At 38.9% G+C, this 288358-nt stretch overlaps 3 protein-coding genes across 4 annotated transcripts in view; 2 read left to right on the top strand and 1 right to left on the bottom strand.

The window, feature by feature from the left end:
* The window catches only part of scaper (S-phase cyclin A-associated protein in the ER), a 641491-nt gene extending 614952 nt beyond the window's left edge, over positions 1 to 26539 (bottom strand). For both annotated transcript variants that reach the window (XM_039773420.1, XM_039773421.1), the window contains exon 1: positions 26212 to 26539. In XM_039773420.1, the coding sequence (XP_039629354.1) occupies positions 26212 to 26412 (201 nt within the window). In that variant the 5' untranslated portion in view covers positions 26413 to 26539. The remainder of the gene's footprint in view (positions 1 to 26211) is intronic.
* A 19103-nt stretch (positions 26540 to 45642) lies between these two features.
* Positions 45643 to 67191, top strand: rcn2 (reticulocalbin 2). Its single transcript, XM_039773419.1, has 8 exons — positions 45643 to 45752; positions 45906 to 46062; positions 46829 to 46934; positions 48676 to 48872; positions 50102 to 50215; positions 56569 to 56665; positions 61245 to 61387; positions 65398 to 67191. The coding sequence occupies exons 2-8, from the start codon at positions 45937 to 45939 to the stop codon at positions 65548 to 65550; spliced, it is 936 nt and encodes a 311-aa protein (XP_039629353.1). The 5' UTR covers positions 45643 to 45752; positions 45906 to 45936; the 3' UTR covers positions 65551 to 67191.
* Positions 67192 to 67288: 97 nt separating this feature from the next.
* Positions 67289 to 283523, top strand: pstpip1a (proline-serine-threonine phosphatase interacting protein 1a). Its single transcript, XM_039773418.1, has 15 exons — positions 67289 to 67545; positions 159027 to 159127; positions 166981 to 167055; positions 217174 to 217208; positions 219516 to 219622; positions 222573 to 222635; positions 236989 to 237093; positions 249936 to 249981; positions 252794 to 252873; positions 256591 to 256689; positions 261172 to 261268; positions 263656 to 263740; positions 271994 to 272076; positions 275301 to 275413; positions 283049 to 283523. The coding sequence occupies exons 1-15, from the start codon at positions 67513 to 67515 to the stop codon at positions 283178 to 283180; spliced, it is 1254 nt and encodes a 417-aa protein (XP_039629352.1). The 5' UTR covers positions 67289 to 67512; the 3' UTR covers positions 283181 to 283523.
* The last annotated feature ends 4835 nt before the right edge of the window (positions 283524 to 288358 follow it).

The following is a 288358-nucleotide window of genomic DNA, read 5'->3' as shown; positions in this document are numbered from 1 at the left end:
AGGTGTAGAGTCACCTGGCACCAATTACACCCTTCAACTATAGGAAGAGATCTTATACTCTGTACATATGTTGCAGCTAAGAAACCATTTTTATGGAAGGGCAATAAGCATAAGAGATTGCAAAAGTAGTGTGCATTCTAATATGCAACAAGCTTAAAAAGGACATCATTAAATTCTGTCCAGTAGAATCAAATAATTTAATACTTTATCGTCATGCTGTTTAGCTTGTTTGCTTAATGGTCTATAAGTAATATGGCAGGATTGTAACTAGAACCAAAAAAAGTGCAGCCATGTAACTGTAGCACTTAAAAGGCTATAGTGACTTCCAAAACCCTACTTAAGGTACATAAATTCCTACTAAAAAAGTACAACTAAAACACTATCCGTTACTGAGCTGTGATGAACTTTATACTGTATGTGAACAGTGGGATGTTGACAGAAACTACAAAGTGTTTACTTCATGAATTTCTGTTGCCAGTTTGTGTGTGCAGAGAATGCAAAATTTCATTATCAGCCTGCAAAGGGAGACAGTCAAGCTACCCATGGCCTGTTTTTCAACAGTAAATGTCATCAAGATATAATGGCATTTTTCCTTTTCCTGTTTATTCTTATTAGTTAAAAGGTTTGGCTTTTGACTACTTCACTGCTAAAATTAATCAATTGAACTAATGAATGGGAAAGAAGAGATGCTTTGCAATCACTTTAGTTTTCTTTTATCTGGTACCTCCCGACTAGTTGGTATGAGAAAAAATGATGTGTACATTGGGTATGAGTACATGGACTTAAAATGGCTCCCCTGATTTTTGGCTCACTATACCCAAAAACCCCTCACTTCAGGTAATATTTTGTGCAGGAAATGACACTGTTATGACAGAGTAAATCAATAGGTGTCTCGAGCAAAAAAAAAAAAATAATCAGAAGGACTTGAAGCTGTGCATGCCACATCAACCTGCTCCTGGAGTTCACCCCCATAGCGGGATACGAAGGGGCAAAATTACTCCTTTTCACAAACCATTGAAAAAAATGGGGATTGTTCATATAGGCATGTAGAGTGTTTATGCCATTTCAAGGTTACTAATAATGAATGTAATATTTTTGATATTTAAATTTCCTTAGCCCTCTAAGAGTGACTCCCAGATGATTAAAAATGCCAAATTTCAAATATAAGCATGTGAACACCCTTTTAGACTGTTTCAAGGTCAATGCTTATGAATATAACCTTTTTTTGATTTCGGATTCTTTACTAGCCATCTGAGAACCTCTCTCAGAGGGTGAAAAAACAACAAATTCCTATTGCATTCAAGAATTTTTAGATTGTTTAACATTCAAAAAGAAACAAATTTTAATATTTCAAATACTGTATGTGAAGTAACATTCTTGTTTTAAGTACCTTTTTAAGGACCTCATGAAGTCCGTCGGTAATTTTCAAACCCACTTAGTCCTGAACAGGGTTGTGGAGGTCTGCTAGAGCCTATCCCAGCTATCATAGGGTACAAGGCAGGAGCAAACCCATTGCAGGGCGAACACACATACCCCAACCATACACTAGGGCCAATTCTCCTAACCTGCATATCTTTGGACTGAGGGAGGAAACCCACGCAGATAAGGAGAGAACATGGAAACTTCACACAGGGAGGACCCAGGACATGAACCCTGGTTTCCTTAATTGCAAGACAGTACTACCACTGCACCAACATGCCATCTCCTCATTAAGTAAATTTTATATTTCTTATGAACACCCCCTGAATTAGGGTGACTTACACAAGTAATTAATTGAAAAAGTCTGAATGATAGTCTAAATATAAATAAAACCCCAATCTCATAATAGCAAACATCAGGTATAGTACCTGATAAAAATTTGTTAAGAAACTTTAAAATCAGCTATGAAGAGCTGTTGTAAATGAAAGTGTCCAGAAAATCTTAGTGTCAACCAGTTCAAATGACATTGATATGTTTGGATATTAAATTTTGATTGCACGGACTAAGTATTACATTATTTTCAATTACTGGAAAGAAAATGTAAATAACAATATGCAAATATAAAACATGCACACTACATTTAAAAAAAAAATGGTGTATGATGAAATCATTCTTCTTAAAATCCAATTTTTACTATCCTAGACTACAAAATTCCTTATCAGTTGTTATTACATATGAGGAAATTGGCCCTCGCTTTATTAAAACCAAAACTAATGCTCTGTTACTGCTAATTAATTTTAAAATTTGATGCATTGCCTTAGTGGACAAGATGTCATTATGCAATTTTCTTGGAAATCTAGAATCATTATTTTTAATAACACTACTTGTATCAGTACTTCTTATTGAACTGCTGTGTAATGGTAATGAAGTCCTCAGTATAGGTACTGGCTATCAAAAAGAGGAACTGGTGCATCCCTAAATATTATGCAAGAATCACCCCTGGACAAGACACTAGTCCATCACAAGAAATATACAAAAAATATTTTTATTATTTTCAAGCAATAAATTATTAATGTACTAGAGTTATTTGGCAAAGCTTAATATTAGTGTATGTCTCGTTAAAATTCATGGAAAGTAAAGTATTTCAATGTAATTTAATCCTTTAAAAGTTCCCACAGGTTCTGTAATTGGTTATATGTATATAATGAATATCAGTACTACATCTGCCCTGGGCAAAACTTAAGTGTGTGTTTTTTTATTAGTATTGTAGAAAAGCATAAACAGTTCAATAAACATTTGGAAGCTTTGACTTTTTAATGATCTGAGTAAGTTAGTGGCTAGCTACAAATAAGAAGCCAGCTTCAGATTTGGTAGATCAAATAGGTCATAATTTACTCTAATATCTATGAAATAATATTAAAGATGCTTTGATGAAATGTTTCTACATTGAGAAAAAAATGAAAACCATATATGAACATATTATGCAGTGATGTTAAAAAGAAAGTATTCCCTCATAATTCATGGTTTTGCATATTATGACAAATTATCATAGAGTCTTCACCAAGTAAGTTTAGGTAATTTTATGTACACATAATTTCAATTTACCATGAAGTTAATCTGGGAAGCAATACCCTTATTGACCATCAGAGGACATTACCATCATAGCAGCCCTATTGCAGGGTTTGAGGTTCCCCAGACCACTAAAGGTGATATAATTGTAGCCTCACAAACATACAGGGAAGGAAAAAAAACACAATCTGTCCCTTTCCAGTTCAATGTCTATAAAGAGGTATACATTAGAAGTTCTACCCATACGACACCAGATATTAATAATGTCAGCAGAAACTCCAGAAGTGCTTATGGCAGGGTACCAAGAAGATGGTAAGGACACAGTACAAAAGGGCCTTGCTTCCACTGCCCAGGGAGCTTAAAGTTGAGAGGCCGCTATGAACAATAGCTCAGCTGGACAGAGAGACGGAGGAAAAACCAAAGTATTGGAAGGTGAGCAGGTGAAACATGTAACCGAGTAGCCATAGATTACTGGTGTTTAGTTAGGCCCTAGGGGTCAGAGGGGCTTATTACTTCCCGACATTTGTTTTAATTTGCTTTCCCCCATATTATTTATTTAGATTTTATTATAAAATCCTTTTTAGTTGTTTTGTATTTACACTTTAATGCTCCTGTATTTGAGGTTGTGAGACAACTACTACAGGTCACGATGCATGAAGTACCATTTTATCTATTGATGGAAGCAAAGTCATATGCCTGCAAGTCAGCAAGTTGAATGTTATTTTTATTGTAATCCTTTGTTCCTTATTCTTCTGAAATAGCTTTATTAATTTAAAACAAAAACTAAAGCTCTAGGCTGCAGCCACGGTTGAGAAAGCCTTACAGATGATATCAGGTTAGACCTTTATAAGAACATACAGTGGTGTGAAAAACTATTTGCCCCCTTCCTGATTTCTTATTCTTTTGCATGTTTGTCACACAAAATGTTTCTGATCATCAAACACATTTAACCATTAGTCAAATATAACACAAGTAAACACAAAATGCAGTTTTTAAATGATGGTTTTTATTATTTAGGAAGAAAAAAAATCCAAACCTACATGGCCCTGAGTGAAAAAGTAATTGCCCCTTGTTAAAAAATAACCTAACTGTGGTGTATCATACCCGAGTTCAATTTCCGTAGCCACCCCCAGGCCTGATTACTGCCACACCTGGTTCAATCAAGAAATCACTTAAATAGGAGCTGCCTGACACAGAGAAGTAGACCAAAAGCACCTCAAAAGCTAGACATCATGCCAAGATCCAAAGAAATTCAGGAACAAATGTGAACAGAAGTAATTGAGATCTATCAGTCTGGTAAAGGTTATAAAGCCATTTCTAAAGCTTTGGGACTCCAGCGAACCACAGTGAGAGCCATTATCCACAAATGGCAAAAACATGGAACAGTGGTGAACCTTCCCAGGAGTGGCCGGCCGACTAAAATTACCCCAAGAGCACAGAGATGACTCATCCGAGAGGTCACAAAAGACCCCAGGACAACATCTAAAGAACTGTAGGCCTCACTTGCCTCAATTAAGGTCAGTGTTCATGACTCCACCATAAGAAAGAGACTGGGCAAAAACAGCCTGCATGGCAGATTTCCAAGACACAAACCACTGTTAAGCAGAAAGAACATTAGGGCTCGTCTCAATTTTGCTAAGAAACATCTCAATGATTGCTAAGACTTTTGGGAAAATATTAGGGCTGAATCAAGCGAGGCTAATAGAGAGCCAGCTGTTGTCCAAAATACACCTTCGTATTTAGCAGCCCAATTAGTCTTTTGGCTTAAGGAATTTTTCTTAAGAACAATTTGATAAACTGCAGCTTACTGACTCGAAGACCCCAAGGTTTCCTGGGAGCCTGTCAGTTTGAGGATTTGAAACAGAGATAGGCGAGACCTTAAGTGATTTCTCACTGAAGACAAAATACATTATGAGGCGGGGCCATTATGTTTTATCTTGAATATGACATTTAACTTTAGACAGGAGTCAGGCGTGAGAGATATACCAATTGATCCAGTATACTAGATTAAATTCTCCTGGTATGTATATTAAAAAAAAAAAAAAGTTGATTGTGTGCTGAAACCTAGTGTAAAAACATTTAAAAGTAAAAACACAAAATTTGTAGATCTGCACATGCAAAAGGAAACTAAGAAATTCAGGTCATATTTTTTTTTTTTTTATAATGAAATAACATCCCATACAATCGAGGCTTACTTTTACAACAAAGAAAATATCACATACAATCAATCACGTAAAACGTAACCTGAATTCAACCCCCACTTCAGAGAGAGAGAGAGAGAGAGAGAGAGAGAGAAAAATCTTTAAAAACCAAAGAAATCTTTAAAAACAAAGAAAGGAGAATATCCTTTTCCCCTGATATAAAAGCATATTGTAAAGTTTTATCAATTACATCTTTCCATATTTAAAAAAAATTTTTTTAACAGATCCTCCAAGTAATAGTAGCTGAGCAAGCTAAGTCTGCATGCTAGTAGTGTGTTTAAGGTAATTACTATCAATCTGTCCTCCTCTGTAAGGCCATCCGGGGGTGTTTGCGACACCAAGGCTGTCTGATAGGCATTCAAAGATTTTTGTCAAGAATGATGTTAATTTGGTGCATGCCCAAAACATGTGACCCATTGAGGCTGGAGCTTGATTGCAACAGGGTGAATCCTGGCCTGGATACATTGTGGACAGTTTTAATGGAGATAAATGTGCTCGATGAAAGATTTTAAGTTGAATGATTGAATGCTTTCTGCATATGGAGCTAGAGTGTATTTTGTGCATGGCTACCTTTCACTCCTTTTCTAAGAACTCCATTTTAACAAAATCCTCATCCAGGGTAGGGAGCACTGGCGCATGCATGTTGCTACCGATCCTCCCTGTTAACAACATTTTTCCCTAAAATTTGCATTCAACTTGCACATTTTGCGATTCTTTCACTTTTTTATTGTACGTATAGTTCATGGATGCATCTGGCTCAAACTGTATTTATGATTTATTTTATAGACTTTATTGACTTTGTCTTGCCTGAGTTGGCAGCCTTGGGGACAACTGAATCTTTCTGTAGTACACAGGAGTCGTATGAGCACTTCTTTGCACTGTGGTGATCTAGGAGCTGGGGAGGGTCTGTCTTCTTGATTATAATGGATATACTGGATTGCTCTCGATTCTTTCTATACGTGCTTAATGACTGACAAATGATCTGATTTTACATTCACCTGGCTTGCAGCTCTGGGGCGATCACGCCTGTAATACCCAGCATTATATGTATGTAGCAGTATATTAAAACCTCCAAATTCTAGTATCGTCATGTGCATCTTGTAATATTTTCTACTATGCTACTTCTGCTGCTTGCTATCACTGCTCATCGGCGCCACCCCACTCGTCTCACCTTCTCCACTGTACTGTGCTGTTTCACTGCTCTAATAAGATAAATATTGCTCTGTACTATGATAAAATACTCTCATGACAAACTCCTTCATATTAAACAGTTTGGCCACAGCAAATGGTCAGAGTGGAATTCACTAAAAGACACTGGCATTGTGCAACACCAGAAATATATACATTATGGGTCAAGTCGTCGCCAACGCTGGGCTGTGAACAAAAAGTCCAATGACACCATTTGTCCAGCAATATGCCATCCTATTCATGGCTTTGAAAATAGGAGTGTCAGTGTGCCAAATTTGCAGTTTGTTAAAACTCTGAGCATGAATTTGTGCACAATGAGCCCTCTTCAGCTAATACTGCATTGTTTAACTGACGATCTCTTACTGGCAAAGCACTGGTACTGTCTGATTTCATTACAGACTCCAACTTTGACATGCTATGTCTAAAAGAGTATAAATCAAATGATTTTATGTCTCTCACGAAGTCAACATCATCTAGACCAGTGGTGGCGAACCTATGGCACGCGTGCCAAAGGGGGCACTCAGAGCCCTCTCAGTGGGCACGCGCGCTGTCGCCCGAGCACAGAGTTTGTTACTATAAAGCCAGAAGAATGCGGGTCTGGGCTGCTCCCCTCACCGATCCCCCTCTTCACGCGCGCCGGAGGTCTTTTCTCACATCACCCGCCCCTCTGCCCAGCAGCCCAATGGGAGCGCGTCCTTCCTCTCCTGTCTGGGGTAAGGCGGGCGGCACACATGCTGCTTGAGGGTGCGGCACGGACTGAAGCCTTTTGAGTCTGTGATTCCCGTGGTGGGGTTGGAGGGGATGTGGTATAGCAGGTCCACAGCTCAAAATTGAAAAGGCCAGTTTTAACAGATAATTGCCGCACTCGCGGCAAAGGGTTATGGTAGAGTGGCCGGAGCGGTTTCCGGGAGCTTTGTGATGCGGGCAGTCCTCACTTAAGCGCACAGGTGAGGAGTCATCCGCATCTGTAATTATTGCCGGGAGTTGCTAATCGCCACACCTGATCCACGACCCCGTAATATATAATGGAAGCTTTGGGGCGGAGCTTAATAGGGAAGACCTGCGTGAAACACTTGAGAGGATCGAAGGGATGACAAAGGACAGCACAGTTAGTTATGAAAATGAAATCCTTAAAGTGTGGAATTCTCTGCCAAATAATCTTAAGTCAATGAAGGCACTTGAGATTGCTTTCCTTACTTTGTTTGGAACATCTTATGCTGGTGCGCAGCTGTTTTCAGCTTTGAATTAAATCAAATCTGACACCAGAAACAGACTAACAGATGACCTGAGTGCTGCATGTGTTGCTCTCAAACTTACAAAGTATGAGCCAAGGTTAGACAAATTATCAGCATGCATACAACAGCAAAAAGCACATTAATTGTTCAAAAGCATACCGAATGCAAACTTTAACCTTTCAACAAAAAGTTGTTTGTATCATTGAAAGCTCTGTTATTATGTTTTTCTTTTAAGACAAAAGATGTTAATGTATGAGTTGCTTTTCTAAACTAAAAGCTCAGTAGATAGATAGACAGACAGAGCATCAGTATTGGCAGTTCAGTCCAATTTATCATCCATCTGCACGCCCAGGTATTTATAGGTCTGTACCCTCTGCACACACTCACCTCTGATGATCACGGGGTCCATGAGGGGCCTGGGCCTCCTAAAATCCACCACCAGCTCCTTGGTTATGCTGGTGTTCAGTTTTAGGTGGTATTCAGGTTAAATTGCCATGTTGGCACTTTGCGATAAATAAGTGGGTTTTGGATTGCAGTTTGGGCACTTGGTTTCTAAATGGTTCGCCATCACTGATCTAGACACATTTACTTTGCAGAATTTTCCAGCTCAAGACAAGGTGGAGGAGTCACAATAATTGTTAGAACAGAGCTAAACATCAAAAGAATCCCAATTTAACTGCCCATTGTCTTTAGAGTGGCTCTTAAACTAATAAAAAAAAAAAAATCAGGTCCTGTCTTACTCATTGTTCTCTATCGTCTTCCAATATAAAATGCATTTTTTTTTTTTTATCTAATCTGACTGAATTATTAGCCCACTTAAGTTCCCTTTTGCAGGGACTCATTCTTCTTGGCAAATTCAACATCCATATTGACATTACTATATACAGTTGTGCTTGAAAGTTTGTGAACCCTTTAGAATTTTCTATATTTCTGCATAAATATGACCTAAAACATCAGATTTTCACTCAAGTCCTAAAAGTAGATAAAGAGAAACCAGTTAAACAAATGAGACAAAAATATTATACTTGGTCATTTATTTATTAAAGAAAATGATCGAATATTACATATTTGTGAGTGGCAAAAGTATGTGAACCTTTGCTTTCAGTATCTGGCGTTACCCCCCTTTACAGCAATAACTGCAACTAAACATTTCCGGTAACTTTTGATCATTTCTGCACACCGGCTTGGAGGAATTTTAGCCCATTCCTCCTTACAGAACGGCTTCAACTCTGAGATGTTGGTGGGTTTCCTCACATTAACTGCTCGCTTCAGGTCCTTCCACAACATTTCGATTGGATTAAGGTCAGGACTTTGACTTGGCCATTCCAAAACATTAACTTTATTCTTCTTTAACCATTCTTTGGTAGAACGACTTGTGTGCTTAGGGTCATTGTCTTGCTGCATGATCTTCTCTTGAGATTCAGTTCATGGACAGATGTTCTGACATTTTCATTTAGAATTCTCTGATATAATTCAGAATTCATTGTTCCATCAACGAAGGCAAGCCGTCCTGGCCCAGATGCAGCAAAACAGGCCCAAACCATGATACTACCACCACCATGTTTCACAGATGGGATACGGTTCTTATGCTGGAATGCAGTGTTTTCCTTTCTCCAAACATAATGCTTTTCATTTAAACCAAAAAGTTCTATTTTGGTCTCATCCGTCCACAAAACATTCTTCCAATAGCCTTCTGGTCTGTCCACGTGATCTTTAGCAAACTGCAGACGAGCAGCAATGTTTTTTTGGAGAGCAGTGGCTTTTTCCTTGCAACCCTGCCATGCACAGCATTGTTGTTCAGTGTTCTCCTGATGGTGGACTCATGAACATTAGCCAATGTGAGAGAGACCTTCAGTTGCTTAGAAGTTACTCTGGGGTCCTTTGTGACCCGACTATTACACGCCTTGCTCTTGGAGTGATCTTTGTTGTTCGACCAACCTGGGGAGGGTAACAATGGTCTTGAATTTCCTCCATTTGTACACAATCTGTCTGACTGTGGATTGGTGGAGTCCAAACTCTTTAGAGATGGTTTTGTAACCTTTCCCAGCCTGATGAGCATCAACAACTCTTTTTCTGAGGTCCTCAGAAATCTACTTTGTTCGTGCCATGATACACTTCCACAGACATGTGTTGTGAAGAGCAGACTTTGAAAGATCCCTGTTCTTTAAATAACACAGGGTTCCCACTCACACCTGATTGTCATCCCATTGATTGAAAACACCTGACATCTGACCTTCAAACTAACTGCTAATCCTAGAGGTTCACATACTTTTGCCACTCACAAATATGTAACATTCGATCATTTTCCTCAATAAATAAATGACCAAGTAGAATATTTTTGTCTCATTTGTTTAACTGGTTTCTCTGTATCTACTTCTAGGACTTCAGTGAAGATGTAATGATGTTTTAGGTCATATTTATGCAGAAAATTCTAAAGGGTTCACAAACTTTCAAGCACAACTGTATAAGCTGAGAAACTAATTCCTATCCTTATTGGACTGTTTTGACTTGGTGCAACATGTTGATTTTCCAACTCACTCTGGTGGTCATCCAGTATATTGGACTTGATCTGTACATCTGGCTTATCTGTAGGTAACACTTACAGCAATGACTTGAGACTCCCCGATTATAAAGCAGTACTTTTCACTGTCTCATTACCTCTATGTCAAATTTCTTTCAGAAACCTTAAAAATATTGGTCCCTCCGTTTTTTCCAGTTCTATTGCTGACCCTTTTCTGTCTTCACCTATTCCATCAACAACAGATAACCTTGTTGACTACTATAATACAGCCCTTCGTTCAGCACTAGAGAAAACAGCTCCTTTAAAGCATACAAAGATTTCCTTTAAGCGCTCAGCTCCATGGTACAGTTCAGTGTAATGATCCAGGAAGCAGCTGAATGTCACATAAAACTAGCCTCACCGTGCACATCCAGGCTTTCTCCGGCCTTCAAAGGGCTTAGAGGGATGCACTTTCGGCAGCCAAGAACAAATATTATGGCAGAATAATGAAAAGTGGTCATGATAACCATTTATAGCTTTCCCTGTCTTCTCACTCAATTCAGCTCCTTTTCTAAATTTTTACCAGTCACATCAGCATTTGTTAATGACCTGCTTTGTAAGATGAGGCCAACCATTCGTGTACTGGAACCCATCCACACCACACTTCTTAAATCCTGCCTTCATGCCATAATCCCAACTTCTACAATGATAATAAATACATCCCTTGACACTGACTTTGTGCCAGCCACTCTTAAAATCGCTTCTGTATACCCAATGTTAAGAGTCTACGTTTTCAGCCCATCTCTCACTTACCTTTCCTGTCAAAAGTTCTTCAGCGTGTTGTAGCCTCCCAACTCACCAAATACTTAACTTCTAATAATTTGATGGAACCCTTTCAGTCTGATTTCTGGGTGCAGCCCAGCTGTGAAACTGCTCTGCTTTGGGTAACAATTAGCTTATGGTAGAAGACTCTGGACAAACCAACATATTATTTCAGTTAGATCTTGGTGCAACATTCGACACTGTCAGACAGGACATTCGGCGGTTCAGAATGGATAACATGCTGGGTATTTCTGGCACGGCCTTGTAGTGGTTTAAGTCCTATTTGACTGACAGGCAAGAGTTTGTTTGTCTTGGCAACAGTGGGCCCAGCTCAGTGCCAGTCACACAAGGGGCACCTCAGGGCTCTGTCCTTGACCCTCTGCTCTTTGGTATCTATATCCGTCCTCTTGGTCAGATAATTCATAGCTATGGACTGGGTTATCATTTTTATGCAGATGATGCTCAACTCTATTTCAATATTAAAAGTGAAACTTCATTAGGGCTTTCTCAGCTCACAACTTGCTTCAGTGAAATTAAAACCTGGATGAAGAACTCTTTAAAATTAAATTGCAACAAAACTGAACTCCTACAAATTGATACTAAAGCACAACTAAAGAAAATATGCTCTTTCTCAGCCACTCCTGATGGTGATTTAATCAGACCTTCTTCTGATGCAAGGACTCTTAATGTCATTTTTGCGTCCTCCCTTTCTTACTCTGCCTACATAAACCATATCAAAAAACCTTCTTACTTTCACCTCCACAACATATCCCATGTTCGCTCATTCTTCTTTTCTAAAGCTGAGAAATTTGTCCATGCTTTTATCACATCCCGCATCAACAATTGTAACTCCCTACTGGCAGGTGACATTTCTAGATAGATAGATACTTTATTAATCCCAAGGGGAAATTCACATAATCCAGCAGCAGCAGCATACCGATACAAAAAACAATATTAAAGAGTAATAAAAATGCATGTAAAAACAGACAATTACTTTGAATAATGTTAGCGTTTAACCCCCCCCCCAGGTGGAATTGAAGAGTCGCATAGTGTGGGGGTGAAACAATCTCCTCAGTCTGTCAGTGGAGCAGGACAGTGACAGCAGTCTATCACTGAAGCTACTCCTCTGCCTGAAGATGGCACTGTTCAGTGGATGCAGTGAATTCTCCATGATTGACAGGCGCTTGCTTAGCGCCTGTCGCTCTGCCACAGATGTTAAACTGTCCAGCTTCATTCCTACAATAGAGCCTGCCTTCCTAACAAGTTTGTTCAGGTGTGAGTCGTCCTTTATACTGCCTCCCCAGCATACCACCGCGTAGAAGAGGACACTCACGACAACCGTCTGGTAGAACATCTGCAGCATCTTATTGCAGATGTTGAATGATGCCAACCTTCTAAGTATAGTCGGCTCTGACCTTTCTTACACAGAGCATCAGTATTGGCAGTCCAGTCCAATTTATCATCCAGCTGCACTCCCAGGTATTTATAGGTCTGTACCCTCTGCACACAGTCTCCTCCGATGATCATGGGATCCATGAGGGGCCTGGGCCTCCTAAAATCCACCACCAGATCCTTGGTCTTGCTGGTGTTCAGGTGTAAGTGGTTTGAGTCGCACCATTTAACAGTCTTTGATTAGCTTCCTATACTCCTCCTGCCCACTCCTGATGCAGCCCACAATAGCAGTGTCGTCAGCGAACTTTTGCACGCGGCAGGACTCCAAATCGTATTGGAAGTCTGATGTATATAGGCTGAACAGGACCGGAGAAAGTACAGTCCCCTGCAGCACTCCTGTGCTGCTGACCACAATGTCAGACCTGCAGTTCCCAGACGCACATACTGAGGTCTGTCTGTAAGATAGTCCACGATCCATGCCACTAGGTGTGAATCTACTCCCATCTCTGTCAGCTTGTCCCCAAGGAGCAGAGGTTCATTGCTGCTTGAAGGTGATAGAGAAGTCCAAAAACATAATTCTTACAGCACAACTGCCTCTGTCCAAGTGGGAGAGGGATCGGTGTAGCATATAGATGATGGCATCCTCCACTCCCACCTTCTCCTGGTACTGCTTCGCCTCCATTGGCTCCCGTTGTCTTATGGGATTGAATATAAAACTATTATTAATTTATAAAGCTTTAAATGGCCTTGCACTGGACTACATCAGTGACATTCTCCATGATTCTGGTCCTGTTTGCGTGTACACCATAATCTTTTTTTTTTTTTGTAATCAATTTTTTTTTTTTTATTGACGTCAAACAAATAGTAAAGCAGCAAAAAAAGGGAAGATATTTTCAGATTCAAATTTTGAAGAAAAAACCCTCCACTGGCGACCACCCAGCACCCATCCCAAGCTGGAGCTACTTAAGAAAGTGGATACTAAATTAGGACTGATGGTACACAAGGTCACTGACAGGACCAACACAGCTGGTTAAAGAAAAAGTCTAATAGAAAAGTTTCAGATTGAAATTGAGGGCTTGCAGTCAGCCATAACTTGATCAGGAAAATATTAATTTTTCAATTTACTAATAGTATGTGCAGGTTCCCTGTTAATCCACGTAGCTGACAGTTCGATATACTGCGTTTGAGAAAAGAAAAAAAAAACAAATAACACAGACTTCTAGACTGAGAAAGTGACATATACATGATTCTTCCGTTGGGAGACTATTATAACTTTCGCTGCTATTGTGTCCAATGAAATAATGCACTGGGTGTCTTGGGAGAGAGAGAGAGAGAGAGAGAGAGAGAGAGAGAGAGTAGGGAAATCTAACAGAAGTAGAGTAGAAGGAGAGCAAGGAATACAGATCAAAAATATGGTGGAGAAGGCCTTAGCAATTGAAGCCCAAAAAAACAGCAACAGCTGGACATTTCCAGGTTGTGGAGAGAAAGGTGCCCTGTTCATTAAGGGCACAATGATGGCAGATTGAATCAGGGGCTAAGCCCACCAGGAAATGGTTCCTAGCGTAATAATAATATCTATAGACAATTTTATATTGGATGTGTTGGTGGTTAGAGCTTATAGAAGAATTTTTAATGTTTTTAAAAAATAGTATTCCAACACAATGGCATTAATAAGGAAAGATCTTTGGTCCATTTTTGAGTGACTGGGATAGATGTGGTTATGGCATCACGAAGTTCATCATACAGAACAGAAATGCGTTTAGTGGAACATGAGGGTGAGAAAAAGTAATCAAATAATGGGTGTTTGGGAATGTGGGCAGAAAAACTTAATCCACACGTTCCGAGAACAGATTTAACCTGTAAACATAAAAAAATGAGGAAGGAGAAATTTGTCTTTCAGAGACTGAAAAGAGGCGAGCTCAGCTCCATCAAACAAATCACAAAGTGTACTGATACCACTTGAACCCCAAAGTGGGAAAGAGATGGGTCGCCCACTAATGTTGAGAGAGCTGTTGTGAAACATTGGTGTAAAGGAGTGCCAGCGCAGTATGTGGCCAAGGTGCTTTTCCACTTTGTGACAAACATGCAAAACGATTTATGACAGGATTATATTAATCTTCTTCCTTTTTTGTTTTAAATCCAATAAATGATCAGTGTTATTGGGCGGGGTTGGGGATGCAAGATTTGTTTCTATAAGTAGCCAGGATGGGGGGTAAAGTGGGAGGTTCAGCAATAGGGGTAGCAGGTGAAGAGCATATGCCCAATGATACATTTCAAAACCCAGAAGGGAGATACCACCACCCGTACTAGATCTAATCAAAAAGAAGCACTTCATAGCAGGTCTTCTGTCTCTCCATAGAAAGGAGATGATGGCTGATCTGACTTGGATCCAAAAAGAGGATGGTGGGGGAAGAGGGATATTTGAGCTGACAAAGTTTAAAAGGGGAACAATATTCATTTTAATGATTGCCAAACGATTATGGAAGGAGAGAGAATGCATTGATTGTTTTACTTCATTAAACACAGTTTGGAAGTTTGCCTGTACAATATCAGTAAGGAAAGAGTAATGGTGGTTCCTTAGTATTTGAAAGAGTTAACAACTGGAATTAAGGAAGGAAAATTTAGCTTTTCACAGACTTGATTTATAGGGAGCAGTACAGATCTGCTTCAGCTGATTTTATAGCCCAATAAGGATTCATATGTATGAAATAATGTTAATATGGGAGGAATGTCAGAAAGGGTGTTTCCTTGGAACAGCAGAATGTTGTCAGCATATATACAGTAGATACCTTGTGGGCTGTGTTATTAGCCAATATAGGTGTGAAACCGTCTGATGCATGCAGGCAACAGCTAGAGCTCGAGCGAGACAATGAAAAGCACAGATAATAATGGATAGCCCTGCCTAGCACCACTAAACACAGGAAATGAGCATGACAGATTTGAGTTTGTTAAAACAGAAGCCACTGGACAAGTCTATAGATTTAAACATGTTGATAAATGCAGTATCAACCCCCATTTCGGATGACTCTCCACAAAAATTTCCAGTCCATCCTGTCAAAGGCCTTTTCACTATCAAAAGAGAAGAGTGTTGCTGAAGCTGACAGCGCAGGTGGCACACTTAACATGTGAAGAAGCAGGTGCATGCTACCAGCTGCAAAACGAGACGCCACAAAACTGGTCTGGTCAAAATGAACCTTCTTCAGAATTATGGATTTGAGCTGGAGAGCCAAAACTTTGACTATTAGCATAGTGTCCGATTTTGCACTGTTTGAGGAGGAGCGATATAATGGAGGAATTTATAATGGGGTGTAGATTAGATGAGGAGAGAGAGAGAGAGAGACGTTAATCATTTGAAACAGTGAGCTTGATACTTATGGAAAAAATAGACTTAGAATATATTTCTGTCTGTATACCATCAAGACTTGGAGCTTTGTTTTTTGCAAAAGAGTTTAAAGTGGTTTTGATTCCTTCAGTTGAGACTGATTCACCAGACGTTAATATTCCTGTGTACCGTAAAGGCTATATTAGATGCAAAAGCAATAGCCATGTTCAGATATGCCCTTAGCCAGCCAATCATAAGTAGGGTCCTGAACAGAGTCTTTGTTCAATGCTATAATCTCCTCAAGTTTAGTGGAGGTTTGTTCAATAAAATCTGCATTTTGAAGTAGAGAACTATTAAAGCTCCAGAGGGGTGGCTTGGAGGATAGATGGGGGAGATAAAACTGTACATTTATGCAACAATGCTCGGACAAAGAAGACATTGTGTGAGGAGCAAAAGATTTTGAAATTAAGATGTAATCTATTTCGTAGAAAGGCTTGAAACATTGGGAAAAGAAAGGGAATGTTTAGCTGAGGGATTTAATAACCTAAAGGTGTCTTCAAAAGTTTAGATCCATAATAAGTTTAGCAGGTGCACATGAAGATGGGGGAAATGCGTGGTTTAATCAGAGAAGGTGATTTATCAACCAGGGGGTCAATGAACAATAAGCTGATATACTGTATTCAAAGGAGTAAAGGATGCATTAGTAATATCAGGGAAAAAATTTATTATTATATGGAATTGGGGTATATACTGAAATACAGGCAATCTTCCTTCCACCGATCTCCATCAATGCATAACAAAACCTGCCTTATGGATCACCTCCAGAACCAAGAAACTTCAGCTTCAAAGCTTGGCGAACTAGAACCAAAAACTCCATGTTTTTTTCTTCGTAGGGGAGGAAAATGCAACCACACAGTAACGCTTGGAGGCCACCCTTTTAATGTCTTTGGCCACAGGATGGGATTTTTGCAAACAGGCTATATCCACCTTTTTGCAAAATAATAAATCAGACACACTCAAATGTTTGCAAGAGGAAGAGAGTGACCTCACATACCAGGAAAAGACAGTTAAATTAGCCATTAGAAAATAAAAAAAGGATAGCAGCAATGGGGACCAGTAAAGGTAACAAATTAACAAACAAACGGATATGCTTGGCCCGTGGGCCCACCAACAACCGCATATAATATATAGAATAGCTCTGGAATCCCATTCCCAGACCTCCTGCAATAAAACTGACACAAACTGTATAGATAACTAAACTGAAACAACCCCACTCTAACCCCATCCTCCATAGCACAATTGCCAAGATGGCAAAAATTCAACAAAACAAACCTAAACACAAAATTATAAGCAACACATGAAAAGGTGTGTGTGTGTGTGTGTGTATGTTTATATATCCAGTATATCATAATACCCTCTCTGTCTGTCTTTTGAATTTTTTGGAGTTATCTCTCCATTTTACACACCAAGGACCTCATTTCAATCACATGAAAATGGCTTAAAAGACTTTGCATATAGATTGCTAATGATACAAATCAAAATATAGGCAATATCACATGTGAAAAACTTGATTGGCAAGGAGGACAATCCAAAAACTGCACTATTCCAAAACAGCAAGTCCATCTTAATGAAATTTTACATGTATAAAGCACCTACTAAACAAACTTAAAATACAGGCTACACAGCATTTCAAAATGCATGACTACAAAACAGTGAAGACAATGTTCATGGAATTTTGCATACATATTACTGCTGATGCAACCTAAAATCTAGATTTTAAGAAGTCCCAGCAAGAAATAGGGCTGTAATGAAGAGAGGGGGTACAAAACACAAACTTGCATCTTCACGTTAAAAATATTCAGCCAATAGTAATGAATTTGGCATATTGTTTAAGAGTGTCCCTATTTGCCATGAAAGCCACATTCCACATCAGTGATTGAATGCAAATAATGAAGCATGGTGAAGGGTTTATGATGTGATGGAGAATCAACACAAGCAAAAAAATGGTATTGGCCAGAAGTTTGAATACCAATGCAACCCTAAAGATATATATCTATCTAACAAAAATGCTTCTTAAAAGCAAAGACTTAACCACTTGTTAGAATTTAAATAAAAGGAAGAAAATATACACACAAAGTTGGACAAATCGGCCGACTATAATAAACGTTTTCCGTTTGACAACAGCCTAAAGTACTCTGCCAAAACATAGTTGTTCTTACTTAGAGTTGCCCAATATAGGACTTTAATATATACTGTAGTAAGACTGATCAAAAAAGTTTGTGATTTGAAAAAGTTTGTGCATTTCCCTTTCAAGGAACTTGAAAAGATATTGCAAAAGCAGACATGCACAGTTAGCACTGCTAACAAATGCAATTAAATCCCAGTAATTTCTGACCTTTCTGTTTGTTGTATTGTCTGTTGTTGAAGGCAAAATAACACTCACATGCACTTATGCACGGACAAAATGTGAAAGGATCAAGCAGAGGTTAGTTTTGCATTGCATTTGTTTTTTTTTTTTCTTTAAAGATTTGTCCATTTTCAATAACGTCTTATTTAACTCCAATAAAAAAAAGTATTAATGTCATTTTTAGAAAGGATTTTTTTTTTTTTAACACATTTTATTGAATTTATTAAAATCGAACATGCCATGCAAGCAAGTCAAATTTTACAAAACTAGGTTCAAATCAAGTCAACATAGTGAAAATTTAATAACAGAAATGATAAGTAAGTAAATAAAAAGGGGAAAAGAATCCGCTTCCTCGATTTAAATGCTTATTCGAAAATGTAATTAATTAGATCCAGCCAGGTTTTTAAAAAGTTTTACACAGATCCTCTAAGTGAGTATTTAATTTTTTCACAATTTCAAATAGTATATAACATCGGCTACCCAATAACTGAAAAAAGGCAGTTCCAGTTGAGCAAGATAAGTCTATGATAAGTACCAATAGTGAAGTAAAGACAATTACAGTTTGTTTGTCCTTCTCCACTTTAAGCCTCTCTGGAGGTACAGCAGACACAGCTGTTAGTGGATTAGGAGAGATTGTGACACCCAGGCTGTCTGAAAGGCATTTAAAGATTTTGGTCCAAAATGATGTCAATTTAGTGCAGGCCCAAAAATATGACCCAATGAGGATGGAACTTGACTGCAACATTCTCAGATTGGATCTTGCCCAGGAAAAATTTTGGATAATTTTAAAACGAGGCAGATGTGCTCGATAAATTATTTTGAGTTGAATAATTGTATGCTTTGCACATATGGAGCTCGAGTGAATTCTGTACATTGCTGCCTTCCATTCCTTTTCTGAAATGTTGAGTGAGAGATCTTTTTCCAAATGTACTCTGAGATCTTTGAAAGGGAGGGACTTATAAAAACATTTTAATGTTAGAGAAATGCTGCCCGAGTCATCAAGACTGATCAATAGTTTTTCTGGAGTAGAAGTAAGTGGTAGGTGAGGAAAGTTGAGCAGGTTTTGTTTAACAAAGTTTCTAATTTGGAGGTAGTGAAAAATCTGTTGCTGGAAGGTTAAATATGGAGTGTAATTGTTCATAGGATGCAAAGACGTTGTCCGTGTACAGATCTCGAAGTGGTTTAATACTGAATGTTTTGCAGACAATAAAAACTGCGTACATTTGAGAGGGAGGAAAAAGGTTATTATCGTGCAAAGGTGCCACAGATAAAAGCTTCTCTATCTTAAAGTACTTCCTGCATTGGTTTCATATTCTGAGTGAATGAAGCACAATTGGGTTATTAGTATATTTGCGATAACTTGTATTTATCGGGGTACAAAGCAAGAAATATAAAGAATTGCTGCAGGATTTTATTTCTATTGTGGACCAGGCCTGTATATGTTCATCCATTTGTGTCATTGTCCAGGTTTTAATAGTTTGTGTATTTGCCGCCCAGTAATAAAACTGAAAGTTAGGTAGAGCCATGCCACCGTCTGCCTTAAGTCTTTGTAGGGTCGTGCTTTGGATGCGTGTTTTGGAATTCCAAATAGATTTAATCATAACCTCATTTATTTTCTTAAAAAATGATTTGGTGATGTATATTGGAAAGCTCTGAAACAGAAAAAGAAGCTTAGGAAGGATATTCATCATGGCAATGTTAATTCTTCCAGCTAAAGTAAAATGAAGGGTGGACCATCTATGCAAGTCTTGCTTAAGTTTTTCCAAGTAGACAGCAAAATTATGTTGTTAATGAGCTTTATGTTTACTTGTGATGTTTACCCCTAGATATTTAAAATGATCTGCAATGATAAAAGGGAAGGTGTCCAATCTAACTGTGTGCAGGTATCACATTCTGTGACCAGAAATCTTTTGAAATTCTGTTAGGACTGCAGGCACAGTTTTTCGTGGATCTGAGATAGATAGAGAGAGACAGATAGAGAGATAGATATAGTAAAGGATTATTTCTAAAGGGGCATGACATGGAAGGCAAGTGGGTTGCAGTGCCAACCTCTCTGGTTCAGCCTCTTGAATTTTAATCCCACATCCTGATGTTGTCCATATAGAGTCTGAGTGTTCTCCCCGCAACTGCATGAATCTTCTACATGCTCTGGTTTATGCTTACATCTCCAAATTCATGAAGGTTAGGTTAACTGACAATTCCAAACTGGTCTCTGTCCGAGTCCGAGTATGGGTGTTTGCACAAATAGGCCATGTTATTGACTTGTATAAAATTTGCTATTTGTAATAAATGTTGTTAGAATGGCTCACTTTAAATCCTATGAATAACACCACCTAGGCATATATTTCATAATGCAGAACACAACTATCCCCTAGCCTTAAAATTACAATGAGAAAAATATGTTTCAAACTATGAAAGAAATTTCATAGTCATAATGTTCACAATCTTTCAATAGCTTTGGTTAACAAAATGAAAATGCAGACCTAGGCTTCACAAAATAGTGCACAACATTTTTCAGAGTTATTTGAATAATAATGTATTTTTACTCAATAATGTGTGTTGTTTTCAATCACCATTTCTTTTAAAAGCATTCATAAGATACATTTATTGCAGTAAATGAAAGCCTTTCCACTAGACTTTGAACACATATGATCAGTCTTCATCCATCCACTTGTTTTCTGAACCCACTTTTCCAATACAAGGTTACAAACACTACCACCACTGGGCACAAAGCAAGATCCAACTCCTACATACATATCATCAACATCTTCCATAAAATACACAGTACTGCACACACTACAGTAATGATAAACTACCAACAGTTTTGAAAGTTAAGAATATCGGGGAAAAAAATAAAAATGGATTCAATTCACATTTTTATTAAAAGAGTAATTACACTTTTAAAATGTACTAGCCAACCTGTGGCGTACCATACGCCGCATAATCAGGCCGGTTTTTTAATAATTTTTAAGCACAGGGAGAAAATTTAACATTTGCAAAATTGGTAATGTAATAAATCAGCAAGAAAAGCAACATTGTAACAATGCACGGAATGAACCAACACACAATCGTCCGTGCGGCGTAGCGAGGTGGGAGGGGGGTGTGTACAAAGTGCAGGAGCATCTAAGAAGACGCATGTTTGATGCGGATGCGGATTGCTGTATGCAGCGTGTACTGTAACACTTTGCTATGCTGCACGCGGTCGTGCGTCGTAACCGAAAACTCGTTTTTTTAAAGACTGCTCACTTCATTGTGTTTTAACCTCAGTTGTAAAGGAATGTTTTAATGATCCCATGGGATACCCCTCGCAAACATTTTTACACGCTGTATATAGCGATTCACCTCCGTGAGAAACATGTCTCTATTAACAGTCAACATGTGGGAGGGGTGTGTGTACAAAGGGTAGGGACGAAAACAGTGGGAGCGTATGAGTCACACTTAGTGGCAATTCCACGGTTTGCAGCCCGAATGGGGTTCAACGGCTTACCCACGCCTAGACACACGCTCAATCTCATGCATAATTATTTATTGAATGGTAAACACTTTTGGAAAGACACGGTTGTCTAAAACAGGTTAGTGTGAGAATACAAACAGTAAGTGAATGAAAAGATGGAACTCTGGAGAGAGCAAAATACAACACAATAGTGAACCCGCAGCATAGCAAACGGCACATAATTATTTATTGATCGTTGAACACTTCTGGAAAGACACAGGGACACCCCTTGCAAACTGTTCTACACGCCGCATACAGCGATTCACATCTGCGACAAACAAACTGTTTTACACACTGCATACAGCGAATCACATCCATGACATGATTTTTCCTAGATGGTCCTGTCGCGTCCACCCTCGCACTCGAAGCATACACACTGCCTGCTCATGTGCCCGGTCGCAAGCCGGGTCCAGCCTCGTTCTCGAAGCATACACAGCGCCTGGTCATGTGTCCGCTCGCAAGAGAAACTCACGGAGAGCCGCCCACCACCTGTCTGTGTGTGTGCCTCTGTCTGTCTCTGGCGCTGCTTTCTCTTGCGCTGCCTCTGTGTGAACCAGTCAGGCACAGAGAAGGTCAGCTGCTGACAGAGCGTCTCGACTGTTGCAGGGCCCGTATTGGTGAAGCAGGTGAGACAGTAATGAAACAGAGGCACAGGGCTTATTGGTTTTTAAAGACTGATTCCTTTATTGTGCTTTAACCTCAGTTTTAAAGGATTGTTTTAAGGATCCCATGGGATACCCCTCGCAAACCGTTTCACACGCTGCATATGGCGATTCACCTCCGCGAGAAACATGCCTCTATGAACAGTCAACGTAGCTCAGAGGTTCATGACATTAACCTGACCTGCACTGCATGTGGCCTCTACGACAGACGAACATTAATGACGCCATTTTTTCTGTGTCGTCGCGTCCTAATTGGTGGGCGTGGCCCTGCGAGTTGTTGTCGTATCCAATGGTCTTGGAGTTGGTGGGCGTGGTTCCTTCCTGTGTGCACCATAGGTGTCTCACTTGTCGGCGGCTTAGTGAATCCACGCCCCTTCCGGCGTGCTTTTCATGGTTGTCTTGCCTTAGTGAATTATATATATAAATTAGTAAACAAAAAAATTTACTCAACTTGAAATGCAACTTTATTCTTAGGAAACGAAGTTGGTAAAAAGTATCTCAGTGTTGTAGCCAGCATAGAACAAAAACAACAAAACACATCCGACAGTACAATACACAATATGAGACATCAAGGCAACATTACACACAATAGCAGCAAACAATGTCATAGTGCTCACAAAATGCTGTACAATCGATACATAAAATTGCAGTGTTTTTCCTGCTATTTAAACTAGTGGTTTAAACAGGCATTGGGGCATCCAATTTTGAAGTGAACTGAATGTCTACTACTGTGGATTTAGGGCAGACTGAGACGGAGTTGCCTATGCTGTTTGTTTTCTTATGCGCAGCATTACTGTATGCATTTCAATGTTCTTTATATTGAATGACTACCTCCCTCACCTTGTGCTAAACATGAAACACAATATGGTTTGGGAATCATTGTGAAAAACTTAGCAATTGTCAGCCACCAATATTAACTTGTGGTTAAAAGCTCCAGAGACTGAGGAGTAGGGCTCAGATTGAACATGACCATTCAAATATGATTTGAATCTATATTGATGGAGGCAAACACTGACATTAAACTGTAAAGGAACAGTCTTTTTTTTTAATCTTGTGTTAATTTCAGCATTGTGTTACTCCAGACACCTTATGCTTCACTACTTCTGCATTCTGCATCAGTTTTCCACATCACTTCCATTATCAGCATGTTTATAACGTTTGTGTGTATTATCATGTACCAAACAGACATATTTATACCACAACACTCTGCTTTGTAGTTAACAAGTGTACTAACAGCAGATTTTAAACATTTCTCCAGTGCCCTAAAAGTATCCAATTGTTCCTAACGAGGTTCAAGACGGAAACAGAATAGGAAATCCCCAATCATTAAGCATTTATCATAGCAAACAAAAGCTGCTTTCCTTTCTCTAATTAAACATAATGGGAAGTCTTTAATTACTATAACAGCATTGAAATTATTTTAAAGAGCATTTTTAGTGTCAGGAAAGTTCTCTACCAACATGTGTCTGGAGGCTATTGGCTTGACACAATTCCTAAAACAATGGAGAAATAAAAAATAGCCATTAACGTTACATGTGTTATATTTTTGCTAAATCTGTAAATGGGAAAAAGATTCATGTTTTGTTTAAGCCTGTATGCTATTCTTTAATCACCCCCACCACGTCCTGCAAAATTATCAAATGCAGCAGTTCCACACACTTGAACTACCTTCCACAAACTGTTTCTTTTTAAAATTATAAATCTACAATTCTTGTCATTTGTTTCTAAATTTTGCTGTGTATTCTTTTTTTACTTAGTACCAACATTTTTAAGTTGCTACTAATGAAAGTGGTTGCCAAATAAAAATTATAATAAGAAGGAAATGCTTAAAGATGATTACAATGGAACATTCACAAACTCCTTTAGAGAAAAACGAACAGACTCACGATCTTATATAAAAGACAGATAGGCACTGACTTATGTCTTTTTGCAACTAAGGACCAGAAAGGCACATGACAGAGTGAAGAGCTGCAGGAGGAGGGGGCAGGTGCAAAAAACTAAGGTAATGAGTGCATTTAACATGTTTAAGTTATCAGAAGTGATTTTGTATGGGGTTTGTACATGCATTACAGACATGTGAAGTGTCCTAGTTCCACTTTTATCTTTGATCACATCACTGTCCATGCACAGAATATCACATTTTTGTAAAGTGTGAGTGTATGGGTCACAATGCTTTGCAGAACAACCCTGATGACTAAATGCAAGAATATTAATAATGAAGCATACAAAGGAACATTAAATACAAACATACCTGCGGTAGTACTTTGAATGTTTAAACTATGTTCTAATGTAGTCAGATATTTACTTTGTTATAAATAGAAGTATAAAAACCCTAATTTTAGTATTATTTCACAGCCCTACTGAGGAGTGCCAAGATATCAGCAAACTACATTCCTTAAAATGTGCTTTTCGTGTAAAACTCATTGTAAATTGTTTTGAGATACAAATCTGATAATGCCTTTAAGCAATAACATGACTTTCCACCCCCAAAGTATATTCATTCCTGTAACTCTCAGCCTCATTAAAATAACTTAGCTTATAATACAAAGTAAACAACACTGTTCTGACCTCCTGCTTATTATATGAAGTAAAAAAAATGTGATACAAATTTTTAAATGAATATCTACTTGTTTGCATGCTTTTGTGAATAGGACTTCATTTAAAATGCACAGTATGCATTTTTTGTTTTCTTATTGTAATTCAATTTTAAATTTGCATAACTTAATTTTATTGTAAAAATAATTAATTTACATTATATAATTATTTAATTATGTATCAGTGCCACCTTACTAAGAGGGAAATACCACCCCACAATTAATTTTAAGGTCACAGCAGCCAAAATGTATCCCAGCAACATCCTGTGCAAAACAGAAGACTGGGTGTCAGTCTATCACAAGGTGTACACACATTTAAAATATACAGTAAACATATTATTCAATTCTGCAATATATTGAGGTTGCACTTCCTAATCATAGTTACAACGCATGCAAGCAAGTATTTTAATGATCCTATAAACATAGACAATGATTATGTCCAGAGGTGATTGACATTTTCTGCCAAACACTGTTTTTGTGAGAAGGTGGAAAATGATTTTAAGCTTTGTAGTTTAAAAGCCATTGCCATAACCACTAAGTCACACTACCCAGCTTATCACAGTGTACTACAGTTTACCTTCTATTAGGTCCATGGAAATATTACATTTTTAAAATTGCGCGAATACTATAAACAGTTTTTATTTGAAAACCCAATCTTTAGATTTGATAATCTCTATAACTATAAATCCTTCTAGTTTCACTTTAATGTATACATGCCTTAAATCCAACTGTATACTTTACCAGCTTTCAACTTTTTGCAACCAGGGAAAACGCTAAATACTGCGGACCGTGACCCACAGTAAACTCATAGGTATTTAACATATTGAGAACGATCGTTAATTTTTAACGTCTGCTTTATTCACAACGTACGCCTTTTCGTGCGATACTAACATAATGATGTAGACTTGGTATCGCTCCATTTATTTACGCTACACTTAAAGTATTTATTAAATTCTCAATAGAGTCACTCATAATTCTATCGTTGGATATGTAATCACTTTTTAAATATGGAAAAACATTAGGTGTTAACACATGTAGCTACAATACTAAATAATAGCAAAACCAATGACTGTAGAGAACACCTACAAACTGGTACACGCCCTTTTTCATTCACCTGACGCCTTCACAGAAAACATACTGACTGAACAGTACTGTACTCTGGTAAGCGTATCCGGTTATCACATAATACATAATGGGAAAAATAAAAGTATAGGAAAAGTGGTGGGAATCCGTTTCTTTCTCAGTATGACTTTCTAGGCACTTCATTACCATTGTTTAAATCTTTGAGCTGCAAACACTGCTTTACAGTTAAATCACTCACTCTCCACTTTCTACATCAAAGCTGCCTCTGAGCAATAGTCACGTTCTAGAACGTCTCACATATACATGAAGAAAAAATGGAATTACCTTATAGCACAATCCAACCGGAGTGTTTCTTCCCTTTCCTCCTCCATGAGATGAGCCTGAGCTGTTGCTGCAAGATCTATCCCGGCCATCCCCAGCAGGCCCAACTCTTTTCCCTGTTTTTTCCCTTCCATCAAGTCCCAGCCCGAGACGGTGCTGTCCTGCTCCTCGCCGCCTGCCATCGCTGCGGCAGTCTTTTGACATTGACCTAATGAACGTTCTGTTCCTACCGTCTTTCCCAACTCTGACTACTATTCTCTTCCGAAGCACACCGCTGACAATAAAAGCGTCATGTACAGCTGACAGTTCGATACAACCTACCTTAAACGGGAAGCGTTCGGGCGATAACTTGCCTGACGCAAAGCGAAGCCAATTGTGTCTTGCCAATGAGAGAATTGGGCGTGACAATGCGCCTCGTGGCTAATCATCATTTAGGGGCGGGATTTTCTGAATTTTAGTAGGTTGACTCGGGCATCCAGGTAACCAAACGTTTGACAAACAGCGGTGACCACTGATTGGTGAATTCAGAGAGGGCTGTGGAGCGCGAAACAATTTAATCTGTAAAACGAGAAATGCAGCTGTCACCAACCTCCGGCTACATTTCGCAGTGACAGGATCTCAGTTTATGCATTGTTTTGTGCTGTACAGAAAGTACAGCACAGCATCGGCCAAACTAAAACTATATAGCGAACTACAATTAGAAGAAGCAAATGAACTATAACATTACTTAACTAAATACTGTACTGTACGTGAGCCATTGTTGTATTTTAATATATTGTAAAGAAAGCAGAAGGAAGTTGGATGAGCACGATTCTGGTATTGATTTGTCACGGCAGCATATCCGGAATTTAACTGTTCAATGTTGTTAAAGTACTGTAATCGAGTTATGCTTTGAGGTGATTATGCTGCTGAGCGTGTATAACTTTAGTCATATTGATATAGTGGCGATTTTAATCTGAGATCATTCTTTGTAATGAAATGTATAGAAATGCATGGTGACATGCACGAGCACCCGTTAAAGGGTAAGCTTTGAAAAGTCGAAAGTCTCTAAAACTTATATTTTCCATATTTTATCTTTAAAACGTAAAAACTCATAACACGAACTGATTTTATTTTGTTAGAAATTTTCGGTATAGGCGTCAATTTGATTTAGGTACCTTAAGTCAGCTATGAAGTCGATGCAGAAGCGGCAGGCACATATATTTTAAGAATTTTAGATGAAAGGCGCACCAATGTCCCAAGTCAAACTTGGAAAAGTGTTCTTGGCTCAACAGAGCAAAGCTGCATGAGATATACTTTATTAATTATTTTCGTTAAATGTCTCGATGCATGCTCAATAATCCAGGTAAGGAAATTCTAGAAAGTTGATTCAGTTCATCTGGACATAGTTCTTTTCCAGGTAGATACATTACATCACTCATCCAAGTGACTTCCTCTGTCTCAGTTGACTGCAGGTTTCTCCAAACTTATAAACAGTACCTTTGCATAATGACTATGTTGACTAACAATGGGCCGTGTGATCAATGATATGCAAATTGTTCATTGATCAATGGCCATGAGTACCATTCACAGAGAGTTGGGGAATGGCTGCTATCACAGCATTGTAAGATGGTGAAAGATGTACCCTTAGGTCCTCAGCTCAGAGATGGTTGTTCCTTTTTTACGTAAATGGCCTCCTTGACTCCTTGCTCAAACCAGTGTTCCTCCCTGTCCATGATGTGCACATCTTCATCACTGAAAGAGTGACCACTGTCCTGTAGGTGTAAATAGACTGTGGAGTCCTGGCCTGACGAGGTGGCTCATCTGTGTTGTGCTGTGCTTCGCCAGTGGTTGTTTGGTTTCCCCAATGTATAATTCATGGCAATCCTCTTGGCACTTAACTGCGTAAACTATATTACTCTGTCTGTGCCGGGACACCCGGTCCTTGGGGTGGACCAATTTTTGCCGTAGCGTGTTTTGGGTTTTGAAAGCCACTGAGACCTGGTATTTTGAAAAAATGCATCTCAGTTGTTCCAATACTCCTGACACATAAGGGATCACCAAAGGTTTTCGCTTAGGCAGCGACTGTCCTTCCTCTCTCCTGGATTGCTTAGAGCATTCTTTAGGTGTATTCCCTGCTTTGACAAAAGTCCAGCTGGGATAACCACATTTTCTCAGGGCCTTTTTGATATGATGTGCTTCTGCTTCCCTGGCTACTGTCTGTGGGTATGTTGTTTGCTCTGTGTTGCAGAGTTCTGATGACACCTATTTTGTGCTCTAGTGGATGGTGAGAGTCAAACCTTAAATACTGATCTGTATGGATTGGTTTACGGTACACATCAACTTTCAAATGTCCCCCATTGCTGATAGAAATTTCACAATCTAAAGAAGCTAGCCTGTCATGTTTCATGTCCTCCCTGGTGAACTGGATGTGTTTGTCCACTGAGTTGATGTGGTCAGTGAATTTTGGTATCTCCTGAGATTTGATTTTCATCCAGGTGTCATCCACATACCTGAACCAATGGCTCGGTGGTGTTCCAGGATAGGATAATAGTGCCCTCTTTTCAACTTCTTCCATATACAGATTGGCTACAATATCTGAAACTGAGGAACCTATGGCACACCCATGTTTCTGCCTGTAGTACTGTCCTTTGTATATGAAATATGTGGATTGAAGACACAATTCCAAGAGCTGACACGCTTGGTCGGTGCTGAGAGTGATCCTTTTACTGAGTGTGGGGTCATTTTCTCAGAAAATGGCATGTATTTTACTGGTGAGTAGATTATCCATCCATTATCCAACCCGTTGAAGCCGAACACAGGGTCACGGGGGTCTGCTGGAGCCAATCCCAGCCAACACAGGGCACAAGGCAGGGACCAATCCTGGGCAGGGTGCCAACCCACCGCAGTGAGTAGATTATTGCACAACTAAATTAACAAGCACACACAATACTAAAAACTCTCAATACAGAATCTATACAGCTTATCACATAATAAAACAAGTGAGACAGAAAGATGAAACAAAATTATTTTATTTCAATAAAATAACTTATTAATTCTGGTTTATTTCAAGAAGTTTGAAAGAAAGTTCATTTTCTTTTAAATCTAGCATATGATTTGGACAGCTTGTATTCAGTTGACTTTGGGGTGTGCTTGCCTTAAAACCACAATATACAGTACTTTACATCCTGTATGTATAATGTAGAGTTACATCCCTGGCAGTCAAAGAAAACAGGCACACGTCTGTCAAGTAGACTAGCCACACTTAATTCTTATGGCTAATATCTAGGTACAATACAATTCAATACCATTTATTTTTGTATAGTCCAAAATCACACAAGAAGTGCCGCAATGGGCTTTAACAGACCCTGCCTCTTGACAGCCCCCCAGCCTCGACTCTCTAAGAAGACAAGGAAAAACTCCCAAAAAAACCTTGTAGGGAAAAATGGAAGAAACCTTGGGAAAGGCAGTTCAAAGAGAGACCCCTTTCCAGGTAGGTTGGGCGTGCAGTGGGTGTAAAAAAAAAGGGGTCAATACAATACAATACACAGAACAGAACAAATCCTCAATACAGTATAAAATAAAAATTTTAGAAGTACGTAGCAGAATTTAACAGCAGATGATATCCCATAATATGATTTGGATATGTTTAGAGTCCTGGAGACCTCATCCATCAAGCTGCCTCCCCCATTTCTATGGCTGAAACAGCGCTGGGCCAGCCAATCCGATGAAAGGACCCCTCTTTCCCATGATTCCTGCGATCCTCCATCAGTGATGACTTTACCTTAGGGAGGCAAAACAACTTGGCAGGTGGGCCGTGGCACCAAGTGCCATATTTGTGTACCGAGAAGAGAAACAGAATAGGTGAGGGTTAGTATCCAATTATAACTATCATGTTACTTATGTTTTAGTGCTAATGACTGACAACAGAGATGCAGAATGTAAAGTTAATCAGCAGCTCTAGTCAGGATATGATAAACTGAAGTAGTGAGCCTTCAGCCGGGATTTAAAAGCTGAGACCGAAGTGGCATCTCTTGTAGTAGCAGGCAGGCCATTCCACAGTTTAGGGGCCCTGTAACTAAAAGCTTGACCTCCCACTGTTATTTTATTAATCCTTGGAATCATAAGCAGACCGGCATCTTGAGATCTTAATGTGGTAATGTAATCTGGTTTGTAAGTCATGATAAGTTCAGACAAGTAAGCCGGACCTTGACCATTTATTGCTTTATACAGTATATTAAAAGGAGGATTTTGAAATCTGCCCTAAACTTAACCAGGAGCCAGGATTTAAGAACTGGAGTTATGTGTTCGTATTTTCTTGTAATAATTCTTGCAGCCGCATTTTGGATTAACTGGAGGCTGTATAAAGAACAGTTTGAACATCCAGTGAACACCATATTGCAGTACTTAATCCTACTAGAAATAGATACATGAATTAATTTCTCAGAATCCTGTTTATTTAGAAAGCGCCTTAATTTCCTAACATTTTTAAGATGGAAGAAACATGATTTGGACAACTTTGTAATATGCGCTTTAAATGACATGCTAGAGTCAAAGAGAACTCTGAGATTGCAGGCTGATTCAGTGAAATTAACGGGGAAGTCAGTGCCAAGGGAGACAGTCCAAAAAGTGATATTTACCTTAACTGCTATATAACTTTCTATATCAGCTTATGGGGAGTTGACAGTTGTATGACAGATAGAGAGCATGTTCCAAAAATTACATCAGATTTGCAAGTAAGCCAGCAGACCTTGTTACAAAGAACTACATATTAGTGCCCTATCATTTTAATTAGATAAAATTACATAACAAGAGGTATTTACCATGCAAAGTAAAATACAGTGTGGGGTGAATATCTTGAGAATGAAAAACCCAAAAAGAACCTAGGATAAATTACAAACCCTAAACCTTTTCTGGGCCCATCTTCATGGGCCTTAAACCTATTCCTTATCGATGAGTTGACTGTCTCACTTCCTTATCTCTTTCACAATTCTGCCATCTGTTCTCTCACCTGTCAAATTTTTGTCACCATCTGTCCTTCCAAGTCCATATTCAAATAAATTCCATCTGGACACTGCTTAAAGCACCTCTTGTGAATCATGTCCTGCCTACCCTGAATCATGTCTGCATTCAGGACAATGCTACATACTGTATAATCTCAAAAGGCCTGGAGGCTGTTAGAAACATTCAGCATTGTTGTTGTCTCTCGTGTTTACCTGCCAGCCTAAGACTTGGTAGAAGTTTGATGACATGAGACATCACAGTGGTGAATTGTCTGGCCCCTACTAGAACACTGATTTCTCCTTTTTTGTCTGCCACTTCCTATTTTTAATTGTAGGTGTCCTATCCTCTTTAATAAAACCCCTGTGTGCTTCCAGTTGTCCGTGTGTGTGTGTCTTCTGGTGAAGTGCGCATGCGTCGGGCCACACGGCCCGTGTTCAGTCTCTTCCTGTGCATTCCCTGTGTGTGCAGAGAGAGAGACACACACAGGTGAGTGCGCAAGAGAGACACAAACACACACACACACACAGGCGCTCAAAAGACAGACACACACACAGGCGAGACAGACAGACACACACACACAGGAGCGCATAAAATAGATACACACACACAGGAGCGCGCGAGACAGACACACTCACACAGGCGCGTGCGAGAGAGACACACACACACAGACGCACGCGAGAGAAAGAGACAGACACACACACACACACAGACACAGAGGCGCGCGCTTTAGAGAGACACACACACGCGAGAGACAGACACACACACACATGCAGGCCCACGAGAGAGACACACACACAGGCGCACGCGTGCATTGTTGCAATGTTACTTTTCTTGGTTGTTTTTTAAATTACGGATTTTTCAAATGTTAATTTTTTCCCCTGTGCTTAAAACTCATTAAAAAATGTGTTTTTAGTGAGCGGGTTGTATAGCGCGAACTCTTGCAGTGTTCGTTTTCTCTGTTGTTCAAGGTTTTCTTAGTGTTATTCAATGTTTTTACATTTAGTTTACTATTACGCTGTGCATTCAATGGTATAATTAACTATATTTGTGCTTAAAAACTTAAAAAAATCTATATTTACATACAGTTCATACGGTCTGGAACAGATTAATTTTATTTACATACAATCCTATGGGAGAAATTACTTTGGTTCACGACCAAATTGGGTTACAACCAGAGTTTTGAAACGAATTATGGTCGTGAACCGAGGTTCCACTGTATTACTTTCAGACAAAATTACAGGCATTTTACGGAAATACAAACCAGTATTACTGAGAGAGAAAATTAAAGGCACACAATATAGTGACACATATTACAGCCACATACAAGGTCCCATGCCATTTAATATAGACTGCTCCTAGTAATGTTTATGCACTACTGTTCTAGCACCCGTTATTGTAATGGGCTTAATGTCTAGTGATAATATGATTCTGGGTTTCTCACTAAGCTTGGGTAATTCCTTCCCTCTTCACCAGTTATCTCACCACACCTTGTTAAGATTTTAACTCAGAATGTGTTTTGATTACCCAGCTTTCCTTTCAAAATCTTTTGTTGTTAGGAAGACAGTCCTCTGATTTTTTGGGTGATCACTCACTCTTTGTTCTCTAGATCAAGACTGCCTCTGAGCTATAGTCATGTTCTAGAATGTCTCACATACTGTATGCATGAAAAAATACCTTAAAGCTTGTCCAAGATTTTCCTTTTGATATTGTCTCACTAAAATTTGTTGCATTTTACTTTCTGGCCCTTCTTATACAGGGCCATCTCCAGCTTTACAGTACCACCAGTATTATTACAGATTGTTAATTCTCATTGAGATAATGTTTGGATGGAATATCTGGGGTACCAGCATGGGTATATCCCTTAGGACAATTTTTTAGTACACATATATAGTATGGAATTTAAACCTGCATTGCACTTTTCATTGTTTTTTTTTGCTTTAATATTTAAAAGAAATGGCATTTTTCCCCCACACCTCATGCAGTACGCGGAGAGGGGGTGTATTATGGTATTTTATGTTCAATGTTTCAGACTTGCTTAAATACATTTATCTCTTTTGGCTGGTTTGATATTACTTGGGCATTCTTCAGAGGTAGCTGGAGACAGCTTTTAGGGACAGAGTGTCTTGCTCTGTCCAGTGTAGATTGTTGCCACACAAGCCTTTATCCTGGTCCAGAAAGGTTGTTTCATTTCCAATATAATCCCATTAAGACAAATAAGTAGCTGTGATCTTAGTGTCCTATGATTCAAAATAATTTTTCAATAATCATTTATTAAAAATAAATGGTACCTGTTATCTTGATATGCTCTGTGACAATCTTAAGTCATTAATTCGGAATAAATGCTGAGGGAATCTATCCATAGTTATTTCTCAATGTTTAATTCATTTTACTGGCTCCCTCTCTGTGAAAATGTCTTAGCATGTTAGCAGTAAACATTTCTAAATAGTAGTATCATAAATAAAGCAAACCCATAACTTCTTACCTTTTATGATTAATATTTTTTGATTTGTGTCAATGGTGTATTAAAGAGTTTTAAATAATTGTGTCCCAAGAGCATGCAGGCTCAGAATAGGTGCAGATGTGTGCATGATGGTGCTGCTCTGGGCCTTATAAACAGAGCCTGCATGGAAGGGAAAAGGGAGAGAGATAAAAAGAAAAAGGGAAAGGAGAGAATGAAGGTTAAAGAAGAAAGAAGGAGCGATAGGAAGAAGAAGAACAGCCTGTGTTAAAGAAGGATGTAGCTAGGTGGTCATGAGTGAGCCTCGGGAGCCTAGGGCTGAATAAGGGCCACTCTTTTTGAACTATGCTGAGAAATAGGAGTGGCCAGTTATGCTGTGTATCCTCCCACAGACACCAAGGGGCTGGTGGTGGGAGATGGGTGTGCGGCTCGGTGCAGTGCCCCATGGATTAGGTCGGCCTGGCAATGGGAACCTGAGCCAGGAATTAAAGGTTGACTGCACCTGTTGGCCTGGTTATAGAGGAAAGCATTTTCTAAAAGGAGAGACTGTCTGGATTTTTAATCCCATTTTATGGATAATTTAGTTCGACTGTTTTAACCAACTACGGATTTCACTGATTTGATTCATTATTTATTTTTTGCTTTTTGTAAGAAGAATTTTGTTGCACTGCACTTTAATTTGGACACTGTTTGGATTTGATTGATATTAATAAAAGCACTTGACATTTTTGCACCTACCCTTTGCTGCATGTGTGTGTCCTCATTTGCCCTGCACATGTCAGTCCAAGACTATTAACATTTCGGGTTCAAGAAGCTCCCGGACACAGCACTTCTCACTGCAAAGCTCCATTTTTATCAGCCATTCCTTCAATGTCCTAATGATAACCTGGTTAATGGTAAAATGGTTAAAATGATTGTGGCAATCAAATGAAAATGCCATTAACAGACATTTGTACATAAACCCAGCATATGCAGGCTTGAAAAGAAGAGCATGCAAATAATAAATAAGACTTTATAACCAAAACCCTCCAAACCCCACCTCATCAATTCTCACCTCCCACATGTATCTACCTTCCTCTCCTTTTTTGCCATATATTGCCTCGGCCTGTAAGTCTAATAATGTTCCTCTGATGATAAATCAAAAGCTTAGAAATAAAAAAACTGTATTAAGATATGTGATTCACTTTCTCTATTTATGGATTTCCAGCTACAGACAGATAGATAGATAGATAGATAGATAGATAGATAGATAGATAGATAGATAGATAGATAGATAGATAGATAGATAGATAGATAGATAGATAGATATTTTTACTGTATTTTTTCCAAAAGAAAATTTAGTATTTACAGAAGCTCAAAAAATTTATAATATTACATTGTATTTTTTGAAGGTTGTGTTGGGATTTTTTGAATATTTTTTAATTGTAAGCATAAAATGAATTGTGAGTGTCCCAAGGCTGGGTTTGAATACTTTTCCTATGAATAGACACCAGTTATACATTTTTAAAATCCCCCATAAAACCAACACAGAATTCTGCTTCTTTTTTGGTATAATAGAGTAATGGTATGATTACTCTGGCTCTACAAAACAAGCAAAGGGTGAAATTTTCTAAAATAACCCAGAAAGCAGTTCTAATCCCAAGGCAAGCTCAATCCCAGAAAAATATGAGACTTGCAGCACTGTGATGTCTCAACATGGAGGTAAAGCTTCTAAGTTTCCCCTTAGGATTAATAACGTATCTATCTATCTATCTATCTATCTATCTATCTATCTATCTATCTATCTATCTATCTATCTATCTATCTATCTATCTATCTATCTATCTATCTATCTATCTATCTAAATAAAAAAATGTAAATATTATTAAATTCTTGAAAAATGTCTCATTAGGGAGAGAACCATGCAACTCTGTCTAGAGAAGAGAAGTCCTGCAAAGACTGAATTTAAATATTTATTAACAAAAAGCAAATACACAAAAAGAAGGCTTAAAAGGCAAAAAAAAAAGTTGTGAAAGGCAATCTGAAGCAAGTGTTATCAAAAACACAATCCTTAACATATTCCAAAGTCCAAAGCAAAAAGTCAAAAGCCAGAAAAAACAGGGAACGTAAAGAGTACTATACTTAAAAAAGAAATCAGCTTTATATTTGTCTGAATATAAAGGATAGAGGCAGTCCCCTAACACTGAGGTAAAAATTCCCCTGTCTCTCGGGGATCCACAAAATACAAGGTAAGTGTCAGAGCCAAAATATACACATAGAAAGTAAATAATAGCTAAATAGAATAAAATTAACAGAAAATACATAATTAGACAAATAATAACTGAATCTAGCAATAATATAAAAAAATATGGAACATAATTAGCCAATAATGAGAAGAGAACAAAGATAACAAAAAACACAATTTAAACATAAGCTGGGGGAGGAGCTCCCAATTGACCATAACAAGTAAATTCTGTAACAAACCATTCTACAGATGTTTTCATTTCAATATTTGCATGAAAGTTATGTATGTTATGAGAAGAACTGACAGATTGATGTTAATCAATCAATTCATTGATTATCTGTGTTGCCTTTGGCAAAATCAGTAATTAATAAAAAGAAAATCAGTAAGATGCCCACCCAGGGACACCAAATTAAAGCAGTGTGTGGAGAATCTTAACGTCTGCCCGCCCAGGAATCGCTGTTTCACCTTCCAGCCAAGCCACTATAAATAGGAATAGATTTGCACAATTTATATACAAAGATTATTAATTGAGTGAAAGTCTACTATAAATACCTTTCACTTTCAGTGTTGTGATCCTGACCCAGTGATAGAATATGTTTCAAAAAATAATCCAAGCACACTTGCTGGAATTAACCAAATAATGTATAATTTATTCATAACATAAGGATAATAAAAGATGGATATATACATCATTGAGGTATGTACAACCATCCCAGGTTATCAGGGGCGCTGGCACAAACTATGTCCTCGTATATTCCCTCCACAATACTGAGAAAAAGCCCACTGAAGGCATTAGACACTGTCCCTTCCAGTTCCCCAGCTATATACTGTATCATGTTGTCACCAGAAGAATGGGTTACTTTGTATAAAGAGAACACTGCAGAGCAGAGCTCCTATCTGGTGACTGAAACAAGGCATTCCAAGTCTAATGACAATTTTGCCTGTTTTATTCATTTTTTATCTTTTTGATTACACAGGGATGACTGGGTTGGTTCCCCAATATTTTTCCTTTGGACTTGCAGTAAGTACCTCATTCAACCATAATATACAAAGGACAATAACAAAAATCTCTTATGGTAACATTGCAAGATCACCAAAAATAGAAAAGAAGCATATCACTCAGCACTATCATTTCAGCCCTCTCTTTATTTTGGTTTATTGATGGCTTTATTTTAAATTAAAGTTTTCACTATCTTCCTTACTCGTATGTGAAATTTCCTAGTGTTGGAGTCACAGGGCACCCCCCAAAACAACAAACACCAGCAATCTGTCTGGATTTGTAATGGTACATAACTTCTTCCTCTCCTACTCTCTTGTACCTGTAGTCACTCATAGCAATCACACTCACGCAGTCTCTGTCTTCCAGTAAGTTGTACACTCTTTACTCTTTGCCTATCTCCATTCTCACAGTGGTTTGTACATTCTAGCTGCCACATCCAGCCTACCATAACCATATTGTTCACTGTTTAGTTACTTTTTCCTTCCAAGCATGTCCATGAATACCTGCTTTAAACACCTTTGCAACATCAGCTCAATCCTTAGAAAAGATCTTTCCAATAGATTAACGTACAGAAGTCTTTTTGGAATAGACTGTTTCAAAAGGTCAATAATAGTAGTGATACTGTGTAGGTTTCTTTATTGTGTTACACCAGTGAGAAAAGTATGCAAAAGGCTTTCCATAAACTTCATAGACAAGCTACCTTTACATGAAAACTGTTGTACCTTCTCATCACCTTAGAATATCATGAGACATATGAAGACAGTTGAGACTATAATTTTCACTGAAGCAGCCATAAAATACTTGCTACAGATACAAACAATGATATTATCTCTCTATTATAATAAAAAAATCTTGGGAAGAGAGGCGAGACATGACTTTTTTAGAGAGACACTTTCACGCCTCGCAAGACGAGACTTTGTTCCAAGAGATTTAACCACGCCAGGGGCCAGAAATAAAAGACAAAGAGTAGATGACAAAGTAGAATGGGTTAGCAGGTTAGAGATAATGGAAGTACGGAATTCGAAAAAAAATGATAATAAAGAATGCATTAGTGCAAACAAACGGAAAATATTACTCAGTGAAATAACAGAACAGCAAAAAGAGATCAAATATATTGTTTAGATTTAAACTTAAGTCATGTTGCCATCAGGAAAAAGTACTGTTTCTTCGCAATGAAGAGGCCTATCAGCGAGAATTAAAAGATTTGCTGTTTGGTGAAAGTGAAATCCACATACACTGTCACACTTGGGTCACAGAGTTGCACAGATACACAGGAGATTTTAGAGACGGAAACGCTATTGAAACACGTCTAACAAACATAAGTCTCTTTCAGGAGTGAATTGAGCTCTGTGTGTAGTCAAGGGGGACAATTCTGTCTCTCAATAAAAAGAATAGGAAATCTTCCTCTTCAGAGGGGCACGCCTTGAGAGCGGGACCCCCAACAGGAGCAGAGGATGTCTGGGGGAGAAGAGAGACAAGGCAATGAGACAAAAGAACAGTTGCTGTACAGGATTCTAAATGTTCAAAGCGCCATGCAAGATGTAGATCACACGGCACAGCAGCAGCAGCAAGCCAGCAGCTGATCGAGCAAAGAACAGATAACATAAACTGTATTTGCTTCCCATTGTATCACCGTTTAAGAGGGGTTTTGGAGGACCGACCATGTCTCCTTGGAGTGCGTTCAGTCCCCTACTTCACAACGTGAGTGGCAGAGATGCGAAGTGGCTGGTGTGTAGCACAGGCCGGGGGTTGGGGTCTGGGGGTTGGCAAGCGAAGCAAGCAGGGGGGAATCCCCCTTGTAAAAAAATAAAAATAAACCAAAATATGCTGAAGTAGAAAAATTAACAGTACTGTATATATTGATACTCTGCACTATCTGCCAAAAAGTAACACAAACTTTTTAAGTTTGTGTTTAAGTGTGGCTCATGAAGAGTTGGCTTCTCTCTTGAACTCATTACTTCCTTGGCTCTCTTGACCCTGTATTGAAGAAAACAGAATAAGATGTTATTTTGGACAATCTACGTAAATATGATGGACTAGCTTGCTGGGCTGAATGGCCTGTTCTTGTCGCAATCATTCTAATATTTTAAATAAAACATTATTATTGTAGCTAAATATTTATACTGTATGTCTGTTAACTGAACTAATCTATTACTTAATATCATGAGGGTCAGAAAAATATGCCTAAATAATGATAATCATATTACTAGACTATTTGGCACTATATGACATTCAATCATCAAACCTGTATAAACTTGTTGAACATCCCATTCCAAGACCACATGCATTAATATGGAGTTACCGTAGAAAAAACACCTAATAGTCTTCACTCCTCCGAGAATGCTTTTCACAGGATTTTAGAATGTGCCTCTGGGAATTTCTGCCCATCCTGCCAAAAAAGTATTTGTGAGGTCAGGTACTGATGTTGGACTTGAAGACCAGGCACACAATTTGTGTTCCAATTTGTCACAAAAGTGTTGAATGGTGTTGAGGTTAGGGCTCTGTGTAGGCTACTTGTATTCCTCCATGTCTGTATGGACCAGGTTTTGTGCACAGAGGCACAGTTATTCTGGAACAGAAGCCCCTTCCCAAACTGTTTCTACAAATTTGGAAAGCAAAATTGTCTTAAACATCTTCATATGCAGTAGCATTAACAGTACTCTTCACTGGAACACCCTGAAAAATTATCCCTTCTTCATCAAACTATACAGTAGGCACTATGCAGTCCAGACGGTAACAATCTCATGGCATCTGACAAACTCAGATTAGTCCACCAAACTATTAGATAATGAAGCATGATTTATCATGGACCATAAAGGGCAGAAGATACATTTCCACCACTCCATAGTTCAGTGGAGATGTGCTTTATACCATTCCAGCTGATGCTTGTCATAACACCTAGTGATCTTTGGCTTGTCTGCAGCTGCTCAGCCATGGACACCCATTTATGAAGCTCTAAATACACAGTTCTTGTGCCGATGTTTCTTCCAGAGGCAGTTTTGAACTGTTTTGTGAGTGATGCAACAGAAGATACAGTAAGTGATTTTTATCTGCTATACGCGTCAGCACTCAGTAGCCTCACTCTCTAAGTTTGCATGGTCTAACCCTTAGGGGCTGAGCTGTTGTTGCTCCTCAGCACTTCCACTTCACAATATTAGCACTTAACAGTTTATAATGTTTACAATGCTTAATATTGTGAGGTGTATATAAATTAGAAAAGTTCATATGTATATGCATGCTGGGAAATAAAAAGAGTTATCTAAAATGGATCCTCTTGTGTGCCACTGTCATCTTTGCCAACAGACACATTAATAAAATATCCGAAAAGGAAACACAACACGGTGTCAGAATAAAATGTGGAACTTACTGAATTACAATACAGATGGATTTTGCTGGCATGCCAGCTCCATAAATGGATTGGGATTCATCCAAATTACTTGAATCCTGGCAGCATTTTTGACAACATGTGGAGCTGATATTTAGCGGATTGCTCAGAAATAACACTAAGAAGGAAAAATGCATCTACCTACTTTTGTGGGTTGGAGAGAAAGCATGGGATGTCTTCAATACATGGACCTTGTCAAACGATGAGGTTAAGGTATTGCAAACATAATATGATAAGGTTTCTGAATACAGTGTACCGAAAGTCAACCGTGTATTCACTTGATACAAGTTCCATGATAAAATGCAAAACGCCATTTTGTAGCAGTGCTGAAACTATTGGTAAAGGTCAGCTATTAGCAGAGAACAATGAAATGGTCAGATCACATTATCTTGCGTCTAATTTTCCCAAAGTTCATGAAAAGCTGTTAAGTCACGGTACAGAGTTGGAATAAGCAATAGAAAATGCACTTTGACATGAGTTAGTGCAGGAGCAATTGAAAATGATGGTCACTAGCAAGTCCAGTGATAGCCAGTCTATTCATGCTGTAGTTTCAAAATTGGCACAGTACAATGCAGCGCACTCTGGAAAAAAAGACAGAGAGTCATCCAAGGGAAACAAGCCACGTGGAAGATGTGGAAAAGAGCACAAAGCCAGGGATGAATGCCCAGCAAAGGGAAAGCAATGTAGTAAATGCAAGAAATTAAATCACTTCACAAAGGCATGTTTAAACCAGTATTTGCCTCAGACTAGATTCAAGTGCAAACCAGTACATGCGGTGCTGGAAAGCAGAGAGCCCAAGTTATATGATGAACTTTACACTGACACTATCACATATTAATGCATAAACATACGCTACCAACAGGTCTTTGTTGACACTGAAGTAGGAACAAAGCAGAAAATAAAATTCAAGTTGGATACAATGGCAAAGGTGAACATACTAACAAGAAATGTATTCACTAAAATTTTCCAACATATCCCAAAGAAGAAAACAACATGCCATGGAGATGAAATACTGGATGTTAAGGGCACATGTAAGCTAAGGTGACAATACAAAGAAAAAATGGTTCATTTGGAATTTTACATTGTGAATATAAATGCCACATCAATCCTAGGCCTTAAGGAATGCCTTGCCATGGAGCTAATTAAACTAGTCCTGTCAATCAATAAAACCCCATCTGAACGCAGCAGCATTTTAGATGTATTTTAAGATGTTATCCAGGGCATTGGTCAATTCCCAGGGTAGTGCAATATTCACCTAAAACATGAAGCAGTTCCTGTTGTATACTCAGCTATAAGATTGCACTTAGAGATGTCTAAAGCAAGCATTAGATAACATGGAATAAGCTAGAATTATTGCCAAAGTAATTAAACCAACACAATGGGTAAACTCTTTAGTGGTGGTAGAAAAGCCCAAAACAAAAAAAGCTTTGAATATGCCTAGACCCATGTGATCTTAATAAAACTATCATTTTCCACTGCCTGCTGTGGAGCTATTTGTACCCAAGACGGTTGGAGCACATATTTTTAGTGTCCTAGATGCTAGATCAGGATATTGGGCCAAAAAACTAACTCATATGGCATCCCTACTAACTGTCTTTAGCACCATTTTGGTATGTATAAGTTCCTGAGGCTGCCTTTTAGGATTTATTTGGCAGAAGATGAATTTCTAAGTATAATTAATAAGGCATACAAGGGTATTGTATAATTTATATTTGGTACAAAGGAAGAACAAGACCAAAATATTCAGGGCAATGCTGCAGCGGTCAACAGAAAAAGGAATTAAGTTAAACCCAGAAAAGGCCAATACCTGTGTATCAGAAGTGAATGACTTTGCCATAAACTTATTAGAGACAGCCTCAAGCCAGACCCAGAAAAGATTGGGTGATCAAAAAAATGAACACACCGGGAAACAAAACAGAATTAAAAACAATACTTCGAATGGTTATATCTAGCCAAAGTTCATTTCAAATTTGCAGAAGTAAATGCCCCATTGACAACAGTGTATTTGTCTGGGATGCAAAACATTGACAAACCACTTGAACAGGTGAAAGGACTTATTACAGAGGAACCAGCTCCGATTTTCTCATATTATGACCCAACCAAAGAGCTCCTACTACAGGTGGATCCAACACAGAATGGTTTAGGTGCCATCCTCCTCCAAGAAGGCAAGCCAATGGGCTATGCTTCTAAATCCTTGAATGTCAGTGAACAGATTATATGCAGATTGAGAAAGAGATATATGCTGTTCTCTTCAGCTGCAAAAGATTCCAATAATAAATATACCTCTGCTGTGTGATGGTTGAATTGGACCATAAGCCTTTGGAATTCATACTTTGCAAACCCTTGCCAGCTGCACCACCAAGACTGCAGAGAATGATATTGCAACTACAAAGGTATGACATTAGCATTGTCCACAAACCTGGAAGGGAAATCCCTGTTGCAGACAATGCCAAAAAGTGACCAGAAGATTACAGAAACAAGATCCTTAGCTAAATGTACTGGTCAGAACAATCTCAGTAGGTTAGCCAGAGTTTAGGATAAATAATCCAAATATAATTTCAGAATATTGGAATTATTTAGATGAAATATCCCAGGCAGAAGGCATATTGTTAAAGGAAGAGAAAATGTTCACCATGCTCTATGAAAGGAGATGCTTTAGTGAATACACATTGGCCACATGGGCATAAAAAAATCCAAGCATAGTGTGAGAGACATACATTTCTGGCCCAGCATGAATCAGCAAATAGAGATAATGGTTAGCAAATGCTGTATATGCCAAATACACAGAAATTGAAATGTCCATGATCTCTGACCAAATGCTAGAGAGATCATGGCAAATACACATTTGTTTGTATGGGAGCATGACTAGTATGTCATATGAGAACATAAGGTTCTTTGAGTTAGATAAACTTAAAAATGCTTCCTCAACAGCAGTCATCCACAAACTTAAAGCAATGTTTGAGAGGTATGGTAATAAAGAGAAGGAATATTATTAATGATAATGGCTCCTGCAACAGTTTGAAAGAATTTGAGTGTTTAGCTAACACCTGGGGTTTCAATCTCATAACTACAAGACCACATTATCTCCAAAGCAATGGGTTGACTGAAAGGAGAGTCCAAACTGACAAAACACTCAAGACTAAAGCACAGGTGGAACAATGAGATCCATATTTAAGGTTGCTTGAGCATCAGAACACCCCAATCAACAAGTTTAAATCAGCTGTTAATGAGCCATAGGATATGATCCATCCTTCCAAGTACAGCTAGTCAGCTTCCACCACAAGTGCCAAACCAAAACCTGGTACAGGCTCAGATAAAATGTCAGGTGCATCAGAAAGAACTGTATGACGGAGGTGGCAGACCTTTGCAACCTTTGCCTAGTGGCTCTGCAGTCAGGAATCAGCATGATAATGGCCTTTGGAAACCAGACACTGTTCCTAAGGATGCAAGCACTGACAGATCTTACTGCATCAGCAGTACAGAAGGTCAAACCTACCAATGTAATTTCCATCATCTCTTGTGCAAAAGAAGACCATGTTATGGATAATATGCCAATCGAGCTGTGCACAACCGAGACAAATGAAGATCAGCCAATCTCAGCCCCTTCGGAAAGTCACACAATAAAGCCAGGTGAATAGCAAACTTGCATTACCACCAGGTCGAGTTAAGTTGTTCAACCAAAGAAAATCCTTGATTTGTGATAGTAAAGGATGTAGGTGGATCACTGCCCTGTGAAACAAACACGCATAAGTTGAATGTTCTTTAGTTTATATTGAAGTTCTGTTTTCTGTCTATAATTGTTTGAACCATTCAAGTGGAGCAAAAGAGAAGGAGAGAGAGAGAGAGAGGGAGGGAGCATGCACTGATACAGCATGTTGCCACACCAACCACACAACGAACCACCTCAGGAACCCAGATTAGGACCCAAGTGCAGCCATGCAACTAGTGACACTTCAGCACCACACTACTTTGAATGGAAAGGAACAGTGTGAGTTTTGTTAAAATGGCCGGAGTCCTTTTCCTGCTACCAAACCTCAGGTTTTCCCTCCAAGTTGGAGGACCTGCTTGCAGGGCTGGATGAAAGTTAACGCCATACCCAGGATGGAGCAATTGCAGGTTAAGGGCCATGCCGAAAAGCCCAACGGAATAGAATCACTTCTGCCATTTGTGGGATTTGAAGTAGCAACTTTCCAATTGCAGGCGCAGTTCCATGGCCTCAGAGATCCCTATCCACTCTGCCCATTCAAGTATGCTAAGGCAAGACATTTCATAGTGTTAAATACATTTCTTCATCAGATACCCATTTATTACTTATATAAAATGTTTATTATATAGGAAGCCTGCTGTTAGGCTTAGTGGTGTTATATGTTGATACCTCCAGTATCAGGTTTTTTTTGCAACATACAAGGAACATTCTGGTTATGTACTTTTGTGACAATACCATGCAGCTGGTTGTGATGTGTTATTGGTACTATTAATAGAAGTGACTCATTTTGGAAAAGGGGAGACATTGTTTACAATGCTTAATATCGTGAGTGTTATATGTATGTATATTCTTGCTGGGAAAAAAGGACTTAACTAAAAGGGAGACTTTTATGTGCCACTGCCATCTTTGCCAATAGACATATTAATGAAATATCCAACTAGGAAATGCAACGCATTAGGCCTGGGCAGATCTAGCTGAGTAGAAATTTCACATACTGACTTGGGGCAAAGGTGGCATCTTATGGCAGTGCCTCGTATTGGCATCTTATGGCAGTGCCTCGTATAAAGTTACTGAGCCCTTCAGTACAACCTATTCTAATGCCAATGTTTGTGAATGGCGATTGCATGACTATGTGCTTGAATTAATTAACAATGAAACACCTGAACTCAGTAATTTGACTGGGTGTCCATACTTTTGGCCATATAGCGTATGTTAAAATAATATCAGATCACGAGGAAAGAAAAAAGCTGGTCGGATGTGTTTAGAAAATGGACGAGCTGAATGAAATATCCGATTGCGTACCTGTTTCTGTGCCAGAAAGGCAGGTGGTTTATATCATGCGTTTATTATTGTTATCTTTTTAACGTTAATTCACTCGAAAGGACCGTCTGGCGCGTGGTTTCCTTATATCATTTTGTTATTTGTTTAGTGTTCGTATTGGTAGAAGTCGCTTACTAATCACGTATTTTCTCGTGCTTCAACGTTGTTATTGCGTCTGCCGCTACAATGCATGAATTCAGTTCAATTTTCAGTCCGATCATTGTAATTGTTGAAAGCCAGGAGCTACCCTGGCTATACTAGCCGCAAGCTGTAAACCATCCCTGAACGTGGTAACAGAAACTCATCTTCCAAAGTTACACTCCTCCTAGACAGGGGGTTATAGGCGGAAGTTACGTGCGATAAAGACTCGTTACTATTGACAACCGGTAGTGCAGAGCGGAAACTCAGTCTGCTGCAGCTGAAGTGCACTGCAAACTGCGTGTGGAAAGTCGTATCTTTAGGTGCCAGGTATGTACATGCCGGTAGATTTTACTGTTGCAGTAAGGTATCAGCCTCCTTGGATCTTTTTTCACCGTTGTGCATTTAACACTCTGAAACATTTCTATACGACAATAATGCACACGTTTGCATCTGATTAAATTTGTGTTTGATTATTTGTAGCGCTATTTATCTGAATCAAAGTTTACGAACGATGAAGTGGCAGCTGCTTTTGTCCAGCGTTTTCATCACTCTGTGCCCTGCCTGCCTGGGAACAGAGCACTATGTGGATGGAGAACATAATGTTGATTATGACAGAGAAGCTTTCTTTGGAGATGAGGTACGTTTAACATTTTTAGAAGTGGGGGAATCATAGTGATTTCTTAACCAATTACAGACGAATATAGAGTGTCACTGTTTCGACGAAATTAATAATATTGATATTAATTAAACCCTATTGTTAATATTTATTTCGCAAACGGCTTTGCAAAAGCGGCATATACAAATCAGTTTAGCTACAATATATATTTTTATTGTCTGGTGTACAAAGTAAATAAAACAATATTTTAAAGTTAAAAGACAAGAATTAAAAACTACAGTGCGCGTCAAGACTGGATCAGTATTTCTTAAGTTCAATCTTAACAATTTGTCGTTAAGTAGCCCACCCATGATCAAATTCCAAGCGTAATTGAACAATCTTTTGATATAATGTGCCAGAATCGAATTTCTCAGGTTCTGTTTGTTTTACTTTTATGAAGTTTACTTTTTAAAAGGATTTGCTCAACATCACAACTCACTTAAATCAATTTAGCCTCATAGTTGCCATAGCCTATTCTGACAGCATCACACACTCGTGCAAGACCAACTTAAAATCCACAACATGCACATCTTTACGGGTTTTGCAGGGAAATCAAGTGACTGGAACAAAGCTGATTTGTTTTTCTAAATTATTGTTAGTAGCTGCTTGATGCTGAGCACACAGATTCGATTTCATTAATTTGATTTGCATTAGTTACAGTGTTTAACTAATGAATTTGTGCAGTTGTATGTTTTGCATTTATATATTACTAAATCCACTATATACTGTGTTTTATGTGTGCATACAGGAGGATCTTGAAGAATTTGCACATCTTAGTCCAGAAGAGCAAAAAAAGAGACTCATTGCTATTGTAAAGAAAATTGACAGTAATTCAGATGGTTTTATTTCCGAGGGTTTGTACTGAATCAGTTATATTACAAATATTGACTTATGACTGCTTGAATTTTTAATGGATATTATACCTGCATCCTTCTAGCATTTTTAATTTTCTTGCATTTTCATTCTATGCATTGCTTCATGAGAGAGTAGTAGATACAAATCACATATACAATCCTTGGACTAGACCTAATGAATGTTTCTGCTTATGTGCAGTCTACAGCATACTGCAGCCTGGCTGTCTCTGGGTAATGTTTAGAGACGTATTCAAGTATTTTTTTAATAGATGTCTACATTAGCATTTATCAATATCTATTATTAATTACTTATTTCTATTTGACTATATCCTGCGGTGGGCTGGTGCCCTGCCTGGGGTTTGTTTCCTGCCTTGCGCCCTGTGTTGGCTGGGATTGGCTCCAGTAGACCCCCGTAGTTAGGATAGAGCGGGTTGGATAATGGATGGATGGATTTGACTATATTGCATGCATTTAGCTGCCAAACAGATATGAGAGCTGCATCACTGCTGATTACATTATGGATTATAAAATTGTATCAAGTATTTTGTAGTTTTATGCTTTACAATCATAAAAAAAGATCTCCTTTACATTTATTAGTCAGATCCTGCGGTACCTCAAATGTGGAGTGACTTGCAAAGTTGATGCTATTTTAAATTTTTTCTTTCTAATATTAGCAAAAATATCTAAAAACACTCAGGATTATCTGATTTTAAATTTATTTTTTATTGTTAGGAACAAAACTAGACAATTATATTTAGTAAACATGCTTTTCAGTGTACAATATTAGAAGTATATTAAATGGAAGGTAAAATATCTATGCAGAACATTACCAAAGAAGGTAATTACTGAACAGTCAATGTTAAATTACATTTAAGAGAAGAACAATGTATTTAAATAACTTTGTATTTTAGTATTGTGCTGGCTACTTTATTTAAAATATCATCCCCTAGGCTTTGGTAAAAGAAATAACACAAAGTAATCTGCAGCAAGATATTTGTCTGGAAGCTTACATCCTTTATTTTAGCATGGATTCAAAACTGTCAGAGTAGAATAAAAATAAACCACTCCCAGTAGCTTTTATTTTAAACTTTTAAAGTTACATCAAGAGCTGTGCGATTAAAAATACAGTCATTGTTCATCTAACAAGGTATATGTACACGTTTTCTCCATTTTACAAAATTAAAGTTACTTTGTTTTGGGTTGATGATTTAGAAATGGTAGAATTCTATAGATATACAATACATTTGAAAATATTTAACATTTACTGCACATGTATGCGTGGCTATTAATATGTATGTATTTTCTGTAAGTAGAAATAGTTTGTGTTGTAACACTGCATTGGATGAGTAGCTTTAATTTTTCACTAGTTACAACAATAATTCCAGTATACATGCATCTAAAATAAATGTGAAAACTATTGATAATAATTGCATTGCAGGGAGATGACTAAACTATAGCTCTGAAGGTTACTATTTTTTGCAGTTTAGTTTACAATCACCTCTCTGAGGGATTCATCTATTTGTATCTTTAATTTGTGTATTTGTCATTTTTCTTGTAATGTTTATATATCACTTTGAGTTATATACTTGTATGAAAATGTCCTATGTAAATGAATTTAATGTTTGATGTCGTAATTAAATTCTCTAAAATATGTCACTAAGAAGTCATTAGTTTATTGGGCAGTTCATGTTTTGATATTTCACCTCACTATGCATATTTCTCTTTTTCTAACATTTCATAGATGAGCTGAGCACATGGATTCAAATGTCATTTAGACATTATGCAACTGAAGAAACAGTAAGCCAATTTCCAAAATATGATCTCAACCAAGATGGCATTGTTTCATGGGAGGAATATAATATTCACATGTATAATCAAGTATTAAATTTTGATGAAAATACTGTGCTGAAGGATCCAGAAGAAGAATCCTTTAGATTGGTGAGTTGTGAGTTTCAATTTTAAAATGTATTATTTTTGGAATATATTAAGAAATTGAGTACATCAAAAGAACATAAGAAATTAGACAAATGAGTGGAGACGATTCAGAACATAAAGCTTGTTTAACTAACAGCTAAGCTGTCAGAATAGCTATTCCAGGTACTTCTATTCCAAGTTTTCAAAAGTTATTCCATTAACTACATGTCTCTGTAGTTTGCTCCAGTTTACCATATCTCTTTGAGTAAAGTAATGCCACCTGCACCAGTCTTAAACACACTTTCCCTTAATTCCCACTTCTGTCTTTGTTTATGTGATTTGTCATTAAATTGAAGAATTTTGGCTGGCTTATCTTAATCAGTGGTTTGAGAGATTTTTAAAAGCTGAGTTAGGTCACCACAAAGTGTATGTACTCTTCTTGAGGCTGCACAGGTTTAAATCTCTAAGCCTAACAAAGTAGGGCATATCCTTAAGTCCTGGCATGCACCTGGTTGATCTCCTCTGCACAGCTTAAAGTGCTGATATGTCTTTTTTTTATAGCATGGTGATCAGATCTGCACACAATCTTAGTTGTATGCTGTGGATTGCAGCTAAACATACCACATAAATGATATGAAAAGTGTTTTTTCTTCATATAATGATGGTTTTACCATTTTAAAGGCAAAGGCTTACATCCACACACCATATTTGAGGTCAGCTGGCTTTTTGTACTGTAAGTTATTTCTTAATTTTTAGTAATATTTAAAAGGACAGTTTCAGTGCAATTTGAAGAAAAATGGACTGGTGCAGTTTAAAATATGAATACTCCACATATTATAATGTATGTTACTTTGACAAAAGTTTTGATTTGGTATTTGTATACCTCATTAATAGTTCTTTTGTTATTGCACAGTATATCATCATGAGAGAATGGAGTAAGATTCATTCTAGAAATTGGTAAAACATAGCAAACTCTTTAACTAAGAACTATATATATATTTTTTGGCGTGTTTTAGGACATGACAAAATATGTGATTATCATTTTTAAGCCCTATGGTTTAATAAACATGAATATTCAAAGATAGTGTTTGATGCATGATACATATAGTCATTTGAAGAAATGGGAATATAAAATCAATGTTTTTGCTTCTTTATATGGACTTTTTATTGACTATTAAAGTAACCCAATTAAAAAACAAGAATAATCCATCAGCGTTAGTAGTAAGTAACCCCTTTAATGTTTCATTTTTCAGCTCCATTTGAAAGAAAAGAAACGTTTTGAAAAGGCAAATGTAGATGAAATTCCTGGCCTAAATTTAACAGAATTTGTTGCATTTGAAAACCCTACTGAGGTGGATTATATGATGGTAAGTTGCTGTTTGAAATTTTCTTTGTTCCCTGTGCCACTAGGCTATTTATGGGTTCCCTAGGCAGATTCTTTGACTCTACAGTGTTCTAGGCATATCTTTGCACAGCCCTCTGTTTTGAAGTAGTCGTCACTGTTATCAGGAGATTGATTACTTAATGTACAATTTAATTTAGCCTTTTGCTCACTGAGCAAAAATTGTAAGTTTTTGAATATTCATTTGCATTTCTTTTTTCAGTGTTGTGTATATGATGTTGAGATTGCCTTTAATTTGGTGGTTGATAGATCTTCATTTGTGTGCCTTTTTTTTGTTTTAATTACATTATTCAGCTGAAATTTTATCATCGCTGGTGCTGGTAGAATAATACATTGTAAAACGCGTTATTTCTCCCTTGCTCCCTCATACAATGTTAAATGGATGTTGTCTGCTTTCTGCCGTCAGTCCAAACTCCTCCTGCTTCTTCAATATAGGGTGATCCAGATCTAATTATGCAATTTTCATTAAGCTATAACTTATTAAGTTTATTATATAGAAAATCACCACAAAAAATCCCGGACCATCGAGAAGTGTGCAAACTGACGACATGAAGAATCGTCTTCACGCCGAACCGGAATCGTCGCCGCATAAATCAAAGTCATCCAGACGATCTGGATCTGCATAATTAGATCTGGACCACCCTGTACAACTCCCATGATCTTTCCTCTGACGCATCCTCTGTATACACATTCTCACTGCTGGCTCCTTCTTATACCGCTCACTTGAGGTCAGGTAAAACACCATCTGCACTCATGTTCTCCAACTTAATGAGCTGGTCCAAGCCAAGGTCATTCCCAAGCCTTGCTGGCAGCCATGTACTAAGGCATACTAGATTTAAGGTTTTTGAGTGGTTGATCACTGCTCCCACTCTCCCTCACTCAGGCACACACCACCTCTGTACAGCCTCCAAGGACGGCTCTGCTTCTTCAGATATTGTCTTTCAATTAGATCTGTATAACACCATCAGAATTTTATTCCAGAAACATCACTTACTTGCAAAACTACCTTGTTTACTGACAGCAGCTTTCAGTTTGTTGGTCTAATGTACTTTTATGTTAATACATTTATTTTACACACGCATGTTTGGGCCTGACAAGTACTGGGATGGGAGACCATCAAGGAAACGCTTGGGTTGCTGCTGGAAAAAATGTTGGTGAGGTCAGCAGGTTGGGACACTGTGCTTTAAAAATAGTGTTGTCCTGTAAAACCAAGGTCCTGACTCTCGGTGATCATTAAAGATCATTGGGCATCCTTCATAAAGGTCATGGTGTGTATTCTGATATCAAAGCTAAATTGTCCTCCATGGACTAGTCATTCTGGCCCCCTAATTATCCCGTCTCTAATTGGCTATCAATCTCACTACTTCAACACCTAATAACTCATGTGTGGTGAGCGTCCTGGTGCAAAAATAGCTGCCATCATATCATCCAGGTGGATACTATATATTAGGGAAAAAGTCCTTTGAGTAGTGGGAAAACCACTGTATAAATGTAAAGAATTATTATTATTACCAGGACCAGAAAATAATCCATCATAGGATACGCATACACTTAATTTTGGAGATGACATTTAAACTAATTGTATGTGAGAGACAGGGGCATTCTTCACATTTTTTCCCAACAAAAAAAATGAAATTATTGAGCATAGGGGTGTAGAGTTTTCTTGACTAAAAAAATTATACATTTCTGCAAGAGCTAATTATGACCCTGTTTTGGTTTCAAAAGCATAAAAGCAGAGTTGTTTAATCAAATATTGTTCCTCCTAAAATGGCTACTGACCTGAAATTAATTTCGGATTTTTTATATTTATTAGAGGGCTTCGCCCCCTACTCGCTTTGCTTGTCAACCCCCGTTTTGTTTTTCCGGATACACACTTTTAAGATTTTTTTTTTCCTTTGAATTGTTGCTGTTTCTTTAGTTTCACTTTTATTAACTTAACTATTATAACTTCTGTAAAAACAATATTTGGAATCTTTCGAGTCCCAACATTCTGAATCTTTTAAATGAGCTCTGTGAGACGTGTTTAATGACTTTGTACCATAATTCAGGATAGCTTTCTCTGTTTGGAATTTCAGCACAGACAAAACGATCTACATCATCAGCAGTTAATAATTTTTTTTTTCAAAGTAACCAATAAATGCATGTGAGGTAAACTCCGTTTTTTGAAATTCTCTTGACTTAATCTTTAAAGCCTTACAATATTTACATACTTCGGACATACTGACATATCACCTATGTCCATATATTCAATCTCTATTCGCCTTTTCATTATTTCTCCGAGTAATAGTTTCTCTTTCTTTGCGCTAATGCGATGTTTACTTCATTTGTTTTGACACTGTCATTTTTTTCTACTTTCATATTCTGTATCTTGCTCTGCATGTGTTTGTTGCTTACATTTTTTTCGAGTCTTTGGAATTCCAGTTTTCGCTATCTCTAACCTGCTGTGCATGTGTTTGGCCCCCTTGTTTTTTTAACCTTTTTATGACGGTTTACTTTGTTTTCTACTCTGTCTCTTTATCCTGCTTTTTTTTTTTTAATGACACCTGGTCCATGGTGATTATTTTCCTTTTTTTGAGTAATAATTTGTTTGCGCACCTGCGATCTTTACTTTCTTTTTTTTTAATACTTTCTAATTTTCTTACTTTCATATTCTTTAACTTTCTCCACATGTGTATCACAGCAACTTTTTTTTTTTTTGAGCCTTTCGAATTCCACTGCTTTCATAATCTCTAACATGCTCTGCATGTGTATAGCGCAAACGTCCGGATTGGACGTGCTTTTTTTTCAGTTCCACTTGTTCTGGGCTGATAATTACTTTCCTTATTTTCTGAATTTGCACCTAGATTATTCTTTTTCTTTTTTGTCTCTGAGATAACGCTTTTGAGTTTCTTTTTCTCTTTCTTCTTCGCGTAGTCTACATTTCATTTATAACATATTGTCATTATATGCTTTATATGCGCTGAGAGCCCTGGATCTGTGTGTGCTCAAAGCCAAAACATGACTGAGTGTGTTGCTGGCTGCCCTTGCTCTTATTTATTTGTAAGTAGGGCGTGTCTTGCAAGAATCTCCTGTTCTACGTCATCACGAGATGTTCCTAGGTCAATCTCTTGGCACAAAGTCTCCCGTTTAAGGTCCCCGCGAGACGCTCCGTGGCCATTCTCTCTAGTCTTGCGGGTCTTTTAAGTGTCTTCCGTGATCTTAACGTGAAGTTCATGTCTCATCGACCTGCTGTTTCTCTCCAGGATTTTTTTTTATAATAGAGAGATTTATTTATTTATTAATTTTTATTTAATTATTTTTACTTAGAAATGTTTTTCTCCATCCAATTTAAGCCAGTTTAGTTAGAATAGTTTTTCATAATAGTGCAGAGGACTGCATTGTCATTTTGCATGTGCAAAACTGTTCTTATTTTCTGATGCTTTAACAATTGTATCCAACACATGCATCTATAACACAGTTTGTTTTGGTAAGTAGATCATGAACTACATGCAATCTGCTACAGGAGAGAAAAACTAAGTCTTGTTATGAATTGTGATGCAAACAAAACATTTTGCCAGCTTATATTTTTTAACTGTGCTCGTATTTCTCTCAGGGTTTACCAAAGGGGTGAATAGGTGATCCTTTATTACTTGTCCTGGTATCTATTTAATTTATTGTTAATTGTCATTATTAGAATATAATTAATCAAGAAAACTCCAGAGAAAAAATGTAGTTAATAGGAAAATGGCAAAAATATCACTTTTACTGAATTTCCTAAGAATTTAAATATCACACTACTGATGTTTTATAAAGGCAGAATACGAGAATAAAACATAATGAATAAGATCAGTATGAGGTAAAATTACTAACTGTAAAACTGTTTGGAACAAGAACCTTCAGCCATGAGTGTGGTGCATAACTGAATTTGGAATCCATAAATCAGTTATACAGTATATACATGGAGGGAACAGTACTGAATAGTTTCTATATTTTTAAGCTGTAACTAAGAAGAAGCGATGTTAACTTTAAACTTATGGTGAATGCAATGTAGACTACTCATAAGCATTTAAATACACTACTCAAAAAAGGGAACACTTAATCATCACAGTCTAACACCAAGTCAGGTAAGCATCAGGGATATCAATCTGTCAAGTTAGAAAGTGTAAGTGAATGTGAATCAATTTCACATACTTTGGTGCAAATGAAAGTGAGAAGAGGTTCACTGGAGAGGCAATAGCAAGACAACCCCCAAAAAGGGAATGGTTTTGGAGGTGGTAGCCACAGACAGTTGCTCTCTCTTTATCCTTCCTGACTGATTTCTTCTGTAGGTTTGCATTTTGCTAGTGCCCTTGTCACTACTGGTAGCAGGAGGCGAAACCTGCAGCCATTGAAGTTGCACAGGTATTCCACTTCCTACAAGATGGCACATCCACATGTGCTGTCACAGGAAGTTTTGCTGTGTCTCCCACCACAGTCTCAAGAGCATGGAGGAGATACCAGGAGATAGGTCATTATGCGAGGAGAGCTAGACAGGGCCGTAGATGGACATCAACCTAGCAGCAGAACCCGTATCTGCTCCTTTGTGTGACAGGTTACTGTGCATGTTTCTGACAAAACTATCAGAAAAACTGCATGAGACTCAATGTCCTCTAGTGGGACCAAGGTTCACAGCCCATCACCATGCTGCTCAATGAGCAATCACCAGAGAATAGCACAATTGACAGCTCCGCTGTTGGTGCCCCATTCTCTTCACACTTGAAAGCAATTCACACTGAGCACATGTGACAGACGTGAAAGAGTCTGGAGACGCTGTTGTAAATGTTGCGCAGCCTGCAACATCGTCCAGCAAGACTGGTTTGGTGGTGGGTCAGTGATGGTCCAGGGAGACATATCTGTGAAGGTTTGCACAGACCTCTGTGTGCTAGGCAACAGTACCCTGACTTCTAGGTATCAGGATGAAATCCTCAGAGCTATGGTCAGACTTTGTGTTGATGCAGTGGGCCCTGGGTTTCTCCTGGTGTAGGAGAATGCTCAGCCTCATGTGCCCAGAGTGTGTAGGCAGTTCCTGGATGAGAAAGGCATTGATGCCATTAAATGGCTGCATATTTCCCAGACTTGAATCCAATTAAGAACCTGTAGGACGTTATGTATCAGTGCATCTGATGCCACCAAATAGAGACACAGACTGTACAGGAGTTCACCGATGTCCTGATCGAGGTCTGGGAGGAGATCCCCAGGACACCATCTGCCATTTTATCAGGAGCATGCCAGACGTTGTTGGGAGTGCATACAGGTACATTGGGGCCGTACACATTATGAGTTGCTGTGGTGAAAGTCATGCAAGTTGGATCAACCTGTGATTTCAATTTTTGACTTTAATTTTTGACACAATGTTAAATCCAGCCCTTAATGGGTTTGTAATTTTGGTTTAAATTGTTACATCATTTTGTACTCAAAATAATTACACAGTATTACTTAGTAAAGGTTTTCTACTTGAATATTGTATTCTGTGCAACATAAAATGAACCAGATCAATTTTCTTTTTTTTTTTTTTTTTTAAAGTTAAAGAAGGACAACCTTTCAAATTAGCACTCTTAAAATGGAAAAAAATAAAATATATATATATTGGGCAGCTTTGTTACTTGTCCTTTTCAAATTCATGTGCATAGCTTCTTAGCTTGCTCAACACGTTGCAACAGTGTGTTACAATTTTAGAGACAATACATTGAACAGTACCAGTTCCTATTACTTTCTTATTATTAACATGAATATTTTAAAATTCTCCATTTTACTTTTCTTTCATAAACTTTAATTACTACTTTCTAGGCTTATTAAGGTTAGCCAGTTACCCCGTCAAATCTTTTTCCTTCACTCTTCACATTTCATCTTTTGCAGTAGGGCCCCTTTTTCCATTTCATTTGAGACTACTTCCAACAACGTTCTATATATGTCATCGGTGTATATCAGGGTTCCTCAGTCACCCTTGGTTAACTGACTGTATCTTGGAAAGTATTGATCATACATTAAAAAAAAAAAAAATTACAGGATGTCTCCTGACTAACATGGGTACACCTGGTAATTTTTTCACAATTTTTTGAATCTGAAGTGCATGGGCCATTGGTTGGTTTGACATGGAATAACCCCTATACAAAAAGTGACTATGCTTGGATTTTTATTTGTGATTTAACAATACTACTTATAAACTACAAGTTGTATTAAAATATGAATTATTATGCAGTTTATTATTCTTAGGTGCTATGATAAAAATGCTTTAAGACAAAAATATTTGTGTAAATGAGATGTAGTTTTTGACAAAATGATATTTTGCCACAACTCCAGGACTATGTCATTCAGGATGCATTAGAAGAGCATGATAAAGATGGGGATGGTTTTATTAGTCTAAATGAATTTCTTGGTGACTATCGCAGAGATCCAGGTGAGTATTTCTATAAACATGCTGTAAAATTAAATAAGTCAATTAACGTACTTTGAAATATAAAAATTTACTGTATATATGAATCAGTGTAGAATATATGAGTTGTAAATATAGATATAATTGCTTACTTATAATAACATATATTTAGTTTTTAACCTAAAACTAAATTTGTGAGATGCAAATAATATTTCTATATAGGGGCTCTCTCTGCATGGTGTTTGCATGTTCTCCTCATGTCTGCGTAGGTTTCCTCCCACGTTCCAAAGACATGCAGGTTAGATGGAATGGCACTGCTCATTGGCCCTGGTGTGTGTGTGGACTGGTACCCTGCCCAAGTATTGTTCCTGCCTTGTACCCTCCAACTGTCCTGTGGCCCTGCCCCGGATAAGTGAGTTATGAAAATGGCTAGGTGGACAAAATTACATATTATAATATATATTTTTTTTTATTTTTGAATGGTGTCAGTTTACAGTTAACCAATCATGTGTTAGAATATTATTAAAGTGAGGAATGGCTAAAAGGAGAATTGTAATTAGTATTCATTGTGCAGCCTGTGAGAATCCCACCCATGTTAAATGGTGTTCTTAAATCACTTAATATTTAACTTTAGAGATAAAAGACTATGTAGTGGGAAAGAGGGAACCAGACTAAACATTGGCCATTTTGTAGTTCAGCACTGATCAGGATTAGAAATAAGAGATATAAGACAGGGAGGCACAGACACAAAAAGGTTGAATTTCAAAAACAATATTGGGTTTTTATTTACAGGTGCACATCAAATTCTTATATTTATGTCATGTTTTAGAAAATCCACTGATGTTTTTAACAGGAAGGAACATGCACAAAGTGGACTGAAAAATATATTCATGGTTAGTTTAATTCTTTGAGACCATTAAGGCCACAGGTGTTTAGTCTTATTTAAAAATGCTGTTTCTGCCTTTGTTGTGTTGATCATGAATCTGCCACAGTGTCTAACTGTTTATTTGAATTTCATAATACAAATGTCAGCCTTAAGGCTGTCACTATAGCTTAAAGGAAGAGTATTTCCTTGAGCTGCACAGGAATCACAGTTAAAGCAAAGCATGTTATCTCAGCATGAATTAAAATAAACTAGAAATAGAAAGATGATTTAGTAAGTACTGGGAAAAAATGTAGTGAGTTACCAAACTTTTATATCATAGCTTATGTAGTGATTGTTTCTTTATAAAATAGGTTACTCTAGTTTTATTCTCATCAGTTCCACCAAGGATACTTGTCAGCTCCGTGCAGTTATTTCTGAGAATGAATTGGGTGAACTACAAGTACAATGATCGCTAAATAATAAGCTGTTAAAGCACTTACTGTAGTACACAGGAAAGCACAAAGTGGAAGCTAAGTCTGGAATATGGGCATAACATTGTCCATACATTACTAGAGTGACAAAGTTAATTTGTGAATATTTAGCTTTTTGCTGCACTATTATTTTAGGTGCAGGAGAAAAACAAGATTAGGTTTTTCCAGAAAAAGGAAATTTTCTTCCCCTTATTCTACCAAAACAAAAACCTGAAAAAAAAATTATTTTCAGCCCCTACACTGAAAGAGACGCTGATAAGTTACTCAGTATCTATTGTAGGTGAATGTCCTGTCCTGGATGGCTGGGGCCCCTGCCTGGCCGGGACACCTGTACTTTGAAGGGACTGGGGGAGCAAGTGTGGACAGAGTATCGCCTCCCCCGGACCTCTAGATGGCAAACCCTTGGATGACATCGATACCTCGGACTCCTACAGGGCTTCCTGGGAATTGGAGTTCATTACAGCCCTGTTGGGATCCGGAGGTGTTGCCAGGATGTGCTGCAACTGTCCCTGAGCCAGTGTGGGCGGTTCTTCCGCCACACCTGGAAGTGCTGCCGGAAGTGGGTCAATGAGCACCTGGAGCACTTCCGGGTGACTTATACACTGTGTGCACAATTATTAGGCAAGTGAGTATTTTGACCATATCATCATTTTTAATGCGTATATTCCAACTCCAAGCTGTATTAACTTGAATGCTTATTGGATTTAAGCACGTCAGGTGATGTGTATTTGTGTAATGAGGGAGGGTGTGGCCTAAGGAGATCAACACCCTATATCAAGGTGTGCAGAATTATTAGGCAGCTAGTTTTCCTCAGGCAAAATGGGCCAAAAAAGAGATTTAACTGACTCTGAAAAGTCAAAAATTGTAAAAAGTCTTTCAGAGGGATGCAGCACTTTTGGAATTGCTAAGATATTGGTGTGTGATCACAGAACCATCAAACATTTTGTTGCAAATAGTCAACAGGGTCGCAAGAAACGTGTTGAGAACAAAAGACGCAAATTAGCTGCCAAAGATTTGAGAAGAATCAAACGTGAAGCTACCAGGAACCCATTATCCTCCAGTACTTTCATATTCCAGAGCTGCAACCTACCTGGAGTGCCCAGAAGTACAAGGTGTTCAGTGCTCAAAGACATGGCCAAGGTAAGGAGGGCTGAAACCCAACCACCACTGAACAAGAAACATAAGTTGAAACGTCAAAACTGGGCCAAGAAATATCTGAAGACAGATTTTTTCAAAGGTTTTATGGACCGATGAGATGAGAGTGACTCTTGATGGACCAGATGGATGGACCTGTGGATCAGTAATGGGCACAGAGCTTCACTCCAACGTGGAGGTTGGGTACTGGTATGAGCTGGTATTTTTAAAGATGAGCTAGTTGGACCTTTTTGCATTGAAGATGAACTCAAAATCAACTCCCAAACCTACTGCCAGTTTTTCGAAGACACTTTCTTCAAACAGTGATACAGGAAAAAGACCATGATTTTTATGCAGGCCAATGCTCCATCACTTGCATCGAAGTTCTCCACTGCGTGGCCAGCCAGTAAAGGCCTTAAAGATGAAGGAATAATGACATGGCCCCCCTTCCTCATCTGACCTAAACCCTATCGAGAACTTGTGGGCACTTCTTAAACGCTAGATTTACGGGGGAGAAAAACAATACACCTCTCTGAAGAGTGTCTGGGAGGCTGTAGTCACTGCTCCACAAAAAGCTGATCATCAACAGATCAAGAAACTGACAGACTCCATGAATGGAAAGGCTTATGACTGTTATTGGAAAGAAGGGTGGCTGTATTGGTCATTGATTGATTGATTTATTTTTTTGAAATGTCAGAGATGTTTATTTGTAAATTTTGAGGTGTTTGTTTATTATTGTCACTATAACAGATGAAAATAAACAAGTGAGATGGGAAAATTTTCATTTTTTCTTTAGTTGCATAATAAATCTGCACACTAATAGTTGCCTAATAATTGTGCGCACATATGTATTCCCCTGATGATGTTCAAACTCACATTTCCGTTGTGAAACATTCAGGTTTCAGGTTTATTAACATTTTGGATTGACTGATAGCACTGTGTTTGTTCCATATTAAAATTAATCCTCAAAAATACAACTTGCCTAATAATTGTGCACACAGTGTATAAGGGACCAGCAGACACTACTCTGAAAGCCAGAGTCGGGAGGAGAGGGACTAAGCTTGCCGGAGAGGAGTGGACGAGATAAAGAAGAGAGATTCGATTTGTGTTTATTTGAGTTTCTGATTGTGTTTAGTGTGGGACTGTGTTGTGTCTGTGGGTACAGGGAAGACGTAACCAAGTGACGAAGAAAATATTTCTTTTATAAGTGTGCCTCCCGTGTCTGTCAGTGTCGGGCTGGCGCCCATATAGTGCCTTTTGTTACAGTCCTGATTAAGCAAGATAAACACAAGATAAGCCCTTAAAAAGCATAGTTCACAGAATACATTCATAGTGCACATCATAAAGAAATGACAACATTTCAAAACAAACACATTTTCCAATTGCTGTCAGTGTTTTTGTAATAAATTTTTATCCTGTGTGAAAAGCAAACCACAGAATAAATTGTATATGGAAGTATAACATTTCATTTGTGTTTTTAACACTTTATAGTTCTAAATGTCAAATGATATTATTGTAATGTTTTACTTTTTTATTATTTTTTTAAATTACATACTTGCACTAACAGCTTTAATTGGGTCAACAAATGTAGGTAAGCATACATTGAGTCAAGCCTGGGTTACTCTTCCTCCAGTATGTATATGCTATATGTGCTTTTACACCATACAGAGTTACAACTGAAATTAAATAAAAGTGGATTAAACCTAGGTTGGAGTGCCATTGTGAAAGAGGCTTATTCTTATAACAATTTATTAAGGTTTTATATGAAAACTGTCATTCACTTTCTGTGAAATTATGCATGAACTTTCAGAGATTTGTAGATGGAACAGCACTCCTAGAGGATTTGTGAAGTTTGTATGGTTGTTGATTTAAGTTACTATGTGAGAGCATAACATGAGCATACCAGAAAATGTCTACATTTCAAATACAACTTTTTACTCCAGTTTTCCAGGCCAAAAACTTCAGACTCTTCAAGAACAGTGCCACACAATTTTAAATGGAGCCCACTACATTAAACTGTGCATATCAATGATGCAGTCTTTAAATTGGATATTTTGCAACTTTCCATACCATTATTTTGGTGCAGCATTTTCACATCTTTTTTTATCTTTAGGTGCAGACCATGATGCTGAATGGGCAATTGTAGAGAGAGAACGCTTTGAAAATGTTTATGATAAAAATAAAGATGGAAAGCTTAATAATGAAGAGCTGCTTAATTGGATGGTGCCTAACAATTTAGACTCGGCCACAGAGGAGGCAAGTGTTTGTCTATTTTTTTTTATTTTGCACTATATATGTGTATATGTTCTATATTACTTAAAATTCATCACTTCTACTTGTCTGTTTAAAAAAAAAAAAAAACAGGATAACAACAACAACATTTATTTATATAGCACATTTTCATACAAATGATGTAGCTCAAAGTGCTTTACAAGATGAAGAAAGAAAAAAGAAAAAATATAAAAATTCGGGAATAATAATTACCAAATAATAAAGTAAGGTCTGATGGCTAAGGAGGACAGATAAAAACAAAAAAACTCCACAGGACTGGGAAAAAAAACAAAATCTGCGGGGGTTCCAAGGCCATAAGACCGCCCAGCCCCCACAAGGCATTCTGCCTAACATAAATGATCTCAATCAGTCCTCATCGTTTTCGGGCTTCACATAAGACAATCATGGCCATGTGGACTTCTGGCCTTCAATCCATCAATGTAGGGACTGCATGGTGCTTTGATCAGGTGTTGGTGGCGCAGAACGCCACCACAGAAAACCAGAAAACATCACATAAAATAAGGATGTTTCCAAATAAACAAGTCGCATAAGGATACATGTAAGGAAACCATTCTGTACATATTAGCTTGTCAGCACTGCTCTGATCAAATCATGATTTGTTTGAAGTGGTGCAGTTACATAAGAACATAAGGAATTTGACAAATAAGAGGAGACCATTTAGTTCATCTAACTTATTTGTTTAGCTAATAGATGAGCTTTACCAATACCTAATTCAGATACCTCTTAAAGGTTGTCAGGGTTTCTATTTCAACCACATGTCTCGGTAATTTGTTTTAGATTCCCACAACTCTTTGAGTAAAGGAGTGCTTCCTGGTTTATGTCCTAAATACACTTTCTCTTAATTTGCAGTGGTATTCTCGAGTACGTGGTTCATTGTTAAGTTAAAAGAATTCTTTTGGATCTATTTTATTAATACCCAGTCTCTTCTGCTCAAGACTAAGCAGGTTTAATTCTTTGAATCTGTCAGAGTACGACATTTCCTTAAGTCCTGTGATGTACAATACTTTGGTTGGCCTCCTCTTCACAGCTTTAAATGCTGCTAAATCTTTTTTTGTAGCATTGTGAAAAAAACTGCTTGCAGTACTTACAAGTCTCACTTGTGCATTTTTAGTCTGGGGATAACAATTTATATTGAACAGTTTTTATGTCATAACCTAAAATTGTATATATCTTTTTAATTGCTTTTGTGTATTGCTTAGATGATGAAAATATTTTGTTAACATAAACCCTTGAAACAAATGAATGTTTAAGTAAGTTTCAAATTCAAATGTATGTCCTTTTCTTGTAATTTCCTCCTTCATTTATAAAAGCTTAAGAGCTGTTTATTTAACATAACAATTACATTCCAGTGCTAGAAAGAAAACGTTGAATTATTTGTTTTATAAAGCTGCATATATATTAACATTTAAAATTGTTTCATAAATTGGTTATTAAGTAGTTGGAAGTAATCTAACAACAGTGTCAATTTGTTTCTTGTGTCACAACTCAAGGAGCTTAGCTCTATTACTTTGAATGCCAGAGTCTATTACTTTGAATGCCAGAGTATGCTATTTGCATCCATCTACTTTCAGTCTTGGTATCATCCTTCACAGTGGGTGAAAGGATTGCCTTCAATTGATAATAAACAGTTTTAGCATGTGTACATCAAAAATTTTTTTTGACTATATGATAAAATGCACATTCAGAGGCAACAGAGGAAACTAAGGGGACGTGGATGAAACACCGCTTTACAAAGAGAATGGCAAAGTTGTCAACAAGCTATTTACCTGACAGGCAACATGGCATTTATTTTAAACAATTTAAACAATTCAGTTAGTTTAATCACAACTACTGAATATGTGTAACCTATAGCTAGCCGTTTAAGTTTCCATTTCTCCATCTGCAGAAGTGGTAAAATAATTGTTCTGTAATTTGCATTTTGCTTAAACAAAATTATCAGCTAAAAAACACAGACTTATACTACGATTAGTGATATGTACCAATCAATTGAAATGTGTTATAAACGAGTCATGCATTCAAGCCATATAATACTGTATGTCACAATAGAGTTCTCTATGAAAAGTGCTATATATGCAAACTCTTGATTGTTGTGAACTGGATCCATATAATTTATGAAAAAGTAACTGATGGACTTATCAGGATGTGTTATTAGGTAATTAAACTTAGACAGAATGTTTGTAAAATGTATTGACGGCTCTTACCAACTGAATTCAGAACTGTTTGTCATGTCTTAAGTTTTAAAAGGTTCAATCTTTACAACTGTATGTCTTAAATTAACTTTCACTATAAGTATAAACAGACTACATTCAGTTTAAAATACTACTCGTAGTGTCTTAACTTACATTTACATGTCTTTGATACTGACCACCAATTCTGTACCAGAATCATTTTAAAGTATGAAACAGCTACATTCACACTGGTAAATGTTCTGATATTTATTTGGAATAATAAGATAAGAGGGTATGAAGATGGATGTTAGCAATGCGTAGGACTACTTCTGTGATGTGTAAGTGACAGTGTTTTTTTTTTTATTTCGATGTGAGATGTGTTTTAATTTTTAAGTATAATATAAATGCTAAAAAAACAAGTGGGACTAACCATGGCAGTGATTGGTGCAAGGGGTGAAAAAATAATAATTGTTTAGTTTTCGTTGCACCTGGAGGCATATAGTGTTAATACACTCTGTGCTGTGTTCAAAAACATTACTACTAAGAATTTAAGGAAATGTAAGAACGGTTTTCATTACATTCGGTTATTTGGTTCAGTTCATCTCATAATTGATGAACTGTAAGATTAGTACTTAGGAGAGCAAATTAATTCACCAGGTCACTTTTAGAACTCCTGAGGATTCCTGAGTATTTGTTACAGAAATTTCAGTGCAGATTTTTTGAATTCTGAATGATTTGTTTTGTTCACACATCATGACTTACATAAAGTGTTGTGCATCTTTAACATGGGAGATGCCCCACTGTCCATAATATTTCATCTGCTACTTTTATTCTAATTTCTGTTTAAGCATTACTTCTACCATGATGTATCACAGTATAGCAACTAGCATGTAGCATTGGCAGTAACAACTGTAATCCTACCTCCAGAATGCTAGGAGTTAAGCTTTCTTCTTCATAGTGATAGGATTATTTTGGCAGTGGAAAACACCAGTGCTATTCTGGTGCAGTAATATAGTACCTGAGCGCTATAAAGTGGGATGTTTCTGCTTCAGATCCCTGACTGCATAACCTCTTAGTGTGGTTCAATTCTGCATCTGATTCACAGTCAAGAAGCTGCAAGTCCCCTAAACTAATAACTCTAATATACTGTATATACATCTATACCATTTGTTATCACATATGATAAAACATTTACTACGATGAGCTAAAATGGTACCTTGTGTTTTACCCTATTGTGTATTGTCTTCTGTTTTGTTCTGTTTATGATATTTGTTATTTAATGAGTGCATGCATGATGCACAGAATGCCTGGTTTATTGAACATTAATGATCTAGTTAAAAATATTTTAGTGGAGTGAGGGATCACAGGGAATTTGTCCTTTTCGGTTATGATAATGGCAATGGATTTGGATGAGGGTCCTACTTTTAAGACCTGCTTGAGAAGATGCTTTTATAGATCCTAGCAAAAATCATCATATGACAGGACCTAACCTCACATAGGATACATACAACCACATGAACTTATCAATTTTTGTTCCTCTGGGCAGTATGGCAATATCATTTTTGTTCCTCTGGGCAGCATGGCACCCCTTGAAGCAACCTATAGCTAACACAAGACAAATCTGCAGATTTCTTCAGAAGGTACTTACTGGAAGATAATTGATTGGAGGTCCAAGTGCTGTAAATTGTCAGTATGACTTCTGTAACATTGTATTGCGTAGAGAAACATAAATATAAAGTAAAGGTGTCAATGATTCTAGATGTTGCACCTGTTATTGACATGTTCACTTAACTTATATTTTTCCAGGCATTTCATCTCATCAAGGAGATGGATCTTAATGATGATGGAAAGCTAACAGAAGCTGAAATCTTGAACAACCAGGAACTCTTTATTAGCAGTGAAGCCACCGACTACGGCAGGCAGTTGCATGATAAACGGCTTTTTCATGATGAACTGTGATAGTCAATGGTAAATAGTCAAAAATGATTTGTTTTTGACTTGATTTCAAGTCTGCCTTAGATAATTCAAAAATTACACTAATGTGTATGCCAAGATTTTACAACCTCATCCTGATACAAACACTTTGAACAATGGGAAAGAAATGTTACAGATTTTAATAGTGTTTTTTTTTTTTTCTCTAAATTAATTTAGACATTTCTTTTGAAGTGGTCCCATATATTTCTTGTGCCAATGATGTTTTATTTGACCTGTGTTTATCATACTAACATCTGACAGTAAAAATGCCACTCATATTGTGTGTGTTTATAAAAGTTATATAGAGGTTTTCAAAGTTTAATTATGTTAAGTATATTAATAAGCATTTCTGTAGAATTTGTATAAATATGTATATAAGAACAATATCTGATGCCTGTTAATGATTTGTCTCTTAAAGGAAAATGCAACAGTCCATATTTTCTAACAACAGCAACACTCAGGATTGTGACAATTCATGCACATCTTTCTTGTTGGCCACGTTCTTGGCTTTAACCCTTTGAGCGCAGTGTAGATTTTCTCTCAGACATTCTTTGTGTTTCACTACAAATTCCCAAACAATCTCAGCCTGTTTCTACTTATGACATCTCTACACCTATCTACACATTTCTTCCTCTCCATTAAACTCCATGTATGCACCAGATTTTTTATTTTCATATTTTCCAGCCTTGTCTTGTGCACCTCTTTCATCAGGCACATCTCACTTTTGTACCCGATTTAGTCCCTGACACAGTTTTCGCACATTTTACCAGAGAGGTTCCATACACATTTCTCTTGTGCTAAAACACCATAGTCTGAATAGAGTAAAATAACATGAAGTAAAACAAAAAACAAATTGTTGCTTTTTGCTAATTTGATTTTGACATGTCATTTAAGTCTGAGAACGTTCTACTACCCCCCCTCCCCATAAAAATATTTTCTTCATCTAAAAAAAAAAATAAAACTGATTCCTTGAATTCATTATTTCATCTAATTTAAAACAACATTATCATACAAAGGTATTTTGTATGCACAATTTTATGTTAAGTAAAGAGTGTTACTCTAAATTTGGCCACAGTTACAATTAGTCATAGAATGTGTGGCCCTTGGCTATTTGCTTGTCATTTTCCTGTTGAAATAAATAGAAGAAAAAAAATGCTTATTTTCTGTTCATTAATTAAGATATGTCAAGTTTTGGAATTAGATCTGGGTACTGTGAAGATTTCTGTGCAGATAATTTACCTGCATGTATCTGCAATACCTTTTGACTTTTATGCTTATATATACTAGATGAATTTGATTCCTACTGTAAGTCATTGTCTGAGTAGTACTGTATATACAGTATTTAAGGAAAAAGAGTTCTGTTTTAAGTGCTTACAGTAGGTGTACGTTGACATTTCAGTAAGTTTCAGATTCTTTTTTTTTTTTTTTCCACTATTACGTTTTTTTTTTTTTAATGTACACAGTAGGTGGTTTCAGTATTACACCTTGTAGTTAACAGGCTTCACCACTAGAGGGTAGACCAACATAAGCTAAGCTTTGTGATAGAGTACAGTAAAATGGCAAAACATTTACTGCCTACATTAAAATGTATGTATTTTTTCAATAAAGTCAGTAATATGGAGAGTCTTTTAAAATTATTATTTTTGTTGCTTTATTTTGTGTTTGTTAAAACAAAAGTTGCACTTGTTGCATGCTTTTCTTCTTTTTTTTTTTTCAAAGCAGCCTTTCTTAAATCCGGTTGTTGCTGTGGTTAATGACGACATTTGACACATTGCACACTGAAAGGTTCTTCCTCATTTTGGTGCAACCTGCAATTAGCACAGAGCAATCACTTTTTAAAACTGAACTTTATTATGTAGTAACTGCCCCATTTAATTATGTGAATTAAGTGAACAAACGCGTGGCTTAGGGTTTTATTGAAAATACTGCACAACACATAAGAGAAGAATGATGGAATTGCAGTTTAAAGATGTCTTTTGGGTAAGTGATTTTATTCATCTGTATTAGCAAAGTCTGCTTATTTATGTTGAAGAAAAATACTGTGCATTGTTGGTCTGTGCTGCAGTTTAATTTGTATGGATTACAACAGAAACAAATGCTAGTTGTAAAATGCTAGTACAGTAAATTTTTAAATAAATATAAGTATTTTGTTTAGTATTTGTAGTACTGATATCAAAAGATTCTCTTATGCATATTTTCCAAGGACTGCCATATGAAAATAGCGGGTCATAAAATAACTGTATTACTAAACAAAAATATTTTTAATGTACCTTGCAGTTGAATGTACTGTATGCATCCTAAAGTTATTAATACTACACAGCCAAATTGTTTTCCTGCTATTAAGTTGTACGAAACATGCATTCAATATATTTAGCATCTCTACCACACTAAAGGGGCATGAGAAGTCCTTGTTGGCATCACTCATCTTTTGAACAGAGGTGTACTTTTTATTTATTTATGTAAAGTACAGATTTTAAAAAAATTTATAAAATATCTGGCATGAAGATCGAGTTTCAATATTGAAATTTACACTTGCAACATGTGCAAAGAGGCACTGACTTAATATAAAGGTATGTATTTGTATGGGACATTCACCAAATAAATCAGCTAGTATAAAATGCTGTTGAAGCATAAGCATTTTTGCATAAAAATTAAATATATATTTAATTTAAAATCAGAATGAGCAAGTTCAGTGCCTAAAGGTTACTCTTAAAATGTGTTGAATTGATGACTATGATTAAATTTAGCACTTAGTTCATTTCCATTTTTTTTTTTCTAATACAGTTTTTTTGCATTAAAAAATGCCCAGTAGCAAATGTAAAATTACTTTTCTAGAAAAAGTGTGCAGATTTGTATTTTCTTCAGCAGCATTGGTTGTATTCTGTCTCTGAAGCAGATTCTTCTTTGAACTAATAGGAGGTATAAGGTACTGTTCATATTGATTTTTCTTTACAGGAAAGCTAAATGCGCTATGAGATTATTTATAAATTTGAATTAAAAAAGTGTTGGCTGCTAATCAGAGGCGGCCTAAGGGGTGTGTGAGGCCTAGGGCTGACCAACCATACACAGGATCGGTTATGTCAAGCACTGTTACCGGCATTTGTGGACTGCACATGAGTTTAATAAAAAAAATGTTAACATACAACGGATTTTCTCATTACGGTTTTCAGGTAAATTTTTGCAAGATAACACGCGGACTTTATCAAAATATAACTGGAGAATATAACGACAAATCCGCTCAAACGGGACACGTGGACCTCAAACAGCTGCTCTTACTGTTAATTAATAATTTGACTGTTATGAAAGTTTACAGCTAGCTAGTATACTTTGTTTAAAAAAAGCTATAATTAAAATGTTGCTTTAGTACCAGTAATTGCAGGATACTCGAATTTCAAACATTTTGCAATTTAGCAAATAAAGGTTAAGTTCCAGAGACAAGACCATACTTACTCCCTTGCACATTTTATGACCACCTAGCACCCCTTAGTTTTTTTTTAACCAAGGTCCTCTTTCTTACCACATCTACCAGCCTCACCAGATCTACACCTTCACCAACCACTTGAATTCCTACCTTTAACGGTTACAAGGGCTCTGAGTTTGGTAACCAGTGAATGATGCTGTTGTCATAGCTTCTGGTACACATAAATGTGTTTGTTCTTCTTTTTGCATTCTTGTTGCATTCTTGGTTGTTTTAACTCACTTTCATTATTACTTTCTACTTTGTTCTACTTTTCAAAATGCACAGACATTTGTAAAAATAACATCATTGTTGAGCTACATCCTGTCCAGTTTAATTTGCACCATTATTGTTGTCATCAAGAGGTACTTTCTCAAGCACATTTATTTTGCAACAAAGCAAATGAAATTGGAGAAATTGCCTAATTCATGTGATAAAATGCACAGAAACTTACTAACTTTCACAGAAAAAAGTGAAGAAAAAATAGAAGGGTCCTGTAATTGGAACATCTTCTATAGTATGTGATTGTGCAGGTTCTTTTTTTGTAGGTGTCATCCTAAAAACACAGGGTGTTGTTGAATATGCAATTTAATATCTTCATAAACTGATTAACTTTAAGGAAAATTTGTCTGGACTTTTGTCTATGTACATTTGAGTTTGGAAACTTAACACAGCATGTTGATTCATCTTAGCATTCCCCAGATATCAAACGCATCAGCAGCACCAGATCAAGATCTTCTTTCTTAAAGCCTACAGAATTCTTTTCAATGGGATGCAATTTGTATTAAAATAAAACAGTATAAAATAAATATAATAAGTATATGTCACTGTACAACTTAGAATTTCAAAATCTTTTGTGCTGCAGAACCTGGGAATTTTAAGATTATACCTCAGCTCAAGTAATTGGCCTTGACACCCATTGTGTTTAAATATCTGATATTGTGATGGGCTGGCATAATGAGCTTATCACTTTAAAAACTGAAGCAGCAATCCAACATGAAACAAAAAATTGTTGCTCTTTCTGGTAATCGTTTTGTCAGTCTTGTAAAAAGTACAAAGCTGGTGTTTTGTTGTTGGAAAATTGAAATATTTTATTCAGTTATAATGAGTGTTTCTTGCTTTTATTTACATGAATTGATGGTGAATATTTGCCAAAACATTTCAGGGTTTTTTTTTTTTTTTATAAAGTTTGCCTGTAACATTTCCTGTATATAGACTGGTCTTTTAAAGCAATTCAGCTGAGTGCAAAAAATGACTGCAGACTCATGAATATTTACCCTTATCCTGAAAACACTGCAAAGAGTTCTTGTGAGATATCTGTATGAGTTAAAACAGGTGCTGTTTAAATGACATACACTAAAGACTGACACAAGTCATGGTTTTTGCCATATGTGATGATAAATTAACAGCCAGTTCAGAAAGTAGTGTTTTCAGTAAATTAATTTGAGCAAAATGTACGAAAATGGTTTAAAATAGATGCATATTATACGGAGGCTAGCTGATTGCTTGTTAAATGGCACATCATCACCCTCATTTGTTTTTCTATATGGATTTTTTCTCGGTTCCTTTTCAGATACCAGTTGTGTATATTAGGTTAATTGGCAATAAATGGGCTCTGTACAATGACTTGTGAAAATATTAATCTTCCTCTGTGTTTGTATTGTTTTGTCACTTTACAACCTGGAATTAAAATGGATTTTTGGGGGTTAAAACCATTAAATTAAATAATATTCCTAATTTGAAAATGCAAAATATTTTTTTTTTGTGACGCATTGTATGCATAGGTATTCCCCCTAAAAGAAGACAATACTTTGTAGAGCCACCTTTTGCTGCAGTTCCAGCTGCAAGTCTCTTGGGAATTGTCATTTTTAGTTTAGCACATTTGTCCACTGGGATTTTCACCCAAGGCAAAACTCCTCCAGTTCCTTCAGGCGCAATGGGTTGCATTGGTGTACAGCAGTCTTCAAGTCATGCCACAGATTCTCGATTGGATTGAGGTCTGGGCTTTGAGTTGGCCATTCCAAGACATTTTATTGTTTCAATTTAAACCACTCCAGTATATTTAAGGTCATTGTCCTGCTGGAAGTTGAACCAGTCTCAGATCTCTGGCAGATTGAAACAGGTATTCCTCAAGAATTGCCTTGTGTTTTGTGCTGTCCATATTTTCTTCAACCCTGACTAGTTTTCCTGTCCCTGTGAATGAAAAACATCCCCACAGTATTATTTGACACCACCATGCTTCATTGTGAGAATGGTGCCCTCGTGGTAATGGGAATTGTTGGGTTTGTGCCACAAGTGGAGTTTCCCATATTGGCCAAAATGTTCAATTTTAGTCTCATCTGATCGGAGGACCTTCTTCCATGTGTTTGGGGATTCCTCCACATGCTGTTGGACAAACACCAAATGTTTTTTATTTTTTTCTTTAAGCAATGGCTTTTGTTCTGGCCACTCTTCCATAAAACCCTGCTCTGTGAAGTGGTCCTCCCTCCATACCTGGTATGTGAGTCTTGGTGGGTGGCCTTCTCTTGTCAGGTTTGTAGAGGTGCCATATTCTTTCCATTTTTGGTATAATGGATTTAATGGTGCTCCATGGGATATTCAAAGTTTGGGATATTTTTTTTATAACCAAACCCTGATCTGTACTTTACAACTTTGTCTCTGACATGTTTGGAGTGCTCCTTGATCTTCATGTTTCTTGTTTAGTGGTGTTGCAGAGTTATGGACCGTTCAGAAAAGTTCTAGTTATACTAGTTCTACAGACATAATGTGACATGTTGATTGCACACAGGTGGACCATCATCAACTAATTATGTGACTTCTGAAGTTAATTGGTTGGGCCAGATCTTATTTAGGGGTTTCATGGCAAAAGGAGCTAAACACATGCACACTCGCAGCTTTTCAGTTTTTACTTCAGTTTATATTGTATATATGTGTGTATGTATGTACAGTCATATGAAAATGTTTGGGAACACCTCTTAATTCTTTGGATTTTTGTTTATCATTGGCTGAGCTTTCAAAGTAGCAACTTTCTTTTAATATATGACGTGCCATATGGAAACAGTAGTATTTCAGCAGTGACATTTAAGTTTATTGGATTAACAAAAAATATGCAATATGCATCATAACAAAATTAGACAGGTGCATAAATTTGGGTACCCCAACAGAGATATTACATCAATACTTAGTTGAGCCTCCTTTTGGAAATATAACAGCCTGTAGACGCCTACTATAGCCTTTGATCAGTGTCTGGATTCTGGATGGAGGTATTTTTGACCATGCTTCCATACAAAATCTCTCCATTTCAGTTAAATTTGATGGTTTCCGAGCATGGACAGCCTGCTTCAAATCATCCCATAGACTTTTGATGATCAGGGAACTGTAATGGCCATTCAGAACATTGTACTTCTCCCTCTGCATGAATGCCTTTGTAGATTTCAAACTGTGTTTTGGGTCATTGTCTTGTTGGAATATCCCACCCCTGCGTAACTTCAACTTTGTGACTGATGCTTGAACATTATCCTGAAGAACTGATATTGGGTTGAATTCATTCAGCCCTCGACTTTAACAAGGGCCCTAGTCCCTGAACTAGCAACACAGCTAGTGGATGGAACCTCCACCAAATCTGACAGTAGGTAGCAGGTGTTTTTCTTGGAATGCGTTGTTCTTCTTCCACCATGCAAAGTGCTTTTTGTTATGACCAAATAACTCCATTTTTCTCTCATCAGTCCAAAGCTCTTTGTCCCAAAATGAATCTGGCTTGTCTACAGGGCCGGATTTAGACTTGATAAGGCCCTAAGCTATTTGAGACATGGGGCCCTTTATAAGTCCAGATATTCTATGTAAGTGCCAAATATGATTTTCCGATACCTAGAGGTTTAAACTGAAATACAATTAAGAAGTATATAGATAGTGAAATAATAAATGCTTAAGGCCTTGTTCACACAGGCGTTAAGTTTTTGGATTAACGAACTTGCTCTGAACGTCCTAGACGTTTATGTTGCATTTTGTGGTGGCGATCGATTGACTTCTACACCGGCGTTCGTTTGTCTCTGTCTAACGCCAGCCTGCAGCCCAAATTGTAGTTTGTGTGTTAATCTGTGGAGGCAGTGTCGGGAACTGGATATGAAAGCCCTTGTTTTATTTGATGTGCCTCCTTTCAATATGGACCATTTTGCTATGTTAGATATTAATCTTCTTGTTTTAAAAATACTCGTAATACGGCGTAGGGAGAGAAAAAATCCCCGCCGCTACTGGGTTCATCCTCTGTGACTGCACAACGTCGGGTTAAAGGAAGTTTTTTGTGCTTTATGAAGAAATGCGAAAATTTCCGCGCAAGTTTTTTAATTACTGTCGGATGTCGGTTTCCACTTTTGATTGTCTGCTGCAGCTGGTGCAATGCCACATTGCACGCCGATCAACCAATATGCGACTTGGTGTTAGCCCCAAAGAGAGACTACTTGTCACTTTGAGGTAAGGAAACAGTAGTCGAGTGTGCGCTTACACCGGTGTTATGCACTGAAATGCCCCCACTCCTCCGAAGCATAAAATAAACGCGCAGAAAACGAACTAGAAGCAGTTTCCTTGCGTTCGTTGGGTTTTGAACGCCAAGAAAAAGCTGCATGCAACGTTTTTGATGCCGTATAAACGCGCAGCCGGACAAACGCACGTCACCAAAGCCCGTGTGAACACTTTCATTGACTCCTACGTGTAGAAAACACTCGGCGCTTGATCCGCGCTCACCGGACGCTACGGACGCAAAAACGCTCGATTTTAACGCCCGTGTGAACAAGGCCTTACTTAAAATAATTTTTATTCATAATAAACTTAAAAATGGAAACTCTGGTAAAACGAATCAAAAGTTCTTTTAAAAGGCACAATGTACAAAGGTTTATTATCTAATATCTTGAAACATGGTATAAGGATTAAGGAATTATGTTAAACTAAAATATTTTCTTTCTTGCCTTTGCCAGAGCAAAGTCACTGATGACATCATCAAATGATAAACGGCATAGTTTGTCACTTTCTATGCACATGAGACTGAGGGAACATAATTTATCTTGTGTCATTGTTGTTCTAAATTCATTTTTTATTCTCTTCAGCTGAGAAAAAGATCTTTCTCCAGAGCAATTTGCAACCATCATACATAGAAACAATCTCAAAATTGCTTCTACATTAGGGAATGCTGTTTGGACACGATCGTTAAATATTACCCTATACAGATCCTGATGTGTCAGACTATCATGTTCCACTGAACCATGGGCTTGACTATGTCTAACATATTGGTGAAAATGCTTGACTTCTCCTACAAGATTCATGTCCACATCTTCAGGATATGTTTGGCATAAAGCACTAACTCCTTCACGAATCTCTTCTTCTGTAGCTTCTAATTTTGTTAGGAATGAAAATTTTTTTGCAGCATCATTGTATATTGAGGCCTTCTGTGCCAGACTTGACTCTAATGCATCCATCACAGGTATAAATGTTTTAATTCTGAACTTGTCTCTTGGCCCAAGGTTCTCTAAAGCATCATCTTCATCATTATTGATATGCCTTCTTCTATAACTGCTTTTCTTGTAATCAACATCAGGCAATTGCTCACTCGGACAATTTGTTTTGGGGGCCCCGAAGAAGGCGGGGGCCCTAAGCTATAGCTTGTGTAGCTTATACGTAAATCCTGCACTGCTTGTCTAAATAAACATTTGCATACAACAAGCGACTCTGTTTGTGGTGTGAGTGCAGAAAGGGCTTCTTTCTCATCACCCTACCATACAGATAGATAGATAGATAGATAGATAGATAGATACTTTATTAATCCCAAGGGGAAATTCACATAATCCAGGAGCAGCATACTGATACAAAAACAATATTAAATGAAAGAGTAATAAAAATGCAGATAAAAACAGACAATAACTTTGAATAATGTTAATGTTTACCCCCGGGTGGAATTGAAGAGTCGCATAGTGTGGGGGAGGAATGATCTCCTCAGTCTGTCAGTGGAACAGGACAGTGACAGCAGTCTGTTGTTGAAGCTGCTCCTCTGCTTGGAGATGACACTGTTCAGTAGATGCAGTGGATTCTTCATGAGTGACAGGAGCCTGCTCAGTGCTCGTTGCTCTGCCATGGATGTTAAACTGTCCAGCTTCATTCCTATAATAGAGCCTGCCTTCCTCACAATGTATGTATTTTGTGCAAATTGCAATGAATTATAGAACGATGTGCAGATACACCATCTGCAACAAGATGTTCTTGCAGGTCTTTGGAGGTGATCTGTGGGTTGTCTGTAACCATTCTCACAATCCTGCACATATGTCGCTCCTGTATTTTTCTTGGCCTGCCAGACCTGCTGGGTTTAACAGCAACTGTGCCTGTGGCCTTCCATTTCCTGATTGCATTCCTTGCAGTTGAAACTGACAGTTTAAACCTCTGAGATAGCTTTTTGTAGCCTTCCCCTAAACCATGATACTGAACAATCTTTGTTTTCAGATCTTTTGAGAGTTGCTTTGAGGATCCCATACTGTCACTCTTCAGAGGAGAATCAAAGGGAAGCACAACTTGCAATTGACCACCTTAAATATCTTTTCTCATTATTGGACACACCTGTCTATGAAGTTCAAGGCTTAACGAGCTAATCCAACCAATTTGGTGTGCAAGTAATCAGTATTATGCATTCAAATCAGCAAAATTACAAGGGTGCCCACATTTTTGCACAGCCAGTTTTTCACATTTGATTTAATTTCATACAACTAAATACTGCTTCACTAAAAATCTTTGTTCGGAAAACACCCCAGTACTCAGATGTACCTAGGAAACAAAAGACATACAACTGTTATCTTTTTTGTTGAAAGTAGAGTAAATTATTATGCAGGCTGAGAGGGGTTCCCTAACTTTTTCATATGACTGTATGCATGTATGTATATATAGAACCCCAATTCCAAAAAAATTGGGACATTGTAAAATGTAAACAAAAACAGAATTCAATAATTTGAAAATCTCATAAACCCATATTTTATTTACAGTAGAACAAAGAAAACATGTTTAAACTGGGAATATATACCATTTTAAGAAAAGATTAAGGTCATTTTGAATTTGATGGTAGCAGTACGTCTGAAAAAAGTTGGGGCAGGGCCAACTTACCACTGTGTAGCACTCCCTCTTCTTTTAGCAACAGTCCACAAATGTATGGGAACTGAAGAGACCAGTTGCTGGACCTTTGGGTGAGGAATGTTGTCTTTTTCTTGTCTGATATAAGATTCTAGCTGCTCAACAGTTCTAGGTCTTTGTCAAATTTTACGTTTCAAGATGCGCCAAATGTTTTCAACTGGTGAAAAGTCTAGACTGCAGGCAGGCCAGTTCAGCACCTAGACTCTTCTACTACAAAGCCAGGCTGTTGTAATAGATGCAGTATGCTGTTTAGCATTGTCTTGCTGAAATATGCAAGGCTTTCCCTGAAAAAGACGTCATCTGGATAGGAGCATATGTTGTTCTAAAACCTGTATATACCTTTCAACATTGATAGTGTCTTTCCAGATGTGCAAGCAGCCAATTCCATAGGCTGTAATGCATCCCCATCCCATCAGAGATGCAGGCTTTTGAACTCTGGCATCCATGTTTTCCAAAAAGAATTTCAAACTTCAATTTGTCTGACCACAGAGCAGTTTTCCACTTGGCTGCAGTCCATTTTAAATGAGTTATGGCCCAGAGGAGACGGCTGTGTTTCTGGGTCATTTTCAAATATGGTTTCTTCGTTGCGTAATTGAGTTTTAACCTGCATTTGTGGATGGCATAGTGAGTTGTGTTCACAAGTGTTTTCTGGAAGTGTTCTAGAGCACATGCCTGCTTTTAATGCAGTGCCGCCTGAAGATCAGGGGCAACCAATATTAATTCTCAGCCTTGTCTCTTGTGCATAGAGCTTTTAATAATATTATGTACTGTAGATGATGAGATATTCAAAGTCTTCACAATTTTACGTTGAAGAACAATATTCTGAAGTTGTTTCTCCATTTGTAGATGCCGTTTTGTACAGATTGGTGAATCTCTGCCCATCTTTACCTCTGAGAGACTCTCTAAGATGCTCTTTTTATACCCTATCATGTAACTGACCTGTTGCCTGTGAACATAATTAATTGCAAAATGTTCCTCCAGCTGTTTAGTTTTAGTACCACTTACATTTGCAGCCTTTTCTTGCCCCTGTATCAACTTTTTTGAAACGTTTTGCCTTCAAATTCAAAATTAGCTAATATATTTGATGGATCTCTGCTGGTATCCAGGCCCTGCGCTCTCAACCCAAGGGGAATGTGAAAACTAACAAATTCCTAATACAAGAAATTGTATAAGGCAAAATAAAGAACAAAAAAAATGTATTCTATGTTCTATTGTGAATAAAATATTGGTTTATGAGCGCATTGGTTGCATACAGCATCTAATATCTTATATATAAAGAACAGATGACTGTTAGATGTAGGCATTTTGGTTTTGCCTATTGCTTGTTGCAATTTGAAATTGTTTGCTTGCCTGCAAGAAATGGTTTTCTTGTATTGTGTTTAGCTAAGACTTGAATGTTTTAAAAAGAGGACAGATTTTGACAAGAACTTGACATTTAATTCAACATCACCCATAAATATCTAATCAATTAACTTATTCAAAATAGCTCAAAATCAAGATTTAATGTTCCCCAAAATGCAACTGTCAAATATTAATGCTTGGTAAATTGGTTCATGAATCTCATTCTCATACGGAAGCAGAAGCAGTAGGCTCTTCTCAGCTTGTTCTTAGAATTCTCACTAACTGCTAAAGCTGCCAAGTTATATGTGCTTTCAGCTTCTTTTCTTTTGATCAGCATTTCATGCCGAGTTGTTGTGAAATTTTCATGTACTATTATCTCCTCCATTGTCCTCCTGATTATTATTATACGGACAAAAAGTTTCAAAACATGCCCAGGTAATATGTTGTGCTTATTTGAAAAGAAACATGGAGTTGTAGTAGTCATAATAATAATTCTTTACATGTATACAGTGCTTTTCTCTCTACTTAAAGCGACCTCTACACAGGGAGGACCCAGGACATGAACCCATGATCTCTTTATTGTGAAGCAGATGCGCTTCACAGATGTGTGAATTATTATTACACCTTTAATATAAGGTTTTGTTTACATTCATGTCTTTTGAGTATCTACAGGATTTATGAAATAGTCCACAATTATTTTTGTAATTGATACTTATGCGCATATGTGTGAGTGTACTGTAAAATGAACTGACATTTTTTTCATTGCTGTCATGCTAGGCTCTGGTTCTTCACATCCCAAAAACTAGAAAAATAGCATTCAAGAACAGAATAGACTGACACAAACTATGTAGAGACAAGCAAGTAAGAATTTCATTGTATTGTAGACACGGGAGAATAAAATTGAAACTGGCACTGGAAAATGTTGTGGGTATTGAAGCTACACTTCCAACTAAAGTCAGCAGCCAGTCAGTATTTAAGGCAACACCAAATCTGCACTCACCTTGTATACACATGTTGGGACCAAAGAAAAACCAAAAACATGCTGTTACTGTTATTTAGGAGAACGTTTTGCAATTTAGCTCTAAAGGAACACTGGTACTAATACTAATGTAATCTGCGCAGCTTACATTATGTAGCCATTTGATTAAAATTTTCAAATGGTTTGCCTAAAAGTGAATTTGAATTTTAAATTAAAACTTGCACACCAGATATTTCCTAGAGCTCTGTGCTTGTTCTGAATACAGACCTGATTTACAGGCTGTGGAGGGAGGAGGAAGAACAATATCCCACCTGTCAATGACTTCTTTATTGCAGTTAGAGGTGCAGCCTATACAGATACAGTATACTGTATTTAACAATCACAGCTAGTGTTTCTCATTGAAAACCAAGTGAGCTTCTGTTTAATGAAATACCTTTTTTTTTATATTGAACTGTATATGAAAAAGCACAAATATATGGATATACAAATTGCTGATATGACTGAAATGAGTTTTGCAGTGACAGGAATGTTTCTTCTAATTAAGAAAAAATACAGTATTTCCAAGAGCTAGAAGACAAGAAGAAGTAATGCATGCAGTAGTTACATAGTGTTTTTTTTTCTTTGCCTCTCGTTGCCATGAAGATTTTGCTCTAAAAGTATGACACAATGATCTATTAATAGTACAGTTACTGAAATAGTATTTGCATACAGCAATGCCAGTGTCATGTTCCAGGACCTGCAATTAAAAACACAGTTGCAATCAGAAGAGAGAGGTTTTCTAGTGTGCATGGGCAGCTCTGACTCCAGACCAAAATGGTAAGAGGGGCATTAGGGGGGCATGGTGTGATAAAGTCCATCATGTAACGATATACCTGACAGCAAGGCTGGTGTGTAAATAATCAAAGTATGAAGCCAGCAATAGAAAAGGGGTGCTGCCAGTGGTAATAGCCATGATCACAGTGCATTTCATAAAGCTGCCTGAGGCAAGGCACATTCTTAATGCCCATTCACCCAACTCCTCTTCTAATATCCTTATATTATCCATGAGATGATACATTTAATTAACATACAATTCTACACAGGCTTTGCAAAACAGTGCATTCTCTGCACATCAGACAAAGTTTTTGGAAAACATAAAACAATAAAAAATGATTAGATTTAAAACAATAAACAGAAAATATTGGTATTAAAAACAATAAAATGTATAGTTTGTAGTTGAATGCAGAACAAAAGTGCATTTTCAGCCTTCATGCTTCTCTAAATATCTTGGCTGGTTCAAACTGCGTCCTGCAGTCCAAAAGGTGTCTGTCCTTTTAGCTAAAAACACACACAGTGCAAACTTAGCAGACTTTTAACAGACACTGTGACTGATACCTTAAACTGTGGTAAAGTGAGGTCTGTGGCTAATTGCCTTTTTGAATCAATAATCGGCACACTTGCAGCTTTAAGCAGGGGTCATGGTAGTATGGCAGGAGTGGTTCCTTGGCGCAATGTGGCGTGGGAACTTCCACACTTAAGTGAACAGGTGCAGAGTTTCCCGTGGCCGGAATTCATGCTGGGAGGTGCTAATTGCCCCACCTGTGCCAAGTACCAATATTAAAAAGGAGAAGTGTGAGTATGGAAGGGAGGGGAAAAAAAGGAAAGGCACAGATGGAGGTTAAAGGGAGAGAGAAATGTAGGAGGTGCTTAAAGCCAGTGTGGGAGCAAGCGCGTGAGGAATAGAGAGCTGGAGAATGTAGGCAGCTGGAAGGAGATCCCCAGAAAACAGTGTTTGTCCGACACTCAGAGGCAGTAAGAAGTGGTTTCTCCAGCTGAGCGGTTCAGAGGAGCTGGTGTGTCAGAAAGTGTGGATGACTCGCCATGTAAGGCCAAGAAGACAGAGGGAGTTGAGGAGGGTTGAGAGGGAGAACCCCAGTGTGAGCACCCTGGTTGCTGGAGACCCTAGTCTCTGTCCGGCGAGGGAGCCTGTATGTAGCCAGGGGACAGAGGGCAACTGAACCAGAGGAAGGTCGGCTGCACCTGCGGATAGGGTGACTCCCCTGTTGCTAGGCCAGTACGGGAAAGGCAGGGGAGCCGCCAGTTAAAAGGAGAAGGCACCAGGTTTTAAAAAGGGACTGCTTCCAGCCAGTTGATTTTAACCTTGTTTTAATTGGATGTATTCATTGGATTTTTAGCCTCCATATTTCACTTTGCATTAAGGATTATTTATTTATGGACTGTTTTTGTACACTTCATTTTATTGGGGAACATTTGTTTTGCTTTTGTTAATAAAAGCACTGAAAACTTTTACACCATCCCATTGCTCCAAGTGTGATTATCTGGCAGCTCATCCTATTACATCATCAACGGTGTTGGGTTTGGGAGGCTCCCAAACTGGAAGAGGGAGTATGAAGCAGGACCCCCACTGTCACATAAACATGTTTGATAAATTAACATTTTATAAAATGACATAATCAGTATACATATTGTAGTGCCCCAGGTCCGTACATGAGGATTGCGTCCCTTCCAGTCTTGCGATTCCATGTGATGTAACTGGGCACTGAGCTGCCAGATGGAAGGAGTGGGTAAAAAGTATAGGTTACAATATAAATAATAATCCATCAACAACAACAACAACAAGAAAAAGAAAAAAACTGAAACTGGCATGGCATAGGAGACACAGACATTGCAAATTAAATTAAATGATAAACACAGCACCATGACTGCAACAGTGGACTTTGAATATATTGCTGTACACTATCAGTGAAAAGATTTAGAACATCTTAGTTTTTCCTGTTTTCCTTTAAATTTGATCTGTTGTACTGCTATTAATGGCCTAAAATGGTGAAAAAGTAAGTAGTATACTGCCAGAGGTTTAAATTTAAAGTTTAGGTTTGCAAAAACTGAAAAAAAGAAATTTCTGAATATAACAAATGGGCCTTCTTCAGGAAACAACTAATAGGTTACAACCTACAGAAGGTCTGCAGCAATTAAACTAAATTAAGCCTTGCAAGTTGAAGCAAAAAATTTGCATGGGTGTCCCAACTTCTGTTGAGTACTTAAAAACCCCTCTGTCTGTCTTAAAGCAGAGTTGGAACAGACTGTTACTACACCCTCTGAAGTACTACTTGGACAATATTCCAGTGGTAATGGCAAGAGAACGTCAAGTAACAAATGGAATGAGACGGGGCATTATTACCCTTAGAAGTGTAGGCCTTTCATTTAGAGAAATTGCAAAAAAGTGTCAGTGAGTATATTGGAGTCCTACACAATCCAAAGGCAATTGGTAACTGGAAGAGATCTGGCAGGCCCAAAGTCACAACCCAATCAGAAGACAAATTTCTGAGGGTCACCAGCTTGCTTGATGGATTCCTCACAGCACAACAGCTTCAAACATAGCTTAATAGTTGTGAATAAAGCAAGTTTCTACTGTGAAGAGGAGACATTGTGCAGCTGGTATGACAGGACGAACATTAAAGGACAAAATAGGGTCTTGAAATACCGGCTGTGGACTACTGCAGACTGGAAGAAAGTCTTATGTACTGATGAATCAAAATTTGAAATCTTTGGTTCATCATCCAGGGTGTTTGCACGCCGTTGGGATGGTTCTTCACTGGTTCGTCAGTGTGTGACACCAACTGTCAAACATGGAGGAGGAAGTGTGATGATGGTCTTGGGTTCTTTTGCTGGAGGCAGACTTGGTGACTTGCAGAGTGACTGACATTCTGAATCAAAAGAGTTACTACAGTTTGGCTGTTATATCAGCAAAAGATAATTTAATGAATCAAAAAATTGAATACAACTTTGTATGCTTAATGATTCCTTGGCTTAATGTTTTTATTTGCCATTATTTATTTGTTCTATGCCTTGATGTCATGAAACATTAAGACATTAAACTGTGTGCATTTCCATGAAACTGAAAAAACTGAGGTGTTCTTAAACCTTTGACCAGAAGTGTATAATAATAATAATACATTTTATTTATATAATGCTTTTCCCATGCTAAAGATTTAGTCAGATTTAGATTAAGCTTTATGTTGGGTTGGAAAGAATTATATTCATTATGAAAATGGAGAAGGTCCTTCTCACTGGCAGTTCAGACTATGAAGATGTCAAATGTACCTTAAACAACATGAGTTACTCACAGAATCAGTTGTACAAAAGATAAAATTCAGTCCGACACACAATTTTTTCTCACAAATGGGGGCTGCAATGGGCTGTCGGTTTGCACCTCACTATGCAAACCTGTTTATGGCAAAATTAGAGGAAGATTTTATGTCAATATGCATCTTAAAACCAATGTTGTATCTCTGTTACATAGATGACATCTTCATAATTTGGACTTCCAATGAGAAGGACCAACTCCATTTTTATAACAAATATAGTTCTTTCCACCCCAACATAAAGCTGAAGTTTAATTACTCAAAAACAGAAGTCCGCATCCTTGACACCAACGTGCAACTAAAAGATAACACCCTTGTACCCAGTGGCGTAGCTAGAGTTTGTGCTGCTCAGGTCGGGACAGTGCTTCAATTTGCTGCCTTCCAACATATCTGAATATGTTAACCTTTTTAAATAAAAAATTAAAATGACGTATAGAGAAAAATTAAGATAAAATTTGCATAGATTTATTCCTATATAGAGAAACAGCAATAATTTTTCACATATAATTATTTATAAGAATCAACTAGACAAAAATATAGTATAGACGCACAGATAAGCCATGTTCTAACTATTAGTTTAATATAATTATGCTACGAAAACATACAAAGGAGCATTCTTAGAGATTAAGAAAGATTTATGCACCAAATTTGACTGCAACATCCTTCTTTAGCAAGCAAGTGTGGTCAACAAAAGCGCATCAGTTCCGTCATCATATGCACGTTCCACTTTAATCTTCTTTCCTGCATTTTCTTTGCAATTTCCCTAACTTGAACTGTACCTCTGATTCTCTCACTGCTAAACTTATCAAGCTTTGTTACTCCACACATCCATCTCAACATCCTCATTTCTATTGCATTTAGTTTCCTTTTATGCACCTTTTAAATTTTTCAGGTTTCTGATCCATACAACAGTGCTGGTCAGACCACTGTTTTACACACTTTACCCTTCACTCTTGCACTGATTCTTTGGTCAAATAACACTCCTGATACCTTTTTCCAATTTTTCCAACCCAATTGCATTCTATGGTTTATTGCTTCATCTAACTCTGCATCCTTTATTATGGTTGATCTGAGAAATTTGAACTTTTCTACCCTTTTAAGCATTTCTATTTTGATGGTTAACTTAATCTTGTCACTTTAAATCTTAGATATTCCGTTATTTTCCTACTAATATTAAGACCACTGTTCTCCATAGTTCTTCTCCATCTGCCCTTCCACAATATTCTCATTGGTGTCACTTTGCTTAATATTATTTGCAAACAGCATGCACCCTGGGGCCTGATCTACTACAATGTAGACAATGTTTCTAGTAAATGTATTCATTTTTTTAATTCACTGTGTCTCCCCTTCTGGTGTGATTTGCAGTGGTGCAGCTACTTGGTGAATATATACTGTAGTTTACCTCTAGAGCCTATCTATGCCCTGACTACCGTGTTTATTTTTATGAACAAAATCATCTGGAGAGATACTAAATAACACAGCATATAAACTAATATTAAACATTGAATAGAAGTTATCTAAACACTAAACTATGGGTTAATATAAGAGAATAATTAACAGGAATAAAGTACATAGTGCTAAAAGAAAATGAACAAATAATATAGTTTGAGATTTAGAGATCTGCTTGAAGGTCAGAGTGTAGGGTTTAGGATAAGTTGTCTTTTTGAACAGATGGGTGTTAACAGAATGCAATGTATGATGGCCCTGAAATGTAAGCATCAGAAAATGAAAGAAATTGGTGTGCACATTTAGAGGAATGAATGCAAAATTAGTCCGCTTATCTCATTATTTTATGGGGATCATCCCAAATCTTGGTAGAAAGGAGCTGGAGGCTCTGTCACTTGTAAATCATAAGTTTGATTTGGTCACACGTCTGCCAACTGGAGTTGGAATTGGAAAGCAGAAGTGCATGAGATTGCTGATGCGGTCCAGTGCAAGGCCACTTAAAACTATATTATCTATCTATCTATCTATCTATCTATCTATCTATCTATCTATCTATCTATCTATCTTGTTATCTCTTTACTGTTGTGAGCCTAAGTGAGGACTCGTCCCGCAGAGTTTTGAACCCCCTGGATCTGAAGTAACAGTTTAAGGAGGGGTACTTGCCAGTGTTGAGCCATGGAAGACAACATAGGATTTGATTATAACAGGATGCAAATTATCCCTCGGCTTATATGGTAGGGGCAGGGATTGATGGTGGTCTAAAAACTTACGAATAATACAGAACTGTAAAGATTTACAGCAGATCTGAAAGAAGACACTTAAAAAAATAAATCATTGCTATATTCAAGTTCCTTTCTTGGGGGAAACTACTTTTACTTCACCTCTGTGATTTCAGTTGTCTTTTTATTTTGATACACTGTCAGAAACCATTTAGTTTTTTTATCTTTTGTATTTTCTGAGCATCATTACTTATTTCTGCATTAATCTACCATATAATTATATGCATGTCCTGTTCAGAGAACAGAAGAATCTTTGCATCCATGCAACAGTGTGTTATGTTACTCCTTCTTTCTCTATTGCTGGTTCATAAATTTTCAGTGTGCAGGTATAGTAGGTCAGTGCAGACTGGCATCACAGTAGTATTTGCCTCTTCCTTTGTACTTGGTAGAGGTATTCTGTTAAGGTCCTGTCATATTACACAACTTTTACAGTGATATTCAGTCATTGACTTCATTGACATAATTTTACCAAGTCACGGGCCGTCGTGGCTTGTTTCTGTGACTTCATTTGTGTAGTCTGACGTACCCAATGACTCAGTACTGAATTTGTCCTAAGTTGTAGGAGTGGGCTGTGTGTACATGAGAGCTGACAACCAATGAACTCAGCTAAAATGCACATAATCTAGTGATGCATCTTTTGGGCCTCACAAACAGAAAAAAGGCTTGTCTGTCTGATCTCTCATGTTTTACATACCATGACAGAATGGAGAAAAGATGCTCGCCTTTCACATAGCTACCAGTTCTATCAGCTCCAAAGTGGCGTTTTCAATTCTTTGCAAATGTGAAACTGTCTTGGAAAATCATCACTCAGTTACATGATCCGACATCCCAAGTGAATTCCAGTTGTCTAAATTGACACAATCATGTCAGCTACTGAAGTCGTTGCATTTGACATCGCTAATTGAAATCGTGCAATGTGACATCGGCTTGCAGTCCCAATGGACAGGTCATCTTTTGCTAGCAGTATTCACTTGTGTAATGAGACGGATTGCTCAGTTTAGGTGTTTTTGAAAACTAAAATAGTATGCAAGGCACATTTTTGGACATTGTCATTGCTTGAGAGACATAAAGAAAACAGATAATAATCAATGTCATCTGTGATTTTGAGCTTTTTGTTCAGAATGAAAGACTGAGTTTTAACTTTTGTCTGCTTTTCACTTGAACATTTTCAAAAAGAAAAAAGTGCATACCAGTTTGTTCCACTGTATTGGTCTGATAGGAAATGAAATGGAATTGTTGCCAGCAATGAAGATTTGTAACAAATTTAAAGTTTTTATAAAATTAAGATATTGAAAAATTACCCTTTTAAATAGGTGTCATGTTGTTGTGGCTAAGGTGCCAGGCTTAAACTCAAAGCTGTCAGTTCGCCACCCATCTTTAATGCATTGTGTGACCCTGAGCAAGTCACTTAATATTGCTGTTCCTTAATTGTTAAAAATCTATAAGCATTTATAATGTATCTTGTATGTTGTATGGAATAAAAGCATTAGCCAAATCTATAATATTAATCAGAATAGAGAGTCCTCAAACCTTCACTAATAGCCCATCCTCAACCCCATGTACAGTATATCACTCTATTGATGAAAAGATAGACAAGTATCAGAAAAAGAGAGGAACAAGTGCGCACATATCAAGTTGCAGATGTGGAAGTGAAAACAGTACATTACATCATTCACACAATTTAAGTGCATATCTTATTTTGCTGACTTTTAGCATTCCAATTATTCCTCTTCTGCCACTACAAGATGCCAAATTACAAAATAGGCAAAAGGATCTCACTTGTCAATTCTGGGCAACCTTTATTAACAGTTATTCACCATCATATTATTGCCATGTCCATCTTATTCTGTACTATAATCCTGTTTGTAAGAGAGAAAAACCAGAAAGCAAACAAATTAAAGTCTGGGACGAGGAATCTGTTTATTGCCTGCATGGCTGTTTTGAGTGCACTGACTGGTCAGTGTTTGAAAAATTCTGTGCTGACATTGACGAACTGACAGACGCTGTAAGCTGTTACATACAGTTCTGTAAGGACATCATAATACCCACGAAATCAAAAAAAAAAACAAATACCCTTACAAAAAGCCATGGATTACCAGAGATCTAAAACAATTAATAACTAGAAAAATATGGCATTTCAACATGAAACACTAACAGAACAGAAGGTATTATAGAAGGAGGTGAAACGTATAATAAAGCATTCAGGTAAAGCTGCAGTATAAGGACAGGATGGAGAATGAACTGCGGACTGATAACCTGGGCTCATTATGGAATGGCATGAAGATGATGGCTGGCATTAATACAAAATTAAACTGAATCGAGTTAAAATTACACAGGTCAAAACTGACTATCATTTGGTGCAAAATTTGAATGAGTTCAATTCAAGATTTGAAATACAGGATGTTGCTTCTGAAGAAAGTCAACAAAACAATGAGGACTGGAGCCAGGAGTCAACCCATCTTTGACTTTAGACCAGTGGCACTAACTTCTCATATCATGAAATCCTTTGAGAAGTTAATTAAGAAACAACTATTTAATAAAACTGAGGCTCTTCTGGACCCTCACCAATCTGCATACAAAGCAAAGAGGGGTGTAGAGGATGCCACAGCAACACTTTTGAATATATTGCATATGCACTTGAAATGATTAAAAAACCATGCAAGATTGATATTTATAGACATTTCATCAGCTTTTAACACATCCCAGCCCCTCATTTTAGTTGAGAGACTGATCAATCAATTCTGTTTGATTCCTGACTTGGTGGAGTGGATTTTGGACTTTTTAGTAAACAGAGCACAAAGAGTGAATGTCAACGGCTGTTTCTCTGATAGCCTAACTACATCTGTGGGCACTCCACAATGTTGTTGTTTATCTCCTCTTTTGTTTATCCTGAATACAAATGACTGCAGGAGACTACACAAGGTTAGACATATCCTGACATTTGCCAACGACTCTGTCATTGTAAATTTTCTACAAGTTAAGGAAGACAGCCATTGACCTATTGTCAATGAGTTTGTATAATGGTGTGATCTCTCTAATTTACAACAATATTTCTAAGATAAAAGATATGGTGGTAGGTCCTCCCCACCATGCAGTGTCTCAACTTTAATTAAAAGGGAGACCCTAGAGGTGGTAGAGCAATACAAATATCTGGGAACAATCATTGATAACAAACTTAACTTTGATCTTAACACACAGACACGACTTTTCTTTCTTAGGAAACTCAATTGTTTTAAAGTGGACAAACCCATAATGACACTTTTTAATTAGTCCTTTATTGAATCCATTGTTACTTTTGCTTTTATCTGCTGGTTTGGCAAACTCAGCGCAAAGAATATTGTAGCAACCCGCGGTTGAGTATTGAAGTTTTCGGAGCCGAACTTTGCCGTGCACTTCCCCCAAGCTATCGGAATGCCAGCGTCATGCACGCAGCTGTACCCAGCTCATTAAGTAGGCGAGCACTCGTGTCCCATACACCGCACGACTCCGAGTGTCTCCGTAATAATTGCATAGATGAAATCTAGCAACACACAGCTCTGTCCTTTTGTATCTCTTTATTAGAGCAGATAGTCAGAAACAAAGCTCAACACATTTCAAGGCCATTATCAAGGTCATTCACAAAGACATCCCTCTCCATGATGGTATATGCTACAGTTTTATAAACCCGGGCTGCAAATGACCCAAGCCCACCCAACCAATTGAAACACAAACACATACAACATTTATAGTGCAAAAGAAATCGATTGCCTTGCTTAATAAACACAAACAGCACACTTTACATAAACACCCACAATGCACCATGCCGCCAGCGCTGACTGCCGGGTCATTACATAGCCCCCCCCCCAAGAGGGTTAGTGTCCCCACAACCCTAATCTTCGCAATAAAAATCTGACAAATGTCCTGGCCGGCGACGGACACGCTTCGGCCTGCCTGACGTTCCATCACCTGTGCCAGGCTCAGTCCTGAGTCTGTCAATGTCCGTCTCGGCACCGAGGGTGGATGTTGGAGATCTGCTTTGGTTCTCAGGTCTTTCTTGTACTGAGGTCAATGGGTGATATGGTGCTCACCGGTCCTTATGAAGCACCACTCGTCTGCCCCGTCCAGGCATTCGGACCCGGAAGACCACCTCCGAAATTTGGTCCAAAATCTCCCCAGGTCCCTGCCAATGATGGGTCAACTTGGGAGACAATCCCCGCTTCCTTTGGGGGCAAAACACCCACACTTTGTCCCCTTGTTTCAGAGTCGGACCATGAGCCCGGATGTCATATGCCCGGGCTCCAGCTTCCTCTAGGGCCTCCCTGGCCAGTTGATGAACGGTGTCCAGACGCTCCTTCAACCGCCTAAAATAGTCCAGTTCAGGCCCACCAACAATCACAGGCTCAGGGGGCAAGCCAAACACCAAATCCACTGGCGTGCGAAGTTCTCTCCCAAACATCAGCCCCGCCGGTGTGCACTGACTTGACTCCTGTACTGCTGTCCTATACGCCCACAGGACCAGAGGCAAATTTTGGTCCCAGTCTCTCTGATGCTGACTGGTCAGGATTGCAAGTTGGGTGGCCAGGGTGCGGTTAAAACGCTCGACCAGTCCATCGCTTTGAGGGTGAAGGGGAGTGGTTCTGGTCTTCTTCACCCCCAGCCGCTGACACACCTCCTTAAACAACCGACTCAAAGTTCCGCCCTTGGTCACTGTGAAGTTCGTCCGGTACTCCGAATCGGGTGAACATTTCATCCACTAACCGCTGAGCTGCCGTGGAGGCACTCTGGTCAGGAACTGCATATGCCTCTGGCCATTTTGTGAAATAATCCATCGCGACCAAGACAAAACGGTTTCCGGCTTCGGTGACAGGAAAAGGACCCAGTACATCCACCCCAATCCTCTCCATGGGTGCCCCGACTAGGTACTGCTGCAATGGCGCGTGAGAGCGTTGGCCGGGTCCTTTCTGCGCGGTACAGATATCACAGCAGTGGACATGCAGCTCTGCATCTTGCCGACACCCTGGCCAATAGAACCGCTGCCGCAGTCGTCGCACTGTCTTAGCATTCCCAAAGTGGCCGGATCCAGCTGCTCCATGAACCCAACGGAGGACCTCTGTCCACAGAGCCTGGGGAACCAGAAGTTGTAAACGGTCAATTCCCCCCCTAGGTGCTTGCCACCGTCTGTAGACCACGCCATTGTGCAACTCCAGGTTGCCCCACTGGGAGTGAAGTGACTTGATCTCAGGCCCCTGGGAGGACACGGTTTGCCAGTCGGGACATGCTTGGGTCTCCAGCCAGCCCTTTACCTTTACTAGCACTTGGTCGTTCGCCTGCATTTGCCTCAGCTGGTCAGTGGTGAACGGCTCCCCTGCTCCATCAGTGTCATCTAGCCCTGCTGATGCTGATGATGGCCCCAGACCTCTTTCTTCTTGTCGACGGCAATATCGACACTCGTCGGTGAGGCATGGACGCCTGGAGAGGGCATCAGCATTGGCATGCTGCCGCCCTGGTCGGTGCTGTACCTCGAAATCGTATTCTTGGAGGATCTCCATCCACCTTGCCACCTGGCCCTCTGGTTGCCGGAAATTTAACATCCAAGTAAGGCTAGCATGGTCAGTCCGAAGCGTGAACCTAGTACCCAAGAGGTGGGGCCTAAAGTGCCGTACTGCCAGGATCACTGCCAACAACTCCCGCCGGGTGACGCAGTAATTTTTGTCTGGTCGACTGAGGCTGCAGCTATAGTAGGCCACCACTCTCTCTCCGGTCTCCCCCCTCTGGGAGGAGTACGGCCCCAACCCCCACATTGCTAGCGTCAGTGTCCACAACGAAAGGTTGGTTGGGGTCAGGGTAAGCCAGGACAGGTGCACTGATGAGGGCGGCTTTTAGTTGCTGGAAAGCTGCTGCGCAGTCCTCCGACCACCCAAACTGCTGGCCCTTCCTTGTCAGCTGGTGCAAGGGGCTGGCAATGGTTGCAAAGTTTCGGACAAACCTTCTGTAGTACGAAGCTAAGCCCAAAAAGCTCCGCAGCTCAGTGATGTTGGCTGGTGGGGGCCAGTTGCTCACGGCAGCCACCTTCGCTGGGTCGGTAGCCACCCCACTCTCGCTAACCACGTGTCCCAGAAACTGGGTCTGTCGGGTGAGTAAGTTACACTTAGCGGGGTTCAGCCGCAACCCGGCGCTACGGATAGCTGTCAGGACCTCCCCTAAATTGTGAACAGCCTGGTCAAAGTCTCTGGCATGGATCAACAGATCATCCAAATAGACTACACAGTGGGTTTGGGGAATGTCTTTAAGGACCCGCTCCATTAGTCTTTCGAAGGTGGCTGGTGCGTTACAAAGTCCAAACGGCATCACCTTAAACTGCCACAGCCCTTGTCCGATGGTAAATGCAGTTTTGGGCTCGTCCTCTGATGCCAGTTCTACTTGCCAATACCCACTGCGCGAGTCCAAGGTGCTGAACCAACAGGATCCAGAAACATAATCCAATGCATCATCGATGCGTGGCAGTGGGTATGAGTCTTTGCGAGTGACTGCATTTAGTCTACGGAAATCCACACAGGGGCGCCAACCCCCCCATTTTCTTCCGCACCATGACCATAGGTGCAGCCCAGGGACTGTCCGAAGGCTCAATAATGTCATTAGCTGCCATATCACAAATCATTTCTTCAGCAGCTTGACGCTTCGCAAGAGGCAATCGGTGGGGGTGCAACCGAATGGGAGCAGCGTGGCCAGTGTCAATGTGATGTTTCACTAGAGCTGTCCTGGTACAGTCCTCCTCTCGGGCCGCAAAAATGTCCACAAAGTCTTTCAATAGATGCTGAAGTTGCTCCTGCTGTGGCGCGCTCAGATGCTCACCACTGCGACGGCCCAATTCCTCTACAGCGGCAACTGTCTCAGATGATGGGGGGTTGTGTGATGAAAGTAGTTGGGAAGCACTGGTCTGAGCTGCAATACTCTCCTGGGGGTCCTCTTGAGTCCTTGTAACTTCCGAACAACGGTCGGGAGCCGGTGAGCAGGGGTGTCCAGGTGAATTTAGGTTAGCAGTCCTTCCAGGACGGTTCCGGCCCGACCGGAGCGGCACAGTCTCATTACCGAGGCAGAGGACGGCCCTTGACACATCAATATGTGCTCCCCAGTGGGCCAACAAGTCCAACCCAATAATGCACTTATCTCTGATGTCAGCAAGCCAGAATTCGTGGCTGGTCTGGCTCATCCCCACCACCACAGACAACAGTTTCTTTCCGGGCATTACTGTCCGTTCACCTGTAACAGTTCGCAGTTCGATATTGGTGGGGGTCCAGTCCTTCGGAAGAGGACCAGCTGTTTCGGGCAACACTCCTTTTTGTAGCAAATAGTGGACCCCGTGTCCACTAAGGCACTGCATGGCCGCCCGTCAATAATGCAGTCTAAGTACAGTCCACTGCAAAACCCACAGCGCCCCACTTTAGGGCAGTCATTGTGGAGGGGTGCTGAAAAACGGATCGAGGGTCCCCTCATGGCCTCACTCCAAGGTCGTTTCCCGGAGATGATGTTGTACGAGGCAGGGGACTTGGAGCAGGGCAGTCCCTGGCAAAGTGCCCTGGTTCTCCGCATCGGAAACAGCGGTCTAGTCTTTGTCTCCGTCGGGGAGTTGATGTTGGTTGGGTGCGACTGACCTCCACTCCCCTTCCACCCCTCGTTCAACTGCTCTTGTTAGCCGGCGCGGGCGTGGCGATCGACCCGTCGGTGACCCAGCCTGTAGCACCTCCTCAGCCCGCTCAGCCTCCCTCAGTGCCTCACTCAAATCTTGGGGTGACAACAGACGGACATGCTGGCGGAGACGCTCTGGTGTAAGGCCCCGCAGGAAAGCATGGAGGCTGAGTTCCTCCCTCGCTGCTGTCGAGAAAGTAGGGTAACCTTTTCGTGCATAGACCCTGATGTCAGCTGCGAACGCTCCCACACTCTCACCTTCACGCCGACGTCGGTTAGTCAGCTCCTCTCTGCTGTGTTCCGCTGAGGTTCTCTGTCCAAAGCGATGGGTGAGAGCAGCGGTGAGGGCCTGAAGATCACGACACTCCTCAGGTGGCAGATCAATGAGTACCTGAAGTGCGGGACCCTCCAAGGCAAGGGCCAAGTGTGTCGCACCTTCCTCGCAGCTCCATCCATCGTGGAGGGCAGCCAGATCTACCTGTGCAAGGTATGGCTCCAGGGGCGTCAACCCGCTGTATCGCAGTAGCTTAGCAGGTGACCGTGTGAGGAGGACCGGCCGACTGGTGACTTGGGGTGTTGTTGCGGCAGCTGAAGGTTCATTCTGGCCATGCCTAGAAGAGCGTAACACTGTCCGGGGAATACTGGCACCATCAGGCCAGTGTGACCCTTTTCTCCGCATAGTTCCACTGATCAGGCGCTCTAGCATAACGCTGTTCTCTAGGATGGCACGCTCTAATTCTTCAATACTCTGTTCCATAACGGCGTCTTCTAAACAGCCTGGAATCCCACTTCTGACACCAATGTAGCAACCCGCGGTTGAGTATTGAAGTTTTCGGAGCCGAACTCTGCCGTGCACTTCCCCCAAGCTATCGGAATGCCAGCGTCATGCACGTAGCTGTACTCAGCTCATTAAGTAGGCAAGCACTCGTGTCCCATACACCGCACGACTCCGAGTGTCTCCGTAATAATTGCATAGATGAAATCTAGCAACACACAGCTCTGTCCTTTTGTATCTCTTTATTAGAGCAGATAGTCAGAAACAAAGCTCAACACATTTCAAGGCCATTATCAAGGTCATTCTCAAAGACATCCCTCTCCATGATGGTATATGCTACAGTTTTATAAACCCGGGCTGCAAATGACCCAAGCCCACCCAACCAATTGAAACACAAACACATACAACATTTATAGTGCAAAAGAAATCGATTGCCTTGCTTAATAAACACAAACAGCACACTTTACATAAACACCCACAATGCACCATGCCGCCAGCGCTGACTGCCGGGTCATTACAATATAAATCATCTTAACAACATTATAAAAATTGGCAGTAAAATTATTAATTCACAGCAAACCTCTATCACTGAAATGTATTCAAACAGATTATAAAGAAAGCCATCTCAGTTCTGTCAGACAATAGTCATCCTCTTTACTCTAAATTCCAGCTGTTGACATCTGGCTGCAGATTTAGGTTTCTAAAGGTAAAGAGCAACATATTTAAGAACTCTTTTATTCCTAGAGCTATATGTATGTTAAATTCTGTTACATGTAGGGATGCTGTTAAATGTTGCATTCTGCATTATTATTTTTGTGTACTGTTGAAAGAAATAATTGTATTGAGCTTGAGTGTGTGTTTATGCAGTAACATTGGTTGTGAAATGTTGTGTCTCTGTTTATCTATTGGATCTCTGTAACAATGTCTTCTTTTTTTGTATTTTCCTTCTGCAAATAATTTTTTCTCTCGGATAATAATGTCTACCTAACCTAACTTAACCTGTGCAGACTTCTTCCCAGTTGTCCGTGTCCTAAGTATTTACAATCACGCTGCCCACAGCAGTGAGTTGACTTGATGCCTCCTTGAAGCCACTGTCTAATCACCATGGCTCTTGAAACGGATATCTAGTCACTGGTGTGAATCCTTCTTTCATTATCCTGACATGGTTCTTCACTATACAGTAGTTTCCATTTACAAGTTTACAGGGTCATTATTGTAACATGTACAGAGTACAGTAAACTTACATGCACATGCACAAACATGAAGTACATTTAAATGATTTTGAGCTTTGGAATCAAAAGCGGGTGTTGCATTACTACCAAGGTTATTTCCCTGCTTGTGTTCATTTTACTTTTTGTTGTTTTCATTGTTTTTATGTATTTCCTATTAATATTGTTTAGTGATTAATGAACTCTACTAAATTCACTTCTAACTCAAGTTCCACATTTTGGAAATACAGCAAAATGCAAAGAGGAAAAGAGGAACTGAACTAGTTAGAGTCGATTATAATGATGCAATGTTTTTTTTAAAGTGTCACTGAAGGCTAGGGGAGTGTCTGCCAATTATGTTGGACAAATTATTGTGCCCAAAAATGTCACCTGACTGAGCTTTAAGAAAGATACACAGAGCTTTTGGAAAAGGACAATTTCCTGCCATGTTTTAACCTTGTTTTAATATCTTTATTTATTCAGATTTTAACCTCCACTAACACTTGGATGTTTTGTTGGATTATTTATTGAACATTTTGCACTGCATTTTGGACACTTTTTGGATTTGTTTGTTTTTTAATAAAAGTACTGAGGACTATTTCACCTTCCTCTTGCTTTATGTGGTTTACTCAGCTCATCCCTTGGCAGTGACAGGTTCAAGAGGCTCCTGGTGGGACCTTCTAGCATCTGGCTGACCCGCACTGTCACAATGCACCCCAGGTAGTCACTCACCAAGTGGTCCAGTTGCTGGCAGCCATCTTGTGTCTGACTGGGTCATTGAGGCTAGAAAAAGGTTCTCCACACATCCATCAGATTGTCACCACCATGGTTGCTGCTGATGCTGCCACTACTAGCAGTTCTATGTGTTACGACACTTGAGAGTTATTAAACACACTGTCCAGAAAAACTTCCAAAAATGGCCACTAGAAGGGGATATTACCATCAAACCCTGGCTAGTAATAACAACAAAAATAGGATAATTATGATATCACATATTTATTTTTAACAAAAATGTTCTGTAATAACATGAAGCTCCATGGGGATAATAAGGCAATAAGGAGTTCACCCTATTGGAGCTATTTTTAAGAAATTTAACATTTCTTTTCATAAATATGCTGATGATACACAGGTTTATATTCCTGTCTGCAACTCTGCAATGAATCAACTGAACAACTTTCTGAACTAAGATCCTGGATGGCTAATAATTTTCTTGATCTGAATCAAAATAAAATGGAGGTGCTTATAGTGGGTCCATCAGCTAAAGCCCAAATTGGTCTTAGACTTCTCGGCTCTTTCTCCGTCTTTTGCAAACATCAAATCCGCAATCTTGGTGTTATTTTTTGACAGTAACCTTTCTTTTGAGAAACAGATTAATTCTGTAGTCAAGAGTTGCTTTTCCAGCTTCGTCTATTAGGTAAGATCAAGCCTTTTTTATCTTCTAGGGATCTTGAGAAAGCTACTCATGCTTTTATCTTTTCTCGCCTTGATTACTGCAACTCTTTTTATTCTGGGATTAGCAAATCCCTGATATGCAGGTTACAGTCGGTCCAGAATGCTGCCGCTCGCTTTCTGGTTGGGGCAAGAAAGTATGACTCTGTTTCTCCTATTTTAGCTTCTTTACACTGGCTGCCTGTCAGTTTTTGAATTGATTTTAAAATATTGTTGCTAGTTTTTAAATCTTTACATGGGCTTGCTCCTGCCTATTTATCTGAATTGTGTGCTTTACACCAGCCATCTAGAGTGCTTAGATCTTCTGGTCAGTTGTCTCTTGTTGTCCCTCGTACTAAGTGTAAAACTAAGGGGGACAGGGCTTTTGCAGCTGCTGGAGTTGTCTACAATTGAACTGTTCAAAACAAGATTAAAGACTCATTTCTATTCACTTGCATTCCGTGACCTTCAGTAATATTGATGGTTTCCTCATTGTGATTATATAACATTACTTCTATTTATTATTTATTTTTTATGTTCATTTATTTTATTTCTATTTATGCTATTTATGTTAGTTGTATGTTTTTTCTTCTTTTATTGTAAAGCACTTTGGCCACAGCATTCCTATGTTGATTTAAATGTGATATATAAATAAATTGACATTGACATTGGCATTACCAGCAAAGGAAATCTAAGGCAAACAAAATACTGATTCAGTAATCCAAAGATGAAGTCAAAAAAACAGTGAAATAGGGTAAAAATTCCAAAAGCACAAAAAGAATGAAAAAAATACACTTACCAACTTCAAAGGACATTAGAATAAATCTCAAGGAGCAGTGGGTTGCCCCCGCTGAGGGGCAGTCCCTTTTGGTGATGGGCAGATACCTCTGCCACTTGGGAAAAGACCCTCAAAAAACAAGGCGCATGACAAAGGATAATGAAGATCATATACGAAAGCAATATTAACATGCACAAATTAATCGAAAATGTACAATAAAGACATAAAACAAGCATTTGAACCCCAGCCAAAAAAGAAACCCTGTCTAAAAAACAGCACTTTGATGGACATGTGACAGAGGAAGAATGAAAGGGAGGATAGACATTCAACCAGTTTGCTTGTAAAGATGGAACGGAGATGGTACATCCAACATGGCTGCTAGAGCGCTGTGATTTCACATTGGCCCCGCAGAGCATCAAGGGGCACTGGAAAAAAAAAATTTGCCTAAGTCAGCTGAATGGCAAATTTTTTGGGAAAAATTTGGTGAAGTAGGTCACTGATGATCCAAGTACATTTGCTGCAAAAATCTCTTTGGCAAGTTTTGCTGATCAACACTAATATTGTTATGTTTATTATTTAATATTAATGTACTGTGTCTTTAAATGTTGTAATAATTCTTGTGTTTTGAAGGGGGGGGAACCTCGTGACAAAGAGCCATTACGAGAATCACCTTCCTCAGCCTTTACATATGAGGTCCTTTAGTGGATCATTGAGTGTTCCTTTGGATTTTTCCGGTTTTGTGAATTTTCACTCCTGTTCTTGGATTTGTTCATTTGAATATCATATTGGAACATTTTATGCCTTAGATTATCCTGCTTTATGTTTTTTGTGTTTCTTTGTTTTTTGTAAATAATGTCTTAATTTGTAAAAAAAAAAACAGAGGTTTGACATTTTCTCTTCTTTGAAAGGCACCTTTGTTCATTTTGGAACATTTTAAACTTCAAAAGCCAAGGCCCCATTTTAGGCCTGAGCAGGCTGAAGCCTTCCTGTAGCGGTTGGGGGCTGACTGTGTGAGGTTATGCCATTGTACTGCCTGAAGTAGACAGAATGAATTTTGAAAAGGATGCAAAGAGAAAATATAGTCAAAGCTCATTGAGTAGAAGGCAATGAAATCTCACATCAAAGCAAAATTTAAACTGTAGTGAAAAGATAGAAAGAAACAAGTCTTTTTAATCCAGAAAATTTAAGGAAATAGCCAAAAAAGAGTTCACAGGTTTTTATTACATCTCAGATAATTTAGAATAATAAAGAGTAATGCTTAAATACGTTGTGCCAATGATCTCATCATTGTGCCATCCTGAAAAATTGTGGTAAACATTACCTAGGTAATGAACGACAGAAAATCCACAAAGTAGTGGCGCCCATTTCCTATTCAAGATAAAGTTAAAAGATAATGTAAAAAATAATATACTACAGAAATGGATTCCTTGGGCCTGAAATCCACTAAAAAGACACCTAGAAGACAATGATCCCTTTAGAAAGTGTATAAAAGAATTAAAGAAGAATCCAATCATAATAACCATACCTGGGCAGGGTAGTAATAGTCCTGGCTTGCCCTTATGAGACTTTTAGCAAGTCTCACACCCTTTTTGCCATATTTGTGACTCCAATTCACAACAACAGAGCACTTCACTAATAAATAAGAGCGAGAGGCAGTTTTTCAGTTCAAACGTTTGACCCCATTTGAATGTACTGTAAATCAGAGCACTACTCTGATTTTCTGAAAGGATTTAACAATAGTTTAGCAAAGAAAGTTATACATTTCTAATGTTGTAAAAATACAAATGGATAACTGAAATGTGAATTATCTGACCTGAGTACCTTGAGATTTTTATCTTGAATATTTTAATATTGTTAGCTGTAGTTCGGTATTAGCCCCTTGCTGACCTCTATTGAAGCCCATTATAACATAGACTTTGTGATCTCTGTACTCCATGAAACATGACATTGACAGTTTTTTGGTCGTTACTACAAGTAACACAGGGTAAATAACAGGTAAAAAATGATAATTTTTTTAGTGGAGTATTCCATCATGATAAGCATGACTTAGGAAGCACTATGTTAATGTTTCAGCCAGGATCCTGCCCCTGCCTCGGGTTCAAATTCCTTTTATTCCTGTTTTATTAATTTTTTATTCTTTTGTTTATGTTAATATTGTTGATCATTTTCTTCTTATATGTCTATACATTTTGTTTGCATGTTCTGTGTGTCTTGTGGGTGGTTTCCCAAGAGGCGGAGCCACCTGCCCATTGCTGTCAAGAGACTTCCCTCAGCCCTTGGAAGGCTGAGGAGAACCTACAGTCCCTTACGGTTCATTGATTGCATTGATGTTGTTGTGTTCTCTGGTGATTTATTGCTCCTTTACAATTATTGATTTGATGGATTTTGACTTCTTTTGACTGTTTTTTGATCATTCTTGCCAACAACTCTTTCAATGCCTTTTTTACTGCTTGCAGCTGTTTTGTGAAATAATTTATAAAGATCCTGCATTTTCCCTTTCACCAATAGCTCTGTTTTAATGGTTTTCCCTCCTTTAGTAAGCATTTTGAGGTATCAAAATCTGACAAAAGACAAAAACATGTTCATACAACCGAGTCCAAACCAGAACTGAGTATCTTCTTTAAGATGGAGGCTTTTAAACCCTCACTGGGGGAAGTGATGTCATCAGGACCGGAAACAGAAGTGACATCATTGGCTACCCCAAAACACAGTGGGATTTCCCGAGAATGGTCTGCAAGGAATTAAGGGAGAGAATTAGCGCACTTCGCCACCCCCTGGTCCGGCGTGGAACTGCATTTATTCAGGCCCTTTGGTTGTCCCCTAAACACGCGTGTGTGACAATATATATTACACCGTTTTCAAACCTTCTTAATCCAAATAAAAGTGTGCACTGGACCTATCCCTACAGCATTGGGAACAAGGCAGAAAACAGCCCTAGACATGGCATCAGTCCATTACAGAGCTCACTCTCACACACAATAATTAATACTGGGAAGTTATTAAATTTGTGAATTACCCTAACCAGCACATCTTTCGGGGTGTATATTATGTATGTTATACAGAAAACCACATATGTATGTGATAAATATAAAGAATACAAAGTAAAAACATAACTAAAACATTCTACCTTTACACAGATTTTCACACCTTTTCCAAGTGATAGACCTGAAATACTTTCTAGTTGTCTAACTGTTTCATTCACACACATATATCGCTTTCTTCTCTGTGTGAACCTTCACCCCAAGTCTCCCCAACAGCTGCCCATCTTTATGTCACAATGCAGTCCCACTACTCCAGTCTGTGGTTGTGTACTGTAGGGCTACTCTTCTCTATGACAGGTGAAACTGCATATGCATTTTTCTGCCTATTACAAGCTCAAATGAAAGGTGGAGTCAGTGCTGGTAGCACTGTAGTCTAAAAAGAAATACTTGGATATAACAAAACCTAAAGGCTACAGTCATTCCAGCGTTTGAAGGGCTAAGGCATAATATGCTGCAAAGCTCTGCAGAGAGCGGCTGGATAAATGACCAGCAGCAGAGTTCTTCACCAACAGTGTGCTGAGCCAAAAAAAAAAACATCCACTACAGCATGAAAGGAGGGTGAGTAGGTCTGCTCACAAATAATATTGCTGACCAAATAATAAAACAAGTGACCATAACAAAAAAAAAAAAAATTGTTATATGTCTGCATGTGCACTGTAAATTTGTCATACTGGCTTTTCAGTAAGAAAATGCAAATGTGCCATTGCTCTTTTCATAGCCCGCATTTGCATTGTATTGTATGACAGAACAGATTTGCCTTTTCTTATCCAAAAAGAAATAAAATACATAATAAAAAATGTTCTTTTTGTTGCCATAGGAATAAGTACTTGAATAAATATATCAGCATTCTTTTAGAGATTGGTGGACTTATCTGCGCTGAAATTACAAATGGGCTCAAAGAAGAAATATTGGGTGGACTGTTACTTATGTAAAAATAGGTAATACAATAGAATGAGTTTTCTTTTTCTGATAAACTTCAAATATCACGTTTTCTTAATAAGATGATTGTAGCCATGTCTAAAGTCAGTTACAGGTAGCAGAATTCAATTATTTACTGAATCATGAGTGCAACAGAATGCTGTGGCCAAGCATGAAAGGAAATATCTTTGCTTTACTTTCCTCCTCCAGTCACATGGCAGTAATTGTCAAGAATATCTAGCTGGCAGCCCATGAAAAGCAGGGTAAACTCCAATGCAAATCCTGACAGTTGAGCATATTCTTACATTTATATATTCTTAAGTTTTATGTACAGGAATTTTCAAAGCTATGGAGTAAACTATAAGTAAGAAACATTTTCAGATTGCAGAGGACTGTTGACACAAGGCAGGTTGGGTGCATGGATTCATGCTATTAGTGCCACATTCTAAACCTACTACTTGAGTGCTTCAGCAGAAATCAACATTCATCAGACCAGGTTTCATTTTTCTAGAATTCAGATGTTCAGTTTCGGTGACCCTGTGCCAGTCTCAGCTTTCTGTTCTTGGCTGACAGGAGTGGAGCACAGCATGGTCTGACTGTGTTCAATGTTTGTGTATTCTGAGATGCTTTTTTGCTCACCACAATTGTACAGAATGGTTATCTGAGCTACTGTAGTCTTTCTGTCCGCTTGATCCAGTATGGCCATTTTCATCTGATCTATCTCATCAATGAGGCATTTCTATCTGCAGAACTGCAGTTCATTGGATGTTTTCTGCATTTACTGCAATTCTGAGTATACACTAGAGACTGCTGTGTGTGACAATTATGAAAATTATCAGGAGATCAGCAGCTACAGAATTACTCTAAGCAGCCCATCTAGAACTCAACAATATTGCCATACAATATAACGAAGATGACATTTTTCCCTATTTTGGTGTTTGATGTGAACATTACCTGAAGATCCTGAACTGTATGTGCATGATTTTATGCATTGCGCTGCTGTCACATGATTAGAAACTAGATAACTACATGGATAAGCAGGTTAACAGGTTTATCTAATAATTCATTCTGTGAGTGTATTTAGTCAATGTGCAGCCTAGCAGCTATTTTAAATTCAAATTTAGAAACTAAGTGTCTTATGTGAAATATTACTATGGTACTGTGAGGTAACCCAAGAACTTTACTCAGGTAAAAGAACGTGCATCCCTGGAAGTGACAGGGAAACAAAGAAAATGCTGAGGAGAGACCAAAGTAGTGGCAGAGGGGGAAGAGATGAAAGGTGGAAGAGAGAGCTTGTGAAAGCCACCATGCTGCCCTCACTTGTAGGTATTGACTACCACAGCAGTAAAATGAAACTCAGGCAGAGGATCACTGATTTGTGTATTCCAATCCACTGTTTATTCTTCTATTTTAGTTTAATAAATATATACTATGTTTTGGGCTGGAGAAAAAATAAGGTACTTATGTATTTAACAGAAGATTACAAATGAATTGGTCTGCAACATTTTAACAATGAGTGCTGTCTGTGTAAATTTTCCACCAGACTCTGTGGTTTTCCTCTTGCATGTCAGTTAACCTAATTTGGCTTTATCTTAGTCTGGTGTTTGTGAATAACAGTGAAAGTGTTATGTGAAGGACTGATGACCCTTTATGGGTTGATTCCTGCTTTTCATTCAGCAACTGACATGATATATTCAGGACCCTGTGATTCTTACTTTAGATCTGCATTTCCCAACCTGTTAGCCACGACACATCTGCACCCTGGACAAAACTCTGCTCTGACGATCATGGCTGATCCTGGAAGGCCTCCCTGACCCACACTCTGATGATTGCACTAAAATCACAGAGGTGATTCTCCCCTGTTGGGTTGTGAATACACTAGCATGTGAAAAACTGGATTGTGTCACCAGATTAGATGGCTAGATGGATGGGTATGAATAATGATTAAGAAATACAGGTCTAACATAATACAGATAGGAGTTATTACATTTATCAACTGGACCAAAAGTGGCCAATCATAATATGATGGCAAGAGTTTCGTAATCTTTTTTTTCTCCATTTAAGTCATACTGGTTTCTCCCATAATGTAATAGTCAATTAGTGGGGTACGAATGGCATTTAGATATCTGACTGGCAATTAACAGAAACTAAGGTCTCTTTGGGGTGCAAATTCCTATAAATTAGACAACCAATGGATAAAGATGAAAAAAGTACTGTAACTGTTTCATGTATGTTTTTAAAGAGGTTTAATTTTTATCGGTGTTTCCTCAAATGTCTACTGTTGATTTCCTCAAACATACCATTATCTAGATAGATAGATAGATAGATAGATAGATAGATAGATAGATAGATAGATAGATAGATAGATAGATAGATAGCCTTTCTCGCTACTCAAAGCTCATTACATACAGAGTGGGGAGCCACTTCAACCACCTCCTATTGTATGTGGAGTACCCACCTAGATAATGCGATGGCAGCAATTACGGCGCCAGTATGCTCACCACACATTAGCTATTAGGTGGTGAAGGTGTGAGAGAGAGATAGATTAGGGGGGCAGAATGGATGAGGCTGTGATGAGTGATTTAAAGAGGACATCGGGATAATCCCTCCTCTTTTCTAAAGATGCCTAGGGATCTTTAATGACCACAGAGAGTCAGGACTTTGGTTTTATGTCTCATCTGAAGGATGGCGCCATATTTATAGCATAGTGTCCCCCTCACTGTGCTGGGACATTGCGTTCCATGCACAGACCACAAGGTAACCATCAGCAACCAAAGTTATTCCTGCAAGATCTCTCATCCAAGTACTGGCCCAAGCATGCTTAACGCCAGGTGTGATAATCTGTCCCAAATTGTAGGTGGTATGGCTGCTGACAGAAACTGTAGACAGAAACTTTATTAATCCTGAAAGAAACTGTAGGGTTAAAGCAACAGGCAAAAACTGGCACAAATATACATGTAACAAGAATGAAGATAATCTTAAGTATGCTAAAAAGGTATAAATACACCTATAACAAGAATGATCTCTAAGTGTAGGTATTTAGTATGTGTAAAGTGATTAGAACTGCAGTTACTTAAAGGCTGCAGCTTCACACTACAGGATGTCAGTCATTTGTACAGCATATTGCATGCAGCGTCATGTCTGTAAAAATGTCTTCTCAGTACCATTCAACAGACAGGGAACAATACCACGTCGGTTGAGGGGTGACTCAGCTGGTGGCTGAGGGTAGAAACAACATCAAATAGTGCACCTTGGTACAATAAAGTTGTCCCAATGTCCTACTGAAGGTTTAGCCAAAACTTCATGCAGGGTATGATAATCATTGTCCAGAAGAGTAAGCAACTTCCTCGGTGACCTCTGTTCTACCACTTCCTCCAATGAGTTTGGTTTAAACCATCCATCCATCCTATCCATTATCCAACCCGCTATATCCTAACTACAGGGTCACGGGGGTCTGCTGGAGCCAATCCCAGCCAACACAGGGCACAAGGCAGGAAACAAACCCCAGGCAGGGTGCCAGCCCACCGCAGTGGTTTAAACCATCTAGACACTTTGTGTGGGTAAGGACTCTGGCTGCATTTGAGTTGATCCTCTGTCAACTGTTCTGTTGATTTCTTGAGTAATGATTGAGACCTTTCTTTTCCTTTTACCATAAGGACATCGAAGAAGGAAGTTCTTTATGTCACCAGATCCTTTAACTTCAGGTGTTCAGATTCATTTGTCAGCTTAAGATGTCAAGGAATGTCTGTCAACGCTGTTCATGGCAGGCTTTGCCCATCTTTTGCTTTGTTTCTGCTGAGACCCTGTCATCAAAAAGTGCTAAAATGGAAACCTCTACTTACTACTAGAGTGTTCTGTAAAATTCCACTTACTACAAGAACATTCTGGGAATTCCACCTTAGTACTAGAATGTTCTCTGTTTGATTTTTTTTGTTTACTAATTTCTTAGTTACGAACCTTGCAAAAAAGTGCATATGTTGTAACAATACAAATAAAATGTTCAGAACTGGGGCAGCACAGTGGTGCAGTGGGTAGCGCTGCTGCCTTGCAGTTAGGAGACCCGGGTTCGCATCCCGGGTCCTTCCTGCATGGAGTTTGCATGTTCTCCCTGTGTCTTCATGAGGTTCTTCCCATAGTCCTAGGACATGCAGGTTAGGTGGATTAGCAATTCTAAATTGGCCCTAGAGTGTGCTTGGTTTGTGGGTGTGTTTGTGTGTGTCCTACGGTGGGTTGGCACCCTGCCCAGGATTGGTTCCTGCCTTGTGCCCTATGTTGGCTGGGATTGGCTCCAGCAGACCCCCGTGACCCTGTGTTCAGATTCAGCGGGTTGGAGAATGGATGGATGGATATTCAGAATTGAACAACCTCTAAATGATTCACAATCAGATTGAAATTGCACAGGTTTTCTCTAATGGACAAAAATAACACACACACATATATATATATAAAATTCTGTTACAATGAATATCTTTACAATGAAATTTTCATTACAACTAAGCATTTTAATGGTCCCAACAGTTTCCCTATATGATATGAGTCTATAGAAATCTTGTTACTACGAAGTACATTCAGCAGATACTTTCATTACAACAAAGTGCCCAAAAGACATTGAAATACCTGAATGAATCATTAGCAAAGCAGTTAGTTCTGTGGTCGCAGCTCAGTTGTGCACAACGATCCCAAACAGAAACATTGTATAAATAAAATGTTCTTCCTTTGAACTTTCCTTGTACTGTTATTTTTTTTTTTTTGCTGTTTTTGATTTTGGTGGTTTTCAGTGATACCTTTTGCTTATTGCTCTTCAACATTTGAAAAACATCCAATGGAATTTAACTCATTGTCACCCTCCTATAGAAATGGCAGACATGAAAAAATGATAACAGATCATATTAGAAAAAAAAACTTTACATTTTTGCAACTCTTGATTGCGGCAAAAAGAAAAAAGAAGTTGCCAGTGAATTTGGAATTTCACCATTGACACTGTCAACATTCTTGAAAGACCAAGCAAAAAAAGAAGAAAATCTCAGGTTGCATGCAAACTGCTGGATTTGAAGACATCGAAAAAGCCGTTTTATATGGCTAAGTGATGCTCATTCAAGAAACATTCCTATTAATGTGGCACTCATTCAAGAAAATGTGAGGCTTCTAAACTCTCATGGGACCTCCCCCAACTGGACAACATGTGGAAGACTGTTTATCCATTGCCAGAGCAACAGCAGGCTCACAGAGACCCCAATCTTTTAGGATTCGCTTCTGTTGCGCCTCACTGCACCACTGTGAACCTGCTGTTGCCCTGCCACCGTAAACGGACAAACAATCTTTCACAAATGCAGCAACTGTGCTTCAGGACGCACTTCAGCGTGACGTTCCCATTGAAGGGGAGCTAAGTTCAGAAACCTCACTATATGAAGATGTAAAGGATGATTCGGCTTCTGATTGATAACTGTGCTGCCCACAGCATGCTTCCACATTTAGATAATGTTCGCGTTGAATTCCTCCCACTCAGTTGCACAGCAGTGCTTCAGCCATTGGATTTAGGCATCATTCGCACTCTTATATATATATAGTGTCAGTGTCACTAGACACTACTAGTAGCATGAGGCGATACCTGGACCCTACAGAGGTTGCACCGGTAGTCCAACATCTCCTGAATGGCACATCAATACGTGCCATTGCCAGAGGGTTTGCTGTGTCTCCCAACGCAGTCTCAAGAGCATGGAGGAGATTCCAGGAGACAGGCAGTTACTCTAGGAGAGCTGGCCAGGGCTGTAGAAGGTCCTTAACCCATCAGCAGGACCGGTATCTGCTCCTTTGGGCAAGGAGGAACAGGATGAGCACTGTCAGAGATCTAGAAAATGAACTCCAGCAGGCCACTGGTGTGAATGTCTCTGACCAAACAATCAGAAACAGACATCATTAGCATGGCCTGAGCGCCCGACATCCTCTAGTCAGCCCTGTGCTCACTGCCTGGCACCGTGGAGCTCAATTGGCATTTGCCATAGAATACCAGAATTGGCAGGTCCACCACTGGGCCCTGTGCTTTTCATAGATGAGAGCAGGTTGACCCTGAGCACATGTGACAGATGTGAAAGGGTCTGGAGAAGCTGTGGAGAACGTTATGCTGCCTGTAACATCATTCAGCATGACCGGTTTGGTGGTGGGTCAGTGATGGTCTGGGGAGGCATATCCATGGAGGGATGCACAGAACTCTACAGGCAAGACAACGACACCTTGGCTGCTATTAGGTATCGGTATGAAATCCTTGGACGCATTGTCAGACTTTATGCTGGTGCAGTGGGTACTGGGTTCCAACTGGTGCATGACAATGCCAGGCCTCATGTGGTGAAAGTATGAAGGCAGTATCTAGAAGATGAAGGAATTGATACCATTTACTGGCCCCCACATTCGCCTGAACTAAATCTAATAGAACACCTCTGTGACATTATGTTTTAGTCCATCCGACGCCACCAAGTTGCACCTCAGACTGTCCAGGAGCTCAGTGATGCCCTGGTCCAGATCTGGGAGGAGATCCCCCAGGACACCATCCGTAGTCTCATTAGGAGCATGCCCCGAAATTGTCAGGCATGCATACAAGCAGGTGGGGGCCATACAAACTACTCAGTATGATTTGGAGTTGCTGCAATGAAATTTCGGTAAAATGGACTAGCCTGCCACATCATTTATTCACTTTGATTTTTGGGGTGTCTTTGAATTCAACCCTCTGTAGGTTGATAATTTTCATTTCCATCAAACGATGTGGCATCCTTTCATTCCTAACACATTACCAGGTCCATATCAGTAGAGATATCCAGATGGATTTTCTTCCCATTGAGATCTGATGTGTTTTCAAAATGTTCCTTTAATTTATTTGAGCACTTTATATATATATACTGTGATGTGTTGGTTACAGACTTCAAAAAGAGAAAAGGAAATGTTGTTGTGAAGACAGGAATATTCTCAAAACATTTATTCAAAAGGGAGCTGTCACACAAACACACACAGCAGGCAAGAAATAAGCACCAAGCACCTCAAAGGGCAAGAAATAAATGGAGGAAAAGAGAGAAACAAGCGTGGGTCAAAAGCTGGAAGATCAAAGACAGGCAAAAAATCCAAACATTTTCATTTAAAACTGCTCCTACCCAGTGCAGGCATATCATTTGGGCTAATCCAACAATCTAAAACAGTACAGGAAGTTCAGGCCCTGCTTACATATCGTAACGCTAATGACACAACCTTGCGTGCCCTCCAGAGCCACAACTCTGCAAAACAAGATAGTGTTACGCAGAATGTAAAGAGTTTTCTGACATTATTGAGCACCAACAACATTTATTTGTATAGCACATTTTCATGCAAAGACTACAACTCAAAGTTCTTCATAAGATGTCAAGAAAAAGTTACAAGAAAGCACAGAAAAATGTAGAAATACAGTAGATAAGAATATGAATAAAAAAGAATGAATAAATGACATGCTGAAAATAGCAGATACAAATTAATCTATTCACAAAAATATGCAAGCAGTAGAAAAAGTAGTATAAAGGTTTAACTTTATAATATGTCTGACACAGATTATCAAGAAGGACAGAAAAAAATTTGAAAACTCCAGACGTGTATAGTAAGAGAAAAAACAAAATCTGCAGAGGTTGCAAAGCCAAATGACCACCCAGCCCTTGACCGGTCATCCTAAAGAAATTTACTTATTTACCTACTTATTGATTTTTAAACTTCATCCTAAAAATTCAATGCTGTAGGTCTTGATGATTGCAATACCCACATTTATTCCAAAAAATTGTTGGCTGAACAGTACTTTGGACAGAAAAACTAGAAAAGAAAGCAAAGAAGGAAATAGACTTATTTGAAAAACACCTGTTGGTAATCGGTCAAGGACGTAACTGGAGTTCAGATAAACCCCTAGCAGTGATGGAATTTAATTCACTGAAATAAGCATTCTGAGGTTCAAAAGAATTAACTTTGCAGGGATATATTAATTGCATCTAATATTGTTCATTTTTTCTTTATTAAGTGCTGCAAAAGCTTTACATATTTTGCTTGAAGTTTTCAGAAGGCATTCCATTGTTTGAGCTGGGTTTAGAAGACAATCAATAGTTGACAATAAAACTATTGGATTTCCTGTATTATCATTTCTAAATTTGTACTTGTGATGTTCTCCAAAGTTGAACTTAACGCTGGCATTCTCCCTGGAATGAAGCACATAATGACTTCCAGAAGCAGTCATAAAAAATTATTTAAGGAGAAATAAGTTTTCAAAGTATGCTAATTCATAAAAAAATTACCAAATTTAAGTTAAATAAGCCTTAAACTTTAAGCACAGTTATTTATAAGGTTAAAAGTATGGCAGCGTAAAGGAAGTGCGCTTACCTTTTGTGTGTTGAAGGCGCTGCCGTGGCAATGACGTGCTGTCTAGCAGGCAAGTGCTGTGAGGCTTGATGATCTCCTAGTGATAATTTTTGGTGGAGGTATATATACTTATTTGGTGTTGGGATAGTTTTTATTCTGGGATTGGTGCAATCGTTTTTTTCTTCTTGTATATACACACACTTAATTTTTTTTTTCTTGTGCATTTTTTTGTTTTTTTCTTTTCCTGTTGGGGGAACCTCTTGAGACATAAATAAAGGAAGACTACTTTCATCGTTGGAGTGTGTGTGTAGTTTTTGTAGGAGTGCACTGTTTTTGTAAATACACCACATTTTTCCTTTTTTTGTTTGTATTTATTTCTGAAGAAGTGTCAGTGCTGAATGACTGTGTCTCAAAGCCCACCTGACACTACTGCATTTTTTGTTGTACAGCACTCTTGTAAATAAAGTTTTACCATTCAGCATTAAATTTTTGCCTGTGTCTCATCTCTCCACTGATCCTGTTAGGTTCATAAATTATCAGATGTCCAGAATGTAGGCCGGGGCCACTTTCCCACTACAAGGGATATCACATCTATGTATACTCTTTATTTATTACCTTTCAACTCAAGATATCATCCATACCCCTCCTGGTTGTAAACGTGAATCGCACGAATAATGTGGGAACACAAATCTCAGATGGGGGCAGAGCATTGTGGGTAAGACTAGCTTTAGACTACCTGACTTTGAGTTGGAGAGCTTGTCACATTTGAATGACTGAAGTAGCAAGTTATGTTGCTTTTAGGATGCTAGAATATACAACTTAGAATCACAGACAATGATGGATTACTTGACTACATCAAAACATTTCAACATAGTTTCAGATTTCCAAAATATTGTGAGCTTTCCACATTTTCACAGACAATTAGTGTGCTTCCTTACAGTGTCAGGGACTGTACAAATATTTTCCAGGTATGGGGAGTTCAGCTGTAGCCTCAGTTCCTCTGTTTCCTTTGACCATTCTGTTGTGGTACAATAATCATGAGACATTGGACAGACAAATGTCTTCTCTTTTTGGGTGGTCCAAAATACCCACTTCTTCTTTCTTGCAGTTCTATTGTATATACCACGCTTCCAGCTGAACATGCATTGGTTGCCAGCTCTCAACACTGAAATACATTTCAAGATATAATTAAATACGACTGAAATATCTTTAAATGAATTTCAGGTATCTACAAGTGACCTGGATATTATCTGAAGAAATCCTAAAATACTTTTGAAATGCCTAATCATGCATTTAAAATATTTCGAAATAAATGCATTATCAGACATCTATAATTCATTTTAAAAGACATTTTTATACGGTGCATCTGGAAAGAATTCAGAGCACATCACTTTTTCCACATTTTGTTATGTTACAGCCTTATTCCAGAATGGATTAAATTCATTTTTTCCTCAGAATTCTACACACAACACCCCATAATGACAATGTGAAAAAAGTTTACTCGAGATTTTTGCAAATTTATTAAAAATAAAAAAATTGAGAAAGCACATGTACAGTATATATTGAAATACATTTTGCAATATCTGTAATGTTAAGTTTGGTCTTGGAGGGCCACAAGGGTGGCTGGTTGTGTTGTTCTGACCCAATTTCTTAATTGGAAAATATGGCTGTCTGGGTTGGAGCAAAAACGTTTAACCACTGTGGCTTCTAAAGCAGTTGGTTTTTCAATTAAGTTAACCAGCATTGTTAAGATTTGTAACTATTAATTGCTTCTTTTAGTTTAAAACAGTCACATAAGAACACAAGAACGTAAGAAATTTGACAAATGAGAGCAGACCACTCAGTCTATCAAGCCTGTTTGTTAACTAATATCTAAGCTGTGCTGATATCTCATCCAGATTCTTCATAAAGGTTATCAAGGTTTCTGCTTCAACTACATGTCTCAGTAGTTTGTTCAGACTCCCACAACACTTTGGTTTCAATCTTAAATACACTTTATCTTAAATTCCACTGGTATCCTCAGGTTTGTGATTCACCATTACGTTAAAAGAATTCTGTTGGATCAACTTTATCAATGGCTTTGAAAATTTTAAATACCTGGATTAGGTCATGAAGTCACCTCTCTTCAAGACTAAATGGGTTTAATTCTCAGAGTCTGCTGGAGTACGACATGTTCTTGATCTATATTCAATGTCCCTTGATTTATATTCAAAAGTTTTTACAATATAACCTTTTTTAATTGCTTCTGCACATTGTTTACATGAAAATGTGGCTTCTAAATAATTATTTACTGATAATTCAGCTGGTTTAGGAAAACATTTTGTTTTAATACCAGTGCCCCATAATGCTTTGCGAGACCAGTGTGTCATCCTCCTGAGCTTTAACAGCCAACATTGATGGGACCCCCCCAGATATGTAATGCTGATCATTTGTATTACAGACTCTGTGGGATGAGTAATCTATGCTTGTAGCCAAATATGCAGGTTGGTCTTTGAGTTCCACGTCAATGCAATTTGCCAAGTTTTCGGGTGGATGATGTTGTTTCTCCAGTATCGCAATCAACATGTATTACCAGCCTAACATGGACCTTTCCTTAAAAGCCCTGGACACTTCCTTTCTCAAATGATACTCTCTTAATTAAACCATGTTCTCAAAAATAAACTAAATACCACTACCACATGAGCACCTTCAGTTGAACAGTCTAACCAAGTCCAGTCCAGAGTACTCAGTGTCGCACGGTGGTCAGCCATGCAAGTCAGCATTTGACTGAACACTGTACACCTGACAGTAAATTTGCATTTGAGTTGAACTTGAACTTTACATTTTTAAATATATCACCGAGATATATTTAGATATTCTGAATAATCTATAAATAATGTTTAGCTATCTTACAAAAATCTTTAATGTCTGCACCTTTAAATACCTTTGATGTACAGATATATTTAAGTAATTTCATCTTTAAAGGTTGCATTAAATAATTTATTCACAACTTTAATGACAAAAATATTTAATTCACTTTATTTTAATTTAAAAATAAGTTCAGCATGTACCCAGACGTCTTTTCAGTTATTTATATAACCTGCTCTTTGAACCGTAAAGCTCTTGGGCACTCAGCATTTGTTTCAATGTGTTTAGAGCGGGCTAAGGAAACGGTGCAGTGCACACCCTTGTGTGTGTGCGCGTGTGCTAAAAGGAGCAATACATGTGAAAGCTGCAGCATGTGTTCAGATACACATTTTATTTTCTGTATCAGGTATTTGAGTGGGTAGGAAGCAACCACCAGGTGGGTTTGGTGCTGTGACAGACTGAATCATGTGCCTGATAAGATTTTTTTTTTGCATGTGAGTGTGGATCAAAAGATTTTCCTAAACACAACAAACGGCGTTGCTCGTCTTGATTCAACACTATCGCTGTTGCAGGCACGCTTCGTTTTTTCAGCCTGACTATTCTTTGAGGGGTAGCTTAATACAATGCTTTATATAAATGTGTCACTTCAGGTGACGAAAGCTCGTTTCTGGACAAAGTATGCAGAGGTTAACACGGCAAATTAAAACAGAAAGTGACAGGGCTCAGGGGACATGGGTGGACACGTGCATGGTCATTATTTCAAATAGAAGTGTCTTTTAATGTAAAACATTTCTTTGGAATTTCCATATACAGTGCTTTTCATTTCAGCTAACCGACAGGATATAAAGCAAGGCTTTTTGAGGTGGTGCTTTGCACAAATTCACTGTGCATGTTTTACAATTTATTCGCAACAAATTAGTATTTGGACAATCCAAGTACTGTGCTTTGTATAAATATTTAAATAAATGCCTGACATGTCTCTAATTTATCGGTCTCACTATTAACTGCTGGTAACACTTTAGGTCATGCAAAAATGCTTTTATTACTTATTTAATCTTACTATATGTAACAAGACATTAACAAGGGCTTCTTTGGGCCTTCACAGTCATGTCAGCCACCAGTGAGAACTTTGAGGACTTGGGAAGAAGCTTCATGGATTGAAGGCCAGAGGTCCACATGACCATCATCATCAACTTCTTCCATGTGAAGCCTGAAAACCATGAGGACTGATTGAGATCATTTATGTTAGGTAGAATGCCTAGAGGGGGCTGGGTGGTCTCGTGGCCTTGGAAACCCTGCAGATTTTGTTTTTTCTCCAGCCTTCTGGAGTTTTTTCTTTTGTTTTTTCTGTTCCCCCTGGCCATCGGACCTTACTTTTATTCTATGTTAATTAGTATTGCCCAAGTTCATTTTTATATTTTGTCTTTTTTCTCTTTCTTCATCCTGTAAAGCACTATGAGCTACATCATTTGTATGAAAATGTGCTATATAAATAAATATTGTTGTTGTTGTTGTTTATCAGGGATTGTTGTGTACAGTCCAGGTAGGCCACAATGGCTGTGGGTTTTTGTTCCAACCCAAGTTCTTAATGTAAAATCAATTATTGCTGCTAAAGCAGTTATGGCTTTTGCATCAGTTTTGTATTCATTTCCTTGTTAAGATTCCCATACTCTTGATTGCTTCATTTCTCTTAAGGCATTTTCACACTTATAATCCATTTGCCATGTGCCAAATCAGGAGATGATTAGTTTCCAGTAAGTTTAGTTGCAGTTCACATAGCAAACTTTCAAGCATATCAGAACATAACAATAAACACCCAGTGACCATGTCATTGACTTGTTTCATTGGACAGAAATAATTTTTTCCTGGGAAAAATCAAGTGTTTGTGCACTGCTGCATTTCCATTCACATCTTTAAGTTTTCACATCTAGTTTGGTTGTTTCAAACTCTGGAGTGATTTCCCATGTACTCCACTTCATTTAGATAATTATGAACATGCTATTCGCACTCTGATGTGGACCAAAACAAGTGGAGCAAGACCCTTTATGTCATGAAGTCCTTTGGCACAAATTCACAAAAACTGTTCCAAAAAGCTTCACAAGTGGAAGGGTCCATCAGTCAACCATTGCCTTGTAAACCAAAAAGGGCCAACAATGAATCTTTATAAATTAAAAATTTTATTTATCAGAAATGCTTTGTAGCACTAAAAAGCTCAGAGAAGCACAAAAGGCCCAAAATTAGTTGTTAACACAACAGGCAATCTACTGGTGAGCAAGTCACAAAAAAACACAAATATAAAGAGAGGTTGAGAATCCAAGCAGGTGGTCATACCAGTAATGCATTTATACTCCACTGGAGCTGTGAGACAGCGTGTTATTAGCTATTAGAAAAAAGGGCTTGCAATACTTTGGAAATGTGAAACTATGCTGGAACGTCATCACAGAGTCTTGTAGTTTATCATCCTCGGAGATTACAATCCATTTAATTTGACATCCGGCAGTAACATGGCAATCACCAAGTCTGACTAGAAGTTATGCAATGTGATGTCAGCTGTACTCTGTGGCCCTCTCAGTCAGGTTGGGACCCTCCCCCTGTGGCTTCAGGTTATGTGAAACACTTTTGCTTTAAATTAAACTGCTACCTTAATTGAGTTGCTAATTCCCATTTCTGTATTTTGGTGTTAATTCATAAATTACCAAAGTAGATTTACTTATTATTGGCTCCAGCAGACCCCTGTGACCCTGTAGTAGGATATAGCAGGTTGGAAGATGGATGGATGGATAGATGGGTTTACTTATTTTTTAATTGGAATGCATCAGGCATTTATATATCTCACTTGGGGACTATTTTCCTCATCATCACCACAATTTTCATTCAACTTTTCCAGATGTTCTGGTTATTTAGGTTGGTAATTACTAATCATTATGCTGGCTATACGTAGCTGCAGCCTGTCATTGTCACTTTTCCTGCTGTCTCCTCTGCTCTTCATCATCATTGTTAAATTGCAATCAATGGAGCCAGGTCATCATTTGCAACAATCTAGAGCAGGGTTGTGGGGGGCACTGGAGCCTACCTCAGCTAGCATAGGGCACAATTCCGGAACAAACCCCGGATAGGGTGGCAGTCCATCGCAGGGCGAACACACACACACACACACTAAGGGCCAATTTAACATCTCCAGTTCAACTAACCTGCATGTCTTTGGATAGCGGGAGGAAACCCACGTAGACATGGGGAGAACATGCAAACTCCTCGCAGATAGGACCCGAGACCCGAATTCTGGTCTCCCTGCTGTGAGACCACAGCGCTACCACTGCATCACCTTGTAAGCACCACAGGAAAAAAGTTAATTAATTGGAACATGGCAAAAGAGAATTATGTATATAAAAATCTAGAAATACTGAAAGGTTTCTAAATTCCCTGGTAAAGTAAATGCCGCACTACTGTACTTTTCCAAATGCAGAAGAGAAGCAAATAAAGAACCAGTGAATCAATCAATGAGATCAGTTAGAGGTAACATAAGCCACTGATTGTGAAACTGGTTGGAGCACAAATCTTCAGCCATAGTTGGCTCAAAGTAGGCCTGAAATTAAAAAATGACCTGACTTGGTCCTGTTAGCAATTGGGTGTGATCACCTTGAAGTACTTGGTTTAATTAAATGTTTAGAAAGAAATAGAAGAGGAAAAAGTAAAAGATGAAGAATTACTAATCTGCTCTGACTCTCAAATCGTTTGAATGATATCTTTGAAACAAAAGAAATCAACAACCCACAATAATAAAAAGATTGATCCAGGGAACTAAAAAAAATATTTTGAACAAATTAAAAAGAAGTAAATCTTAATTCCATGAGAAATTTGAAAAGGACTAAAGTCAAAAGTTTTCCATCTCTGTGGATTTCGTCTTCACTGTTTTTTAAATAGAATGATTGCTTTACCTTTAGTTTAGGGATTCAGTTTGCTGTTAAAAGAACATACAGTCTGCTAATACTAATTATCTCTGATCATGTAGCGTTGATTTGTTTTTTACTTTTCACCATGAATTTTGTCAAAGTTTATTGTATGCTGTAAACAGAGAAGAGTCTGAAAAATCGACAAAAAAGACCAAATATTATTGCTTCTTTCTTTTGTACAAGACAATCAAGACATGCAGTCTTCAGTTATTGTTCTGTCTGTGAACTGAACCATTTCATACTGCAGATAATTAAGGCTAGCTCTTTGAACACTTAGGCAAATGATCAGGCCTAATTTAGACCAGCCTTCTACAATGTAAATTTTAAACCCAAAAAGTATATATTTTTTATATGTCACTTACGTTATGTGGTTTATAATGATGGCTGAGGAAAGATTTTTATGCAGAACTAAGATAACAAAATTTGTGATAGAAACAACAGCAGACAATATCAAAAACACCCATAAAAAATCTCACATTACTCATTTTGCATAATCTACATGTGTAGTCATTAAATTGTATGCTCACAACGTCCCAAGCATATGCATTTTTAGGAAAAAAACAAAAACGCTCAGGTGAATGAAATGTTAACGGTGGTGACATCAGTGTTGCATTCCTCTGGCATAGCAACACTGTAGAAACTGATGTACAAAATGGTGGTGCACCTGAGATGCAAGATGATATAAGAAATTGGATTTTGTGACTCAATAAACTACATTTGCACATAAGTTAACCCAGAATAAGTCCAGGAAAACATTGAAAAAATTAACAATGAACAGAGGTCATAACACAGTATCCAAATTTCCACATAAAATACTAATATTGCATCTTGTAAATTTATACCTTACTAGATAGCTAGGACAGTGCAAGTTTTTTTAACATATTGGATTTGGTTTTATTTTTTGTTTTGCTATGGGACAAGATATTTCACTTTTAGGATGGGAAGGGTGCTATATAAATAAAAAGAATTATTATTATTATTAATGGTTGTCTTTGTGGCCTGCCATTTTCCAGTTCTGGCAGTTTACTGGTATGGCTAAGATAATTCTGGTTTCCACACAAAATAGTAGTTGTACTGTATTAGAAGTACTGTTGTCACATGGACTGAGCACAAGGTCATTCTTCCTTGCATGTCCAATCACCATGCAACATATCACCATTAGAAACAAATATGCATTCCTTAGTTGAGGCAGCACCAAATGGTTTTACCTTTCTTTATAAGTCAAGAAGTGTGGATTGAAAACAAGGCTTTGTAATTATTTTGTGTGATTAACTGAATAGCGCTTTGAAAAATAGATAAGATTTCATATATGCTTATCACAGAAACTGAAACCTAATCCAAAACAATTGTAGTACTCATTTATAGACCACATATGCCATATTCATTGCTCAAGACTAAATTTAGCAGATTTTTATGTGAGCTATAAATTATAATCATTTAATGTTGATGGGTGATTTTAATATTCTCATAGATGTGCAGACAGACAACTTTACCAAATATTTTACACTCTGTGATGTTTTGCAAAGGTTCTGTTCTCTGCCTTAGCTTTGTTTAGTTTTGTCTATTTATTTTCTTGTCCTTTGTAAATTATTTTATTATCATTTTGCATAAGAAATACTTATGAACACTTTGAAGTCACCTCAGTTTTTCTGGTCCAGTACTCACCAGCATGAGAAAAACTCTAAATATGATATACCATTTGACTTATGTTGATGTCTAGGTAAGCAAGATTTCATACTTAAACCAATAGATGTCTTCAGCAAAAATGATCAGAAGGACTTAAAGCTGTACATGTCAAATCAACTGACCTCACCCCCAAATGGGATACAAGGGTTAGGGTTACTCCTTTTTACAAAACTTTGAAAGAATGGGGATTGGTAATACACACATGTGGAGTTTTGTTTGATGTTGTTTCAAATTTACTGGGCACAAATATGATAATATTTTTTATTTTGGATTCTTTACCTCTAAGAGTCAATCCCAGAAGGATGAAAATGACAAATTTCAAACCTAAGCATGTGAGATATTGTTTTAGACTATTTCAAGATCAGTGATTATGAACAAATTGCTATTTTTGATTTTTGGTCCATTACTAAGGATCTAGCCCTCTATGGAGAGTGGAAAATGACACATTTCTATGACAGTCAAGAATATTTAGTCTTTAAAAATTTTAATTGAGGCACAATATTTGAGATATTTCAAATATCTGACACATCTAATCTTGTTTGTTATGTACTCTTACCTCATGAATTAAATCAATAAATTTCTTATGAGCAACCTCAATTAGGGATGATTACATAATTCAGACTTTTTTATTATGTCGCTTTATAGAAATATTTTTGTTAAGCTCTTTTATTTGTTTTTTGTGATAGCATCACAACAATAAGTGCTTTTGATTCATAATGTAATTGTTAAGAATTCTAGATTAGTTTATTTCAGTGTACTAGTGTATTTTTATTTGTCTGTTTGTTGAGCCCAAGGGGCTGTACAGCTCGCCCAATCCCATTTATAGGTCCAGCATGTCTTAGTCAACTACTGACGCTTTCTTTGGCCTGTGATATTTGGCTCCTTTTTGTGATCTCACACTTGCTTTTCACTTCTTTTGATTACCTGATTTTTAACTTTCCATAAGGGATTTCACATTTTGGAATGATAGCCTTGATTTATTGTATTTGGTTTTGCTTTTAAGGTTCTGAGTTCAGTTTGTTTACCTATGACTTTTTTTATTATTTTGAAGTTTTTGTAATATATTTTTCAATAGTGGACCTTTTTGATCTAATTTAATAAATGAAAATTTCAACTTTGATTTCAATTTCATTGCCGTATGAACTGAGTACAATGTAAAATCTTTTTCTGTGAGTGCTCTAGCAATATACAAGAATACATAGCAATAGACTAGTATCTATCTATCTATCTATCTATCTATCTATCTATCTATCTATCTATCTATCTATCTATCTATCTATCTATCTATCTATCTATCTATCTAAAATACACAATAAGCAAAAACACTCAGGTGCAAAAGAAATGCAAAAACAAACAGAATATAGAGTGCATGTGAAAATAAATAAATGCTTCAATGTGAGCTCTGTAAGTATATGGTCTCAAGATGGCCTTCCATCCTCCAGACACAAGCTAACCTGCAGTGCTGAGTGGAGGGGCAGTGGATGGGATTTATTTACAAGCCTCCTGGCATAAGGTAGAAGACTGTCTTTTAACCTTGATATCTAGCTGCTCTGCTCTTATAGCATCTCCCTGATTGTATCAGTATGAAGAGTTCATGTTATGGGTGGGTCGTGTCCTTAATAATATTATGGGCCCTCCTGAGAACTCTGGTGTTACAGATGTCCTCTAGTGCAGGAAGTGCTGTTCCAATGATATTTTCTGCTGACTTTACCACCCACTGTACAGTCTTGCGATCCCATACTGTATTGTTTCCAAACCAGACTGAGATGGAATAGGTGAAGATACTCTCAACTGGGCATCTGTAGAAGTTGCTGAGGATACAGTAGTACTTGGCATGCCAAACGTCCTCAGCCTTCTCAGAAAATACAAATACTGCTGAACTTTCCCAGCCAGGTCTGTGACATGGTAGGTTCAAATTAGATTCTCAGAGGTGTTAATACCAAGAAATTTAATGTGGCCACTCTTGCCACCTCAGTCTCTTCAATGTGCAGTGGTGGGTGCTGATCTCTCTTCCTCTGTGTGGCAATAATTATCTCTTCGGTTTTTGCTGGTGTTAAGAAAGAGATTACTGTGCTGACACCACTTCACAAGGCCAGCCACCTCCATCCTGTACGATGTCTCATCACCCCCAGAAATCTGTCCAATGATGGTGGTATTGTCCGCAAATTTAATAATGCTGGTGTTATGCTGGGAAGCGGCATGGTCATGAGTGAGAAGTGTGTAGAGCATGGCACTCAAAATACATCCCTGTAGGGTTCCTGTATTTATGGTTACTGTTTTGAAAATGTCTGGGGTTTGCTTGTTAAAAAGTTCAGGACCCAATTACAGAGAGTAGGTGGTGTACCTAGAGTGGAGAGCTTGTTGATGAGCTTAACTGGTATCACAGTATTAAAACCCGAGCTCTAATCAATAAAAAGCAATTGGACATGGCAGTCCTTGTTCTCTAGGCGTGTAATAACTGTATGCAATATTGTGCTAATCGTGTCCTCTGTCGACCTGTTTGGCCTATGTGCAAACTGTAGAGAGTTCATTGTGTCGGGTAAGAATGTTTGAGTATTGCTCGTAATGATTCTCCCGTAGAATTTCACAAATATCCTTATTTGTTTGGACCTGGGATTTTATATTCCCCTCTTGCTTTTAGTGATTTTGTAGGTCTTAGGCCTTTTTGACAGCAGAGACCTTGAGCTTTTTTTTGTACCATTCTTGCTTTTTTTAAGTTTGTAGTCTTGAAATTATAGCTCTCATAATACAGCAGGTGTTCAGCTAAAGCCAATGTCACATGCAGTTGCTGGGCAAGTCGACGGACCATGCCAATTTAAACAATAGAAAATCACTGGACATCTAAAATTTAATTACTTTCTGCCGACTTTCCTCAACAGTCTTGCTCACTTCTTTTTCTGACAGCGAATAGTAAGCTGCCTGACAGAGCTGGCACTATATAAAAGGTTTACTGCTATGGTAAATTCTGCCCTTTTTATTTTTTCCTATTTTGTCAAGGTACAACACCAGACATAAGACAGGTGAGCTACTCTTCTGTTTGTGAGGTCGAAAACACCCACATTTGTTATTCCTTGTTGCTGCATTACATGAATAGTACATCCAAATGAGCATTCATTGGTTGTCAGCTCTCATGCACACTGGTCCTGCCACTATGTTTGATTTTATCAGAGTAAGCTGCAGACTAGATTGAGTGAGCCACTGAGCGTATCATATTATGTGACAGGTTTTACGGCAGCATGTCGCTGACCACCCCCAACTCGGGCTAAAACTAAAATTCAAGTCATGTAATAAGACCAGGTCTCAAATGATCTTCCACACAAGCTCTTGTTTAAAGGTTGTGCAAGTCATTGCTGGAGTATTTCATTACTAAGATAGATTTGCTTTTTGTATAGTTTGGTTGTTTTTAGTGTGATCTTTGGATTATTGTGGCAGTTTGTATTTTTGCTGTTTGCATTTTCTACCTTCAAAGTAATTTTGGTATACTGTGTCAGAATGAGAAAGTGTCATTTTTAAATTTTTATGAGGGGGTATTGAGATTGGAACATTGATGGGAGTTCAAGCTGGCGTCATAACTAAAGAATGAAAACTGATCGATAACCAAGTTCAATACGCAAGGCAAAATCAAAGGTCAAAAGAAACAATGCAATTTGAATGCTGGAACGTCTTTTAATGAGGATTAGATTTGCATATCAATACTGTTTTTATCTAATCCTTGGTAATGAAAAGGATGCAAGTGTTGTTCTTTATACAGTCTTTCTGCTGATGACATACACTGGGTAGTTATAGGATAGATCTCTATGGCAACAGATGACACGACTACTCACAAAATGATGCCAGTCCTAAAAAACAAATATGCCATTGCAGCAAGATGGTGACTATTAAGTTTAGAATCTCTGAAAACCCTAGTTGTACAAGTACGAATTGAAAAATCTGTGCAGGAAGAGCTTTAAAAAATTAATAAATACTACTAATCATAACATTTAGGGATTTTGTGTTTTAGGTCAAAAGTATGTTCTTCCTTGTATGTTTGGTTTAGGCCTTATCTTCTTCATTGTATTTTGCATAACTTGGCATTTTTTATTGTATTTTTTGTTGTTTTGTTTCTTGGCTTTATAGTTGTAAACTGTTTAATGAAGTGAACCAGGAGAAGCTGAGGGAAACAAAATATAAATCTTAATCAGATCAGAGTCAAAGCCCAACACTCTAAATAAAAACATGTTTGCACAATATGCTAAAACACATGAGAATTCTTTATTACCAAAAACACTATTGCTACTAACTCCCAACTGCAATTTGAGTTATATCATACATTTAGACAAATCAACTACGGGGCTACCATCTTTGTGATCCCATGCATCAAACACTAACTAGTCACACTGGAAAACACAAGATTATTACAGACAAAACAAAATACAAATGTGGTGGAATCTGCAACCACAAAACTCAAAAAAGAGCTTTAATTCAAATAGTAGGCCTTACAATGCTAATAAGTTCTACAAACATAAAGAAGGCCTTTCTCTACGACTCCTAATCAGGCTTGAAGCCAGCATATTCAAAGAAGGCCAAGGTAACAAATTTAGAAACTTAATGGGGAACCAGGAGAACCTCTTGTTCAAAGAACAAAAACAGAGTTTTTTTTTATTAAAATTGATACACTGAGGTGTCAAAAAAGTTACCTCATTTTGACAAAAACCAAACCAAAAAGACACAGCAAAATATAATACAAATGCACAAAGCAAAATCTTTAACAAAACCAGACAGTCAAAAATCATAGAATCAAAATATAAAACAAAAATATTTAATTACATAAAATACAAAAGGATTAGTAAATAATGACATAATAAATACATTAGATAAATAGTAAATAAATTGGATCCGGAAACAAATCCCAGATTGAACCAACCAACAACAATATGCTATTAAGATGACTCAGAAAAAATCTATACAAAATGCACAGAAACAAAATTGTAAAATATCAGATTCAGTACATTCAGAAGCTCCTACATCACTGTAGCTATCTGATTTTGAAAATCGGTTAATTAGATTAGGATGAAGTCATTGGTTAATAAATAATGTAAATTTAAATCCAGCCTGTTTTGGGACTCATTGTTTCCTTTTTCTTTCTATCCTCATAGTCAGTCATTTGCTAACTCACTTAGTTCTGAACGGTCGTGAGGATCTGCTTGAGCCAATCACACCCAGCACAGGGTGCAAGGCAGGAACAAATCGTGGACAGGGTGCCGTTCCTCATAGTCTTAGGCAAAAGTCATCCATCCATCCATTATCCAACCCGTCATAATACCCATATTTTAGGATTCTGCAAAATGATTCATATACTATGACAGTCATACATTAGATCTAATTATTACTGTTAATAATAAAATTCAACATTTAAACATTACTTCACTTAATGAAGTTAACTTTAATCACTGCTTTGTTTGACTTGTTCCTGCCATTATTGAAAAACATTAAAACATAAATTAAAGCAAGAGCAACACTATGCCCAAATTTGTGAATAATGTGAGAACATTAAGCTAAAATGTTTTGGACTTCATTTGCTCAGTTGGCATTTCATCTTAAATATTCATACAAACTCCAATTCTTTGACATCCTAATCTCCCTTTCAATTCAAAGTAAGCCTAATGTACTCTTTTTTTAGCTGATTTAATTTTGTGATCTTTTATAAATAAGAAGACAAGAATATTAACCTACATTGTTCAGCCTTCATTATCCAAGTATGTGGATGCTTACAGAAATTCAACCTAAACGCCAGAAAGTTAGGCAAAATGCAAAAAGGTAAACCAAAAAATCTTAAAAAAATACTCTCCTCCAATAATAATAACACAACTACTAACATTACAAAAGGAGCTGAAAACCCAGCAGTTTCTCTTGCTAATAACAAAACAAATTTTTGTGGTAGACAGGAGACCTGAATGGACTTTTCAAATAACTGCAGCCCTAATGACTGAGGCATCTGAAAGCCTTAAAGATAAGGAGGCCCTGCCGCTACACACTTCTGGTTCACAAGGAAAGCAGGAAGGTCTTCTCTCAACGGCACCCTATACCAGTACCCAGGGACCATGACAGGGTTGCCCTTCTGAACTCAAGCACCCCAAACTGGGACTCCGTAAGAGGACCACTGCTACCTGCTGTATGGGCGATGGAACTAATCCCGGCTTCCGCTGGCTGGTCCATCATTTATCTTACTCCAGTCGGGCACAAAGTCATTTCCTTGTTTTTCCTCGTAGACACTTACAATATAAATTATTCAAAGTTGACTGACTGACTGACTCATTCACTTTTTCACTCCCTCTTCAAAAAAAAAAAAAACAATATTTCCTATTTAGTTAAAATGCTCAAATTTGGCAGGATGGTACATCTAGGGCATTAGGTATCCACTAAGAAAGGACATTTTGACAGATCAACATTCAGGGGTATTACCTCCTCCCCAAAATAGAAAAACATAATGCCCAAATGTAAAAATGCTTTGATTGATTTGATTGATAGCGTGAATGGATGAGTGAATAAGTGGAGGTGTTTAGACAAGAGAAAAGAAACAGGATGATATGTAGCCTAATGTCTGAAATGGAAGAAGGAAGGATCACTGAAATAAGATGTGGTTACAAACATGAGGTGTGCTATACACCTCAAGTGTAACTGTCAGGGAGAGAAAGTGCAATACAAGAGGAGTTGGATTCAGCATGAGAATAAGACACAGCTCAGAAGAGAGAGGTGATGGACACTGTATATGGAGCACATACGTAATGCCAGAGGAGGCTCAACAAACCCCCAGGACTATCCCATCCCCACATGTAGATCATCACTGTCAAAACTCCCATGTAAGTTGAGTTTTGTCTAGGGTATGAAAAATACTAGTGCCGATTCTGACTGTACATGTAATTCATTATATTCTTTTCGGAATGGTGCCGCTTGTGACTTAGTTTATTCTTCACAGTACATACACCAAATATAGAAATGCTTACACGGTGTACTGATGAATACACTACCTGTTGAGTGTTTGAATAGTCAACGAACTTTATTCACTTTGCCAGTGTTTTCTGTCTCATATTTTTTTTGGCCATGTTGGTAACTTACTTCTAAGCTGGCTTCCAGGAGCCATTCTCTTGGATTAATTGAATTGAACTGAAGACATGGCTATACTCAACAGGCCAAAATAGGCTGGTAGTCTTATTGAATGTGGCTTCATATTAGTGATGCTTTCAGATAGACAATGAGGAGACATTAAGAAAATGGGGAAAAAGGTGAATAAAATAAACAGAAGTCCACCAAAAAAATAGTCAAATATGAATGTTGGCATCCCAACATTTGAAGTACTAGGTCGGGGTTGAGGTGGAGGAGGTTAGGAGCACCCATCAAACAAAGAATCACCTCAGGATCACAAATTAGGACCTGAGTACATTCGCCCAACGGGTGACACCTCAGCACCACACTAGTTCAGAATGGGGTGGAACAGTGTATCAGGTATCTAGCTGAAGACTTACAAAATTTCTGCAGGTTACTCTCCAGCATGTAGGCAAAAGGCAGCATCTAAGTATACAGGTAGGTATCCATTATAAGTAGTCATTAGCAGACAGTAAATACTTTCTTAATTATGGTTTTTACCAATATCAACAATAATAATCTATTAAAAATAACAAAATGTTTGAAATGTTTCTTCCGTGAGTATTGTTTTAGATCATGTTAAAAAAGCTTATAATAGTTTTATAATATCCATTACCTCTCAAACTACTAAATATCACCAATTTATAACAGTTTGATCCAGAAACTGTACAAGAAATATGGAATGGATAACAACATTTATTTTTATAGCACATTATCATGCAACAATGTAGCTCAAAGTGCTTTACAAGAAAACAAAGAGAAAGTTACAAAAAAAGAAAAATAAGATTAGGCAATAATATTAAAGAGTAAGTAAAAACAAAACAAGGTAAGGCCGATAGGACAAGAAAAACAAAAACCAAAACAAACAAAAAAAAAAAAACAGAAAAACAAAAAACCCTCCAGTTAGAGTGGAGAAAAAAACAAAAACTTCAAAAGACCACCCAGACCCCCCTGGGAATTCTATCTAACATAAACATTCCTAAATCAGTCCTCTTTGTTTTCACACTTCGCATGATGAAATTGGTTTTGTGAACAGCTGAGACACCTGCATTCAGTCCATCATTACAGGGGGCTTCAGTGGGGACAAGACAGCAATCAGCCCAGGACCAGTCAGCTGTCAATTGCAGGGCCCACTCATACACTCCTCAACCCTCTCACAAGGCCAATTAATCTAACACTCCACATCTCTGGTGGAAGAAAACTGGAGTACCCAGTGGAAAACCCATGCCGACAAGGGGAAAATGTGAACTCTATATGGGCAGTGGCTGGCTGTCACTAGTACCACGTTAAATGTATATTTTACTAACAGTTATTTATCAGTTACTTTACATACTAGCACAAAGTTTAATTACCATTTGTTTTACATCTGTATGAGATGCGTCAAAAGAATGCTGGGAACGCAGGGCAGTCATAATGCATTCTCATAAGCGTTCTAAGCTTCAAGTATAAATACGGCTTAAACATATTTACACACTTAGGGTTAATGCCAAAGAAATTAATAAAGCATTTATAGACTGTTAAAGTAGATGATAATAAAACCCAGCTGAACTAAAGAGACATTGCAAGAGAGACAAACTCCACATGGAAAATCTGGCCAAAGGCGATGCATTAGAAACAATCTGCACATGGAAGGCATCTTTAGAGAAAATCTACCCATGTACAGAGGCCAGTCTAAATGTGAGATGGGTGGTCCAAGACAACTTTGAAATGGAAGGCATAGTAAAGGGTATTTCAAATGACCTGGCATTAGAGTTGGATCCTATTTTATACAGATTTATATTTACATGTATTTGCTTAGCAAACACAATGATTTACAAAAGAGGTCAACATAGTCGAGTAAGCATCACTCTGGGGGACTGTTCGGAAACACGTGTTACAGGACAGGATACAAAACTGATCATCACAAGTGAAGAGCTCAGAACAAAATAACAGCTGGCTATGATTCCTATGATACAAAACGTGACAGCTAATATAATTTAGACAGAAATTCACCAAACAACAGGGTCTTCAAATGATTCATAAACACATTGAGGTACTCAGAAGTTCAAATGGAGGTGGACAGCACGTTCTGCTGGCTAGGAGCTCCACATGAAAAGTGTCTGGACTGAGAATTGATAACACACACAACTGGATTCGTCAACAGAGAGGTTAAATGATGTAAGATCTCAAAGAGTCAATTTTCAATAACTTTGTAAGCCTCTCCAAAGATCTGTTCCACATTTTTACTGTTTTTTTTTTGTTTTGAACATATTTATGTCATACAAAGTTGTTTTAATATCAAACTCAAAGACAAATAAAATGTGAGGTCAGAATACAATCAGAAGTCAAGAATCAACAAAATATATTTCTTGATAAGTTCAAGCATTCCTCATTGGGATTGTAGTGCCTACTGTTCCTATATATGCTTCTCAAATGTCAAGAACACAGCTGTGATCAGTGTTTTTCATAGCTCTTTAGTAAATGCTTATATTTAAGATCATTCAGAAGACATCCTATTAATCTCAGATACATCGTATTGCACTGCTGTTATCTTATCAGTACTGGCTTGCAGAAAGCCCTGCTAACATTGAGACTAAGTAAGAAAACAGTGACATATCAACACAAGATTTATGGAATTTGACTTGCTAAAGGTCTTTGAAATAAAAACACAATTCAGACATACAATGGTGGGGAAACCAGCAATTATTATTACCCCCCACTCCATTAAACAAGTTTATGGAACTGACATCTTGAGTATAAGTACTATTGTGAAAATTGGTGGTCCTAGTCTTGATTGACTTAAGCCAGATTGAAGGAGAGGGAACAGAACTTGGGTGGGATGTGACATGTTAGAAAAACTCTTGAGGGGTCTACACTTCAGTCTGCTAAAGTAAAGTGGAACCACATTAGGGTAGTGGCAACACATGAGTTTAGAAGCACAGATCTTTTTTGAGCTCCTTCCTGTCCTTGGCAGAGTGTCTGCGTAGGCGGCAGTCGAGATTAATGATATTCAGAGCATCACTGTGGTCTGTGTATTAAATAAGCTTTGCACTCATAACAAAATTCGTCTGCTTTTGAAATATTATTCTTTCATGTACAGTATACATATATATATATATATATACAGTGTATACTGCTCAAAAAAATTAAAGGAATGCTTTTTAATGAGTGTTTAGCATCAAGTCAGTGAAACTTCTGGGCTATTGATCTGGTGAGTTAAGTAACAGAGGGGGGTTGTTAATTAGTTTTAGCTGCTTTAGTCTTAATGAAATTAACAACAGATGCACTAGAGGGGCAATAATGATGAGACAACCCCAAAACAGGAATGGTTTAACAGGTTGAGGCCACTGAAATATTTCCCTCCTCATCTTTTCTGACTGTTTCTTCACTAGTTTTGCATTTGGCTGTGGTCAGTGTCACTACTGGTAGCATGAAGTCATATCTGGACCCTACAGAGGTTGCACAGGTAGTCTAACTTCTCCAGGATGGCACATCAATATCTGCCATTGCCAGAAGGTCTGCTGTGTCTCCCAACACAGGCTCAAGGGCATAGAGGAGATTCCAGGAGACAGGCAGTTACTCTAGGAGAGCTGCACATGGCTGTAGAAGGTCCTTAACCCATCAGCAGGACCGGTGTCTGCTCCTTTGGGCATGGAGGAACAGGATGAGGACTGCCAGAGCACTTGAAAATGACCTCCAGCAGGCCACTGGTATGAATGTCTCTGAGCAAACATTCAGAAACAGACTTCATGAGGGTAGCCTGAGGGCCTGACGTCCTTTAGTGGGCCCTGTGCTCACTGCCTAACACTGTGGGGCTCGATTGGCATTTGCCATAGAATACCAGAATTGGCAGGTCCACTACTGGTGCCCTGTGCTTTTCACAGATGAGAGCAGGTTCACCGTGAGCATATGTGACAGACGTGAAAGGGTCTGGAGAAGCCATGGAGAATGTGTAACATCGTTCAGCATCACCAGTTTGGTGGTGGGCCAGTGATGGTCTGGGGAGGCATATCCATGGAAGGACGTCTACACGTTTGACAATGGCACCTTGACTGCCATTAGGAATCAGGATGAAATCCTCGGACCCATTGTCAAACCCTATTCTGGTGCATTGGCTTCTGGGTTCCTCCTGGTGCATGGCAATGCCCGGCTTCATGTGGCAAGAGTATGCAGGCAGTTCCTGAAGGATGAAGGAATTGATACCACTGAATGGCCCCCACGCTCGCCTGACCTAAATCTAACAGAACACCTCTGGGACATTATGTTTCGGTCCATCCAATGTCACCAGGTTTCACCTCAGACTGTCCAGGGGCTCAGTGTTGACCTGGTCCAGATGGGGATAGCTAGTGCTATATAAATCCATGAGATAGTACTTGAGCATGGGAAAGGCAATATATAAATAAAATGTATTATTATTTTATTATGATTACTTCTTGGCATTTTCTGGAATAAAGGCCAAGAATGTTATTTGTTTACATAGATTTTTTAGAAAAGGAATGAGAAAACTAGTAGTTATAATTATCCTTAAATTACAAAAAACTTAACTATACCCTGGCATTTTGAGACCCCACCACTGCTGAATCCCAGACATGCTGGAGCTCCCCAGTTGCTGACCTGCTCAACCCTGGGATTTTTGAGTGCTGCTAATTTTTTTAATGAAAGCAAAGTAAAAAAAATATGAATTGTGCTCTAATTAGTTTTTGTTGTTGTTGTGGTCTTGAGGGAATACTGGAAGTAGTTTTGCCCAGATCTCTGCCCATGGCTTTTCCACCTCAGCCTTTGTTTGTTTTGTTGCCTCCTACTATTGCCATGTCTCAGCCAGTTCAAAGTCATGTTTTATGTCTCTTTGTTCATTCTTGATTCTTTTTTTTATGTTGCTTATGTGCATCATTCTTTATTTTTGATTTTGTTTATAAGCTGTCTTTATTATGTTCCAAGTGTACCGTATTGTGGGTGGTCCTCCAAAAGGCAGGGCCACCTGCTAATCACCGCCAGGAACTGCCCTCCACCCTATAAATCTGGAGGGTCTCCCACAATTCGTGGATGTTCATGAACTAAGAGACCCAAAATAATTCCAATAATGCCCACTGTTGCACTGTTAAGTTCCGAACTGAGCAAAAGGTATAAAATTGTCACTAGCAAAGGCAACCCAAAGTGAACAAACTCCCAATGCAAGAATCCTAAGAGTGATTAAAAGACAAAGCAACAGGTCAAAAATCCAGTATATCACATTCAAATATAACAGCAATCCAATAAGTCACCACAAACTCCCAAGTGCATCTAAAATGAACCTCCAGGAACTGGCAGTGATTGGCAGGTGGCTCTGCTTCTTGTGTGACCACCCACAAAACACACGGAACATAACAAAGGTAGTTTATTTACCTAGACAAAATCTAAAATAAAGAATAAAACACATAAGCAACATAAATAGAAGAATCAAGACAGGACATAAAACATGAATTTGAATTTCAAAATTTCAACTAGAGGAGAAACCCTGGCTAAGACATGACAAGCATTGCCTAAAAGCCACACTGTACTTTGCTCATTATGACTTTTATTTTAATTGTTGTAGGGTTTATTCCTTTAATGAAGCACAGGACTTTCCTTCCTGAGCTTTTTTTCAGTTGGGTCTAATATCAGTTAATTACATTGAAATTTAATTAAAGGTGAATGTTTTTTATTATCCTCCTTATGCATGACTTATGACTCTTCTCAGAAATAGCTCCATGATTTTGTATCTGAATTTCGAGTTTAAAATGAGAAAAGAGTAAAGATGGAGCCAGAATAGAAGAACAATTCACATATAAGGTTAAGATTGTCCAAGAGTCCAATGTTCACGTTGACTGTTGAAAGGAAGAGTTTTACAAATGGCTGTAACTAATGTATAGGCAAAGTTTTAATTACTTCATTCTATCTCTTGGCTTGGGTGGAACAACAATGAGAAACTACATGTAGCTCTCCTCACAACAACACAGACACAGGTCGGTTCTTTGAAATGGGTATTTATTGCTGGGGCTTGTCTTACTCCCACTATTATGCCTCCACGCCGTAAGAACTACATGGAGAGTAATCAGTACAAAACACATTAGTGAATACACAGTATCTTGTGTGCACACAGGATGAAATACAAAACATTTAGTGCGAACATGAAACAAAAGACGTTTTACAAATAAAATACCTCGTTGGCTTCTTGTCATGAAAAGAGGTCCTTAAATCCTTGAGTCACTTTGATTGTCTGCTTTAGCTTCAGACATCTATAGTTTTAACCTTAAATGCAACATGGCAGAGCCTCATGAGAGACATCCGCTCACCTGCGGGCCATGAGGGAGGTCTTTCTCATGTTCTCTCAATAACTCCTAAGTACGTTCTCATGAGACACTTTACTTTACATACATATTATCTTAAAGTCACTTAATAACAAACAAATTGTAACATGTAAATTTACTATACACATCACATTTTAAATTTAGATATTTTTAAACTTAAACTATATATTTATGAAGTTATGTAACCCATCATAAATCGATTACTTGCATCATGACCTTCACATTAAATATTGTTCAACAACATTCATGCTACAAGAGTACTGCAGCATACCAGGACTTACGGGTCATTTTTAAATAAAAATGAGGACCACATCTCTCTCTTAACTTTTTCTTTTTCACACTAGGGCTTACATTCATTTACGAACAGGAGCATTGTGTGTAGTAATGGTCCTCTGTTTCATTTTCATGATGGGAAATGAACAAACATATTGATCCTTTGATGGCTTTTACAAATTAAACATGTTCAACCAAAGATGGTGAGTCTTCCAGTGTTTTCCATGTGGGTGAAGATCAGAGGCTGCTGTACAGTTACGTTCTGGCTTTTATTTAATAAGGTTGTCCTGACTTACATGGTGGACTTATCCTTATTAAGTTTATTATAATTAAATAATTTTAACGGTACCAACTACTGATCAGCAAAGTTTTATTTTTAGCAGAAATCGAAAGTAATCATGAATATATTCTTAACATTAATTCTGAGTATTTTTTGAGTAAACATTATTGTTAGTGAAAGGAACTCTGTTTTGTTATATGGTCCAGCGGTTTATATTGTTTCAATATCTTTTTTGACATTAATAGGCTTCATCTTTTTTTGAGTTTCCAGGCCATAAGCCTGATTTTTGAATTTCAGGGCCAGGCCTTCTTTTGAGGTTTGATGCTTATTTGTAGTTTTCAGGTCAGTTTTAGTGTTCAGGCATGTTTTTAGTTTTGTGGGCCTAAATATCACAGTGATAGTGCTGATGTTATTTGAACTTGATTTGGGAGTCTTCAGAGTATTTACAGACTTTATGATCCAGAGTTTATTCAATTATGGTACTAAATTACTTAAACCATAGTGTCATTATTTGGTAAGATTCTGGGTCCTCAAAAGCCACCAGTGTTTTTTTCCATCTTAGGCCTACTTCTAGTGTTGTTGGTGGGGTGGCCTCTGTGGTTGGGTCTCACATGTAATCGACATGTTTGGATAAAAGGACAGCTGAGAGTGCAAATGATCTGAGGATACTAAATCTAATAAATACTCAAAGTTTATCTTTGTGTTTTTTTTATCTTTTCTCATGTGTATTTTCAGTTTTGACCCTCTTCTTCTCTCTGTCTCTCCTATTGGGCATCAGTTTCATTTTACTTTTTTTTTATGATTTTTGTTTTTTCTACCAGTTTTTCCTCAAATGTTTTATCTGCCAGTTCGCTGACAGAACGCATAGGTAGATTATTATAAGTTATCTTATTCATCTTGTGGGGCCCACTGTGGCTGCAGGTTTTCATTTCACTAGTTTCACAATCAGTAAGTCATCTTAATTCTAGCTGATCTCATGTGATTAGCTTTTTCTCTTCTGCTTTTCAGCATTCAGAAAAGCACAGCAGTGTGATTTTTATATTTATAAGACATTAAAAAACATTGAATTTTTCTGTGTAGCTTTAATGGTTAACTTTTGTTGGGCTCCTATTAATTTACTTTTTTTCCTGTGTAGTTTGCTGCTTTAATTGTATCCTAATGATGACAATTAACAACAAGCTGGGCAAACACCCAGGCAAATGACAATAAATACTGAAAGGCTGCCTCAACTTCAACAGAAAAATAAAATCATGATGATGATGAAAACCAAACCAAGTTGAAAAGTGCAGAAACGCTTGTTATGTTCCTATAAAAATCGACAAAACTTGGTTTTAGAATTTCTACATTCACCACGAAACACAGAAATTAAGAAATAACAGTAAAAGTATACATGGGGAGTGTGAGTGTGTGTACAGTGTTCATTTTTGTATGTCTCCATGTTGGATGAGTGTGTGAGCGTTTGTATACGTGCACATGAAGGTGGGAACGTATGCTTGTGTATACGTGTGCCTGTATGTCTATGTCTTTGTGTCAGGTCAGATCTTACTCCACTTCACTCAAAATATCGCAAGCTCCCTCAGGGGAGGGGGCCTTACCCCCCCCCCCACTGCCTGCCGGTGGATGATCCCCCCAACCGCTGTAGTGTTGGCGGTTCTCGATGTCCTGGGCTGGATACTCGGGTGGGTGCTGGCTCACTCCCGGCGATTGCTTGGCGGGACCTGGACCTCACAGCTGTGTCAGGCCCCTGCTGGTGGGTGGGGGGCTCTTGGATCCCGGGGCACAGGGCCCGGTCCTCCCTGGTGCGGCCGACTGCCGACGGGCCCGCGGACTCGCCACCATGGCCCCCAGGGCTTTGGCACAGTGGCTGCTGGATGACCTTCCTCCGGGGCTCTCCTCTGCTCTTTTCTGAGTGGGGGCTGCAGTCATCCCTGCGTGGATCCACCTAGGACTCCTGTGTCCGGGGGTTTCTCTGGATGTCTGGGGCACGGGTCTCCTACATATCTGCTTCGGGTCCTGGGGAGCGGGGCTGCTGTTCCCCACACACGCTATTACACTATTAGACATTTACATGGAAGAACCTTATGAATACAAGTGCGCTCACATATACGGGTGTGCACACAGGTGAACACACGTGTGTATAATCAGGTAATCACAGACACACACTGTCTTGCCTAGCGGCTCCCTCTAATCCTATCTTGTAATATTAGTACTATGTGCTGTTCAATAGCATTTAATATTTATTAATCACTGTGATTGATACAGATGTTGGTTGCTGTGTTTTTGTCTGCTGTTGTTTTTTTTTTCTTCCCTTTTTCTCAACAGATTGTCGGTGTTTTATTTTGTCCCCCCCCCTCTCTCTATCCTCCTTTTTATCTTTTCTTCCATTGTCCACCATCTGACTCTTTCCCCACTTTCTTCCTTTTTCTTTTGTTTTTGTTTTCCCCCGGTCCTGTCTGTGACTATAACAAACCTATTTAAAAGAAAAATAAATATATATATATTTAAAAAAAAATAAAAGCCATGAATGATGACAGCACAGCTACACATACATTACATACGCATGTGTCATCTGTGTTACTGACAGGCTGAGAAAAAAAAAAAAAAAGAAATAACAGTTTGCTTAATTAGGCCAGTAAAAATGGAGATGCTGTTTGGAGCAAAGCCTGGCAGCCACATACGGCCTCAGGACTGTGTTTGAAAAGATGGTAGCTGTTACTTTGGGTTCTGTTGTGATTTCAACACTTTGTTCATTTTTTTCATCGCTTCATAAACATTTGTTCTTTACATATTTACTTTTTTTTGGTATGATTTATTGTTATGGCATTAATGCAATAACGCTTTCAATATTCTGAATTTACGCAACGTCGTGTTATTTTTGTGATTGCTGCCACCATTTTGAGCACTGGAATTTCAGGACACTTTTGTGGATTTCTGGGTGATGTCACCCAGAAATTACGTCAGCTTGACAATTTTTAGACCAGCAGGGCAGAGGGCTCATTGTCCAAGTTTATGGTTTCTTTTCTTAGAGTGGAGTGTGTTTAAGGATATTGATTTAGGCAAACAAACGTCTGACTGTGTTTCTTCCACACACTTCAATCTGAATTTAGAGAAAAAATAAGATTGATTCACTGGTTTCAACATCAGCACAATTGTTATTCTCATTTTGTCATTCCTACTTGTCCTCGCGGCCTGCTGGTTCATTGCATTTGAGAAGAGGCTTCGTATGTAACTGCAGTCTGAGCTCTGTGGCAGAGTTTGCTGCAACTGAGCTGAAGGTGAAGGACAAATTTAGACAGCAGCTCAGTGCTGACCACATTATTATTCTACTTACAGTTTTTTTGCTGCACACCTTACAAGTTCTGCATTTTATTGTTTAATTTCTTACAATGCAATTTTTTTGTATTCTTTGTTGATTTTAATCTCATTATTCTCATTCAGTTAATGATTAATGATTAGATGGTTGGGGTACTTTGTGATCCCAGGGTTCGTTAAGTCTTTATTAGCATAACCAGTTTTGGATTATACTGGGATCTCAGATCTCGTTACTTTAACTGACTCAGAAGAGGTACTGGTGAGCTTTCTTAATGGCAGCAGATGAGCTGACCTATGTTAGAATGCCAAAAGTGGCGGTGCCAAAGAACTTGAAATTCTCCACTACGTCTACTACCTCAACAGCCTGCTTTGTCATGTTAGGGTTCTAGGGTGACCCTGTTCTCCCCTTTATACCCTTTATTATGTAGACAAGTGGTCCTCAATCACTGTCCTGGAGGGCCGCAGTGGCTGCAGGTTTTTGCTCTAACCCAGTTGCTTAATGAGAAGCACTTATTGCTCAAGTAACACTTCTGCTTCACTTTAGCTGTCTCACTTGTTAAGATTTTGAACCCTTAGTGCTTATTTTTGTCTTGAACAGCTGTATTCTTGGTTTTTAATTGCTCCTAATTAGCATTAACATGCAAATGATAAAAGAGACCAGCATTTCTCCATTTAGTGTGTTACCATTTACACCTGTGTGTATTGTATTAATTAAATACTTGGAAGGAAAGTGAAAAGAAAAAAGTGAAGGACTGAGAATTACTCATCCATTTTGGATGACATCCTTACAAAGGGGAAGAACATCCAGGATATGAGAATTACCTGACATAGCAGAGTTAAAGCACTAACAAGCCATGAAATTAAATTATTGGCAAGAATTGCTTTCTAATTAAGAAACCAGGTTAGAACAAAAACCTGCAGCCACTGCGGCCCTCCAGGACTGTGATTGAGGACCCCGGTGTATACCTTAACAAAATGTCCCTAAATCCCTACTATAGCTCTCATATATTTCATCACCTTGTATATTTATTATCTTAGGCAACAAGACAGAGTACCAGAATAGGTAAAAGAGAGAAGTTATACATTTGTTTATGTATTATAGATAATAAACTCAAAATAATAACCAGAGCTGAAGTAAGTGTTGTCAAAGTAATAATAATACAACCTGCATAATTTTAGTACAACGAGGTGTGAGTGTTTTTATAAAAATAGTGAGACCATGATGCGTGCAAAGGAGAAACTGGCCGATTGCTTTTTTACAAGAAAGAAATTAAAGAAAATGACTAGAAAAGGGAAAGAAAATGAAATGACATTTGTTTTTATGCATTATTTTTGGAAGAATTTATTCATGAAGCTGCACCACACTCTAGACACTTTGGATTGGTGTGAATAAACTACATAAGACAGGATTGCACCAGCTTGTTTTTTCTGTGCCCTCCCCACACTATTTCTTCTCAGCACATGATTTTTTATTTCCCAAAGACAGAAATTGCCAGGGCTGCAGGCACCCTGGAAAGCACAGTAATAATCAATTCAACTTTCTTAGACTCTTAGACTCCCAGTTGGTTCTGTCTTATGTCAGTTTCTTGCCTGGTCTGGTTTGGCATGGCCTTTGTTCTAGCATTGCTTTTATAACAGAGTAAGCTATGACTTGGCCTTCTCCATGGATGGAAAAATGACAGAGAGAGAGAGAGAGAGAGAGAGAGAGAGAATCTGCAGCCTGCAGCCTCCGTTTGTTGTGCTTTGTAGCTCCTGACACACTGCATGAATTACAGACCCAGCCTTTCTTTCTTGATGGGGAAGGAATAGTTAAAACAATATCTATGACATGTTTGCAGGGTTATAGCAAGGTATCCTTCTAAAACAAGTTACAAGAAGATCAATGCCAAGCCTTCTCCCCATCCTCAATCTATTTGTTTTGTTCAGTTTTGGCTTGTTAAAGTTCTTATCACTTGTATTTGCTCAGACTTGGTCACCTGACCAGTATTGCTGCATTGAATTTTAAGGGGGTTACTAGCATGTGAAGGTGTTATCCGATAACTGGACTAGCTTAAACATTTATACTGTTAAACATTAATAATAAAATTTTTATCAATCTACATGCCAGATGTTCTTCTCTGTTATACTAGCCATTGATGTATTCAGATGAAAATGATATTATTCCGTTGTTTAAAGTGTAAGGTAGGAATCAGTCCTGGATGAGAGGTCAGTCCACTACAGGATATATTCTTGTATACATCTCGTACATTCATACTGATAGCCATTTTTCCTGTTGCACTAAAGCCTATAGCAATGAAGTGTTTCAAGAGGATAGTCAAGACTCAAATATAATCTTCTCTGGCAAAGGGATCAGGTCCATTATAGTCTGCATATCCTTCAAGTAGATCTACAGAGGATGTCATCACCTTGATCCTTCATACAGTACTGGCCACCAGGGTAGCAAACGAGGGAATTATATGTGCTATGTATAGACTATAGTTCCACTGTTAACACAATAATCCCCTCTAAATTCTTCACCAAGTTCAGAGACCTGCATCTGAGCGCTGGATTTTGCATTTTCTGAAACGCAGATCAAAGGCTGTTCGAATGGGTGGATGGATTTCATCATCTCCCACTTTCAACACTGGAGCCCCTTAAGGCTGTGTTTTGAACCCTCTGCTCTACTCCCACTACACATATAACTGCAAGGCTACACACAATTTAACACCATTGTTACGTTACTAATGACACAGCTGTGGTAGGCCTGATATCTAACAACAATGAGCAGGCTTACCTGAATGAAATGCAGAGTTTGTCACACTGGTGTCAGGACAACAGCCTACTCCTAAATGTCAGCAAGACAAAGGAGCTGACTGTGCACTCTGACAGAAAACAGCAGGGGCACTACCACAGGGTCCAGGTGGAAAGGGTGGACAGTTTCAGATACCTAGCTGTCCACATCACAGAGAGCCCAACTTGGTCCAGACACACCAACAGCTTAGTAAAGAAGACACCGCAAGCATTTTAGGCTGCCCTCCCAATGTACTTAAGAACTTCTAAAAATCCACCATCAAAAGTGTCCTGACAGGAAGTGTTACTGTTTGGGTTGGGAAAAGCCCACAGCAGGACCACAAAGCTGTGCAGTGAGTGGAGTGGTCAGCTAAACGCATCACTGGCTATGCACTCTCTAACTTCGAGGACATCTATACCAACAAGTGTCAGACCAGGACAGCCACTCCAACAACTGCCTCCTTTCTGTGATAAATGCTACTGCTACCTAAACTCCAGTTCAGAGAGATCTCAATTCTTCCAAGTTCCTCTTTTCTGGTGCGTCACTGCACAATGTCATCAGCAAAAAGCCTGCACTGAGAAATTGGTCCTTTATCTCATGACTCAACACATCAGTTACCAGGTCAAAGAGTTAAGGAGATCCCAGTTACAGACCTCAACACCACTTTTAACCTGAGCCTTCACTCTCTCATACATACTCTGGACAATCCTCTCATACTGTACTGCTCTGGTCCCCCTTTCACTCTCATGCACTTCCAGACCTCTTGACATGGTACTCTATCATAAGCCTTCTCCAAATCAATAAACGCCATATGCAAATCTTTCTGTTTTTCTCAATTGTTCTCTATGAGCACTCAATGCAAAGAGCTAAACCAGGTTGAAATCACGAGTCACCCTAACCTGTAAGGAGGTATGAAGAAAATTCTTTTAGAGTAAAATTGATGATGCTGTATTATCCTTATACAATATTTATTTATGATACTTTCGATTTTAGTCAAAGTCAAATTGAACTTTATTGTCATCTCAACCATATACAAGTATACAGACAGACGAAATTGTGAAGCTCAGGGTCCAAAGTGTAACAACATGAAGTGCAAATAATAAATTATTTAAATTAAAATAAATAATAATAAAATAAATAAATTAATTAAAATAGAATTAAAATTAAAATTTAAAATTAAAACACAAACCAGAGAAGACATTGTGCAAAGACAAGACAAAGAAGCAGCAGCAATATTGACGTGTAGTTAGCAATATGAACATTGATGAAATTTGGATCTTGTTCATATATTGCTAAGCAGCATATAGGATAAAGTTAAAAGTACAATGTAATTTATTATTATATATATTAAAAAATACATTTCAAACATTAGCAATGCTCTTCACATTTATGGCGCATCCTCAATTAGAATGTACTTTGTCAGTGTACATTTAGTGATAAAATGTAATGCCTTTTTCATTCCAATAGAGGGGACATTGCAAACATTAGCACTGCTACTGAAAATCATATAGCAAATGGCGCATAATTGTAGCAGCATTCAAACTGATAATATAACTTAATAAATGAAAAAATGAACAGAAATATCTGTATATCTATATAATTTAAGCTGATTTATGTCTGTATGATAGAGACACCCAACTGGGGTTATTTGACAATAACATTTATGGTACTGGAATGTATTTTGTAATGCATATAATAATAAAATGCAATGCACTTTTGGCTTATCCTATACTATAATAAAGCTATGAAACATCAGGAAATTAATTCAGTGAATATGTAGAGAGTAATAAACACACATCAGAAACTCCAATGTGGGCAAACCAAATATAGAATGCAGATTTTAAGGCTGAAGAATGTGTTTGTTTTAATAACCGTATTACTGCATTCATTTTTGTACTACATTTTAGTGTGTAAGCACATGTGCCATTTCCTCCAGTTCTTTTGCTTGTTGAACTTTAGATATGTTTTGAATTTATGTAGCATCGCCACAATTTTTACACATTAGCAAGCCTATGTTGTTTGGACCAGGGCATCCCTGAGAGCTAAAGTTCTTCATACAGAAAAGCAAGGAAAATAAATTCCAAATGAAGACACATTCTTTCTCAAAATATTATGTGTAGAGAAGCAATTTCTGCTTAAATATGCTATTTAATTCAATAAGGAGTTATGTAAGAATACAAGTATGTACAGTATACAACAAGCATTAAAGCCTACAAGTTACATATACTGTACTGTATATATACTGTAAGTATATACGTTAATTAGCCATTATCTCACCCTTCTTTTACTCTTACAGCTGTAAGCACTGTTCCCCTTTCAAGGATTACATCTTCCTTTGCACAGACAGTAGGATGTGCTGTTACGGTGATTTGTGTTACTGTCTAGCAGGACCCTGGTGCAATGGTTAGCACTGATGTCTCATTGTTCTTGTGCCTGGACACAGTTTGTATGACGTCTGACAGAGTTCATGTGGATTTAATCCAGTTACTGTGGTTCCCGTCCACATCTCAAACGTGGGCATATTGAGTTAACTAATTACTCTGAAGTGGTAGGGTATGAATGAGGTAGATCTCTTGATGTGCTACTGCTCACTTCCAGAGTTTGTTCCTGTCATGCTCTAATGTTGCCAACAAAGGCTCCAGGTCTTCGTGACACTATAATGGTTAAAAATGAATGCTGTGACATTTTCACAATTGTCAGGTTGTTAAAAGAGGTAAAGGGCTGACACACAACAGAAGGTGCACACAGAAAGGATTGTACATTTCAAAAGGGGAGATCTTCCAAGTAGCAGAATGGATAAATAAATATGAGAGATCTGTCACAAAGGACCAGAGAAATGGCAGGGGAACTCCTCCAAAGCTCTCTACTCCACTATTAGAGGATCTTAGGTTATGACTTGGAATGTAAGGGGAATGTAGGACTGATCAAGATTACTTAAAGCTTTCTGTACCATCAGTAGTATTTTAAAATCAGTTCTAAAGGACATGAATAGTAAAATTCTTGCTTGTACATTCTGAACTAACTACAACAGATTGACTGACAACAAAAGCATGTACTAATTTCTCTTGCTGTGTTGCAAGATGTCTAACTTTGCAATGTTCCTTAAATGAAAAAATGCAGTCCTAGTAATCTGGTTCATGTGCAGTTTAAAGTTTGAGTCCGAGTCCATGATGACACCTAAATTCTTTACTTGTTACTTGACTATTAATGCTAAGGGATCATATTTATTTCTGAGACCCTCACTCTTTCCATTTTGCCAACAAGTAAGAGTTTTGTTTTTTCCTTATAAGCTTAAGCAAATTACTATTCATGCATTCATAAATGCCAGCAAGACATTGGATCAGAGAGCTCAAAGCTTCAGGGTTATCAGGCGTTAATATATACTGCTCAAAAGAATTAAAGGAACACTTTTTAATCAGAGTATAGCATAAAGTCAATGAAACTTATGGGATATTAATCTGGTCAGTTAAGTAGCAGAGGGGGTTGTTAATCAGTTTCAGCTGCTGTGGTGTTCATGAAATTAACAACAGATGCAGTAGAGGGGCAACAATGAGATGACCCCCGAAACAGGAATGGTTTAACAGGTGGAGGCCACTGACATTTTTCCCTCCTCATCTTTTCTGACTGTTTCTTCACTAGTTTTGCAATTGGCTACAGTCAGTGTCACTATTGGTAGCATGAGGCGATACCTGGACCCTACAGAGGTTGCACAGGTAGTCCAACTTCTCCAGGATGGCACATTAATACGTGTCATTGCCAGAAGGTTTGCTGTGTCTCCCTGCACAGTCTCAAGGACATGGAGGAGATTCTAGGAGACAAGCAGTTACTCTAGGAGAGCTAGAGAGGGCCATAGAAGGTCCATAACCCATCAGCAGGACCAGTATCTGCTCCTTTGGGCAAGGAGGAACAGGATGAGCACTGTCAGAGCCCTACAAAATGACCTCCAGCAGGCCACTGGTGTGAATGTCTCTGACCAAACAACCAGAAAGACTTCATGAGGGTGACCCAAGGGCCCATTGTCCTCTAATGGGCCCTGAGCTCACTGCCCAGCAGCATGCAGCTCGATTGGCATTCGCCATAGAATACCAGAATTGGCAGATGCACCACTGGTGCCCTGAGCTTTTTACAGATGAGAGCAGGTTCACCCTGAGCATGTGACAGAAGTTATAAGGTCTGGAGAAGCCATGGAGAACATTATGCTGCCTGTAACATCATTCAGCATGAGCAGTTTGGTGGTGGGTTAATGATTGTCTGGGGAGGCATATCCATGGAGGGTCACACAGACCGCTACAGGCTTGACAAAGGCACCTTGGCTGCCATTAGGTATCAGGATGAAATCCTTGGACCCATTGTCAGACCCTATGCTGGTACAGTGGCTCCTGGTGCACGACAATTCCTGGCCTCATGTGGTGAGAGTATGCAGGCAGTTCCTGGAGGATGAAGGAACTGATACCATTGACTGGCCACCACACTTTCCGGACCTAAATCCAATAGAACACCTCTGGTACATTATGTTTTGGTCCATCCAATGCCACCAGGTTGCACCTCAGACTGTCCAGGAGCTCAGTGATGCCCTGGTCCAGATCTGGGAGGAGATCCCCCACAACACCATCTGTCATCTCATTAGAAGCATGCACCGATGTTGTCAGGCATGTATACAAGAACACAGGGGCCATACAAAGTGCTGTGTACAATTTTGAGTTGCTGCAATTAAATTTTGGCAAAACGGACTAGCCTGCCACATAATTTTTTCACTCTGATTTTTGGGGCGTCTTTGAATTCAGGGCTCTGTAGGTTGATCATTTTCATTTCCATCAAACGATGTGGTATCCTTTCGTTCCTAACACATTACCCAGTCTATATCAGTATAGATATCCAGGAGGATTTCTTTTTCCCATTGAGATCTGATGTGTTTTCAAAGTGTTCCTTTAATTTTTTTGAGCAGTTTAGATATGTTATAATATAGATACGTTAAGCTGCATACCATCTTCATAGCTGTGGTAGTTCACTTTTGTTTCATGATAATCTGGCCTAATGAAAGCATGTACATTGAAACAAACAGCAGGCCCAGAATAGATTCTTGCGGTGCCCCATATACAATATCTTAGATTCCTGAAATGCAATCACCACAACTAACAAATAATTTTCTATCTATTAAATAAGACTGAAACCACCTTAATATACTTTTTGAGAGACCCACCCATTGTCTAAGAAGATTTTGAGAAAACTGCGGCTAATGATTTCAAGAGAACAAGAGCAAATGTTTTACTTCTGTCAGCAATAACCCACAAGTCATTGACTCATTTAATCAGTGCAGTTTCTGTACTATTTTATGTTCTAAAACCTGACTGAAACTTCAATCAAGAATAGAATGTTTATTAAAGTAATCATTTAACTGCTGAAATAAAGTTGTCAATGACAGAGGAGACTAGATAATTTTTTTGAATAGGGGTTTACCTGCTGCAGTCTTTACAGAATTTGGGAAGACCTAAGTCTTTATTGTTGAGTTAACTATGTCAAGAACACTCTACTGTCTGGACTGGGTCAAGGACACAAGTGGAGGGTTTTAGTTGTGAAATTACTCTGTGGATTTTCAGATAAGCCTATCTTAGTGAAAATAATTTAATTTGCTAAATAGAGCATGTTGAGGTTCACCAGGATTAACTTTGGTGGGAAGTATTACAGTATATCCCATCTAATACTGTTTATTTTATGTTTAAGAAATTCTGCAAAAGTCTCACTTCCTACATTTACGTACAGTCATTCATCATTTCCACTTACAGTAAGTTCAGACAGTACATTAGTGTCCCAAGATATTTTGGTGCACAAAGACTTCTAATTTCTTAAGCATGTTTTTCTGGCACTACTACGTCAGCTGCAGCTCTCAATTTAGCAGTAGAATATTCCAGTTTACTGGTAACATTACTGGCTGTATTAGGACAAGGACTAAAATCAGGTTTGCTATTCAGAATATTAAAAAACCTAGAAGATGCTTCTGCATCAAAGTAACATTTTTTAGCGATATGCTTCTCTTTAGTTCTAGTTCCCAGTATTTCTATGTCAAATTAAATACAGAAATGGTCAGATATACCAATATCCATAAGCTGCCTCATGACAGCTTTTAATCCTTTTGAAATGACTGAATCCAGTGTGTGTACTCACTTAATTGTAGGCTGGCTGACATGCTGGCTAAGATCAAAAGAGTGTAGTACATTAATAAATTCTCTTTCTTTAGGGTCACACTGCTTATCTGCATGACGATTGAAATCGCCTACTATTAGGAACATGTCATAATTAGTTACTATTGTAGATAATAAGTCGAATTGTGACAAATTAGTCACATAAAACTGAACCTTATAAAAATATTATTCCAACTTCTAACAATTATTTTGCTTTAAAATTTTATTTTAGCATACACATTTTATGGTTCACTGAACGCACCGACCATATCTTTCATCATTTTTGTTGAGTTTGAGTTGAATCATTAGCAGGGAAAGAGTCACCCAGTTCTTGTTCATTTGATTGGTGAGGTAAATTACTGTTTTAGTACCCGAGAACAAGTCACACAATTCTTGTTCTCTTATGACTCTCAAACTTAGTGTCTTATTTTAATGATGCAGTTTCATTGTGTTGTCATGCTTCATGCTTTCAGTTGATATAATACAATATGAATTACCAGCATGTTTAATATACTGTATACTTGAATAAAAATGCATGATATATTATTATTAAATAATTAATAATTAATTTGTGATTCATTTTTATTATTAATTAATCAAATGAATTGATTTACTTAATCACGTAGTTCGAGAAAATGTCAAAAGGGACTCTGCTCTGTTGGGCCCTTGAGCAAGGCCCTTAACCTGTAATTGCTGAACACTTTGAGTAGTGAGAAAAGCACTATATACAGTAAATGCAGAGTGTTATCCATCCATCCATCCATCCTCTTCCGCTTATCTGAGATCAGGTCACGGGGGCAGCAGCTTCAGCAGAGATGCCCAGACTTCCCTCTCCCCAGCCACTTGTTCAAGCCCTTCTGGGGGAATCCCGAAGCATTCCCAAGCCAGCCGGGAGACATAGTCCCTCCAGCGTGCCCTGGGTCTTACCTGGGGCCTCCTCCCAGATAGACGTGCCCGGAACACCTCACCAGGTAGGCGTCCAGAAGGCATCCTGATCAGATGCCCGAGCCACCTCATCTGATTCCTCTCGACTGAGCTTCTCACCCTTTCTTTAAGGGAAAACCCAGACATCCTACGGAGGAAACTCATTTCATCCACTTGCATTCGCAATCTCGTTCTTTCGGTCACTACCCATAGGTTATGACCATAGGTGAGGGTAGGATCGATTGGTAAATGTTTCACCACAACAGACCGATGCAGAGCCCGCATCACTGCGGACGCCACACTGATTTGCCTGTCGATCACACGCTCCATTCTTCCCTCATTCACGCAAAGAATTATTAAATTATTATTATTAAATCAGTAAAGTGAATTGAAATGCCCATCACTATTGTGAATTATTAAATTACATTATACATATACCCAGTGTGCAGCTTACATAAGGTGACCAGTTGTCCAGTAGTTACCAGAGCAATCTTCTGCTTCACTTCAAATGTACACATCCTGACTATTCTTAAAAAATCTTTATTCATCCTCCATTTTAAATGAGTAGTGTTTGTCATTGTATTAACTTATACTTTATAATAAATACATTACATACTAGTCTTTCTAGCTGTACTTTGATGTGCTATACTGAATGTCCAATCACATCAGTTTTATTCAAATCAGACACAAGATGTGACCAATCCAATGTCTTTGTCAGTGCATGTGTATTGGCATTGTTGTTTAGTTTAGTTATAGGTGTATTCAAACTGTGGAATATTATTTGAAGTTAAAAACGACAGCGCTCAGCCCAGTTACCCTGTTGGCAACATTGCTGACTAATTTTGATATGAAATGTTACAGTTTCTGGGTGGTCTGCTTATTTATTTTTTTGATGTCCTTAATAAGTTCTCTACAGGGCACTAATAAAGTAACCTGTATGATCTCCCTTCTAGATCTCTGGATATGTAGAAACGGGTGACAGATATGGACTTGTATTCTAATGCAGACATTATAATGAAGAATTGGAAAATACATACAGTTAAAATGTAAAAATATGCATGAATTGTTATATACCTCTGAATTAAGCACCACTTTAGTAGCCCCAAGTCACCTGCAGGCCTATCCTCAGCCTAAATTTACAATATGATTCAAATAAACAGAAACGGGAAATTTGATTTTTGTTCTTGGCTATCAAGTGAATTCTAAGAGTAAATAATGAAAAATACAGAACAAAGTGCTTATTTTGCAAAATGAATTGGAGGGATAATGCATTAGTGTCTAAGTATGCCACAGGATTACAGGAATGGCACATCATGACAAACAGATGGAGCATCACAACATGATAATCCTTATCCAGGTGGACCTGCACCTACACTAAATAAAAACTCAAACTTGAGAGGGAATAATACAATATTAGTGGTTTGTGCGCTAATCTTTATTACAATCTGAATATACTTAAACTTCCATTTCCGTCCTATAGGGCATTTGGGCTGAATGTACACTCATGTTTTTCACATTGAATAGCACTGCTGTGTCCTGAGTTTGAATTCAGCATCTGTCTGCATCAAGGTTACGTGTGCTTCCTCTGACTGTGTGTGTTTTTCTCCAGGTACTTCAAATTTCCTGCCATCACTCAGAAGCGTGTATATTAGGTTAATTAGGTATGTGCTTATGGGCCTTACAATGGACTGGTTCCCCAAATTATGGTTGGCCCCTGCCTTGTACCTAATTCTACATAGAGTGACTCCAGCTCCTGTGACTCAGAACTAGTTTGGCAGTTTCATGTTGCATTATGATAAGTGCCATATGCTTGCTTATTGAATCTCATAAAGTGTCTTTGCTGTTGTATACTAGCTGAAATACCCAGCGTTTCCTGGGAGGAAAATAAAGTGTTTTTTTTTAATTGTTTGAGAAAAATACAATAAAAAAACCCCACAACTTTAAAAATAAAAATAAATTAACAAACAATGAAGACTCACTAATGTGCTTATCTTGCGGTCTTGTATGCATGTTATCATCCCTTTGACACTCAGAACCGGCCAACTCTGTTTAATTTGAAAAGCAACAGGGGCGAGGTGGTGCTCAAACATAAAGAATGCTCCACTTCGCCCTCTGGTGGTCGTTCTGAGTGTCAACTGGATGATAACATGCACACAAAACCGGAAAATCACACCCCATCCTACACAGAAGGGGATGGGTTAGGGTTGATTTCACCCTACAGTATTTTTAGTTGACCAATGAGAAACATGTGTACCAAGTGTCGTGAAAATCGCTCCAGCCGATTGACTTTTATATATACAGTATAGAATGTAAACAATTTTAAAGTATTATTCAGCAAAGAGGTCTATAGTTGTGTTTAGTTTTGCTCCATCTTTTATATAATCCATTTACATACATTTGCATTTATCATTTACATATATCAATCATTCAGTTTTCTCAGATTTCTCCAGTGTTCTCATACAGTGACCACATTCCCAAATAGCTCTGCAGTTCTCATAATGCTATTAATACATACCTACATTTGAGTATTTAGAGACATGAGAACAGTCAGAAACATTAAAATATTACAATTTATAAATTCACCATTAGACACTGAAAACCACAGCATGACTAAACTTTAAAATCTGGAACAAGACAATAAGAGGTTAAAGCCTGATTTCATATTCTTACTGTGTTTCTTTCCTAATTCAGGCTACATCCATACTGTGGTAATGCACTTTAGAGGTTTGTAGTAGTATGCAAGTTTTAAATACAGACAGTGCTCTCAGGCTTAGGGGTGGGCACAGGTGTTTGTGGTAGTGTGGTGGAGCGGCCCCAGGGTGTTGCTGAGGGAATTGGTGGAGCATGCATTCATGTGCAGACGTGTGCAGTTGAGCCAATTTTCTCATTACGCTTTGGGGCCTGTGATCAAGGTACCTACACTCACATTTGTATAAAAAGAGCCTGAGTAGGTTAGACAAGGAGAAAAAGAACAAAAAAGAATTGAGAAAGATGGGCCAGGAGTTTAAAAGGAAAAGATAAGGAGAAAAACGGAAAAACAGGATCGTTGCAGAGCTGGTGATGTGGAATGGAGGCAAGCAGTTGGGAAATGGCCTGGCAGGGAGCGAATGGACAGCACTCACTAGGGATAGTGGCACCTGTTAAGCACCAAGGGAACAGGAGAGACCAACTGCTCCGAGGGTGCTCCCTCTGAAGGCAGTGGGATGGCAGTGGAAGAGATAATCAGGGCTCGAGGGGTTCGCAGCTGAAGGTTGAGGTATGGTGGAGGGAACTTGAGCCAAAAGAATGATGACTACACTTGTTGAGGAGTCATTTTAAATGGTGAGCAGAGGAGACGTCAGTTTGGAATGGATGCTCTTGATGGGTTTCCTGGACAGGTCTTTAGTAATTTTAACCTTATTTTTAATTATTTGGATTATTTATTTATTCAATGACTTTTAATCTTTACAAAGACAAGTTGTTTTTATTTTGGATTATTTATTTATTAAATATGCACTGCACTTTGTTTTAGATACTAATTATTTTAAAATAAAAGCATGAAGGACATTTTGCACCGTCCCTTTTTGTGGTATGTGTCCTTATTGCTGAGTTCATCCTCAGTCATGACTATTGATGTCCCGGGTTCAAGGATGATAATGCCAGCTGTGGCCAAACCAGGAATCATACACAATACTATGTTTTTATGTTTCATGTTTAAAAATAAAACCAGTCTCCGGCCACATTAGCATTTTTACATCATTTACAAAAATATCTCTGTCCATATTTAAAATGTTAAAAGCACATCTTCACAGACAGGAGTCCAAAACAGAACTGACTAACATGTTTAAAACTTCTTTATACATATGGCTGAATGAAGGAAGAGGTGAAGTCAGGGGGACTGGAACAGAAAATGATGTGGTAGAAAGATGGGTTCTGGGACGTCATCAGATGGTGCCAGAAGTGACATCAACAGCAGCTGGACCGTCCAGTGGTGATGTCATTGAGAGGCAGGGTCTTTGGCTGGTTTGCAGAAAAACAAAAGGAGAAAGGATCAGGTGACAGTGCCAACCCCTGGTCCAAATGAGAAAGAACACCATTTGAGCCTGTAAACCATGCTCATGTGTGTGCAACCTGGAGCTGAATTAAATGGACTTTGAAAATGCAGGGCAGGGTGGATGGTGTCTGTACTGCTTACGTCTGATGTTAGATAGACAGATAGATAGATAGATAGATAGATAGATAGATAGATAGATAGATAGATAGATAGATAGATAGTACTTCATTTCTCTCCTTATTGCAGAAATGCCAAAAAATAAATACATTCACTTGTATAATATTTTGACTTTTAATGTGAATGTGTTTAATTTCTAATTAGTGTATAGTACTCCAGGCTCCTAAGTGGAAGTGCTGAATGAAAAATTCTGTTAGCATTTCTTAAGGTACATACACTAATGTATAAGATCCACAATGTATGTCCTACTTTTTTATTTTCTTCATGAGTTGTATGGTAGCACAGTAGTCAATGCTGATGCCTTACAGCACCAGAATTGTGCGTTTGAATCACATATTGATTAGTATATGCAACTTGTGTATTCTTCTTGTGTCTGCATGGGCTTTTCTGAGGAGATTTCAGATTTTCTTTCACATATCCGAAACTGTGTGTTCAAGGTTGAGTGACTGTAGATGTGCAGACTGTAGTCCTACAATGGACTGGTACTCCATCCAGGATTACTTCTTGCTTTGTGTTTGCTGTTACTAGTTACACCCTTTGGTCACTGCCACCTGGAGTTGAATTAAATGGACTTTGAAAACGGAGGGCAGGGTGGATGGTGTCTGCACTGCTTAAGTCTGATGTTGTATTTTTGACTGCATGTCATACATAATAATATTAGTGATACAGTGAATATTCTACAGTATGTCTGTCAGAACACACTTGCTAGTTTAGCAGCTGGTTTATAAAGGTTAATGCCAGCATGCCATCTAATATGCAACATATCTGATGTAGCAAAAGACACAAATTGCATTTTTGCTTTGCTATGAGGTTAAAATGAATTGTGGTTTATTTCTTTCTTGTTGTCATTGTTATTCTGGATGCTGGTTCCCCATAAAACTTGGCAAACCTCTGATTCCCCATATAAGGAGAATGTGAAATTGGTTCTGACTGTCTGGGTTTTTGCAATGTAGGAAATAATACAGCATTTTGTAATTTGGATGGTAATTTAAATAAATCTGCAATGAGCTGGCACCCAGTCCAAGGCGATGGCCTGTCTTGTACCCAATGCTCATTCAACAGGCTTTGGCCCCCTTGCGGCACTGAATTGGGGTTATCAACTTGAGAATGTTTTAACACATTATTCACCATTTTTCATACTTTTATGGGCTTTGGTAAAAGATGTCTGGAATTTATTCATCCATCCATTTACTGAATCCATATTTGCATCCATCCATCCATTTTTTTATTTATATCAAGCTACTATTTCTCAGGAAGATGCAGCATATCTCTTTCCTGGAAACAAGGCAGTAGATGACCTTGGCCTCACACACACATTTTAGAGACACTAATTAGTTTAATTTAATCAAGACAAGTAGATTTCATGTATGTACTGATTCATAACAAGGGAATAGTCTTGGCCGGAAGATTGGAGACCACCTTGAGATGGAAAGAAAGGTGATGTGAGAAAGAATAACCTTTGCTATTGACCCGTGAGAGTCAGTCCACCAGAGCAGCGAGGGCTAGATTTGCATTATGTCCCTTTGTATTGCATTCTTCTTTTGTTTTTCAATTCCTTCTGTGTTTTCTAATTTAAATCCACCACTTTTTGAATATATTGGTCTTTTTGTCTTTATGGTAGTTGTTGAGAGACATGTGGCGGATGCTTTAATGTTACATCTTTATATACTTATATTTTGATAGCTTGAGGCTTATTTTTTTCTGTTAGAAGTTTTAGGTTCGAAGTTTCTGAAGTCAGAAGTTTTCAGTTCTCCCTGAAATGGCCCAGTAGCCAATTCATAGTTAGCTCCTTCCTTCCTTGTGAGTAATACCCAGCCCTTTACAGACCTGTATGTTGACAGTATGGCTGCATCCTTTGAACAACTGCTCATCATCACATGTATATGCAATCTTCCAGTAGCGCACAACTTCTACTATGTGGAACTTGGAAACTTTGTTCAAAGAAGCTGCCTAACTTTTCTAACTTTCCATAGACATCACCATAACTGTAATACTTGTTTAGGTGCAAGAAACTGTTTCCAAAAGGGACACCTTATGCCAAATAGTATAACTTTGTAATGCTATGGGATATGACATCTTAACATAGTTGAATAGCAGTTGAAAGACTGGGGTGCAGAAGACTATTAATTCCAGGGTTTTGATTCATAAAATGTACTGTAAAACCAAGTTGTTTAAAATGAAATCCCAAAAACAAATTTTTGTGTCTAATTTATTTGATATTAGTGTAAATAAAGGTTTTTTAAATTGTTTGAATAGTTGCTTTTAAAAATTTGGAGTGTTATACTCACTACCCTTCAGCCATTTACAGCTCCTTTATTACATAAACAGTTTTTGGTTATGTAATTTAGATGCAATAATGCCATCCATCCATTAGCCAACCCGCTATATCCTAACTACAGGGTCACGGGGGTCTGTTGGAGCCAAAACCAGCCAACACACGGCGCAAGGCAGGTAAATAAACCCCGGGCAGGGCGCCAGCCCACCGCAGGGCACACACGCACACACCAAGCACACACTAGGGACAATTTAGGATCACCAATGCACCTAACCTGCATGTTTTTGGACTGTGGGAGGAAACCTGAGTACCCGTTTTTTTGGCAATAATGCCAAAAAACCCTTAGTGCGTAAGGGTTTAATCACAATACTGTGAGAGGGGCCCACTTAACAAGACGCCATCCATCACACATATGACTCAGACGTCTGCTTCCTACTATTGGATAAAAGAAAAGTCATTGGTTCAGCAGGGCCACCTCGCAACAACATTAGTCGCCAATGCACCTAACTTGCATGTCTTTGGAGTGTGAGAGGAAACCGGAGGACCCGGAGGAAACCTACGCAGACATGGGGACAACATGCAAACTCCACACAGAGTGGACCCGGGAAGCGAACCCAGGTCTCCTAACTGAGAGGCAGCAGCGCTACCCACTGTGGCACCGTGCCGCCCAGTCTGTATTATATAGGGACCAATTCAGAAACTCCAAGGGTGATGGCCCCCAGAAGTCTAAATTGGCTTATAATCCGATCATCATCTTCAGCCAAAAGTCATCCATGAAAATGCACTCCTTGCTTAGGCTGCCATTGGCAATATACTCCAAAAGAGATAACCCTGCCATTGCCAGTTATGTTGTAAAACACACAATTTATAGACAACATTGATTGGCTAAACAGTAAAGCAATGAACTTTAAGCATACAGTATGTACTGTGTCGGGTGTAATTACCAACACTGAAGAATGCTGTATTGAGAGAACATGTCAATATAATTCAACAATATCAGAATGTGGCTGAAACAGCATAGAAATGTGCAATGAAACAAGATGTTGTGTTTGCCTCATTATCTTCATTATATATATATATATACATATACCCGCTATACATATGAATTCGTGGCTGCATCATTGTCAAGTGTGTTGGTAACTCAGCTGTGGTAGGCCTGATCTCTAACAACAATGAACAGGCTTATCTGGATGAAGTGGAGAGTCTGTCACAATGACGTCAGGACAACGGGCTTCTCCTGAATGTCAGCAAGACAAGGAACTGATTGTGAACTTGGGAAGAAAACCACAGACACACTATGACCCCCTCAGAACAGTTTCACGAAGCTGAGTGTCTACACCACATAGGACCTGACCTGCTCCAAACATTTTGACATCTTGATAAAGAAGGCACGACAACGTGTTTATCACATCGGATGCCTCGGGGAGTTTAGGCTGCCTTCTCAGATTTCTGCATATCCACCATTGAAAGTATTCTGACAGGCAGTATTACTGTCTGATTTGGGAACAACATGCAGAAGGACTGCAAGGCTCAAAAGATAATGTGCGGTGAAGAAAGTGAAAAAAAAATCAAAATTTGTTAATTAATTATCAGTTTTACCCTTTGCAGTGCTGGTAATTAATTCAGTAATTTGAAAGGCTCCCACTTTATTTATCTTTCCTTTCTATGTCGTAGGATTTTTCTGGCTTTTAGACTTGTATCAATGTAACTGAAGAACTGTCATTTTAAGAACCAGAATAATAAACTTTTTTGATAAATTAAAGGATTATCGAAATCTGATAACTGCTTATACATGTTTACATATAATACTGGATGTTGACAGACTAGACTGCAAACATATAACAGAGAGGCTGGCTGTTTAATTTCTATTTAGAGTTCTGATTTATCGTGACACAGAAAATTTTGGGATACCAAGTCTTTTAAAATGATGTCTAATGTTGTGTGGAGTTGTTGCTTTGTTGCTGCCTCGAGTTCAAGTGAAGGATTCTTCTTGCACTACAGTGCACTCTTTCTCTTTGCTGCATGAGCCTTTGTTTGTGATGTTACCTGTGATGCTGTAACTAGTGTGAAAAAAACAGCTGGACACACAACGAAAGTTTGGGGCAGCCACCCGTATATTATCCCTGGCTGCAAAAGGCTTTACAGTAGGGTACAAATTGCACAGGTTTGAGTCCAAAACAGAGCTGTTTAAGTATGGAGGATGAGGGATTTTTATAGGTGGTTCACAGGAAGTGATGTCCTCAGGGCCGGGACAGGAAGGATTTCTCATGTTTGGTCTGCGGAGAGAAAAGAGAGAGGTTTAGTGCACCCCACTGCCCCATGGCCTGGCATAGAATTGGCATTTCCTGGTCTTTTTGGTTGACACCCAAGCGCACATGTGTGACACTAGTTTATGAAGAAAGATTCTTCACACTTTCAGGTATCTTACTAGACACCATCCAAATATCCGACTACGCCACCCAGTTTTATTAAGAGACTGGGAACTCCTGAAATTTACCAATGATAGCACACAGGTTTCTTTAAATTGGGCGGGGCGTAAACACACAATGAAAGACACAACAGCAATTTCAGGAAGTAACAGTAACTTCTATTACACTAGACAATACTAAGTACATGAAAAAGATAAATGAACATAAACCAAATCTAACAGTATCATGAAGAAAATTTCTTATCTTAGAAAGGAAAGCCCACAGTCCACACTCTAAAAGTCCATTAAAAACATGAATTGGAAGATACAACCTGTAGTGGTGCAAAGTCCTGTTTGTTCTCAGTGTTACCCCAACACTTAATTGTTCAACTGTCCACGGATGCACTATGTTCACCGGACACTCGTTTCCAAGAGAATCGTGGAATCCCTGTCGGCGTCTCTTCGTTGTTCCTTTTTTTCCTCTCTGGGCTTCTTGTATTGCTGTGACCTAGGCACGCCTTATTTCTTGTCTGCCAGCTTGGCTCGGTCCTTCCATGCAGCTTCCCTCTCTCGCAGGGCCCACAACCGGCGTCTCCTTGTGGAGCTGTCTCTTCCTCCCTGGAAGTATTGCCATCCTTGTGCCTCACGTCGTTCCAGCCACGTACCCTTGTCAGCCTGCGAGCCCCTTTGCTCTGTCCGGGTGTCTTGGCAGCGTTCTCAGTGGACCGTCCCTTCCTCTTGCCTTCTCCTGGCCAGAGCTTAAATCTCCTTCAGTCCCTGCTATTATCAGTTCTGGACAACCAGATTAAACAAGTGGCACAGCTAAATTTCCTGGGTTTAACAAATAATGAAAACACGAGTTAACAAAATGTATTGTTACCAACCATTAATGAGTACAGATCTGCTGTTTAGAAATCAATATTGTCAAAAATGTTAATTGCCAAGTCAGGTAAATACAGAAATCCTCCAAGGCAAGACTTCAAAGCGACGACTCCTTTGCAAGACAGCTAATACTTACACAAACAATCCTGACACAATCAGTAACTGATTATCCAGGCCCCTCCAAGGAAGCAGCAGTTCTGTTATCACACGTGGTATTGTTTGTAAATCTCAACCAGCCATAAACTTCAAAATGGCAAGTCCTTTGCAGGACAGCAAATACTTACATCCTGCAGACAGCCATGACACAATCAGTAACTGGATTATCCAGGAAATTGAAAAACAAGGTCCCCTTCTGACATCTGACTGCCAGAATATTTCCAAAATGTGATATCAGACTAGGGCAAAGAAAATTATTAATGATACTGTCTATCTCACACCTTATTGGAGGAGCGGTCTAAGGGCAAAAAGGGCAAAGATCCAGAGTGAGGATAAAAGTAAGGTGGAAGGATTCAAAACTGGCCAACCACCACCTAGTGAGGAATGTTTAATCACTTTTTTTTAAGTCAAAAGAACTCATGGCGAATTACAGCAAGTTCAGGTATTGTGGCATTTTTGTTACTGCGGTGAACCAGCATAAACCTACTTTTTAAGATGCTACTGAAGGCTTGACAAGTTTCATCCGATATGATCAGACGGAGTGGAAAAAAGCATGAGAGGGTCTTGAGGCTTATGTTAGTGAGAATCACAAGATGCAAGAACATTACAATTAAAGCCAATATGTGTGATTCAAACTTTAAAATGCATGATTGAATTTGTCCAGGCTACTACTTAGCATGGGGTTGCATTTACATTTAAAGTGACTTGCAACATTTGAAATACAATTGGTTACATTTTTTTTCTTTTTCCAGTTTGAACACAAGCAGGTGAAGTGACTTGCTCAGGGTCACACTGTGTCAGTGCCAGGATTTGAAGCAACAATCTCAGGATTGTGAAACAATTGTGCCACACAGCTGCATCATCCTGCTGATGCTTATTTTTAAACTTTTTAAAATGACTAATGGTGGGTCATTCTGAAGAGACTTCTAATGGCGTGTTCAATTTGTGGACACAACAAGCTGGACCTTCTGTATTCAAATGTTAATGCCTTTAAATTTACAACCGGAAAGGTCTGGCCATCATACTCCCACCTACAAGCCTGTTATTAACAGCAGCAGCTCTCCATTAGCCAAGATAAATTTCTTATGTGTCCTTGGTGTTTGCTGGTTGTGATTTTATTTATATGTTATATACTGTATATATTGTTTCTCATTTCAGCTTCTGTTAAGTTTTAATTCACCTTTGGGAATATAATGTATAAGGAAATCTCAGTGGAATAACAATGTTACCACTTTTTGGCCACAGTCACTGTACATCACTTGTTAGATGAATCAAACAACCGTCATCCCAAATGACAGCCATAAACGCACACTTGTAGCTCCAGAGAACTGTATTGTAGTGGAATGCATGGAGTCCCACTAGAAACACAGTCTCCTGGATTTACACATCTGAACTCTCCTTTCAAGTACACCATTCTCTTCTTTTTCATCTCTTGTCGTTTTAATGTTCTTCAGTAACATCAACAGAGTGCCTGTCTTCTCCCATGCTAGCTTTCATTTGCTCAAGTATAGTGGCACTGAGTTACAGATTGTTCCTCTGGCCTTTAAATACAGTTTATGGCACTTTTATTCTAAAGCAGAAGGATGTGACACTGGGTTGAGCATTGCCAACTGCAATGCACACAGGAAATTAATTGTGGTTATTGGTCGGAGAGATTGTCTGCTGAAGGTGTAAGTGCAGTGTAAGCTTGTAGGAACAATGTGTGTGACTCCACATTCTCGTGATTTTGAAATAAAGATGGTAATATTTCTGTAAAACTTTCAAAAGGGGACTTGTACAATACCATGCCAGTGGAAAGAAACAAAAATAAACCTAACAATAATTTGAGTAATCTAGTTTGGGTAAATGTCCTGGCAACAGTTTAGTTTATGTTCTGCAAATATGCATCTATTACTCATTTATTACAACGTAACAAGATCTTCACAAGAGTTTCTTTGTGTCTTCATCTCCGCAGTGTGAGCTACTAATAAACTGTCACTTGGGAGTAATCTGAGGTGGCTTATCAAAGACATTTCTCATGATATTACATATTTGGTATGAGAATTGTGAATCCTTTATATTAACAAGTAGTTCTACCAGCATGTCAATATGCCACACTGGAACTGATCTACTGGTGTTTGATGAGTATTATGAAGACCAAATTAAGTTTTTATTAAGGTCTTATTACATAAAAGTAAATAAGTAATAGATGCATTTTTGCAGAACCTAAACTAAATTGTTACCAATGTATTCATTTCATGACCTTGATGGATTGAATATTGTTTGAATAAACAGTTAGCTATTGTAGATTCATTGTTCTAAATTGATAAGCTTAGTTATTATTGCTATTTGCCAGTTTTTTCTTAGCTTTCTCTTCAAGGACTTTTGGCTTCTTAATCACTGGTTCTTTTCCCTCTCCGTTTACTGAGGTTTTGATCCTTTGACTACTTGTCTTCATTTCTTAGTAGTCCATTCTATAATATAGTAAATAGTAAAAACATTACTATTATTCCATATAATCATCAAATCCTCTGCCTCCATGTCCAGTATGAAGATAACCAAGAGCATAAAAGAGAAGATGAAGATCTGATTTGAGTTTCAACTTTCCTGACATGCACATTTGGCTATCATTTTCAAACTCTGGACCAACTAATAACTTAAAAAATATTCTTTAGTCAGAGGAAAAAAAATAGTGTGGACTAATAAAGGCTTTACAATGCTAAGATCTCAAAGATAGATAGCTAATACTTTGTTACCTAGGAAAAAGTTTAGGAAGCTCACAGAAAATATAAATATTTTAGCAAAGCTCAACCCCACCAACACAAATGGGAACAACTGGCTTGCATAATAAGAGAGCTGCTGCTGTCTCTGCTGTGGCAGAGCGACGGGCGCTGAGCAGGCTCCTGTCAGTCATGGAGAATCCACTGCATCCACTGAACAGTGTCGTCTCCAGACAGAGGAGCAGCTTCAGCGGCAGACTGCTGTCACCGTCCAGCTCCACTGACAGACTGAGGAGATCATTCGTCCCCCACACTATGCGACTCTTCATGTTCCACCCGTGGGGGTAAACGTTAACATTATACAAAGTTATTGTCTGTTTTACCTGCATTTTTATCACTCTTTAATTTATTATAGTTTTTAATCAGAATGCTGCTGCTGGAGTATGTGAATTTCCCCTTGGGATTAATAAAGTATCTATCTATCTATCTATCTATCTATCTATCTATCTATCTATCTATCTATCTATCTATCTATCTATCTATCTATCTATCTATCTGTCTATCTGTCAATAACAGGCTTGCAGGCAGCAGCAAGATGGTCAGATCTGCCCAGTTGTGCCACAGGTTTACATTTTATTGACATTACAATTTACAGTAAATACAGTTGGGTTTAGCTTGTTGTATCCACAAATGGAGTATGCTAACAGGAGATTGTTCATTTGATATTCCCCTGATTGAGTCACCAACATTGTAGGGTAAGAATGATTCATCAACAGAGTGTTAATAAACATTAACCATTGATGATGTCACTTACCTTCCTAAGTGGTAACGTGGATGAATTCAGTCAACATTTCAATGTCTGGATCACACATTTTAGTTTTAATTATAACATCCTTTGTTTTTACAATTGCTCATTCACATAAATCTCCAGCTCCCCCACCTGCCTTTCAAACACCATCAGATCATATCAGATGTAACCTGACAAGATTAAATAGCATATAAAATAAGAAATTTAAGCCAGTCCCATGCAATACTCAAGAAAATGCAGTGTCCGAACTCGCTGGGACTCTCAATGAGTACTTCTTTCAGCCTATTTAAAATTGATCAAACATTCATTATAATATGGAGGCACTCCAGTGCTGAAACCTTTCTGTCTTACTTTTATCCACACTCCTGATCTTTGTTCTGTTCATCCTCAGACAAGCTGCTCTTCCAAAAAGGAGTAAGAAGGCTCATTAGACAGCAGTGATCACAGTGCTACCAGTGTAATATAGCCCACTTTACGTTCTCAGAGTCTATTATATTCTCAGATGTTGTAGGTGTAAAATAGGCTTCAGATTCTCTGCGCTCACCCTGTGACATCTCTCAACTTGTCCAAAAGGCAGCTGAGACAATCCAATGCTTGGGTCTGCAATAAGAGCAACATATCTTCAGTTTAAAAATCCATTTAAAAATTTAGAATTACAAGCCAGAGGCTGAATCTAAATATGAATAATTAATAACTTTAAAAACGTTAATAATTATAAAAAAGAAAGGAGAGCGATCATCTACAAAAGGCTGCCACATGCACAGCACCAGCAAGCCACAGTTCTCAAATAAAATCTCATGTTGCTTGGTGCAAAATAGAGTGTAATTTCAAATAGTCTCCTTCTGTATAGTCTGCAAATTTGTTGAAAATATACTTAACTATCCTCATCCCATTTTTTTTTAGGCCCGTGACTTCACCAGTCAAGAAGGATATGATGCTCTGCTTCAGAAAATGCGTGATGGTCGGAGGATGTGCAAGGATGTGGAAGAGCTGCTAAGGATGAGGTACTGACCAATAACATTCATTTTCATTTCTGCTCAGTTCAATTTAGGGTCACATGAACACAGAGACTACACAAACAGCATTGGGTGCATGTTATGTTGCCAATCCACCGCAAGGCCCACTCACCCACACTGAGCCAATTCAGAGTCTCCAACCGTCAGAAAGTAGCAGGAATCTTGGAGTCTAAGGACCATCAAGACATGGGTGCAGTGTTAGCTGCACACAAAATGATAACTTGAACAATGCCTTGTGAACCTTTCAGAAAGCAGGAATAACTGCAGTGTCATTTTTCTGTATTTTATAACATAACTAAATTCCGTAAATGCCAGAATTACAAAAATGTTATTAAAAACAAGAGGTGCTAATGTAAAGAATGCAAATAATATTCATCACCGGACAGACACTTCACTAGCTTTAGCTTTGCTAAATTAAGTATTTTTGCAGTAAAGGGAAGCTATGGCCTTTATTTAATTCATGCAATATAGAAAGAAACCGAGACTTGAGGGAAATTAATAATTTCTGTTGAATGTTAAAGTTAAAAAAATTAATCAAAAACATTGCAAACTCCAGTTCAGATGGTAGTTAGCTTCCCCAGACATTTCATACTTGCAACTATATACTATACTGCAGTAGATATATAGAACTTTATTTGTTCCCTGGGGGAAATTTGGCTTTTTACAGAAACTCTTTATATAAATACATACATCCAGTAGATAAATAAATGTATATACAAACATTATGGTCTGAATGCCCACTAGAATGACAGAAAAGGAAGGAAATTAAACAGAAAGTAAAGTTCTGACTTGGCAGTCACAGTCCCAGTAAGATATTATACAGACACATTGCAAGTGGTATACAGAAGCCCCCATAGTGTTTCTTGACACACTTCTGTGTGAATAATTTGTTGTCTGAAAGTCCTCAGTGTTGGTGTGTCAGAGAAAGGATGTGCCGCATTGTTCATAATGGCACTCAATTTTAATTCTCTCCTTTGCTATGTCCTCCATAGATCCAGAGTGTATCCCTTAACCAAGGCTGCCCTTTTAATTAGCTTGTTGATTCAGTGGGCCTCTCTTGAAGTGATGCTACCATCCCAGCAGACCACAGCAGAAAAAAATGATCTGGCCATCACAGAGTTATAGAAGATGTGAAAGATGTCACTTCAACATTACAGGAAAAAGACCCTGCTCTGCCCTTTCTTATATAGTTCCTATGTATTCCGAGATTACTCCAACATGTAATTAAAGTGGACCTCGAAGTACTTGTAAGAGTGGACCACCTCTTCATCCACTCTTTGCATAGTGACTGGACATAGGGGCTCTTTGGTGTGGTAAAGTCAATAATGAGTTTTTTGGTTTAACAATTCTTTCTACACCAAGAAACAAAGTTCTCCACCTGATTCCTATGTTCTGTCTCATCCCTCTTATCAATGCACCCCATAAGTGCAGAATAATTTGAGGTTTTCTGCAAGTGACATGACCTCCTGTTATATTTATATTTTGAGGTGTACTTAGTTAAAAGAATAGGAGGCAGGACTGTTCCTTGTGGTGCTCCACTATTGCTGAAATCCATATCAGAAACACAGACCTTGAGTCTCACAAACTGCATCTTCCCAACAGATAGCCCATTATCCAGGACACCCTAGACTCATCCACCTTCATATCTCTAAGTTTACCCCTTAACAGGGTTGGACAGATAGTACTGAAGACAGTGGAGAAATCAAAAAACATAATCCTCACTGTGTTGTCCTAGCTATCAAAATTTGTATCTGAAGTAAAATTTTCATCTGATCACAATACAGTCTTTCTAATATGCAGTTATTTTTAGTAGTATGGTATGGAGAATTTCAGATTGATACCTACTTATGAAACTGAAGGACTAATGTGAAAAATGAAGAGAACGGGAGGTACTGATGTGATGATGCTGATTAAGAACCTGGGAGCTTACGGATGACACTGCAGTTGTGACCTGCTGGGCTGGCTACTTTGAGCAGTTATTCAAAGCTGATCCTCCGGTTAGGACGTTGGATATCTCTGGGTCAATGGTCCTTGAGGCTACTCCTCCAATTAGCTGTGAACCACCCAATCTCACTGAGATTGCACAGATGGTGAACCAGCTGAGGGGGGAAAGGCTGCAGGGATCTGTGGTATCCAGGGTGAACCTCTCCAGGTTGATGGTAAGGCTGTCCTCCTGCCATTGCAAGCAATCTTTACTTCCATTTGGGAGACTGGCATCATCATAACACTGCTCTCGATGCCGGGTAAGGTCCTTGCTAGGGTTGTCCTCAATAGGATCCATGATCACTTGCTCACCTACCAGCGACTGGCACAGTCTGGTTTTACGCCTAAGAAGTCTACCATTGAATGCATCCTGGCACTGAGGGTTCTAATGGAGTGCAAACGCGAATATCAGAAGAGTTTCTTTGCAGCCTTTGTCGATTTTCACAAAGCGTTCAAATCAGTTGATCGAGCTTCCCTGTGTTACATCCTGAGGATTCGCAGGATCCCCTCGAGGTTGCTGGATATTATGGCCAGCCTGTACACTGTTCCTGTATGTGCTGTGCAGAGTGGAGGCAGGACCTCTGCATTTTTCCCCAGTTAATTCTGGGGTTCGTCAGGGGTGTGTTCTTGCTCCTACTCTGTTCAATGCCTGTATGGACTGGGTGTTGGGCAAGGTAGTGGGGTCCAGCGGCTGTGGGGCATGAAGAAAGGTTCACGGATCTTGACTTTGCTGACGATGCTGTGATCTTCACGGAGTCACTGGAGGCTCAGATCATGGCGCTCAAGAGACTGAGTGAGAAGTCTGAGTGTCTGGGCTTGTGAGTTTCCTGGATAAAAACCAAGATCCAGGCCTTTAATGACCTCTTGGGCACAGCCATCAGCAGTGTGTCTGTTTGCGGAGAGAGTGTTGACCTTGTTGAGATGTTTACTTACCTTGGAAGTGATATTCATGTCTCTGGTGACTCTTCCTATGAAGTCAGTAGATGGATTGGGAGAGCATGGGGGGTCATGAGGTCGCTGGAAAGGGGTGTGTGGTGCTTTTGATATCTATGCAAAAGGACAAAGGTCCAAGTCTTTAGAGTCCTGGTGCTTCCTGTCTTGCTATATGGTTGCGAGACATGGACTCTATCCAGTGACCTGAGACGAAGACTGGACTCCTTTGGTCTCTCCGGAAAATCCTTGGGTACCGTTGATTTGACTTTGTGTTAAATGAGCGGTTGCTCATGGAGTCCCGAATGAGGCACATTACCTACGTTGTGAGGGAATGTCAGTTACGGCACTATGGCCATGTGGCGTGTTTCCCCAAGAGTGATTCGGCTTGTAAGATCATTCAATGTTGGGGACCCGAGTGGCTGGACCAGGCCAAAGGGTTGCCCACGTAACACCTGGCTGCGGCTGATAGATTGTCATTTCTGTAGGGTGGGACTGGACCACGTGTCAACCTGGGGGGTTGCAAACTGGGATCTCAAGTTGTTTCGTTGTGTAGTGGGTGCGGCAACGCACTGTACCAGTTCATGCTCCCCAGCTTGATTTGACTTGAGCTCAATTAAAGCAATTCAGTTTGCAGATTTGGACTACAAACTTGTGCTAAACTGATACCCACGCCTGGAATAATTCCATAATCTTTAAGCACTTCCCTGAAGCGTTTGTGACCATTAGTGTGTAATTTCTAGAGATTCTTGCCCATGGAATTCAATTATGCTGTTTATTTTTGTGATATAGGACTCCATAAAAAGTTAGAATTTTAGATGCAGCCATTTTCTGGCTTTAGCTTTGATGGTTGCCACAGCAACTTTTCCGAGAATTTGCCGCAATGCAACAATGTAAAGGTCAGCACAAATACTTCCTTAGTATCCGAGACTGAATTAAAACCTGTGTTTATTAGCAACTGTTTCTTTTGTGTGTTTATGCTTATAAGACTTCAATATTCTGGCTCTTTGGCTTTATTTTTTTATTAGTACTTTGGCTTAATGGAAGAGAGGTTTTGATCCCCAGTTAACAAACTTAGCACCGCGTTATTTGTATCTCTTTTCATAGTCCTTTCAATAAAAAAGATCTTTCTGCCTCGTCAAGACTGTACACCTCCTCTGGATCAAAAGTGACATTTGAAACTGAGTATTTATTGATTCACTGTTGTAGAACACCTTGCAGTAAGGAGATCATGGGTCTGCTTCCCAGATCTTCCCTGCGTGGAATCACTTTGAACAGTGTGCTATATAAATGTAAAGAATTATCATTATTATTATTTATGAGTTTTGAAATGAGAGGAGAGCTGGGGCCTAAACTGATCAGTGTGGAGAAAAGTGGTTTAGAATTGATTTAGAGGAAAAAAAAGGTACAGACAGCTACCAGAAAAAATCTAAAAAGAAAGAAAGAAAGTTTTATTTTAGCATTACACTGCATTCCTTTGTTGTGGAGCAGAAGTCATTTCTGCTATACTCTTAGAAATAAAAGATCCAGAGTTGCTCTTCAGAGCGATGGCATAGAGGAGCCATTTTTGGTTCCCAAAAGATCCATCCACATGAATGGTCTGTAACAGGCTCCATACAGTAACTAACAATGAACAGATGGTAACAGATTTGTGAAATACCAATGGTCATGATTTTAAAAGGACTCTTGAGCTACATACGTTAACACAGGCTAAGTCCAGGTTTTCTTACTCTGTAAGTTTTCTACCATACAGCAAAGATTTCAGCTTTTATTTCTACATATTAGGAAGTTTTCAAAGCACAAGGAACCAACATCATATGCAAGGAACCCTCCCCAGAATGAAATGGTGCTTCGTCAAGAAATGGAGCTACAAAAAACAACACAACTTAGTAAAGAACCATAAAACGCCATTAAGCCATTTTTAAGAGTGTATAATCTGCAAAAATTAGATGCAATCAAGCACAGAATCCTGAAGATAGTGTAGAGTATTGCAATTTCACCTATTGTAGCACATATAGAACTTTAAATTGGTGAGGACAGAAAAGAAATCTTTTGCCAAACCCATTTGTAACTACATCCATATTATACTTTTAGGCAACTGTGGTTTCCATTGCTGTTTTGCAGCATCAGAACCCTGGGCACACTTATTAAAGTGGGATGTGCAACAATCCCTGAACTTAATATGCATTACCAGTAAACAGCGGTGGGGACGACAATCCATACAGACATACAGCAGCACTGCAATGCTCATTATCACTTTATCATGGCACCACATACATTTTTTAACTTAACCTACATTTTATTTTTAAAGTGCTCTGTGTTGAACACAAATAGCTATATACTGGACAGAGATAAGAAAAGTTGTAAATTTAAACAACAAATATAACATCTAACTGTCTTTTTGAGTTTCTAGCAGAGCAATAAACACATACTATAAGTAACCTGTGTTCCCCCTTGCCATGTTTAAAATATAAATAATATAAAAGAGTCTATCTGTACATAACAATGTGTTCTTTACTTGCGTACCAGGTTTGATTCTAACCTCAAGCATCCTTGACAAAATGAGTCCAAATGTACACAGTGCTTAAAGATACTTTGTCCAAAGGTGGGCTTATTTTGGGGATTTGGGTTGTGATACAAGGTCTGTTGTGAAGTATGAGTTTTAAATAAATAATCACATGCTGGAGTGTGCAGGCTCAGATCGGATATGAGTGTGTGTGAGCATTCATCACTCTAGGGTAGGTTGGGGTGATTGGCTGATTGCACATTATGTGTGAATGCAAGTAGGACAGACAGGTGCCACATTTGCACCTCGGAGGAGACAGAATACCACTTCCGCTCCCAATCACTTTGTATAAATGGAGCCTGCACAATAGAGAAGGGAGGAGAACAGAGAAACAGAAAGAGCAAGATGGAGGTTAATGAAAAGGAGAGAAGGACAGGAATGATTTGGTGCAATATGTGAAAGGAAGTGAGCCCCGGGTGAAGAGTGTGCGGCCAGGCATTCAAGGGATGGGGCAGAGGGGTAGCTCCTGCTGAGCATTAATGGAGCAGGAGCAACAAAGTGCTCCAGAGGCTCCTGTGGAAACCCAATGGATTGTGGCAAGAAAGAGAACAAGAAGCAATGCTCAGCACAATGTCTTGTGAATGCCGATGGACTGGCAACAGGGGCCCAAGCTGGATTAAAGGGTTGCCTCTGCCAGCTGATGGACATCTCCTCATGCTGAGGAATCAGAATAGGGTAAGCTGAGTTGATGACAGTTTTAGCGAGTTAAATTTAAACAAAACTCTGTAATCAGCCACACGTCTTTGTAAATAATAGAAAAAAAGTAAAATAATAACCTTAACATATGGAGATGTAAGAGGTTTACAAACATTAAGTTATTGTAACGTGTACAAACTATAAATCTACAAACCTATAGGGTCATTGCGATACAAAGATCACTCACAGATGACATGAAAATGTCTCACTTTGTTATTTTTACTCCTCTCAGACAGCAAAGAAACACTTTGAAAGCTACAAAGCCAGGACCAGGGCTGGCTGCTATGGGCTTCCTTCAGCTGTTGATACTTCGAAGTTCAAGCACTAACCTGCTTTGACGTCATGTTCCTTATTACAGCCTACTGGGGATGTGCACTGAAGAGGGGTATCTAGAAATATTAATCTCATCTCAAGAAAGACAGAATAAGTCCTTCATAAATCAGAAACATAAAAGTCTTTTTTTCCTCCTAGCAGCTTTTTATTTCCCACACAGCCTAATATAGTGTCTTCTTGGGATTTTTTTTGTTTGTGGTTTCGCACCTATGACATCTTTGCGTGTGAAGCATCTACAAATTGCACTCCATGATCTTTGGGGTTAAGCTGCAATCTTTTTAAGCAATCTTATGAATTTATGGACATCAGATATGCAGCAACCTCTCAGCTGTGAAGTGAAGTGGCCCCTCCCTCTGAGGTTCAACCCACAATGTACAAGATACAAAAACAAAATAAACATAACTCAAAAATATTACAAACTCCGTCAACAAACAATTAATGCAGAGGCAAAAACAGATGACTTGGCTTTGGTATCATTGGGGGCTTTGCGCACTGAGAAAGGAATCATGGCTGGTTTTGCTGTAGTGGCAGTGACAGGCTTACATTTCTGGTGAACCTCAACAGCTTGGCTAGCACATTGCTCTAACAGGTACTGAATGTGTGCCTTATAAATGGTCTTCTAAATGCGTATAGGTACTTAGGTGCACCACTGTACACAGGCCAGATCCTAACAATGGCCCTAATTCTTTAGGCTCTACATATAGGAGACAGGGTAGATAACAATGAAAACTACTACAACATCTCTTAACATAATGCATAATAGAAACATAATTAATGAACAGCACAATATTAAACATTACGATGCAGACAGAAAAAAAACAACACAATAGGCAAATTTATATTTCAATTATAACATTAAATAAAAAAAAAAAAGTATAAGTCGGGGATGTAACACTTGTTGAAACATAAATTATTGGAGCCTCTCACTTATTTGATTTAATTATACATTTTGAAATGGATTGTTTTTTTGATACACTTCCACAAAGAAAACTATGATGTACACAATCAAAATTGATAAATAAATTAACCAATCAACATTCATTTTGTATAACATCATTAGGAACATGCAGCATCATAAGGCACTTTACATGACAATTAAAACTAAGGGATTGCCCCCTGATCAAATATATTCTTATATATATATTCTTATAATCTTATATTGTCTAAATAAATGTATATTGTTGAACGCAGTTCTTGATACTGTATTATAACAACAACAAAGTTTTACAGGCTGTGAAAATGTGTTACTTTTCATCATCTAAACACAGAATTAATGAGTAAAGCAGACCAGACATGGCTGTGGCTAACACTTTTTGTTGAACTTTGTCCACAGAGCTCAAGTTGAAGAGAAATATGGCAAAGAACTTGTGAGTATTGCCCGGAAAGCAGGGGGCAATACAGAGATAAAGTAAGTGTCTTGGTTTTTATCATTTCTTACATTTAGAAAAAAGTTGCTTGAATATTATTCATTTATGAATTATGTTTTTTGTACTTTGTTGTCAAAGTTGCTATTATTATTATCTTAGCTGTATTCTTATGAATGAGACTTTCATCAAATACTACCTAGACCTCAGGGAATTAACATGTATGCAGCAAAACACAATTGTAGAATTTGTGGCCTCTGTGCTGAGATTTGCTGTTCTGTTTTGCTTGTATTAAGTCAATTGCTGCACAAGTAAGGAATGTATTACAGTGGATTTTAAAAATTCCCTCAATTAAATTTCAGAATTTGTTGATTTAAAGGCTGAAATCAAATCATGTCAGAACTTATTTCTCTCTTAATAAAATTTGGCAACCATTGATTTGTATGTAGAAAATTTGAGAATTCTAGAAAAAGAAATAAAAAATGTAACCATTACATAAACAGCCAAATTACACCAATTTATAAAGTCCCATGTATGTATGTAGCTTCATATCAGACTACAAGTGGGACATGAACAAAATAAGGTGTGAAGTAAAGAAATCCATGCTGTCTAGTGTAGCTTGTGTGTTCTTAATTACATTACATAATGGAGAAAATTCCCTGCTTACCCCCCTCTAAAACACACGAGGTTGCCTATTATCTTTATTCATACCATCTTTCTTTTAGAAAGCAGGAATGCTGAATATGATCATGCTCGATGGTTAACACAGATGTTCACTTTAGCAGTACCCAGAAATGCTCTCCCAATTTTCCCATCTCACCTCTCTTCCCACAGCCTGGTTAAGCAATCATAAGGTTAGGGGCAGTGGTTAACAGTTTCTCGACTGTAATTTTATTAGGTCTCCTGAAATGTATATATGGACATAATAAATTATGCTTTTTCCCCAATGAGAAATACAAAGCAGCATCTTTAACCTCACTCTTCCACGGCCTCCCCTACTGTAGATGTTTTCCGTGGTCCATGGGATCAAATATATACTGTATTTAATGTGGGATTAAATATATATTCATGAAACTACACTACACCAGAAAATATAAAGACACCATAGTTTCAAACCCAACAGTGATGGATTAAAAGCCAGAAGTCTGTATGACCATCAACATCAAGTGACTCCGTGAGAACCCTAACTACAAAGAGGACGGTTTCATTTATGTTAGGTAGAATGCCCAGAGGGGACTGGTCGATCCATTGCCCTGGAACCCCTGCAGATTTTATTTTTTTTCTCCAGCTGTCTGGAGTTTTTTTGTTTTTTCTGTCCACCCTGGCCATCGGACCTTACTCCTTTTCCATGTTAACTAATGTTGTCTCATTTTAATTTCTTATTTTGTCTTTTATTTTTCTTTTCTTCATTATGTAAAGCACTTTGAGCTACTGTTTGTATGAAAATGTGCTATATAAATAAATGTTGTTGTTGTAGACATGAGAGCAGACATAGAGGTAGTGTAGATGATGGACAGGAGGGCCGGTATTTGAAAAACACAGAAATATTTGCTTGGTAGCCTTAACACATTATACAAAGATACCTGGGCAATGCTGGGCACTTCTGGTAGTGTTAAAAAAATATATATATATATTATATATTATCTCAGATTGGAAAAATCACATTTTTTCCGTGAGGATCAGTTTTGATGTTTTTTCAGAACTTCGCAAAAATCTTTAATATAATTCTAAATTTAAAATGTTGGGCTGACCCTTTTTATCCTATTATTTTTGTACTGCATGTAAAGAATCATTTTAAATGAAGCTCTGTAATCATAAAGTCCTTTTTTTGGGTGAGAGATGGTTGCTGAATTTGATGGAGTATCTTGGGGACATCCACTTCTATGTGGTATGTTGAATTCACTTGATTGAGTTGTGTTTTGTTATTATTCCTTGTAGTAAAAGTAAAATAAGAAAATCAGAATACATTTTTAATAACAATGAAAAAGCCAACAATTCATTCAAGCTCCAAAGCTTTCAACAAACAGACTTCTCATTGTATTTTGGGTACCCCAGACTGGATGGACTTGGGGAGAGAGCATGAATAGGGCATCATCTTCCACAAACTGCTAGATGACATACCACCGGGTTGCTGCACCAACTTGGATTCTCACAGGACATCATTGGAGATGGAGTGCTCAGCCATGTTGAGTCCCATGGGCACTGCCAGGGGGTAATGCAGGGTCTAGTGAGCCTTTTGTCATCGGGCCTCGGCCATAGGAAGTACTCCCAGGTGCAGCAAAAACTAAGCCTGCTGCCTTTATTCCAGGAGCCTGAGTTGGGAGAAAGAAGACAATGCTTGTTAGAGGAGGAGGAGGCTGAGTAAGAGAGACAGAAGGAAGAGAAGCAAAAAATAAGGGAAAGTGCTTTATTGCTGTGTGCTTCATTATAGTACTTTGGATTTGTGTACTGAGCTTTGGTTGTGGGAAACGATTAGGGAAACATTTTCTACGTAATAAAAGCCTGTCTTTGTGGTGGACGTGTAACTTATGTCTGTCTGTGTCGGGTTTGGGGACCTGGGGTGCCCCCTTCAGGCCACAGGGGTCATACAGATATATCGATCTTCCAGCTCTCTTAAATATTTGAACCTAGTTTTAGCAAGGAACCAAATTTTGAAAATGTGTCCAAACATTGATATTCAAGTAAGTCACCTTTCGCCGACACATTTCAGAATATCTTTAATTTTTGAGTGCTACAGACTAACCAAAGATCTTTTAAAAACAATAAATAACTTGATTAGCTTATTGACCCTTTTTTCTATAAATATCACACATATCATACTGAATGCTCATCCAGGGTACTCATAACATTAATATAATAATTCAACAGATATCCTTAATGCATTTTCAGTCATGAACTGCCTGAAGAAACTGAATCTTGGGTACTTTTTATTCCTTAGTTCAATAAGCTTTAAGAAAGCCTGATCATGTCACCCATTTCAAATAAATTCTTTAAAACATTTTAGGCTACTTTGCATATGTACCAGTCATAACAATTTATTGCTCATTTGTATAGAGACATTCTGTATATATGTTAAATGAGCATATTGTAACCCAATGACATTTCTTTAGGCAGTTCAGGACTGAAGATGCATTAAAGGCATCTATTCTGAAGTACTGTGTTAGGTCAGCAGACGTGATGATGAGGCAGAGAAAGCAATTCAAGAAAAGAGACGATGCTATAAGGAGTGGCATAAACAATGGCAGAATGTAACAGGGTGGCCTATAAGACCGAAAAGTGAAATGCTAGAAAAGCAGTTATGAGATCAATAAAAGCCAAGAGACTGAAGTGAGCAGCAGAATGAGCAAGGAAAGAAAAATAAGTTCAGAATCACAAAACAGATGGCAAAAAAGACAGGATATAGTAGGAATAAATTTCTTGAAAAATGCTGAAAAGGGGCATTATAATTGATGGAGGGGGACTGGAAGAAGTACATGAAGAGCAACAAAAACAACAACATTTATTTATATAGCACATTTTCATACAAAAAGTAGCTCAAAGTGCTTTACATAATGAAGAAAAGAAAAATAAAAGACAAAGTAAGAAATTAAAATAAGACAACATTAGTTAACATAGAAAAGGAGTAAGGTCCAATGGCCAGGGTGTACAGAAAAAACAAAAAAAAAATCTCCAGACGGCTCGAGAAAAAAAAAAAAATCTGTAGGGATTCCAGGCCACAGGACCGCTCAGTCCCCTTTGGACATTCTACCTAACATAAATGAAATAGTCCTCTTTGTAGTTAGGGTTCTCATGGAGTCACTTGATGTTGATGGTCTTACAGACTTCTGGCTTTTAATCTATCCATCACTGTTGGAACATCACGGTGCTTTGAGTAGCGCCACCACCAAAAGGATACCGGAAAAGGAAACAGAAGAGAGAGTAGGGGTTAGTACAGATTTTAGAGCCACCATGAATAGTTATTATAATGAGTTGGAGATATAGAGTATCAGGATTTTGATTACAGTGAAATTATGAGAAAGCCATGTTAAAATAATGTGTTTCCAACAGTTTTTTAAAGCGCTCCACCATATCAGCCCGGCGAATTCCTATTGGCAAGCTATTCCAGATTTTAGGTGCATAACAGCAGAAGGCCACCTCACCACTTTTAAGTTTTGTTCTTGGAATTCTAAGGAGACACTCATTTGAGGATATGAGGTTACAATTGGAATATTAGGTGTCAGTCATTCCGATATATAAGATGGAGCGAGATTATTTAAGGCTTTATAAACCATAAGCAGTATTTTAAAGTCAATCCTGAATGACACAGGTAACCAGTGTAGTGACATCAAAACTGGAGAAATGTGCTCGGATTTTCTTTTCCTGGTTAGGATTCTAGCAGCTGCATTCTGCACTCGTTGCAAACGATTTATGTCTTTTTTGGGTAGTCCTGAGAGGAGTGCGTTGCAGTAATCTAGTCGACTGAAAACAAATGCGTGAATTAATTTCTCAGCATCTTTCAGTGATATAAGAGTTCTAACTTTAGCTATGTTTCTTAAGTGAAAAATTGCTGTCCTAGTGATCTGTTTAATATGCGATTTAAAATTCAGATTACAGTCCACAGTTACCCCTAAGCTTTTTACCTCCGTCTTGACTTTTAATCCTAATGTATCCAGTTTATTTCTAACTAGTAGAATACCCGCGCTTCGCAGCGGAGAAGTAGTGTTTTAAAGAAGGTACGAAAAAGAAAAGGAAAAATTTTTAAAATAACGTAACATGATTGTTAATGTAATTGTTTTGTCATTAATATGAGTGTTGTTCTCATATCTATCTATCTATCTATATATATATATATATCTATCTATCTATCTATATATATATATATCTCTATCTATCTATCTATCTATATATATCTATCTATCTATATATATCTTTCTATCTATCTATATATATATATATATATATATATATATATATATATATATATATATATATATATATATATATATATATATATATATAGCAAAATACCCGCGTTTGGCAGCGGAGAAGTAGTGTGTTAAAGAAGGAAAGAGAAAGAAAAGGAAACATTTTGAAAATAACATAACATGATTGTCAATGTAATTGATTTGTCACTGTTATGAGTGTCGCTGTGATATATATATATATAGCAAAATACACGCGCTTCGCAGCGATGTCATGTGTTAAAGAAGTTATGAAAAAGAAAAGGAAACATTTTAAAAATAATGTAACATTATTGTCAAAGTAATTGTTTTGTGTATTTGGTTGCAGCGTCACAAAGTTGTTTTCGGTAGCTGCATCAGAAAATGTACCACCACGCCTGACACGCCTCCTTTTTACTGTTTTCTCACAGCTTGGATTGCTGCTGTCATATATACACACACACACACACACACATACATACATATATATATAATATACATATATATATATACACATACATATCTTCATATCTACATATCTATATACATATCTACACACACAAATTATATATATGTGTGTATGTATGTATGTATGTATGTATGTGTGTGTGTGTGTGTGTGTGTGTGTGTGTGTATATATATATATATATAATCTAGATGGGGGTGTGTGTATATATATATATATATATATACATATACATATATATACACATATATATACTTGTGTGTATGTTTGTATGTGTCTATATGTGTGTGTATAGCTTTGGTCACTGAGTGCAAGGGAAAAATAATGAAATATAGTCTATAAGTTATTAAACAGTAAAACATTAACGTTTTAAGAAGTACAGGTACATTGAGCACTACTGGAGTGGTTATGGTAAACTACATTTTAAAGACTGTGTAACAAAACAGGTAAGTAACTAACAGCAGCTAAAATATATATGGATCATCTCTCGGTAGTAGATCCCTTTTGAAAGGCGCTACACGACGGCTGTGGTATAGAAATTACATTTTCTATGTGAACGTTCAAATTTGTGCCTCTGGTAATGTGCCTTACCAGCAATTAAAGAAAATTATTTTTTGTCCTCTGCGTGTTAAGAGAGAAAGGCTTTGGTTTGGGATAAAAGGAAAAAGGTGTAAAGAAAGGAAAGTTGCCTTTTCTTTTATATAGTATAGAGAGATGTGTTCGCTGACGCTATGATCGCCTTTTGGGACAGTCGCGGTGGGTCTTGTGTAGACTGGTGAGACGTCCCCGCCATTAATCGGCTGTGATGGCACTGTCAGTCCTCCACTCGTATGCGTGTGTTCATAATCCGAGCTGAGGACCTGATAATCGTATACGTGCAAAAGAAAGTGTGAATCGCCTTAATATTATTTTGCCGTGGTGTAGAAAAGGGGTCCCGTGTTTGCACTTGTCTGGGCTATAGCTCAGGGGGCGGATGAAAAAAATTAAAAGTGCTCACTTTGACTTAAGGCAGAAGCGCAGTCAGCGCCTCAAAGGCCGGCACAGCTATGCACGCGCTGGCTGCTCGACTTTTGCTGGGCAGGAGACCCCTTTTGTACACACGCTCATGATATCAAAAGTCTCAGCGCTTTTGGAGGTAATTCATATATTATATATATAGCAAAATACCCGCGCCTCGCAGCGGAGAAGTAGTGTGTTAAAGAAGTAATGAAAAAGAAAAGGAAACATTTTAATAATAACGTAACATGATTGACATTGTCATGAGTGTTGCTATCATATATATTCCTGCCTAAATAAGTCACCCTCGCTTGCTCTTACTTTTTACCGCTCATTTAATCATGGCTAGTGGCGGAAAAATTATAAAATGGAAGGAGGATGGCTTTACCAAAACAATTATTGATGGCTAATCGATTATTCATAAAGCTTGAATTGGTGATCTGTTTTTCTGTGTTAACCTCATATTTTTCATACTTCTTCTCAAACTAAGGTGGTGCGAGGGTAAAATGAATCGGATGCGCTGATCAATGTAATCGTGTACCAGGAAATCATGCATTGACAAAAGCTCCCTTTGCTTGTAATGCAAAGTGTGATTAAATGCATTATTTTTCAACGCGTTATGGAGCACATGCATCGAAGCTTCTCAGCTGTGCTTGTGCTAAGAAAAGGAAAGATTTTAAAAATAGCGTAACACGATTGTCAATGTGACCTTTTGTAAGTAGTGCCTGGAGGATTCAGTGTGTTGAAACTCTAGAGACAGCGTGTGTATTAACTTGTGGATTTTTCTGTGAGTATTTGGTGGCAGTCTGACGGTTGCTTCGATGACGGCGTTAGCGCTGAGCTCAGCTCAGAGCGAAATGAGGTGGGAGGGGAGATGATGACGTGACTCCCCACCCGCCTTTAACTGTCAATCCCCACAAACACAGTCTCGAATTTGCATAAGCACACCCCTTCACCTACAATTTTAACTTAGTTACAAAGTGATCAAAACTCTCGCTTATATCCTCGCCCTATCATTAAACTTGTATCCCGCATTACCTGTGGGCATGTGAAACGCCAGCGTAGCCTGTCTATGAACTTAATTTAAAGTTTAGGTTTACACCTTGCTTTCTTTCCGAGGTAGCAGCACTCATGAATATGGTAGTATATGCCACTCGCTCGCTTCTTATTGTTTCGCTGCCTTCTCAATTATATAATGCATGTTTTCTTAAGCGCTTTTCGGAGGTCTTCCTGGTTTTCTACGCACTGCGTTGACAGTCAGTTCACGTGATTACGTGGGAGGCGTGATGATGTCACACAAAACTCCGCCCCCCCACGTCATTCCAGCTCAACTCCATTACAGTTAATGGAGAAAAATACCTTCCAGTTATGACCATTAGGCGTAGAATTTCGAAATGAAACCTGTCCAACTTTTGTAAGTAAGCTGTAAGGAATGAGCCTGCCAAATTTCAGCCTTCCACCCACACGGGAAGTTGGAGAATTAGTGATGAGTCAGTGAGTGAGTCAGTGAGTGAGTGAGTGAGTGAGTGAGTGAGTGAGGGCTTTGCCTTTTATTAGTATAGATAACCTCATTGTATCCATTATTGCATATCACTAAGATTTCAGTTTTCTGTTTATTTTACTTGAGAAAGTTACCATTCATCCATTCTGAGATACAAGTCAGACATTGTGTTAGTGAATCAAGAGAATCAGGGTCATCAGGTGCTATTGATAAATACAGCTGAGTAAGAAGTTACTTAAAGAGAAGAATGATTAGAATGGTGATGTTTGTATTAGAAAATAGAAGGACCTACTTGAAGAGGAGGCCACAAAAACTCAGTAACGCAGTGTGCCCAAACACAGTGGTCTTAAAAATGATGAAGGTATTGGAAGGTCATAGAGATGAGTGGTCCACAGACCTGTGTAATATGATTGGGTGTGAACAGAAGATTTTTTAAAAATAGTATGCTCATTCAAGTGTGCAAGAGAAAAATTGACCAATTAGAGTGTGGGTCATAATGAACAATCAAGTAGTGGAACTGGTTGAGACGTTGGTAGAAAACAAAATCAAAGATCAAGTGAAATTTTGATATATGCAGTTTGGCTTTATGTCTCTCAAGGGATCAACAGATGTGATTTTTGTTGTCAGAATAATCCAGGAAAGGCATCCACAGAACAGAAAAAAGCAGAATTACACTTTTATTAATTTAGAGAAGGCATTTGATAGGATGCTGCAAGTGGTGGTGAGGCAGGCATAGAGGAAGTTACAGTAGATATAAAAAATGTTTAGTGTCTGCAACAACGTCAATTGTGACAGATTAGGGCTCTCTTGCTCCCTTGAACCCTTAAACACCAAGTCAGACACCAGATAAAAGTCCAAATAATTGATTTATTATAATAATAATGTGCACAAAGCACCCTCCTCTCCACAATACTCCAATATCAATAACAATAACCAATAATCCAATCCTCCACTCCCAGACGCTTAGCCACCCTGCCTCCCAACTCAGCTTGTCCGTCTGGGATTTCCCAGAGTCCTTTATGGCGCTTTTCCACTGCATAGTACGGCACGACACGGTTCAGTTCAGCTCACTTTTGGGGGGTTTTCCACTGGGAACAGTACCTGGCACCTGGTCCTTTTTTTAGTACCACCTCAGCCGAGGTTCCAAGCACGCTGAACCGTTACCAAAACGTGACGTGTAAACTACTGGTCACTGATTGGCCGGATAAAATCGTCATTACTGCGTCACTGGCTATTCTTTTCTTTAAAGGTACACACACGCGGAAGTTTGTGTCCCGTCTCTCCATCGCTGGACGCAGTTTGTTGCATAAGTGGATGAATGTTTCTTCAGACATTTGAAAGTTCTCCAGCCACTGAGTGTTTGTAAAACCAGGAACAATCACATCCCACCACTCTGAAGCAGGGTTAAATGTCCAAACAGATGGTCTGTTGCGGCGACTTTTTTGCAAAATGTGGAAGATCTGTAATATACAGAATCAGCATTTTAATGTTACACTGGCAGTTAAGTTCATTTTATGCTTTGCAACAGTGATAAAAGTTAGCTAGTGATGTGCTTTTTTTAGATGCTTACCCTTGCGCATCGTCGAGCTAAAGTGTTGTCGTTGTCTGCGTGTTGTTGTAAAAGTTCCACGGTGTCACGGCAGTAGAGGCGGCGCAACTATAACGACACGTAAATAATCCCGCCCACTCTAAAGCGGTACTAAACTGCAGTTGAAACGCAAACCGAACTGAGCCGAACCAAGGTGAGCTGTACTGAACCGTGCTGTGCCGTACTATGCAGTGGAAAAGCGCCTTTATAGTCCTTGGCCTGGAAGTTTTTGTCCCTCAGTCCACATGACTTTCTTTCACTTCTGGGTCAGGTAAAAACTCCTTTTCTTTATCCCGGAAGCACGTCATTTCTTCTGTCCATGTCACTGGGACGTACTTCCAGGGTGTAGCAGGGCTGTGCAATAAAAGTCCACTGTCCATAATTCCCTGCTGGCATTCGGGGCATCTCCATGCTGCAAGGAGGACTCCATCTGGCGGTTTGGGGATGTTGGCTGGGATACACGGCCGGCAATCCCTCACACAATGTATAAGAAAGTGTGAACAGTGGTCTGGAAGGTGAACGAGATAGTGAAAGTTCTGAGGTAAATGTGCAGCAGAGTTAATTAATATTTTTGATATTGATGGTGAGTAAAGAAAACTGATTTACAGGGAAACTGTCTAACTTAGGTACACACAGGAAATTGTTGTTAAAGTAACAATAGTGATAATAAAGTTGAACAGGGAGAAGAAGAAGAAATCCACCATTCTTGCTTTCCAAGGCTCACCATATCTCTAGTGGCTTAGAAAATACCTGTGGTAGGAACCACACCAGGTTACCAAGACAAGAAACTAAGTATCTGATGGTCAATAACAGTTCACAATAATTGTCACACTTGAATTTTTAAACTAAAACTAAAAAGTAGACCAGCAATATGAACAGCTTAATCAGCAGGTCTCAATCAGGTATGGCACACTAAACTAACAAGTCTTCAGCCTGTATTTAAATGCTGAGATACATAGGGCATCTCTTGCACAAGCTGATGGATCATTCTTGAGCTCTGGGTACTGTAGCTACTGGCTGAATCTCCCACTGTTGTTCTATTAATCCTTGGGACCTTTTGAAGACCAACAGTATGAGATTATAAGTTCTGGAAAGTAATTGTCACCTAGGCCATTTAAAGTTTAAAATATAAAAACAAGGATTTTGAAATCTTCCATAGACTTACCTAGAGAGCACGGCAGGGAGCAGTTCATACCCCCCTTTTATTGGTGGCAGCATTCTTCATATAGAGTCCCAGTTTGGGCACCCGCAGGGCTGCATGGTAGTTGGAGTCCGTTGGAGCAGCCCTGTAGGGATCCCTGGTGAACGATACAGGGTTCTGCCAGGGGAGGATCTCCCTGGCTTTTTCATAACTTGGAAGTGCCTCCAACTGCCTATGTCACATCACCAGAATTACTCCTGGGTCCTCAATGTCCAGATAAGTTGGAGCTGGGAGGAAGGAAGGCAACACTCAACTGGAGGAGAGCGGTGTGGGAGAGAGAGGGGAGGGGAAAGAGGGAAAAGACAACTTGTTCTTATGCTTGTATATACGAGGTAATTGTAATAAACACCCTCTATTTCAACCCCTGACTGTATTAGTGTACAGTAATCCCTCGCTATATCACGCTTCAACTTTCGCGGCTTCACTCTATCGCGATTTTTTCTCATACACGCTTACGTCAGTACGCATGCGCTTTCTGAGAACTTTTATCTAAGCCCCACGATGGCTCCTAAAGGTGCTGCTTTTTCTAAGCCTTCTGACAATAAAACTAAGTGCTGGAGGAAGATGCTTACTATCCAGGAGAAGGTGAAACTCTTGGATATGATCAAAGATGGTAATACCCTACAAAAGCCTCCTCACGCATATGAAAAGACTGCCTATCAAGATGTTCTTCAGCCGTGCACCCAGATACCCACTGCCTTAGTACTCCTTCAGTGGAAGAAGACAACGATGCACCTGCTGAAGATACTGCACTACCTTAAAACTCTCCTACTGAGGTTGTGCCTTCATAGGTTTGTGGTTGTGTGTAAGAACTGTGTTTGTGTGTGTAATTAAATGTACAGTACAATAATCTACTATATAAAAGTGGTCGGGATTGTCCTTCCATCCCGTGAGTGGAAAGCGTAGCGGTATTCCGCTTATCACAGACTTACTACTTGCAGCTTGCGGTACGAAGCAACATGATGTGAGCAGAGTTCTGGTGCTCCCATCGTTCCCTTGCTTTTGTGCGCGATGCGCTGGAAAAATAGACAAAATTATGTATCTGGAAATAATTAATGTTGATGGAGTACAAATGCCTCAGTGCGTAGTAAATATCAGGGGAGATGGTGCTTGCTTATTCTCATCTATAGCTTATTTAGTGCATGAAACTCCATCTTTAGCGGTACAGATTCGGGCTAAAATTGTACGACTTTGGACAGGCACTCAAGGGGATAAAAAACTTAGGTTTTCGGGAGATGTTATGAATGGGCACTTTAATGTTCTCATTCCCTACACTTACATGCCTGATGTACACATGGAGTGCATACAAATTGAATATAAAAGTCAGTCGCCTTAAAAGGCGGGTGAGCCTAGTAATAATATATTTGTAACGTCTAATATGCCTTATTTTCTCTTACTTTGTCTAATATATTGGGTAATACGAGTGTAATGTTATTTCATGTCTAGAAGGCTCTAATAATGTTAAAAAACTTATTTAGAAGTTTGTAAACAGGTTTTCTATACTCTAACTGCAGAAATATTCGATTTATAAATAAAGAATCCTACTTCGCGAAAATTCATTTATCACGGTAGAGTCTGGAATGGATTAACCGTGATAATTTTGGGGTTTGGGGCTGACTGGTGTATTGTGGTACAAAAGAATTGACTCAACAAAATTGAGAAGAGTTGGGGAATTGCCCTGCATAATGTTCAGAGGACTCGCGAAATGAAAAATTGGATCAAAAACAACAAGCATTTGACAAAATACAGCAGTAAGGTTGTGGTTTATATAGAAAATGGCGACGGAAGGAAGTATGGCTGGAAATGATGTCATAATGGAAAGACAGAAGTGTCATCATCAGGATGGGACCGGAAGTGACGTCATCAAGAAGTGGCAGAAGTGATGTCATCATGATGGGTTGAAAAAGTGACATCATCAAGATGGGACAGGAAGTGACATCATCAAGTTGGGGATGGAAATGTGACGTTATCTTTGGGAATTGAAAGTGGAAGTGATGTCTTGGTTAGAATGCCATTTTGGGTATCCGGAAATGATGCACGTAAGTGAGCTAGTTCATTATTTTTCTTCTGTATGTCTGGTGAAGAATGAGAGAGGCTATATATGTATATAGAAGCGTTTTTTTGGTCTTTCCATGTAGTCGTTACATTTGCCTGGTTTTTTAATGAAGGTTGGCAGGTCTTTAACACTAGAATTACCAGAGCCAATGAAAAAAAAATGTAAATCCAGCACACCTTAAATCCCTTTTGCACCTCCCAGTCAGCGCTTTTTGTCTTCTTAATGTGTCAATAAGCCGAATCAGCAAGCAGCCTGCTATACCATTCCCCCACCGCCTCACAACGGGGAAGAAGTTCTCCCAGTTCCTGCCTTGATTGATTATCTGGGAGTGAGCTACCCAGAATTGTAAGGGGAAGTAATTTGATGTGTTTTGTGTCTACAACAATCTGTTTAAACACATCATTAAAACAGAAACGTTTTTCACGTTTTAGTAATAAATGACAAAATGTAGACATGAACTGTATAATGTGTGAAAGTGGATAGCCAAAGATCAAATAGACACTTTCACAAAAGGTGCAAGTACAATACGACAGCTTCCATGGTGCAACGGTTAGATCTGCCGATTAAAAATCCAGAGGTCGTGAGTTCGAAACCAGCTTTCCAGCTAATTTACCGTTTTGAGTAGTTAGCTGCTCTTATTGTTAATATTATACAATAGAAACATATATTTGATTTATGTCTGTATAAGCCGGTTGTGCCGCACGGCTGGGGGCAGTACCAAGCCGGGACGCCTGGAAGGACCGGGAGAAGGACTACGCTTCCTCTAGATCACGAGAGGGCAGCCGCCCTGGTTGGTATGGGGACCACGAGAATGAAGCATGGAAGCTCAACCCTATAGGGGCCCGTAGTCACCACCAGGGGACGCCCGAACGCCTGAGAAGCCCTGGTTGTCAGCACTTCCACCACACCCGGAGGTGCTGGCGGAAGGATTACCAGGGACATCAGGAGTGCTTCCAGGTGCTCATGCCACACTTCCACCACACCAGGAAGTATCGCAGGGAACTCGTCAGGAGGCACCTGGGTCAGGTTCAGTGGATTCATTGGCTTGTTTTTTCCTTTTTGTGCCTCTGTGTGTCCACTTTGTAGTGTTGGAACACAGTTGGTGTAATGTTCTTTACACCACTCTCAAAGCTGTCATCTCGCAGTACGGCTACATAATTCCTCAATGAGCTAATGAGATCAACAGCGTTACATAAATCCAAATCAACTGCCTGCAGAGCAGTGCGAGTCTTGCAAAAGCGTTGCAGTATGTGGTGCCACATGTTACACAAAAAGGAAATCTCTAGTTTTTCCATCTTCACGTAGAATGTCGTGACTTCATCCCGAGCAGTAAATGTTTGTTTCAGGTCATCAGCTAACTTTTGCAGTGACTGGTGTAGTTCTGATGCAGTGCTTTTATTGCTAGTGTGTGTGCCGACCATCTAGCGTCTGAAAAGCCTTTCAAAGCCTCTATCCTGTGGATCAGCATTTAAATATCCAGTCAATTTAGGGATTTTCTTTAGCAGTTCTTGGTTACACTGTCTTTTCAGTCATTGTGCTTTTCGTTTTTGTGCTCCGCCATCATATTTTCTTTTGGGCATTTTGCCGATATGCTGTCCAGTTACCCCGAATAATACAGTGGTGTGGTATGAACTCAAAACAAAATTAACTTTAACCAGGTCACATCTACCCAATCACTTATTTAAAATGTTTCTTATTGGCCAATGGGCGTCAGGGAGGCGGTTTTCTTTTAGTAAATTAAAAAAGTAATTAAAAATAGTTCAGCCAATCCCAGGCCCCTGCACACGTGGGGCCCCTAGGCTGCAGCCTAGGCCAGCCTGTGCATTAATCCACACCTGGACACGGTTACTTTTTATCTGAAACTGGGAATAACTGTAGATATGAGTGGTGCTTTGAGACAAAGGAACTGGAAATTCTCTGATCTGGAGGGATAAAAGCTGACACACAAATGCTGGTGAATCTGCCTGTTTCATATCTCACCGTCCCTTGAAATTTTTTTAATTCAATTTTATTTAGTGTTCCTGCTCACGCTGAATTAGTATGCACCTTATGGTCCATGATGTCAAAGCCGCACTGACAAAAAACAGAGACATAGGTATATATGATATTTGGAATTATTCATCTTATGACTTGCATAGTACATTTCGGGTAACATTGCGGCATGGATGCAACATTATTCATATTATTTATATTCATTTACATGCCTTCTTGGTTTGTAATTGGGGGCCAAGTTTTTTTCGTACTCCAGGACATGCAGAGAAAAGAATAGTACAGAGAGGTCAGTTCCACGCTATATGCAATCATCAGATTCAAATATTAACAGTTCACACACACACACCCAAGAACCGTCCTTTCTATGTTTACGACATGTGTACCTGTTGCAATGTACACATTTCTCTCTGTACCATGTTGCTATTACACTGAAGGGGATGGGGAAGCGGCGGTCTTAGTCAGAACAGAAGGGGAGTTGGGTTTGGGGGGGCGAAGGAGAGCGTGAATGTGATTGAGAGACTAAAACTGAAAAAAAAACTTTTACAAATACCATACATTTACAGCTGATCTGACGCTGTTTGTTTTCAAATAATATTGCATTAGTGCGATGATGTGTCCTGACTGGTACTATTCAGGTCATAAAATGACTTCTTCAAAATGTCACATATATTGTCTCTCTCTTTCAGGTGTGTAATAGAAACCACAGCATAGAGAGAAGTGTGTACATTGCAATAGGTACACATGTCATAAACATAGGAAGGACGGTCCTTGGGTGTGTGGGAACTGTTAACATTTGAATCTGATGATTTCATATAGCGCTGAACTGACCTCTCTGTACTATTCTTTCCTCTGCATGTCCTGGAGTATAAAAAAAACTTCACCATACAGCAACATGGAGACTGGCAAGAAAAAAAAATCACGCAGTCGATTACAAGCGCAAGAAGGCATGCGAATGAATATGAATACAATGTTTTCCGAAATGTACTATTCGGGTCATAAAATGAATTCCAAATATCATCTATACCTATGTCTCTGTTTTTTTGTCAGTGCGATTTTGACATCATGGACCATAAGGTGCATACTAATTCAGCTTGAGCAGGAACACTCAATAAAACTGAAAAAAAATTCAAGTGACAGTGAGATACGAAGAAGGCAGATTCACCAGCATTTGTGTGTCAGCTTTTATCCATCCAGATAAGAGAATTTCCAGTTCCATTGCCTTAAAACACCACTCACATCTACAGTTATTCCCAGTTTCAAATAATAACTAACAGCGTCAGATCCCCTTGGTGGCGGTAGTATGCATCGTGATCATGAGAGAATAAAAGTGAAAAAAAAAATGCTAACTTTTACAAGTCCTATAAATGTACACCGGCTGTTATAGACACAAATCAAATGTATGTGTTTACTGTATAATATTAACAATATGAGCAGCTCACTACTGAAAGCGGCAAATATAAGAGGCAGTCAGGATCGAACTGGGGGACTCTTGATTACAAGTCAGCAATTCTTACCGCTACGCCATGGAAGCTGTTTTATCATCCCTGAGTCTTTTGTGAAAGTGTTTATTTGATCTTTGGACTTCAGACGTCATACATTATATAGTTTATGTCTACATTTTGTCATTTATTACTAAAATATGAAAAACGTTTCTGTTTTAACAATGTGTTTACATAGATTATTGTAGAAATGGAACACAAATGAAATGCATGTGTTCCAAATAACAATCTATAATTTTCACTCTAAAACTCCAGCACTTCACTCCCAGATAATCAAGGCATGAGCTGGGAGAACTCTGTCCCCGTTCTGCTGCGGTGGGGGGATGGAATAGCAGGCTGCTTGCTGCTTGTCTTGATTGGCAAATTAACAAGACAAAAGATGCTGACGGAGAGGTGCGAAGGGATTTAAGGTGGGCCGGATTTACGAGTTTTTACGTAGGCTAAATACCATAAGATGTGTGCAAATTGATTAGCTCTTCAATGGAGCAGAACCTCTGGAGGTCTGCAATTACATTCTGTTGCAGGATTCAAACTAAGTACTATGAGGATCTGGTGATTTAGAAATGTTTTCTAAATATGCCATTATAACTGGATATAACTGTAGTACTGGATCAGGCCTTGAAAGAGACTTTGACCTCCAGACAGGTTGAGTTCAGAGTCAGGAGAAGATTACGGACAAGTATTCACCTTCCAAGCAGAATAAGAACTGTGCTGTCTGGTACATGCGAAGGATCACCTAGATGTCTTTGAGAACACTGCTGAACAGTCAGGCCAACAAGCGGCAAAGCTATTGGTGTTTTCTCTTGGGTATTATCCTGATGTGCCCTTCATTATATCCTTCTTTTCTACATGAAATTGTCTTATAAATTCTGGACTCTGTTCTCATCTAATTATTGTTCTGGGTAAGGGATTGCTCAAGAACATCCCCTGTAAATCATAGTGTACAATATATTATCGAATATACAGTTGTATGTGCTTTTATCAAAAATATTTTATTTTCCATTTACATCCAGACAGGGCACAGAAGCCATAAAGAAGGCCAATAGAATATTAGGATTTTTATCATGATGTGTAGAGTACAGGTCAATGGGGGTTATGCTTAAGGCCTAGTCCACATGTACCTGGGCATTTTTTAAAACAGAAGTTTTCCTTTTTTGTTCTTAAAAAAAAATCCTGTCCACATACGTGCTGTTTTTTAAAAAAGTCTCCATCCACATAAAAATGCAAAAATCTGCTGTCAAGAGCATGCCAAGACAATAGCAATGTTCTTGACAAATGGAAGTTCTCTCGCCATTCTTCAGCAACAGCCACTTCATTCTCAAAGTTGTCCCACCAACTAGCAGTCTGTTTGGGTCTTTTCCAAAACCAGCGATGTTGGTGGCTGGGTCTGTGTCACTCGATGTTTCAGTGTTCTCTGAACACCTCTATTGCTCAATATAATGATAAAGTAAATGTATGTTGTGGAAAGCATACCCCTGAACACAGACAGACCGACACCAGAATGTCCAAAACACACTTCTTTTATTTTTACAGCACCACAATGTCTTGAATCACCAACTCTCTTCCTTTCTCTTTTCTTGTTCTTTTCTTATTTCTCAACCTCCTCTCCCCTCGTCACAAGCTTTGTCTCCTTCCTCCCAACTCTGGCTCGTCTACTGGAGGGAGGCGGCCCCTTTTATCATGACCCGGATGAGCCCCAGGTGCTCCCTTTGATGTCACTTCCTACTGTGGCTGAAGTGCTGCTATCCAGAATTCCCTAATTGTCCGGGCGCCCCCTGGTGGTGGCCACGTCCTCTAGTAATGATGAGCGTCCAAGCTCCATCCCTGTGGCTCCCAAATAGACCCGGGCGGCTGCCCTCTCGGGCCAAAGAGAAGTATCGTCCAACTCTGGGACTATCCAGGCGTCCTGGCCAGGCAGTGTCCCCGCTCATCTGTGACAATGTTTAAATGTAAACATGTAAAAAGTCCCACTAACAAGGTTAACACCAGCACTACTTTAGCTACACCCGCCATTGCATGAAATTGCCTCATATAAACAAAACAGATAGTAGCACACACACTGACATCAAGCAAAGAAGATACTGGTGATGAACACTCTGACATAAGAAGCCAAAAATTAAGTTTTCCCTGTCTGCATACTGTATAAACAGGGAAGACAGGCTTTCTGAACATCTTCACCCTGGGAGGAGTTTTTCAAAAGGTCCATTTTTAGGACCTAAAACTCATTTTGTGTGTGGATGAAGGACCGAAACGCATACAAAAAGCTACATTTTAAAAATACCTGGGTACATGTGGAGAAGGTCTAAGTTATATAATAAACTACTGAGGCCTCATCTGGAGTACTTTGTAAAGTTTTGGTTTCAATATAACAAAAAAGAAGTCATAGCAGCATTAAGTCCAGAGAAGAACGACTAGGTTGATTACGGGACTAAAAGGTTTAAGCTGTGAGGAAAGATTTAGGGAACTGAACCGTTACATTTAAGCACACAGAGATTAAGAGGTGGCATGATCGAAGTGTTCACAATTATGAAAAGAATTAGTACAAGAATAAGTTACTTTGCAATAAATTCTTCAGCAAGAACAAAGGGATACAGTTGGAAACTTACTAAGTGCAAATTTTACACCAATGTTGGAAAGGTTTTCTTCATACAAACAATCATAAACATATGCAATTAAAATTCCAGGAAAAGTGCTGGAGAGTAGAACTTTTTAGAGACGTTCAAATCTTGACGATGATATTTTTGGAGAATCTACATAAATATGATTAACAAATGTGTGGAGCTATATGGCCTGTTCTTGTCAAAATCAATGTTCTAATTTAGAAGTAATAGATGGATAGTTAGAACTTTATTTGCCCCAAATGGGAAAAATGAAAATGTTACCAAAGTGCAAGAGACATATAAATACTATAACAAACCACAACCCCTGAAACACACACAAGAACTTGGATAATAAGAGAGCTGCTGCTGTACAGTAAACTGTAGGTAGATTTTCTTTGCTGTGCCAAGGCTTTACATTTAAAGGCATTAACATTTGGGTAGAGCAGGCCCAGCTTGTACACACATGTGAAATATGCTGATAAAAACGTGTTCCTTCCAAAGTTACCTTGGTTAAAGTCCTCAGATTTCTAGGGTCAGAATGATTCATCATTGGAATTTTGGTAACAAAATGAATCATTTATACTGTTTAGATAAGAAACATTAATCAGGATGATGAGAATAGTAGTGTGGACAAATTCAGTCAGCATTTCAATGTCTGGATTACACATTTTAATTCCAATTATCACGTTCTCACTTTGCACCATTTCTCATTGTGGTGGATGTCCAGCTTTCCCTTCCTGCATTTCCCACTTCATCTGATCATATCATATGAAAACCCATCCAGCATTAAAATAACATCTGAAATAAGAAGTTTAAGACTGCTCTCCACAGTACCTAAAAAACCATAATACCTGAACGCACTGACTCACTCTGAGATGTAACAGTTCATCTATCTTATTTAAAGCGATTGAACAATCATAAGTATAAAAGCAAATTGCATTGTGGGCCAATATGATATACAGAATGTAATGAGGATAAAATAAATTTGAATGAAATATGATTCTAGTTATGATATCCAGCAAAGGAAATCTCCATACAGTATAATATATCATATTAGCTAGATTGGCTGGCAAAGAAATGATACAGGATACCAACTAATTTTATAGAAAATTTCCATCAGTAAAGGTCAGCATTGTTTTAATAGAGGAAAGGCTTAGGTTCAATGCATTAATGTCAAGTCATATTCAAATAAATTGTAACAAAATTAGAAAATCTCCAAATTCAGTGCCTGTCAACATTAAGCATCTTTCACATACACCTAACTAACCAAAAAGTAAAACAGAAGTATTGCAACTTCAAGAAATGATAAATACATTCAACTGGTAACAGATGTTAAAACATTAATAATAATAATAATAATAATAATAATAATAATAATAATAATAATAATAATAATAATGGGTAGGTGTGGAAGTTAGCAATACTGACTCTCAGCTCTGTTGATTCTTTTTCGTCTTTTTGATTTTTGACATTCATTCTGTTTGTGATTTCAAGCTCATTCAGGTTGCAGATTTCTAGACATTAGTGTGCTGATTCTGGTGTTGTTTCGCCTCAAGAGAATCTTCTTTGCTTCACCCTTGCAGAAATTGAATCATGTTTGGTTTGTACGATTAACAGATAGATTTGGTACAACCAGCGGCAGAATTGGAAGAAAATAACTGGTGGTGCTCCCTGTTGTGGTGCATACTAAATAGCAATGGGGAGGTGGTGGTGTGGAGGTATGGGGTTACCATTGGAGGCCTGAAAACACTGTTAGAGTAGAGCGACCAGACAGATCTCAGTTATAGAGGGAAAGAATTATGAAGAAAGATTAAAAGAGCTGAGCCTTATCAATTTAAACAAAAGAAGATTAAGAGAAGACAAGATTGAAGGGAATTAATACAATGGATTGAGACTGTCCTTTTAAAATGAGTTCATCAAGAACAAGGGGATACAGTTGAAAACTTGTTAAGGATAAATTTCACACAAAAATTTGGAAGTTTTTCTTCACACAGAGAACCATAGACACTTGGAATTAGCTACCAAGAATTGTGATAGACAGTAAGACTTTAGGGACTTTCGAAACTTAAATTCATTTTATTTAGAGGAATTAAGTGGATGGGACTGTTGAGCTTTGTTGGACTAAATGGCCTGTTCTTGTCTAGATTATTCTAATGCTCTAATGTTCTAAATAGACTGAGTGGCTACGTAGTGGAATTCTTGGGGTTTTTATCACCCTTGAAGGTCCAAGTACACGCTGATAAACAGTAACTGTAAGGGAAATAGTTGGGAGTGGATACACTTGGAAGTGAGAAACCTTTGTGAAAGGACAGATTATTTTTTTACATGTGGGTTAAAAATGTGGGCCAAAGTGCCAATGAACACCAGTATCCCTGCATTCACTACTGGTACTCAATAATATAAGAACAGGGTAGTGCTGGTACTGGTCAACTTCAAGCACTGGACACAACACTCTGTTTTTATTTTTTACCAGTGTGATTTTATTTCTCTGTTGAGCACTTTGTTGTTGCTTTACACAGGCAGTGATGCATATTAGAGACTCTGAAAAGTAAACGTAAGAAGTTACTGTCGTGACAATGAAGAGTCCAAGACATCATAAAGGTTTGGGGCAGCCACCCGTATATTGTTTTTACTGGCTGCAAAAGTCGAAATAAGTAGCACAATGAGCATATAACAGAGTCCAAAACAGAACTGACTATAGTAGCCCAAGATGGAGGCTTTAAAGGCCTGTAGAGGAACTGATGTCATCAAAATGGCCGGAACCAGAAGTGACGTCAGCAAAGGGACCGGCTTCGGAAGTGACATCAGCAAAGCGGCCGGCTCTGGATTGCAGGATTTCCCGGGAAAGGTCTGTAAGGAACTGAGAAAGACAGTCAGCGCACTACGCCACCTCCGGTCGGATGTTTTATTACACCTACTCGCACGTGTGTGACACTGTATTTTCTGACTCATTGAGGGCCAGGGGACATCTTTAAATATAGTATTTCCATCTGTGATGTCAAAAACATTCTGTAATCATTTCTCCAATTCAGACTATCTAACAGTTTTAATAGATTTGCACATGTCAGTTAAAAATCACATTATATTCCTAATGACCCTCAGATGTTTTGGACACACACCTCATAAGCTTCATTAACTTGCTAACTTTAAATTTTGCCCACTGTTGTCCTGATTTTATTGTGATAGGTTTCTGCTCCTCACAACCTTACAGTTGGATTAAGTGAGTCCTGTAGTTGTATGAACGAATAATAATAATCAGTTACCATTGAAGTAATTGTTTAATATCAGAATATATTGTATGCTCATCCGCAGTAAGTATATATATTTTTTAATCCATTACTTTTATATATGACTAGGGGACTCTGCCCCCTGCTTGCTTCTCTCGCCAACCCCCGGGTTTGGTTCACTGGATATACAATTTAAAGAGATTGTTATTTTCATTTCTTTCATTTTCATTCATTTTTTATTTCTTGATATTTGCCAGTAATAAAGCTGTAGTGAATGAGTTATCTCCTTTAAGCCAGCTGCTGCTTGTGCCGTGCTGCGTGATCTGCATGTCGCACTGCGCATCGATCATTTAAAAGCCTGTACAGCAGCTGTCCTTTTGTCTCACTTCCTTGTCTCGCGGGACTTCAAAGTGTCTTCCGAGAAGATCATGTCTCGATCCAGTTTTTTTTATTATATAGAGGGATGTAATTTCTTTTATTTGAGGAGTTGTTACCTTACAGCCCCAGAGTCCAGTTCAGATCTTAACATGAGCACCGTCTGTGTGGATGTTGCATGTTCTCCTGTGTCTATGTGGCTTTTTCTATGGACATTCTAATTTTCCTCCCACATCCAAGAGGTGTATGCGTTAATTAGCAGCTCAAGGTTGTCCCCATGCGGTTAAGTATGGGAGGATACAAATGTGCCCAAGAATGAGCTGGCATCCTGTCTTGCACGAAATGCTATTGGGCTCTCCAGACCCCAAGCTGAATAAGCAGGTTACAAAATGAAGGAAAGGATAATGTTGATGGATTTATGTAGTTTTTTTTTTTTTTATTGAATACAAAATGCACATCCAAGTTATTAACAAGTAACTATCAATAGTCAAACAGCAGTGCCATGTTTCAGCCAGGGTTTCTACTTTGGCCCGTGTTCACATTCTTTTTTATGTATTTTTGTTTGTGTGTGATTTCTTTGTTTGTGCTAGTATTACTCTATTTCTTATTACATTTTTGTCTTATTTAATTCCTCTGGTTCAATCATGTTCCTTGTATTTTGTGGGTGGTTCCCCAAGAGGCGGGGCCACCTGTCCATCACCATCAAGGGACCGACCTCAGCTCTCTAAATTCTGACGGAACACAAAGTTCCTCGTGGTGCTGGGTGTTGGTGAGGTCTCCTTTGATTTGTTTTTGCTGTTTACGGGAATTTTGACCTCTTGCTATATTTATTGACCTTTGTCTCTGGATTTGTATTTTTGGGACTTATTTCCTAGTGGATTACCTGTTTTGTGATGGAACTTCTTCTGGGCCTTTTGTGCTCCTCAGAGCTTATTTTGCTACTGAGCATTTTTGTGTAATCTTTTACTTTATAAAGTTTATTTGTTTGCCCCTTTTATTACATAGTAAAAGTTATCTTCACCATTTTTAACTGAACACTGATTAGTTTAAATGCCTATTTTGCAGTTCACCTTTTTGCAGATGTAGCTGCCATTCCTTTCAATCTAACACTGTGGTGTTATCCTAACTGAGAACAACAGAGACCACATATAACAAGTGGCAGTTCATTTTTACTTCTAGCCCAATAATGTCTTTGAATGCCAAAACATAATCTGGTTTTAGAGAAATATTTCTCTTTGCAACATGTTATATTTATTTTTGACACATATAAAGTGTTCTTCATACTTATGACACAAATGTATATGTTTAATAGGGTTCTTTTTAGGAAACCTTTCAGCCATAGAAGGTTTATCCATTGTAACCACAGTTTTGCTGTCATTTTGACCAGGTTAACAAATGTACTGTTACTGTTTTCTGCTTGAATCCACCTCACCTCTTCTGCTCTGAGCTCTGCCTTCATGAAGTGCGGAATTGGTTTAGAAACTTCAAACTGCGTAAACCTCCTGAATGTTCCAAACCACTTGTAGAACAGGTTTACTCATGGCTGTCACCAGTCTGTTTTGTACTTCTTGCTCTGTGAGACTAAGCAGAGGGAGGCCTACTGTGGGAGGTACGCAGGTTTCATTTTGTTCAGGAATAACGCACTTTATTCACGCACAAACATGGATATATGAATAGTGTTCCTGTCTCAATGCTCCAATGACTCAGGTTTGATTCTTTATTTGGCAACTGTCCCTTGGAGTCTGTACATTTTCTAAATGTTCACATGAGTTTTCTCCAGGTACTCTGTTCATCTAAAATATATCTTTGTGAGATATGAGAGAAAAACAAAAGTTCTGAACTCTCTGTGTGTGTGTGTGTGTGTTTTCTGTGTCTGTGTGTGAAGTTTGCAGTACTCTATACTGAGCTACATTTCTCAGCCTAGGGTTCTTAGGACTTGTGCGGCCACAGGTTTTTTTTTAATAAGACGATCACTTCCTGCCATTCACTGCGCTCCTTGTCTAATTTAAAACCTTATTTTGAGTCTTAGCTTGTAGAGTAAGAAATACCCGGTGTGTAATTATAAACATAGCCTTTGTTGTTGAGGTCAAGACATTTAAATCCAATTTGGTTTTATTGTCATTTTAGTTTTCTTATATGTTAAGACCCCAGATTTTGTTCTTAGGCAGATTGTTAGCAGATGAATTTTAATGTACATATGAGTGAAGTATTACTGTACATGTATTAGAATACTCAGTGGGAGGACTGAAACTCCAAAGTGCACCTTATGAGGAAGCCCCGGAAATAGCAATAGACTCCTCACTTTCTACATACGAACAGTGTACAGTCTAATAGGATGTTACATTTTATATCACATTATACGGAGTACAAATTAAAGGAAGTTGTGTTTAAGACATATAATGCACATGCATTGGCCTTTCACTGTACTTTGTCAAGTTTGGTCTCCATGTAACAAAAAAGGAATCACAAACTGCCAGAGCTCACAATGACTACCCGGGGGCAGAGTGTGGGTGCACCAGCAGCAGCAATCTGGGCACTAGAGCACATCTCTCTTAACTTTGAATTATATCATTATGTCAAAGGCAGGAAACAAACCCCGGGCAGGGTGCCAGCCCACCGCAGGACACACAGACACCCACACACCAATCACACACTAGAGGCAAGTTAGAATCAGCAATGCACCTAACCTGCATGTCTTTGGACTGTGGGAGGAAACCCACGCAGACACGGGGAGAACATACAAACTCCACGTAGGGAGCACCTGGGAAGCAAACCCGGGTCTCCTAACTGCGAGGCAGCAGCACTACCCACTGCACCACCATGCCACCCACATAGAGGTATAATTATTGTTAAATAATAAATTATAGTTAAAAAATGTATATAATATTTTTACAGTTTTGAGGAATGTCTGACAATCTTAACCTTTTAACCTGGCTGTAAAAAGTGTGAGAGAAGTCCTTCATGTTCCTGGCTACCTTGGTATACCTTTTTGTATAAAGTTCTTGTAAGGACGCTGTCAGAGGTGTCAGGGCTGACGACCCGGCCGGGACGACATGAAGGACCGGAAGAGGGTGTGCGCCCACCCTGGATCACATGGGGGCCGCCACCCTGGTTGCTTTGGGGGCAACGGGTACAGAGCTTTGAAGCTCCACCCTGTAGAGGCCCGTGGTCACCACCAGCGGGCACCCCCATGCCTTTGGAGCCCGAGACCTCAGCACTTCCGCCACACCAGGAAGTGCTGGGGGGAAGAAGAGCAGGGAACCCGGAGTGCTTCCAGGGATGCAGCCGGCACTTCTGCCACACAGGGGCGTGTCAGCGGGTGATTGCCGGAACCCACCTGGAGCACATCCGGGTGATAATAAAAGGGGCCGCCTCCCTTCATTCGAGGCAAGAGTCGGGAGTGGACTGAGCTGGAGAAGATAGAAGGAGGCAGTCTGAAGAGAAAGACATTGTGTGGCCAGGACTTTGGGGGGTTTTTATGGTGCACTTTAAGACTGTAAATAGTGTAAATAAACGTGTTTGTGGGTGACATGAACGTGTCTGCCTGTCTGTGTCTGGGCCAGTCTCCACAACGCTAATTATATCCACATGATGCTCTAAATCAAGCGCTCAGCTCTCTACAGCGCTGTGTAGTCCTTTTCAAAGCCATTTTCATACAAGGCAGTGATGCATCCTGCCAGTATTTCTTCAATGGCCATGTGATAGAAGGACTTCAGGACTCTTTTTGACACTCTGAATTTCTTCATTTGTCTGATATGATAAGGGTACTGTCTTGTCTTCCTCACCAGAATGTCTCTACATATGTGTAGACCATGTTCTTCAGTATTCACTTTGTATGCAGACTTTATAAATGAGGCCTTTGGACTCCATAGTTTAATCCTTAGAACCTTAGCAATTTTAGATTGTTGTGTACAATCCCACATTGATAAGTGTCGTTAAGTAAGTACAGCCCAAGTCACTTAAAGCTTTATATGTTAGAAAAATATCATCTGGTGACAGAATGGCTCCCTCTGCAGAGATGGTTCCTGCCTTGCGACCAAAGTTTGCTAGGATAAGCTCTACCTACTCTATGACCCTGTTCAGAATAAGCAGGTTTGGAAAATGAGTGTATGGATGGATTAAAATATTGATTCTGAAAATCATTCCTAAACTTAGCTGTACAACATTGTAAAGACTTTAGTACTGGAGTAATGTGGTTATATTCCCTAATCCTAGTAATAACCGATGAAGAAGCTTTCACACAGGTGGTCTGATGATGCTCAAAAAATTACTCATTATTTCAAATCTCTCTACTACTGGGCAAAATAAGTAATGGCCACCATGCTTTGCTGCCTAAGATTCTGTAGTTACAGTGCTTGAGATTTTGAAATAATAGCTTTTGTATTTGTATGGATTGTATTTTTCAGTAGACAGTATAATCTCATGGCTAAAGCATTGGCCTTTTAACCACAAGTTTACCAATTCAGTCTCTGCCTTTGTGACCCTCTGCAAGTCACTATACTGTATATGTCTATAAAGCATTACTTACAAAACATTCATTCATTTTCTAACCTCTATTTCCAGCGTAGGTTCACAGGAAGTCAATGTCTATCTCAAGAGCAAGATGATTATCAGCACTGGACCAGTTTAGAAGTGTCAATTAATATAACACACATTGTAAACAAATTTAATATACGAAGGGGTACCCAAAAATAACCGGAATCTGTACCTGGTGCACAATCTAAACTTATTTGTGAATCGCCGCTAGGTGTAGCATACTTGCAGTATTCTGTGGCAGTCTGTCAAGTGCCGTTGCTCTGTATTGTTCATATGAGATTCCTTGTCATTTTTTCTTGGTGCTTATTAAACGTGTTCTGTTATTTTTGTGATGGGTGATCATAAAGAACAGAGGGTCTGCATTAAATTTTGTATTCTCTTAGGGAAACAACTGCTGAAACTGTAGTGATGCTTGAAACTGTTTTTAAAGTGGAAGCTTTAAGTAAAACACAGGTCTAGGAGTGCTTTTTGCATTTCAAATGAGGGGAAATGTCACTCAATCAGGATCTGGCTGACCTTCCAAAATTAGGAACAACGAAAATCTTGAAAAAGTTTGCAATGCAATTTATGGAGATTGTCTTCGGACTATTAAAGAGATTTCAGAATTGACTTGTATGTCTTGGAGTTCTTGCCACCTTCCCTACTCACCAGGGGCCTCATGTATAAACAGTGCTTATGCACAAAAATGTTGCGTATGCCCGTTTCCACGCTCACATTGCGATATATAAAAACTCAACTTGGTGTACGCACATTTTCACGCCAGCTTAATCCCTGGCATACGCATGTTCTCCACTCGGTTTTGCAAACTGGTGGCACCCAGCATCAAAGCAGTGCTTTTGCTCCAGTATGGTTTCCCTTTCTTTTTTAGATCCACATCCCTGATGCAGTTGTATCAAATACACTGAAATTAACTGCATATTGTTTATTAGTTTAAGGCATCTGATTGTAATTAATCTGTAAGAATATAATGGTCCACGGAATAGCCAAACTATTCCAAATAGCTGCTTTAGCATTGTTACTCTTAGTGCACCACTCAGAGTTTTTATCCCACTGTATCTGATTGTGGAATCACAGCAGCTGATCAGAGAGAGAATTATCAGTATATAGCATCAAGCACACACTGCCTCAGCCATGCGCACAGTCTATTGAGCTGCTTTCATACAATAAACACTTCAGAACCTTTCCTGTAGTGTTCAAAAACAGTTTCATCCCAAGAACTATAAACGCACTCAATACTCGGTAACAAAATGGTGGTTTTATGGTTGGGTAGAGGAAGTGAGGTCAGCAGAGTCGGAACTGGAAATGAGGTAATTGGAGCCAAAACCAGAAGTCACATCATCGGGGTTAGGCAGAATTTCCCATAACTTGTCTGCAGAGGAAAGAGAGATTGGGTTAGTGCACTCTGCCACCCCCTGGTCTGGTGTGGAATTACCCTCATTCAAGCCCTTTAGCTGCCTCCCATCCGCACGTGTGTGACAGTATATTTTTTATAAATGATCCTTTCAACAGGTTGATTTCCGGCGCCGCATCTGAGTGGCAGCCTTTCCAGCAGCTCCGTATATGACTTTATCTTTTTACATTTTTATCTCTATTTTTCCCTATTTCACTGATCACTTCTACCACTTTCTTTTATGTGGAATTGCTCCCTGGACACTTTTTACACATTTTTACTATTTTACTATTTGACATGGATTTTTACACTCCGAGAATCGCCTATTCAAGTAGTCAGCTTAAAGCACTGAGAAGAAATGCTTATGCTGGTGTGGTTCCTTATTTACCTGACGAGGTAAGAAGACGATATTGGGGCAGCCGAGCCGGCGCAAAGATAAAAGATAAGATTAAATCGAGACAACTTGAGAGAAAATGGCGTTATAAACCGTCGGTGCCTTCTGTGATCCTGGGAAATGTAAACTCACTACCAAATAAGATCGACGAACTGGCTGTGCTGGTGAAAAATGTCAGAACCTACAGAGAATGCAGCTTGCTGTGTTTTAGTGAAACGTGGCTAACGTCTACCAATCCCAGATGCTAACGTGGAGCTACCTGGGTTTAGCACAGTTAGAGCGGACAGAGATGCAAGTACCTGCGGAAAGAAGAAAGGAGGAGGACTCGCTCTCTATGTCAATACAAAGTGGTGCAACTCAGGACATGTAAACGTTAAAATCTCCACTTGCTGCAGGGACATCGAACTGTTGGCCGTAAGTCTCCGCCCCTATTACTTGCCCAGAGAGTTTGGACATGTGATTGCTGTTATTGTTTACATCCCCTCAAAGCGCGAGATGGCGAGTGACATCATCCATTCCGCAGTTGCTAAGTTACAAACGCAGCACCCTGAGGCACTTGTGCTAATCGCTGGAGACTTTAACCATGTAACACTGGACACAACATTACCTGCCTTCTCCCAGTATGTGGATTGTAACACTCAGGGAAACGGGACTATCGACCTACTGTATGCAAATGTTAAAGACGCATACAGCGCCACCCCGCTGCCTGTGCTTGGGAAAGCAGATCATAACCTGGTTCTGCTTCAGCCTCAATACAAACCAAGAGTGAGGGCGCTACCTACAACTACACGCTCATTCAGGAAGTGGTCCCCTGAGGCAGAGCAGGCTCTAAGAGACTGCTTTGGAACTACAGACTGGAATATATTGCTTGGGTCACATATTGAGAACATTGAAGAGGGTGTTGAATGCACAACTGATTACATCAACTTCTGTATGGATATTGTAGTTCCAGTAAGAACAGTACGCTGCTATGCTAACAGCAAGCCATGGGTTACAAGAGACATCGAGGGCCTTTTGAACCAGAAGAAAAAGGCTTTTAAAGGTGGTGATCAGCATGAGCTCAAGTGTGTGCAGAAGGAACTCCGAGTCCAGCTCAGGCCGGTGAAAGAGCAGTACAGGAGAAAGCTGGAGCAGAAGTTGCAGAACAACAGCATGAAGGAAGTGTGGGATGGGATGAAGATTATCACTGGCTGCAGCTCGCGGGTGCCGCCATCGAGACAGACGTGGAGAGAGCAAACCAAATGAACAACTTCTTTAACAGGTTTGATCACAGTAACCCACTCTCACCTCGGAGTACTGCATCCTCCAACCATCCCTCTGCTGATACCAGCATAGGTGAGACATCCCCACCCACAATTACAGCAGCCCATGTGAGCAGAGAGCTGAAAAGACTTCGTGCCAGCAAAGCAGCAGGTCCAGATGGTGTATCGCCACGACTGCTGAAGGCATGTGCGTTGGAACTGGGGAGTCCTCTACAGCACATCTTCAACCTGAGCCTGGAACAGGGGAGAGTCTTGTATCACCCCAGTCCCAAAGGTATCGCGTCCTAGTGAGCTGAATGACTTCCGGCCTGTTGCTCTGACGTCACATCTGATGAAGACCATGGGGCGGCTGCCGCTTCACCACCTGAGGCCACAGGTCCGTCACACCCTCGACCCTCTGCAGTTCGCATACCAGGAGAAGGTGGGAGCGGAGGATGCCATCATCTATATGCTATACTGATCCTTCTCCCACCTGGACAGAGGCAGTGGTGCTGTAAGAATTATGTTTTTGGACTTCTCTAGCGCCTTCAACACCATCCAACCTCTGCTCCTTAGAGACAAGCTGACTGAGATGGGAGTAGACTCACACCTGGTGGCATGGATTGTGGACTATCTTACAGACAGACCTCAATATGTGCGTCTTGGGAACTGCAGGTCTGACATTGTGGTCAGCAACACAAGGGCGCTGCAGGGGACTGTACTTTCTCTGGTCCTGTTCAATCTATATACATCAGACTTCCAATACGACTCGGAGTCCTGCCACGTGCAAAAGTTCGCTGATGACACTGCTATTGTGTGGGCTGCATCAGGTGTGGGCAGGAGGAGGAGTACAGAAAGTTAATCAAATACTTTGTTAAATGGTGCGACTCAAACCACTTACACCTTAACACCAGCAAGACCAAGGAGCTGGTGGTGGATTTTAGGAGGCCTAGGCCCCTCATGGACCCTGTGATCATCAGAGGTGACTGTGTGCAGAGGGTGCAGACCTTTAAATATCTGGGAGTGCAGCTGGATGACAAATTGGACTGGACTGCCAATACTGATACTCTATGTAAGAAAGCTCAGAGCAGACTATACTTTCTGAGAAGGTTGGCATCCTTCAACATCTGCAGTAAGATGCTGCAGATGTTCTACCAGACGGTTGTGGCGAGTGCCCTCTTCTACGCGGTGGTGTGCTGGGGTGGCAGCATAAAGATGAAAGACGCCTCACACCTGGACAAACTTGTTAAGAAGGCAGGCTCCATTGTAGGATTAAAGTTGGACAGTTTAACATCTGTGGCAGAGCGACGGGCACTAAGCAAACTCCTGTCAATCATGAATAATCCACTGCATCCACTTAACAGTGTCATCTCCAGACAGAGAAGTAGCTTCAGTGACACTTTTGTCACCGTCCTGCTCCACTGACAGACTGAGGAGATCGTTCCTCCCCCACACTGTGCGACTCTTCAATTCCCCCCGGGGAGTAAATGCTAACATTAATTTTATTTTAATTTTTTTCATTTTTATTTCTATTTAATTTAATATTGTTTCTTTGTATCAGTATACTGCTGCTGGATTATGTGAATTTCCCCTTGGGATTAATAAAGTATCTATCTATCTATCTATCTATCTATCTATCTATCTATCTATAACAGTTTAGCTGGGCATGAATGTAATGCATATAAATTAGATTTCATTTAGAGATCAATTACAAAGTACCCTGTTCTCTCATTAGTTTAAGTTTACTAATGTGGAATGAGTAAGATGTGACATTTTTTCTACGACAACTGGAAGCTGATTATTCACTCTTCAATGTAGATCTTTATTATTGAAGAAACTGATAAAACCATTGCAATTAGTGTTAGATGTAAATGTGCCTTATAGTTCAGATAAATGTGTTGCTCATGAACACAAATTCCCAGTCTCTTCTAATTTGCTGAACATCCATAATGCTCACCACTATGTGACTTTGTGGATATCAATTGCTAATTGATTGTGATGTCCTGAATCAAAACACGGCAGTTAAAGTGTTGTCATTCGATGCTGGCTGTTCATCAGTGAGTTGGTCTGTACTTATGATAACTTGTTATGCCACTTACCTTTGCTTATGTCACTTGCACAGGTATATTTTTTAAATCTACCTGTTTGTCACAGCTGCAGATTCTTTGCCAAGGTCACTGAAGGTATGCCATACCAAAGCCCTGAAGAAAATGTACATCATTACATTCTTAAAGCCGAACTTTTAGGTGACTTGATGAGGATTTAAACCTGCAGACTTTTTCACCCTTATGTTTTTAAGTCAGTTGTTCTAGCACTAAGCCATATTGTTGATTACAAATAATTCCTAAAACAAAATGATGAGATGGCTTTGTGTTAATAGATCATGCTAGAAATCACAAGCACCATATTTACTGTGTCATACAAAAAGGAAATAAAGCATAGCCACATGAGCAGCGAGCAGTGAAACTTGCTCAAGTGTGTTGCACATCTGCTCTGCAGACTTGCTTTCCTGTGCTCTCTTGTTTTAAGAGTCCCAGAACAATAATCTAGTAATTACAGTAGCTGCTCTGTACATTGCTATAGTCCTATGTCAAGTAATTTAAAGTTTAATCATAAATAGGATGTCCTGTAAATAGTTATCTATTAATTACTGATAATGTGACTGATTGTTGCAAGTTTAAAAATGTTAGCATGGAAGATGCATGCAACCTATAATTATAAAGTCACATTTTTTTCAAAACTCACACTATTTTATTTAAAGCCACCATGGAGTGCCTCACAGTTTTGGTCATTCTGAATGTGCCCTTTATGAGTCAGAATGGAAATTATGGTTAGGCGTTAAGGAAGAAGAAGATGCTGTCTGCACAAGTCAGATTTGTAGTCCTGCAAAGGTAAATGGAAAACACACTCTGGGCTCCACAAACAGAAAGCTAGCAGTGAGTTTAATATAATAAATCCCAAAACAGCTTACTGTAGGCATAATGCATAGGCAGTCTGTTTCACTTCCAGCAAGAATGTCAGTAATTTTGAAAAGGTATATTTATTTATATTATTATTTATTTATTATTATTATTATATTTATAAAGGTACATTTATTAGCAAATTTAGCACCTTTTGCCAGTTTATAAACCGTTCATAAATGGGCAAAGGTGCACACAAATCAACCTTTACTTTATTTATTTGCAGTTTGAATTTAACTGTTCTGCCAAGATAAAAAGCGTCAGAAAGAAAAAGGACAAGGAAACACAGAGAGATAATCAAAGTACAAAAAATCCAGGGAAGTCAAAATCCAAAAAAATTCAACAGAACTGTTATGCCAAAGTATAATATGTAACCCAAAATTTGTAATCAGTAAACATGGAAATTCCTCACTCCTCAAATAATTTGTATCTAACACTTCAGAATGATTCACAAAATATCTATGACTTCAAGACATTGTTCCTAGCAAAGGAAAACCCTAACATACTCAGATATGAGGTAAGACACAAAAATAACCGGACTGGGCTTGGGGCTTACCTGGAAAACCGTCTGTAGGTCGGCTGGATGTGAATTATAGATTCCCTCCTACATGCCCTCTCAAACCGATGACCGGCTAGGTATACCCTGTGAATAGCCCAGTCAGAATTTGCACAACAATCACTACACGAGTTGCTGCGATAATGTCAGGTGAAAAAAGCAAACAGCGAGAAGAGACAAGACAATCATTCCGCACACAATGTTTTTTCCGTAAAGCAGTTTTTGACTGACAAAAACATTCCCGTCCTCGACCATCTTCCCTATTCGCCCAATTTAGCATCCTGTGATTTTTTACTTGTTGCCAAAAATCAAAAGTGATCTGACGGGAACAGGTTTTTCTTCAATGGATAAAGTGAAGACAGAAACGGCAAGCCTGCTGAAGCTCCTCAAGCAAGAAGACTTCCAGCACTGTTGCAATCAATGGAAGATACGTATGGAGCGGTGTAGAGATCAGGAGGGGGAGTATATACCAACAATGATGGACGGATTAAAAGGCAGAAGTCTACGTGACCATCATCATCAAGTCCTTCCGTGAGAATCCTGAATCCAAAGAGGACTGTTTCATTTATGTTAGGTAGAATGCCCAGAGGGGACTGGGCGGTCTCATGGTCTGGAATACCTACAGATTTTATTTTTCTCCAGCCGTCTGGAGTTTTTGTTTTTTCTGTCCCCCCTGGCCATTGAACCTTACTCTTATTCGATGTTAATTAATGTTGTTTTATAATTGTGTCTTTCATTTTTCTATTCTTTAATATGTAAAGCACTTTGAGCTACTGTTTGTATGAAAATCCATCCATCCATCCATTTTCTAACCCACTGAATCCGAATACAGGGTCATGGGGGTCTGCTGGAGCCAATCCCAGCCAACACAGAGCACAAGGCAGGAACCAATCCTGAGCAGGGTGCCAACCCACCGCAGGACACACATAAACACACCCACACACCAAGCACGCACTAGGGCCAATTTAGAATCACCAATCCACCTAACCTGCATGTCTTTGGATTGTGGGAGGAAACCGGGCGCCGGAGGAAACCCCGCGACACGGGGAGAACATGCAAACTCCACGAGGGAGGACCCGGGAAGCGAACCCAGGTCTCCTAACTGCGAGGCAGCAGCGCTACCACTGCGCCACCGTGCCGCCCTTTGTATGAAAATGTGCTATATAAATAAATGTTGTCCGATGCGAGAGATGGACGTCTGAAGTGGAGCTCCGCTAGCAGTGGTGCTATTTTTCATATTATTTGCTTATTATTCTGAGATATCCTGTATTTATTCAACCCGAGAGGGACCGCTACAGTATATGTAAACACATATAAACATGGCCAACAAGAAGGGGGGTCCGAAAGAATCGAAGACGAAAGCTACATCCAAGCTGCGATCAGCAAGCCCTAGTTCGAGATACGGCCTCTCAGAGACAGACCTGGATCAGATGGGCGAAAGTACAGACTCCACGGGACCACGGTCCGCTACATCGTCGCCGGCTGAGAGCGAAAAGGGGAGCGAAGGTGCGATCGTGAGTGCAGATGTGGATAGCTCGCCGATTGGAGAGGATTACCTGAAACTGGAAAAGGCCGGGAGGTCCGCGGCTTCAGTTACGCATCACGGGACTGGAGCAGCGGGACACCGGCTTCAGCAGAGTCTGCTGCTTCATCTACGGCACAAGAAGGCACATTTCCAGCTATCTGACCTGAAGTGTTGCTCGCTGAGCTCAGGCAAGATATAAAGAAAAGCGAGATGGCTAATGAGAAAGCAACGGCAAAGGCACTGAGAGACTGAAACAGGAATTAAAACAGGAAATCCAACAGGCAAATGAAAGGCTGCGCAAGAGGTACAACTTGAACTTCGACAGGTGCTGGGTAAAATCGAAGAGCGCATTGAGAAAAACTCAGTTAAACTGAGCACGCTTGCTGATCGATTGGAGCATCTTAGTGAGACATTCACGAATCGGATCGAAATAGCCGAACATCTAGCTGCCAGTGCCGAGGAAAGAGCAGTAAATGTCAGTTGAATGTAAAAACTCGGAGAAAAACTTGGAGACAGACTGGCTGCTTTAGAAGATGGGAATAGAAGGTATAATGTCAGAATTGAAGGCTGCGGAGAATCGAAAGTTTAAACCGGTGAAATTCGCAACTGAACTTTTTCTAAAATAATCGGGCGACTTTAAAGCAGAATCTGAGATAGCAGCGCTTACGCGTCGCTGATCAAACACCGTCAGACCCGACCAAGATCTTTTATAGTTCGTTTTGAGCGATTATCATTTAAGTTAGAGGTGATGGAACTCCTCAGGAAAAAAAAAGGGGAAGATATTATATATGAAGATTGCCACATTCGCGTCTTCCCTGACTTCTCTCCAGCAACAGCTATCAAACGCCGCCTTCTATAATATTAAACAGCTACGGCAAGCCAATGTCAAATACGGCCTCCTGTATCCGGCAAAACTGAAAGTGGAATGGCAGGGTCATTTCTATGTTTTCGCTAGCAAGGAGGAGGCAGAAAATGAGTTAAGAAAGCTGATCCGGGACTATTCTGATACATAATTGTGAGTCATGGCGGTAAATGATAAAGCTAGGATTAATAATCTACTGTCTGATCTATTTGTTTTAAAATACGGGTTTTTATCAGCATATATTCTCATATTCTTATATTATTATTACTTACTTATTACTTATCATTACTTAGTATTACTAGGGCTAAATGTTTATGTTTTATTGTGCTTAATTACGTTTTCCTCCTCTTTTTTTTCTTTTCTAATTATTTCATGTGTACCCTAAATGAGACTGTTCAATATCATACCCTTGGTTTGCTGTTATTGCTATTACTGCATTAAGACTTGTTATGCTTGTTTTGGACACATCTTTAACACCATCACCTGGGTTTATTATCTGGGGATATCATCTTAATGCACTAAAATTGATGAAGATTATATGTATATGTATGTGTATGTATATATATATATGTATATATGTATGTATATGTGTGTATATATATATATGTATATATATTAAGTGCAAAATTCTTTTTTTTTTTTTTTTTTTTCTCTTTTAAAGACTATATTGGTAACAGATATCTCTATCTTTTAACCTTAAAGCGCCACTGCATGGGGGCTTGATGTGCTTTGGGCGTGCTCTGTCTCTGGGTATGTCAGAGGACTGGGACTGCATGAAGTGGGTTTTAGCCTCACCTGGGGAGGCAAAAAGGGAGGGTGGGGGTTAAGGGGAAGAGAAAGAGAGCAGGCTTGATCTATATCTAATCTATCATCTCAATCTTTATAATTATAACTATCAACGTAATAATAAGCTGCATGGCAACAACTCTTGGGGGAATAGGAAATTAAGACCTAAACTATTTCACTTCCAGTTAAGACTATAATATGACACCAAAAACTCAGAATCAGTGTCTCCATGATGGGACAGTTAACTTCGTAAGCTGGAATGTTAAAGGCCTGAATCACGAATTAAAGAGAAAGAAAGTACTTTCTCACCTAACAGGTCTAAATGCTAAAATAGTATTTTTACAGGAAACCCACTTACTAAGTAAGGATCAGTTCCGGCTGCAAAAGACTGGACTGGCCAAATGTTCCATTCTAGTTTTACAAAGAAAACTAGAGGGGTGGGAATTCTCATACATAGAACAGTACCATTTGTAGCATCAGATGTAGTATTGGATCCTGAAGGGAGATATGTGATGGTCATGGGAGACTTATCTAACTGTAAAATGATTTTGATAAATGTTTATGCACCTAATGTTGATGATAAGGAATTTATACAAAATTTATTTGCATCCATTCCCAATCTGAACACTCATAAACTTATAATGGCTGGGGACTTTAATTGTGTTCTAAATCCACTTTTAGATAAGACTTCCTCCACAGGGGAACGCAACTAACACCGCAAAGATAATTACAAAGTTTATAACTGATCACAACTTATCAGATCCCTGGAGGTTTTTAAACCCAAATTCAAGAACATATTCTTTCTACTCACCAGTACATCATTGCTACTCAAGGATTGATTACTTCTTTATAGATAATAACTTCTTGCCTAAGATTAAATCTTGTAAATACGATGCTATTGTTATTTCAGACCATGCTCCGATGATCTTGGAGCTGAAATTACTAAGCCCCATACACTCACCCGCAGATGGCGTCTCAATCCGCTTCTATTAGCTGACGAGAATTGTACTGAATTTATATCCAAACAAATTGAATTCTTTCTAGAGACAAATACATCCCCTGAGATCTCTGCAGGAATACTCTGGGAAACTCTTAAGGCCTTCTTAAGAGGACAGATTATCTCATATCTTTCCCACAGAAATAAATCCGAAGAAGAAAGTAGCAGAGATAAAAGCGAAATTACTAAAATAGATGAAGAACATGCCAGACTACCAAGCGAGACTCTACATAAGAGGAGGCAGGCTCTACATTCAGAATTAAACCTCTTGACAACTAAAGAAACCGAACAACTAATTTACAAATCCAGACATCATTATTATGAACATGGAGAGAAAGCTAATAAGCTTTTAGCGCAACAAATTCACAAGCAAGATATGCATACGCAATCTCGTAATTACTAACACGAATGGAGATAAAATCATCGAACACAAAAATATAATGTACACTTTTAGAGACTACTATAAATCCCTATATACTACTGAGTTTAAAGAAGACAATATACAATCTAATGCATTTCTGGATAAATTACAGATACCACAAATTGACGCTATTAGTGTGGAGGAGCTCGATAAACCTCTGTCATTATCAGAATTACTGGATGCTATAAAGTCACTCCAAGGTGGAAAAGCAGCAGGCCCTGATGGCTACCCTGCAGAGTTTTACAAGAAATTCTCCGCTCAGCTAGCTCCCTCCTATTAGCAACATTTACAGAAGCCAGAGATAACCAATCTCTTCCACAAACCTTTCGCCAAGCACTAATCACTGTCTTCCAAAACAAAATAAGGACTTATTACAATGTGCATCATACAGACCAATTTCACTTCTGAATAACGACGTTAAAATACTCTCTAAAATCATAGCTAGAAGGATGGAGAAAGTGCTCCCCTCAGTAATATCACAAGACCAAACTGGATTTATTAGGGGCCGACACTTATCTTCAAATCTTCGACGCCTGTTTAATGTAATATACTCACCAACTAAATCAAACACCCCAGAAATATTATTATCATTGGATGCAGAAAAAGCATTCGACATGATTGAATGGAAATACCTTTTACTATTTTGGAGAAGTTTGGGTTTGGCCCAACATTTGTGCATGGATTAAATTACTGTATACTAACCCAGAAGCTTCAGTTTGCATCAATAACATTTGCTCAGACTACTTTAAACTAGAACGTGGCACAAGACAAGGATGCCCTTTGTCACCACTGCTGTTTGCAATTGCCATTGAACCACTGGCAATACATTGTCGAAATACTGATCAGATAAAGGGGATTAGCAGAGAAGGACTGGAACAGAAAATCTCATTATATGCAGATGACATGGTACTGTATATATCGGACCCAGAAAATTCTGTGCCTGCAGTCTTAGCAGCACTCACAGAATTTCAAAAGCTCTCTGGTCTCAGAATTAATCTGAATAAAAGTGTACTCTTTCCGGTGAATTCGCAAGCATATAATATTAGATTAGACACCCTTCCTTTTATCATTGCAGAACAGTTTAAATACCTCGGGTAAACATCACAAGTAAACATAAAGCTCTTTATCAACAAAATTTCGTCGTCTGCATGGAAAAAATTAAACAAGACTTGCATAGATGGTCAACCCTTCATCTCACACTAGCTGGAAGAATTAACACTGTTAAGATGAATATTCTTCCTAAGCTCCTTTTTATTTCAAAACATACCAATATACATTAATAAATCGTTCTTTAAGCAATTAGATTCAACAATAACCTCATTTATTTGGAATTCTAAACATCCACGCATCAAAAGAGCGACCCTACAAAGACAAAAGGCAGAAGGCGGCATGGCTCTACCTAACTTCCAGTTTTATTACTGGGCAAATATACAGTCGATAAGAACCTGGACACAAATAGAAGAACATACACAGGCATGGACCGCAATAGAAGTAAAATCCTGCAGTACTTCTTTGTATTCCTTGCTTTGTGCTCCAATAAACACACGTTATCGGCAATACACTAATAACCCAATTGTGCTCCACTCACTTAGAATCTGGAACCAATGTAGAAAGCATTTTAAGACGGAGAAGCTTCTTTCTGTGGCACCCTGCAAAAGAACCACCTCTTTCAACCCTCACAAACATATGCAGTTTTTAATATCTGGAAAAATTTGGAATTAACTTGCTTAGAGATCTTTATATAGACAACGTCTTTGCATCCTATGAACAATTACATTCCAAATTTAACATTCCAGCTACAAATTTCTTTCACTATCTTCAAATCAGGAACTTTGTTAAACAGAACCTTCCAGATTTTCCTCATCTTGCACCCTCATCCACGCTGGAAAATTTATTGCTCAATTTCAAGGAGTTAGACTCCATCTCTACAATATATAAAATCCTTTTACAATCCCTTCCTTTCAAAGATCCAAGAGGACACTGGGAAAATGACCTCTCAATTAATATATCAGAAAAGGAGTGGAAAGTAGCAATGCAGAGAATTCACTCAAGCTCCATATGCAAAGCATACAATTATACAACTCAAAATTATATATCGAGCACATCTGTCTCGACTAAAACTCTCAAAATGTTTCCAGGGCATGATCCAACCTGTGAACGCTGCAAAAGCCCCAGCCTCACTAGGTCACATGTTCTGGGCCTGCTCCAAATTAACATTATTCTGGACAAAAATTTTTAATTACCTCTCAGACAGTCTTGGACTCACAATCCCTCCTAACCCATTAACAGCTGTGTTTGGGGTTCTTCCAGAGGGTCTTAAAGTGGAGAAAGACAAACAAATTGTGATTGCATTCACTACACTGTTGGCACGCAGACTTATTCTGATAAACTGGAAGAACCCAAACTCTCCTCTTTTAAGTCAGTGGGAAACTGATGTGTTATATTATTTAAAATTGGAAAAAATCAAATACTCAGTTAGAGGATCTGTGCAGACTTTTTTCAAAACATGGCAGGATCTAATCAGTAATATTTTGAAATGATTTATAAAGCACAGAGAATTTGTTGATTTAGGTATTTTTAAAAGCCTTAAATTTTACACCGTTTGGCTTGCTCTCTCTCTCAAGGGTGGGGATCGATCTGTTCTTAGCATAATTCTTTTTTTTTTTTTTTTTTTTTGTAAAATTGATTGCTATGTATTGATTGTAATAAAATTAATAAATAAAAAAAAAAAAAAAATAAATGTTGTTGTTGTTGTTGTTGTATTGTTATATAGAAGGTGACAATGTTTATAATGCTGTAAACATAAAAAAAATAATAATGACCAATCCAAATTAAAGGAGTAACAAAGTAAAAGTGAAACTAACTCCACCTAGAAGATCATAATATTAACAGTTATAATAGCAGGAATAAACATTTCAACAAACAACCTGAAAAACACTTGCTTCAATAAACAAAATGCTAAATAAAGGTTTTTTCATAACATAAAGGAAAGAAAAGATATTCTAGTGTATACAGACACAAGGCAATAAACAAACAACACAAAAATACATCTAAGCTAGTTTGGTTTGATCTCACTGACTTATGAATTACATCTCCTAGTCTTAATTCTTGTCTAAAGAATTACCTGTGGAGACACCACTGAGTGGCTTTTAAATGCATTGTTAAGAGTTCTGATCTTTTAGACGAATCAGCCTTTCACTACTTTGTTGTAAGTTTCTCAGCATCTGCTTCCCTTGATAGATGCATTGACTTTCTTTATAGCTCCTATGTGCTCATCTTCCTTTGAACAGCACAATTGTGAGGATGTGTGTGTGTGTGTCGGTGTGTACTACACACTAATGAAACAGCTGTTGTGAATAAGTGAAATGTCAGTTTAGTTTTCCCATGTAATTTAGGAAGAAAAGTTTATAAAAGTTAAAAGTTTTATCCTTCATATGTTATTGCTAGTGATAGCTGAAGGAGGCAAGTTTCACTTTGCACATAGCATTGCCGAATTTAGACTAAAAGTCATAATTACTAAATGGAACACCTCATTCACATTTCTTCACTTACCGCTTATCTACAGAACATAAGTAAACTATTCTTGACGGCTGGGGTCCTGTCCAGCCAGGACACCTGGAAGGTGGAAGGACCGGGAGAGGGGCAATCCCCCCCCGGGCCACGAGAGGGCAGCCACCCTGGTCTGCATCAGGGGCCACAGGATCAGAGGTTAGAAGCTCAGCCCTGTTGGGGCCCATGGAGACTACCAGGGGGCGCCTGGAAGATTACAGACCCTTGGACTGCAGCACTTCCGCCACACCATCATCACAGAGCAACTGGAGCACATCCAGGGCATTATAAAAGGGCTGCCTCACTCCATTAGATGAGCTGGAATTGGGAGGAAGTGGACGGCACTTGTGAGGAGAGGAGTAGAGGCAGAAGTAGTACTGAAAGAGAGTAAAGGAAAGAAGGGTCTGTGAGCAATTTAGCTGATTTGTACATTGTGTGGTGCTGTAAAACAAAGGGAAGAATAAATGTGTGCGTTTTATGGACAACTGTTCTCATGTCTGACTGTGTTAAAGGGGAGAAACTCCACACTATATATATATATATATATATATATATATATATATATATATATATATATATATATATATTCTATGGCTCTCTCATTTACATTACCATGGGAGAATGCTGTGATTCTTTTAAAAATGCTTATTTACTACATGAAAATACACCAAAATAAACAATCATGCTGATGATTTTGTTTTCATTACAGGAAACTTTCTACTTGGAAACTTTCCCCTTTCCATTACCTAGCAATTGCCATTTGCTGTTTCTCGGTTAGTGCAGTTGAGGATATGCACACTCCAAGTACTGTGAAGTAACGTACTGAGCACTGCCTCTGTCTCCATCACATCTTTAGCATTGCAATTGCCAAGACTGCCATCATAATTTACCAGTCAGGCATCATACTACCAAAACAACCACAAGAAATGTCTCATGGCGCAACAAAATGTCTGTACTTGACAGGAAATGAGTTTTTTTTTTTTTACTTTACTTAAGCAATACATGATCTGCAGAAACATGCAGAATTAGCAAAGGAAAATGATTCCAAGCCAGGGATAAATACCTTTCTTTCTTTTCCATTGTATGAATTTCACTGGTTGAAAAACACCATTTGTTTTTCAAATTTTTTTGAGAAGCCAAACTGTATGATTTACTATGAATTCAATTTAACAAAAGTTGTTTTGCTCTTAAGTAGTTTTTACTGTCAGTTACAGAAATACCATGTTACCAACAATGCCACTCTCAGAACAAATAGCCTAAAGCAGTGTACTTATTCTTTATCCAGCTGCTATCATGTCAAGGAATCGAGGCAGTACTATGTTCTGATTTCTTCAAGGCCTACAAAGAGCTTTTCTTTCATGCACAATGAACGATGCGGAGTGCACTTTGTCATTCTTTGTCCAGATGCTTTTCTCTCTCTGGGCTTTGGTCGCAACTTATGATTTCTGGCTGAACGACAGTTATAGTTTTGCAGTTTTTATATGTTATACTGCTCTTTTGCTAACATAAAAAACATCTACTGGGGGTTCACAATCAGTCAGGCCCTTTCTTCAGTGAGGCAGACATGTTGCTTCTCCAAATGGTCTCTCTCTTGTTTGTGTGCCTCACTGTCGAACATCTGTTACGTCTGTCCCTACATTATCCTTTGCAGTAGCAGGTTCACTCTTGCTTTTCTTTAGGGGCCACATCCTAGGCAAAAGAATTCCTGCTATAGAGCATAGAACTAGTGTTGACACTGGGTTACAACTGAAGAAGTGGACATTTTGTCATTGGTTTCTTAATTGCATGTGCGCCCAACATGGTAGCTGCTAATTGGTGGAAAGTTTTGTCCACCTTGGTTGGGAAAGGCTGAGTTATGAGAGGTTTTATCACTGACTAAGGTGGTAACAGTACAACTGCAGCAGTTAGATACCTCAACTACTAATGCCAGGATTTTAGTTGTAGATTTCAGTTCTGCATTTAACACAAATACACCAGAGCTTCTCCATAGCACACTTCTCAGTAAGAATGTGGACTATGCCACGTGTCTCTGGACCTCTGACTTTCTAAGGAACAGACAATAGACAGTGAAGATTTGCAAGTATTAGTCAGGGCCCCTGACCCTGAGCACAGAGTCCTCCCAGGACTGCATTCTGCCCCCTCTCCTTTAGTCTCTTTATACCAATGACTGCACCTGCATTGACCCATCTGTTAAATTGTTGAAGTGTGTCCATGATACCACCCTGACTGGCCTGATCACACACAGGTGCCATATTGGAGCGAGGTATATTGGCTGACCATTTGGTGCACCTTCAACAATCTTAACTTGAATACTTTGAAAACAGTGGAAATGACTGTAGATTTTAGAAGGGACTCCTGTCTTCCTACATCTCTAGTTATAAACGGTGTGACTATGAACAGGGTGGTATCATTTCAATTTCTTGACACAATTATCACTCAGTTTGAACTGCAATGACAACATGACTGCTGTTATCAAAAAAACTCGGCAGCGTATGTTTTTATTCCATCAACTTTTTCAAGTTTAACCTGCCTCAATCAGTGCTGGTCCACTTTTTATAAAGCTGTTTTGAAAGCATCCTTCCTTTCTCCGTAACAGTCTGGTATGGCAACGCATCTGCTCACTTAAACTGTTATTCAGACAGCAAAACAGATAAGGTAAGTCTGAAACTGGAATCCAGCGAGGTCCTGTATACATCAAGGGTCAGGAAACGCCCCAAAAATATAAGCAAAGACTACACTCACCTGGACACCCATCTCTTTCAGTTGTTACCGTCAAGGAAACATCACTGGTCACTAAAAGCAAGAACTACCAGACACAGAAACAGTTTCTTTCCTACTGCAGTCACTCTGGTTAAACACAGTCTCTGATTTGTAGCTTCCTCCATTCAATCTAAAATATTTTTATTTTGTATTTATTTTATAAGGGCATAGCGTATATACTCACGTATAAGTCGGGTCTTGAAACCCGAAAAATCGATAATAAAATCAGACCCCGACTTGTATGCCCTTTCAAAAATGCGACATTAATTTTTTTTTTAAAACATCTTCTTACCAACTCCAATCTTTAATCAGTTTATCAGACACATCAAATTTTGTTGAAGCAGTGCAGTTACCAATTTCTGTCACTACTTCAACAATGTTTAATTTAAAACCAGCTTCATATTTTCTTCTGATTGAACGCTCCATCGTAGATAAGGGATGCTCTTACGATAAAGGTGTATGAGGGTGTGAGATACGAAAAACACAAATCAGTGCAAACATTGCTTCGGAATAGTTTGGGTGTCACCGTGTGGTCACGTAGGTACAATGCAGAGAGAGAGAGAGAGGTTAGGAGCACATGCTAATACAGCGCATTGCCGCACTATCATAGGAAAAAAAGGCAGTGAGCTCCGTGGTTACTCTCTCAGGCGGGCGTTAGCATATCATAATCCCTTGTACCAGTAGCAAGAGGTTTCAGCATTTGACTTATATGACTGACATTATAAAATACCAGACATTATACATTAAAATCAAGTCCCGACTTATCTGCGTGAGAACTCATCCACGAGTATATACGGTACTTGATATATCAGTGGTCATGGAGCAATTCTGCATTACTAAATTGTTTTATATATTTGTGTTTTGTACAAGATATTTTTCACTACTACTGTATACAATGCTGTGATGGTGTCATATATTGAATACTGTACTGTGCTGTTAATTGTGTTCACCATGCAATGTATTTTAACAAAACAGCAAGAGAAATTCCTAGAACCTGTGCTGTGAGGCAATAAAATTCAAGTTCAAGTTCAAAGATGGGGACATCTCCAATGGCCTCATGTGCTATGCTGTGCGTACAATTCACACTAAAACATGGATAAAACTATCCATGGTAGCTCACCTTGTGTTTTGAGATAATCTTGCCTAATGGAAGCATGTAGATTGAAAAAGGCAGCAGACTCAGAATAGATCCTTGTGGTACACCATATGAATTATCATGGGTCTCCGTAGTACAATCACCACAACTAACATCATTTTCAGTCTGTTAAGTAAGACTGAAACCAATTTAAGATGGTGCTGGATGGACCCGCCTACTGTCTAAGTCGATTTATAAGAATACTGTGGTATTTGGTGTCAAATGCTGCACTGAAAGTCTAAGAGAATAAGAACAGATATATGGCTTCTGTCTGCTTTAACCTGCAAGTCATTTACTACTTTAACCAGCACTGTTTCTGTACTATGGTTTGTTCTAAAACCTGACTGAAAGTTTGTTACGAATAATCATTAAGCTGCTTAATAACTGCATTTTCTAGAATTTTACTTAAGAAAAGCAAGTTAGTAATTTGTCTAAAGTTGTCAAAGACAGAGGAGTCGAGATTATTTTTCTTGAACAGGAGTTTAACAACTGAAGTCTTTAGACAGTAAGGGAAGACCCCAGTATCTAATGATGAATTCACTCTGCCAAACACACTATCAATAAGGACATCAGGGATGTCTTTAAAATAAGGCTGTTGGTACTGGGTCAAGGACGCAGGTGGAGGATTTCAGTTTAGAAAGTATTCTACATAATTCAGGTTGATGTATTCCAGTGAAAGAATTGAACTCGCTAGAAGGGCATGCTGGGATTCAAATGCAATAACTTTGGGGTGGATGTACTATGTTGTTTCTATAATCATTTATTTTGTGCTTAAAAATATAGCAAAAAACCACAAGTTTCATTAGTAGTTTTTAGGAAGCATTTCATTAAGTGAGTTGGATTTAGAAGATGATCGATAGTTGAAAATTAAAATCTTGGATTACCAGCATTATCATTTATAATTTTACAGAAATAGGACTGCCTCTCAATGTGGACTCTATTGTTATATTCAGTTATTTTTTCCTTCAATATTTCATAGTGGACGATCGGTTTAGTTTTTCCCCATTTATACTCAGCTCTCCGGCATGTTCTTTTTAAATCGGACACTCTTTGGGCCTTCCAAGTTATAATAATGCTGGAGGAATTCTCCACTGGCCTTTCAGGGCCACTATGTACACTGCAGCTCTCACCTTAACAGTTTCTACCTTACTATTTACACTTTTAGCACTTTTAAGGTAAGCACTGCAATCTGACTGATTGTTTAGAGAGCAAATATTTTTTAATTACACTATTACCTGTCTAGTATATGCTGCACATAAATAATGAGATGGCATGCAAGTTTTTTACAGAATGTTGTCATTATCATTATCTATGTACAGGATATAACAAATTTGACTGACTGACTCACTCACTCAGTCACTAATCATCAAAAACACAACGCCCCATTTAGCTAAACAGTTGAAATTTGGCAGAATGGTACATCTAGGGCAGTAGGCATCCACTAAGAAAGGACATTTCGATATATCAAAATGTAGGAATAAAAAGAACAAAACACAATAGAAAAACTAAAAACCCAAAATCTCAAAAATTTCTTGACAGATTTTATTGAAAGTAGGAAACATGACACTTTTTTTTTTTGTCTGTTGATAGTCGTCATTAATAATGCATTAGTGAGTGGGACATTCTAACACACAGCATCTCCCATTTTAGCACAACACTGACAGCATTTTAAAAGAAGAATAGAGTGTGCCAGTTTATACAAGTGAAGGGTGTCTGCTGAAGTGAAGTGAAATCAGCAAAGCTCAGTGAGGCTCAAAGAAGACACGCTTAGCAAGTGCTTACCAAGCATAGTTGCTGTGAGTGTAATCAATTTCATGCACCTGATCTAGAAGAAATGGTGTTTAATAAACTGGTCCAGGTATCGCCTCATGCTACCAGTAGTGACACTGACTGTAGCCAAATGCAAAACTAGTGAAGAAACAGTCAGAAAAGATGAGGAGGTAAAAATGTCAGTGGCCTCCACCTGTTAAACCATTCCTGTTTTGGGGGTCATCTCATTGTTGCCCCTCTAGTGCATCTGTTGTTAATTTCATTAACACCACAGCAGCTGAAACTGATTAACAACCCCCACTGCTACTTAACTGACCAGATTACTATCCCATAAGTTTCATTGACTTTATGCTATACTCTGATTAAAAAGTGTTCCTTTAATTCTTTTGAGCAGTATATATATTACCTTTCACCTCCATCCCCTTCATCTGATCTGCAACCTTGTGTAAATGGTGAAGTGGGAACTACATTTCCCATCACTCAGTGTACTGCTCCAGGACCATTTCATCTGCGTTCACGACCTTTAAATAACAGCATTGACAAACTTGGCATATCATCAATGTCAGAAACTGCTATCTATGTTTTTATTTTTCCCTCAGCTAATTTCATTGTTTTGTTGGATTACAATGTTTATGTTAGAGCAGTGCTTCTCAACTCTTGTGGCCTTAAGGGCCCAGTTTTTCCTTTTTAAGTTCCTTGGCGCCACACAGACAGCATTTTAGTAGGGGAGTTCCCCCTTCCTGAATGGACCCCAATTAGAAAAGCTGTGGTGTTGGGGAGGGGAAAGGGGTTCCCTTTGGTGATAAGCACAGTTTTAAATGGGTTAAAACACTGCACAGCATTGTCGATGCTTCAGTGAACCAGAAAGTGACAATAAATCTAAAATAAACTGATTACACAACATATTTTTATCAGTGTGCAGTCTTGCATTTTTGGAAAACCCCACATTTTTTTCCACCCGCATATCGTCATTAAGTTTGCAATATCAATCAGTAATCAGCATTAAATGCTTTTAAAAAGCAAAAAAATTCTATAGCTGATGGAGGTGCTGTTTTTCAGAAAGTGATAAGAGAACAGGACAGAGATTGTGAGTGAGTAAAAGTAATTAGTAATTTGTTTTTTTGTTAGTACTCATTTATTCAAATCCACGGTATACTGAAGCAATACTGATTGTAGGCTTTGATGCCAATGAAGAGTGAAGATTTTTAGCAGTTTTTAGCTTTGAATGAATCAATTTGGAATCACCTTTGTACCATTACTGAATAGCACTTTAACATGGAGCTCTACAATGTCTTTTACACCAACAACATCATGGGGTGATGATGCGGGTTAGTTCCATATTACCAGGTCCTTCCGGGGAGCCTTTCGAACCCACTACCGCTGATAACGTAACCATGGGACGAGCCAAGCAAATGAGGACACTCACGCACAGCAAGGGCTAGGTGCAAAGTGATAACTGCTTTTATTAACGCCACCAAAAAGCAGTGTTCCAAGGTGACAAAAAAAAAAAGAATCAGGATTAAAACAAGATTAAAACCATCAGCCTTTGTGTTTTTCGTATTCTGTCGGATGAGCCCAGCACCTTTCCAATTCCATCACCCAGGCTCACCCATAGCTCACTCAGCTGGTGGAGACACAAGCAGCTGTGGTCCTCAACCCCCAACCCCTGTCTTAGCTGCCTCCAAGCAGCACCAGCCAGACCACTCGGGGTCAGCTGTCATCCTGTCTTCCTTCACACGCCCCTGGCGTACCTCAGATTTCTTGGGACGTCACCACTCCCCAACAATTAATTAGTGGGGATGATCCAACCCTAGAGCGCCAATCCTTAGTGGGCCTGCGACCGAGCTGTGCACTCCTGGCTGGCTGGCTGCACATCCTCTTGTTCTCGCTCTCACTCTCTGCCTGTGCAGGCTCCTTATAAACTGACACTTCTAATGGGGCCAGGTGTGCATATGCTGCTCCCTTCAAGGAATTAATGGGGCACCTGCCTGAAGCGCACACCCCCACGTGTCTTTGCAATCAGGCTGGCATCCCCCCATCTTAGCAAAGCACCTTGGCACACCCACCCGTGCCTGATTAGAGCCTGTGATTTGTGGGGTGTGATTACATATTTAAAATTAGCCCAGCGCCATGGACTACTTACCACATATGGACTGTATAAAACATGTTCAACAGGAAGCAGGTCAGGTGAATCAATAATATTAGCCCTTGATAAAAAAATAAAAATATATAGAAAAGGACTCAGTTACAGTACAGTGTACTTCTGATGCAACCATTTATAACTGAGGCGAGGCCAGGTAACACAGCTAGTTAAAGATAAAATAAGAAGTCCCTGCAGTGCGAACAAGCCGGAGTGTGTAGGGGGTGTGTGTTTGAAGCTCAGCTTCGGCTCCTGTTTAATTCTGCATAATTCTAATGGAGATAATTAAGTCTCAAGAACCAAACAATGCATTTAACATTCTTTAATCAGGGTAATTTAAACCTTGCACACCCCATTTTGAAACTTTTTTGTGTGCTCTATGGTTTGTGTTCTTCCTCTTCTAGATGTCTGCTTTTTTAAATTAAAGTTGCATAAAATAAACATTGTGATTTAGAATTCAGTGCTGAATTAATATTAGCCTTTTATGTCTTTGTAGTGTGTATGTGTATACATAGTGTTATTTATTTAATCTATTTTACACTAAATTATATAATGTATTGGGACAAAAGCAGAAAATATCTTTTAAAAATGTCTAGATATTAGAAATATGCCAAATAGAATAGTTACAGCTTTTCTAGTAGCTTCTTTCATTGAATACTATTAGGTCAATTACCTTTGTTTAAGTTACTCTTATTTATTAGAGCTCTTTTTCTTTTTCAGCACATTGAGAACATCTTTTGAAACACTTAAAACCCGTAAGTTTCCTTTTTTATTCTCTTTCAGTATCTATGGAGTAAGTACAGTTAATTAGAAACACCACTGGTTCCAGTTGTGGTTTACTTTCAGTTTTGGTTGACACTTCATGTGAACTGTGTGATTTTTTTCGGAATTGTTTTAATATCCGTGTCTTGAATAGGCTCCATCTTCTGTACTAATTTTTGATTAATTAAGGAAATTTCTAATTAATATGAAATCAAATTTGTTTGGTTTATGATACTATTCATTAAATGTGTGTTGGGGAAATGGGAATATTTATTTAAGACAAAACACAAAGTGTCACACAACAAATAAGCCCTAATAGTATGCATTAAATCATTTCCTTTTTATTAAAAAATCTTACAATAATAAAAAAAGAATGTGATTAATCCTGAATACATCAGTATTTATTTCCATAACACATTTTCATACAAAACATGCAACTCAAAGGGCTTTACGAGATGTTAAAGGATAAAATTTGCAAAATAAGAAAAAGAATCCATCTTAATAAAGTGTCTATGTATCAGTGTATCTTATCCATCTGGTTCTTATGTCTCTATCATTCCAAAAGATGGTACATCACAAACCTTTTTTTAAATTTTGATTTTGATATACCTTATTCACATATCACATTGCTTTTATGAATCCCATTACAAATAGCATAAAATGGAGATATATGCTTTGCATTTGTCATTCCAACAGATGATGCACACAAACATTTTTTAGAACTGTATTGTATTCCTATAAAGGTTAGTGATGCACCATCTGTTGGAATGACAAATGCAGTATATTTTATTATTACATGCATTGCAAAATACGTTCCAATAGGTGGTGCACTGCAAAGGTTATCGTTGAGGTCTATGTTGATTATTTAGGTTTCTACCCACCATAGATGGGTAGGACAGCTAGTAAATTCGAAATAAACAAGTATATGAATGAATAAATAAATGAAATACCAAAAATAATAACTATGAATAAATCAAAACACAATTACATAATACTTTGATCAAGCCGATGCAGGCAGTTTCTTTGACATCATGGCTTGGATTTTGCTCTGATATGCCTTGTCAACAGTAAGATCTTCTACTGACAGGTGTGTGTCTTTCCTAATTATGTTCAATCAATTGAATGGACCACAAGTGGATTCCAAACATCTCAATGATGATCAATAGAATGGGATACACACATGCGAAAAAGTCCACAGAAAACCTTAAAAGAAAACAGATAATGGTAGACAATTGCACATCTATGAAGTACATGATATATATATATATATATATATATATATATATATATATATATATATATATATATATATATATATATATATATATATATATATATATATATATATATATATATATATATATATATATATATATATAATCTATAAGAAGTGATGATAAAAACTATCTATGACAATATCTACAAGTGAAGATGATTTCAAACAACCTCCAACCTGCCCTGGCCAGGCCACCCCTGCAAGCTGAGCTCAAGTGCAGAATGCCAATGCTAAAAGAAGTCTCTAAGTACCCCAGAATTTCATCACAGGAACTTCAGGTAGCTCCTGTCATTGTTAATGTCTACATGGGAGGTGTGATAGGAGCAAATTTTTGCTGTAGAGAAAGGAAATGGGGGCAAAAATAAAGTTTCCCCATGAGCACCTAGTTAAATATCAGAACCTCTGGAACAATGCGCTCTAGACAAATGAGGCAAATAGAGTTTTTCAGTCACATTATCATATCTGGGGATAAACCAAAGACAAAATTTGACCAGAAGAACCTGAGAGTACAAACTGTAAAGCATTATGTTGGACATGTTATGGTTTTGGGGCTGCTTTCTGTATCAGGACATGGGCAGCTTGTCATTGCAGAATCCACTATGAATTCTTCATTGACTATAATGTGAGTTCATCTATTAGAAGATTTAAGCTCAACCTAAAGTGGTCCATGCAGCATGACAATGTCTCTAAATAATATACTAGTAAATATAATAAGGGATGGCTGAAAAGAAGGAAATGGAGGGTTCTGGAATGGACAATCCAAAGCTTGAATTAATTTTATTTGTACAATGCTTTGGCCATAATTTATTAATTGCTGTGGGTAAATGGAGCCATCTGGGCATTACTGGTCAACCCCAACTGCACAGTGAGATATAAAATTGTGTCATATCCAGTATGGCAGATGAGTCAAGAAAGAAGTCTTATGCAGATGAGATTAATTTACTTGGTAGCCTTGGGGTTGCTAATGTGGAAAGCTAATAAGTTCTGTTGTGGTTCAATAAAATAATGAATCTTCATCTTGCAGAAATGGAAAACATAGGAAATTTACACATCCAGGTGGCAGGACAGTTGAAAGATGAAGTAAGAAGATTGGAACAATATCGAGAAAGACAGAAAGAACAACGAAAAAAGGTAAGTGACATTTGATTTTTAATTCTACATTCTACGGTACTTTAACAAAATACAAAAACAGAATTTCACTTCATGGCATACAGCACAAATGGAGGTGTTTTTTATGACTTATTTTATTGTCACAATATTAGAGATTTTATAGAATTTGACGTGATGGACTTATCCAAATAAAACCACAATATAAACATACAGCTTAAGAAAACCAAAATCACCATCTCAAATAACCTTCAAAGCAACAAACTTATCTAAACACATTCATAGTCATCAAAAAGACACCTCATCTATAATGTATAGCAAATAAAACAAAATCATGATGTAAAAAGACTGTTAAGTCCAAAATTCTAAGTAAATACTTTTCAGATCTTATTGGTAAGTACTGTTATAAAGTCTGGTAGTCCTGGTCTTGATAGAACTACGTCATTTATCAGATGGAAAAAGAATGAATTGGGAAGTGTGTGGACATATCTGGATATCTTTATGTTTTAGTCTTGATAATAATGAAGAGAGATGATAACCACTAATTTTTGAATTGTTCTTCCACTCTTCACCCAACCACTTTATTATACGACACAGTGATGGACTTTCAATAAGTGTTTTGACTTGATGGCTAATGATGGTTAATGATTGCCCTTCGAAGGGAGAACCATAATGCAAGCATTGAACTCCACTGTTTGAATGTCAATGATTGGAGCTTGAAGGTTGTCAAGGTTATTTGTAGGCCTTCAATGTCTAAGGAATTCAATTCTCATGTCACCAATCTAAGAACAATAGAAGCATGAGTTTCTGTATGGGACCAGCTTTTACAAATTTGGATTCTCCTGTTTCTGTCTTCATTGACATTTTTGTCTGTTTTATCAGATAAACATTCAATCTCAAAGTGAGCTACTGTTTGATGAATCATGTGGCATCATAAAGGATATCCCATGACTATGGTGTCGCAGCTGGTAGTGTTAATTGGTCTTTTTTAGGTTGGGACTTGAAAGTGCTGAGCTGCTTCATGTGGTCACCCCAGGTAGTCTTTCTTTGGCTCAGCTTTCCTGTGAAGATGGTTCTACAGAATCATGGGGCTAGTTGTCTTTACCTTGGTGATGATGCATGTCTGTTTGACCCCTTGTCTGGGTAGGGAAGGAGTCTTTTTCTGTCCAATTGCAATGAATAAATGCATACAGGAATACATTTGGCAGGACTTCAATGTTTAGAATGGATGTTTCCAAATGGCTTTCACATTAATGAAAAGGCCTTCTTTAGATCAATAGATGCAATTTAATGCTTTTGTTGCTAAATTTACTCCGGAATTGCTGGCTATAAATGTCATGTTGGCATTACTTTGGGATGGTCTGAAGCCATATTGGGACTCAAGAAGGAATTGCTTGGTATGTTTGGCCCGATGAATTAGGAGCATATCATATCAAGGATTTTTTCGGCATCAAAAAATGGTAACAATACTGACATTTTTGAGGTTGGGTGGGATTTCTTTGACATTGTACATCTTGATGTTAATCGGCTGAAATTGCATTCATATCCCTCACTACCAGGCTTGAATATCTTTCTGAGGAACCCATCTAAGCTACAGGCTTTGCAGTTCTCCTTCATTTGCTGGATAGTGCAAAGATGGCCCAGAAATGCATTTACCTTTTGAACAGTATCATCTGTCATTAGTCATTAGAGTCACTTCACAATTCGGCAGGTGTTTGGAGTGCTTCTTTCTGTGTTGTAAGATGGCAACATCAGTTTATTTAGGGACTGGTGACGAGGGAGACCTTTAAGCTTGCTCTGCTTAGGATTTTCACCATTTGGGAGAAACTCAATATATCTATCTATCTATCTATCTATCTATCTATCTATCTATCTATCTATCTATCTATCTATCTATCTATCTATCTATCTATCTATCAATCAGACATATTTCTGTCTAGAATTGAATTCTGTGTTAAGGTGCCCTCTGTGCCATCAATTCCCTATTGACTATTTCAAAGGGCCGCCTGGGTAAATTCAAGTCTGAAACACGTCCTGACTGTCCTGTTGACCTTTGTAACATTTTATAGTGTGGTATTTAAGGAAAGGAACTGAAAGCTCCTCCATTACTTTCACTATGTACAATTAACAGCTAAGCGTAAGGCTCCATATAACAGTGGTCAACTAAACCACTCAAGTGTCCTGATATCCTAGGGTTAAACTGAACTAAAATGCAAATTGTATTCTTCATTTTTTACTTATACTGAACAGGTTTCAGAGTCCTTTGAAAGCATTAAGGTACTCTGTAATGTTAATTTGTACAAGAGTCTTACTATGCACTTGAAGTTCAAGACTTGTTAAATGTAAAGAATGCAAGAAATCATAAAGAGTATTATTTTATTTATTATTTTGCAGGAACATTTTCTGTTCATGATGCATGTACAGTATTTTTTCACATTGTATAAATAATAGAAACATGTTTATTAAGGGGCGGCACGGTGGCGCAGTGGTAGTGCTGCTGCCTCGCAGTTAGGAGACCCGGGTTCGCTTCCTGGGTCCCCCCTGCGTGGAGTTTGCATGTTCTCCCCGTGTCTGCGTGGGTTTCCTCCGGGAGCTCCGGTTTCCTCCCACAATCCAAAGACCTGCAGGTTAGGTGGATTGGCGACTCTAGATTGGCCCTAGTGTGTGTTTGGTGTGTGGGTGTGTTTGTGTGTGTCCTGCGGTGGGTTGGCACCCTGCCCAGGATTGGTTCCTGCCTTGTGCCCTGTGTTGGCTGGGATTGGCTCCAGCAGACCCCTGTGACCCTGTATTCGGATTCAGCGGGTTAGACAATGGATGGATGGATGTTTATTAAGCAGGGTTATTAAGCAGCCTTGGACTCGTTGCTTCTGGGATAGGCTCCAGCCCCTGTAAACCTGAATTGGGTAATGCAGGCTTGATAATATAATGTCATGTTTTCATTATTAAATTAATATAAATTGTACTTCTGTTACAGTTTGAAGGAGTCATGGAAAAAATGCATAAGCTTAAAGTGAATGTTTACAAGAAAACGATTGAGGTAAGTTGATCAATTGCAATTCTTCTCATCCAACTCCATTTATTCAGTAGAACAGATTTTACGTCACTGACTTTTGAGTCACATGTATTAAGCCAGTACAGTTCATGTTTCACTATTACTGTGCATCTGAAGTTGTGAAAAACTTGCACTTAAAAGTTGTTTGTTAAATCAATTCACCCTTCAAAAGTTATTGACATAGGGATCAGGGCCAGAATCAAAGGGGGCAAAACTAAAAAGCACACCGTTGATTGTTGCCTTGTGCTCGATGCTACCATGATAGGCTGTGGCTCTTCAAGATCTTGAATTAGGCTAAGTGGATCAGAAATGGATAGATGATTAGATTGGTGGATGGATGCAGATCAGGGGTCAGATGTATAAAACTTGCCTATGTATAAGAGGTTCCAAATGTGTGTGTGCAACACTTCACTCAAAAGTCATGATTTATAAAAGTACACCTGATGGGAAATCTTGGGTTTATTTATGACAACTCTGACGCATGTGGATGCAACATTTTGGAGAAGTGGGAAATGATGACACCCTAGATAAATTAGGAAAATGCAACAAAACCAGCTAAATGATGAGTCACTATTGTGTATAATAATTCATATTATCAAATTATTACAATAACGTGTTGATGTGACAAAAATATCAAAGCTCAAAAATGATGAATATAATGCACAGACTCTATTTTAGTTTCCTTGTTAGAAGGCCCATGCAGCGTGTTTTTGATGAAGAACTGTATTTGTTTTTTCATCAGTTTAGACAGACTACCTGTTGTTACTTTTCAGGATTCGAAATCAAAGCGCAGTAAGAACACAGGCGTGATTCACTCCTTGGTACAGAAAAAAGGTATATAATATATAATACATAATATAATACATATATAATAGATGAATATCATGCCCTAAAGCACAAAGGTTTAACACAATATGGTTTGTTTGGTGCTGCTTGAAAACTATGCAAATGGCCATATACAAAATGAATAGACTTTTAGGGACCAGCAAGGATTTCTTTTTTGATGGCTGACTTATGAGCCATTTTAGGCTCCGAGGAGTCATTTGATGTTCCTAACATAATCAAGACTATTGACAACAATCATAGCAATAAGGGCACCTAACAAGAATGATACTGTTTTACTGTAAGCAGGGACACTCCATTAACACACAACTCATGGGCAAAGTCAAAATGAGACTGACAAACATTGTGGCTTGGTGGCCTGGGTCAATCCAGGATTCATTTATTTCGAGGGAAAATAATGTTGGCAGATGACTTGCTAACAGTGCTGCTGTACATGATGGCTGGCTTGTGGTGAGGTAAGTGGCTGAACCTTCAGTTTTGCACATGGATTATACTATTCATTGTAATAGCAATCCTGTCATGACTTGTGCCAGGTGATAGTGACTACCTGCTCAAACACTGGCGTCTTACGTCTTCTCCTGAGCCCACTCTTAAACGTCACTTGGTGTGCACCATAAATTCAGGTAATGGTGTCTGGATGTTTCACGTGGGCGGCTGCTCTTCCTGCCAATGAAGGTCTGCAACATTAAGATTTGCATGAGTATGAGGTTAATTAGCATGGTCCATATTTGGGGGTTAGGGGCGTGTTCACATACGCACATTTACTAGACAATTGTGACAATTGAAGGGTCATTTGCATATAAATGTGTGTACGCCAGGTTTATTAAATCATATTTTTTTGGTGTATGCATTTTTATGTTTTCTGGTTTGCACATATTTTCATATTGCTCACAGTTTTATAAATGAGTCCCTAGGAAACATGGAGCTCCATTAATTGACCTAAGTGTTCAGTTAATCACAATGGTCTCACTCCATGCTGTCATAAGGATGCCATGCTTTGACCTTGCCCATGACTTTGGCTGCACATCCTATTATCCTATAGTCATCATGACTCGCATATGTTTTTATATTATATAGCAATTGTAGTTACTCTGCTTTCATTAGCGGTCTAGTCAAACCCAGTTGAGGGTTGGTCAATTAAGTTGCTTATCCTTTTGGTTTGATAGTGCTTTTCTTTTTTAATCATCCTCCATCTTTAATGTGACCGTATCAAAACTAAAGAATATGAAATTTAGGCTAAGTTGTCTATTGTATTTTCTTGCGCATAGCTTTTTCTTGAGGGGTCCTAATTTTATTTCTCCTCATACAGTTTGCAGTTTCATTAAATGTCATAAATATTAATGTATTTATCTCAAACCTGGTTAAACCTATGAGTTGTTTGATGTTGTGTGGATACCGCAGGAGACTTCAGTCATTTTAGTTATATCTACAGGGTCTATAGTGTGTTGCAGTCCGGCCAAGTGAGACCAATCAGAAAATCACAACAAGAGCACACCAACAATATGGGCTGGAAGTTGTAAGTGGAAGCAGGGAGATGAGAGAATGAATATGTTTTACATGGACACAAATAAAAACATTCATCCATCCATTATCTAACCCACTATATCCTAAGTAAAGAGTCACAGGGTTCTGCTGGAGCCAATCCCAGACAACACAGGGTGCGCACAGACACACATACCAAGGACAATTTTGGATCACCAGTGCACCTGATCTGCATGTCTTTGGACTGTGGGAGGAAACCCACGCGGACAACATGCAAACTCCACACAGGGAGGACCCGGGAAGTGAACCCAGGTCTCCTAACTGCGAGGCAGCAATGTGGAAATTCACTATGTCTATTGCAGGATAGGTCAGGTTGGGGAGCATGCACTGGTACAGCACGTTGCTGCACCCACCAAATGATGAAACAGCTCAGGATCCTGGTAGGCAACCCCCCCGACAGACACACGGCCCAGTCCCACCCTCTAGAAATAACCATCTATCTGCTACAGCCAGGTGTTACATGGGCGTCCCCTTGGCCTGGCCAAGCTCCTTGAGTCCTCAACAATGACGGTCTTACAAGCCGGATCACCCTCGGGGAATTGCACCACATGGCCGCAGTGCCGTAACTGATGCTTCCTAACAATGCAGGTAATGTGCCTCATACTAAACTAAACTCATACTAAACTAAAAACTGTTGTAGTTTAGTTTGCTTTTAATTATTTTCTTTTATTTCATTTTACAAAATGGTTGATGCTGCTGCCTCACACCTCCAGAGGCCTGGGTTCACATCTCAATGAAGTCACTGTGTCTACAGTTTGCAGGTTCTCACCAAGTCTGGATGGGTTTTCCTACAGTAACTCCTGTAATTTTTATGAATGATCTTGAGTGTTCTATCTCACGTTTGTCCCTACACTGTGCCTAGTTCTGTACAAATCAATATGGAACCAATGAAGCTATCACATAAATGTATGAGATATCGGAAAACAAGGGGACACAGACAAGGGGAGACATGTAAAGCGAGCACAGTGAGTGGTAGAGACAGGATTTAAACCCAGGCTGTTGGAGCTGCAAGACAGCAGTAGAGTTAACTTCTATGCCTCCTTATCATGTTTTAAAATGCAGAACAAAATCCTTTTTTTTTTTCTTCAAATGAGCAATTCTGTTGCTTAAAGTAAGGAGAACTAACAAAGCAACTGTGTGGTTTCAGCACAAAGAATTTACAGCACGCTGTGCACAAGACAGGAAGTTCTGTTTTGACAGTCATAAGTTATGTTCTCTTTTGAGCTCACGTTACTGAATGCCTCATGGAGGGGTCCTGAACATTTTAGTCTTTATTTTTAAAATGACTTTCCATTTAGATTAACCCGAAAATATGACTGCTCAGTGACTGCTATTTTATGAAGCAACTTTAATAGTACAGTCTATGAACATGCAGGGTGTGGCAAAAATTCCGACATTCGTGCATTGACACAATTAAATCATCAGTAGCCTACCAAATTGCCTTTGTTAATTTGAATAGCCAGTTATAATTTAGTGTCTATCTTTAACAACAATAGCAACAATTTTTATTTCTTTAGCGCATTTTCATATACAAGATATGGCTCAACTTGCTTTACAAGATGTCAAAGAAATAGTTACAAGAAAAGAAAAATCTAATTAAAATAGGCAAGAATGATAATGAATAAACAATAAAAAAAATCAATAACATAGATATATAATTAGCACAAAAGTAAAGTCAGTCAGTCAGTCATCATCATCATCCAACCTGCTATATCCTAACACAGGGTCACGGGGGTCTGCTGGATTCAATCCTAGCCAGCACAGGGCAGGAACAAATCCTGGGCAGGGCGCAAGCCCACCGCAGGGCACACACACACCAAGTACACACTAGGGATAATGTAGGCTCACCAATGCACCTAACCTGCATGTCTTTGAGAGGAAACCCACGCAGACACGGGGAGAACATGCAAACTCCACACAGGGAGGACGCGGGAAGCAAATCCAGGTCTCCTAACTGCAAGGCAGCAGCGCTACCACTGTGCCATCATGCCACCCTAAAGTAAAGTCCTTATATAGTAATATAAGTAATATATTCCAAGTCTGTAATGATGAGTATGACAATAAGGTCAGATGGCCATGGGACCAGAAAAAAAACAAACAAAAAACATTCTAGATAAGCTGGGGAAAAAAAACAAAATCTGCAGGGGTTCCAAGGCTAAGAAAACCACCCAGGCCTCACTTGGCATTCTACCTAACACAAATGTTCTTAAGTCATTCGTCATTGTTTCCAGATTTCATCCCTGAGAATTTAACGCAGTGGGTCTCGTGGACAGACCCTTCATTCAAGCATCACATCCTGCTGCACAGTACTTTGATCAGGTGGTGGTGGTGCAAAACACCACCACAGAAAAAAGAGAAAGCAGAGGACAATAAAGATTAGTAAAGATTACAAATTTCCAAAGAATATGATACTTCTATGCATGTATACAACTAAAATGTAGCTTAAAAAAAAGCCCATTTTTAAAACAGGGTTTTCAGATGTTTTTTAAAGGATCCACAGCGTTAGCCTTTGTGGAGACTGGCCCAGACACAGACAGGCAGACACGTTCATGTCACCCACAAACACGTTTATTTACACTATTTACACAGTTCAAGGTGCACCACAAACCCCCAAAGTTCCCAAAGTCCTGGCCACAATGCCTTACTTCCTTCTTCAGTCCGCCTCCTTGCCTCCTTCTATAGGCTCAATCCACTCTGCTCCCGACTCTCGCCTCAAATGAAGGGAGGCGGCCCCTTTTATTATCACCCGGATGTGCTCCAGGTGGGTTCCGGCAATCACCCGCCGACACGCCCCTGTGTGGTGGAAGTGCCGGCTGCATCCCCAGAAGCACTCCAGGTGTCCCTGCTCTTCTTCCCCCCAGCACTTCCTGGTGTGGCGGAAATGCTGAGGTCCAGGGCTCCAAAGACATGGTGGTCGCCCCCTGGCGGTGACCACGGGCCCCTACAGGGTGGAGCTTCAAAGCTCTGTACCCGTGGCCCCCAAAGGAACCAGGGTGGTCACCCCCAGATGGTCTGGGGAAGGCACAAGCCCTCCTCTGGTTCTCCTGGTTGTCCCGGCCGGGTCGCCACCCCAGCCACCTCTGACAACTGGCATATCCCTATTGGTAAAATATTCTAGATTTTTGGTGAATAACAGCAGAAGGCCACCTCACCACATCTTTAATGCTTAACTTTTGGAATAATAAGCACATCATTATTAGAAAATAAAGAGTTAGGGCCCCACCTTGGTGACCCCGTATAACTGAAGGACTTGAAAAGCAAAAATCATGCAGTAATCACAGAGATGTCTTCTCAGATGTAAGTATAGGACAGAACTGGAAACAAGGTGGCAGGTTGTGGTCATGTGACAGTGAGTGGCGGGTACAGGCTGTCAAATAATAGAAGTGACTTTAGTGATGGAGTGGCTGTCAATCTTCTGCTCTGCAGACGGAGGAAAGAAGAAGGCTTTAGAACATAACGCCAGCCTCTGGTTCAGCAGGTAATTACTGTCACCAAAACCCATAATTTGTCTCTGATGCACACACATGTCTCAAAGGGGACAGGAACTCTAAAATATAACAGGGAGAAAGTTTATTTAAGACTTTATATACCATTAGTATATTAGTAAAATATTCCCAACTTGAAAAGGCATTTGTCTATGTATTTCTAAAGATGAAGGAAGCCATATTACACTTAATAGAATTTTTCAAATTTTTGTAGAATACACAACTGTTTTATTGAGTCAGTTAATAATTTTAACATGTTACATTGTGGCACTGGCTTTGGCATCTTATTCAGTTCCAAGGCAGGTTTCTGATGTGCACATCCACATTTCACTCTGAGTACTGCTTTAAAGTAATTAGAATGAATATTGTAAAGGGTTGCACAGTGCTTGGGTAAAATATGTAGATTTATAGGATGACTGGTCCTGTCAGAAAAAAGCACAGGGCAGAAGGTGCATTCAGTCCAGCAGCATCAGTCTCAGAGAATCAAAAGTGCCCAACCACTTCCAAGTTCTTGCTAAGCAAGACAGTGACTCTGTTACCTTTGGTTTGGTATGCTGGATCAGTGGATCACCTCTAAATAAACTTGGTTTAGTCAGGACACTCAGTTAATCAGGGGGTTAACAATGCAGGTTTGTACAAGTGAAAGGCAGTCTCATATGGCGTAGTGCCCACCAAATTTGACATATCAAGTGTTGTTTGAATAAGCTAGTGAACAAACCTGGGCTGCATGCAACTGCCATCCTCCCCATTCGAATAAAGGATGTGAGCAGAATGCAGAACTGACAAAGTACTCTTCTTGGTCATTTGGCCCTTCTCTTATGTTAGTTCAGGTAAAACTGAACAGTGGAGAAGGGTAAGTAAGTTTCTTATGTTTTGGGGTAGGATAGAGTGGCAGAAGTTTAGGAAGACCCAAAGTGCCTGTTGTAAGGGCTGAGACTTAGAGAGCTCATTTCTTGGGAAGGCATAGACACAGGTTAAATAGTAAATAATAAATAAATAGTAATAGGAGAAAGGAAGCTTAGATCATCTCAATTCTATTTGATTCTATTTTATTCTATAGTCAAAAGAGGGAAGTTTGGTTTATCAACTGGTTTTACAGAGAGACATCTGCATAACATTAAGAAATGCATCAGTAATGAACCCAGCCATCAAGCATAAACTTAAGTGCAGTGAGCACTTATGGAAAAACAGTAGATCAAATATATTACATATAAAAATTAAACCAATATTTGGGCTTGCCTAATGATTGATACAAATGCTAACTTCATTATTTGAGTTCAGCCTATGGATGTTTATTAAGGTTGAACGTATGTAGAAGGTCAATGCCAGTTGGGATTAAAGAGCATTTGAACCTGTTGCTTTTTAACCTTGAAACCGGTGAGCTGATAGCAACAACTGAAACTGAGAATGCAGTCCTGCCTGGCAGGATATGCTCTGCTTTCCATAATACTTGTTTATTAAACAGATCTGTGAGATTTTACTGCTCCATTTTACAATTTTATGTACTCTGCTTTTATTGCTGACATTAAAATTTGCATACTAGAATATCAGGAAATAAGTAAATACAGTGGAGCCTCGGTTCACGACCATAATTCGTTCCAAAACTCTGGTCGTAAACAGATTTGGTCGTGAACCGAAGCAATTTCCCCCATAGGATTGTATGTAAATACAATTAACCCGTTCCAGACTATACGAACTGTATGTAAATATATATTTTTTTTAAGTTTTTAAGCACAAATATAGTTAATCAAACCATAGAATGCACAGCATAATAGTAAACTAAATGTAAAAACATTGAATAACACTGAGAAAACCTTGAACAACAGAGAGAAAGAACAATGCAATAGTTTTTCGCTATAGCGCTACCAACCGCTGGCTAAAAACACTTTTTTTAATGAGTTTTAAGCACAGGGAAAAAAATTTACATTTGAAAAAATCTGTAATTTAATAAACCACCAAGAAAAGTAATATTGCAACAATGCACACTACGAACCGATCGCTGGAAACAGAAGTAAAAACAAAATCAAGCCCAGTGCATTCTTTAACTGCCTTCCTACCTTATGCGTCCAGCTCTCCCTCTCACGCTGCCTGTGTGTGTGTGTGTGCCTCTGTCTCGCGCACCTCTGTGTGTGTGTCTCTCTCTCGTGTGTGTGTGTCACGCTCTCTCACTCTCACTCTCTCGCTCGCTGCACAAGAAAAGCACAGGGAGAGACTGAACATGTACAGACCGAAAGGGAAACTGGCTTGTTCGTATACCGAGTGTGTGGTCGTGAACCGAGGCAAAAGTTTGGCGAACTTTTTGTACGTGAACCAAGACGTTCGTGAACAGAGGTTCCACTGTACTGTAACAGATCTAACAGGCCACGTTAAAGAGTTGGGGCACCACCTTGGTGGCCTCATATAACTGAAGTTAGAAAAACACACAATAACTGCAGAGACATCTTCTCAGATGTGAGTTGTCAATTGAACCGATGTCAAGATGGTGGATCTTCCAGTGTAAATCCTTCCAGCAGGAAGAGGTGGGTCCAGGTGGATGGACTTAAGAAGTGACATCAGTGGTATTATAGCCAGAAAAAAAGAAATAAAAAAAAAGGCATTAGCACACAGCGCCAACTCCTGGAGCAGTGAGGAATTAAAATCAGAAGAGCCTTTAAGCTGAGGCACATGATAATACAGACTCAATACAAGATTTATAAAAGATTGGCAAAATGGTAGGATTCACACTAAAGCCTCGGCCTTCTTAAACAGTAGAGGTGCTGTTGTCTCTTTTTGCGTGCTGCTTCTGTATTTTCATTAAAAGTCAGTTTTAAATCTATGATTGTCCACAGATATTTATAAGTGTCCACAATTTCCACTGCCTGGTCTTTGATGACTTGTGAGTGAATGCTGTTTCTTCTAAAATCAATTATTATTTCCTTATTTTTTGTAACATTTAAGTGTAACATTTAACATAATCACCTATTACTGGACCCAGGCGGGTTTCATTCTCATTCAGTAGGCTTACAATCACTGAGTCATCACTATATTTTAAGATAAACCTGTTTTCAAATTTAATGTGGCAGCCATTAGTGTAGAAAATGTACAAAAGAGATGAAAGAACACAGCCCTGAGGGGAGCCTGTGGAGGAGGACAGCATGTCAGGCAGACAACCATTGATGTTCACTCTGTGAGTCCTGTCTGTTAAAAAGTCAGTCTGCCATCCTACCAAACTGAAATCCACATTCAAATCTTTAATGAGTTTCTCTGCAAGAATGTGGGGCTGGATGGAGTTAAAAGCTGAGGAGAAGTCTACAAATAGGAGCCTTGCAAGTCTTCATGCACTCCAAGTGGTAACATAACAAATGAAGCAAAGTGACAATGGCGTCCTCTGTACCTCTGTTAGACTGGTAGACAAAATTAAATATATGTAACAAACCCTGAGGTTTCTCTGTCATCTACCTCTTTAGAAGTTTTTCAGATTTTTCATAACCTGTGATGTTAGAGCTACTGGTATTACCTCATTTAAAGTTTTAGGGCAGTGGTGGCAAACCTATGGCACACGTGCCAAAGGGGGCACTCAGAGCCCTCTCAGTGGGCACGCGCGCCGTCGCCCGAGCACAGAGTTCGTTACTATAAAGCCAGAGGAATGCGGGGCCCGGCTGCTCCCCTCACCGCTCCCCCTCTTCACGCGCGCCGGAGGACTTTTCTCACATCACCCACCCCTCTGGCCAGTAGCCCAATGGGAGCGCTTCCTTCCTCTCCTGTCTGGGGTAAGGCGGGCGGCACACATGCTGCTTGAGGGTGCGGCACAGACTGCAGCCTTTTGAGCCTGTGATTCCCGTGGTGGGGTTGGAGGGGATGTGGTATAGCGGGTCCACAGCTCAAAATTGAAAAGGCCAGTTTTAACAGATAGCTTAAAGGGGGTTATGGTAGAGTGGCGGAGCGGTTTCGGGAGCTTTGTGATGCGGGCAGTCCTCGCTAAGCGCACAGGTGAGGAGTCGTCCGCATCTGTAATTATTGCGGGAGTTGCTAATCGCCACACCTGATCCACGACCCCGTAATATATAATGGAAGCTTTGGGGGCGGAGCTTAATAGGGAAGACCTGCGTGAAACACTTGAGAGGATCGAAGGGATGACACAGTTAGTTATGAAAATGAAATCCTTAAAGTGTGGAATTCTCTGCCAAATAATCTTAAGTCAATGAAGGCACTTGAGATTGCTTTCCTTACTTTGTTTGGAACATCTTATGCTTGTGCGCAGCTGTTTTCAGCTTTGAATTAAATCAAATCTGACACCAGAAACGGACTAACAGATGACTTGAGTGCTGCATGTGTTGCTCTCAAACTTACAAAGTATGAGCCAAGGTTAGACAAATTATCAGCATGCATACAACAGCAAAAAGCACATTAATTGTTCAAAAGCATACCGAATGCAAACTTTTACCTTTCAACAAAAAGTTGTTTGTATCATTGAAAGCTCTGTTATTATGTTTTTCTTTTAAGACAAAAGATGTTAATGTATGAGTGGCTTTTCTAAACTAAAAGCTCAGTAGATAGATAGACAGACAGAGCATCAGTATTGGCAGTTCAGTCCAATTTACCATCCAGCTGCACTCCCAGGTATTTATAGGTCTGTACCCTCTGCACACACTCACCTCTGATGATCACGGGGTCCATGAGGGGCCTGGGCCTCCTAAAATCCACCACCAGCTCCTTGGTTATGCTGGTGTTCAGTTTTAGGTGGTATTCAGGTTAAATTGCCATGTTGGCACTTTGCGATAAATAAGTGGGTTTTGGATTGCAGTTTGGGCACTTGGTTTCTAAATGGTTCGCCATCACTGTTTTAGGGTTTTTGTTTTTAGCTACTAGAATAACTATTGCCTGTTTCCACAGCTTTGTAATCTCCTTCTGCTCAAGTAGCTCTCTAAAAATGAAATAAAAAATGGAGCTGAGCTAGCTAGCAGAAGATTTCAAGAGTATTCCACTAAAGTGGGCTGATCCAGGATTTTAATTTGTTTTTAATTTTCTAAAAGTGTTCTCTATTTGAACAATGAAATAGCTCTCCTTTATCTAAAACCGCCTGCCTCAAGCTTTGTATTTGCTTAGTAAAATGAGACTGCTCAAGTAGTATTTATTAAACTCAATAGCTAAATTAGAGATGGCATTAAAACCAGAAACCCTTACATGATTTTTAATTTTTGACTGATGATAGCTAGCTAAGGTTTTAATGCCAGACCATACAAAGCTCAAATTTTGCGTGGACAGTTTCTGTTCAATTTTATCCTTATAATGAAGTTTAGCTTTTTTAATGCTCATTTTTATTTCCCCCAGTGCAGCATGTGTCTCATTATTATTACCTTGTCTAAAAGCACTTTTCTTTTTATATAAAAATGATATGATAGATTTGTGGACCCAGGGCTTGTTTCTCAGGATAGGCCTTTAAGGTTTTAGTTGGAATTAGTATGTCTTCACTAAACATAATAAAGCTGCTGATAACATCTGTAGGATCATCTAAGTCAGTGCTTGTATGCTTTAACAGATCTCAGTCTGTATACTGACAGCACTCCTGTAGACATTAAATAGAATCTTCACTCTTTTATCCATTTTTTGCTGCCAACAGCACACTATTGGTAGCTATAGCTATCACAGATACATCACTGTGTATAAGAAAAGGATTTTTCCATCATATTTTATAAGTTTATTTTCAAAATTAAACATTCTTTGCAAAGCCAATACCAAATAAAGCCCAGGTAACCGATAATATACTTGACAATTTCAAGGTCAAAATCTTTGTTTTTTACACAAAGTTCAGATGCCATTCTATGTGCTCTGCTGTCTTTCATAAAGTCGTGCAACAATGTCACAGAGTCATTGACTAGCAATAGGAGTCAGTGATATCAACAATACGGTGGTATCCTGAAATATGAAGAAAGAAATGGCAGTGCCCACTGGAGAAGCATTAAACACAGTGCTGATGAAGTACCTTCACAAAACTAACGATAGTATAAATATATTATAATAATTCAAATGATTACATGGAACAGTTAAGGACAATATTTATTTAGATGACTGTGCAAACTAGCTACTAGCTAGTTTAGTGGTTATCATTTGCATTGTTACCCAAAAAGACATCCGTTTATTGTGTGACCTCAATGTCATTTAACCTTCCAATTGTAAAATATACATGTAAATCATCAGAATATACTATACTGTACTAAACTGTACATATGCCTTTACTTGAAAACTGTTACTATTTTTGATTTGATATACTTTATTAATCTCCAGGGGATATCATCTTTTTGCATGAGCTTTTGTTGGTCCGAGCGCAGGGTCAGCCATTTTACACCTCATCTGGAGCAATTTCAGGATAAGGGCCTTGCCCAAGGGCCAAAGGAGTAGGATCATTTCTGGCAGTATGGGGATTTGAATTACTATGGACCTCCCATTCAAAAAGCAGAAACCAACCCTGAATGGGACGCTAGTCCATTGCTGGCAAAAACATACACATTGTCAGTTTAGGGTCACCAGTGGACCTAAATTGCTCATCTTTGGAATTAGAACATTAGAACACTCTAGACGAGAACAGGCCATTCAGCCCAACAAAGCTCACCAGTCCTATCCACTTCTTTCTTCCAAAATAACATCAAGTCTACTGTCTGACCAGGACCAGATAATATTGATCCCTGTGTTCTTAAGGAGGCTAGTGAGTACATATATAAACCCTTGACACATATTTTTAGGCAGTCACTGTGCACTGGAGAGATTCCAAAGGACTGGAAAATGTCAAATATCATCCCATTATATAAAAAGGGTGACAGGGCAGATCCAAGCAACTATAGGCCAGTAAGCATAACATGTATCACAGAAAAATTAATGGAAGGAATTATTAAGGATAAGATTGAGCAACACATGGCAAGGACAGGAGTTATTCTGAACAGTCAGCATGGGTTCAGAAGAGGGAGGTCGAGTTTTACTAACATGTTGGAATTCTATGAGGTTGCAACAAAAGGATACGATCAAAGTGGAGCTTATGATATTATTTATCTGGACTTTCAGAAAGCATTTGATAAGGTGCCACATGAGAGGTTGGGCATCAAGTTAAAAGAAGTGGGAGTTCAGGGTGATGTTTTTAGATGGGTGCAGAATTGGCTCAGACACAGGAAGCAGAGGGTGATGGTGCGAGGAACCTCATCAGAACTGGCCGATGTTAAGAGTGGTGTTCCACAGGGGTCAGTGCTAGGGCCGCTGCTATTTTTATATATATATAAATGATTTAGATAGGAATAAAAGTAACAAGCTGGTTAAGTTTGCAGATGACACCAAGGTAGGTGGATTAGCAGATAATTTGGAATCTGATATATCATTACAGAAGGACTTGGATAGCATACAGGCTTGGGCAGATTTGTGGCAGATGACATTTAATGTCAGTAAATGTAAAGTATTACACATAGGAAGTAAAAATGTTAGGTTTGAATACACAATGGGCGGTCGGAAAATCGAGAGTACACCTTATGAGAAGGATTTAGGAGTCATAGTGGACTCCAAGCTATCGACTTCCCAACAGTGTTCAAAAGCCATTAAGAAGGCTAACAGAATGTTAGGATATATAGCACGATGTGTGGAGTACAAGTCCAAGGAGGTTATGCTCAACCTTTTTAATGTACTGGTGAGGCATCATCTTGAGTACTGTGTACAGTTTTGGTCTCCAGGCTACAAAAAGGACATAGCAGCACTAGAAATGGTCCAGAGAAGAGCGACTAGGCTGATTCCAGGTCTACAGGGGTTGAATTATGAGGAAAGATTAAAAGAGCTGGGCATTTACAGTTTAAGCAAAAGAAGATTAAGAGGTGACATGATTGAAGTGTTTAAAATTATGAAGGAAATTGGTACAGTGGATCGAGAATTGTATTTTAAAACGAGTTCATCAAGAACACGGGGACACAGTTGGAAACTTGTTAAGGGTAAATTTCGCACAAACATTAGGAAGTTTTTCTTTACATAAAGAACAATAGACACTTGGAACAAGCTACCAAGTAGTGTGGTAGACAGTAAGACATTAGGGACTTTCAAAACTCGACTTGATGTTTTTTTTGGAAGAAATAAGTGGATAAGACTGGCGAGCTTTGTTGGGCTGAATGGCCTGTTCTTGTCTAGACTGTTCTAATGTTCTAATGACTGTCCCACTACTTGGTAACTTACTCCATGTGTCTATTGCTTTCTAATGTTTGTGTGAAATTTACCCTTAATATGAAAATGTGTAAGTAAAGCCGGACAAAGAAACAGCGAAGACCTGCCTGAGATTTCAGCCTAGCATTCTGGGGTTGTGCGACAGAGACACTACCCCCGGCAGCACCTTTTCCACAATACACAGATTACATGTATACATTTTTAAGCCCTACAGCATACTGTAGGCAGCCCAGTGGGATTATTATCGTAGTTGTTCTACAAGTAAAATATTCAACTAATTTGTTCATTATCCTCTATTTCAGGCTAAGAAAAATTATGACCAGAAGTGTAAAGATGCAGATGAAGCTGAGTATGTTCATGAAAAAATAAGTAACTTAGCGACTGCTACACCTAAGCAAATTGAAAAGGTGAGTGTTTGACAACAGTAAGTGCATGTGTCATGTTTGGCCTGATCAACCCTCTGCTGTTCCTGTAAAAATAACAGTTTTCTCAGATTTTCCAAAGACACAGTCATTTAATGACTACACCCTTACAGGTTTATCTTCTGCAGTGTGTTACCTTTTTAACTTTAATGGCTACAGAAAAAAATGTCTCTCTATTATATAAAAAAATCTTGGGACAAGACAAGACTTTTGCAGAGAGAAGAGATGAGACATTTTCAGAAAGATAATTTCATGTCCCAAAAGACAAGACTTTGTGCCAAGAGATAAATTGAAAACCTAACAGGTCCAAGCAGGAGCGGAAATAAAAGACAAACACTAAAAGAAGAAAAGGCAAAGAGTAGAAGACGAAGTAGAACGTCGTAAAGAGGTTCAAAAACGTTGGAGAGATTATGAAAGTACTAAACTTTGAAAGTCTGAAAAAACTGATAGTAACGATTGTAATAGCGCTAACAAATGGAAATTATTACTCTGTGAAATAACTGAACAGCAAAAAGAGATCAAATATATGGACACAGGTGATATGACAGAGCTATAACAAGTTTAATTTCAAAGAAACCACAATTCGGTCAGGTTTATATTTATGATCATGGAGAAGCAATGCAACATAAAATCAAAAGAGTTAAACGATTGGACGTATTAGAAATTCTACAGCCAGTAATGGATACAAATCCATACGTCCAAAAGTATCGCATTTCACACAAAATTTATCTGAAAGACATGGATTTCTATATGTATTTGAAAGATCGCGCTTGCAAATATAATAATCCAACATGTGACGAATTGTCATCTATAATAGTTTTGAAAGACAGAGATATATCAAAGACAGAGTTGATATTTGTGTTCATCCAAAAGCATAGCATGATTCTGAGAGTGGCAGACCCAGGAAATGACTACCGCATAGGGCCCACGTGGGGGTTGGCGAGTGAAGCGTAATAATTTCCTTCATTGATTGATTAACTGCTTTAAGGACTGGAATATTATTGCTTTTCAAATGAGAACAAATGATAATTGAAAAAAATAGTTACTCTTCATATAGTGCTCATGTAATAAAAAGCCATAAGAGAATGCATTGAACATCCACAAAAGTATAAGAAGAGGAGTACAATAAGCCATCCATCCATCCATTATCCAACCCACTATATCCTAACTACAGGGTCACGGGGGTCTGCTGGAGCCAATCCCAGTCAACACAGGGCACAATGCAGGAAACAAACCCTGGGCAGGGTGCCAGTCCACCGCAGGGCACACACACACACCCGCACACCAAGCACACACTAAGGACAATTTAGAATCGCCAATGCACCCAACCTGCATGTCTTTGGACTGTGGGAGGAAACCCACGCAGACACGAGGAGAACATGCAAACTCCACGCAGGGAGGACCCGGGGAGCGAACCCGGGTCTCCTAACTGCGAGGCAGCAGCGCTACTGTGCCGCCCTACAATAAGCCAATGTGGAGAAATGGCTATGGGCTGTGATGAACTGCAAGAAAAGGAAATAACACAAGCTGACTTTGAATATTTAGATTAAATTTCAGGTGGAGACTTAAATCTACAGAAAGCGAGTAAAATTATGCGGTGCTTTCCAGAGTTCATGTGCCTCTGAACCCCAGTCAGAATGTCTTCTTCTTGTGACCTGATGGAGGTGTCACTTATGCACTCATGTGGCGCCCTCTGCTGGCTGTTTCCTAATAACTCATTCACACATTCACATTCAACTGCTGCACATCTCTCCAGAAACGTGTAACAGTTTTCCAAATGATTACTGAATTAATCAATTATTTCTTTTAATTGTTTTTAAATATTTGTGCCACTTCAGAGTTGTTTTATATTCCCTTTTAAAATGATGGATATTCTGTCATTATTATTATTATTATTATTATGTTATTATTATTATATATATTATATATTATATATATATTATATAACATATATATGTTATATATTATTAATATATTATTATATTATTATTATCATTATTATTATGTGAGAACCCTAACTACAAACAGGACTGTTTCATTTATGTTAGGTAGAATGCCCAGAGGGGACTGGGTGGTCTCATGGTCTGGAATCCCTACAGATTTTATTTTTTTCTCCAGCCGTCTGGAGTTTTTTTTTTTCTTCTGTCCATCCTGGCCATCGGACCTTACTTATTCTATGTTAATTAATGTTGACGTATTTTCTTTTCTTACTGTGTCTTTTATTTTTCTATTCTTCATTTTGTAAAGCACTTTGAGCTACATTTTTTTGTATGAAAATGTGCTATATAAATAAATGTTGTTGTTGTTTTTACACCCAATATACAGTATACAGTATAGTTTGACAGGCAGCTTGAACTCACTCTCCTTTTACCACACCTGAGAGGTTTTCTTAACTTGCTTAATGTAGCAACTGGGAAAATGTAAAACTGAAGCAGAAAACAAAATCTAGGTATTTATCTACAGAAAACGGAAATGAAACTCATGATAGGGTGACATTCCTGCAAAGCTTACTAGATAAGGGCTGACTAGAGGAACACCTTACTGTGAGGATTATGTTCATAAAAATCAATAGTCAGGCACTTTTCTCACTCTGATAAGCTTGCTTAGGCAAATGGAGTGTGAGAGAATTGGCAGAAATGGTACCTAGAAATGAAATCCGGCCCAGCTAGCAGAAGTTTTAACTTTCCTTAGATCCTCTAGCACACGGTTTCCTTTATTTTTCAATATGCCCCAATCTTGTTCTTCTTAGTGTTAGTGTCTTCAAGAACCATGAAGAATTAAATACATCAGTGACTTGTGACCCCTAGTTTAAGAAACTGAGCTCTAGCAGTTTATTTTCTCCAGTTTTTGTTTCCCAATCTGCCCTGTTGACTTAACCATAGAATTTGTTTAAATAAACTGGATGTATATGCATTATAAATGCATATTGTAGTTATTATTGTGCACTTAAAATGTGCAAACGTGTAAGTGTCTTTTGGTCTAGCTCACCTCCCACTCCTGGCATCAATGTTTTTATACCTCTCAAGGGATTCTTCTTTACTGAGCTGTGGCTTTGTGGTAGTGACCCACCCAAAAAGAGGATAATGTGGACCCCAATAAAGAGAGAATCCCTAGCTTGTCCTAGCTTGTACTCCGTGTAAAACAGCAGTATGTTACATTAGCTGGGTGCCAAGGAAAGAGACCTGCCCACCTATATGAAGTTAGAGAGAAGATGCCAAAGCCCAAAAGTCAGAGGTAGATTAAGAATATGAAGAGGGAAGTAAAAAAAAAGACGAAGGGCCCTCCACTCTAATTACAGTTCTTCACTTGGGCTCTGATTAAACAGAACAACAATCAGAAATTGAAATAGACAGTTCACAGCCCCCTCCATAGTTCTGGATTCGTATATTCAACCTGAACAACGTAACAGACTTAGTAAAGCCCTGACAAATAAACCACTGGCTCCTACAGGCTTTAGAACTCAAATAGAAAGGCGTCTGCCACAATGTAATCCTTTTCTCTAACCAAAGGCTGTGCATTAGAGTCAAGCGAGAGTATGAAATGGGGTGTCACACAAAGACCACAAAGAGAAATTGTGCCATGGAAAAGCTTGTGCAATCCAAAAAGTAAAACGCAAAATAGAAAACCTCCAAATTAACTTAGAACTGCTGATCCTGTGCAATGTTATCGTTTTGTGCTGTACCATCTGCCTTGCGCCGTCTTTCACATCTAGATATATAAACAATTATCCTATTTCTACCATTTTTATGTTTAGTGGTAAATGAACCTGAAATTGAATGTATTTTTTTAGCGTGATATACTGTAAGTACAACAGCCATGAATGCATTACCAAAATAAAATGTAGCAAAAAATAAAGTAAAGCCTTACTAAACAGTTGCATTAATTATTTAGAATTTCAAAAGGAAAGCTGGTAACTTATTAAAAAATAAACCACACTTCACATTTCATAGGATGTGCGAGAAAACCCTTGCAGGCACATAAAGATCGTGTAAACTCTTTGAAGACACTGGCCAGACTGGCATTTCAATCCAGGAATCAATATTTCACAGTTAAAATACAGGCAAAATTTAGTTTAAAAATGTATAATATAATACAGAGTAGTGTAATTCCACATTTTGAACTGTATATTGTGTTTTACTATGGAAATGTATGCCATTTTACTTCATATTGCTGCAGTCTGGTGTAAATGTGCAGTATATATGTGTTTTCAGATTTTCTGAGACTATTGTATGTTCACTTTGCAATTGCTACTGGATTTTCCCTCCCTGCAACTGCTTATTCTAAGTCAGAGTCATAGGAAGTAAGAGCGTATCCCTTCAGCATCAGGTTTAAAGCAGGCATCAATCCTAGATCAGTTGTGGGCTGCCTTGGAAGACAGGAGACAGTTTTTAAGCAGAGGACTAGAAAATAAGACATAGTCAAAAAACATGCTAAGATCGTAACTAGGAAATCAAGACACACTTTCAGAGCAACCCAAAAATCAAAGTCAAAAAGGTGCAATCAAAAGTCATCAACAGAAAATCGAATCACAAGGTCAGTAAAAGCTTAATAGTCATTGGGAATTTATCCACAAACACGGATAGAAAATGATGAAAAGATGACCCTTTAAACCCATCTTTGAAATGCAATTGGTGTTGAGGTCATGACTCACGTGTCCACACCCATAACAAGCAACTAATATTATAATGATGAAGTCACAAAATGGTGTGAAAAAAAAGAATAAATATGAACTTTGTTAAATAAATTTCAAAACATTAAACAGAAGCCCAATAAATAAATTACTAAAAAATACTCCTGGGAGTCTAGAAGCTGTTAAATACCTGTGAGAAGTAGAGAATATTATTTAACGAGATGAAGAAAAATAAAGAATGACTCTAATTCACTAGGTCCTCTGGTTCTGGTAATCTTGTTGTGCCCCACACTAATCTTCACTCCATGGGTGACAGGACCTTCAGCTGTATAGCGCCCAGTCTCTGGAATGACCTACCGAAATTAATCAGGTCAGCTGACTCAATGAATTCTTAAAAAAAAAAACATCTCAAAACTCATCTGTTCAGGAAGGCTTTTAGCTCTACCTGACTTTATTACCCTTCTCTCAGTTTACCTCTCTGTCAAGATGCTCATGTAACCTGTGTGTGTGTGCTAGACCATCAATTATGTTGTCTGTTAGACTTTTCTCTGAATTTATTATCTTACTGTTCTTTATTTATTTATTTGGTTTAGTACAATGCTATATACTGTATACCCTGCCGTTCTTTCTTATATTCTGTAAGTGCCTTGAGCATGGGAAAGGTGCTATATAAATAAAAGGTATTATTATTATTATTATAAGTAATCCATCATTGGGCATGATCACTCACACCTCTACAATTACTCATAATGGACCAATTTACAATTGCCTTCCACCTAACCTGTAGGCCTTTGAGATTCTGACTGAAAGCTGGAATACCCAGACATAAACTTCAACATAATTCAGTTCATTTTTATATGGTACTCTTCATTGATTACAGGTCAAGTGTTTTCACAGATTTATAACCGTAATATGCTATGAATATACTAACCTGATTTTATCCTTTGTGAACACCAGGGCATGTACAGCTGCCCTAACCCAACACAAAGAGACAACGCCAGCAGCTCAGTTCAACAAAAGCCTTTATTTACAGAAAGGCAGCTTTTTCAGAGTAATCTCCAAGGACTGATACCTACAGTCACAAGTAAAGTGAAATGAAGTTCCTTTCTAGCAAAGCCTTTCTCCTTCACAGGCAAACCTCACCAGCCTTCTCTGACTCTCAACTCTGGCCCCCTTTGGGAGGTGACTGGTTCCCAGGAGCACTTCAGGTGGCTCATTAAGGAGGTCTGGAATTCCTCCCAGGTGCAGCTGAGGCACCAAGTAGGGCTCTGCAGTTCTCACATCTCCCCCTTGCGGCATCCATGGCATCCATGGATCCTAATAGGGCTGTGCTGGCAACCAGTTATTAGGTTCAGGGGGCAATTACTTTTTCACACAGGGCCATGTAGGTTTGGATTTTTTTTCTCCCTAAATAATAAAACCATCATTTAAAAACTGCATTTTGTGTTTACTTGTGTTATATTTGACTAATGGTTAAATGTGTTTGATGATCAGAAACATTTTGTGTGACGAAGAGGCAAAAGAATAAGAAATCAGGAAGGGGGCAAATAGTTTTTCACACCACTGTAACTTAGATAATGAAAGATTCAGTTTGTCTCCCTTAGGTTGAAATTAGACAGCTAGAAAGAAACATGTTCTGTTGGACAAATAAGCAATAAGGGCATATAGGTTTCTGTATGTTATAGATACAGTTAGGTCCATAAATATTTGGACAGAGACAACTTTTTTCCAATTTTGGTTCTGTACATTACCACAATGAATTTTAAATGAAACAACTCAGATGCAGTTGAAGTGCAAACTAGCTTTAATTCGGTGGGTTGAACAAAAAGATTGCATAAAAATGTCAGGCAGCTAAAGCATTTTTTTAACACAATCCCTTCATTTCAGGGGCGCAAAAGTAATTGGACAAATTAAATAACTGGAAATATTTGTAATACTTGGTTGAAAACCCTTTGCTGGCAATGACAGCCTGAAGTCTTGAACTCATGGACATCACCAGATGCTGGGTTTCCTCCTTTTTAATGCTCTGCCAGGCCTTTACTGCAGCGGCTTTCAGTTGCTGGTTGTTTGTGGGCCTTTCTGTCTGAAGTTTAGTCTTCAACAAGTGAAATGCATGCTCAATTGGGTTAAGATCAGGTGACTGACTTGGCCATTCAAGAATTTGCCACTTCTTTGCTTTAATAAACTCTTGGGTTGCTTTGGCTGTATGTTTTGGGTCATTGTCCATCTGTATCATGAAACACCGCCCAATCAATTTGACTGCATTTAGCTGGATTTGAGCAGACAGTATGTCTCTGAACACCTCAGCATTCATTCGGCTGCTTCTGTCCTGTGTCACATCATCAATAAACACTAGTGTCCCAGTGCCACTGGCAGCCATCACACTGCCTCCACCGTGTTTTACAGATGATGTGGTATGCTTTGGATAATGAGCTGTTCCACGCCTTCTCCATCATTTTTCTTGCCATCATTCTGGTAGAGGTTGATCTTGGTTTCATCTGTCCAAAGAATGTTTTTCCAGAACTGTGCTGGCTTTTTTAGATGTTCTTTAGCAAAGTCCAATCTAGTCTTTCTATTCTTGAGGCTTATGAGTGGCTTGCACCTTGCAGTGCACCCTCTGTATTTACTTTCATGCGGTCTTCTCTTTATGGTAGACTTGGATATCGATACGCCTACCACCTGGAGAGTGTTGTTCACTTGGTTAGCTGATGTGAAGGGGTTTCTCTTCACCATGGAAATGATTCTGTGAGCACCCACCACTGTTGTCTTCCGTGGATGTCCAAGTCTTTTTGCGTTGCTGAGTTCACCAGTGCTTTCTTTCTCTCTCAGGATGTACCAAACTGTAGATTTTGCCACTCGTAGTATTGTAGTAATTTCTCGGATGGGTTTTTTTTCTGTTTTTGCAGCTTAATGATTGCTTCTTTCACATGCATGGAGAGCTCCTTTGACCGCACGTTGTCTGTTCACAGCAAAATCTTCCACATGCCAGCACCACACCTCATATCAACTCCAGGCCTTTTATCTGCTTAATTGATAATGAGATAACGACGGACTTGCCCACACCTGCCCATGAAATAGCCTTTGAGTCAATTGTCAATCAGAAATAACTTTTTTCCAAAGCCTAATCACAAACCAAAAATCAAAGTTTTAAAAGACAGAGCTGATGATCAAAAAATTAGTAAAACACTAGCAAAGAAGTTGGAAAGAGAAGTCCTATTCAATCCAATATTGGGTTATTCGGATTAAGACACAGCACCCCTAAATACTGTCATGTTGATGATGTGAAAATTTGCACACCCTCAGTGGATTGTCAAAGAAATGGGGAAATAAAATGGAAAAAAAGTGCCTGGGGCTTTTACGTTTTAAATGGTAACAGAAGGAAAATAATTAATCACAGAAATGAATTCCTTGCGGTAACAAACCCAAGAAAGGACACCAACATCTGTAAAAAAGGCCACAGAAAAAGAAATGAGAATGAAACTCATAACATTTAGTGACTTGGGTTTGTTTGCTTTATGCTTTACCCATTGTTTCTGCTTTGCCCTTATGTTCAAATTTTGAATCTTTATAATAGATAATTGAATTTTAAAGGAACTTTGTTTTGCCCTTTAATCATTTCTTCTTTTTAATTTTTTACCTGTCCTTATTTTGAATATTTGTAACTTTAAAAGCCTGTGTCCCATTCTGACCCTGTGCAGAGCGAGAAGCGGTTAGGCTGCCTGGGCTGAGGCCAAATCCAGGGTCCAGACTTAACTTAAGGGCAAGTCAGACTTTTTTGTCACTTTTGGGTTTCAGGCCATTTTGTGCTTTGTTGTGACATAAAATCATAACAGGATAGCAACAACAGAAACAGAACAGAGAAGAGACAGCTCCTTGGAGACAGGGCCCGGGACAAAATTTGAACCTGGTCACTAGAAGATGTGTGGCAGCAGCACAATCTACTGCGCCACCTGATTTCCTTGGTTATAACAACAACAACATTTATTTATATAGCACATTTTCATACAAAAAAATGTAGCTCAAAGTGCTTTACAAAATAAAGAATAGAAAAATAGAAGACACAATAAAAAATAAAAATAAGTCAACATTAATTAACATAGAATAAGTAAGGTCTGATGGCCAGCGTGGACAGAAAAAACTCCAGACGGCTGGAGAAAAAAATAAAATCTGTAGGGATTCTAGACCATGAGACCGCCCAGTCCCCTCTGGGCATTCTACCTATCATAAGTCAAACAGTCCTCTTTGGATTTAGGGTTCTCATGGAAGGGCTTGATGATGATGGTCACATAGACTTCTGCCTTTTAAATCCATCCATCATTGTTGGAGCATCATGAAGCTTTGAGTAGGTGGAGGTGGCGCAGGTCACCACCACAAAGAAACCGGAAAAAGAAACAAGAGAGTAGGGGTCAGTATGGATTTTAGAGCCACTATGAATAGTTATTATGAAGAATTGAACATACAGAGTATCAGGATTAAGTTAAAGTGAAGTTAGGAGAAGGCCATGTTAAAGTAATGTGTTTTCAGCAGTGTTTTAAACTGCTCCACCGTATCAGCCTGGCGAATTCCTATTGGCAGGCTATTCCAGATTTTAGGTGCATAGCAGCAGAAGGCCTCTTCACCACTTCTTTTAAGTTTAGCTTTTGGAATTGTAAGGAGACACTCATTTGAGGATCTAAGGTTACGATTTGGGATATATGGTGTCAGACATTCTGATATATAAGATGGGGCGAGATTATTTAAGGCTTTATAAACCATAAGCAGAATTTTAAAGTCAATCCTGAATGACACAGGTAACCAGCGTAGTGACATCAAAACTGGAGTATTGTGCTCGGATTTTCTTTTCCTAGTTAGGATTCTAGCAGCTGCATTCTGCACTCGTTGCAAGTGATTTATGTCTTTTTTGGGTAGTCCTGAGAGGAGTGCGTTACAGTAATCTAGTCTACTGAAAACAAAAGCGTGAATTAATTTCTCAGCATCTTTCAATGATATAAGAGGTCTAACTTTTGCTATGTTTCTTAAGTGAAAAAACGCTGTCCTAGTGATCTGATTAATATGCGATTTAAAATTCAGATTACAGTCAACAGTTACCCCTAAGTTATGTGTAGAAAGTAAGATAAAATCATTGGCAGTACATTTGTGTGCGACTTGAGACTGGTTTGTCTCCCAGGACGTGATGTTTTCTTCCATGTTTAAATCAAAGGGTGAGTGAACAAATGGAAGTCTTGCATCTACATTTGTATGCATTTGTATGTGAGTCTGCGATATGACATTACCTTCATTTATAAGGAAGTGTGTTGTCACATCCCTCTATATTCAGTATTGCTGCCAGTTTTGCATATGTAGATTATTCACTTAACCACTTCCGAGCCTGAATGACTCTGCAAACAGTATCTCATCTAGCTTTTCCAACAATAATATGTTTCACTTGTGCAGTGGCATGTCTGCTGCTTCCGTCATGATAGCCACCTGTTTCTGTCTTTATCTTTCACCTTCAGTTTTTCAAAATTCACTTTTTTAATTCTTTTCCTCTTTTCTAATGATATGATCAAAGATTGTGAATCCAGCTGAGCAACAATGAAATCAGAAGCGATCTCATCAAATTGACTCATTTGTCAACCTTGTAGTTTGGACATACTTAACTAAATTTACTGGCACCACAACCCAAAAGATATATTTTTACAGTATTCTATATATTTTTAATGCCAAACTTTCACATCCATATGCTTCTGCTAAGAAAACCATTTAGAAAATCAATATACCATTGACTGCAATCTCCAAGTACTCTTGAGTTTCAGTTTCAATGAATTTGTATAGTGAAAAGTCAAGCAAAATGACACCTTTTATTGGCTAACTAAAAGGATTACGATATGCAAGCGTTCGGGGCATCTCGGGACATCTGACATTTTACATCTTGCCTGAAGAAGGAGCCTGAGTTGCCTCAAAAGCTTGCATATTGTAATCCTTTTAGTTAGCCAATAAAACGTGTCATTTTGCTTGACTTTTCACTACACTCATAATGGCTAACACGGTACAACACCCTAGTACTAATGAATTTTTATTAATAGATTCATATGAACTTATCAGCCCCTTTGACAGACCCAGCTCTGTTCTTGTGAATGGTTGAGTTCTCAAAGTAGCAGCACGGTTCATATTAAGATTGGGCAGCATAAACTTTCTGTTAATTTCTTTATTTTTAGGTGAAGCTTTAGCCACTAAAATGATTCAAAAACAGAGACAAGAAAAAAGGTTTGGAGATCCACCCTGTGTACTCGAAAATAGGTGTACAAAAATAGCAAAAAATGTAACAACAGAGTGTAGTCTCATCAGAAAGAGTCAAAATGGGACTGAAGTAATACAAAAGAAATTGAGCTTTATAGTGGGAGAGGTGTGTCTGTTGAGTTCCAGCCGGACATGATGTGGGACTGGACGGCCTGTACCTGGAAGTGGTGTCTGTGGATGAGCCAGCAGGTTTTCTTTCCGAGGATCTGTAGAGAAAGGAGAAAAGGTGTTAGTGCACAAGGTCAACCCCTGGTCTGGTGTAACAACACATTTAGTCAAGGCCATCAACTGCCTCACATACACACATCTCAGTGAAACAATTTATGTATGAAAAGTTTAAGTTAATGTCACGCATGTGCGTCAGAGGAACACTTTCCCGGCTAATCACAGGTTCACAGTTCTCAGCTGGGGCGAGAGGAGGTGCTGTCACTGACAGCCTTGTCTGTTTTCTCCTCTGCAGCAGCGAGGAAATGACCCATGAGGGAAAGTAACCCATACTTTTCCTGCCATAGGATTATAAAGGTCACATGCCACCTGATGTTAGTGTCTCCAAACTTGCTGAAAGGATGGAGCACCCTGTGTTTGACCTGCTCTCTAGAGCCAAAAACTACAAAACCAACAAGGCTGATATACTGGATTTCTGTTTTGTGACCTGGAGCACTGATTTTGATTTATAACTGTTTAAGAATTAAAAGAAGCACACCAACACTTTTGAGACTCACCCTGCAATTTTTCACTTTTCCACAGTAATCAATTTCAGTCATTTACAAAAGTGGCAAAGAGATGTGAAGCTTAGGTGCATTCCTTACATTTGTTTGATGTTAAAATGTTTTTAAGTCCAGTTTGGCATTCATGTCCGTATATATACATGTAACCAGCTTGTGTAGTATGTACGAGGGGCGGCCAACTCTGATCCCGGAGAGCTGCAGTGGCTGCAGGTTTATGTTCCATCCCAGTTGCTTAATTAGAAGTCAGTCCTCACCAATAACAGTTCTTATTTAATTTCATGGCTTGTTAGTGTTTTAACTCTACCATGTAAGTTCATTCTTAAATCAGGTGTTTTTTTCCTCTCTAATGATACATGTATCATTCAAGTGATTTAAAGCCTAAAATGGACAAGCAATTTTTAGTTCTTCACTTTCCCTGCAGTTTCCTTCTGAGTACTTAATTTAACCAAATAGTGAATGATGAATACGCACGAGTGGAAATGGAGACAAGATAAATGGAGAACTCCTGGTTCCTTTACTGTTTGCATCTTATCGCTAATAAGGAGCAGTTAAAAAAGTGAATGCAGCTATTTAAGACTAAAATAAGCAATTCTGTATTAACAAGCAAGACAACTAAAAGGAAGCAGAACAATGTCACTTGAGCATGGAGTGCTTCATCAGCAGTGAATGACTTCTCATGAAGCAGTTGGGTTGGAACAAAAACCAGCAGCCATTGTGAACCTCCAGGACCGATGTTGCTCAGCACTGATTTAAAAGGCCTGAGTCTTAAATAGCAAATACATTACATGCAGTTAATTAGTAGCAAAAACTAATTACTAATTAAGAAAATAGTTTGAATGAAAAACTGTAGCCACTGTGGCTCTCCGGGATCCGAGCTGGCCACCCCTGGCATATGCAGTATAACTAGCAAGCATACCATATATTTAAAATATCATGGGCAAATAAACCTAGCTGACTGCTTGTTGTAGATATCTGATTTAATCATGTTGAGAGTAAAGCCAAATTGTGTTTTGGGTAGAGAAATGTCACAGCACTGTTATCATAGAAATACAAAGTCCAAGATAAGGCATGCACTGCTCATACAGTACAAAAAACATTTGGAGAGATGTGCTAGTTTGCAATATAATATATATATTTATTCTGTCTTTTGTTATTCTTCCATTGATCTGACCTTTTTTTTATTCTTGCAGGCTCTGTGTAAATCAAAGAACTGTAGAGATGTTGCAAATGATGCAGGTATCTATTTATTTGTTTATTTAGTTTACTGAAACATTTTGATAGTATTTCCAGATTCTTCCTCTGGATGATGCTATGCAGCGTTGGTGGGAGACCTTTCAATTAGAAATCCCAGTTAAAGAAAGAAAATTAGCCATTTACAAAATACTGTACATTCTTCATACCATGCAAAGATTTGTGTGACTCATGGTGTACATCTCACTCATCTGTCTTGATTATAATCATTTAAAATGTACCCAGCATAGGACGTCTTCATCACCAGCCTCGCTAGGTTGCATGTTTTGGGAATGCCCCACACCCAGACCATTTTCAGGCATAATATTTGCTGTCTGTCTGATGGTTTTAGATTTACATTTACTTCGGATCCTCTAGCAACATCCTCTGATGGAATAAGATTATATGAACAGTCTAATTTAATGCAAGTGCAATGACTTATCTTACTTACTCAACTGGAATGATCCTAACTCATCCTCCATAACTAAATGGAAAACTGATACATTATGTAAAAATAGAAAGTATCCAATTTTCCTTACGAGGAACAGTCCAAAGCTTTTTTAGAATTTGGGAAGAAGTCATTCATACTTTCTAAAATACGTTTGTCAGGCCTCTGCTTAACTTTTCCTGTTTTTTTGCTTTAATTTTGATGTTTCAGTATACTTAAGGAAACATCTCATTATGGGCTCTCAGTTTACACATTGTAGCTCTCTGAACTGGGTAGTCATGAGGTTTTACATGAGTGTAAATAATTTTGACCTTTAATGTTTCGAATGTTGTTTTAATTGTATTTTCACTGAGCTTTGTTACACTTAATGAAATGTGATCTTTCAGTTCAATAAAACTGAAAATGGACTCAATCATCTTTATGTGAGATATGCTTAGATGTTGGGATGAAATCACCTGGTAACAAGACATCTCATTCAGTATAAAGTAATTGTAGTTATTTAAATATTTTGTCTTTCTTTTTGGAACCTTTAAAGATTGTATAAAAATAGTGACGTTAATTAGAGAGGTGGTGAGGCCAGGTGGCTAAAGTGCTGAATTGTGATTTAGTTCAGTGCCTACTGATGTATTTTATGAGTGACGTATTATTATAAAATATTCAGTGTGCAATTAATGTGTTCGGTTAGACTGCTGTACGCTGCTACATTTGTAATCTCTTTGTAATCCAGTAATGAAGAAACACTTCACTTTGCTCACCCTGTTTTCATTATTGAATGTTGATAATGTAAATCTATCATTCTCATTTAAATATTATAGTGTCCAGAGCATAATATCAGTTGTGCAGAACTAGAAATATGCAATCCTCTACATTGTATTCAAGTTATCTTTGTTTCGCTTAGGATAAAGACTCCATTTCAATATTTTCAAATTAAAATACCTACTCTGTGGTTGACACATGATGTCCTAACACATTGTTCAAATTTGGTTTTTGACTATTACTGCCTGCATGTTTTTGGTTTCCCATGACCCTTAGCATTTGATTAAATTTGTTTAATGGAATGGAAACATTTGTTTTTGAGTTCTCCTATTCTCCTACTACGTTGATTATTATTATTATTATTATTATTATTATTATTATTATTATTATTATTATTATGATGTTTGTGGTGAAGCTTTAGCGTAAGTAGAAGTAAACTACAAAACATCATCATAAGTAGCAACTTATGGGCTACCATAAAGTCATGAGTCGTTTATTCTCCAACATGAATTCTTACTCTTAGCTGTCACTGGGACTGGGGCACTATATTAAAGGCATCTTATGATCTACTCTGAGGTAGGACAAATTCTTAACCTAGCCTGACTTTTAGTGCAGGAGTAATTCTGTGATGCTTAATAAATATGGGCTGTACAGTATTCCTTTTATTTGTCACATGATGTTCAATCTCCCTGTTTAAAGAAGTTAGTGATGATTAGACCCTGTTTAATGAATTCACAGAACTGAAGAAGGGTGTGTTTTTTTCCCATGACTGTGTATCCATATATTTTCCCCATTCCAAGCAGACTTTTCACCAGCCTGGGGCTGTTCTCACCAGGTCTCTCAGCACACTGAGCCATTTTTACCAGTTTCTTCAACGGCTCTCTGGTAGTGCATCCACATATTACACCACAGCTTGTCTATGTTTGAGCATTAGATAGATAGATAGATAGATAGATAGATAGATAGATAGATAGACAGATAGATAGATAGATAGATAGATAGATAGATAGATAGATAGATAGATAGATAGATAGATAGATAGATAGATAGATAGATAGATAGATAGATAGATAGATACTTTATTAATCCCAAGGGGAAATTCACATACTCCAGCAGCAGAATACATAAAGAACAATATTAAATTAAAGAGTGATAAAAAGGCAGGTATAACAGACAATAACTTTGTATAATGTTAACGTTTACCCCCTCGGATGGAACTGAAGAGTCGCATAGTGTGGGTGAAGAACGATCTTCTCAGTCTGTCTGTGGAGCAGGACGGTGACAGCAGTCTGTCGCTGTAGCTGCTCCTCTGTCTGGAGATGATCCTGTTCAGTGGATGCAGTGGATTCTCCATGATTGGCAGGAGCCTGCTCAGCGCCCATCGCTCTGCCACGGATGTCAACCTGTCCAGCTCCGTGCCTACAATAGAGCCTGCCTTCCTCACCAGCTTGTTCAGGTGTGAGGCGTCTCTCTTCTTTATGCTGCCTCCCCAGCACACCACCGCGTAGAACAGGGTGCTCGCCACAACCGTCTGAAAGCTTTAAAAGCTTTCTAAAATTATGAAATATTGAGTTTTTGTTGTTTTATTCATTTGTCTGTTCTTTTTGTATTAAGATAAAAATTATAAATCCAGTATTGACCAGCTGGACAAGACTCGACAGGACTGGGAGCAGACCTACATTAAAACATGCGAGGTACTTCCCTTGATTTTTTTTTTCATATTGGTTATTTTGAAAATCTGTGAATAAACACAACTTTGACATGGTACCAAGTTGTGATCAAATATGCTAAAAAACAGAAACAAAAAGGAAAGAAAAACATTAATAACAAATAATACATGAAACGTGGTTTGCCTTAATGCTAGAACTATCAAGAATGAAGCAAATGAATTGGAATTGCACTGTATATGTCTGCTAATAATTTTGTTATCATATTGGCTAAATTTGAGGGATGGGGATGAATATAATATAGTCAGTTAAGCATATTCAGCAAAGATATGCAAGACTGAAAGGAGGGTTGCCATTTATGTAAAGGAGAAATTTAATGCAGGTCTGCTTGTAATGGATGATGAGCCATCTAGGTGTTTAACTAGGAAGCATCAGCGATAGAGGCTTTATATAGGGATTGTGTTATAGACTGGCGGTGTAAACAATAGTTTCAATATAAATTGTAACAAGTAATTCATTCCAGACATCATAATATGTTATGAGCAACCTCCTGTATATATTGTATCCTGGCTGCAAAAGTTTTTAAATAATTGAACAGAGATGTTCACAACACCGAGTACAAACCAGAACTGCCAGACTGAAGGTAAGCTGGCGGCTTTAAAGGCCCGTAGAAGAAGTGACATCATTGGGGCCGGAACTGGTAGTGACGTCATCCAAGGTACCGGAACATGGTGAGATTTCCCGGGAATGGTCTGTAAGGAACTGAGAAAGACAGTCAGCACATCCTGCTGCCCCCTGGTCTGATGTGCTATTACAATTACTCAAGCTCTTTAGCTGCCTCCTATTTGCACGCGTGTGACAACATCTTTATAGTCATATTAAAGAAGGTTTAGAGGGAAATATGATAGTCATAGAAGACATTAATTTCTAAAAATGAATTGTTATGACCTAATAAATAAAATGACAATAAAATACAGACTCTGGATCATAGTTGACAGGTCAGTTGTAATTTGCACAGACATTTTTTATAACAATTTGAAAGATTTACCTAAATTAATTTCAATAAAAGTATTTCACAAGTAAGAATTGAGTTTAAAAATAGAGGAAGCACTCTTCATTCCATTTACAATGCTTTTGCCATCTATTGTTCGACATGGAAAAATATGTCATTTACAGATGACACAAAGAATGGGAACAGGCAGCTTGGCACTAAAAGGTGAATGTGAGAGTCAGGATGCAAGGAAAGAAAAAGCAAAAGGAACAAAATCAGATGTGGAATCTAAAAATATCAACTGAGATATCAAATGAGCTAAATGTTGAAAATATGGAAACACCAAAATAAGAGACTAGAAACTACTCAGCGATGAAGAGCAGGCCATCGGTTAGAGCATGAGTACAGTCACTTCAGGTGGCAGAGCTTGAATTGGTGTGACTAGAGGCACAGATAACAGAATGTAATGTGGCCAAAACAACAAAAAATCAAGAATGATAACTGTAAGTGCAGTAATGTAAATTCATGTTTTCATTTAAGTGAAAATAAACTGCTCAAAAAATTAAAGGAACACTTTGAAAACACATCAGATCTCAATGGGAAAAGGAAATCCTCCTGGATATCTATACTGATATAGACTGGGTAATGTGTTAGGAACGAAAGGATGCCACATCGTTTGATGGAAATGAAAATGATCAACCTACAGAGCCCTGAATTCAAAGACGCCCCAAAAATCAGAGTGAAAACATTATGTGGCAGGCTAGTCCATTTTGCCAAAATTTAATTGCAGCAACTCAAAATTGTACGCAGCACTTAGTATGGCCCCTGTGTTCTTGTATACATGCCTGACAACATCGGTGCATGCTCCTAATGAGATGACAGATGGTGTTGTGGGGGATCTCCTCCCAGATCTGGACCAGGGCATCACTGAGCTCCTGGACAGTCTGAGGTGCAACCTGGTGGCATTGGATGGACCAAAACATAATGTCCCAGAGGTGTTCTATTGGATTTAGGTCAGGAAAGTGTGGTGGCCAGTCAATGGTATCAATTCCTTCATCCTCCAGGAACTGCCTGCATACTCTCACCACATGAGGCCAGGAATTGTCGTGCACCAGGAGCCACTGTACCAGCATAGGGTCTGACAATGGGTCCAAGGATTTCATCCTGATACCTAATGGCAGCCAAGGTGCCTTTGTCAAGCCTGTAGCGGTCTGTGTGACCCTCCATGGATATGCCTCCCCAGACAATCATTAACTCACCACCAAACTGCTCATGCTGAATGATGTTACAGGCAGCATAATGTTCTCCATGGCTTCTCCAGACCCTTTCACTTCTGTCACGTGCTCAGGGTGAACCTGCTCTCATCTGTAAAAAGCACAGGGCACCAGTGGTGCATCTGCCAATTCTGGTATTCTATGGCAAATGCCAATCGAGCTGCATGCTGCTGGGCAGTGAGCTCAGGGCCCATTAGAGGACATGGTGCCCTTGGGTCACCCTCATGAAGTCTTTCTGGTTGTTTGGTCAGAGACATTCACACCAGTGGCCTGCTGGAGGTCATTTTGTAGGGCTCTGGCAGTGCTCATCCTGTTCCTCCTTGCCCAAAGGAGCAGATACTGGTCCTGCTGATGGGTTATGGACCTTCTATGGCCCTCTCCAGCTCTCCTAGAGTAACTGCTTGTCTCCTAGAATCTCCTCCATGCCCTTGAGACTGTGCAGGGAGACACAGCAAACCTTCTGGCAATGACACGTATTGATGTGCCATCCTGGAGAAGTTGGACTACCTGTGCAACCTCTGTAGGGTCCAGGTATCGCCTCATGCTACCAGTAGTGACACTGACTGTAGCCAAATGCAAAACTAGTGAAGAAACAGTCAGAAAAGATGAGGAGGGAAAAATGTCAGTGGCCTCCACCTGTTAAACCATTCCTGTTTTGGGGGTCATCTCATTGTTGCCCCTCTAGTTCACCTGTTGTTAATTTCATTAACACCACAGCAGCTGAAACTGATTAACAACCCCCTCTGCTACTTAACTGACCAGATTAATATCCCATAAGTTTCATTGACTTTATGCTATACTCTGATTAAAAAGTGTTCCTTTAATTCTTTTGAGCAGTATAGTTATAAATACTGGTAAATGCAGAATTGTTAATATTTGGATATTCTAGTGAGTGTTCTTGTGCACATTCAAAAAAATGGACATGTTTCCAGAGGTTGTGAAGAAGGAACTTCCTTTCTCCAAGCAATGGAGCAATGGGCTTTGACCGTGTCTTACATATTTACAGACTGAGCTATAAGAATATTTTGTTAAGAATTGTTCAAAATAAAGTTGTTGAATTGTTAAGAAGGAGATTCAACTCTATGGTACAATTTGAACTGTCAATATTCTACATAAGAACAAAAAAGAAAACTCCTACAATGGCATAATCTTAAGGTCTCGTAAGATAAGAACTTGTAACACTGCCGTAAATGTGGTATGGTTCTAGTAGTAGTAGGTAGCTTAAGATGAAATGGGAAAGGAGAAGAGAAAAGCAAAGGTACAATATGTGCTTGCATCAAACTGAGCTTTTCATCTGTATGTAGAGGTCAGTGGTTGGATGTTCAGGAGAACTGACAGCACCCACCATCATGATCTTCTTGTGCTTCTTAATGGTGAAGCTGAACTCACTTTTTTAAATGTAATTGTTTTTGCTAGTTTTAGAAATATTTCAGTTTTCTTGTTATATGATTGACTTTGTAAAACTATGTTTGATTTCAGATATTCCAGCAGCACGAAATGGACCGAATTAATGTTCTTAGGAACTCACTGTGGGTTCATTGTAACCAGTTTTCCCTGCAGTGTGTCAAGAATGATGAGGTACAGTATGCTTCAGTTTCCCTCGTTTGAAGAAGCCTTTCCTATTGCACTTTTTAATAAGGACTGTTAGCTTTAGTTGTACCTGTTGTAAAATGAACCAAAGAAGAAGAAGAAGAGATACCGTTAGAATGACTAACAAAAATGATAATAATGGAGCTGCCATGTGCTCTTCTTCAGCTCAGCATGGCAGACTGAGTAATCCTTACAGAGAAACTTCTTTTATCATTTAGGTTCGTTTACATAACATGGTTTAAGAGCATTTTCACTTTATACTAATTAGAATGGTACATTTTTAATGGTACATTTCTAATAATATTATCTACAGGTATCAAACATAGTTAACATATTAGACATCATTGACAGACACATTTATCTCTAAACGAAAAGTTCCTTATTTATACATCCATCCATCCATTATCCAACCCGCAATATCCTAACTACAGGGTCACGGGGGTCTGCTGGAGCCAATCCCAGCCAACACAGGGCGCAAGGCAGGAAACAAACCCTGAGCAGGGCGCCAGCCCACCGCAGGCACACACACATAAAGCACACACTAGGGACAATTTAGGATCGCCAATTTACCTAACCTGCACGTCTTTGATCTGTGGGAGGAAACCGGAGAACCCGGGGGAAACCCACGCAGATAGGGGGAGAACATGAAAACTCCACGCAGGGAGGACCCGGGAAGTGAACCTGGATCTCCTAACTGCAAGGCAGCAGCGCTACCACTGTGCCACCCCCAAATGAACATTCTTAACAAATACATAACAGTTGAAAAAAAACAGAAAACACAAAATGAAAACAAAATATAATAGAACTTAGCAAAAGTATGAAAATGTAACAAAAACCATAAAGCCCAAAATAAACAGCCAAACAAAACAGGGACCAGGGACGGACATCTGGTTAAACCATAACAATTGTTTAGTAAGGCAAAACTTTAAAGAACAACGAGGAACTCCTCCTGAAACTTCTGAGTCTTTAACAGATAAACACAATAAGTTTGTTCTTTAGTTTGCCTTTTAGGCTACTTCATCGTGCAGCCAACAATTTCAAATGAAAGGTGGGTATGAGAACCGTAACTCCATCTCCGAGCTGGAACTCAAGCACTGCTACATTGTGTTTTTCAAAGCAGAGGGCTAGAATGATTGTAACCAGTGGCAGAGGTCAGAGACATTGTTACTGGTCTTCATCCTGGTCTTTCCTTCAGTTCTGAACGTGTAAAGTGTGATATGGCTACCTGTCCACCCTCAAAACCAGGCCCCTTAAAAGGTCACACCAAACCCTCGCCTATGATGATATAGAAGGAACATTTGGAGGTGCCAATCAATACATTTATGTAATCAGTCACAGAACTTGGCACTTTATCAAATCACTCGTTTTACTGGGGTATTTCAATTATTTTTATTTCACCTCTCAGATTTTCATTAGCCAGCAATAAAAAAGAGTGCCACCAATTGACACATGAGGAATGGAGAGAGAGCATTTGAAGAAATATATATATATTATCAGCTAGTTATGCACTTAATAAGGCAAAAAGCCTAGAATTTTAAAATGTGATTACTTCTTTAAGTAACCAGTCTTCTTCCTGGAATGTTTGCTTCATTCTTTCATCAGACAGTGCACAAATTATCTGTACCTCTTTCCTCTGACATTGTAATTATAGCCCACTACTATATTAATTAAGTAGATTATTCATAGGGAAGGTAGATACATATTTCTGCTTTAGACTCTAATGAAAATGAAAAAATCTTATATATTAACAATGAAACATTTTAAAAGAGCACTTGACCAGAAAAACTGCACTGAAATCTCTAAGAATCCATCTATAAATGCTTTTCAAAGCTACGTGTCACCAGCAAATTATATATTGTAAATGATTTAACTCTAGAGGAGTCTCTGAAAGAGACATTGAAGCAGCTGTCTAAGGATACTCTTTATCAAAAATTTGCAAGTTATGTTTTTGCTTAAGACATTAATTTTTTACCTTTAAAAATAGATTTAATATTTACTTTCCAGGATCTATGTGAGAAAATGTTGTGAGCTGGAAAGTAAAGTACAAGAAGATAGTACAAATGTGGGCTGCAACTGGCTCTCCAACATAATCATTTAAACAAAATCAAGAAAAAATCAAAAGCTCTTCAGCATTGTTGTCTTTTTTTAAGGTCTAGGCAAACTGCTGACACTTTGTTGAATTGTTGATCTGGAATGGCAGATTTAAATCTTCAGGGTATCATTTACCGTATATACTCACGTTTAAGTTTGCCTGCGGATAAGTTGGGACTTGAATTTACCATATAATTTCTGGTATTTTATAATGTCGGTCGTATAAGTTGAATGTGGAAAACTCGTGCTATTGGTCCAAGAGATTATGATATGTTAATGCCCACCTGAGAGAGTAACCAGGGAGCACACTGCCTTTTTTATTTTTGTATTGTGCCTACGTGACCACACGGTAAAACCCTAATTACTCCAAAGCAACGTTTGCAATGTTTTGTGTTTTTTATATCTCACCCCCTCATACACCTTTATCGTAAGAGCATCCCTTATCCACGATGGAGCATTCGATCAGAAGAAAAAATGAAGCTGGTTTTATATTAAATGTCGTTGTAGTGAAAGAAACTGGTAACTGTGATGCTGCAGCAAAATTCGATGCGTCTGAGAAACTAATGTGAGATTGGAAGACACAAGAAGATGTAAAAAAAAATGTCAGTTTCGCAATTTTGAACGGGTGTATAAGTTGGGGTCTGATTTTATGATTGATTTTTCGTGTTTCAAGACCCGACTTATATGTGAGTATATACGGTAAATAGCATCATATCTGATAGAGCAGCCCAGGTTAAGGGCTTTTCAGCACTTCCAGTTGTTTAAGGTCATGTCTGCAGCAGGCAGGAATAGAGTCTGCTATGCCACCTTAAACTCTTTATCCCTGTGTTCGGACCCTTGTCTTGTGGGTCATGACATGATTCTCAAACAAGAATGAAAAAAAAAAAAAACGCATAGTGAATAGCAGCAATATCCTGTGCTATGAAGGCCACAGCCACAGGGCTTCTTTGTAAAACAACAGCCCTCAGTTCCTCCAGTCCGTGTGTCTTCAACCACCACCAGGGTTTCAGGGAGAGAGCAAAAGATACTGAACTTAACGCTGAGAGAAAATAAAAAGCTAAAATCGCTGTTATTCAAGAGCTCAGTAGCAGAAGGTAACTGAAGCTTAATAATTAATTTGCCCCTTGTAATGAGCGGTACAACACAGAGAGACAAACACATAGACCACCAGAACTACTGGTTTCCACAAGAAGAAGTGCCTCTGTCTGCTACGATATTTCTGTCATTGTAAATGTTGCATCACTATATGACAAAACAACAGCAAACAGAGTTTAGGTAAGCATTGTGGTCTACGGATATACAACATGTTAAAGCATTTTGTCATGGTATGTTTGTATTTCCTGTGGTGGTGGGCTGGCACCCTGCCTTGGGTTTGTTCCTGACTTGCATCCTGTGTTGGCTGGGATTGGCTCCTGCAGACCCACGTGACCCTGTATTCGGATATAGCGGGTTGGATAATAGATGGATGGATGGATGGATGGATGTTTGTATTTCCAAACTGAAAGTAATGTTACATTTCTTAACTTATTCATTTACGCGTTCAGTCAGAAAGTGGATGTTGTGCAGCCTCATCTGTGAATCCACTGGTGTTGTTAGACACATTTGTTGATTTGAGTATTTTGAGTTCTGAAATCTGCATCCCCTGTGGCTCTTTGTTATCAGCTCTGTTAACACCAGTTCTTTTGATGGCGTGTGACACATTGTTTACTTCAAGTACATATTTTGCAGTTCATATTTTCATAAATATAGCTGCCAGTTTTTTCAAGCTTACATCGACTCCTACACTATCATTGTAACACTGAACAACAGAGAGCACACATAGCACCAGCGACAACATATCGTTCACATTTACCACTCATCCATTGATGCCGTTGAATGTCAATGTGTATCCTGATGCTACAGAAAGGTTTTTCCCTTACATCGGGTTATGTTAATTTGAAAACCTGCAATGTGCTCTCTGCACACACAACACACATTTATGTATCTAATAGGTATTTTTAGGAGACTTTTTGACTGTAGACGGTTCATCATAATCAGAAGCTTGCTCTCTGTTGGACCAAGTACACGAGAGCACCTCTGATCTTTGCAGTTCAAAATCACTGCCCCTACTTTGAGTACTGCCTTCTGGAGCCTTTGGATTGGTTTAGAAAAGTGACATTCACTGAGCCGTCTAATTGTTCCCACCCAGTTTTAAGCAAAATTCACTCATAGTTGTCTCCAGACATATACAGTACAGCATACGTCTGGCTTTAGCGAGACTGACTAAGGCTGAGATAGATTCTGCTTTCCTGTGACTGATTTATTTGAAATCAAATAAATGTGTTTGGAAAATCATGTTTTATGTGATTTGGCTGTAAAACAAAACTTCTGTGTTAACAGATGTATGAAGAGGTGCGGAAGGGTTTGGAAAACTGTGATATCATTTCTGATATTCAGGATTTTATCAAAAATGAAATGACAGAGTCAAGTCCACCAGGTAAGGGTACAGATATTAATAACAATATGTGTTTTTTATTTAACATAATTTGCGTTATTCCAATAAGTCTAGTTAAAGTGTTTTCATGATTCATTCTTTGTAAAAAAATATATTTTTTTATATTTTTATAAAAATTATTGAGGCTATTTTGCATTATGCATTAGTGTACTCTGACAAGGAGAAAATAGTATATTGCATTTTATTTACTTTTGTTTTGCATTAATGTGTGTTTCCATATTTTTGAAAATCTTCAAATTATATTAGTTTTAAAGAAATACTCCACCCAAAAATTATAATTTTTCCATCTATTACTTACCATGTTGATTGGAAAAAAGTTCTACCTCTTATTTTCACTGAGAATTGAAAAATTCTGATACAATAGGATTCAATACAGATATACAGTACATTAAACAACAGCATGCAGCATCAAAAACATCTGGTAAAAAGAGTTTAGAACACTTGTGTCGCATCATCTGCATGTCTGGTATTCAAGTCGTATGATCATAAACTTCCAAGCTCATGTATTTTGGCTGAAATATTGTTAAAGAAACCATTTCTGGAAGGTTGTCTTCTGCACAATGAAGTGCATTGGAATAGGATCAAGATTTTGAATTGAAGATTTGCCTCTCCGCATTGGTCAGAAGAGCTGCCCTTTAGTTGCTCATAGCTGTTCTGTCTACAGACTTAGCTTTGCCTTTTGTGAATTAATTTCCTGGTTTTCTAGTTTCAGTTATCGACCGGTAGGCTGTGGTGCCCTGCCAAGTGTTATGTTTCAGCCAGGGTGTGTTTCCTGAATGAGGTTTATTTTCCTTTTCTGCATAAAGAAGATGTTATAATACTTTATTTATGTAATACTTTATATGCTATAAAGTATTATTTTGCTGGCATTTATGGTGTTTATGTATTTTTGTTAATATTCTTCTGTTTATTTATTATTTATTACCTATGTATGATATGTTCTGGTGTTTTGTGGGTGGATCCCCATGAGGGGGTGCCACCCTGACATCATGACTGAAGGCCCGCCCCTGTGCTATAAATTGTGAGGCTGGGGAGCAGATCCTTCAGTGGTTCATTGGCATTCAAGGAGTCCTTTTTTCATTGTGATTGTTGTTTTCTGGTTCTAGATTTATTACTTGTTTTTTTGCTTTCTTATTTCTGAATTATACACTTGGACTTGTTTACAGTGGATGGCATTTTTAGGCATGATTTTTTGCCTTTTTGTTCTGTTTTTCTTATATTCTTTTCTTTTCGTTGTCTATCCAGACAGGACTCTTAACTGGTGAATTCAATTATTAATCATAGTATTATAGGAATAATGCCTTTTCTTTTTTACAATGTATGCTGATTTTTCCATAATTTACAATTAACGATATTTATTTTAGCAAAAAATGTGTGGATTTTGTATGTTTTGAGCGTGTGACAGAATAGCTGATGTGTGGATTGTGCAAGACAAGTAACATGAGAGTTTGTTTCTTTTTTCCGTGGACATTTTTTACATCTTTTGCCGTTGGACAGCATTGGACACTATTGGCTTCTATTATATCATAAACCCTTTTTTTTCTCAACTCTGCATGCAAATATGATGATAAAAATGTACTCAGCCATCACTACAGGCTACATAGGGTAATTATCATATACAAAATATCATTTTTGGATGGAGAATTCCTGTAAGTGCCTGAAAATCATGATCACTGTGTTGCTGTCAATGCACCACAGCCACTTTGATACCTGAGAACTAACCTACAAAAAAATTAAAGACGTAAACAAGAAAAACACTTCAAACTGCCTGAAATCCCACTTAAGTACCATCAAAAGAATCATATGAAATTATAACAATGTACAGTAAAAGAAAATGGATGGACAGTATATTTTTGCAAGGAATAACCTGTGATATTTGCCAAATGTGCAGTATTGCATCTTTCTCTTTATGTTTCTAGTCAAAATCCTTGCATGAAAAAATGATAGGAAAATGTTGCATTAAAATAGTTCAAACAGAATAAAAAATATAACTGATGTCTTAGTATTGCAATAAGGTTGTGTTGAAAATTACCAAAATCTTACTTAAAACATGCCCTGCTTTCTATACTGCAAAGCTGTCAGCCTGAAGTGAAATGGCCTGCAGTACTGTGGTTCCTGAGCACGGTTCTTGTGGGACCTGCGTCCTGCACATTTACTCTTCACTGTCTGTACTGACACCATAAAGGTGCACACTCGTCTGCTGAGAAAGACATCCTCTAATAGACTATCAAGGAAACATGGATGTGCGTTTATACAGCACACTTACTGGGATAATCCATTTTACACTGGTGTGGATTTGGGGTACGATTTGCATCAGTGTAAGTCTTCTGAGTTTGTCTGTGATGTGTTCCTGTCTTGTGTTTCTCCAGCTCCCATAGTGTATGAGAATTATTACGACAGACAAGCCTTAGTGGACAGCAATGGAATGCTTCGAACTCCAGGTGTAATGAAAAGGTAAGATGGCCGGCTTGCTTGCCTTTCTTTTGATGATGCATAATAGGCAAAAGTACTAAAATATTTTTCACTGGCTGATGCTGATGAGACATGGATTGATGATCAGTCTAGCTTACTAAAAATGCAAATTGCCATGCAGGTCAGGTCAAGCCACACAATATATTAGGTTTAGGGGCAATCACAACAAGGATTAGAAAGTTTACAAATGAGAGGTGACACCTGTGTCCATCCAAATCATTTGGTTAGCTATTTGAAATGCTATTAAAGTTTCTGCTTCATCTACGCGACTGATCAATATTGCTGTGTTTAAATACACGGATGCAGTTTTGCTTAATTTCCCCCAGTTTACTGGATTACATTCTTCGCTGTTTAACTGAAAAAATGCTGCTGGTTGAAGATTACCAATGCACTTGAGAATTTTGAAGACCTGGATCAGGTCCTCTTATGGTGTTCTCTGCAGAAGACTAAAGAGGTTCAATTCAAATTGCCTGTCAAAGTAGGACATGCCCTGTAGTCTTAGGATGTACTCAGCGGCTGCTCCCTGAACAGTTTCAGGAGGTGCTTTGTCTTTTTTGTAGCTGGTGACCAGAGCTGCATATGATATATTTCTGTAATCTCACTAGCTCATTACAGAGTACAACAGTAATGTCCCTTAATATAAGAAACATTTTTTTTTTGCATTTTCAGCTGCTGCTGAACATTTCTTAAACAGTGATGATGTTCACACATTGATCCTGCCAAACTCAGACATTTCTTTAATAACAAAACTGCTGCACTTTAGGTAAATCCAGTGATGCACAGTTTGGAGCTTCTCTCTTACAGTGGTCTAGTACTGTCTGTGGAGATTGCATGTTCTCGTTGTATTGACATGAGTTTCCTTCAAGTACTGCAATTTCCTCCTAAACGACAAAGTTGCACAGGTTTAGTTGATTGGCAGTTTCAAATTGACCGTGCATGCGAGTGTGTGTTAGGGTGCCCTTTGATGGGTTGCTGCCCCGTCTGAGGTTGGTTCTTGCCTTCTTCCTGATGACTTTGTGCAACCCTGTAATTAGAAATGGTTGGGTGCTAAGCTACGCCCCCTGAGAGTCACAACACAATGCACCATTAGTGTGGCATTATTTGAGATGGCATTATCCCACGCTTTTCGTCCATGATTGCAGATACTTTACTGTGCTTTCCAGTTACCCTGAACTTATTTTATTAAAATAAACATCTATTTAATGGTTTTGGAATCCAAACATTACAAAGAAAACTTTTTAAAAATCTTTTTTAGTGTTTTCTGAGTCCTGTCGTCAAGAAACAACACCTGGGGCCTCATGTATAACGCCGTGCGTAGAACTCGCACTATAACATGGCGTAAGCACAAAAGCCGAAATGTGCTTACGCACAGAAAAATCCAGATGCAGGAATCTGTGCGTACTCCAACTTCCACGTTCTTCTGCTACATAAATCCCGATCAGCGTGAAAAGTAACGCTCGTGCACGCTCATTATGTAACGCCCCAACTCCTCCCCGATTTACGCCTCTTTGAATATTCAAATTCAATATAAATCGCCCTTAAGCGCAGCCTTCTGTGAAAAGACAATGGGAAAAGCATGGGGGAAAATACAAGAATTTCAGCGAATACCAAGTGGTGGCAAAGGAAAAACATACTATTTGTTCAAATAAACCGTGGTATAATCAACAAAAAGAAGTTGATCGAGTAACATAGCGTGTTGGAGAAACTTGAAAGCTCACATTCACAAAATCGCATAGTGCCGGAAATAAAAAGAAGTCACATATCAAAGTCGCCGTGAAAAGGCGAGTTGTAGCCCACTGTCTGAGTGTCATATGAAAGCTTATTAGGGTACAGAGAAAAAAAAGGCACACAGTGGGGAAAAAGCACGAAATGTCAACTTCAATCTCAAAATTTCCACTTTAATCACGTAGTTTATTTTGTCATTAAAGTAGAACATCATAAACTTCATCTTAAAATTGTTTAATTAACCAGTTTCTCAAATCACATCGTAATTAAAGTAGCACGTTAAATGTTTTGTTTTGAATTTGATCTTCTACTCGTATGTGATCTATTTGTGTGAATCACTACTTGCTTCTTAAACCGGCTCTCTTCCTCCGACAGGACACAGAATCCATTACATTCGTGATATTACAGATCTCTGAATAACTAAAATACTGAGATGTATACGTGATATTATTTTCATGATGATAGTTAAAGCACGTTATTAAACATGGGTTTCACGGCGCACTGATTGTGTGTGACCTTCGATGAAATTATTTATTGCAGCACTACTCATGGGCGGCTCTATGTCCAATAGAGAAAGTCCAATGTCAATATGGTATCTTATGCACGGTCGATGGCCACATCCGTTGCGGACACTGCATAGGCGCCTCATGCTCATGACACAAGCGTCTAACTTTTGTCGAAATTTGTTGCTGCGTTTTTAGCTGTGTCGTTATTTTCTCTTTCTATTTTATATTCAATATATATTGGCTTGGCCACCCCTGCAGTCCTTGCTTTTCTTTCTCCAAGTAACCGATCCCCACACAATCAGCTTTGTAATAGATGTTAAGCCATCTGTAAACTTAGAGCGCCGATTCTTCAAAACGTACAGTTTGAAGATACAGTGATATAAATACTCCGAGTGGTGCAGTGAGAGTAATATGGAAAAAGATGATCTGCTGTGGCAACTCCTACCGGGAGCAGCTGAAAGAAGAAGAAGGTGCAGTGAGAGTAACAACACTAAAGAAGTTATGGTATTTGGAATACTATGGCTATTCCCTGGACCATTATATTGTTACGAGTTAATTACAATCAGATGCATTACACTAATAAACAATATGCGGTTAGTTTCAGTGTATTTATAAAGCTGTGTCAGGAAAATAAAGAGTAACCACACAGGAACAGTAGCACTGCTTTGACGCTGTGTGCTGCCAGTCTGCAAAACCGAGCGGAGAACTTGCGTACGACAAGGTATGAGGTACCGTGGAAAAGTATGTGGCTTTACACCAAGTGTAGGTTTTATACATCGCGATTTGAAGGTGGAAAAGTTCTTACACAACATTTCTGTGCGTACGCACCGTTTATACATGAAGCCCCTGATGTTAGTAATGCAAAAGGATAAACGATTAGAACTGGTTGACATTTCTCATGCAAGTCTGCAGATAAATTTCTGTTTGCTTGCAGATCCTTTTGTGGAAGACGTCCTGGCTTTAGATCTTTGTTCTTGTTATTTGGTGTCTTTAATTTGTTGAACTTGTCAACAGATTGGATTGACTTTTGCTTTTGAATTTCGCTTGTTCTCTGACTATCTTTCATCTCCTGATCCTTTTCACTCTCTAAAGAACTCTAGTTTTCAAATATCACAACCTGTTTTACTTGCTTTTATTTTAATTCATTGCCCCTCATTCAGTGTTAAAATTAATCTCCTTACACTCACTTCATTCCTTCAGTATGTCTTTATCTTCTGAACCATCTCTCCCTCTGCTGTCCTCACTATAGCAGTACAATAATGAACTGGGGTGACCAGTGCTAATGACTTCTATCAGCTCTCTTCAGAAATCCAAGACACTCTTAGGGCCATTAAAGATATATTTAATCCCACCAGCGTGTGATGGGTCTGCCCTTTGGTCCTCTGTTGTGTCTTGTACACCTCCCATGGGAGACACCCAGGGGTTTCCTAACTACTATACATATCAAAACTATCTCATATGCCTCCTCTTGATCTGCCAAAGTAGTGGTTCTACTCTGAGGTCTTTCCATATTGTTGTGCTCCACACTTTGTCATGCAGAATGAGCTCCGCAATCCTGCACATCAACCTCATTTTGGCCCCTTGTACTTGTGATTTTATTCTTTCAGACATGACCCAGAGTTTGTGACCGTATGTGACTAGCAAATCATCAGCTTCATCTGTGAACTTACCTTCTGCTTCATCCTCACAATGTGGTACTGCGTGTGATGATGCAGGTACTGCTCCACACTCCCATCTCCCTTTTGGGAGCCCTTGAACCCGACACCGTCTGTAATATAACTGGATGAGCTGGACAATGAGGACACCAAATGATGCAAGGGGAAAGGTGTAAAGTGCTACAGTGCTTTTATTAACAAAAAAAATCAAAACAAAAGTGTTCATAAATAAATAATCCATAAAAAAGGTAAAAATCCCAAACTGTTAAAACAAGGCTAAAACAAGATTAAAATCCTGCAGCAGACATTTGGGGTCACACCAGACAAGCACAGTTCCTTCACAGTTTCTCCAGCTCACCCAAGGCATGCTCAGTGGGAGAGACTTCAACCGCCGCAGTCCTAACTCGAGGTCGGTTGTCCTCCTGTCTTCCTTCTTGCACTCTTAGTCATCCCTTGGATCCCTAGGACGGACTCCTCCTCGATCGAACCCACTCTTCTATAAAATCAGTGGGAGCAAACCTGTCATTCCTTCGCCCCATCTGGGACCCCCGACCACGCTAACCTCTCTTTTTCAGCTGACTGGCTGATCCTCCTTCTTTCACCCCAATGCCTTGCTCTCGCTCTCAAAGCCTTTTTCCGTTCTTTTTCATCTCCCTCTCCTCTCTGTGCCAGCCCGTTCTTATACAGCTCTGTGGGCGCATCACCTCAATCGTGCACTGCAGGAAGCTGATTAAGCAATTGAGAACGATCGCACCCCCAATTACTTAATCATCTCCCCATGGCTGCACGATCGTGCCCACAGAGACTGGCACTGTAAAATGGATTATTTAAAATCTGGCCTCTCTTTTGAAGCTTCGGATCCGCTATGCCACACTGCTTTTGTAGAACTGCTACCACTGTATCTCCACTTAGAGCAGTTGCCCACCCCTTATTTGTTCATAAGAAGCTATTCTTTTTCAGAACAGAACCATGACCTCAGATTTCAAGGTGTGAATTTTTGTCCCAGTTGCACTATAGAGTTGTCTTTTGAAGCCAAGGTGTCAGCATCATCAGACATGCAACCCTTAGGTTCCCAGACTGAATGCTCTCCAATCTTTGGCTGAGTATTGATCTTCTGTCCATGAAAGTCATATACATTACAGGAGACAAAATCCACACTTAGTAGAATCCAATTCCCCGACTGAGCAGACTTGACTTAATGTAAAGTAGGCAAATGCATCTCTCACACTGCAAATAAAGTGACTGAAAAGTATTTGACAGTGGAATGTCATGCCTTCTCCTGTGTGGTAACTCCAGAGTATTAGGGAGACCATTCTTGTTTGAAAAGTTAGGTTCCAGAGCCAGTACTTTGCAAAGTGCTGAGCTTAACTATATCTAGCTATCATTTTTCAACCTCCTGCATGAGCTGCAATTCCTTCCCTACCAGTAAAGTAATGTCCCATCTCCCAAGAGCCAGTTTTTATTTCCAAGGTTTAGCATACTTGCTGCATTTATCTCATTCTTGTCTGTCACCCAGCTGTCACTGCACTTGACAGTTAACCTTTGCTTTGTGGTGAGCATTCATGATAGCTCCTAGTAGTTTTTTCTGCCTATTCCTGACTGGTCTATATGGGTTATCTGTCTACAAAAGCAAATAATGCTCCCAGGCTTGGCTCCAGGACTGGGTTCCAGTATCTCTGCTATGTGAGAATAGCATGATGGAGGAATTTGTATGCTTCACTGAACCAGAGAGCTGTATTTTCTAGAGATATGTGCTCCTAACATACTCACAGCAAAGTGGTCTAGGAGGAGGTGATCAGAGAAAGAACGATCCATAATTTGACCTATATTAATGTTCTAATTAAATCTAAGAGCACCCCTGAGATACTAATACATTAATCCTAATGGAATCTGTTAAACTATTAGAATATATCTGACCATTTAAATGGCCATTGTTCTGCTTTAAAACAGATGCCTTCCAATATCTTTTGAAACTGAAATGTGTCCACCCATGAAGACAATGTTAATTTGTGATGTACGGGTGGCACAATATCGCACTTGTAGTGGTTGCAGTAACTCTAAGAATTTTATGGTGGGGACTCCAAGAACACACCTAGCCTTGACCTGGCATACTCACACTCACTCACAGAGACACAGTTAGAAGCCCAATAAATAATACTGGAAAATATTAATGAAATGATTGAAAGTAAGAACCTGCAATATACTGAAAACATGTAAGGCAACACAAAAGGCCCTCCCCAAATACTCAAAGGCAATTATAATACAGCTCGATGACAATGAACACTTAACAATAAACACTAATGACAATGTCCAAAACAAAGTTCAAAGTAGCAGAGGCAGTTGACGATGGGTGGTGAGTAGAAAATCCTGTGAACAGCTCATTATAAATAATGTAAAGATTGTCTTACCGGTTTCCTGGTGCGGGGTAGGATTAGGTGATTAGGAGCACTCTCTCTGATGAAGACATGTCCAATCCATACAAACTCACATGAACAGGCAGGCACAAGACAGACCATACATCCGGACAGGAACAGTATTCTCAGATGATAAACCAAATGTGAGAAACAACACTTTATCAGTCAGACGTCCATCCATCCATCCATCCTCTTCCGCTTATCTGAGGTCGGGTCGTGGGGGCAGCAGCTTAAGCAGAGAGGCCCAGACTTCCCTCTCCCCGGCCACTTCTTCCAGCTCTTCCGGGAGAATCCCAAGGCGTTCCCAGGCCAGCCGGGAGATATAGTCCCTCCAGTGTGTCCTGGGTCTTCCCCGGGGCATCCTCCCGGTTGGACATGCCCGGAACATCTCACCAGGGAGGCGTCCAGGAGGCATCCTGATCAGATGCCCGAGCCACCTCATCTGACTCCTCTCAATGCGGAGGAGCAGTGGCTCTACTCTGAGCCCCTCCCGGATGACTGAGCTTCTCACCCTATCTTTAAGGGAAAGCCCAGACACCCTGCGGAGGAAACTCATTTCAGCCGCTTGTATTCGCGATCTCGTTCTTTTGGTCACTACCCATAGCTCATGACCATAGGTGAGGGTAGGAGCGTAGATCGACTGGTAAATTGAGAACTTTGCCTTACGGCTCAGCTCCTTTTTCACCACGACAGACCAATGCAGAGCCCGCATCACTGCGGATGCCGCACCGATCCGCCTGTCGATCTCACGCTCCATTCTTCCCTCACTCGTGAATAAGACCCCGAGATACTTGAACTCCTCCACTTGGGACAGGATCTCCCCCAACCCTGAGAGGGCACTCCACCCTTTTCCGGCTGAGGACCATGGTCTCGGATTTGGAGGTGCTGATTCTCATCCCAGCCGCTTCACACTCAGCTGCGAACCGATCCAGAGAGCTGAAGATCACGGCCTGATGAAGCAAACAGGACAACATCATCTGCAAAAAGCAGTGACCCAGTCCTGAGTCCACCCTTCAACACCCTGGCTGCGCCTAGAAATTCTGTCCATAAAAGTTATGAACAGAATCGGTGACAAAGGGCAGCCCTGGCGGAGTCCAACACTCACTGGAAACGGGCTCGACTTACTGCCGGCAATACGGACCACGCTCTGACACCGGTTGTACAGAGACCGAACAGCTCTTATCAGGGGGTCCGGTACCCCATACTCCCGGAGCACCCCCCACAGGATTCCCCGAGGGACACGGTCGAACGCCTTTTCCAAGTCCACAAAACACATGTAGACCGGTCGGGCAAACTCCCATGCACCCTCCAGGACTCTGCTAAGGGTGAAGAGCTGGTCCACTGTTCCGACCAGGATGAAAACCACACTGTTCCTCCTGAATCCGAGGTTCGACTATCCGACGGACCCTCCTCTCCAGAACCCCCGAATAGACTTTTCCAGGGAGGCTGAGGAGTGTGATCCCTCTATAGTTGGAACACACCCTCTGGTCCCCCTTTTTAAAGAGGGGGACCACCACCCCGGTCTGCCAATCCAGAGGCACTGTTCCCGATGTCCATGCGATGTTGCAGAGACGTGTCAACCAAGACAGTCCTACAACATCCAGAGCCTTAAGGAACTCCGGGCGTATCTCATCCACCCCTGGGGCCCTGCCACCAAGGAGTTTTTTGACCACCTCGGTGACTTCAGTCCCAGAGATGGGAGAGCCCACCTCAGAGTCCCCAGGCTCTGCTTCCTCATTGGAAGGCATGTTAGTGGGATTGAGGAGGTCTTCAAAGTACACCTCCCACATTTAATGTGCCCTTACCATGTAGTATTTATCTCACCTGTTTTGGTCATTCTGAGAAACCCAAGATACAAATAAAATAATAGAATAGACAAAGAGAAGTGCAACATTCTGTATTGAAGCTGTTGTTTTGTTTCTTTCTTTTTGACAGGTTTACGAATCTTTTGCAAGACTGCAGTGGCTCAAGACAAAATCTCAATGAGGACCTCAGCTCCTCTGTGTCAACAACATCTGGTCTGTACTCTGTGTCATTCTGTTTGGCCCACATCAGCACTTTCTCTTAATTATAAAAATTAGCATCTCAGAGAAACATTGTCCTTCTGCATTTCAGAATTGAAGACTTGTGGTGCTCATCAGTGTTACATTGGTGGGCCAGGTCTCTTTAATGATCTTTCATTAACTTTTGCTAAGCAAGTGAGTCTAGAAAATTGCAAAAATTCTGGCCAAAAATTGTTCTGCATTATTGTGAATGAGACCTGAAGGTTCAAGTGAACACTTGACTAGAGACAAGGTACTTCATCAGCTTCTAGGGTGACTAGATTAATTGTAGGACCATGCCTAGTTTAATGAGAATGTTCTTAATGAGCACAACTGGGAATGTTATGTTATGGAGAACAACATTTGGCCTTCAGTTGTGGTTATGGGTTATGGGGGCCTAGACCTTTAAACATGAGTCAAGGCTCAGGGGGGAAGTGGAATCAGTGTCCTGTTAGCCCCAAGGATTTATAAGGAATTTATCAGTTGTAAGTAGCTATTCCATGGCATCATGGAGACTTCAGTCAAGGGGTAAGTTGAAACTAAGGCTCACATGCAGGCTATGGCCATGAAGAACAGGAGGAAAGTAGACAGTACAGCGGTGTAGTGGGATTCACATCCTATTCCCTGTTGTTGCTTGTCTGGAGTTTGCACATACAGTACTCTTCATATCTGCATACCCTCCTGGTATTCCACAGGTATTCAGGTTAGGATGTTTGTCAATTCTAAATGAGATGACTGTGAGTGTAGCTATATGCAGAAGTGGGCCCTTCAAAGTGGGCATCCTGTCCATTGCTGTTTCCTTCGTTGTGTCCTTTACTACCCTGAATTGGATTAAGTAGGTTTCTCTCTTATTTTAAGATCAGGGTGTACTGTAAGTGGCAAACTAACACAAATAAAATAAGGAAATCCCTGCTGTGTACACACTTTAGACTGAGCTGACCAGTTTTATCATCCTAGGAGTGACAGACTTCATGTTTCTATCTGAATTGAGTTGAGTCACCTTAGACTCTCTTCCACAAACTTCCCATATAAGAAGTAAAAATGATTATTTTGAGCTTTGTTTAGCAAAATGTTTAGTGAAATTGACAATAACATTTGTTTTACATGTGATTTTACAATAATGACCTGTAAGACTCACTAAATCAAGGCCTTTTTTAATTTTTGGGAATGGAAAGCAAGGGATATGATTTCCCAAGGGTTATTTTGCAGCTGAAACCATTATCTTCTTCCTTGGCTTCTTCCTAACATCACCATGCAGTTCTACATACTCTTGTGTGCTTCGTGCTCTGTCTCCCAGGACATTTATGCTATGCACTGCTCACTGCCTGTCCAAGTCACCCTGATGATAGAGCCAGCCATAACCAGGAACCTTTATATTTGAAATTTTCAGTAATTGAAACTTACTTCTATTACTTCTGTTGATGTTACTAGGTATCAAATTATTCCATTAGGTTGACCTTAGGACACTGAATCCTGTTTCTTAAATATCCACAAGTCGCTGGATCAGCTTTCAGATGAATGGCATATTTAATACGCAATTCTTAGGAAGCTGCAGCTCTCTTGTTAAGAATTTAAAGAGGAACTATTTAAATGTTACAGAGTTAAAAGCCTCTGGTAACACCACTGTGCAGCATTTTAAGTGGGCTTTATGAAGTGGCCTACAAGGTCAAGCACAATGTGTCATTCCAAGAAATTTAAAAGAGAGAACTGAGTGAGTGGAAAGTTGGTTTAGCAATAATTCACTTTAAATTGTGTATAGTGCCACCCCAAATTCCTGTCAATGTGGTATTCCAATACATCACCCATTCAGGAGTGCATTATGGGATGTGAAAGTACAAACCTGTGGTTTTAAAGAGCCTAAAATTAATAATAGAATTTCCTGTATTATTAACAGTAGTACTAGGGTGTTGTACCGTGTTAGTCATTGTGAATGTAGAGAAAAGCCAAGCAAAATGACACCTTTCATTGGCTAACTAAAAAGATTACAATATGCAAGCTTTTTTGAAGAAGGGGCCTGAGTTGCCTCGAAAGCTTGCATATTGTAATCTTTTTAGTTAGCCAATGAAAGGTGTCATTTTGCTTGGCTTTTCTCTGTATTATTAACAGAGAATATTACATTGAAGGCCACATGTAACACCACTCTGTCCTTCTTTTCTATGGTTAGTTATCTCAAGTTGTTTTAAAATGGAACAAAATAAACATTTTAACATTAGGCAAATTATGAAGCCCATAAGCTCCCAGGGTTGCACAGTACTTAGTGCTGCTACTTCATGGATACAGGATCCAGTACCTGGACATTATCTGTGTGGTTTTTGCTTGTCCAACTCTTGTGTGGGTTTTTCACTCACATCCCTAAAGATGTGAAGGTAAGGATGATCGGTGATTCCACAGAGTTCATGTAATGGACTGAGTTTTCTATCCAGGGCTGTTTCCTGCCTTGTATCAATCAATCAATCAATCAACATTTATTTATATAGCACATATTCATACAAAAAAATGTAGCTCAAAGTGCTTTACAAAATAAATAGAAAAATAGAAGACACAATAAAAGATAAACATAAGTCAACATTAATTAACATAGAATAAGAGTAAGGTCCGATGGCCAGGGTGGACAGAAAAACAAAAAAACTCCAAAGGCTGGAGAAAAAAATAAAATCTGTAGGGGTTCCAGACCACGAGACCGCCCAGTCCCCTCTGGGCAATCTACCTAACATAAGTCAAACAGTCCACTTTGTATTTAGGGTTTTCATGGAAGGACCTGATGATGATGTATCCAGTGCTACCAGGAAAGGCTCTGACCCTGAAGCCTTAAAAATTAGATTAAGCAGTTTTAAAAATAGTATGATACTAAATGTTGCAGGACATTTTAAGCTGACAAACTCGTTTTCCTCTGGAGCCACTAGATGTCGCTACTTTATCACATAAACAGGAAACTTCAGTTTCTGTATTACATCTTGCCTGAAGAAGGGGCCTGAGTTGCCTCGAAAGCTTGCATATTGTAATCTTTTTAGTCATTTTGCTTGGCTTTTCTCTACATTCATAATGGCTAACACGGTACAACAACCTAGTACTACTCACATAAACCAGTAATTCTAATGGGTTTTACTCTGGGTTATTATACTGTAAGCAATGCATTTAAAGGAAAGAGAACATGCATAATCTATACAGTGATTTCTAACATAATTTTTGTTTCTTTCCAGGTGACAAATCAGATGGTGTATATGCTTCTATAGCTATTTCAGGAGAACCAGCAGAACCAAGTGCACCAGCTTCGTCCGTCTGCTATAAAGCGCTCTATGAATATACTGCACAGGTGAGAGCAACATGGAGTCAATGTAAAAATGCCAGAGGTAGATTATAATATCTCACACTCCAAGACCCCATCCATCTTTCAGGTCATTTAAACTTGCTTATGCCAGAGCTAGGCAGGAAATTCAAATGGATGGAATGCGAGGGGTTTGTTTGTCACACCCACCTGAACTTGCAGCTCATCAGTTATTCGCCTGAGCTACAATTTAAACTGTGAGTAGAAACATCCGTGAAGATGCAAGATCACCTTTTCTGGATATTGTGTCTTCTTGTGACCCTAAAATTGCTCTAAGCAGCCTAAATAAATGGATGAATGTATTAAACTTTATACTATATAGCCCCTTTCAGAGTGAGCTTAATAATATGCCAGATTCTTAACTCAATCAGACTTCCGTTCATAATTGTAATATTAGTTACAACTATCTAAAGAGGCCACACTGACTCTTTGTCCTTCTAATACATTTCAAATCAATTACTTCACATTTTCAATTTTGTGTTATTGATTGGCCTTGTAGCTGATTTCCTACATCACCCTGGTATGTTGCTAATGTAAGAGCTCAAATGTCAACACCACACTACGGTTTTAGCTTCAACACCACCATATAAAGTATTCATAATTAGTTAGACCACTTTGCAGAGATTAATGAGATATGAAAAATTAAATATTCACCTTCTTCAAGTTAGTAATTTGTAGCTGCATCCTCAGCATCTATTTTAGCCTTGAATATTCTTGCAGGTTTCAATCAGCTTTGCACAGATGTACATTGCAATAAATTTCTCAATTCGTCTTTCCAAATCTGCTCAAACTCTGCCAGGTTGCATGGCGATTGCCACTCTAGGACATTATCATTGTTTTTAAGCCATTCCTGTGTAGCTTTGATTTTATTTTTAGGGTCATTGTCTTGCTGAAAAAATCAAATCATCTTCCAAGGTACAGGTTTTTGGCAGACTGTAGCAAGTTTTCTTCCAGGATTTCCTGAATTTTGCTACATTCATTTCACCCTCTTCCATCACAAGGCCTGCTGCAGGGAAACATCCTCATGGCCATCTGCCACCACAGTGCTTCACGGTGGGAATGGTGTGTTTTTGTTAATGTGCAGTGTATGGCATATGTCAAACATGGCTGATGGACAAAAATATTGATTTTGGTCTTATCAGATCATCCTATATAAAAATTTTACTGCTCAAGACTGATCTTTGATGGCCCATTAACTTTGTCACATACGGTTCTCCTCAAATTCCCTAGGAAAGAAAGGAGACATGATATTCAGAAGGAGTCCAAATTTGGATTGAAATGCATAGTATATTTTCTGAGATTTCTTTTTAGTCTTCTTTTAAACTCTTTCAAGACTTTTTATTGCCCATAGAAATGAAAAATCAAAATAGAAATTTCCTTAAAGGCAGGAGGCAACAAAAGGATACGATCAAAGTGGAGCTTATGATATTATTTATCAGGACTTTCAGAAAGCATTTGATAAGGTGCCACATGAGAGGTTGGGCATCAAGTTAAAAGAAGTGAGAGTTCAGGGTGATGTTTTCAGTTAGGTGCAGTTTTGGCTCAGACACAGGAAGCAGAGGGTGATGGTGCGAGGAACCTCATCAGAACTGGCCGATGTTAAGAGTGGTGTTCCACAGGGGTCAGTGCTAGGGCCGCTGCTATTTTTAATATATATAAATGATTTAGATAGGAATTTAAGTAACAAGCTGGTTAAGTTTGCAGATGATACCAAGATAGGTGGACTAGCAGATAATTTGGAATCCGTTACATCATTACAGAAGGACTTGGATAGCATACAGGCTTGGGCAGATTTGTGGCAGATGAAATTTAATGTCAGTAAATTTAAAGTATTACACATAGAAAGTAAAAATGTTAGGTTTGAATACACAATGGGCAGTCGGAAAATCGAGAGCACGCCTTATGAGGATTTAGGAGTCATCGTGGACTCTAAGCTATCGACTTCCCAACAGTGTTCAGAAGCCATTAAGAAGGCTAACAGAATGTTAGGATATATAGCACGATGTGTGGAGTACAAGTCCAAGGAGGTTATGCTCAACCTTTATAATGCACTGGTGAGGCCTCATCTTGAGTACTGTGTGCAGTTTTGGTCTCCAGGCTACAAAAAGGACATAACAGCGCTAGAAAAGGTCCAGAGAACAGCAACTAGGCTGATTTCAGGGCTACAGGGGTTGAATTATCAGGAAAGATTCAAAGAGCTGAGCCTTTACAGTTTAAGCAAAAGAAGATTAAGAGGTGACATGATTGAAGTGTTTAAAATTATGAAGGGAATTAGTACAGTGGATCGAGAATTGTATTTTAAAATGAGTTCATCAAGAACACGGGTACACAGTTGGAAACTTGTTAAGGGTAAATTTCGCACAAACATTAGGAAGTTCTTCTTTACACAAAGAATGATAAACACTTGGAATAAGCTACCAAGTAGTGTGGTAGACAGTAAGACATTAGGGACTTTCAAAACTCGACTTCATGTTTTCTTGGAAGAATTAAGTGGATAGGACTGAAGAGGTTTGTTGGGCTGAATGGCCTGTTCTCGTCTAGAGTGTTCTAATGTTCTAATATCTTTTTTGTTTCTCCTGGACAACAACGAGATCAGAAAGAAATAAAATGGAGTCGTTATTTTGTCTCATGCTTCTCAGATTTTTCACCTGACACAAAATACCCCAGTACTCTTCCAAGAGTCTCCTCTTGAGTTTCAGCAGAGATGTCAGCAACGTCACACAATGGACTCAGATTTTCCAAGTAGTGTCTTGACATTTTGTTTTCACAATTTGAAAGTATTTGCACTGTGTGCTCAGTAATATGTAGTGAAATGTACAAACAATTCTTTGTGGTAATAAAACACTTTACTTTGATTACAAAACTGTAGTCCTACAGATTAATTGCTCCAATTAAAGCACACTCAATCTAGAAGAATCTCTGGGTCCACGGTTCTTGAGGCTGATCCTCCAATTAGCTGTGAACCACCCAGTCTCACTGAGATTGCACAGGTGGTGAACCAGCTGAGGGGGGAACGGCTGCAGGGATCTGTGGTATCCGGGGTGAACTTCTCCAGGTAGGTGGTAAGCCTGCACTCCTGGCATTGCAAGCAATCTTTGCTTCCATTTGGGAGACTGGCATTATCCCAACTGACTGGAAAACGGGACTTGTCATTCCTATCTGGAAAGGGAAGCGTGATCTCCTGGATTGCAGCAGTTACAGAGGGATAACACTGCTCTCGATGCCGGGTCTTTGCAAAAGGTCGTCCTCAATAGGATCCGTGATCACTTGCTCACCTACCAGCGACCTCAACAGTCTGGTTTTACACCTAAGAAGTTTACCATCGACCACATCCTGGCACTGCGGGTTCTCTCAGAGTGGAAATGAGAATATCGGCAGAGTTTCTTTGCAGTCTTTGTTGATTTTCACAAAGCGTTCGACTCAGTTGATCGAGCTGCCCTGTGGGACATCCTGAGGGTTTGCGCAATCCCCTCGTGGTTGCTGGATATCATGGGTGGCCTGTACACTGGTACTGTGAGTGCTGTGTAGAGTGGAGGTAGGACCTCTGCATTTTTCCCAGTTGATTCTGGGGTTCATCAGGGGTGTATTCTTGCTCCTACTCTTTTCAGTGCTTGTATGGACTGGGTGTTGGGCAAGTAGTGGGGTCCAGTGCCTGTGGGGCATCTGTTGGTGAAGAAAGATTCACGGATCTTGACTTTGCTGACGATGCTGTGATCTTCGCAGAGTCAATGGAGGCTCTGATCGGGGCACTCAAGAGACTGAGTGAGGAGTCTGAGTGTCAGAGCTTGCGAGTGTCCTGGATAAAAACCAAGATCCAGGCCTTTAATGACCTTTTGGGTACAGCCATCAGCAGTGTGTCTGTTTGCGAAGAGTGTGTTGACCTTGTTGAGAGGGGCTTACTTATCTTGGCAGTGACTTTCATGTCTCTGGTGACTCTTCCTGTGAAGTCAGTAGACGGATTGGGAGAGCATGGGGCGGTCATGAGGTCACTGGAAAGGGGTGTGTGGTGCTCCCGATATCTATGCAAAAGGATGAAGGTCCAAGTCTTTAGAGTGCTGGTGCATCCTGTCTTCCTATCTGGTTGTGAGACATGGACACTATCCAGTGACCTGAGACGAAGACTGGACTCCTTTGGTATTGTGTGTCTCCAGAAAATCCTTGGATAACGTTGGTTTGACTTTATGTCGAATGAGCGGTTGCTCATGGAGTCCTGAAAGAGGCACATTACCTGCATTGTGAGGGAGTGTCAGTTACGGCACTACGGCCATGTGTTGCGTTTCCCTGAGGGTGATCCAGCTCGTAAGTTCCTCATTATTGGGGACCCAAGTGGATGGACCAGGCCAAGGGGTTGCCCACTTAACACCTGGCTGCGGCAGATAGAGGGCCATTTCCGGAGGGTGGGACTGGACCGCTTATCTGCCTGGGGTGTTGCAAACCGGGATTCCGAGTTGTTTTGTTGTGTAGTGGGTGCAGCAACGTACTGTACCAGTGCATGCTCCCCAACTTGACTTGACTTTACAGTAACTGTACTTCTCATACTTTAATATTTATTTATACTAAAATCAATTAAAACCCCAGACAGGTGACTTCCATTGAATAAATTATGACACTTCCAAAGTCAATTGACTGAACCAGTGATGACTTGAATGCTTGAATATTAAGGGTGAATAGGCAATCAATTTTCTTCCAGGAAATATGAAACGCTTCATTTTGACAGTAAAGAGTCATTTTCTGTTAATCAGTGTCAAAAATCTGCTGCTTGCGTCGTGAGGAAGGGGGCTGAACTCACCCCAAGGACATGCAGTTGCTCCTTCGAAACCCCCTCTTAAACGGTCATACAATGAGAAACTAATAGTCTTTTTTTACCTCCTCTTTGCTCGATCAGCTGCTGGCATGATCTGCATCTCGTGTGGCACTTGGAACATTCAAAAGCCTGTAAAGCAGCTGTCTTTGTCATCTGCTCTTTGTCTTTTATTTCCAGGCCCTGGACATGGTTAAATCTCTTGGCACAAAGTCTCGTCTCACAGGACATGAGTTCTTGATATTTTATAGTTTATAACTTAAAAACGGAATAAGAATCTGAAAATCTAACAACATCACATTAAAGTTCGATAAATTCTGAAAACATTGCTACCAAACATATAATGTATATGTAGGTTTTAAAATAAGCCAGATTCAAAGTGTGACAAAAAAAGTGACATAAAATTGTTGCACAAAATCTTTGCACTTTTAGGCTTAGGATTTTATATATATAGAGAGTAGATATATACAGAGAGAGAGCGCAAGAGGGGTTACATACATTTAAAAAAATTTTCCAGAAATCAAATGATGTAATCAACAATCGAATACAAAGTCCCAAACAATTACTCCCAGAAGGCACCATCCCCAATATAGTCTGTAACTAATGTGTGACAAACCAGTGAAAAACTGATAAAAAAATAATGATTCTGAGGGGTAAACAAAATTCGATTAATAATGATAAACCAGTTATCTCTCACCACTCTGTATTTTCCTTGGGTTTCCTAAATTCAGAAAGACATCATAATTCAAACCACTGGCCCAAGTGGATATTCAGTGATTCCTTTCAGATACATTCTTCCTTCAAAGCTCAAACCTTGGTATTTTGGTAACACCCTGAAAATTCAATCCAGATCATGGCCATTATACACACTCTCCTTATGTCTCTCAGTCCTCCTCTTCTCCTTAGAGATATGACAGGTATTCAAATACAGTATCATATTTCCTTGAATGCCCTACTAAGCTATGGAAGCCTCTTTGGCTTAGAAAACATCCCATCATGATTACTTCATGCTGGCACTGCCATTTCATTTGGGGTCATCAGAGCCCATACATCATTTAAACGGAAAACATAATATGATGTAAATAGCACATATAACAGAGGCCAGACAAAAACAAAAATCAATTATAATTATTTAAGTGTGCCATATAGATTCACTTAAATCACAAAAATGCAAGCATGATTATTGTTCTAGAAATACAGAGATCAAATGGCATGTGTCAGCCATATATTCTTGTAGCACTTTCCACAAATTTAGATGATCTACAAGGTCAAAAGCCTTTTCCAAATCTAAAAAGCAAATGTAGATATGAACATGACTTCCATGACTTTCTCAAGTATTTATGCAAAGAAATATCAACTAGTGTCTCCTGTGTCCTATGACAGGCTTTCCCACAGGGGCTAAGAAGTGTGATTCTTTGGTAAATGGAACAATGTGACAAAAGCCACAACAAAGAATCAATTTACAAAGATCTCGTATTAAGTATGGCAACAGAGATATCCCTGTAGGAGCTCACTTCAACAGCAATGGATACTGCAAGAATGATTTTTAAGTCTTATGGGAAACATCAAGATACAACAAGATTGAAGGGAATGGGAAGTTAAACTGGTGCTGAAATTAAACACATTGCAACATGGTTGAAATAGAAACAGATATGAGGACTATTTACATCACCTTGACTGGCCCAGGAGATTTGATTACAGATCCACATTGCTAGCAAAAGTCATCCAAAACTTCAAAAGACTTTGTTGGACAGTAATCTTATCAGATCAGATCAGATTTTCTTTCACTCTTAGGATGGAGAGGCCTATCAATACTTGACACTAAATATGCCTCACATATACGTTTTAGAATCATGTTTTTTTTTCCTAGTGTGTATATAAACTCAGGTAACTCCAGTTTCTGTTTTATGTCTTGTCTGAAGAAGGGCTGTGACCTGTCTTGAAAACTGACATATTGTAATCTACTCATTTAGGCAATAGATTTGTAATTTTGCTTCGCTTCTCATTGCATCCATAAATGACTGACACGGTACATCAGTCTGCTTCCTCAAGTAGTAGGAGGTCATGAGTAGATACTGTAGGTCATTCTTATTGTCTAAATGGCATATTTTAACATTCGTGCTGTCATAGTTTTAATTCTACATATTGCATATTGTGTATATACAGTATATTCTTTTTGTTTTGTTAATAGTAAATTATTTAACTGTTGACATTTGGTGGCACAGTTTTAACTCATGAATAAGGCCTCATCATTTTTGATTGTGACAACCCTTTTAAACAGCAGAGTGGTGCTGCCTTATTAATCCTTTTGTTGTAGGTTCGAATCCTGCGCCTGACTATTGCTCATTTGGAGTTGGAAAACTCTTTTTATGTCTATGCGGGTTTTTCCTCCCAAATCCCAAAAGACGCGTGTCAGGATTAATTGGCCCTGTGTGACTATGTGTGTCCTGCAATGGACTGGTGACCTGAACAGTGTGTGTTCCTGCCTTGTACCCAATGCTGCCAGGATAGTCCCTGGCTTCCTGCAATCCTGACCTGGATTAAGAGGATTTCTGAATATTATGGTATTTACTGGGTTGTCCTCAACCTGGAAAATTCAATTAACAGCTTCAGTAAATGGATGGATTAATGACATGTAAGCAGATAACCTCTGATGCTTGATGGCAATGAATACAAGTGCCAGCAAAAGCATGTTCACTCCAGTTTTCTTCCATTATCAAACCCACGTGTTTGCACCCCACTTATTGTTTAAATAATCTGTTATCCACACTATAAATAAAATGTTAAATCTTTTCTGATGCTCTCCTTCTGCTCTTTTTCAGAACCATGATGAATTGTCCATAGCAGTCGGCGATATTGTTGAAGTCACAGAAGAAGGAGAGGATGGCTGGTGGTCCGTACGGAAAAATAGTCAAGCTGGACTAGTCCCTGGCTCTTACCTAGAGAAAATATAAATTCACTGCTCAGCCAAGAAAATAACCAAATGGAATACTTGAGCTCTTAGTCCTTCTGCAACCCACCGTTAGACTTTGGAGTCTTCTTTTGGAAGTCAACTAGATTCAGAACACAATTAAAGACTATGGAAGATACTAGGAGGTCTTCTCATGCAAATTATCACTGTAAACAAAGCCATGACATTAAATGTGCAACATGTATAGCTGAAAATTGTCTTAAATTATATTCTTGCATTTACATTGTCCTTGTGAAAAAAAGAAAAAGAAAAAAATGAGCTGTTCTACACAAAAGCAAATGAGCTGCAGATGCAGTGATGCAAATAAACTTTTTAATTCTGAGCTGCACTTCCTCCTCTGTAGCTGTCTTATTGTAACAGAATTACATTTAAATATTATAGGGAATTTGAAAAAAACTTTTACAGGATGCAAACAAGCAGGTAAAATCTTCAAGTTTGTACTGTACCTTTAGAGATACTGCATAGTGCTCTCCACAATGTTTGGGACAAAGACACATTTTTTCTTGATTTATCCCACAGTTTAAAATTACACATCAGACAACTCAAATGTCACTAAAGCACACATCGCAGACTTTCACTAAAGAGGATTTGTATACATTGTGATCACATCTTATAGAAAGAGCAACACTTTATATATATTGTCTCCCCATTTCAGGGCACCATAGAGTTTGGGACAATTGGCATCACAGGTGTCTGTCATTTCTCAGGTGTGTTTCATTGCTTCATAAGACACCTCAGCCTGCTTCTACCCTTCAGAGTCTGTAGTCTGCCATTGTTCAGCCTGAAGGCGAGAGCTGTGCCAGTGAAGGTCAGAAAAAACATTATGAGGCTGAAAGGCAAGAATCAAACCATCAGTAAAACCTTAGGATTACCTAAATCAACTGTCTTGAGTATCAGTAAGAAGAAAGTACGCACTGGTGGGCTCAGTAATCACAAATGGACTTGTAGGCCAAGGAAGACCTCCACTGCTAAAGACAGAGGAATCCTCACTGTGGTAAAGAAAAAGCCCCAAACGCCTATCTGACAAACCAGAAACTGTCTTCAGGAGGAAGATGTGTGTGTGTCAGAGACGACTATATGCAGAAGACTTCATGAACAGAAATACAGAGGCCTCACTGCAAGATGAACATCACTAGTTAGCCACAAAAACAGGATGGCTAAATTACAGCTTGTGAAAAAGGACTTAAAAAAGCCTGTCGAATTCTGGAAAAAGGTTTTGTGGACAAACGAGACAAAGATGAACCTGTATCTGAGTGATGGCAAGAGAAAGTGTAGAGATGAAAAGGAACTGCTCAAAGCAGACCACCTCATCTGTTAACCATGGTGGTGCGGGTGTTATGGCTTGAACATGTATGGCTGTCATAGGTGCTGGCACACTTCTCTTCATCTATGATGTAACTGCTGTCAACAGTTGAACAATGAATTCTGATCTGTATACAAACATCATATATGTTCAAATTATAGAAAATGTCTTGAAACCCATTGTTATGGCACTTCATCCTACAATAATCTAATGATCCTAAACATATAGCTAAGGCCACACAGGAGTTTTTCAAAGCTACAATTGGACCATTCTTGAATGGCCAAGCCAGTCACCTGATTTAAATCCAATTGAGCAGGCCTTTCATGTGCTGAAGAGAAAACCTAAGGGGACAAACCCCCAAACCAAACAGGAGCTGAAGATGGCTACATTACAGGCTTTGCACAGCATCACCATCACAGAGAAGATCCTCAGCACCTGGTGATGTACTTTAAGCTGTCATTACATGCAAGGGATATGCAACAAAGTACTAAGTATGATGCTTTAATATATGTACCATTGCTACGTCTAAAACATTAGGGTGCCCTGAAACGGTGTGACCATGTATAAAAAGTATTGTAATGTCTACAAGATGTGACCGAAATGTATGCAAATATCCTTAAATTAAAGTATGCAATGTGCTCTTTAATCACATCTGAATTGTTTGATTTCTAATTTTAAACTGTGGAGCAGTTGGGTCTTGGTCTCATACATTGTGGTGGGCACTATTTATGCACACTGACATTGCTAGCTTTGTATTTAAGAGTATAACAAAGATAAGGCCATTGTTGCGCTTATTGTCATGATGCTTTTAAATCCACCTGTAACAGAAGCTCAGATAACAGGTAGACTTGCAGACTGTTTTATACCCTGAAAGGAATACTGTTCTGTTACTGCATAAAACAAAATAAAATAACAAGAGCAATGAGCTAAATTAGGTTAAAAATAATGGATTAACCAGCGGTAAGTCTGGGTATTATTCCTATTTTGAGTAACTGCTGATAGACCACTCAGTGCCTCAGGAAATTCATTATTGTTACTTTATCTAAAATTAGAGTCCATCTGTTTTATCAAAGAAAATCATTTGGAATGTTATTAAGATCAAAAGCTTTATTTATAATACATAGATGGCTGAACGTATTGGTACCCTTTCATTTAAAAAAAGCAGTAATTTCTGTCTTTCCTAAAAAAAAATAAGGACTTACTACAATGTGCATCATACAGACCAGTCTCACTCCTAAATAATGATGTTAAGATGCTCTCCAAAGTTCTAGCTAGAAGGACTGAAATAGTGCTTCCTTCTGTGATTTCACAAGACCAAACCGGATATATTAAAGGCAGACAGTTAGCTTCTAATCTTGAATGTTTGTTTAAAATAATATATTCATCCATTATCCAATCCGCTATATCGTAACTACAGGGTCACGGGGGTGTGCTGGAGCCAATCCCAGCCAACACAGGGAGCAAGGCAGGAAACAAACCCCGGTCAGGGCGCCAGCCCACCGCAGTAAAATAATATATTCACCCATTCAATCTAACACCTCAATGATTTTGCTATCTTTGGACACAGAAAAAGCATTTCATATGGTTGAATGGGGCTATCTATTCACTACATTCACAGATATGATTTGGCCCAAACATATGTGCATGGATCAAACTACTCTATACTAGTCCAGAAGCCTCAGTTTGTATTAATAATATTATTTCAGAATACTTCAAAATAGAACACAGTACTTGACAAGGATGTCCCCTATCACCATTGCTCTCTGCAATCGCCATTGACCCATTGGTTGCTTATTTTTGAAATGCTTTAGAGATAAAGGGGATTATCAGAGAACAGAAAAAATTGTTATATGCAGATAATATGGTACTATATATATCTGACCCACAAAATTCTGTGCCAGCAGTCCTTAAAAGATATCTGGACCCAAAATCAATTTGACTAAAAGCGTGCTATTTTCCAGTGATCTCTGTAACACACAATACTAGACTGGACACCTTCCCATTTATCTTAGAAGATCAGTTTAAATATCTAGGGGTAAATATCACAAGTAAATATAAAGGCCTTTTTCAACAAAAGCTTGATGTCTGCATGGAACAAAATAAGATGTGAATGGACGCTCCATCCTCAAGCAGGGAGAGTCATTACTGTTAGGTTGAACATCCTTACCAAGCTTCTTTTTCTAATTCAAAGTATCCCCAAATACATTAACAAATATTTTTTAAGAAATTAGATTCAATCATAATTTATTTGGAATTCAAAACATCCATGCATCCAAAGGGTGAGTCTACAACGACTTAAAGCAGAAGAGGGCATGGCCCTAACCTAACTTTCAGTTTTATTACTGGGCAGCAAATATACAAGCTATAAAGACCTGGACATTGACACAAATTGATGAACATGCATAAGCTTGGTCTACAAAACAATTAAAATCTTTCAGTACTTCTTTTTATTCCCTGCTCTGTGCTCCAGTAAATACAAACTATCGTCAATACACTAATAATCCAATTGCCCTTCATTCGCTCAGAATATGGAACCAATGTTGGAAGCACTTTAAGACAGAGAACTGTCGCACCTCTGCATGACAACCACTTTTTCCCACCTTCTCAAACATACACGGTGTTTAATGTTTGGGAAGTGTCTGGGATTAATACATTTAGAGACTTGTACATTGATAATGTTTCTGCATCCTATGAGCAATTTAGCTTCAAATTTAAATTTTCATTAACACAATTTTTCCACTATTTTCAAGCTAGAAACTTTGCTAAACAGAACCTGCTCAATTTTCCTAACCTTCCACCTTTTTCTATTCCAGAAGAAATATTGGTGTATCTTGAAGACCCAGATAGCATTTCTACAATTTCTAAAAACAGTTGACTGTGTGGGGATTTTTCGTTGCGCTCTTGTGTTTTACTCCCATTTCCCACAAATGTGCCTGTTGGGTTCATTAGTGACATTGGCCTTTTATGAGTGAGAGTTGAGGGTATTTTGTCATTTTAAAGTTCTACTTTCAGACTCTTTATTACATGGACCTGAACCGAGTGTAAGTAAGTCCATAGTTCCAGCCCATGTGGGCAGCAGGTGAAACGAAGAGTACTAATAGATGCTGACTCCAATCTGCGAAAAATCTTCACAGTAAAAGCTATACAGTCAGTCTGTGCCATGATAAAGAACAGTAAGGTCTTCTTGAAGCTCACCCGAGTCCATGGGAAATAGCAGAACGCCCAATTCACCAGTCCAAAAAGAATTATCTCGACCTAACCGTCAGAAGCTTCAGGACTTCGTCTCATGGCCCAGGGAGATGCTGATCTGCTTCATTTCATTTTCCCTGTCTTCTTCTTGGCTGTCTACTCTCCCTTTAAACGGCACGCTTTATGCAAATTGCTCCCTGAAAATTAAAAAAGGAAACCGGAAGTCCCACCTCTGAGGCACTGCCATCAATCTAAGTCTGTAAGTACAATCCCCACAAAACCCGACAGCAGAAAAACATTTTATTCTTATTTATGTGGCAGTGCTACACAAAGATACATTCATCCATCTTCAAAGCCTGATTATTCAAAGTAGGATCCCTGGAAAGCTGGAGCCAATGAAAAGTTTCATGATTTAATATAATATGTAAAAAATGAAAGCAAATCACACTGATCTCTTCAGGAATCACCACCTTATCGTGGTGGAGAGTTTTGTGTGCCGCTGTGACCCTGGGAGCTATGATGTTCGGAGCAGAAGCTACTGGTAGGATCCAGGTTGGAGTCATGGCAAATTGGTCTCAAGTGAGAGGTCAGACAAAATGCAATTCAAAGCCCCTAATGAAGTAAAAGCCACGAATTTAAAATAAAACAATAAACACATGGACATATATG

This window comes from Polypterus senegalus, chromosome 12, assembly GCF_016835505.1.
Source record: "Polypterus senegalus isolate Bchr_013 chromosome 12, ASM1683550v1, whole genome shotgun sequence".
Taxonomy (NCBI): Eukaryota; Metazoa; Chordata; class Cladistia; order Polypteriformes; family Polypteridae; genus Polypterus; species Polypterus senegalus.
The sequence above is the reverse complement of the archived record's forward strand: the minus strand, read 5'-3'. Positions and strand labels throughout refer to the sequence as shown.

Excerpts from the sequence above, each read along its gene's own strand:
- rcn2 (XM_039773419.1), top strand. The coding sequence starts at position 45,937 with ATGAAGTGGCAGCTGCTTTTGTCCAGCGTTTTCATCACTCTGTGCCCT. Across the intron at positions 46,935-48,675 it reads AGATGGTTTTATTTCCGAGG|ATGAGCTGAGCACATGGATT; the intron begins GTTTGTACTGAA and ends AACATTTCATAG. Across the intron at positions 61,388-65,397 it reads TAGACTCGGCCACAGAGGAG|GCATTTCATCTCATCAAGGA; the intron begins GCAAGTGTTTGT and ends ATATTTTTCCAG.
- pstpip1a (XM_039773418.1), top strand. The coding sequence starts at position 67,513 with ATGATGGAATTGCAGTTTAAAGATGTCTTTTGG. Across the intron at positions 217,209-219,515 it reads TTTTGAAACACTTAAAACCC|AAATGGAAAACATAGGAAAT; the intron begins GTAAGTTTCCTT and ends TTCATCTTGCAG. Across the intron at positions 275,414-283,048 it reads TCTATGAATATACTGCACAG|AACCATGATGAATTGTCCAT; the intron begins GTGAGAGCAACA and ends GCTCTTTTTCAG.